At 39.7% G+C, this 288,358-nt stretch overlaps 3 protein-coding genes and 1 pseudogene across 6 annotated transcripts in view; 2 read left to right on the plus strand and 2 right to left on the minus strand.

Moving 5' to 3' along the window:
- Positions 1-21,970: 21,970 nt before the first annotated feature.
- Positions 21,971-72,393, plus strand: EMILIN2 (elastin microfibril interfacer 2). Its single transcript, XM_081078700.1, has 8 exons — positions 21,971-22,297; positions 22,796-22,918; positions 46,849-47,024; positions 51,175-53,103; positions 65,882-66,289; positions 67,454-67,486; positions 68,267-68,395; positions 71,220-72,393. Exons 1-8 carry the CDS (start codon positions 22,164-22,166, stop codon positions 71,555-71,557), a joined length of 3,270 nt encoding a protein of 1,089 aa, XP_080934826.1. The 5' UTR covers positions 21,971-22,163; the 3' UTR covers positions 71,558-72,393.
- Positions 72,394-81,452: 9,059 nt separating this feature from the next.
- On the minus strand, positions 81,453-160,168 carry LPIN2 (lipin 2). Of its 2 annotated transcripts, none has more exons than XM_081078702.1 (20): positions 160,036-160,168; positions 113,097-113,297; positions 107,008-107,103; positions 105,589-105,890; positions 101,882-101,989; positions 101,093-101,216; positions 97,483-97,822; positions 95,956-96,055; positions 92,461-92,648; positions 89,859-89,952; positions 89,369-89,438; positions 88,520-88,609; positions 87,504-87,586; positions 86,455-86,599; positions 85,404-85,552; positions 84,757-84,843; positions 83,639-83,791; positions 83,109-83,223; positions 82,333-82,436; positions 81,453-82,008 (listed from the first exon to the last, which is right to left on the minus strand). In XM_081078702.1, exons 2-20 carry the CDS (start codon positions 113,286-113,288, stop codon positions 81,864-81,866), a joined length of 2,685 nt encoding a protein of 894 aa, XP_080934828.1. In that variant the 5' UTR covers positions 113,289-113,297; positions 160,036-160,168; the 3' UTR covers positions 81,453-81,863. The 2 variants fall into 2 exon arrangements, with proteins under 2 accessions (XP_080934828.1, XP_080934827.1); XM_081078701.1 differs by having other exon boundaries at positions 81,454-82,008; positions 95,956-96,058.
- Positions 126,314-159,700, plus strand: LOC308509859 (small ribosomal subunit protein eS1-like; annotated as a pseudogene). Its single transcript has 3 exons — positions 126,314-127,040; positions 127,488-127,509; positions 159,382-159,700. The product of its transcript is annotated as a small ribosomal subunit protein eS1-like (transcript).
- Positions 160,169-200,182: 40,014 nt separating the features above from the next.
- MYOM1 (myomesin 1) overlaps positions 200,183-288,358 on the minus strand; it is a 139,588-nt gene continuing 51,412 nt past the window's right edge. Inside the window, exons 11-38 of one of the 2 annotated variants that reach the window (XM_081079060.1) lie at positions 285,411-285,552; positions 282,704-282,903; positions 280,881-280,937; positions 275,760-275,884; positions 270,439-270,622; positions 269,643-269,817; positions 267,382-267,503; positions 265,902-266,189; positions 262,121-262,317; positions 256,037-256,163; positions 250,077-250,261; positions 236,488-236,602; positions 229,530-229,686; positions 227,893-227,999; positions 227,723-227,767; positions 222,228-222,364; positions 220,475-220,619; positions 219,668-219,727; positions 219,319-219,386; positions 215,967-216,080; positions 215,188-215,275; positions 213,906-213,944; positions 213,704-213,809; positions 210,382-210,545; positions 208,167-208,203; positions 207,887-207,909; positions 205,532-205,587; positions 200,183-203,008 (exon numbers count right to left, since the gene is read on the minus strand). In XM_081079060.1, the coding sequence (XP_080935186.1) occupies positions 202,715-203,008; positions 205,532-205,587; positions 207,887-207,909; positions 208,167-208,203; positions 210,382-210,545; positions 213,704-213,809; positions 213,906-213,944; positions 215,188-215,275; positions 215,967-216,080; positions 219,319-219,386; positions 219,668-219,727; positions 220,475-220,619; positions 222,228-222,364; positions 227,723-227,767; positions 227,893-227,999; positions 229,530-229,686; positions 236,488-236,602; positions 250,077-250,261; positions 256,037-256,163; positions 262,121-262,317; positions 265,902-266,189; positions 267,382-267,503; positions 269,643-269,817; positions 270,439-270,622; positions 275,760-275,884; positions 280,881-280,937; positions 282,704-282,903; positions 285,411-285,552 (3,557 nt within the window). In that variant the 3' untranslated portion in view covers positions 200,183-202,714. The remainder of the gene's footprint in view (positions 203,009-205,531; positions 205,588-207,886; positions 207,910-208,166; positions 208,204-210,381; positions 210,546-213,703; positions 213,810-213,905; positions 213,945-215,187; positions 215,276-215,966; positions 216,081-219,318; positions 219,387-219,667; positions 219,728-220,474; positions 220,620-222,227; positions 222,365-227,722; positions 227,768-227,892; positions 228,000-229,529; positions 229,687-236,487; positions 236,603-250,076; positions 250,262-256,036; positions 256,164-262,120; positions 262,318-265,901; positions 266,190-267,381; positions 267,504-269,642; positions 269,818-270,438; positions 270,623-275,759; positions 275,885-280,880; positions 280,938-282,703; positions 282,904-285,410; positions 285,553-288,358) is intronic. The other variant, XM_081079059.1, reaches the window with a different exon arrangement.

Genomic DNA, 288,358 nt, shown 5'->3' on the forward strand with positions numbered 1-288,358 from the left:
GAAAGTGATCCAGTTTCATTATTTTTGCGTGTGTTTGTCCAGTTTTCCCAACACCATTTATTGAAGAGACTGTCTTTACCCCATTGTATATTCTTGCTTTTTTGTCATAGATTAATTGACCACATAAGCATGGGTTTATTTCTGGGCTTAAAGAAAGTTTGTTCCTGATCTTAAAAAGTTTTCAGCTTTTAACTTTTGAGTGTGATGTTAGCTGTGGGTTTGTCACATAATAGCCTTTATTATGTAGAGGTATGCTCTTCTATCCTTGCTTTGCTGAGAGTTATCATAAATGGATATTGGATTGTGTTGGATCCTTTTTCTGCATCTATTGATATGATCATGTGATTTTTAGCCTTCATTTTGTTTATGTAGTGTATCACATTGATTTATGGATATTGAACCAACCTTGCATACCAGGAATGAATCTTACTTGAAGATGGTGTACTCGTGTAATCTTTTTAATGTATTGCTGACTGTGGTTTGCTATTATTTCGTTTAGGAGTTTTGCATCTATGCTCATCAGGGATATTGGCCCATAATATTCTCTCTCTCTTTTTCTTTCTTTTGTAGTGTCTAGTGTCTTTGGTTTTGGTATCAGGTATACCCCATTTTCTATAATAGAACAAGTAGACATAAAACTAACAACACGATAGAAGACTTAAAGACTACTATAAGCCAACTTGGTTTAACAGACATATAAAACATTCTACCCAATAACAACAATAGTATACATTCTTCTCAAGCACACGTGGAATGTTCTCCAGGATAGCCCATAGACGAGGCCATAAAATAAACCTCAACAAATTTAAAGGACAGATATAATACAAAGTATGTTCTCTGATCACAATGCAGTCAAATTAGAAATAACAGGGAAACTTTGGGAAACTCACAAATGTGTAGAAATTAAACAATATATTCCTAGATAACCAGTGAGTCATAGAGGAAATGAAAGAGAATTAAGAAAATACTTTTATGTGAGTGAGGACAACATACCAAGAGTTAATGGGATGCATCTAAAGTAGTGCTTACAGAGAAATATAGCTGTAAATGACCATATTAAGAAGAAAGATCTCAAATGAACAACCTTTCACCTTAAGACACTGGGAAACAGGAGAAAACTAAAGGTAAAATAAGTAGAAGGAGGAAAATAAAGATTAGGGTGGAAATGACCAGAATGAAATAGAGACTAGATACACAAGAGACAAAAAGCAATAAAAACAGAAGTTGGTTTTTTGCAAAAAAAAAAAAATCAGCAAAATTGACAACCGTTTAGTTAGACCAAGAAAAAAAGAATACTTTAGAATAGAGAATATACTAGAATTAGAAGTAAAAGAGGTACATTGCTACTAACCTTACATAAATAAAAAAGATTATAAAACAATACAATGAATAGTTATATGTGAACAGATTAGACAGATGAAATGGACAAATTCCTAGAAAGACATGAACTGACTCAAGAAGAAATTTACAACCTGAATAGACCTATAACAAGTGAAGAGATTGAATTAGTAGTAACAAAGAAAAACTACCCAGAAAGAAAAGCCTAGGCCCAGAAGTTACCACTGAATCCTACCAAACTTTTAAGAAATTAATACCAATTCTTCACAAACTCGTCCAAAAAAAATTAGAGGGAATACTTCCCATCTCATTCTATTAGGCCAATAGTACCTAGATAACCAAATCCAAAGACATCATAAGAAAACTACAGACCATTATCTCTTATGAACATGAATGTAAAAATCCTCAGCAAAATACTAGTAAAACAAATTTATCAACATATAAAAAGAATTATACACCCTTACCAAGTAGGATTTATTCCCAGAATGTAAGATTGGCTTAACATCTGAAAATCAACTGAGGTAATTAATGCATTACATCAGTAAATCTTTTTTTTAAAGATTTTATTGGGGAAGGGGAACAGGACTTTATTGGGGAACAGTTTCTACTTCCAGGGCTTTTTCCAAGTTAAGTTGTTGTCCTTTCAATCTTAGTTGTGGAGGGCGCAGCTCAGCTCCAAGTCCAGTTGCTGTTGTTAGTTGCAGGGGTGTAGCCCACCATCCCTTGCGGGAGTCGAGGAATCAAACGGGCAGCCTTGTGGTTGAGAGCCCACTGACCCAGGTGGGAATCGAACTGGCAGCCTTCGGTGTTAGGAGCACGGAGCTCCAACCACCTGAGCCACCAGGCCGGCCCTAGAATTTTTTTTTTAATCACATGATCTTGTGCATAGATGCAAAAACATTTAACAACATCAAACCCCTTTTCAAAACGAAAAACACACTAGTAATAGAAGGGCATTTCTTCAACCAGATAAAGTTCATCTATGAAAAAACCAGAGCTTAATGATGAAACTGGATTCTTTTTCTCTAAGATTAGGAACAAGACAAGGATGTCTGCTCTTGCCACTTTCACTCAGCAGTATACTAAAGGTACTAACCTCTAGGTTCTAGGCAAGAAAAAGAAATAAAAGTCACCCAGATTAGAAAGGAAGGGGTACTATATGTATATGACATAATCTTGTACATAGGCAACCCTAAAAATATTTCACTAAAAACCCATTAGAACTAATAAATCAGTTCAGCAAGTTTGCAGATACAAGATCAATATACAAAATCTGTTATATCTCTATATACTTGCAATGAACAATCCAAAAATGAAATTAAGAAAATCTTATTCACAATAGCATCAAAAAAGAATTAAATACTTAGGAATACATTTAACAAAAGAAGTACAAAATTTGTACTCTAAAAATTGCAAAATTTTGAAAGAAATTAAAGATCTAAATAAATGAAAAAGCATCTTATATCATGTATTGGAAAACCAGACATGATCTTAAGATGGTAGTACTCCTCAAACTAATCTACTCATTCAAAAAAAACTGTCAGAATCCAGTTGGCTTCTTTGCCCAAAGTAACAAGCTGATTCTACAGTTCATGTGGCATTACAAGCAGCACAGAATAGCTGAAACAATATTGTAAAGGAAGAACAAAGGAGGACTCACAATTCCCAGTTGCACAACTTAATAGAAAGCAACAGTAATTAAGGCAATGTGATACTGGCATAAAGATAGACATATAAATGAATGGAAGAAAATTGAGAGTTCAGAAATAAACCTATGCTTCTATGTGGTCAGTTGACTTGCAACAAGGGTGTCAAGACTAACCAAAGGGGAAACAACAGTCTTTTTGATAAATGGTGCTGAGAAAACTGGATAGCCATTTGCAAAAGTATTAAGTTGGACCCTTACCTCACACCATGGACAAAAATAAACTCAAAATGCATCAAAGACCTAAGTATAAAAACAAGATCATAAATTATAAACTAGAAGAAAACCTACAGATAAATCTTAATCTTAGATATGGCAAAGAATTCTTAGGTATGACACCAAAAGCAAGAACAACAAAATGAAATGAGATAAATTGGACAAAAATTAGACACTTTTTTGCTTCAAAGCATCTTCAAAGTGAAATGAAAACCAGTAGAATAGGAGAAAATATATACAAATAATATATCTGATAAGAGACATATCTAGAATATATAAAGAACCCTTAAAACTCAATAAAAATTTTAATCAAAACTATGTTGTTAGCATAAAAACACATTTAGATCAATGGAACAAGAGTCTAGAAATAAACCCACACATATGTGATCAATTAATTTATGACAAAGACACTAAGAATATACAATGGGGAAAAGACTGTCTTTTCAATAAAGGGTGTTGGGAAAACTGGACAGCCACTTGCAAAAGAGTGAAACTGGACCACTATCTTACACCATACACAAAAATTAATTCAAATGGATTAATGACTTGAATGTGAAACCTGAAACCGTAAAACTCCTAGAAGAAAACATAGGCAGTAAACTCCTTAACATCAGTCTTGGGGATGATTTTTGGATCTGGCTCCAAAAGCGAAGGCAACTAAAGCCAAAATAAACAAGCGGGACTACATCAAACTAAAAAGCTGCACAGCAAAGGAGATCATCAACAATATGAAAAGACAGCATACCAAATGGGAGAAAATATTTGCAAATCATATATCTGATAATATCTAAAATATATATAAATAAGTCATACAACTCAGTAGTGGGGGGGGGAGGAAGGAAGGAAGGAAGGAAGGAAGGAAGGAAGGAGGGAGGGAGGGAGGGAGGGAGGGAGGGAGGGAGGGAGGGAGGGAAAGAAGGAAGGAAGGAAGGAAGGAAGGAAGGAAGGAAGGAAGGAAGGAAGGAAGGAAGGAAGGAAGGAAGGAAGGAAGGAAAAGAAAGAAAAAAGGGAAAAAATCTGAATAGACATTTTTCCAAAGAAGAGCTACAGGTGGCCAACAGGTACATGAAAAGATGCTCAACATCACTAATCATCAGGGAAATGAAAATCAAAACCACAGTGAGGTAGTGGTTAAAAAATATATACACCCCCATGTTCATTGCAGCATTATTTATAATACACACATATGCCATAGAATACTATTCAGCCATTTAAAAAAAAAGTGAAATCTTGCCATTTGCAACAGCATAAATGGACCTTGAGAGCATTATGCTAAGTGAAATAAATCAGACAGAAAGAACTACTGTATGATCTCACATGTGGAATCTAAAAACAAACAACAACAAACCAAGCTCATAGAAACAGAGAACAGATTGGTGGTTGCCAGAGGTGGGGAGTGAGAGGTGGATGAAAAGGGTAAAGGGGGTGAAAAAGTACAAACTTCCAGTTATAAAATAAATCAGTCATAATTATATAATGTACAGCATGGTGACTAGTTAATAATACTGTACTGCATATTTAAAAGTTGCTAACAGATTTTAAAACTTATCATTACAAAAAAAAGTTTGTTACTGTGGCGATGGATGTTAAGTAGATTTATTGTGATTATTTCACAATATATACAAATACTAAGTCAAATTGTACAACTAAAACTAATGTAATGTTGTCTATTATACCTTAATTAGAAAAATAAACTTAAAAATATAATAATTCTTAAAAAAAGAAGAAATTTAAAAATCTAGTAGTCCTAAAAAAAGAAAGAAAAGGAATAGAAAATCTACTTTTCTGAGTAATACTATAAATAAATAATAGAAGGGGAAAAAAAAGAGAAAAATCCTAAAACAATAAGAGAGGGAATATGGTAACGTAATGATATTCTGGTCAGGAATTTGGAGGTCATGAACACTATGCCCTGCTCTCAGAGTCAAGCCTTCCCCAGAAGACAGTGTTTTTTTGACTCTGAATAAGAGTAAAAACTGATTTGAGCCTCAATATGAGTAAAGACTGGAGTCAGGTATATAGAGCTTTCCAGACACAGACAAATGGACCATCATTTCCGTAAAATATTTATTTCCGTGTTTCAAAACATCACCCAAAGCTTTTTATCAGGAGATAGAGGGTATAGATCTACATTTTGTCAAGAATGTGCTTTTTAAAGGATTTTTTCTTATTGTGGCCACCCAGCAGCCTACCCGTCTGTCTCCTTGTACCTGCCCCCAAAGAAAGGAGAGTCTGTGAGACGGATCCTTTCAGGGACTTTGCTTCACCTTTGTGTTTGCAACTTATGTCTCCCAGTTTGGTCCCAGAAAGATGGCTGGTCTGCCAATGACGAGTAAGATTCCCCATAGGGTGAGGGGGGACAACTCAAGCCAGGCGCAGTTGAGTGGGGACCAACAGGAGAACCCACGGGTTCATAGAGGTGGGCACAGCCCCCCACCTTCCCCAGACTAAGGAAAGCCTCTGCCTCTGTGGCTGCATTTCTTCCCAAAACCTGCAGGGCAAGAGATTCAATGGTGTGTTCTCCATCTATTCATATGCATATAGGTTTTGTCCCTTGGGGAAGTACAGATGTCCGGAGACTTATGGTTCTGCTGCCTGCAGGTGAGGGTGATTGGCTTCAATCAATTTCCTATTATAATGTGTGGGATTCACAGATCTTGAGATTGACAAGCTTTATCCTCACCTAAGTAATAAAAGCTGATGCGTAGGCTGGATTAGGCATGAGTCCAGTCCTTAAGGCTGCATGACCCCTTGGCCCCGCTTAACTCTATTCATGACTACTGTCTTTTCTTAACCCTGCGCTGCCCTCGTCTCTCACCACAAAACCCACGTCGCGCGGGACGCGACATCTTATTGTGAAATGTATTTTTTATTTATTTTAATATACATAAAAATATTAAGCAAACATCCATTTAATAACTAAATAACTACAAGGTCAAGAACAAGAACACTGCTCTAAAGGCACCCATGTGCCCTTCTGACCTCTCACCCGCCTTCCTCCCTGGAGGTACCACCACCTTGCCTTGTTTCTCTCTTGCTTGTCTTTATAATTTTACCACCTAATATGCATCTATAAACAACATAGTCTTGGCATTTTTGAACTTTACATAAAGTTGAAAATCATATTTTAATGGAATAGAGTCTTCTCTAACTTGCTTCTTGTGCTTAATGTGCTTGTGAAATTCATCCACGTTGATGTGCCTTATCAGTAGTTATCCATAGAATTCTATTCTATTCTATGGATGTGCCACAATTTATCCATTTTACTTGAATGAACATTTGACTTAAAAACAACGCTGCTGGAACATTGCAATAGAAGTCTCCTGGTGCACCTGTGCAAGATCTTCTCTAGGTTATACATCTAGGGGTGTGATTACGGGTTTTAGGGTATGAGACTGTTCAAATATAAAAAGTAATGCAGAACTGTTTCCCAAAGCAGTTGTTTTGAACTGCTCCATTTTGAACTCCATCCAGCCACGTATGAGAATTTCTCTCTGTATTCACACTAACACTTGATGTTGTCAGATTTTTAAATTTTTGTCAACCTGGTAATATGTAGTGGTATCTATTAGTCTTAGATATTATTATAATTAATTAATTATTAGTTTGCGTTCCATGATTACTAATGAGGTTGGGCATATTTTTTATTGGCTATTTGAGTTTCTTCTTTTGTGGAGTACAGATTCCAGTCTTGTGTCCGTTTTTCTATTGGATTGTCTTTTTCTTGTTGATTTGTTATTGTTAATTCATTAAGTTCCTCTATCAGTTCTTCATCAGTCGTATGTTGCAAACATGTGAGAGGGCCTGGAAGCACCAGGGAAAGCTTCAGAGAAGGATGAGGACTGCCACGGTCTGGAGGGCGGAGTTGAAGTTCTCTGGGCATGAAAATTCCACACAGAGGGAACAATCTTTATGCAAATTTACATTTGCTTAAGGTCCTCCAATCAAACATAACTGGAAAAGGTAAAAAGAGGAAAAAACCCTTTCCCTCCTTCAGCCCTCCTCGGGTAAATTGGATTTGTTTTTGCATTTCTTATTTTTGAAGACTAATTTTAATGTGGATGAAATGGATTTGTGTGCTTCTCCAGCCTGGGCTTTAGCTCTGCGCTGTGTTTTGAGGCTCATCTCAGATAAAGTACAACATATCCCTGAGCAGAGACAAACTGGAGGAAACTATCCTCTAAGAAAAATTGTTTTCATTGTCCAGACTTGCTGCCTTTCAAATTTGAAATATCTTCAAGAAGTATTTAAATTCCCAACCTAATGGGATTATTCATAATGAATTTAACCTCCAGAAGACATAATTTATTTGCATCTCCCTGGGAATCGTTAAGGCATAGCAGCTCAAAGTTTAAAATGGATTTTCCTTTTATTGGTTCTCTCTATAGGTGACAGTTCTTTCTGGCTAAGCATTGATTTGGCGATGCTTGGTTCTTAATTCCAGCTTTTTTAAGGCACAGTTATGAAAAACTAATTCGAAAGCAACATACCTTTGAAACCTTATTTGGCCTCTCATTACCTCATCCATGAGGGTGGGAAGCACTCTGGCTGGAGATCACATGCTTTGGCCTAGGGAGAGGGTGACTCTTATTTTGTTCTCTGACTGGGCCTCAGAGTGGGGTGGAGAAGGGCTGAAAATAGTCATTTCTTGGCTGCATTGGTCAGGTGGGAGGGCCTCTCTCATATGGGTCCATTTACAAGGAAAAAGAGAAACAAGCCTCTGGAAGTTGGCCTCACCACTTACAGTGAATGTGATGTGAGCAGAGTTGGTAAAGGCCCAAGGAAAACTTTACAGAGGTTTAGATTTATTCAAGTTGTTTACATACATTAAAAGATTAAGCTGAAATGTACTCTTCTGTTCAAAGTTTGAGTTTTCAACTTCTTTTCAAGTTAGCATCCCCAGATCTCAGTTCTCACCCCAATTTCATGCCTCTTTCCCACCTATCTATTAGATATGTTAATTTGGTCAACTGTCTTGTAAAAGTCAGACACCTACCCACTTTCTTTCACACATTCAACCAATGTTATTAAACAAGTAATATATGCCAGGCACTGTGCCAGGTATAGGGCTAAAGTATGAATAAGATTAATAAGATAGTTTTTCTTCAACAAACCTTTATTCAAAACTAATCGATAGTGTTGGAGGTCAGAATCAATGTGACATTTGGGAAGGATTAATGATCGGAAGAGGGCATGAGGGGCCCTGGCTGTTGGTCATGATTTGCTTCATGATCTGGGTGCTGGTTATGTGTTTACTTTGAAAATTCATTTATAAATCTCTTATAACTTGTGCGCTTTGGGTAAGAATGCTATATTTTGATAAAATTTACATTAGAAAACCATCATCTACAAATATTTACTTTTAAAAAAACTTTATGCCATTTGCGACAACATGAATAGATCTTGAGAGTATAATGCTAAGCGAAATAAGTCAGACAGAAAAAGCAGAGAACCATATGATTTCACTGATATGTGGTATATAAACCAAAAACAATAAAAGAACAAGACAAACAAATGAGAAACAAAAACTCATAGACACAGACAATAGTTTAATGGTTACCAGAGGGTTAGCGGGGAGGGAGGTGGAAAATGGGGTAAAGGGGGTCAAATACATGGTGATGGAAGGAGAACTGACTCTGGGCGGTGAACACACAATGTGAGATATAAATGATGTATTACAGAATTGCACACCTGAAATCTATGTAACTTTACTAACAATTGTCACTCCAATAAACTTTAATTTAAAAAAAGAAATAACCTTTATGAAATTGGAACCCCTAGTACTAAAGAGAAGGATGTTTTGAGGGTTGAAACACATTGGAATTGAGTTCTGGTGTATTTTTTCTAATGTTCTTCCTATTTCTCCCAGGAATCCTGGCACTACTTTGCCCCCAAACAACCATTTGGAAAGCATAACCTCAGAATATTCAGGGAATAAAATATTTGGCTTTATGTTTTTAAAAGTTAGGGAAAAACATGTAAGTGTAGGAAAACTAAGGCACCTTCCTCCTTAACCCTTCAACGTTCTTTGAATATGAAACTTTTGTCTCACCTTGTATTTTTCGTTAGTCAAAAGATATTGGCAACTTTTATCTGCCCATAGCTTATTATTTATGCTGTTATAGTCTTTTTAACCAATAAATGTTCAAAGATGTCAGTGGGTCTTAGATGGTGGGCTGTATTCGAGCAGACCCTTCCTTGCTCTGCACTACTAAATGACTAGGCCAGAACATTTAAACATAATGTAGCACCATGGTGCTGTGTTCTTACTTAGCTCCTGAGGATGAGTTTAAAAGTGATTAAGTCTGAGAAGACTGAGCCAAGGAAAGCTCATGCAAATATCCAGCTTCATCAACAACTAAACAACCAGGTCTCCAGCGCTTAATCAACTTGTTTTTAATAATATAAACTTCAAAAAGTTACCAAAATACATGAGGCAATAACAGAAAGGAGAAGAGCTTGCCCTGAGTAAAGTTACGATTTACAGCAGTTCAGTGCTTTCTCATTTTTTAATTTTATTATTTACATTGACGTATACTAATGTTTTAGCCTTTATAAACACTATGTTTGTGTTAAACAAACATAGTGTGGCCTTTAGTTCATTTTGGGTCTCTTAGAGTGACTATATAATTTATTGTCCAAACCCAGGGCACTTTTGAAGATGAAAGCAGACACTAAAAATAATTAATAGTGTTAACTAATCCACAACAGGAATAACCTAGGACTGGCCCGGGCAAATCAGGACATCTGGTCACTCTACCTAGTTTTAGATAAGGGAAAAACAAAAACAAACAAAAATACTGGAAGTTTCTTTTTTTCCACCAGCCTATACTGACTCATATTCATTCCTCCTCAATCCTGCCTGGCTTCCCTGCCTCACCTACCTCCTGGGTACTTCTAAAACCACATACCTTAGTCTAGATAATCTACTAGCTGGGCCCTGCCTTTGTTTTTTAAAAACATACAGTGTACAGTGTCACATTAATTGCAATTGCTTCCTTTCTTTCAATCACATTCATTTTACATATCATAGCTGATTTAAAGCAAAACAAAACAAAAATAAAATACTCAGTTTAAACCCACACTTTTCCATGGTCTTTCCTACTTAAAATTCACGTTTTCTGATTGCCTCCAGCTCTATATGTTCATTATCACTTAGGTACACTGTCTTAACTATGCTGTACTCTATTTACTGAATGTAACTTTGTATGTGTTCTGAAGTCATTTCATACTTGTGTGTCTTTCTTCCCAGTCAGTTAAAATAATAAAAGACTAAATCTGTTTTCTCTCTGGCTTCCGTGTTGCTTGGTATAGTATTCAATATGAAAAACTTCCTCAATATGCTTACTGACAAAAATAAATCATTGGACGGCCACAAAATTTCAAGAACATCTTCTTATCCCCCCAAACACATTTTCTTATTGTTCCCAGATTTAAGTTGAAATACAGTTGACTTTTGTTATTCTTAGATTCTGTATTTGTGAATTAGCCTACTCACTAAATATATTTGTAGTTCCAATAGCAATACTTGTAGCACTTTCATGGTCATTTGTGGACTTGCTCAGAGCAGTGAAAAACTTGACTTGCCCAATGCGCTCTCTCCCAGTTGAGGTCCTGCAAGGCAAGGCTCTGCCTTCTTGTTTTAGCTCTCATACTATAAACAAGTGTCCTTTTCATGATAAATAGAGTGCTACATTTTCTTTTGCATTTTTGTACTTTTTGTCAGTGATTTCACTGTTTAAAATGGCCCCCAAGCATAGTGCTGAAGTGCTGCCCAGCGTTTCTAAACACAAGAAGGCTGTGATGTGCCTTATGGAGAAACTACATGTTAGTTCAGGCATTAGTTACAGTGGTGTTAGCCCTGAGTTCAATGTTAATGAATCAATAATATATACTAAATAAGATGTCTTTAATAGAAACACGCTTAAACAAGGTTATGTATTCATTGGTTGACAAAAACATTGTAGAAACTTACCCTGTATTTCCCCTAGGAGCAATTCTCTGTATTCACTAATTCAGTGTTCACAGCAACTTTGTAGAACATAGTACAATAAATAATGAAAATTGACTATACTCAAATACTCAAACCATTGTTTAGAACTGCACAACCTGAAATACTAGAAAGAGTTAATTTGCTCGTGAATACTATTCTAATGACTATGGACCAAGATTGTGCTAAAATTGAATAACTTATTTTATAATCATCAAACTCATTCTACCTATATAAGACATTTTGTTGATTCCAAAACAAGCAATTCTCATTCCATAAATAAATAATGAACTACATACAACATAGTTTGATGTGGCTCATAAAAATGAAGACATTATTTCCTAAACTGTTATAGCTCTCTTGGAAAGAAACAAAATTCTAAGAGCCTATTTTTGTTAGTGATTTCTTATGAAGAAAAAGTGTGTTCAAACCATACCATAAGTGTGACAACAATAAATTCTCAAATGTAGTATTTGGACTATATTTAGCTATAGGAAGCATTCTTAGAACTAAGAAACATCTGAAAAAAAATTAAGGGATATGGAATTAGTAACTAATTTCATCTTTTTGAGGAAGAAGAAGTTATTCATGATTGAATTGCCTGATGATCTAAGTTTATTTTTGTGGAGTTATTAATCCTCCCAAAGATTTCATTGAATTGCCCTAAACTAAATTTCTTTGAAATACATCTGGCAATTAAGCTCACAAACTCATCCTAGAAAAAGTGCTACATACCTCATTGCTGAATAACACTATGGTCACCTTGGAAGTACTCCCCTTGGGAAGCTATGCATTGATGTCAGTGCCTAGTCCACCCTGCAAAGCAATTTTGGAACTCTTTTTCTGGAATGGCTATCAGAGTTATCATCATATTACCCTTGATTTCTTGAATGCCTTCAAAATGTCTTCCTTTCAATCTTTCCTTTATCTCTGGGTAAAAAAGAAATCTTTGGGAGCCAGATGAGGTGAGTAGGGAGGGTATTCCAATACAGTTATTTGTTGACTGGCTAAAAACTTCCTCACAGACAGCATAGTGTGAGCTGGTGCATTGTCATGATGCAAGAGGCATGAATTGTTGGCGAAAAGTTCAGGTCGTCTAACTTTTTCACGCAGCCTTTTCAACACCTCTAAACAGTAAATTGATTAACTGTTTGTCCAGTTGGTACAAATTCATAATGAATAATCCCTCTGATATCAAAAAAGGTTAGCAACATCGTTGCAACAAGTTTGCAAACTTAATTGGCAGACCTGGTATATAGGATGAAATCTCCCAAACAATAAGCTGAGCTATTTGTCTTCTCTTGGGGAGCAGGAGAGAGAAAACTGGGCTAGAAGTCAAGAGATCAGCATTCCATTCCTGTCTGTCGCATTTACAAGTAATCATTCTACTTGAATTATGCACAGGCCTTCTTGATAGCCACTTCTTTATATTTCTTATTTGGAAAGAAAACTACAGTAGATGGTCAGCTTCCCACATCTGTTAACACGATAAAATGATGACAAAGCTCTGGAAACTGATTGCAAATTTGTTGCAATGCTGAAGTAGTGAGTAACAATAACATTGTGAATGTTTATTCTCCACTTACAGTGTTTCAGGCACTGTGTTAAGCAATTAGGTAACTCACCTAATCCTCCCAGCAGCCACATGAGGCAGTCCTATTTTTAGAGAAGGAAATGACGGATTGAGAGGCTTATTGATTTGTCTGAGATCATTCTGCTAGGGAAGTGAGGGTACCCAATTTTGAACAGTACACTAACTCTGTTGCATGAATTCTTAAACACTATTTTTTTTTATGCATGAGTTAAGGCATGATTTTAACTTTTCAAAGTTTTGAAGTTCTCAGGTGATAGTTTAAAATATATTAATGCACACACTCCTGATCAATATAGGGAACTTTTAAAATCAATTATGTGCGTAATTTTTTTCTTATTTATTGATTGATTGATTGATTTAATTTTTTTCAATTAGAGTTGAGATTCAATATTATTTTATATAAATTTCAGGTGTACAGCATAATAATTAGACATTTATAAAATTTAAGAAGCGATCCCTCTGACTAGCCTAGTACCCACCTGGCATTACGTATACATAATTATTACCATATCATTGATGGTATTCCCTATGCTTTACATCCCCATGACTATTTTGTAACTGCCAATTTGTACTCTTTAATCCCTTCTCCTTTTTTCACCTACATCCCCAACCCTGTTGCGACCTGCACAACACAAGCCGTGGGAAGGCGAGGGAGGCGGCGAGAGTTAAATTATAATAAACAGACAGAGACTCAAATACAGTTAAATCACAGAGGACCAAGGGACTCGCAGCCTCAAGAGACTAGAGACCCGAATCGGGTCACTGTCGGTATTTATTGATTTTTTTACAATATAAATCACATGACCAGGGGCAGGGTCTGTGAAACTCTTACACCACATGACAAACATTTTTCCAATTCCCATAATTGTCCCATAGCAACCGATGCACACCATCTCTAAGTAACCAAGGTGCAGTGTACACAATCCCTGGGGGAGCAAGTCTCACAAGGTGAAACTATCCCATGAGCCAAGCAGGAAGAGCGAGAACTTATCACTCCAATGGGTCCTTTACACTTGAGGGTGCAGGACAATAGTTGAGGCATGCATCAGCAGCATCTCAGAAAGAATTAGAGGAGGGGTACAACTACCTCCTAACTTTATTATGCTAACTCTTGGGGTTCTAGGGGGGTCCTGTCTGGCTTAAGTCGTCCCTCCCATGAGGAAACTTACTCGTCTTTGACTGCAGACCCTGTTTACAAGGACCAAACATGGAGACTTCGGATAACATAAACTCAACCCCAATGAGGGACAATCCCGCAGGGTCATCTTTCCCTAAGGAAAGACTGGAGGGGACGGACGGCTAGGCTGCTGTGTGACTACACAACCCCCCTCCCATTTGACAACCATCAAAATATTCTCTATATATGTGAGTTTGTTTCTGTTTTGTTTATTTATTTGGTTCTTTAGATTCCACATAGAAGTAAAATCACATTGCCTCTGTCATTCTCTGTCTGACACTTCACTAGCACAATACGCTCCAGGTACATCCATGCTGCCACAGATAGCAAAAACCCATTTCTTTCCACATCCAAACAATATTTCATTACATATATGTACCACCTACTCTTTATCCATTCTTCTATACACAGACACCCAGGCTGCCTCCACATCTTGGCCATTGTAAACAATGTAGTAATAAACATGCATGCACATGTCCCCTCACAGTAGTGTTTTGGGTTTCTTCAGATAAATACCCAGAAGTGGGATTACTGGGTCCTTATTTGTCTCCTCTTATAGCCTTTGTTTTAAAGTCTATTTTGTCTGGTATAAGTATTGCTACCTCGGCTTTTTTTGTTTGTTTATTTTCATTTTCATGAAATATCTTTTTCCATCCCTTTACTTTACATCTATGTGTATCTTTCAACATGAAGAGAGTCTCTTGTAGGCAGCATATGTAAGGATTTTGTTTTCTTATCCATTCAGTCCTCCTATGTATTTTGATTGGAACATTTAATTCATTAACATTCAAAGTAATTGTTGATATGAGTATGTAGCTATTGCCATTTTATTATTCATAATTTTGATCTTTTTATTTTCCATCTTAAAGAAGTTCCTCTAACATTCCTTGTGATACTGGTTTGGTGGTGACGAACTCCTTTAGCTTTTTCTTGTGTAGGGAGCTCTTTATCTGTCCTTCAATTTTAAATGATAGCCTTGCTGGGTAGTAGTTGTAGATCCTTTCTTTTCATCACGTTGACTATTTCCTGCCAATCCTTTCTGGCTTGCAAAGTTTCTGTTGAGAAATCAGCTGACAATCTTATGGGAGCTCCCTTATACGTTGCTAGTTGCTTTTTTCTTGTTGCTTTTAAGATTCTCTGTCTTAACTTTTGTCATTTTAATTATGTGTCTTGGTGTGGGCCTGTTTAGGTTAGTCTTGTTTGGGACTCTTTACACTTTCTGGACTTGTATATCTATTTCCTTTGCCAGGTTAGGAAAGTTTTCAGTCATTATTTCTTCAAATAGCTTCTCAATTCTTTGCTTTCTCTCTTCTCCTTTGGGTACCCTTCTAATGAGAATGTTGTTACTCTTGATGTTGTCTCAAAGGTCTGTTAAATTATCCTTACTTTTATTTGTTTATTTATTTTTTGGATTCTTTTTTATTTTTGCTGTTCCAATTGGATGTTTTCTCCTACCTTTTCTTCCAAATCACTGATTCAGTCCTCTGCTTCATCTATTCTGCTGGTGATTCCTATTAGTGCATTCTTCGTTTCAGTTATTGTATTCTTCATTTCTGACTAGTTCTTTTTTATGGTTTTTATGTCCTTTATTATGCTTGCTATGTCTATTGAAGTTCTCAGTATGTTCCTTGAACATCCTTATATCCATTGTTTTGTACTCTGTATCTGGTAGGTTGTTTGCCTCAATTTCATTTAGTTCTCCTTCCAGAGTTTTATTCTGTTCTTTCATTTGGGACATATTTCTTTGTTTGCTCATTTTGGCTGCCTCCCTGTGTTTGTTTCTATGTATTAGGTAGATCTGCTATGATCTCAGTCTTGGCCAGGTGGCCTTATGTAGTAGGTGCCCTGTGGGGCCCAGTGGCACAGTCTCCCTGTTCATTTGCTCCAGGTGCTCCAGGTGCTCCAGGAGTGTCCCTTGTGTGGATTGTGTGTTCCATCCTGTCATAGCTGAACCTTGATTGTTATTGGCATGTAAGTGGGTGGGATTGACCCTCAGGCTGATTGGCTGTGGGGTTTGGCCATGTCCACAGCTTACGGTCTGTTATGTGGGGGGCTTACCCCATTAAGTGAGATTCGCCCCAGTGGGCTCTGGTGCCTGCTGAGACTGCCCTTTGTGTGTGCCACTTGTGGAGCTTATTGGGTGGTGCTCTGTTGTGCTCTGAAGCCAGCCTCCAAGTATGCTGGTTATGGGGCCTCTTAGGAAGGGCTCTGGTGCAGGCCCAAGTCACCCACTGCCTATGACTGCCCAGGAGCTACCTGGGTGGAGTTACAAAGTGATCTGCAGTTGTTTGCTTCATGTGCTGAAGCTGGAGGCATGTGGGAGAGGCCATGCTGCGAACCAAGGATGTCTACCACCAGTACTTGGGCTGCGGTAACTTTGCAAAAAGCCAGGACTCCCCAAGGCCTGCTGCCACTTGCCAGCTTCCTTAAGGTTCAGCCACTGATAAAGTCTCATGCAGTATATAGGTTGGGTGAGGCAGGGTCTCAGGGAGTCACTAGAGTGGGAACAGTTTTGGTCACCAGGTTAATGTAGATTCTGATTTAGTGCCAGTGCTGAGTCTGGAGCTATTCAGCAAAAGTCCCTGAGCACACCGAGGCCAGTTGCTGCCCACTTGGGGCCCACGGACTCCAATAGTTTTCCAAGAAAGAGTGCAATGTAGGCATAGCTGGCTGCTTGCCTAGAAAGTGTGTCCAGCAATGGTGTTGGGAGAGTTGGGGTGGGGGGGTTCCCAGTGGAGCTCACCAGACCAATTCAGATTCAGATTTGGCCATGTAGGGGCGGGCTCAACACAGGAAAGATAGTCTGCCTACTGGCTGCATGGGAGGAGGACCTCACACAGGGAAAATGGAGACTGTCCTCCAGCCCTCGCCCTAAGGCCATACAACCTAGTCTGTCCCTCGCATGCCTCCGATGCCCACTGAGTCTCTGTCCCTCTCCCAGAGCCCAGGGTGAGTGCCTGTGAATGAAAAAGTCTGGGTAATCCCTTTAAGAGAATATCTGGCTTTCCCACAGCATGCCATCTGACCCAGATGGTTGGAATCCCCACTGATTTTCACAGCCAGATATTGTGGGGGGCTCCTCTTCCCAGCACCAGTACTCTGGTCTGGGAAGCATGTTGTGGGGCTGGGATCGTTCATTCCTCCAGGGAGAACCCCCAAAGCCAAGATATTCCTTCTGATTCTCATTTGCCACACGGAGGTGTAGAGCCAGCCATTTCACATCTCTGCCCTTCCTACCAGTCTTCACATGGCTTCTTTTTTATGTCCTTAGTTATAAACCTTCTGTTCATCTAGACTTTAGTTGGTTCTCCAGGTTGATTTTTCTATAATTTAGTTGTAATTTTAATGCGTTCATGGAAGGAAGCAGGCACAGTGTGCTTCCGTTGTGGATCTCTCAATAAGGGAAATTTGCTCCTGGCATCTCTCAACAAAGATGATTAAAATAATGGCCAGAATCCTTAACATGTCATCAAATCAATCAATTGATAAATAAATCAGTCTTGGATTCAGAAGATATTGAGATTCTGAATCTTTAGCTATGTAGTGTTAAGTAAAAAACGTTCACAGCCAAAACCTTTCTTTCTTTCTTTCTTTTTTTTTTTTTTTTTTTTAAAGAAAGGGCTTATTAGGCCATTGCTAGCAAGGAAAAGACCAGGTCCTGGGGCATGATGTCTGAGCCACCAGCAGCATGGCTACACGGAAGAGACAAACATGTCCACTGCCCTGGTGTTGATGGGCTTTTTTTATAGAATCAATTTGGGGAAGAAAGACGTAAATTGTTTTAAAAGAATTTACATTGGCCATAAATAAAGGGGGTGGGAGACGGTGATGTAGAGCTAGTTCAAGGAGAGGCACAGAGTCCCTACGGAGGAGGTGTTTGCTCCTGTGGATTGGCTGTGGGCAGCAGATTGGAAAGGTCCTGTGTAAGCTAGAAGTAGAGGCTCCAAGGCACAGTGGCTTTCGGCTATTCCCTTTAGATAATCTCAGAAGTGGTAATTTGGAAATTAATTTAAAATTCCAACACACATTCAGGAATGCAAGCAGTCTTTTATTGGTTTTGTCCTGCAGTTGTTAACTGATTAACCTCTCTTGTCTCTTTCTTCCACCCTCTGGCTTGCTGTAATTTAATTTAGGATATCTCAGAATTTTCTCCTTGTCAATAGTAAATGGGATATTTGCAAATAAGTAAGTTAAGAAAAATTGAAGGTTTTTATTCTGTTTCAGTCTATTTGAGCAAAGCCTTTAAGAAGACAGGAAAGTAGCTATTGTTTGTAAATTTTGAAGTCTGGGGATTCATTGAATTCATTCTGAAGTTGCCTTATCCAATGCAATCCTTTGTCAAATGGAGGTAAACAAAATTGTATCAACCTGTTCATGTAAGAAATGTCCAAACCTGTAGAAATTTTTTGTGAGTTTAATTGAGCCAACTGATGACAATTGCCAGGAAGCAAAATCTCAACAGATTGAGAAAATGCTCTGGAGAATGGCAATTTTGTAGTTTATTTTATACATTAGAATCAAAGGAGGAGTCATAAGGAGGATTATATGAAATCCATTGGTGATAGATTACGGGGTAGGAGAAGGCAAAGTGGGGAAATCTCTGGGATAAGATAAAAAGTAAAATGGAGAAACACATACTTTTGTTTTTACATTGATGGGTATAGGATAGTTAATAATTAACACAGCACATAGAGATAGTATGAGGGGAACGAGATAATAATGAGGGGCTCTCTGTCTAGTGTTCTAGTGCGGTGAGTATACATTAAGGGGTCTGGGAAAGGAAAGTACTCTGATATTTCAAAGGTATGCTATCTTAGATGCAAAAAGACAATAGACAGGCTCACTTAAGGTAAAGATGGACCTTTGTCAAGGAAGCTACAGGCCTAGGACATGACTACCCACTATGACTCGCTTTTAGTTAGAAATATTTGTGTTCAGACCACCCAATGTGGTGACTTTCCGTCTCTGAGTTTGTAAGGCCTACCTTGCAGGCCCACCCTGAGCTTGTCAGGTTTAGTATGTGGCCTCTTTTCATCCACAAACTGAACCTTGGCATTCCAAAACAGTGACCAAGCTAGACAGTGCAGCCAGTTAGTTTTTCTCAGAGACATTTCTGTCTCTTTTTCTCTTCCAAACTGCATTTTTTTTTTTTAAGAATGAAGGGCATCTTATCACTAACTTATGAATGTGTAAAACATTTTCTTAGGGTGCATTGCTTTGCAATCAAAATTTATTCAAGATATACAGTCTACAAGAACTTTCTGTTTTCATCGTTAGATAAGCGGCACAGAGAAGCAGTAAAGACACTTAAAAGTACATTTAGAAATCAGGGGGAAATTTTTTGTTGTTTGTTTTAAAAAGCAAAGACGAGGAATGAAAAGGGTGGGACGCCCAGGCTAGTCTTATGACTCTTGACCGCATCCTTGATGCAAGATAATTTCATCTTAATGTCTTGTGCCCAGAGGACTGAGCATGGGGGTGGGGAAAATGTACCAGTCTGCTGCTTCGATAATGATCAGCCATCTTCCTTCCCCAGGCAGCTGAATGGGAGTCTAAGTGTTCTGGGGCCCAGCAGGCTCACTACTTCATGAGAACTGCCCCCACGTGCAGACCCTGATGAGCACCTTTTATCATGACCAACAGTGAGCAAACGGGTTTTATGAAGTAGTTTTACTTTGCAGTTTTGCTTTAGGTAAATTGGTCACAAAATCAAGAGTGCAAGTTACAATAAGGCACTTCTATTTTTAAAAATGGAAGAAATTCCTTCAGATTTGTTATAGGAAATTTACAGTTTTCAAGAGCTTGCTTAAGGTAGTTGGTGGCTTATAAAGAATTCACACTTGCAGCATTCTGCCAATTATGTCCACATTACTGCATATGGCTGGGGCCAGATGACCTGCCCAATTAGTCTGTTTCCTAACATGCTTAAGCTCTCTCTATCCTCAGAAAGCTTCTCTTTGCCTCCTGGAGGACTCTCTGGTTCCTGAGTTTGATGTGCCCCTTCCTCTGGCTAGAGAAGAGAAAGGGAAGAGGGTTTCTTGGGGTCTTCACCTCAAGTCTTCCTGAAAGCCAACACTCTTCTTCCACCTTCCAGAGCAGCCCCACAGTGGGTACATTTGGACTTGTGTCTAGAGAAACACATGTGACAAATATTATCTCACTGAATTGACTATACCGCAGAAACTTTACACCCTTCATTGCACAGGAATGCCTGGAAGCTCTGGAAACTCAGAGCCCATGTCAGTTTTGGCTCACTTGTGAATCCCCAATATTTTTGCACAATGCCTAGCATGGAATGGACGCTCAGAGTCAAATTTATTACCGATAAATGCCATTTAGATGATTAGTTAGTGGTCATCTCAATGAAAAGTTAGTCTTCAAACTCTGGGACAAGAATATAGCTTCCTAGTATGACTCTGATTCAATGGAAAAAAAATAGATTTGACTTGATCAATTCAACTTCACTCTCAAGTTTGAGAATTATCTGAAGAAGAGTTGTGGTTGTTAGCTGTTAGTTGTAAACATACACACTTGTGTGTTTTCTTCAGTTTTTCCTTCTGTCACTCTTCTTCATTTCGATGCTGTTTCTTCTCTATGACACTTCATGAACAAAAATGGTGTTAGGATGGGGAGGACAGTGAAGTCACACAGAAAGATATAGATTGGTTACTCAAGACAACTCTTTATCCCTTTTTGTTATTTTCCCCTCAGGGTGGCTCTTTTGAAGGCAGGGATGACATCAGTCCATTATTTGCATGATCTTCCATTTAGAAAGTTCATGGGCAGACTATGTCCTTACATTGTTTAATTTTCTGCTTGGCTCTTACAAAGTTTCTCTTAGGGAACTTTCTTCCATTTGCAAATCCAAAGACCCAACATCCCCATCAAAGCATATTAGAAATAAAATGGACCAATGGCTTCATTTTGTAGGGAACGCAGCAAAGCTATATTGTCCGCTTAATTCCCAGCCAACAGTGTCCCGTTAGCTCACAGATATTACAGTTAATCTATGCAGTTTGCAAATAACCTCACTCTAGTGTTTGTTAGATGCAGCGAGTTAACTCAAATACATAGCTCTCTCCAACACCCTGAGAATACACTTTGTTTTGGATTTTATGTAACATTCTTCTGTGGAGTTGCTTCATCCCCCAAAGAAATTGGTAGAGATAAGAGTAACGCATGAACAGGCAGAAAATAATTCAAGCAAGTGAAAAGACAAATGGCTAACAGTGTCTGAACTGTTCAGAAGCAAAGGTGACTTGTGGAGTAAATGGTTTTAATATTGATAGAAAAAGGAAGTTCAGAGAAGGACATCAGAGGCAGAGCCTGAGATTGCCTTTCAAAGATTAGTGTTGCATATATTAGAACCTGCTGCTGCGCTTCAGAAGCTGTCGGGAAGGGGTGGGGCTGTCCCTTCTACTGTCCTCTGCTGCCCTGCACGTGGACTTGGAAACTGTTAAACGGATGGATAAGAGTTGGGTAAAGAAAGAGAAGAGGATCCGTGTTCGTTTCCCCCTAAACTCTCCTAAGTCCAAATGTGGGGGAATGGCCACGTCTTGCCAGAGGAGGAAATCCGAGTCGCTTCTGATAAAGGACTGATAAAGATGTCCCTCTCACACTGGGAAGCCGGCACCCAGGCCCAACTTGAGGACTGTGACTTGCCGACTTCGGCCACTTCCCGAGGGGCCGGACCGCGCCTGTTGGAAGGTGGGAGGCGGAGTTGCCCGGCTGCTGGGAAGAGACCAAAGGAATGAGTAATTGGAAATTCTGTAACACAGACCCTTCTCCCTACCCCTTTAGCCCTTTCACCCCCAAGCCCCCTGCAGAGAGGCAAGGGGACTGGAGACAGGGAGACGTGGTGGAGGGAGAGTCACGTTTCGGAGAGGGAAGTGAAATAAAGAGGGCGGCACCCGGGGGGACCTGTGCGTCATTGAGGGACCAAGGAGAAGCACGGGCGCACGGGGTGGAAAAGGAGAAGTGGGAGTGAGAGCCGGAGGGGGCGGCCACCGAGCGCGGTGGGGCGCCCTGCAGCGCCCGAGCCTCCTGCCGTCTCCGGCCGCGCCCCAGCCGCCCGCAGCCCTGCGCGTCCGCCCCTACCCGCCGCGCTCGGGATCCAGCAGGCGGAGCGCCCGTCGCACGCGGAATGTGGCCTCGAACTCGGCCCCGGCCCCACGCGCCCTGGTGCTGGGCGCTGGCGCTGCTGGTCCTGGGCGGCGCGGGGCTGTGCCACGCCGGCCCTCAACCCAAGCTCCCCGCGCAACCCGGAGCCAGGAGCAAGTAAGTGCGCGGCCCCTCTCCCGGTCCCCAGGACGGCGAGGCTGCTTCCTTCCTGGAGCCCCGGGTCCCCGCATGCCCGTCCCGGGACCCCGAAGCTGCCCTGCCAGAGGCGGTGAGCAGTCCCTGAGGTGCCCCGTGGGTTGCCCGGGGCAGCCCCTCCTCCCGGGTGACCTCGCCAGCGCCTCAAGCAGCGTTTCCTCCCGGGCTGTGGGGCGCAGGGAGTGTCCCACAAAGCAGAGCCATCAGAAAACTCCTCCCAGGAATTATTGGAGTTTCTGGGATGCTTCTCACTGTCCCTTGTCGGGAAAAGGTGCACGCTCTCCAAAGGCTCACCCGCTCACCCTTCCGTCCGTTTTGTTGAGCTCCCGCCTCCACAGAGACCACGACCTTCCTGACCCTGGCCCCATCCGCTGCTGTATCAGCTTGTCCCCTCTCCCCCAGGCTCATTGTCCTCTGGATGTATACCATGCCTTTCTCCCTCTCCCTTCTTCACCCCAGGAACTGGTGCGCCTACATCGTGAACAAGAATGTGAGCTGCTCTGTGATGGAAGGAAGTGAGAGTTTTATTCAGGCGCAGTACAACTGTGCCTGGAACCAGATGCCCTGTCCGTCCGCGCTGGTGTAAGTCCTGGAGCCGAGGAGCCTGCGGGGCGCTCCGCGGCCGAGGCGGTGGGGGTGGGGTCTGAGCGTGGGGCTCCAGCCCGTCCCTAAATCTCTTCCAGAGCAGGTGAAGCCTCCGTAGCTGAAAAGTTTAAGCGCTAAGCGAGGTCCCGGGCACGCTGGGGTATTGAAGAAGTAAGTGTATGTTGCCCTGAGTGAGCCTTGAGGATGCGTTCGACTTGCGAGCTTGTGATCACCAGGGTACAGGAGGGGATGAACAAAGCCCCCACCCCCACTTCTCTTTTTCTCTTTCAATTTTATTACTAACCTAAGGCAGCTGGACCTAATTAGATCCATATTGTGTGTTCTGGGGCACAGAGATTCCAAAATGCATACTGCTAAAATTGTTTAATGTAGGATTAACTGAGTGTCCTAAAACAGGCGGTTTTGTCCAGATGCCCCCATAAAACTGACATTTTCCAGTGTTGTAGATCTCTAACGTCCCAGGAATAACTTGCTGAAAAGAGTGTCATCGTTTTTTTCAAGTTAGATCTGGGGATTGGCTAGGAGGTTGTCAGGAGAGAATGGTTCTTAAAAACAAGGGGAAGAACTCATCATCTTTTTGCTTATAAAGATTTCACCATCTTTAAAAAAAAAAAAAAGGAAGCGATGCAATAGAGTACAGATTCCGTTAAATACCTCACACTCATTCAACTGTCACCCGGCCAAGTCTTTGTGTTTTTGTGTAAGTCAGACATCCGAGGATGAGTGGATGTGAATAAATGGCTGTTGGGGAACACATGTGATAGTTGAATTTGTTTTCCCCTACGAATAAGTTGCTTGTCTTAGAGCACAGTTGTCATTACAGCAAAGAATAATAGCCAGTAGGCAGATCTGTCTTTGGCAAAGCAAAGGGACAGACTGAAACTTGTACTCCAGGAAACCTCATTCCGGAAGGCAGTCGATGAGCCTTCAGGCAGGTGAGGTGCAGGTGGTTTCTAAATCACCCTCCATGGGCTATGGTGGGTGTTGCAAACAGGAATGGGAGAATTCCTGTTAGGCCAAGGACTTAGAAGCGATCCCTACTTTTTAATACACAGAGAAACAGGCTGACGTGGACTCGCTGGCTGTCACACTGAGTTGGGTAGATTGTCAGGGGGATGCGGTACTATCACACTGCCTGCATCTCTAGTCAGTAAAATGCAGACCTCATAGTCAATGGCCAGCAGTCAGTGAACGGAGAACCAAGTAAGAGTTGTACACTGTGGTAGAGACATGCCATTTGAATGGATTTCTTTAAAATTAGAATTGTTAGTCAGTAATGTTTCATTTGTTTTCCACAAGAACAGCATTTTGTGCATTGCTATAACCTTAATGCTTACTTGTAACAACTCAGAAATAAATAATTTATCTTTTGGGGAGGTAATGCTTTTCATTTAAATGATTTACAAAAATTTCTGAAATTATTTTAGTGCTTGGAAAATCAAACGATGACTTAATTTTTGTATTTGACCAAAACTCAGTGAAACAAATTCTGTCTCAAGTGGGGAGCAAATCACCTGCAGATCAGCAGGTTAATGAAAGGCAGTTGGAGTGTATTGATGCCACCCAATGGGAAGGGCAACAAAAACTTGCTATTAAATATACAGATGTTTCTGTTGTTTTATTAAACAAAACCAAAATAAGTGACCTCAGTATTTTTCTTCAGTAAACATGTAAACAATTCAAGTGTGTTTTCACATTTTAAGTACTGCTTTGTAAGTGTGAAATTTAAAAAATAAAAACAGACTGTTTTAGCTGATCAAGCTGAAAATCTTGAAATTAATTTAAGCAGCTAATTCAGTCTTGATCTTTTTGTTTGTTTCTTTAGAGACAGGAAAGGAATGGTTTACCTTATTTTTCAACTAAACTTTGCAGTTTAGTGGATGAATGAAGGCAAAGGGGGAAACATTTCGTTTAAAGAAATGTTTCTTTAATGTTAAAGAGGAAGAATGGCTGTTTAGCACGGAATTTCCCAGGTGTTTTTGATGAGTCTAGAAGCCTAACTTCTCCCAATTCACAGGTACTGTCAGGTGAGGTATTTATTTGATCCTTGAAACCTGAGACCTGTGGAAGTGAAGGTTCTTTGGAGCCTCATCCTAATCCTGGAGTGACTGAGGGCTGCTTTCTGGGTGGTGTTAGAGTTATAGGTATACCTTGTTGGATTGCACTTCACAGGTGTTGTGATTTTTACAAATTGAAGGCAAGACCCTTCACCAAGAACCTTCACCAGCAAAATGATTACAACTTGCTCTATAATGCTCGCTTTCTTGTGGTGGTCTGGAAATGAACCCGCGGTATCTCTGAGGTGTGCCTGAACAGGACTGGCGGTTGGCCAAGACGCAGGAGCTAGAAATGAATTTTTGCAGCTGTTGACAGTTGGGCCTCTGGGAGTGGCAGGGTGAGCCAGTAAGGCCTTGGTAGAGTTGGAGCAGAGCTGAGCTGTGGTCTGTTTAGGGCTTGGAGGGAAAGGAGAAAGAGAAGCCAGGCCAGGGGAGACAGCAAAACCAGGATTTGTTTTTTCTTTTTCTTTTGTTGTTGTTATTTTATTTCTTTTTTGTTTTTATTTGTTCATTTTTAAAGCCAGGATTTGGAGGAGGAAACTCCATTTTGGAGACCCCAAGAGGCTGAGGGGTCCAGAAAGGCCAGAGGTGCTAGCTAGCAGGAAGACTTGCTCATGAAAAAAGAGGCAGTTCCAGGTCCATGGGGTACGGGCATTGTAGTTGGTGTGAGATTAGGGAGTGGGTCGTGAGGAAACCCAATTACCCAGGAATCACATGTGTTTCAAAGGCTTTGATAGAAAAAGGGAGTTGATAGTAACCAAGCAGGTGAAGAATTACTTCAAGAGAGAGAACTCTGCATGTTTTAAGAGAGAAGTGAAGAAGAAGCCAAAGGTAGAGACTGAATATGCTGAGACTGAGGTGGGAATCAGCTAGGAAGCAAGGGGCTTGAGGGGAAGTCCACACAAGAGGAGAACGTTTGTGCCTGGCCACATCATTAGGTGCTAAGCTTCCATGGGCATTTCCAGAAAGTTGATGATGCACATTTGAATATGTGAACAGTCTTAGATTCCAGATTATGAATTTGGGTATCAACATCTGAAACTAGGAGCAGAGAGGGCTTTTTTATGATATGTGGGCATTTTGAGCAATCATTATTATGAAACTAAAGTACCTTCTGAGGGTAAGGCACTGTGTTAGGGCTTTTCATCCTATATATTAGTTTAATTCTTGCCACAACCCTTCAAGATGAATACCATTGTCTCCATTTTCCATGAGGAAATGGGCACAAGATGTTCCTTGCTTGTGGTCACATGATGATAGGTGGCTGAGCTGCCTCCACCTACAGGGCTGCTGGCCTTTGTGGGCTGGTTGGTCTCTGTCCCTGTGTTAATGGAGATTGCGTTTGTGTGTTTTAGTGTGTGCCTTCTGCAGGCTGCTCAATACTCAATTATAAAGAACATTTACATTCTTTTATGGAAGGCAATTCCCATATGAAAGTGAGAACTGTTTGTGTGCATGTGTGTGTGTTCACACGCTTAAATCCCTTAACTGTGGGTCATTTGCTACAATGACTATGTACACTACTATGCTGAACAGGGTTTCTTATTTTAATAAAACACTGGCAGATTTTATTTGATTTGCCTGGGTTGTTAGGCTAGTTGTTTAAAGGGTGATGGTAGTAAGACCAGTGTTGTGGAGGAGGATAACTGTATGAGCCAGTAAGCTTGGCCTCTTCGGGACACTCACATATATAGCCTGTTTCCCCGAAAATAAGGCCTAGCCAGACAATCAGCTCTAAAGTGTCTTTTGGAGCAAAAATTAATATAAGATCCAGTCTTATTTTATTGTAATATAAAACCGGGTCTTTATAATAGTATAATATAATATAGTATAGCATAGTATAGTATAATATAATATAATACAATATAAAATATAATACAATATAATAATATAATATATAATACCAGGTCTTATATTAATTTTTGCTCCAAAAGACACCTTAGAGCTGATTGTCCGGCTAGGTCTTATTTTTGGGGAAACGCGGTATTCCTGAGCTCTGCCACCATCATAAGGGGATGGTGTTAAAAACATGCTTCTGGAAAAACAACTCAAAGCCCATTCCCTTAATTAGTGATACCATTCCTGTGTATAAAGAATTCTTAATTTTTATTAACATTTTCACTCATTTTGGAATTTAGGGATCTGTCTGTCAGAATCAGTCTCTCTGGCACTAGATGTGAGGAGGGGTCTGGGTCCCCAAGGCACAGGATTGCTTTAACAGAAACCGACTTGTCTTCCCTCAGCTAATCCAAAAGGCAGCTGAGTAGGACGTGAGGAGGAGCTAAGGGGGATTATCACGTAGACTTCTGTAGGGAGGGGACAGCTGTTCGTAGACTGTAAAGTAGCATAAAGCTGGATAGTAGTGATTTACCGTTTACTCCTAATTCTTAATTCTAAGGATTTTTCCCCCTCTGAGCTAACTGTTTTACTTTATACTCCCATATTAAGAAAGCCCAATCACCTTTAAAATTTCATTGCATTGAAGAGTTTTTGTGATTAATTATAAAACCATTAGCAGTTCAGCCCTGTTAACATCAGACTGCCACCCACCCATGTTGCACTAGGATGGTCCTGGCAGGTGTACGTCTCTGAATCTGCAATCTCTGGAGCAGCACGTAAGCTTGGAGAGAGTCTGTCTTGGTCATGAGCTGGGTTTAGGGACACATTTCGGAAGACATGGGAATGTGAGCAACTTACAATTCTTTCCATGGGTATTGGTTTGGATGACTTTCCTGGAAGGCTTAATGCAGTGTCCAGGGCCTGAGTTAGTTATAATATCTCCCTGGAGTGCATCGATGTAAGTCGATGAGCCCCTTTGCGTTCATTGCCTTCCATCTTTACAGAAGGGCATGTAGTTAGGAAGTAGCAGAGCATGGCTCCAAATCCAGGTCTGTTATCTCCAAGCCTTACGCTCTTCCCTCTCCATACCCCTGCAACCCTTTGCTGTATAAACCCACACCTTGGGATGAGTATCCCGAGGGGTGTGTGTGTGTGTGAGAGAGAGAGCGAGAGACCAGCCCCACTGCGCTGTGATGTTGGCACCTCTGGTGAGTTGGGAAGGGAGGAGGTCAGGGCCTGAGGCTTCATAGGGCCCCGCTACTCAGGTTGGTAGAAATAGCACCATCTTTCTACTCCTTCTTGGACTAGGCATTGTTGTGTGTAATGCATCATTCGTGCTCATGGCAGTAATTCCAGATAATTACATAACCTCCCACTCAGCTCGCAGTGGTCCAGCCAAGTGCTGTTAGTACTGGAGGCGTTTGGGGGCGTCCTGTGTGCAGAGCAGCTGCCTTGCTGGTACCTTGTTAGACCAGAGGATCCCAGATGTCAGGCAGCATTATTTTCTTGTATTCATTTCCCCTCCCAACGCAAGGCTGAGGCTCTGCTGGTCTGGCTGGAGCTTCCTGCCCTCTGATACCACAAACTGACTTGGGCATAGAAGCATGTACCCACCTTCACCCCACCCCCTTCTTGGATGAGTTGCATCTCAGTAGAAACTTACCTATTAGCTCTTTTTAAAAAATCTCATTAGCTGTGGGAGGGATTTGGTTGGATGGGGCCAACTGGAGAAGCCTGTGCTGCTGTGATAACACAGACTAAGAATTTGCAAATTTGCAGCAGGTGTGAGTTCTAAGTGCTGACTTTCCAGAACTCCCGTAATTCTCAGATTCCAAGGGGAGCAGATGGTCATTCAGTTGGAAGAAAAGTTGTCTATTAGGGAGCAATCTCAGCCAGAAAAAGCTTTTTCTTTTCTTTTTTTTTTTTCTTTTAAACAAAGAACAGTTAAGACTGGGGGGAAAATACAGGCTTACATCTTCTGGAGCCAATTCTACATTTTCTGCATCTCCAGAAACAAAATTCCATTCAATTCAAAAACGTGCTCCTTGTGTGTATAGCTTTAGGGCAGGGGTGTCCAAACTTTTTTCAACGTTTTTCACCAAGGGCCATATGCGGCAAAATACACAAACAGCCAGGCTACTCACTCGAGGTGAAGTACGTATTGCCTCACCTGGTTTATTTAAGTAAACTAAATATATTTTTGGAATTTGCTGCGGGCTAATAAAAAATGGATTGCAGGCCGTAGTTGGCCCACGGGCCACAGTTTGGACACCCCTGCTTTAGGGGATTCTTTTTCGCTTCAACTTTTAAACAAACATCTTGCAATCGATTGGCTGTTATGGGCCTTGCTCCTTGGGATGGAAGAAAACCTTAATCATTTGAGCTAGCATGGGAGGACATTTGTGACCATGTGCATGGCGGCCTCCAGACCCTGAGAGCCTCACAGCCTTTTGGGCCTGTATCCCATGTTCTCCCTAGACATCTCAGACCTTCCTTTCAAGCTTCTTTGTTATTTTGGTCTTTTCCTCTCCCTTGGTTCCCAGCAGATAAGATGCTGTGTTTGTAGAACCTTTTGGTGTTTCCAGAACACTTCCATGCTCGTTATTTTATTTTTTTTCTCATGACAAGCTAAGCCAGATTAAGTAGGACAGTGACAGGAGTCTTGGAAAAAGAATTATGCTTACGGGCTACATTTTTACCTTTCTTATCTTTGAGAAAAAAATTAATGGGATTCAAATAGAGATTATGGCTTTAAGAAATACAGTTTGCTTGTTGTTAAACCCGATTTAGTCCCCTTAATTGGTCTTCCTTCGCTGATCTATTCTACCACGATGGCATTTGGTAAATGAATTAAAATTCTGAGATAGGAAAAAAAGGTGAGGTGGATAGGGGCAGGCATTCTCTGAGGTAATCCCGTGAGGCTGGCTAGTGTGGTCAACCTGTTCTGGAAAAGGAGATAGAAAACTTGGTTTCTGGCCTCCTGAATTCCACCACCCCCAAACTGTGTGACTTCAGTGAAGTCCCTCGACCTCTCTGAGGCACAGTTTCCTCATCATTGTGTTACCAGAGAGGCAACATAGCTGACAGAACTTTGAAAAAGCACCCTATTAAATTCATGTAAGTACACTTAGCAGGAATGTCATGTCTAATGAACACTCACTCCTCACTGCTTGTTGGGAGTGTTGTTGCCTCCTCAGGTGGTCTTATCTTTCAGGGCTTTGAATTTGAAGTTCATGCTTTCTGACGTGTTAGAGAAACACTGCCGTACTAAAGAGTGAAATAAAGTCAGTGAACTAAGAAATGACTAAAATTGAATTTTAAGCATGAAGTTAAACTCTTAGAGGCTGCTTTGGAAGCAGAGCCAGCAGTAGAATTTCTTCAGGGAATGTAGGTAAGTGAGTACAGTTGATTTGAAGTAAATGCTCCCGTGCCTGTGGGCAATGATTATTGGTTCTGCAGGTGTTTGAGTGCCGGTGGTAGAACCGCACAGAGGTCAGCTGGGTGTTCCAGGCTGCTATGAGTGGTGCTGATCCACGGACATGAACACACTGCTTTCGTTTTTGATATTAAAGTGTTCTAATGTTTCCTGAGTATGAACAATGTGGTAGGTACTGCATACGACAGTCACAGTGTTCTACACACTGTCCTTTAAAACCTAAGACTGACAAACTGGGCCAGTGTTCACATTACTTCCAGACTGTCACCCAAATGTTTTGATTTATTGTTGGTTATAAGAATGCTTTTACTACTCAGAATTAATTGCTTAATTCTGTCCTTAATGAAGCCATTTTCGGTACTTAAAAGTAACAATGAACCACTTGATAAAGTGATGCGAGTGTGACTTCTTGTGGGGACAAAGCCCCCAAAAACAGTTTCCAGGCTCTCTCTCGGCCTCACATTGAAAGGTGCTGGCTCGGGTAGTAAATGGCCATCAACTGTGATCAGATGGCCAGCAGCTGTGGCTAGTTGGCCGTCAGCTGTAACCCGTAAGCCATTGTCCACTAATATAACTGCTGTGGCTACGCTAGCAGAAAGAAATGGGGGCTAGCAAGAGCAGATTGCAGAGAGGCGGGTGCCGCCGGTGATATATAGCGCTATAGTGCTATATAGAGAATATAGTGCTATGACTCCCCTACTTATGACTGGCCATGGGTGTTCCTTTTTGGCCTTACCGTGTCCTGCGTTCTTGGGAGGAGAGTGGGAGCTGAGACCCTGCACGACAAATGGCGCAGTGAGCAGGGTCCCCTGCACGACACTTCTTATGAAGAATGATTTTCCTGGGAGGATCAAGAGAGGAACACAGTAGTTTTCAACGTGGTGGTAGTTCGCATTGGAGGGAAAATAATGAAATGCTTAAAGTGAAACTCACTAATAAGTTTTCTTTCATTCCTGTTTTAAAGTGGTAATGGCTGCTGAGAAGTGAGGAGGGTTCAAACTAACTAAATTCCTGGTTTGAAAATGCTGTAGAAGGAAACTTTTCTGGGTGTGTCAGGGCCCAGCTGCTCTTTTTATTTTTTTCCACCTAAAAAAATGTTAGAAGATTAGGGAATACGCCTAAAAGTTATTTTTTGCAGCGTCAGACTTTCAGGACAGTGTATTTTATTGTACATTTGGTTAAAAGAAATTTGGTTAAGAGACAAATGGTTTAGGCGACGCCTTCTCAAACTGGTCATTTTGATGAAAGGAAATTTACTCTGAGGCTTCTCAACTTTTTCCTAACTTATCCCATCTTCATATACATTTGTGATTGTACAGTGTCTGCCGAATGTGGGAGATTAATTCGGTAATCTTTTACAGAGATTCACTCACAGTCCATTATCAAACAAGGTACTAGAGATCTCCCTCTTGCTTCATGTTGTTTCCAACATCTGCTCAACAGGGATGCTGTTAAAGGATAACGAGATAAGGGCCAAAACTTTTTCTAAACTGTAGTGGTGAAAATGCCACTTGTTTTTCTGCTAACAGGCTTTTCCACTTATCTCGAAAATGGACTCGAAAGCTGTGTTAGTGATTGCGACAGCACTCAGGGTGGGGATGAGTTTCACAATCCAACCCTTCACTGGGAGATCTTTTCACCATTAAAGTGTTTCTCTGTCTCAGTCAGTTTCAACCCAAAGAGTTCTCACATGCTGGTGAAATTAAGACCTTAGGCAGGGAGGCATAGAGAGTTTTTCTGAGTACTGTGCAGAATCTCGAATCTGGACTGCTGTCCTGACAGTGTTCAGGCCTGGTTTGTGTGTCAGGTGGCCTACCACGTCTTCAGCTGGTTTCAACTGGCGCAGCAGCTTTAGAGGACCACAAAGCCAGATCAGAGCCCTGTCTTGGTCATAATAAATGATGCACTCTTTTCTCATCCCAACATGTTGCATCATCCTCTGGCCATTCTCAAAATAATTGGGAGTCACTCTGTTCTATCCTTGTAAAAAACAACTAGAAAGATATAACACAGATTCCCGATGGCACAAGAGGGGAAAGCAGAAATTTCTTTAATGGCTCGTTTCCCGAAACAGATAGCAAGGCATCCTCTAAACGTGCTTTGTCAGAAGTGTCACTGGGAAAAGAATCCATGAGTAGACTGTCTGATTTTCAAAATGCTAATTTATGCCTTTGATATTTTCTGTTATTTTATACCAAATGCCAATCTGAAGGTGGTTATAAAAAAATTGTTTTGACTTTTTTTTCTTCATCATTGATCTATACCTTTAAAAGTGCAAAAATAAATATAGAACTGAGTTCCCAATAGACACATAATTAATTGGTGTGTGTCTGATGAGTAATCTAATACATTACAAAACAAAAAGACTTTAGTAAAATCCTCATTTTGAAATTCTGAAAAAGATTCAATGATGCTGGTTTTGGTTTCTACTTAACTGAGAGATATTATTGGATAGTCAAGACAAGATTATCTAGCACTCTGCTTTCCCAGTCCTGAAGAGACTTTAAGATACCCTAATGAAGAAATATATATAGTTGTTTAAAAAAAAACACCCAGCTTTAGTGAGATATAATTTATATAAACTGTATGTATTTAAAGTTGTATAGTTTAATATTTTAACATATACATGTATATGTGTGTATATATATATATATATATATATATCCATGAAACCAATACCACAATCAAGATATTGAACATTTCCATTACCCCCCAATTTTCTCACATTCCTTTGTAATCCTTCCCTCCAGTTCCTCCCCACACACCCCTTCTCCAGGCTGATCTGCTTCCCATCATCGCAGATGAGTTTGCAGTTTCTAGAGTTTTGTGTAACAGTCATACAGTATGTACTCTTTTATTTTAGACTTTTTTCATTCAGCATAATGGTTTTGAAGTACATCCATTTTATACTATATATCAAAAGTTGATTACTTTCTGTTATGGACTAGTATTCCTTTGTTATGTGTATATCACCATTTGCATACAGTAGTTTTGTAGCTGAGGACTCAGGGTGAAATACAGAGTGTAGAAAATCATTTATATTGATAGTAAGGTCACTTCTCTGATTTTTCTAAAGACCAATCAAGATGGTGGCTATATAACAGATGTAGAACACTAGATAAAACCATGATTGAGAAAAAAATCCACATTTCACATTGATAGTCCTAGCAAATGTTGGATTAAGGCTACATAATTAGTATAGGCCATTTTGAATTGGCAGAAAGCTCAATAGGTTTAAAAAAGACGTTATTTGAAGGCTGTTGGTTACTCACTTTCATTAAATAAGTTTCTTTGTGCAGGGCTTATGCCTGGCACAGGACTAGGCCCCACAGGGACACAGCAGGGAACCCGACCTCTTACTTGCCCTCTATAAGTTCACGTTCAGTAGGTGAAATTAGACATAAACAGAAATCATTACAAAATAAAAGGTAAAAATGAGAATTGCACAAATAGCTGAGGATATTCAGAGGTGGAAGAAAATGTTTCCAGCTAGGGGGAATGTGAGCACTTATTTGCTCATGGTGACATTTTAGCAGGACTTTGAAGGATGGTTCTAATTAAATACATGCAGATGTGAGAGGAGGCCAGCATATGCCAATAAAGAGCATGAGCAAGGGGCTAGAGTTGGGACATCCATAGGGAAGAGTAAATCAAAGTGCTGGCAGGTCTGGTTTCTTCTGAGGACTGGGAGGGAAGGATCTGTTCTAGGCCTCTGTGGTGTGTAGATGGCTATCTTTTACCAACAGCTTCCATCTACCGTGTTTCCCTAAAAATAAGACCTAGCCGGACCATCAGCTCTAATGCGTCTTTTGGCGCGAAAATTAATGTAAGACCTGGTATATTATATTATATTATATTATATTTATTATATTTATATTATACTCGGTCTTATATTGTATTATATAATACAGGCCTGTATTATATATAAGACTGGGTATTATATTTTATTTTATATTTTATTTTAAGACCCGGTCTTATATTAAAATAACACTGAGTCTTATATTAATTTTTGCTCTAAAAGACGCATTAGAGCTGATGGTCCAGCCAGGTCTTATTTTCGGGGAAACACGGTATGTGTATCTCTGTCCAAATTTCCTTTTTACATAAGGATACCAGTCATACTGGATTAGAGCCCATCCTAATGACCTCATTTCAACTTGATCACCTCTCCAAATAAGGTCACATTCTAAGGCACTGGGGGTGAGGACATCAACGTACATTTATTGGGGAGAAGCAGATACAATTCAACCCATAACAACCAAGATTGGAAGTTTGGGCTTTATTGTTTAGGCAAAAGGGAGTCATGGGAAGTTTTTGATCTGCGACACGATCAGAGGGATGCTTCAAAATGTTGATCTGTCAATGTGTGCAAAACGGGCTTGAGAGGGGAGAGAGTGGGGTGGGCACAAGGGGCGGTAGGAGGGTCACTGTCAGGAGACTGGCTGCAGTGCATGCCAAACCTGAGGTAGGTGTGATGGGAGAAGCTGATCTGGCTGTGGAGAAGAGGAGAAGCAGCAATGCAGTTTGAATGGCCAGGTGACGCCCTCTGCGCTTAACGTACAATAGCACTCACTGCACAGGTTCTGAGGATGTAGGAAAATCTGCCACTGAGCAACCTGTAGAGTTGTCAAGAATATTGATAAAAAGATGCACACATTTCAATGGAAGGCAAATTAGTTCATGGACTGTGGTATGACGGGATTGCTTTTATCCATGGGACAATCAGGACCTCATTGTTCATCACTTTCGGTGATCAGGAACCAATTATAATCTTTCACATGAGCAGTTGAGTTCATTATTATAGAAGGAACCCATATTTTTAATCTTATTGCAAATTTTTGCCATATATATGCCTATACACACAGTTTATAAATTTCATTTATTTAAAGTTTTATAGTTTCACAGTTTTCATAGCTATTGCCTAATTTTATTCTTCCAACATCTGGGAGGCAGAAGAGAGGCAAATATTATAAATCCCAAATTTTAGAGGAAACTGAGGATTAGAGAAGTTTTGGGGTTTTATCTGATATAACTGGTCTTTGGCTGAGTTGAGATTAGAATGGTGACTATTATAATGGATAATAAAATTAGATGTTATTCTCCATACAGTCTCCATATAAGTGTCATTGTTTCATATTGGATACTTTGGATACTGTTGGTTCAAGGAAAGCCATAGTGTGGTGCCTGTATACCACCTGATAGGTAGCCAAAAGATGTTTGCTGAATGAATGGATGAAAGAGAGAGCATGTGGGTTGTTTCTTTTTTTTTTTATTGTTCATTTATTTAAATTTATTGGGGTGACAATGGTTAGTAAAATTACATAGGTTTCAAGTGTACAATTCTGTAATACATCATGTATATATCACATTGTGATACATATATATCACCACCCGGAGTCAGTTCTCCTTCCATCACCATATATTTGACCCTCTTTAGCCTCTTCTACCATTTCTCCTCTCCACTTACCCTCTGGTAACCACTAAACTGTTGTCTGTGCCTATGAGTTTTTGGTTTTTTTATTTGTCTTGTTCCTTTGTTTCTTTCATTTTTATATCCCACATATCAGTGAAGTCATATGGTTCTTGACTTTTTCTCTCTGAATTATTTCACTTAGCATAATAATCTCAAGATTTATCCACATTGTTGCAAATGTCAGTATTTCATCTTTTTTTTACGGCAGAATAATATTCCATTATACCACATATTCTTTGTCCAATCATCTATCGAAGGACAATTTGGTTGTTTCCATGTCTTGGCCACCATTAATAACGCTGCATTTGAACATTGGAGTACATATATCTTTACGGATAAATGTTTTCAGATTTTTGGTGGAGATACCCAGAAGAGGGATAGCTGGGTCATATGGTAATTCTAGTCTTAATTTTTTGAGGAACTTCCATACTGTTTTCTATAGTGGCTGTCTCAAATTACATTCCCACCAACAGTGTATGAAGGTTCCTTTTTCTCTACAACCTCTCCAACACTTGTTTCTTTATTTTTCTATTGAGGCTTTTTGGTTTTTTTTTTAGAACAGTTTAAGTTTCACAGCAAAACTGAGGGGAAGGTACAGAGATTTCCCACATACCCTCTTCTTCCACACTTGCATAGCTTCCCCCGTTATCAACATCCCCACGAGAGTGATGCATTTGTTACAATTGATGAACCTACATTGGCACATCATAATCACCCAAAGTCTGTAGTTTACATTAGGGTTTATTTTTGGGAGGGCCATGTTTTTTAGCTCGTCTTTCCTCCCATTTTAAGAATCCTATGTGCTGAGTTTGTTTTTCAGTTTTCAGTCATGGAAGCCTTACGTTTGAACAACCGTCCATGGCTTGTGTTTTTAAAATGGAGCATATTTATATATATTTATATATATGTATATATGTATATATATATATATATGTATTCTTTGAAAATGATTGTTAATACTAAATAAAAATGCAGTGGCTTGCAGCTGAAATAAAGATTTAAGATATGGTGGATTCCAGTTAAATCAACCAAGGTAATGATATAAATGGTCATTTAGATTCCTGAACTGGCTATCTCAGTTTTTTTGCCAAGATGTAAGTGACATTGACTCTCTGTGATATGAGACAGCTTCATTTTGTGAAGGTTCATGTTATATGACTATAAAGATGGTTTGGTGTTATTGGGAGGATTAAAATGACCAGAGAGAGAAGTGCATTTTGAGAAAGTTAAATACTAAGAATATAGGGAATTATTTTAAAGATTAACTTTGTGGTTTCTTTGAAAATACCATGCTTGCTTATGTATTTTATTTGCAAAAACTGGTTGAAGGCATTTTTAGTGAAGTCTTTGGGTAATGGGCTGGTTTAGGCCCCAGCTTATTAGGAGGATGGGAACCACTACTTACACTACACATTTAATTGCTTTATTTATTTTTAAAATAAAAAATAATGCAATCTATGTAATTTTTCTTTCTTTTTTTTAATTTAATTTAATTTTTAAAAATTTATTGGGGTGACAATTGTTAGTAAAATTACATAGATTTCAGGTGTACAATTCTGTATTACATCATCTATAAATCCCATTTTGTGTTCACCACCCAGAATCAGTTCTTCCATCACCATATATTTGATCCCCCTTACCCTCATCTTCCATCCCCCACCCTGTAATTTTTCTTAAAAAAAAAAAAAAAAGGTAAATATGATTCTAAAGAAATGGAATGCAAGCCAGATATATTTTCAACTTGTTAACAGCTGTTGGCTGGGCCCCTCTTCATATCAAAGTCTATATATTTGTCTCACTCCTCTCTAATTATACAATTTAGTAACGAGTTTGTCCTTTATTCAAGCAGTGGAGCATTCTTCCCTAGAGATTTTGTGCATGTTGACCTTAAACAAATAAACAGCCAGATATTTCTCCAGCAAAATGGGTTTATTCAGGAATAATAAAGAATTGCAATCAGTACATGTGGTATAAAGGCTAAGCACCCCAAGTCCAGAGAAACAAAGGAGAGAAACATTCTTTCATGGATGTTGGAGGGGCTATTGTAAACAAAGCATCTATTGGAGGAAACTGAAAGTTTGAAGTGTAGTGACTTCTAATTGGCTGACTTATGGCAGTCTCCTATTGGCTGAGCTATTACTGGGCTAGGAAGAATCTTTTCTTCCTCCTGCTGAGGTAGTAAAGTAGTGTCACTTCCTGTCAGAAATTCAAGGTAAGTCTCTTCCTGTTGGGGTCAGTAGTGTGCATTGAGTGAAACGTGTGAGTTTTCTCTTCTAGTCTCCCAACTCCATCTTAAATGAGATTTCTGTTTATTAATTTTCACAGGCAACAGCGAGTTTTATAGAGCGTTACAAGAAGCAATGCAGAAATGGCATGATTGGCTGGGGTTGCATATCTGACCTTATTTAGGAAGATCAAGAAACAAGAAAATAAGTGTAGAGCCTAGAGTTGGTTTGGCATTTGGGGATTAACTGACTGAATATACGGTATTTCTGGTCAAGTGGAGCATTTTCAGGAACACAAAGGTTTGGTTTGCTGATGTGGTGCCCCGAGCAGGAGCAGCTCCATCTTGGGCCTAGAAATTGTTTCAGCACCTCTCAATTTTTAGAAACCGTCAGTGCCCCAAAGTTTCCCTCTAGCCTGGGACAATTCCCAAGGCATACTGTCCCATAGTCCCTTTGTACCTGGGTTTTGTGGCGGCTTTATTAGAACCACGTGGGGTTGACCAAGGTAAGGAATACCATACCTTCAAATTCCCTTAGAAAAATCCAGTTCTACAAGCTTACATGAGCAATGAGGACTGTACTGAAGATTGTAACAACGCAGATGGCTTTAAGGATATTGTAGGTATCATGAACCTTAAAAATCCATTGGCCACCCCAAGTCTTCTTGGAGAAAAGTTCCTCCTCACTTTCTCCTCCTTGGCCCACTGCTCCATTACCAAAGCAAATAAGCAAACAACTTTTTTGTTTTTTTTGTCTCGCTAAGTAGTCCCCCCATCCCAATTCCCTAATAGTCTGCACCTAAAGGCCTTGGGTAGGATGGGTTGTGACAGCATCTTCCAAAGAAAAACCATGCTCCTCCTAAGTAGGGTGCAGGTGAATGAAATGTCTCCACCTCACTGTGTTAAGTGTGGATTAAAAAAACATAAAGTCATACCGGGTTAGCGTGGATAATGTGAGAAATGTTGCAATGTTTTGCTTCTTTTCCCCCAAATGTGGTCATAAATTAGAAAAGAAATATAAGTGTTCCTGTTTCCAATCCCAGGGTTTTTAAAAACTGAGAGTGAATTGGCCCAAAAGAAGAAAATATTTGTATACCTGCAGAGACACTCATAATGCCTCAGGATTTTCTAAGCTTCTACGTGACTCGCACCAAGTTCCAGGCGTGGCCTGTGTAAGCGCTTGCCGGCATCCATGGTCTTTACCCAAAGGTCTAAAGTAAATACAGAGGGATGTCATAACCAATTCCCTTTTAGTATCAGAAAGCAGTACTGAGAACATTGGGTGGATAGCCGCAAGTTGAAGAGTGGCAGGAGGATACGGAGTTGAGGAAGAAGAGAGTGACTGAGATCCTTAAGAGGGAGGGATGGCTGTTGCTAACCAGTCAAGAGAAACACAGGAAGAAGGGTTTCGAAATTATTGTGACTTTATAGGAGAATTTGAGGAAATAATTTTTTCCCTTAAAAAAGGGAAATGATCAAAATAGAGTTTATTCGGTAGCTCTGAAAAGAAAGGTTTGGATCCCCAAACCACGGAAAGTCATATTTGTGGTGAGCATCATGCAAAAGGCTGAGGCCAGCAGACGTTCTCATGGCCCGCACTGTGGGAACACTGAGTACGAGTGCATGGGGAATGACAGGGAGGAGAGCCTTCTGTGATTCTGACTCCAGGAATGAGGAAACATGATGTAACTTTGAGAAACGGGATAGTATAGAATTTATTTGGGGAAAACAGCCTGCAGCAGTGATAACCCTTCCCAAAAGAATCCTTTGGGAGAATGTGGTCCTTTATTAATCTTAAGTTATTCAGCCCTCCAGGAAGCCATCGCAGTTAGCTGGGACCCTGGGGGATGCCCCACACTCCTGGCCCTCCTCCCCACTGTCACGGCACAGACTTGGGTTTTGTAACATATCTCCTAAAGTGAGCAAGTTAAAACTAAGAATGTGGACTCATTGGAACTCATGCATAAACTGTATTTTATGATCTGGACAAGCCCTGCACTAGGAAATGATGTCATTTTTAGCAATGCAAGTTTTTCAGAAGGGAGGCCTGATTGCTCTTATAGTAAATCTAAGAGTAACAACTTGATTGCTATGTCCTCGAGTTGGACTGAGTCTTGTAGTGGGGCCACTGTGGTTTTCCTGAATCACCTTTCTTCCAGACTATAGAATTGCTCTGTCCTCAGGGTTGGGGGTGGGGGTGGAGGTGATAAATTGTGAATTGTAGGGAAATTTTTTATTTATTACTCTGTATGGTTAGGGCAAACTACTGAGAGATAAAGAGGATTTTAGGTTTTGATACCTAACTTGCCACTCTAAGTAAGTAAGAAAATTAATTCAAGAGGAAGCAGAAAAATAAGCAGCTTACAATTGTGGTTTCTCCAGCAAATATCTCCTTTGTACTGGGAAACAGACAGCCTCCTATATGTACACTTTCATTTTCAGCACATTGTTTTGGTGCAGGATCTGTTATTTTAAAATGTGCACAAAGCTCTATTGTAATCTGATTGTAATCAGGGCTCATCGATCTGACTTTTAGATTCTTTGAATACATTTTGTGTTTCAGAAGTATATCTGTCCAAGCATACTGGCTTTTAAAACTTAGATGGAGTTTCCTAAAAAGTCAAGAAAAATGTTTCACTTTTTTTTTCATGTCATTAATTTCTCCATGCTGAAATCTAATTACAAGTGTGTAAAGTAGCAGAAAAAGGTTAGGTGAAAGTTCTGATTTTTGTGTTTGATGTGCTTTAACCTAGAAGAAGGACCTTTGGTTCCTTCACTTTATCTCCATGGGGAAACTTTTCAGATTGTGGGAAGTTAGCATTGGGAGGTTCCTTGTGGATCAGAGTCACCTCCTCAGATTGCAGAGATTTGTCTTTGTGCTGCACATGGCTCCAAATGGCCAATTTTTGATTGTCAGTAGGACAGGGTACATTCAGAAGGCAAGTGTCTCTTCTGCTGGTGCAGAGCCACTTTCTTTTTAACGTAGTTATGAAATTTTAATTTCAGACTTTATAGCATCTACTGCCTGACTGTATCTATTTTTGGAAAAGTGTTACTTCAAACAAACAAACTCATGTATTTATTCATTGATATAAAAACAAATTAAAAAAAACCAAACTATTTGTCACATGCAGTTCCTAGAAAATCAGTCCACTGTCTTGTTAGTTCTAAATCAGAACATAGAGAGCAAACTTTGTAAAAGTGAATTACTGTATAAAATGGAAGAAAATTTTGACACCTTCTATAACATGGATGAACCTTGAGGTTAAAGGAGAGATATGCTACCCCATGTTGGTTATTTTGAGCTGAAGTCCATTGAGAAATAGCAGACTCAAGAAGAACTCGCAGCCTTCCTCCTTTCTGCCTCAAGCTGTGTATAAATTTCCCACCTCTCCTGTACCAGGATGAGGAGAGTTACCCTTGTCACTGGAGATAGAGAGCTGGCACTGAGATGAGCGTGTATAAACAGACCTTACTAAAATAACCTTTATTTTCCGTTAGATTTCCCCATATATTTCCTAATCACCTTCCCACAGTTTATCACCCATGAAAGCCCCAAACTCCTTTCCTTTGTCTAGTAACTTCCCCCCCCACACACACACAATTTAGCACCCTTTGTTAACATGGTAAATAAGCCCTGAGTCTACCACTTGTTCTTTGAATGTTTGCTTCTTTTCTTTGAAGCCCCTGTACATGTAAAAATATTAACATCAATGAAATTTGTATGTCTTTCTCTTGTTAATCTATCTTTTGTCAGTTTAATTCACAGGCCCCAGCACAAACCTAAGAGGGTAGAGGAAAAGTGTTTTTCTTTTGTGCAAGAACATTATGCTAAGTGAAATAAGCCAGTCACAAAAAGACAAATACTGTATGATTCTACTTATCTGAGGTATCTAGTGGTAAGAGTCATAGAGACTGAAAGTAGAATGATGGTTGCCAGGGGCTTTTGGGAGGGGGGAATGGGAGTTAATGTTAATGGGTACAGAGTTTTAGTTGGGATGATGAAAAAGTTATAGAGATGGATGCTATTGACAGTTGCACAACAATGTGAATGTACCTAATGCCACTGAATTGTACTCTTAAAAATGGTGAAGGGATACATTTTATGTAATGTGTATTTCACCACAATTAACAAAAATTAGAGTGAACTTCTGCTCTGTGGAAAAGTTGGAGTAGTAGCTGAATGCAAGATAACCAAGTCTGCCCTGGGTGAGCATTCTGAAACTCAGTGACATGACTTCTCGCCTATACGTGCAGTTTCTCCCTGGCCCAGACTGGGGGTTCTCCAGGCCCAGGGTGCTCTCTTACCACAGAGAGGGAAGCACCTCTTCTGTCTGGCTTCCTTTTCCATTCTCTCAGTCCCATTCCAGTCAACACTGTGCAGAACCACACATGCAGAATGAAGCAAGAAGAGTTGGCTCCAGATTTCTGAGGGCAAGCCAGTGACTAAAAGAGGAGTTTACTAGAAAGTCTGTTCTGGGGAGAAATACTAGTCAAGCAAGTGTCCCCAATGGGGCAGCAGGCTTTCAATTTGTGCAGTCGGAGCGGCCCATGTTAGCATTCAGGTAAATACTAAATGCAGGGAAAAGATCCTTGCCTTATGGAACAGCTGTCTAGATGATCCTCTGCCAGTGATTAATTTTCAGAGAAGTGTTCTACTTGCAGTTCTAGGGATGTAGGAAGAGAAAGCTGACTGGTGGGTGTGAGATAGGAATCCAGAGATGAACAGATAGACGTGTGTCCGTTGCTCTTCCCTTGACAGTTTCATGACTCTCTAGGCCAGCCCTGTCTAATGGAATTTTCTGTGATGATGGAGGTGTGGTAGTGGCTGCTGAGTACTTGAAATGTGGCTAATGTGACCGAGAAACTAAGTGTTCGATTTTATTTAATTTTAATTAGTTTAAACGTAAAAAGCCACACGTGGTTAATGGCTATTTTGTTGGACAGCACAGCTCTAGGTCACCTGGTGTTTGATTCGAATTCAATTCATCATGACCTGAGAACCCTGGGGCTTGTTTTGGTTCTGGGAAGACTTGGAGTTCACATCTGCTCAGGGTTAGACCTGAGGATAGCTCTGGGGTTTTTAATATGAACATCGGAGTCCTCAAAACCTTGTCAGAAGTAGACCTAGTATCGATAAATCAATAATCGATTGATTAGTAAATGTTTATTGAGCTCCTACAAGAGGGCAGACACGGTGTTAAATAGTGGAGATGTTGTAGAGAACAAAACCCACAGGCCTCCTTGCCCGAATAGGGCCTGTGGTCTGCAGGGAAGAACTGAACAAGCAAATGCAAGTGTGAGTTGAAGCGTGTTAGGAAGGAGTCTTTGTGGACTGATGTCACATGGAGGCACAGTCGTTTTGTCACCTTCTATTCAACAGGGACACTTCCAGTCCCGTGGTCCCTGAACTCTGATTAACTTTTGCAGTCCCTTCCACCTTCCTAATCATTAGAATTTCCTTGGGCCAATCTGGTGTCTTTAACACAGAGCTGAACTTGTAAAAATGGTGAACCCTTCTTTCACCCCAAAAAAATGTTTTGGAGAGAGGAGAGTTGGGGAGAGTGGGTGTGGCTGAGGCAGGGGTCAGAGGCAGGCCCAGGTGGTGGAGCAGCTCTTTGCCACAGTCCCCAGGAGCCCCCCCCCATGGTGACCAAGGCAGCTGTATACCCTGGATCTGAGGAACAGGATGCTGTTACAGTCCCGACCCGAGACTGGGATGGGGGCCAAGGTGCAGCCTGAGTCAGCCTTCCTGCTCTCCCAGCACAGCCTGGCTACCCCTTTGGCTGTTGGTCTCTCGGTTCGGTGACCCCCAGCTGGGTGCAGTGAGTTAGCTGATTCAGTAAGTATTTATTGAGCATCTCTGTGTACTCACAGCCCAGGGGCCCTGGTAACACTTGGGCTGCTTTGGCTGTTCCCTGCCCGGTTGTTCAGCCCTGGCTGCTTCAGAGGCTCCCAGCTCCTAGCTCTGGGGGCAGATGGGTTCCCTGGGTGTGGGGTTGTGATTCTCAGCTCTGGAGGTGCTTGACAATTACTTGGGTAGTTTTTGAAAGGTACAGTGCTTGGGTACCCTCTACCCCCAAACCAATTAAAATTAGAATTTTGAGGGGCAAAGGCCTAGGCATTTTTATAAGGTTCCCTGGTCAGGATATCATCCTGCTGTACCCTGGCTGATGGGGGAAGGGGACCCAGAAATCCTACTGGGTTCTTCCTCATCTCTGGGGAACCTTCCAGTTGGCTTCTATGGAAGCAGGAACCCCATTTCTGTGGGAAAATCCCAGTAGGACTGTGGGGCTGGAGAACACCTATCTCCTCCCCTCATTGTCTCCAAGTTGAGGCCCGAGTTTCTGAGGCCGCCTCTGGGATCTGTGTCATGCACAGAGAAGTGGGACATGAGCGTTAGAGCGGCCACCTGATCGTTTTCAGCTGTCACTGGGAAGGCGTCTTCCACATGCTGGGCATGTTAGAGACACTGTCAGCCTAAACTCCACTGCCTGAAACTGGAAACCCTACAGCAAGCCAGTTAGGGGAAGGGTGGGAGTGGGGAATGTGTGTGAGGGTGGAGAGGAAGATGGGAACTCCAGGGAGTTTTCCTCAGTTATGAACCGGCTCCAAATTTATAACTGGCTTTAAATAAAAGAATGAAGTGTGTTGGAAAAGCAAGAACTTTCTTACACCTGGCCCAGCAGTGAGGGGCTGGGAGGTCGTCCCTCTTCTCAGGGCATCTGAGCCTCGTGCTTTGCTCTTCTAGTCCTGGCTCAGCCACATCCAAAAGGGTTTAATGTGGCCTGTCATCTACTGGCACATGAACAACAACCCAGAGCAAACACATTTTCACATTCAGTGTTCAATGCTCAGAGGAACCAAGTTTTTCTGAGATTACACATTTTTCCAGCATTATGCTGTACTTGAGCATTCAAAACAATGAAGTGGAAGTTTTCTTTTTTTTTAGTTTCTAGGAATACACAGAGGATTCTTTTGGTAAGTGGATGGTAGGGGCTGAGGGCTTGCGTGTACCCAGACTGAATTAGACATTCAGGAGAATATTTGCTGAATGGGGACCTTCTTATCCAGATGTCCTTCAAGAACATATCTGCGTGGGTGAGGCCGTTTCAAATGTAGGGCAAGTGCTAGAGAGACTCGCTGCTTCTAAGTGTGGGAGGCCATGTGGGATAGAGGGGAGAACACTTGGGTTTAAATCCCAGCCCTGCCCTTCCTGGCTGTTAGAACTTGGACAAGTCACTTAGCCTCCGTGAACCTGTTTTCTCCTTTGTGAAAAGAGGAAAATCTGCATTGTGGGGCCTTATGGGGGGATGTGGTGGGAATGAGAGAGAATGAAATGCCTGGGATGGAGGACTTACCCTCCTCCTTACCCCTCACTCCTTGAGCATCCCTTCTTTTCTGTTTATTGGGCTTTCTCTTCAAGTCTCTTGGAAAAAGCCTCTCACCAGATCTTCTCAAAATCTGCACACCCAGGCCCCACTGCAGACCAATTAAATCAGAACCTCTGACGGTGGGACCCAGGCATTTTTACAGTTCTCTGGTGACTCTGATGCACGGCCAAGGTGAGAACCACTGCCTTAAAAGACAAAGTGAAACAGGGACGGTGAAAGGAGCTGGGACCCTCACACTTGGGGCAGCGCTGTCAGGGCTTTCTTGGAATTCTGAAGAGACACTTGACCTGTCCTGGTGGGAGAATAAATCCTTACATGTCAGGTTTTAGGTGACATGGTTTTGACCCTCTTGGAAGATGCCAAAGGTGCATTACATGTAGTAATCTGTAATTTTCTCAGGAACCTACTTTGAACTCCACCTGCCACCAGGCTGGTGCCTGAGATGGAGTTGTTTGGCTAGTGCAAGGGCCGCGGGCCACATGGCAACTGGTCCACCCCCAACATCATACAGCCACCATAGGGAAATGATACAAAGCCTCTTTCTTTTCTGGGAATTGGCCCCTAAAAGGCAACCAGCTGCTGGTGCTGGTGTTTAAAATGAAGAGAAAGGGATAAAGTTCAAGAGAGTCATGATTCCAAGCCAGGAATTGGGGTAATTAAGGAGCCGGCTTGCATCTAAGCTGAGAGCCCGACCCCAGGGGTGCTGCACTCCTGGGGCCATCCCTCTGAGTGCCCAGGGGCTGCTGGATCCTCCCTGTCTGTTCTAGGCCCAGCCCCAGCTCTGGGTCTGGAGGACTTGACAGCTCATCAAAGGGTCGCTGTGTGATATGAAAGCACTTCAGGGAATGTGCACTTTTAAAGAGGAATTTTGAATGGCGCCAATTCTGCTTCCTTCTTTCTGTCATTAGCTGTGTGAATCAGGGCATCTTTTAAAAAAGATCTGAACACAAATAATATCAGATGCCATTTGCAAAGGCTTGCAGCCTGCTAACTTTGCTAGTATTAGGGAAAGAAGGTGCCCGGATAAATATCTGGATACTGTGGGAGAGAAGGGCGCTCAGGATGCTTGTTTCAAATACAAAACAAAATAACCCTGATGACACACGACAACATCTCCACAAAGCAGCGAATTGTGGAAGTTTGTTAGTGGAACTAAAGCTCAGTTTGTAAGAAATGTCCATGTCCGACGGGAATTGTGGGGCCAAGCTTTTCAAAGTTGTCTTTTCCCAGGACTTTAGTGGGAGGCGAGCTGGTGCAGGTGGATCTAAGCTGATGGAGGAAGGAGGCCAATAGGATTTTGGCTGAACCCCAGGGGATCAGGGCTGGATTGAGGAGACCAGTGATTTTTTTCTAGTTAAGCCTGGAGAGAACAGGCAGGGCCCTGAGTGACCTGGATCCTCTTCATTAGGGTCCAACTGTGGGAGGGCCAGAGGTGCTTCCAACAGCAGCCAGTAAAGAGAGATACCATCTTTTTCTTTGGCAGATATCGTGTGAACTACAGACCCAGATATGTCACCAGGTACAAGATGGTGACACAGTTGGAATGGAGGTGCTGCCCTGGCTTTAGAGGGGCAGACTGCCAAGAAGGTCCCAGAGATCCCATGAAGACTTCACGCGCCACACCCTCTCGGCCTCGAAACAGCTTAAAGAAACCCACAGGTAACTTCTTATCTGTACTTGCTGTGCATGGGCCCCACTAATATTTCCAGTGCTCTTCATACAACAGGACTTAAAATTTACAGTGTTGAGCTTTCCAGGGTCTTCAAAGGACATGAATATATTCCTGCAGTAGACGCGTGTGGCACACAAATTTATTTGCAGAAGCAGTAGCAATTGGAAGACAAATGTTTTGCAAGTAAATGGCCTAGTTAGGGCCAACTTGGAAAAGCCAAGGCCTTAGAAATCAGTGAACACAATGCTGATGGTTTCAGGCTTGTGTAGCCTAAGGCAGAGATGAGAAGATGAAATGGTGCATTGCTTGTTTTTACTTTACTTTCATCTACAAGCTTCCATAAACCTGAATTTAAAGGAGTTAAATTGTTTTCTTTTGTTTTTTTAGTAGGTAAATAGAATCATTCTCATTCTGTTTGGGGTGAGATATATGCAAAGCTAAGCCTCACTTTAGAAGCATCCATTGAGATTGTTCTTACATTTGTTTCTGAATTTCTCTTGTTTGAAGTGAAGTAGGAGAAATGCAATGAATAGCTAAGAAAGCAATGGTCATTTTCACCTATAGCACACCTTTAAGTATGACATTAAGAGAGGGACTTGTCACAGTGGGATTTATAGGTGATGTATTACAGAATTGTACACCTGAAATCTATGTAACTTTACTAACAATCGTCACCCCAATAAACTTTAACTAAAAAAAAAAAAAAAGAGTGACATACAGATAAATTTTTTTTGGTCTTTATTTTCTACATCACTTTATCTTTCCTCTGTTTTAAGTTGAGTCAGCATAAATGTAACTTCGATCTTCTCATGAATGGAATGTTTAAGTCGTTTTGAAATGATTGTATTTTCCCATGAGATGTTTCAGTTTTGAAGCTGGTAGTTTGTCCCAATGCTGTCCGTAAAATAGATTTTCAGATAATGTTTTATTACAAAAGTAATGCATGTCAATTAAAGAATGTTTATAAAACATAGGAAAATATTTAAGTAGACGTAATCTCACCACCAAGTGATAACTACTATTTGGTTATAGTACATTACCCTCTTTCCTGTATCGGCATATACATTTTTTGAAAGAAAAATTAATTCATTCATCCCACAAATATTTATTGAGGTTCTATATCTATAATTGGTACTTGAGAAAAATGAAAAGTAAAGCAGGCACAGTATCTGACCTCATTGAAGGCAAACATTAGACAAGTAATTACAATAAATCATGACAGGTACTACCATGATGGATGGGCACACGTGAAGGGGGTCTCTTGGATTATAATAGTTTATTTTTGTTTTGCTTATTTTCAGTTTTCATTTTAAGTTTAAGTTTCATTTTAAGTTTCATGTAGCTTAATGAGTCGAATAGCTTTATGAGCTCGACTAGGAAACGCAGTGATCCTCCTCCCCACCCCCTTTCCCTTCCCAGGACTAATTATTTTAAATGTTTCAGGCGCCCTTTTGGAATTTACCTCCATATCTATTGACTTCTCATTATGGAAGCTGAGGAGTTGACTCTCTTTCATCTACTCTCCAACACACTTCTCCTTTACCTTCATCTTTTCCAAAGAATTATACCACGTTTTTATTTATTCAGTATTTACTGTTTACGTTGTAGTAACTATGTAGATAATGTTGACAGCTGTAGTGTGCTATGAATATGTTGCGTTTCCTACACAGCCTTTTCATTTCTGTAGAGTTAATAATGATCTTCTGTTTTTCATTGCTTGGTTTTCTATGTTTTTATTCCTATTTCAACCCAAACTCTCCTCTTGTTATCTAAATGTCCTCTCATTATATTCAGACACATCAGTTTCATCTTCCTTAAGAAATCCCTTCTGGAGCTTCTCACCGGCACCATCCTCTTTTCCTGCTTCACAGCTGCCTCCCTGTGATCTTAACTTGCCTCTCTCTTAACTGAGTTTTGTACCTTCTGCTCGCTCTCTCTCAATTCACTACCTTGTTTTGGTAGAGCACGTCTTCTAGGAGTTTCATGAGATGGTTGGATGGGAGATAAACCTTTTTATATTTTATAGTCTGAAAAATATTTTTACTCTAGTTTCAAAATTCTAGGTTGGAAATAATTTTCCTTTAGAATTTTAAAGCATTGCTCAATTTTCTTCTAGCTTCCAAAATAATTGTTAAAAAGTTCAAAACCATTCTGATTCCCATTTTTTTATGTGTGACTTGGTTGTGTGAGGTTTTTTGGTCATTTTAGTGGGAAAGGGAATGAAAGGAAATGCTTATTCTCAATCCACTATCATTATAAAGAACATACTGTTTTTGGAACTTATTTTTTAACTTAATCTGAAACGAACAACTTTCCATTTCATTAAGTATTCTACAAAATCATTTAATGGCTTTAGAGAGTGTAATTATTTGAACACAATCGCCTACTGATGGTCATTTACATGGTTTGTAAGTTTTCATTATTACAGATAATATTTGAATAAGCAATTTTTCCTGTTAGATTTTTTGATTCATCCCTGATTACTTACTAGAATAAATTTCTAGTAGTATAATTGCAGGGTCAAGAGGATTCTGAGTATTTTGATACATATTGCCAAATTATCCTTCCAAAAATTTGTGAGTAGAATTCCCACCATCACCAGTAAAATATGAAAGAAGCAGTTCCTACGTCCTGATCTTCCTCTATTCTCCTGCCCTCTGTTTTTATTTCCTTTGCTCAGAATAGCATTTCATTTGTATGTGAGTCAATAACTTGTTTTCTTCTAGTGCCTTGAAATAGAATACATTTTCAGCATGGAAAATAAGGTGTTCTTTACAGTTCTCTGCTTGGGAGTTTGGCCATCTGAATTCTCATCTTGGTTTTAGTACTAAATTGATTTTAATAAATAATAGCTGTTAGTATGATCGTGCAAAAGTTTAGAGGAGATAGAAACAATGAATATTAACTCATATCTACAACATTCTTAATTTACTTCCAGTGTTTGTCAGTGTACATTAATGCATTTTATTTCATTGTAATTTATTTTGTCTTTGATTTTTTCCACTTTACATAATATGTCTCAGTACAGATACAGTGTTTCCCTGAAAATGAGACCTAACCGGACAATAAGCCCCAGCATGATTTTCCAGGATGAAATACCCTGAACATAAGCCATAATGCATCTTTTGGAGCAAAACTTAATATAAGACCTGGTCTTATTTTGGGGGAAACACGGTAGTCTGCAGGCTTGTCGATGTTAACCTCTTTCTAGTATTCCTTTTATCCTACTGTGCATTTCAAGGGCATGGTTTGCTTCTTATTCTCCTATTGCCTCGGGTTTTGATAATCTTTTTGTTTAATTTATCTTTCTTTATATCTATCAGTTTATCTTCACTTTATGACTCATCATAATCATCTTTATAATATTTCTCTTTCTTTTGGAGTATTTCCATGGGGGGGTGTATTTCTCAAAGTAGGATCATCAAAAATTCAGTGTTTGTGTTCTTTCACCTAGTGAACTTTCCTACATATGGCCGTATGGCTCCCATTGTTAGGAGATACCAATAGAATCAATTTCTATATCTGTCTTTGCTTTTAGTTTCCCCAACTGTAGTATAACAGTGCTAAACAATGTCTGTGAAACTCTTTTAGCATAGGGATATTAATAAAAGAGAACATTTAGCAGTTATGTGGAAGATAACTTGCCACTTGCATATCATACCATCCAACAGCCAATGTGTGGATCTCACTAAAATGGCTTCTTATGGTTTTACAGTGTGTAGTCAACCATTGGGGTGTGGCTGTAGTTCACTAATGTGGGGATGATGTGTTCATATGATAAAGTAGATAAAGAGTATCTCCCTTCAGGATGAAAGAGACCATTGAGTATGTATTATGTGCCATGTACATATTCTATTAACAACCCTAGGCGGGAAGATAGTAGCACTGCTTCACAGATGAGGCAATTATAGTTCACAGAAGTTAGTTTGATCAAGGACAGACAGTAAACCGCAAAGGCAGAATTCAAGTGGAGGTTTGTTTGACTCAAAGCCCGTAGTCTTTTTACTCTACCACAGTAATTACCTGGGTCTGGAAGTGAAGGTTTAAGTGTATTCTATATGTACCCTGTTTAATGTCTGCAGAAACTGCATAAAGGTAGAAAATGTTAAGTCATTGTCAACTCTTTCTTTGTAACAGACAATGAACCAAGCCAAGTCTCAGAGCCCAAGAAGACTTTGTCACCAACTCGGGCAGCAGAACCAAGTCAGACAGTAGATCCAAAGCAGGGGCCCCAAGAACTTCAGAGTAAGAAAATCCAGGTGCTTGAGGAGAAGGTTCTCCATCTCACGAGAACGGTTCTTGATCTCCAGTCTTCTATGGCTGGCGTGAACAAAAACCTCAAACGTACCATTCAAGACGATGCCAGCAAAATGTTGGCATCATGGCTCAGTAACCTGCACCCCCAACCAGTGACTGACAGTACCATTGGTAGAGATAGAGAAACAGACCAGCTTCCTGGTGCCATCAACAATAAGGAATCTGGCATGAAGGACATCAAGTCCGAATTGGCTGAAGTCAAAGATGCTCTGAAGACTAAGAGTGACAAGCTGGAAGAGCTGGATGGGAAAGTGAAGGGTTATGAAGGGCAGCTCAAACAGCTCCAGGAGGCTGCCCAGGGCCCAACAGTGACCATGACAACCAATGAGCTCTATCAAGCTTATGTTGATAGTAAGATTGATGCCCTAAAAGAGGAACTCATAGAAGGAATGGACAGAAAGCTGGCTGATCTGAAGAACTCGTGTGAGTACAAACTGATTAGTCTCCCACAGCATTGTGATGACTATGGGAGCAGCTACCTAGGAGTGATCGAGCTTATAGGAGAAAAAGAAACAAACCTGAGGAAAGAAATAAATGACCTTCGAGCCCAGCTACAGGATCCTTCAGTCCGGTCAAATTGCTGTGATGGGGAAAAGAATGGTGACTTTGGGCAACAGATCAAGATGTTAGACCAGAAAATTGAAAGAGTTGCTGAAGCCACCAGAATACTGAATGGACGATTGGACAATGAGTTTGACCAACTCATAGTTCCAGAGCCAGATGTAGACTTCGATGCAAGATGGAATGAACTAGATGCAAGGATCAACGTGACAGAGAAGAATGCGGAAGAACATTGCTTTTACATTGAAGAAACCCTACGGGGGACCATTAACGGAGAGGTAGATGACTTGAAGCAACTTCTTGATCAGAAAATACAGTCTCTGGAAGAGCGCCTGGGGAGCGTTCTCTTAGAGATGGCGAACAGCACCGATGCAGAACTCTCTCCCCCAGCATCAGCCCTACCAGGGGTTTGGGGGGCTGGGAATGAACAGGTTATGGTGGAATTAAACCAACTGAAGGGCAAAGTTCAAGTTGTCGAGGATATTTGCCTACAGAACTTCCAGGGAGAGCTTCATGGGATAGAAGACATTTTGCCAAATGGAGAAGACCACGCAATGGGTGATAGTTTGAACCTTCTGAAATCTCTAAATGACACGATGGATAGGAAGTTTCAAGAAACTGAACGTAGCATCCAGAAACTTCAACAAGATTTTAGCTTTCTTTATGCTCAACTAAACCACACAGAAGATGATATGAATCGTCTTCAAAATGAGCTGAGCAAGTGGAGAGAAGGTAAAAATGCTGGTGTGGATGGGTTTTCTAAGGGGGGTGAGCAAGAAAGCATGGTGGAGTCCCTCCCATCCCCCCAGGACCCCGTGGGTCACTGCTGCGGCCAGCTGGAGGACAGGTGGCAGAAGCTCCAGAGGCAGATCCTCTCTGAGCTGGATACTTGTAAGGAGAACACCCACGGGGTCCAGAGGGACGTCTCCATGGTTGAGGACAGGGTGTCTCAGATGGAAAAAACTTGCAGCAAACTGGACTCCATCTCAGGAAGTCTTCTGAGGATCAAGGAAGGGCTCAACAAGCATGTCAGCAGCCTGTGGAGTTGCGTCAGGCAGATGAATGGGACACTCCGGTCACATTCCAGAGACATTTCTGGCCTGAAGAATTCTGTCCAGCAGTTTTATAGCCACGTTTTTCAAATTTCTACTGACTTGCAAGATCTGATCAAATTTCAACCACCAGCAGGTAAGTTGACCTTTACAATGTCATTTCTTGTATCTGTTTGCAGCATGTATTGTGCTAGATTTTGGACAGTTTGTGGAATTAACTCCATCGGTGCTACCCAAAGTATGCTTCATAGATTGGTGCCAGCTTGTGAATTGTTTGGTGCTGGATAGTAATCAGATCAATACCAACACTGAGAGTAAGTATTTAGAAAAGTGCATAATAACTTGTCATCATAGCATTCCAGGACGTGTGTGTGTGCTGCGTACAAGAACTGTTGTCTTCTGGTCCAGCGCCCATCTCCTTTGTGTCTCCCAGAGTTGAATGCCAAATTATTGGGTCCATAGGACTTGTTGAGGGTCAGCTGTGTGCCCAGAAGGACCCCACTTCCTGACCTGTCTTCTCCCTGTTTTCTTTTTCCCTCTCCTCCCCTTTGGGCCTTTGTCACCTTTTCCATTTTGCTTAGCTCCAGGTGACAAAGGCCCTTATGCACTGAGCTGAGATTTCATGCCTGGTGTGAGCCTATAGGATTTTATCATCAAGTCCCAGCTGAGACATAAAACCCGATGAGGGGAACGCTAGAGCATGAGAGGCAGATGAGCTCTGGCCTGGCTGAGGAGAGCTAGGACCAGGTCCTCAGGACGCGTGGGGAGGGTCTGAGGTAGTCAGAGATAAGGGGTTTGTAGATAAGGAGTTACCCAGGCCGACCAGGAGCAGGAAGCTGGCCTCTGCCCCAGTGTTGGGCTCACTGTTGCACGCTGTTTATTATCACCCCCTCCCCCCCAGGCCACACAGCTCCTGTAGGTCTGAAACGGTGAGTGAAGGTCATAAGACTGTGTGTTCATAGAATGATTGTCCCTTGTGGTGACAGTGCTGTCTGGACAGTGTTTTATAATAAAAGATCGAACCAGATATTTCCAGTTGGTTTGTAACTCCCAGTTAGTGTGGGACACTGTGTTAACTCTTTCACGCTTGTCTGTTGACGTAGCAGTTGGAGGTGAATGCCTTTAGAGAGAATATGACTTCCAAAAGATTATCCTTTTGGAATGAACTCACTGTTGTGAATGTGAAATGCATGGACTTTCAGGAATTTCATTGATTGCAAAGAGCCAAAAATAACCAAGTAGAGCTTTATCTATCCTTGTACAGCATCTAGCCTGGGAGATCTGTGACCTGAGTATTAGAGCTTCATGGGCAAATCAGGAATTAAGGTCACAGTGAAAGTCATACATCAACTTGTGAAAAGTCAGTGGAACATTTATTGAACACCTACTACGTGCAGGGCTCTGTGACGGATGTAGATGAGTGGCATGATCCTCACTCTCAGGCATTTTCAGTCACAATGGTGAAGATACACACAGGTCTGCCGAGAGAATGAGTGAGACTGTATGTAAAGGTCCAGTGAGTAGTGTAGGGGTTATTCTTTTAGCTCATAGGATCTTATTGAACCCTTATTGTGTGTTAGGTAGTGAGCTATGTGTGTGGAGTATGTGGATGACAATGTATGTGACAAGACAGTCTGCGGGGAAGCAAGCAGATGCAGATGGCACAGGAATGGATTTGTATAGGTGTACTGGGCTTGTGGAGAAGCACCCACAGCCACAGTGGACACTGGGGAGGGCTTCTCAGAGGAGAGAGCCCCTCAGCTGAGCCTTTAAGGTTGGATAGGTTGACAGTTCAGGGACTGGCAAGGTGAGGAGTGAGGTGTAGTGATAAGAGAAACTTCTGGAAGGAGGTGTTACCAGCACTAATAATTGAGGAATGGGTACCATTCAGAAAAACAGGAAGAGGGAGGGTGTATCTGGTGAGGAGTTACTGTGAACGATCAGTTATTTATTGCGGTGCAATAGTCTACCCCAAATCTTGGTGGCTTAAAACAACAAAGATGTATTCTTGTCGACTATTCTGTGGGTCAGAAACTTGGGCAGGGCTTGGCTTGGCTGTTCTTCTGCTCCTTTCGGCATTGGCTTGAGTCACCTACTTGGCTATAATCAGCTGTCGTTGGGCCTGGCTGGGCTAGAAGGTCCAGGAAGACTTCAATCACGTGTCTGTGCCTCAGGATTTCTCCACATGGCCATTCTCTCTCTCTCCATGTGGCTAACTTGGGCTTCCTCACAGCAAGGTGGTATCAGAGTAGTCAGATTTATGACACGCAACTGGCCCTAAGGGAAGGTGGAAGGCTAGGCTCAGGCTGGCTTCGTGTCACTTCTGCCACATTCTGTTGGTCAAAGCAAGTGAGCTCTTAAAGGGTGATGTGGCTTGTATGTGTCAGGAGGGAGGGAATATTAATGATAGTCCTCATATTGTCCACTGTGAGCAAAAGGCCAGGGTGAGGATGCAGTAGCCAGTGACCAGATTGCGGGACAAGGGATGCGGACTCTGATATTTCTACTCAGTCCACTCTCCTATTCACAGATCCCATTCCTTTTTTCAGAAGCATCCCCAACAGGAGCTGAATTATCCAGGAGGCAGCCAGTGGCGGGGGGGGGGGGTGAGGGGCTTCAGCTGATTCTCACATAGATCCAAGTCTCTCTTGTGTTCCTCCCGTTAGTACAGATGTTTGGTTATTCGGGGGACAAAGGGTCCACAACTTCCATCTAGGACTTGGACAGATGTCTAACTTCCAAACAGTAGAGAACCATTGCATTTTCATCACTGTCTCTCCTTCAGCTCAGTGAAGTGAGTGTGATGCCCTTCTCATGGCCCCCGTACACTCCCACCCATTCATTCATTTAACAGATATTTACCGAGTCATGTCCTAGTGCTGAAAGTTCAGCCCACATGGATCTTACACTCTAGCTGGGAAGACAGTGCACAGCCAAGCAAATAAAGATCTGATTTCAGCTAGTGAGAAAAGATACAACAGTACGAGGTGATTGAGATTGGGGGACAGTATATTTTAGGGGAGTGCTCAGCGAGGGATGCTCTGTAGAGATAACATTTGAGCAGAAATATGAATGAATAAAATGAGGGGACAAGGCCTGCAGAGATCTGTGGGACAAGTGTTTCAGCCAGAGGGAACAGCATGTTCAAAGGCCCTGGGGCAGGAATGAGTTTGCCCTGTCTGAAAACTCAGAATGACGGTTTGATCAAGTCTATGATCAAGGAAGGTCAAGTCTGTGATCAAGGAAGGTCAAAGAGGGGGTAGGAACCAGATCATGTAGGATTTTGTAGGCTATGATAAAGAAGTTGGATTTTTAGTACAATGAGAAACTACCGTGTTTCCCCAAAAATAAGACCTAACAGGAAAATAAGCCCTAGCATGATTTTTCTGAATGACATCCCCTGAGCATAAGCCCTAATGCTTCTTTTGGAGCAAACCTTGATATAAGGCCCAGTCTTATTTGGGGGGAAACACGGTATCAGAGGATTTTGAGTCAGGAAGTGATAATTATTTCCCAGGTTTGCAATCCCAGTTACTCCATATGTTTTCTGTACTTTGGGCAAGTTATTTATCTGCCTCACTTTCTGCATCTGTTAATGCTCCTAAGTAGTGGAGTATTAAGTAGTCCTTGGTAATTACTCAATAAATATTACCTATTTTTTAAGCCTCTGTCCCTCCAATGGATGTTCCGTCTGCTTCTGTCTGGACTTTTCTCCCTTGCTCTTCCTACAAACCCCCAGGCCTCCAGCCTCAGAGGAATGAGCGGGACTTTCTGTGCAGAAGACATGGGATGACAGATCTGGGTGTTGGGCTCCCAGCTGCCCTGCAGAATGCTCTCGATAGCCAGAGGGCATTTTCTTCCCTTTTCCTTTTGTTTTCTTCTTTTCTAAATTGAGGGTCAGGTAGGAAGTGTAAATAGCCTGGAAATCTCCCCTCCCTAGTGTTCAGGATTCGTGTCCAAATACTTTTGTTGACCAGAAGTTTGGCACTTAGGGCCAAATTAGGTTCTAAATGACAAGGACTTCTTAAGTCCATTTTTCTTCTGTCCGCTTTGGCTGTAAGGGTTTGGCCCTCTGTGACTAGACGCTCACATTCATTTTCACAGATGGGCAGAGGCACTGGTCCTTCATATTCATCACCAGCCACCCCCTCCCTTCCCTTTAGTTGGTATCTTTCCCCACTGTTGGGGTGGGGACAGCTCTGGTGTCTGCCCCCCCTGTGAGGCGGAAAGGCAGAGTCTGTTTTCTGCTGCACTGCACTTTGGACAGCTCAGCACACCTCAGCCTTCTCCTGTTCTGACATAGGTGCTGAGCCTGGCTGGACTCCAGCATTTCTGCTACTTCTCTTACAGTTGGAAGAGAAGGGGAGTTCCTGGTGTTGCGAAAGCTGAGGATGGTGGGCAGATGAATACTTCTGTGCATCAGGGAAGTTCTTTCCCTATGTCACAGTTCCAAGAAGGGACATGCCTGCCTAGAAGCCACAGTATGGTTTCAACATCCTCTAGTGACAAAGCATTACTTCCTTTTCCAAATTGCCCACTCTTTCTTCTGCTCATGTGTCGTGCAAGGTGTCATGCGGGTTCTCTGGTCCCGCTCCCCACATAAGAACGCAGGACACGCTGAGGCCAAAAAGGAACACCCACGGAGCCATAGATAGGAGAGTCACACCACTATATTCTCACTGGCGGCTGGGTTGGAGACACAGGAAGCAGGAGCCACACTATCTGCAACCTGCCATCCACTTCTCTGCCAACCAACCCCACTTGCTAGCTGCAATCCGCCATGCTAACTGCAATCCACTCTTGTTAGCTCAGCCACCATCTTCTTGCTATCCCCCATTTTCCTGCTAGCGTAGCCACAGCAGTTATATCAGTGGCCAGTGGCTCACTGGTTACAGCTGACGGCCATCCAATCACAGTTGATGGCCATTTATTACCTGAGCCAGCACCTTTCCACGTGAGGCCGAGAGCCTAAAAACTGCACTCCTGGCTCTGTCCCCACATCATGTCTTAGGGTAATTTCTCATAGTACTTGAATTATATTAATGACGTTTCATTTAGGAGTGTTACAGATTTAAGAATTCCTTCTTTATCAAGTTGATTTATCGAGATGTGCAAGATGTGTAAGAATGAAAAAGCATGGATTTTTCAAGTATTTAACCATAAAGGCTGGCCAGGGGAAGAGTAGCCTGATATGAATATAAGGATGGTTTTGGCCCTCAACTTAAAATCAGCTGAGTTTGGGGCCAGTTTAGGTCTAAGACAGCATGATGGATTTGGAGTTTTATAAACATATAAAGGCTGAATAAACTGCATACACTGGGACCATGCTGACTCCAGACAACATGCACTCTTTGACCTTGTGGGCATCTGGTTTTTATAATGCTCTTTAGTTGGCGTAAATAGCAGCTGCTTTTCTCCATCTTAACCTTGAATTTAGAAGTACAGTGTTCTGAGGACTGAACTCTCCCATAGCTGCATGCAAAATCCTCTGGAAGCTTAAAAAAAATAAGAACTGCTGAGCTCACTCATGAGATTCCTGCTCAACAGGGATGAAGTGAGACCCAGGAATTTGTAATCAAATTTGTAATTAAAATAATAAACTCCAAGCTCTGGTCCTGGAAGTGGAAGGAAGGCCACCTCAGAGGCAGCAGGAGACAACTACCCAGGACTAGCTGTGCCCAGAAAGAAGGGGAGAAGAGGGGGGAGGAGGGAGGTGATGAGAGAGAAGAAAATCACCAACTTTGACACTTGCCATCAACAAAAGGGCAACTGTGCTTGTGGGAATCCACTTACGGATTTTGTTCTGTTCGTTATTGATCTGTATCTCCGTACGCTTTGATTACTGCAGCTTTATAGTAAGTATGAAAAATCAGGTAACATAGATCCTTTCTGCATTTCCATGTACATTTTAGAATTAGTGTGGGGACAGAGTCCCAGAGAGCAGTTTCCAGGCTCTCGGCCTCACGTGGAAAGTTGCTGGCTCGGGTAGTAGATGGTCATCAGCTGTGACTAGTTGGACATCAGCTGTTACAGGTTAGCTATTAGCCACTGATATAATTGCCATGGCTAGGCTGGTTGGTTGGTTGGTTGCAGAGAAGCGGATGGCGGATCCCTGTGTCTCCAACCCAGCCGCTAGTGAGAAATAGTGATATGACTCCCCTATCTATGGCTCCGTTGGCGTTCCTTCTTGGCCTCACCATATCCTGTGCTCTTATGCGGTGAGCGGGACCAGAGACCCTGCATGACAATTAGCTTGTGAATTTCTACAAAAAAAAAAAAGAAATTCCCAAGTGATGCTGATGTTCAGATAGGCAGGAGTTCCCCTCTGGGATTCAGATAGTGAATTACTTTCCATTTTAAATGTAATGCCACAGGTTTTAACACATGCAACTAAAGTTGTATCTATATTTCCGTGTGGTACTTTTTAGAAATGCAGACCCGTTTTTGCCTGATTCCATGAGATTTCTGTGTGTTCACGTCTGGACTCACTTTCTTGGCTCGGCTCACTTGGCTCTGCCCCCTTGAAGAAGAGTCAATCTGGGCCCTTTTGTGATGTAACCAACATAGGGCTCCCTTGTACAATCTTGAGGGGTTTTTTTTCCTCTTCATTCCAACCAAAGCCAGAAACAGCATTTAGGTTGCCATTTGCTCAGAGTAGAACCATTCCAGTGAATACACGTTTTCCCTTTCTTTGCTGTCAAAAGAACAGTTCAGATTTTCTGTCAGTTATGTGTTCAGCCTGAGAACATTTCGTGTGCCCCTGTGTCCTCCACTTAGAGGGCACACCTCCTGGCCTGCTCTCACCTCAGCCTTCCTGCGGGGAAGATCAGTAGCTGTTTCCTCAAGAAGCCCATTTCTCGTAGCCCACCCTATGCCTGTTCAGTTCAGGAACTGTAGCCTCACAGTTCCTCTGAGCTCCCTGATGAGCAGGCATTTGTCATACCTGTCACTGGTGGCATGTGAGCCTGTTCCCAGGAACTGAGCTTTTGCCGCAGTGTGGTAATCGACTCTGACAAGATCCTCCGTCCATCCACTTAGCTGCCTTATGTCAGCATTTCGATGGATTTTTTTTTTTTTTTTTTTTTTTTAAGCCAGAAGTCTTGATTGACGTCTTTAACAGACTTCTATAGTTGCAGCATTTGGTCGGTGGACACACTCTCTGGATCTGCCTCCAGGCAGATCAGATTTCACCTCCACTGGCCTTCTAATGAATTGCACTTCACTCTTCCATATTACCCGCACCCATCACTTCATCTATTGGCACCGAATTCTGCCTGGGTGACAGGAGGTATTGCAGGTTTATCCTGTGTGATAGAGGAGGCTGATAACTCAGGAGGTTTCGGCTGCTTTCCCACAGCCAGGTCTCAAACACTGACTCTAATGTCTAAGACCAGTGTCTGTCCCATGCAGCCCCTTCTGTGCCAAGACACCACCAAGTTGCCAGAAACATGCTAAGGAACCTTAATTTTTGCAATTTAGATTCCCATTGCAACCGGCCTGCCTGCAGGATTTCCTAGCAGCTGCAGGAGACAGAACGCAGGCTTCTATCAGCAAAGTGAGATAGAATCAGCTGCAAGATGTGCATTCTTACTTAGCACTTCGGCCTCGTGGATTATTGGGGATTTTCTCAGGATGGTTTTTGTTTTAGTAAAGTTGAAATTGGTTTTTAATAAGAACTTTAAAGGAGAGGGAGTGGCCTTGACTACCGGGTGTTAGGTCCATCTGTGAAGGCCATGGCCCTGCCCAACTTGCTCATGTTGGCTGTAGGGACAGGGTCCCAGAGAGCAGTGTCCAGGCTCTCGGCCTCACGTGGAGAGGTGCTGGCTCAGGCAGTAGATGGTCATCAGCTGTGACTAGCTGGCCATTAGCTATTATTGGTTAGCCATTAGCCACTAATATAACTGCTGTGGCTATGCTAGCAGCAGATGGGGGCTGGCAAGTGCAGATTGCAGTTAGGATGGCGGGTTGCGGATCGTGTGGCTCCTGCTTCCTGTGTCTCCTACTCAGCCGCCAGCGAGACTATAGTAGTATGACTCCCCTATCTATGGCTCCCTGGGTGTTCCTTTTTGGCCTAACCATGTCCTGAGTTCTTATGTGGGGTGTGGGACCAGAGACCCCACATGACACCCCGCATGACAGTGGCACCAGGCCACACGTTGGCATCATGACCGTGCCATGGGTCAAGGTCCCAGAACAAGAGCCAGTACATGTGTGGCTGATCCATTCCTTACCACTCCTCACCAGTAAATGCAGGAGCAGCAAAACTTGGCTCTTATGAAGAATTCAATTCAAATGGTCACTCTCTGAATCACAAACATATGTTCAGTTCAGAAAGATATTGACTGCCAGAGAGTTATCGTTCCAGAATGAGCAAAATCCTGTCCAGTCTTTGTTCAGCTTGCAATAAATGTGCACATCAGACACACCACATGATGCCGTGGAGTGAGTGTGAGCTGGAGAGGCCAAGGCTGGGGTCAGTCCAGGTCCAGTGCAGCTTTCTTGGTACTGTCTTTGCTGGGAAGTGATGGGAGCTTTGGAGCACTGAGCTCTCCACAGCACTTGTGGACAGACTCCCAAGGAGATTAGTGCAGGATATTTGGCCTAAGCATTGCATTTGTTCATTCTTTCCCCTCTGCCTTCCACTGGTATGACAATCCTGGGTGCTGAGGGAGTGGTGACTATAAAAGAGAGAACTATCACTGTCTCTTTTTACCAGCACTGGCCTAATAGGGCCCTAGATTGGCAATTATTGGCAAAATTAGGGTGCCCAATTTAATGGCTGGCAGGAATTTGGGTGTGGCCCGTAGTACCTGCCATACTTCCAGCCTTCTTTTATTCACCAAACACTTAAATGTCTCAATGTCCTGTGCTAGGCCCTGTACTTAGCCCTGGGGATAAATGATCCCTGAAATGTGTCCTCAAGTGCTCTTCACCCAGCACAAGAGGAAAGATAAGAAATTGAAAGGGCCTTTAGAGGCCCAAAGAGCTTTATGGTTCAGAGGCAGGATTGTTCAAGCCCTACTGGGCAGATCCAGGATGGCTTCACTGAGGAGGTGGTATCTGAGCTGGGACTTCAGGGATGCGTGTGTTTCTCTCAGTGAGGTAGTCAGAAAAGGCAGTTGAGGGACTTCAGACAACAAAAGCAAAGGCATAAAGGAATGAAGCTCAGATGAGAACTGGACACCAGTGAGGGTGCCGAAGCCTGCAGGAGGACATGGCCAGGTGATGGGCGCTCAGGGTGTCAGACAGAGCAGATGTGATTCAATTTTATGAGCAGTGGAAAACAATGGAAGATATTTGGCAGAGAAAAGGCGACTAGAATGCTTTCAAAAGAGCACTGTGAAAAAGGTGTGGTAGAAGGAGCCAAAAATATTTCAGAATTAGAATCATCAGAAGGAGAGGGGGGAGTAAAATATGACTCTGAGTGCCTGGATAAGCTGACCAGGAGAAGGCTCATAGATTTCAAAGAAACAGGGTTGGTTTGAAGGGTTTGATGGGAATAGGTAAGAAAAGAAGGACCAGTTTAAGGGGCTGGACTTTGCTATTTTAAGGTACTTTGCTGACTGTAATTCACTGAGGGTTGTAGGACTAAGGAAAAGTATGTTTTACTTTTAAATTTTGAGTGGAGACAACTAAACTTAGTCTAAAAGGAAGGAGCTGATGAGGAGGAAGAAAGGAAAGAGGGTTGAGAAGAGAGGAGTGATGTTGCTTGGAGCAGCTCCAAGAAGAGAAGGGAGGTGGGGGCTGGGTCAGAAGGGTGAGAAGGGTGTGCTCTGGGAGGAAGGATAACTTCTGAGCTGGGGGAAACAGAGTGAAGAAGAGGAAACAGAAGATGGACAAGAAATAGAGTCAAGCATGCTTGGATTGGAAGTGATGGGGTAGAAACAGGCCCTGGTGTCTTCTACAATTACCTCTAATAAAAATAAGTAAAATAGTACTGAGAATCTTATAATGAAAATCAGCATTGCTGCTAACACTTTTCCGTGTTACCCTTCTCACTCTCCAGGGGCAACTGTGTGCAACTCTTTCAGCTGTTATTTTGCCCCTGATATTTGCCTCCATATTTCTAAATTGATTTATTAGCTTTAGACATCTCTCTATATAAATATTGCATGTAGTATGTAGAAAGTATATGTATATATCATTTATCAGCTACAGACAGCCTATACTTTAGACTCTCTCATGTCTCTCCCTGCTTCCCCTCCTCTTACTTCCAATAGAGTTGTACCACAAAAATCAAATCAATATTTATGCTGTTATGAACTTAAACAGCTCAATAATAGCTAAATATGATTATGTTGCTTTTTGTTTTGCTTTTCATAGTAGTGTTGCCTTGTTATTTGCTAGATTTATTGTATATTTTGTATTTTTCTCACCCTGCAATACTCTGTCATATAATTTTCCATAGCATAAAATGTATCAGATACTTGTCAACTCCATTTCTTAAAACAAGTGAATCTCCTTCTTGGAATTCTCTCTCTTCTTGATGCATTCTGGACTGCTTATTCTCTAAACTTGCTATAAGACTTTCATTCTGAAATTTCCTTCACTACCATCATAGAAATTTCTTGAACCTCTTTCTGGTTGGAGACCCTTTTCTTTATTTCATGTTTCTTTCATGGCTCATTCCCTTGTTTCAGTAGAGCACATTTTCCAATAGCTTTCTAAGAAAGGGTACTTGAGAGAGTTTTGTTTGTTTTGAAAACTGCATATCTGAAAATGTTTTTATTCTAATCTGATAATTGACAGATATTTTGGCTGAGTATAGAATTCAAGGTTAACAATGATATTCCCCTAAGATTTCAAGGCGTTGTTCTCTTGTTTTCTAGTTTCTGATACTGTTGTTGAGAAGCCGGATGACCCCCTTCTCATTCGAAGTCACTTAAAAATGTTTTTCCCCTGAACAGTTCTCTTTATCCTCAGTGTTCTGACTATGCCTTACTCAATAGTTGTGCTGGGATCTTTCATCTTCTTTAGTCCTGAGAAATTGTGTGTGTTGTTATTTGGTAATTCTCTCCTTACCTCATCATCCCTTCATTCCAGTTTTTCTGATCTTTTGTTTTTTGGTGAGGGAAAGACTTCCGGGTTGACCCTCTAATTTTCTTATGGTTTCCTTCCTATTAGCCATCATTTTGTCTTCCTGTTCTACCTTCTAAAAGATATCCTTGATTTTATCTACCAAAATTTCATTGAATTTTCTTATTTTGGCAAGCATATTTTTATCAGCAAAGGCTCACCCTTATTCTCTGATTAGGCCTTTTTTATACCCATCTATTCTTGCATCTTAGATGGTGTCTTCTATTTTCTGTGAGGGTATTACATGTTTATTTTCTTGTTATTTTATTGTCTGTTTCTTCAGAATTCTTCTTCATTAATGTTGGTTGGATGGCTCGTTTTGGTCTCTTTCACATTAGAGGCTTTCCTTGTACTTCAAGTGATCTTAACTGTGGTTCACATTTAAAGGTGAGGCGTAGATAGGGTTTCATGCTTGTGGACTTCACAGTGGAGTCAATTTGAAGATTTCTCCTACCTCTGACCTGAGATATAAACAAGCGTCCTAGAAGCTGAGCAAGGGAAGGGGGCTGGGCTCCTAATTCAGTAAACTTTGACTTAGTGTTTTCAGACTGTTGTTTCAACTCCTGTCCCCCACTCTGGCTGGTGTCTCTATGTCTGGAATCCCTCTGCCTATTTCTCTGTCTAACCCAGCCCTTCTTAACCAGGATTCTGAAGAGAAGTCCTGCTGCCGTCCCACTGATTGGCATGAATTAACTTTTCTTCTCTGCATCTAGAATGGTATTAGCTCTGTATTAACCTTGGGAGAATTGAGAAAGTGATAACTCCACTCATTCTCTATAGGGCTTAATTCTCTCATGGAGCACTGGTCAGGAAAGGCTGTTTCAGAAACAACCTCCCTTTGGGGCTAGAGGTGGATGAGCAAGCTGGCTCTGTGGGTGGAGGGGGAGCATGTGTTTGATATGCCATAGTTACCTTAGTAAGTTTTAAAATTGAACTAGACAGTGGGTCAAAATGCAATCATTGACTTTGCCAGAACATAATTTATAGCTTTGGAACCTGAGCATTGCAGGCATCATGGGGACTGAGGAGATGGGGAATGGCTTTTGAGGGTGGTAGCTGCCCATTCCCAATTATTTTTAGATGCTTTGGAGGCCCTCAGGAAGGCTTCCTGGAAGGCTAGTTCCAGGAAGGTATTCACTGGAGGAAAGGGTGGCAGCTTCCCGGCTGTGTCACAGCACCATCCCAGGATGGAAGGCAAACGTTGAGCAGGGGTGGAAATCCCGTTGGTTGGGAATCTTGCCTGTGGTGACAGGCAAGGGCTGTTGCTCCTTCGGGTCCTGGTCTTGCTGCAGAGGTGGCCAGAGTTGCCTGACCCCTGCTTGGGTCACCTTGCTGTCTGTGCCCAGAAGGTCCTTGGCTTGTGAAGCTGTCCACAGTGACCCCCAAGACTAGCTTGTTTAAAAGAATGTCAAGTTGCTGGTGGCAGCAGATTCCTCTCAGTAATTTGTGATAACATCTGGAGCATCATTGTGCAGTAAAGTCAGGAAGTTTTGGGTGCTGGAGCCAAGAATGGTACTGTTTTAAAGAGTGCAACCATCGTATAGGGAGGCTGAAAATCCCACTTCCTGGGGCTTGCAGGCCCCAAAAGCCCTTCTCAAAGGCTTCCGGGCCACCCAAGGGCAGCTTGACCTGACGTCTTTTCCGAAGCTGTGACGCAAGCTGTCCCCAGGCTGTGGTGGCTGCTCTTGTGTTCCTCGGGGCAGTCACAGCTTTGTTGATGCTACTCCAGGGGCAGCCATCTAGGCACACACTTTTAGTTTCTCAGAGGGGCTGTGACTGAGCAGTCGAGCCTGAGGTTTTTAACTCTGTGTATTTCTTTCCATTTTTCAAATGCTCAGCTGAGGAGCCCTCAGAAGCGCCCCCACCGCGAGGGAAGGATCTGCAGACCCCAGAGAAGCCCCCTCAGCCGGCAGAGGCCCCCACAGAGCCATCTTATCCAGAGCTGACCCCTCCATTGCTGCCCAAGCCCAGTGCATCCCCGCCTCCCGAGGACCCTGGACAACAGCTGCACACAGGCCAGCAGCCTGTTCTGCCTAAGAGACCTCTGCAGCCACTGCCCCCACCAGCATGGCCCGGCTGGACAGGGCTGCCATTCTTGCCTGGCTCCACTGGGGTCATAATGGAGACTGGAGAGGCTGGGCCTCCAGGAAGGATGGGCATGTCAGGCAGGGGCCTGCCTCAGGGGGTGGATGGCCAGACGAGGCAGGTGCCCATTCCCAGCGCAGAAGGCTTCGCAGGAGCACCAGGTGAGTCCATGGCCACCGCTGCTGGGCACATCTGAGCTGCAGAGGATGAGAATGAATGGAGGGGCAGCCTGGGCCTCAGGGGCCTGCTGCAGGGGCTTTGTGGGTCCAGGGTCCAGCCTTCAGGGTGTAAGGTCCAAAATTTAGCTCTCCAAAGGTGCTGAGGGCTAATTGAATCCCCAGAGGCTGGGGTACCCCAGCGACAGTGCAGTAAATTATACTTAGAATTGCCCCCTGGGCTGGACTCCCTGGGCCACGGGGCAGCTCGATCTTCCCAGCAGGAAGTGTACCTGGGAAGCCAAGTGTGTACTGGGAGCTTGTTTCTCAGCAGACAGCTGCATGCCAGAGTGGGTAGGCCAGAATGTTCTGGCTCAAATTCCAGCTGTGTCATCACAAGCTTTGAGACCTGGGGCAGCTTCCTAACCTGGGGTTCAGCTCCCTCCCTGCAGAGTGAGGACAGTAATAGGACCCCCGAGTACTGAGGCTGGAGGAGGACAGCCTCGTGGGAGGTGAGGTGATGGTGTTGGGCAAAGGCAGGAGGGAGACAGAAAAGGGAGCCAGCATTTGTGGGATCCCCGCCACGTGCCAGGAACCGAACCAGGAGCTTGATCTCCTATAGCCCTCCTGACAGCACTGTGAAGTTGATATTAGTTCAAATTACCGATGAGGAAACTGAGGCTCGGGGCTATGACTTGCAAACAAATGGTGTTGGACAGTTTGTTTTCTGTTAGTTTCATAGATCATGGATGGTTATATGCTATTGGGTTACTGTCTGCCATCCATGCCTCCATCTATCGTGTGACAAACACTGCATGTGGCCTAGCTGAAGGCGAAGCCTGTGAACAAACACTCCTAGAGGGCAAGCATGGTAGTTGGCATGTGTGAGTCTGATTCAGTCTTTCGAGATCTCCTCCCTGGCTTGAGAAGCCCCAGCATCGCATCTTTCTCTTCACGTTCCCCCAGCCAGCTCACCCTCAGGGCCATCTCTGGCGAGGGATAAGCAAGGAAGCAGGCACACTGGGTACTAGGAAGGCAGCTTGGAGTGGGTGCCCTTGCTTTATGTCTATTTAAAGAAATAGTGTAAGGAGCAGGGAGAAAAAAGAGGGGCTCTGAAAAAATGAGATGCTGTTTAGGATTTTGATACTCTATTCCACTTTTGTTTTTCAGGATACCCCAAGTCACCTCCTGCAGCCTCCCCAGGTACGTCTGCTTGGAGACCAGGGCAGGAGGCTGCTTCTCCTTGGCAGCCTCTGTCCGGCATGTCCTTCCTCCTCCCTACAGTCTGTTGGTGTGGGTGGAGGTTGGGGCCCAGCCCTTCTCCACCCAGCAACCATGAGATAGGGCCTCTGCTGACTGCAGTGGACTGAGCTTCCTCACAAGGTTTGCTCCCCAGAGAGGGTAGAGTCATGCCTGAGACAAAGAATTTTCCCTCATGCTTTGTCCCAGCTCATGGAGTTTCCCGAGGACCACTGGGTGGGCCTCTGCCCGGTGTGGCCCTGACCTGCTTCCTGGGAGTCCAGGTTTTATTGGTTCTTCAATAAGTAAGCAGCTCCCTAGGTTTTTCTCATTACCCACTCCCTGCCCTCCCCCAAGCCCCCACCCAAAAGCCCCCTACCTCTCACACACAGCATCGCATGCTGTCTGCTCTCACTGAGGGATTCTTAGTCTCACACATTCTTGCCTGCCACATTCTTGCCTGCCACATTCTTGCCTTAGCCCGCCACCCCCCCATGTCACACACACAAAATCTCTTATGCACAGTGTCACACACACAGTCTCACACACACTTCCAGCAAGTGCCTGTCCAACTGCCCAGCTGTCCCCTCTGCTGATCTGACAAGGGACATCTGGCCCTCAGGTGAGGACGGTGTGTGTCCCTGGGTGCTTTCCTACTTAAAGGCAAAATAAACTGGTGAGGCTGCCTCTCGGAACAGGTGCTGAATCCGTCCCCCTGTGAACACTTGTGTCCTTCTGTTCCAGGGGTTCCGGTGCCCTCTCTGGTGGCTTTCTCTGCAGGGCTCACCCAGAAGCCTTTCCCCAGCGATGGGGGTGTTGTCCTCTTTAACAAAGTGCTGGTCAATGACGGGGACGTGTATAACCCCAGCACCGGTAAGTTTTGAGGGGGCGCACTCTCTGGGGTCCTGGGGGGGTGGGCATTACTCTAGAGATGCCCTAGTAGCTGAGAGCACTTGAGGGGGTGGTTGGCAATGTTGCTGTTCCTCGTTGTGGGTTTTTGTGAAGAGGTTTCCAGCTCGCAGGCAGCAGGGTGGGTGGGTGTACAGTGACATTTCCCAGTCATGAGGTCAGCATATCAGCCCTTGCCATGGGACTTGTTGTTCATGTGATTGTGGAGGTTGTTAGAAAGGCTCTCCCAGCCACAGCCACGGAGAGGCCCTCTTTCTCGGTATCTGTCCTCAAAGCCTGGGACAGGACAGGCAGGAGACCACTTCACCCTGCCTCCTTCAGGAGGTCATGGTTTATGATGGACAGAGCCAAGAAAGGGACAGCCTTCCCTCCAGAAGGCAGCCCTGTGTGGGGTCTTTTGCTCTGAAACAGAACCACTTTAGCTACCTGGATTCTGCCTGCCCCAGCCCGAGAATAGTAAGGACAGAGGTCACCCTAGGTTCCTGCAGCACAGGTTTCCTCCCTCCCCCCACCCCACCACCCGGGAGCCTGGGCTCCTGTCTCTGGGGACTGGAAGCAGAGCCCTTCCCATCAGGTCAGATGTGGATGGACATGGTCTCCTGTGTAAAAGGGAAGGTGAGCCAGGCCTTTGCCTGGCCCACTGATGTCCCCCTAGGGGGCATGATTCCCTACCTGGCCCACTGGCAACCTTCGAGGAAGAAGAGCTCTAGGTGTGCCTGAGTCGGATCAGGGCAGAGCCCTGAGGCGGTTGCTGAGGGCCCAGGTGGCCTGGGTGTTTTTCCTGAGGAGCTCGGATACTGAGGAGAGGCCAGTGTCTGGGACCATCAAGTGCCAGCAGACTGAGGTGCCTACATGGGTCCTCAAAGGGTTGCACGTATGTGACGGCTGGTGGGTTGCTGGGAGGCTATTGGGAGATGGAACCGAGTTCCTTCTGAGTAGTTTTTAGTCGTCACCCTCCCGTCTTCCCTGTCTGGCCACCGTCTAGTTACCGTGTTTCCCTGAAAGTAAGACCTAGCTGGACATCAGCTCTGATGCGTCTTTTGGAGCAAAAATTAATATAAGACCCAGTCTTGTTTTACTTTAAGACCCGGTATGTAATGTAATGTAATGTAATTTAAATGTAAATGTAAATGTAATGTAATGTAATATCGGGTCTTATATTAATTTTTGCTCTAAAAGACGCATTAGAGTCGTTGGTCCGGCTAGGTCTTATTTTTGGGGAAACATGGTAAATCCTGCCTGTTCTTAGGACAGTGGTTAGGACAAGTGTTAGTGAGCATTCAAGTCTCCAGGAAGCATGGAACTCTGGGTCCTCCAGGCTGACTGGAGGGAAGCGCAGGACCCTGTTTCTAATCCGCTCCTGAGGCTCGGAGGCAGGAAGGCTGGGGCGTGACAGATGCTGCTTTGCTTTCAACTCAAGTAGGGCTTCTTCTGGAGCCAGAAGAAGCCCTCGTTCCATGCTGCCTTGGTGGTGGTGACTGCTAGTCCACTCTGTCAAGCAGGGACGATGACCCACATTTCTCCCTGGGATGGCCAGTGCAGAACCCTTCTTGTCGAGCAGGTCCTCAGTAAATTCTGGGTGACCCTGAGGAGGCCTCACCTCAGGCAGACTCTGAGGCAATGAAGGCCAGGGGCCCAAAGTGCTGGGACCGGGTCTGTCCTCACACCCAGGCACCTCAGGACATGCTCCTGGAGCTTTCGCTTCCTTACTAGTAAAGCTGGGGAAGGGAGCTGGGTGGCCTGGCATTTTTCAGGGCAGTTTGCAGAGCCGGCCCCTGCGAGTCCTTCTCAGCTCCAGGCCCACCCTTCTGTCAGCTCTTGGCCTGTGGTGCATGTTCCATGTGTCGTCCTCCCCGAGCTCAGGGGAAGTGACTGGTCCTGTCAGCATTTGGTGTGGGCTCTGACCCTTTTGGCTGTGAAGCCACCTACACAGTTGCTACTGCTTTGCAAATGCAGCAGTATCTACATGGACAAACCTTATTTCCTCTTGCTCATACCGTCTCCCCACCTCCGACCACCACTCTCCTTGCCCTCCCAGGCCCAGACCTATGGGTCACTGGCTAAGTGAAAATCAACTTATTTCTGGGCATGAGTGGATGCTACCTGTAGACTGGTCCAGTGCAGGGAGACTGGCTCTTCCATGGGAGAGCTGCTTGTGGCCTTTCTCTGTGTTAGTGACAAGCTTTGTGGGTTTTTGGGAGGCCTGCCTTCTCAGGAGGCAGCTTAGGTATTTTGTGGATATTGTGCCCAGCAGCTAAGCTGTGAGGCTACGTTGGCCTTGAGGTGCTTTCGGTGATGGAGAAAACTCTGAGGCAACCAGGGTCTGGGTGGCTCGCTTCCCCATTGCACCTTCAGGGAGGGGGGCTCAGCCCTGCATCTTCACCAAGCACAGGGGGTATAGACGGCATTGCAAAGGGTGGTGGACCCAGTTGCCAGAAATGTTACAAGGAGTGAGCGCTCTTCCAGCAAGGCTGCCAAGTTCTCTCTGTGGACTGTGTACAATGCTAAGGGACAGGTTTTTCCTAGGGCTGCTCTGGGTGTAGGTGAAGTATATTAATTACACCAAATGCTCAGGGGTTTGCAGTAGTTGTTCTGTTCTGGATGTGACACACAGAAGACAGTGAGTCTCGCAGTGAGGCCTGAGTGAGTGACAAAGAGCAGTGCACGCTAAGGGGGTCTGTCCTTGGGTGGGTGTAGGTGGGCTACCTCCCCAGAGTTGACCGATAACCGATTGAAAAGGGCAAAGATGGGGTCACACGAGCACAGGTATCTGTCTTCCCCCTCCCAGGGACCTTCACGGCTCCATACGATGGGCGCTACCTCATCACAGCCACCCTCACTCCTGAGAGGGACGCATACGTGGAAGCTGTCCTGTCGGTCTCCAATGCCAGTGTGGCCCAGCTGCACACAGCCGGCTACAAGAGAGAATTCCTGGAATACCACCAGCCCCAAGGGGCTCTGCACACTTGTGGGGGCCCCGGGGCATTCCACCTTGTTGTGCACTTGAAAGCAGGAGATGACGTCAACATAGTACTGACTGGGGGCAGGTTGGCTCACACGGACTTTGATGAAATGTACTCCACGTTTAGTGGGGTTTTCTTATATCCTTTCCTTTCCCACCTCTAGGGCACAGGGGAAAGTTAAGGGGAAAAAGTTGTAAGAACTGGAAAGCTTTAATATATTCAGTTTATGTATGTTACTGGAGCAATGGTCTAGTTTTCTGCAGCCATCCCCACCACCTCCCCCAACATGAAGGCTTTTCCTGGCTGTGGAGTTCCCCAGCAGGCTGCAAGGAGTGACACCCACGGTTAAGGTGGCCACTGACTTCTGTCACTCTCGACACACCCCTACCTGTGAGCTGGATCTGAGCTGGGCCTCCAGGGTGCCAGACGAGGAGGCTCAACCTGCTGCCCTGTAGGCCCCGGCCATGGGATCACGTCCTGCTGACGGAGAAGGAAGAGCTGCAGGATGCAGATCTGGGAGGACGCAGCGTGGCCAAAACTGACCCCTGTGGCTAGTCCGTGACAGGAGAGCAACCTGTCACCAACTGTCTGTGTTTATTTATACAATGCATGCAGGAGAGAAGTTTAAACACTGAAGTGCTGACGTGGCACGTGCTACCACACAGAGACCTGGGGCTCACAGTCTGGACTGTCCCAGGTTTGGTTCCCCACGGCTCACCCCGGGCCTCTCCCCAGCTGTGAACGGACGCGCGGATGCATGACAGACTCTTTGCACAGCTTACTGGGCTCCTTGAATGACATGTACAATTTAAGTGCAGAGACAGGGAGTGTCAATAAAGATGTAAAACCACTAACCCACTTCAAATTACTTAAATCTGGTGCCTTAAGGATTGAGAGTTGTTGCTAAAAAGCAAACTGCAGAAAGGTGATTGACTTTCTGATGGCTGTAGAAAGTAAGCTTGAATAAATTAATCTTAACTACATAATTTACCCCTCCGCAGCCACGATGTACACTTGGTTCTTTTTTGCTTATAGACAGACCAGATGTGCTTGGAAGTCAAGGCTGCCGTGTGAGCCCCACAGCTGGAGGAGCTCCTCCAGGGGGTGCTGAGAATTCACATCTAATCAGCAGCTGCCCAGACATGAGCCTGGATCGCTGGCTGCCCAGCCCACACAGATGCAACTTTAAGAACTCTTGGGTTCCTAGGCAACAGGAGGCCCAACATAAAGCTGAGCACACACTGAAACCTGAGCTCATCTCAGAAAAGCAGGCACCATCCCGTGGAGAGCACGTTCTGTTCCAGAGAAGCCCAGGCACGTTACTCCCTGACCAGCAGCCACAGAAACTTCTAGGCAGACCCTCAGCACGAGGTGGTCTCTGCGCATCAGCTTGATAAAATTTGTTGGTCAATCAAGTGCCACTGAGGGAGGCAAGACCCCCTAGAGCCCCAGGGAAAGATGTGGACCACAAACAAGTTTCCTTGGTCTGAATCAAGCCACCAGACACTCTTACACTATAAAAATTGCTTTCCATTTCCAAGACTACTTGCAAATGAGATTACAGGGTGACCACCAGACACTGCAGAGAGGAGCCTTCTTCCTCACCTCCCTCAGCTAGGGAGCAGTGACCAAGACCCTGAGAGTGTGCTGTTTTAGTATTTTAAAGTCTGGGCCTCTCTGTCCAGGAGTGCAGGGGGGAGGGTCGGGGAGACTGGCATTCTCCTTCCTCCAGCTGGGGAATTGGCTAGAGGTAGCTGTTGGAGTATTGCTGGCTTCCTAGAAATGACTCATGGGAAAACACCGCAGTGCAATGGAGCATTTTTAGGAAAACCCAGTTGGCACATGCACATGCGTTGGCCCTCTCTCCCGCACTCCCCCTTGTAAAGACTATATACTCAGTGTCAGAGGAGGCAAATGTGCGATAGGCGGAAAGGCAGGGACCAGGAAGGCAGTGACTACTTTTTTTCCCTACTCCATAGATGGATGATTCTTCAAAGCACGAAGCAACACTTGATCCTACTCTCAGTGCATCCTGACAACTCATTTACCGAAAAAGGTGAATTTTAGCTGTGTGTTCAAGCTAGGCAAAGTTTTAAGTCTAATTATAGCAGGTTCTGTGTTCACGTCACGATGACATAGGATGAAAGCTGGATCATGGCCCATATAGGAGACAGCATAAGGCCATCCTTTTGTACAGAGGAAATGGGAGGTCACCTGAACTCAGGGCTGCGGGAGCTCTGCAGCAGCTCCCTCCAGAAGTCTGCGTCCCGAAGCTGCGTACCTGCAAGTGAGGCGTATGAACCACGCCCTAGGACGTAATCAGACACAGGGTTACAACTTCTGAAATACACGAGTTGTTGCTGAGATAAAGGCCGGGGCACTTCTTAGGTAAGCAGAGACAGGGCTGGGACATTTTTTTTTTGTTCCCGGCATGAGACATTAGCAAAGAGCATCATGTAAATGATTGAAAACAAAATGATCCTAGCGATAAAGAATGCAAATCGATGCAAACTGCATTTGAAATCATTTCCACATTAGCACATTAATCTAGTTTTCTTAGTGATCCTATCATCCTCCTAACTGTTTCTCATGATTGATTTCCAGTTTGGTATTTGTGATCAGAGACACAGCCACGTCCACCCTTGTAGATTTGAAACACAGCTTTGCATATATTCACTTTCTAAACATACATACGGGTTTTCTGTGTACTGCCTTGTCAGAGGGAAGGAAAAGGAAGGATGCAAACTCTGAGGGGTGCACAGTGCAACAGAAGGAAGCTGAACTGAGACAGGCGCTGGGAGAGCTCCAGGGTGGAACCCACACTGCTTCTCCCTAAAGCGCTCGAAGCTGTTGGGGCTGAGGCTATTTCCTTTATAATCAACCTCTCTGAGCACTTCCCTTCCTCTTCCCCAAATACACCTCAAATGGCCCCGTGGCCTTCCCGCGACTTCTCACCCGGCCGTCATTACATGGCAAAGAAGCATGAAATGAGAGCTTTCCCACACCTGAAGGCACTCTCTCAAGGAAGACTTCTGGGACTCAACGTGTTCGGCACATACTACATCAGGCAGGGCCTAGCGACCTGGGAGGATAAAAAGACGCTCATTTAGATAATATGTGCGATGTGGTTTTTGATCAAAGATCACGCTGACTTTCCTACGCTGATGAAAACATCAGAATGGCTAAGTAGTGTTCAGCCTGAGGATAGGTTTAATGAAAGGTGGGGTGGTTCTGAGCAGGATTCTCAGGGGGCCCCTGAACTGCTGAGGGGTGGGATGGAAACACGCCTGGAGGATACCAGTGAGAACACACCAGAAATTACATATGTATGAATGAATCACTCCCTGGCAAAACCTACAAAGAGGCTAGTTCCTGAGGGTGTAGCCTCACTTTTGGAGTCAGGTTTTATAAAAATAAGCACCAAAAAAGAAGTCCTTTCTGTAGACAAATTTAAGTGTCAGCAAAGATCAAAATGCTAAATTATGGAAATTATCAATTTTTGGCAAGAGTACACAGAAGATGGTTTAAGTGTCCTCTGAAGGAAAGAGTCAAATGCATTCAGTTTACGTTTGTTTATTATTGTAACATTTTGTTTTGAACATCAAACACTGCATCAAAATATGAGCCATTTATCTTAAGACAATTGTCTTTGCCATAACTAAGTACTGGAGTGATGTTTACAATCAATTTCTGACAACTTTAAAACATTAATGGCACTGCTGTCCAATAATCAAATACTTCATCATCGACTATAATTATTAAATTAAAAGAGCAAAGTTTCCCTCTCCCTTTCTTTAAAACAAACCAAAAAAACTAGTTTTCACCTGGAAAGAGTACTTACTTTAAACAAAAACTCAATTTTTAACTAGTTTCATTAAACCCAGCATGCTCTAGAATAGGGGAAACAAGGCTTCCCAGAGTAAATGTGATACTGAAAAGATGTTCAAATTCCCTGGAACAGTCTGTTTTCATCAACTTGCAAAAAGAGAAAAAGTTTACTCCTGACCTGTTTTTAGGTCTTGCCTGCACCTCCCAGAATGGGCTCAAGCATCTCCAGTCATTTACGGGCTATTGTCCCTCAACTGTTCTCCCTGTGACCGTCAGCAGCTTTTATTTTTGGACATCATAGTAGTAAGGTTCTCTTTTACAGTTGCAAACTATGCAAATGCGTCTAAGCATGGCAGAGAGCTCACACACAGGGCACGCAGGCCCACACGTGTTCTTCCCGACTCCTGAGAAGGTACAGATGCCGACGCCACGGCGCTCCAGCTTACACGTGCACAACAAGGCAGACACTAAAGTCAGGATGAGTTGGAAAGAGGGAGAGGGGCCATGGCCTTTTCACCAGTGAAGCAACCGAGAGAATGACTGAGAAGAGCCCAGTTTGCCCGCCTGAGATACTGTGTGGCCGTCCCCGAAAGCAGCGTGAGGCTAATGCTTCTTCATTCACTCACCCAGCACCGTAAGGGTCTGTGTACAAACACACTCAAGGGCATCTCTCTTTCACAGAAAGAACACATGTCATTTGTACCAAATGGCAATGGATTTTCAGCACAAACAATACTTTCATAACACTATAGTAATAATCATCTACTTTTCAGCAAGAGGGACTCCTTTAAATAAGGGAAAAGACATGTTAATTAGCGTATGTACCCACTGGATCAATCTGCAGTGACGAAATGACAAAGTTTAGTGCTAATGGACACTGGGAACAGGGATCAGCTGCCCTCAATGCAGGACTGGGAGACCCAGGGTCCCAGGAAGGCCCACGTGTCCAGAGAGAAACTGTCTAGTCAAAAACTCTTTAAAGGACAACTAAAAAGGACTACAGAAAGTGTATATTAAGATTTCCATACCGCACATATGCAAAGAGGCCCAGCTAAGCTCGGGTTAAGCACATAAAGCTCATATTCTTCTAAAGCAAATACGGTTGAGGACACACTGACGGCATCTATGAGTAACTGCACAGCCTCTACTAGGAATGTAATCCACTAACTGGGCAGAACTTCATATAAACAAACTAATTTCCCTAACCTAATGTACATAAATAAATTCATTGAACAATTAGGCCTTGACCTATGTGAGGTGAGAAGGTTCACACTGGAGGAAATGTGTTCCCTCTCTGAGAACCTGCGCCTCCAGTCCTGCCACTGAGACCCGCGTTCAAGGCCTTCACCGTGGTCGGCAGCCACTAGCATTAGGAAAAAAGGCTGAGCTAAATCAGGGACTTTCAACTCTCCAATCTGGAAAAAAACCGCCCCTGTTTCTCCATCTTTACATCAGTATTATTTTGGGGGAGCAAACTAAAACAAGGAGAGCCCCCAATACAAGAACAGGGGAAAGCAGAGGTGGGCATGGAAACTATCCTGAGCAGGGTGGTGCCTCCGCTCTGGAACTCAGCTCACTGCTTTCTCACCAACAGATGCCTGTGTGTGGTCATTTTTGATCCTCTGAAAGACTCCGAACAGTTCTCTTGATTTGAGTCCTGAGGTGATTGTCAGCACCCACCCTGATCTCTCCAGGCTCTCCCTGCTCTGGAGGGGCTTATGGGATAGAGCCTTTCTCTGGTGCTATTTGCTCGGACTCTGACATGAGCTGCAGGCAGAAGGACAGAGAAAAAGACCCTTCCCAAAGGTGAAAACGGTGGTTTAAGCCCTCACTGCTGAGCAGAGAGCAGAAGCCTTAGGCACTGAGACTAGCGGCCCCCACCCTCCCCTCCCAGAGCTCGCCCTGCCCCCACCTGCCTTGTGCTAGAAGCGGAACAGTAGCAGTGTCAGATCAAAAGAACACAATATTTGCAGTTCTGAGAACTGCGGCCCGCAGCCACGGACTTGGACTCGCAGCCCAACTAGTTCCAGCAAAGGGGAGAGAGCCCTGGGTGCAGAACAGGCTGTGGTGGTGGTCGCCCCCATTGCTCTGGGCCACCTCTCAGAACCCACCCACCCCTGGCCCCACCTATCTGGGCAGATCCCTGCAGGAGTAAACAGAGCCGCTGAAACACACGGGCCCTGTTTTGGGGCAGGAAGAGCTTTGGAACTTCAGAAGCTCTCCACATCCCCCCACGGAGGTGGTGACCTGTGACCCAGGTGACCTGTTCACAGAGGAGAAGCCCGCCTTCCAGGGAATCCCCCCATTGCGTGAGAAGCCAGAATAGTGCAGAGAAAATATACCACTGCAGTGTGAGAGAGAATAAAAGGCTGCAGTCAGAGAGAAAATAAAACATTCTACCAACACCTATTGGAAGACAAAAGAAAGACCTCTTCCTATCAACCTGTTGCAGAAGCCACTCCTGTAGATGTCTAGGAAAATAATAAATCATTAATTGCCGTGGATAACCAAGGTAACAAGACAGCTCAGAAAGAAAATGAAAAGTTTCCAGAAAATGAATTTAGAGACATGGAAATATGTGACTAAATGACAGAGAATGCAAGATTGCAGTTCTTAAACTCAACGAGATGCAAAAAAACACAGACACGAAGCTTAATAAACTCAGAGACAAAAATCAAAGAACAATACATGAACACTTTACCAAAGAGATTGAAATTTTTAAAAAGAACCAAATAGAATTTCTGGAGATTAAGAACTCAATAAAAGAATTGAAGAATGAAATAGCCAGCTTAGGTAGTAGAGTTGACCAGATGGAGGAGAGTCAGTGACATCAAAGACAGAAATCTGGAAATGACACAGATGGAAGAAGAGAGAGACTTGAGACTTAAAAGAAATGAAAGAACTCTACAAAAACTTTGACTCCATCAGAAACAGCACTATAATAATGGGCATACCAGAAGGAGAAGAAAAGGAGAAGGGAACAGAGTATATTCAAACAAATAGTCGACGAGAACTTCCCAAACTTCTGGAAAGAACTGGATCCTCGAATCCAAGAAACAAATAGAACACCTAATTACCTCAGTCTCACCAGGCCTTCTCTAAGGCACATTGTATTGAAGCTGTCTAGAATAAACGACAAAGAAAGAATCCTCAAGGCAGCCAGGGAAAAGAAAATGGTAACCTACAAAGGAAAGCCCATTAGATGATCATCAGATTTTTCAGCAGAAACTCTACAAGCCAGGAGAGAATGGAATCAAATATTCAAACCATTGAAAGAAATTATGAGCCAAGAATAATATATCCAGCAAAGATATCCTTTAGACATGAAGGAGGAATAAAGACCTTTCCAGACATACAGAAGCTGAAGGAATTTTCTAATACACAACCTGCAGTACAGAAATATTGAAGGAAGCTATTTGACCTGAAACAGAAAACCAAAAGAATACAAAACCATGAGTAAAGCAGGAAATAGCAACCCCTACACCAAATAAGACAGTATACACTGAAACATAACACACAGGGTAAAGGAGGAAAAAAAGCACTTAAAAAAAGAAAAAGACAACTTGCTACAGCAACGCAGAAACCAACTCACAGCATAAATAGTGATAATTTGTGACAACAAAACAAAAGGGGAGAGAGTAAAGGTCTGAACCGGCACAAGGGAATGGAGAAAGTAAGCATACTGAAGAAAATGGAATACTCTAAATATCAAACTTTGTTTTACATAAACTAAATGGTAACCACTCAATCATAGAATACCACCACAATGAAATAATAGACAGCAACAAAAAGGCAAAGAAACAATGGAAACATTTTTTTTTAATGTCACTCATTTGTGAACAAATAAGTGAAATCATATGGTATTTGTTTTTCTCTATCCGACTTATTTCACTTAGAATAATATCATCTAGTTCCACCCATATTGTTGCCAATGGAAAAAGCAACAAAGCTGGCAATTGGAAAAAAGAAAATGGTGTGGATATTATTGAAAGTGCTCCACAACAGCAAACAAATAATGACAATTTGACTTATGGTGATGAAGCACACCAAAATAATAGAACTGTTAAAATGTCAGCATTAAGATTAGGAGGAGGAGAAGATGCAAAATCATCTGGGGATTCTCAGTTTCTCTGCAAGACGTCCAGAGAAATATGTGGATCATTTCTGTGGCACTGCAGATCGAAGAGGAAAATGTATCCTCTTCATACTAGTTGGACCTTCACTCAGGACACTTGTGAAAGATCCAGGGATTGGAAAGTTGATGGTCGACGTCCGTTTGCATCACACTCAACGATGCAAGGAAAAATGTGTCAGCATCCACATAGTTTGGACAGACATCTTTAGCAGATAAAGAAAAGGCTCATATTGGAGAACTACACTTAAGCATGATGTCAGAGGAAGAGCAAGGGAGGATTGATAGAAGTGAAAAAAACCCCTACATGTCGTACTAGAGCAAAACGACACTCAGGGAACATGTTCTCGAGAACACAATGACAGAATACTACAAGATGCAATTCTAACCAGGGACCTTTGCAAACGAAAGGAGAAAGAAATAGATCTTAAGGAAATGAATTCTGAGCCATGAAAAAGATCTGTTGCATGAAATTGCCATACTAAGACTGGAACTAGACACAGTCAAAAATCACAATCAGGAAATGGAAAGTATTTTGAGGACATTGCAACTTTAAAACAATGACTGTCTTCAAAAGACAATAAAACTGAATGAGGAAACAATAACAGTATTTCAATATAATGGACAGCTGAATGTTCTGACAGCTGAGAATAAAATGCTAAAATCTGAAGTGGAGAATGAAAAACAAAAGAAATACTGGAAACAGAAGTTGAATCCTACAGTTCGGGACTACTTACTGCTATCCATGAATCTTGAGCAAAGTCAGAAATCCAATAGAGACCTACAGCTTGCTTGCCAGGGAGCAAGAGACGAATGGTTTGGCAGGGGAATGAAAAACAAAAGAAATACTGGAAACAGAAGTTGAATCCTACAGTTCTGGACTACTTACTGCTATCCATGAATCTTGAGCAAAGTCAGAAATCCAATAGAGACCTACAGCTTGCTTGTCAGGGAGCAAGAGATGAATGGGACAAAATGAATTTCGATACGTCTAACTTAAAGGATAACAGTCAACAACTTTCTCATCAACTTTCTAAAGCTGAAAGTAAATTCAATAGCCTAAAAACTGAGTTCCATCACACAAGAGCTGCTGTCAAAGGACTTTGGTTTTAGAACGTGTTCACAGAGACCTAAGCCAAACCCAGCATCAAAATGAGGAAACGGAACAAGTGTATCAAAGCCTATAAGAAAAAGTGAATACATACATTGGAAAGCTGGAACCCCTAGAGGAGAGGTGTCCTCACCTAGAAAGTGAAAATACGTTGCTTCAACAACGTATTTTGGAAGATGTTCGCAACAATAGTCTCAATAATGAAAAGACAGTAATTAAAAGTAAAGGCCAGCTTCATGACATCATAAAAATACTTCAAGCTCAAACTGAGAAAGAAGGTCGTATACTGGAGGAGAGAAATAAAGAATTAATCAACGAATTGAATCATTTCAAAAAATACTGTATCCGTAGGAAACTTTAAAGAAAAAAGTATCCAGAAAATTTCATATTTCCTGAAAGAAAATTCAATGTTTAGATATTTGATGATGGGGAAATGTTGAATGTAGTTGAATATTAAAAATATATGGACTGCAGATGTATTTGCTGTAACAGCTCAAAAGCATACATTGTATACAGCAAATAAAAATTAGATGTGTTAAATAAGAAAAAAAAAGAGAAAGACGCTTCCCAGGAGCCATTGCAAGTGCACATCTGCATTTCTAAGACCTTCCTGAAAACAGAGCTGTTCTTTGCTGTTTAACCAACTCCCACTGTTAATCCTGTTCTTAGATACATCAAATAGATCCTGCAAAACCATTTCTTCTGGCTAGGTCCAAGACATAACTTAAGGGTCTCCATCACGGAGCAGTCGCAGAGGAGATGGCGATAACCTAAGGGGCGTTCTTCCCCAAGAGCCCACATCTGTGGGGCTGGGATGGGTGGCCTGGGCCCCGCCCAGCAGCTGTGCCGCGTCAGTGCACAGGGTAGGAGCCCACCGAAGAACGTGCGCAGGCGGCTGGAGCCAACATCACTGACTGGGCCTGGAGTGGTTCGGTGGACCCTGATCCCTGAAGAAAGCCCTGGTTTTAGAGGGAAACACTTTCAATTGCCCAGTGGAAATTATAACACTTTACTTTGTGCAACATTTTGGTCCACTCTTACTTAGCTTTTCTTCCTTTTAAATTACGCAATTAAAGGAGCACCCAGCACACAACTCTACAGAGTGTGTGTGAGGAACGACCTGTGACAGGAGCGCAGGCCTCCACCCTCAGGCCCAAGCTCCCCTCACTTCTCCGCTAGAGCACAGATTGCTACCTCATGGAGCACGAGGGTGAAGGAGATGGCAGTTCCAGCTCCAGGAGCTCTCCCAGTCCCTGCTGGTGCCTGGATGTCAACATGGATCTTGTCCCGCACCTGTGGCTGGGAGGGAAGCCCAGTGTCCTCTGCCCAGCAGAAGTGCCGGTCACCTTCCCTTGCTGCAAGGCGAGTGACTGAGGACCTCCCCCAGGAGGTGGCGCCTCAGGCCAGGTCATCCAGGTCCACTTTGGGGATTGGGTCTCGCCAGTAGCAGAAGGAACTGAACTCCGGGCATGGAAAGGCAGAATTCTGTTCCTTATTGAGAAGTGGGAACACGTGCTCCACGAGCTCGCTCAGTCTGTGATACCTGGGAGAAGGGGTTGGCGAAGAAACACAAACTGTTACTGTCAAATTGATCTAAGAGCCTAAGATTGCAGGTTGTAAAGCTAGTTATTCGGATTCCTCAGATGGGAAGGATCCGAAACAGGTCTCCATCCCTTCCCAGGGCACAGACTTCCTCTTCAAAGTCTAGAGAATCAGTATTCCCATAAATAGAGGAGAAAACACCCAGAGAAAAGCCTCCAAAGACTTTCTGTTCTGATACTGAGTGAGGCCTGATTCTTAATATCTGTCTGTCCCCAATGTCACACCAGCTGCAAGGGGCTAGGCTGGGAAATAGGAATACACTTACGATGACTTGTTTCCTTTGGTCCTTTCTTGTATTAATTCACCCTTGGGGTTCACGGTGAATATTCTGCAGTCTGGAACTCCAACTTGTGTGTAAGCATATACATCCTGGAGAAGAAAACATCCAGCAGGGTGATTACAGGGAGAAGAAATTAGGAGCTGCTTCTCCAGTTCCTTGTGAGCCAGTATTGCACAAACAGAAGATTGTCTACAGAAAACATGCAGAACTGGGCACTATGTAGCTTTCCACTGAAGGTGAGCTTTAGACAAACCCAAAGTGAGAGTGGAGCCAAACCCAGAAGGTGCTCGGGGAATCAGGAAACGTGGGTGCCAAGGAGACACCAGGGACCATGGAGCAGAAGGGGTCCCACTACCTGCCAGGGGCCAGGAAGCAGCCCTTTCTACATGTCTGGAATCTGAGGGACCTTCTGAGGGGAGGCAGGTTGGGGAAGCATTAATGAAGGATGAGCACTCATGCCGCGGCTCTGGGGCGGATCCAAGGACAGGGCTTACAAACATGTACATGAGTCGGAACCCTCTGAGAAAACGGAATTGAAACCACAGAAACAGAGAAAGTGCCCTTTGATATACACCAAAATTCTGAGGCAGATCTCCACTTGCAGGACCTCCCCAATTACTGTGGAAATTTGGAACAGATAAAGTAGAAACCTATTCAGCAGAATAGACATTCATTTTGCCTATAAAATTCATTTGAGAATTATGACATGGCTATACTCTAAAAGTACATTCCTCTGAATTTTACCCACATCAGACACTTACATTCGGACGGTTTCCAAAGGCAGCATAGAAGGGCTGCTTAGATGGCGCAAACAGATTCTTGATGTCGTTTAGACACTCAATTTTGAATTTCTCTGGTTTCTTTTCTATCACTTCCCTAGGGGAAAAAAAGAGTCGAATACAGTCACCCAATTCAAAGTGGTAGTTTTCCCTGCTGTTTGGTCCTGGAAACATTTTAGCGCTCATAACCACCCCAAATTTTTAATCCTTGTAACTGGTATCTTTCTCTCTCCATCTCTGCCAGTCAATGTGATGACAAAGAAAATTTGATGGGGTCTGGGGAAAGAGAAAACAACCACTCCTAGAACTTGACTTTCTATGACCCTGTTTGACACAGACGAGGTGAGCCGTTGTTTAGAATGCTATGGGGGAGCCAAAGAACTAAGACAGACACAGAAGCTCTGGAACAGATACCAACAAACCCTTCCAATGAGCGGGACACCCATCCTTGCACACAGTCCATTCAGCCCCACCCCCTATGCACTCAGACGGGCTTTCCACTGGGGAGGTACCTGTGGAAGGCGGAGAACAAGCTGCTGGGGGACAACATCAGAGGGCCTCGGGGCAAGATAGTGCCCTTGTCATTGACCCAGTGCAGGTAGCCACGGGTCATGTCGGCCATGCCGATGGCACGCGCGGAGCAATACAGAAACTTGTAGCCGTTCCTAAAAGAGAACGTGAACTGTTTAGCCCATTATGTTTTGGCTAAAGGTGAAGAAAAGCACTTTTCTTTTAAAAAATCCAAATAAAGATCCTCTCACTTACTGTGAAAATCAAATTCTTGCATTTAACAGAGAAATAGGATTATAAAGATTTCACCTTTCCATGGAAAACACCATGGGAAAAAATGGAGGTATAAGCAGCTAGGGATTATGCTAAATTTGTGAGTATTGATGTATCTTCAGCATCTATTCCATGAAAGCCAGATTACACAACAGACAAAAATCTTGAACTATCTTTAAATTATCTGCTATAAAGGAAAGATACCAAGGATCTTATTTATAAAGACAATTTACAGAGTGCAAACCATTCTGTAAGCCAAGAAGCAAAATTATACCTGGCTAACTGATATAATTTTCATATTCAGGCATTTCAACTAAAGTTTAAGACATTGTAATTTTTCAAATCAATTTAACTCGTACATATTAGGGTCCCACAAACGCCATGGCACTGTTTTCTCTGTTGCACTGGCATAGAAGACCCCATGGATGAAATGTTTCCCCCATGCATGCAAGCATTACCTCCTCAAAGAAATACCCAATTTAAAAATACCCAATTAATAAACCAAAAATGAAAACCGGCTCTTGTTAAATTACAGCTAAAAACCCAATTACAGCTATAACTATAAATACAGGTAGTGCCTAAAATTCATAGTGTTGTGAGAATGAGATGACATAGGTTAAATGTAACATGATGCTAGGCACACAGCTCACATTCCATAAATAGTGGCTGCTACTTTTCTTTGTGTGAGGATATAGGAAAGGAGTGGGCAAGAAGAGCAAGAATAGCTAGATCATGAACACACTAGTTCCACAGACTGATTGATGCATGCTATTTTTTTCTGTAGTTCTTAATCAAAACAAAATTCTAGTCCACTAGAGCGCATTAACAGGTGGGATGGGAGACCTACTCATTGATAGAGTGGTAGAGCTTTGCGATACCCTGATGAGTCCAGTCTTTACCCAGCTGTGGAAGAATCTGTCCCAAAGCATCAGACCTAAGAGGGTAGAAATAGGAAAAGGTTATTAGGAATCAAGCATTTAAATCCAAGTATTTTCCTTTTTCTGCCGAAAAACACTGAGTGCAGGAGGGGGAGGTGGGTGAGTATAGACAATTTATAAAGGTGATTTCATCATGGCCTGTGTGACAGTGAGACAGTCTCTTACAAATATACCCACCGAGGAGCTTCGGAGAGTAGAATCAGACATGAGAGCCAACAGTTCATTTTCAGAAATAATTTGCTACACATTCTTTTTTTCCTCCTCTTAGTCTCACCTGCTTTTTAGTTTTGCTTTTTTTTAAAGCAAAAATTTGGAGAACAAATACCTAAATCTTCCTGTAAGTTATTTTTGACGTTACATTTGTATGGCTCCACCAATTTCCTCTGTCCATAACATGACCCCATGTGGGCTGCACTCAGGACACTGAGTACATGTAGTTATAAAGAACTCCTGACAGTGGCCAAGCGCCGGGTGCCTGCTGAGGGGATCCCACTGGCCCCAGTGCACAATGACCTGCTCCTCTTCTCCCTGCCTCTTACCACGGACTCCTGCTTACTTGGTTATTGTGCCGTCAATATCGGAAATGATGATCTTGTCATTCCAGTTCCACAGGTAAATGGTCCCTGCACAGCGGCAAGTACCTTGATACTGGGTTGTAATACTAAACACGACATCATTTGGGCCATCTTGAAGCTTTAGTTTTGCCTTTTACAAAAAGTAGAAGAATAAAGAAAATCACAGAGGCAGAATTTTTATAAAAACTAGTGGTACATACATTACTTTGATGGAATCACATGCAACTATTAAGTCACATTTTCTAATAATATGTAGTCAACTGAGATTGCTTAAGATATAATGTGAAAAAGGATCCTAATCTTCAAAAAATGTGTGTATGAATAAAGAATGGGAAGAAATGCATTAACATAACTGAAAAAAAAAGAAAATTAGCTGAAAATTTTGGAACAGAGTCTCAATGTTTACAAACCAGGTAGGTGTCTGTCACATTACCACACACCTGGCCCAGGGCTGCACAAATGGCTCACTTCTCAGTGAGCTGGGCTGAGGGAGCCATCACTGGAACAGTGTTTGGGATTCCATGAGACTTTTCTGATCTCCCCCAAACACAAAACCTCTCTGATCCTCCTCCATACCTGAGACTGCTCTGGGACACAGAAAGTCCATTTCACACTAAAAATAGGTAAAAAGTCAGGGAATGGAAAAAAAACAGAAAAGGGGAAATTGTGTCTAAATAAGAAAACATTATTTCTCTATTATTGTGGCTCTCAATAGACAGTAGGTGGCCCAGTGATGGGCTAGCTGTGTAAGATTCAGGGAGAAACAGGTTAAAAATACATATTCCTCAGCTCACTCCCAGAGACTGAGGTGGGAGGTCTGGGGTGGTGGAAAAAGCTGGTCCCAGATGCCCAGGTGATCCTGGCAGTCTCTGGGGGTGGGGGCGTTGTTCTACTCTATAGGAACATTGACATAACCACACATTGTGTTGTGTATGTGAGGCTTGGGATCAGGTGGGCAGAAGAGGAAGCAGATCAACTTAAACAGTTACTAAGATAATCCGACTAGATCCACACAGATAACACACTACTCACGATCTGGTCCGAGGAGAGGCGAAGAGACTTCTTATATGAGGTTGTGCTGCTATGGCTCGGGGGCTCCATGGGGACGGGGTCTGCTTTGATCGATTCTTCAAGCTCCTGTGACCCCTCACCACTGGATGAATCATCCTCGGCCGTCCTATGCAACATCAACCCAGTTACTGAAGTAGGCTGTTTAGATGATGAGAACTTTTCATTTAGGATTGAGAAGGAAGAGATCCTAAATCCATTCTAGGGATAGGTAGGATTGTTCCCTCTGCTGCTCTCCCACATGCAGCTTCCATGCCTGAATATTCATTTCATGAAGTGCTAAGGCCACCCTTCTCCTCCTTCTCATGACTGGCTAGCGATAACTTTCTCGCTATGACTGGGCATTTTCTGCTGTGCTCAGTGAATGCTACTAGGTCTACTTACTTGTTGAAGAAGATGTATGTTTCAAAAGGTACAAATTAAAGAAAATAATTGCTTATATTGATTTAAAAAACTATCAAGAAAGATTTTCTACACCCCTTTTAAAAGAAGGGGTAAAGAATTAGGGAATAGAAGGAGAAAGAATTTGGGGAAAGTACACATAGATTGCAGAAACAAGAATGGGATAGATGATGGCACCTCCTGTCAGGGCCAGTGTGCTATTTCTTCCCAGAAATGAAACAGACCCACCCCAATCTTTGAATTCTCTTTCATATCTCCCTTTTGTGCCTGACAGGAAGCTAGGGCGCAGGAGCACCAGAACCGCCCATCTTAGGGCTCCTCTAGATTCCCCCTTCCCAAAGGTCTACATGTCACAGGCCTCCGATTCCATGACTCCAGGATGGGAGCAAGGCACTTAGGAGGCAGTCATGGGTATATTTACTTCTCTAAGCAGATAATGTCTTTATCACCTGCTAGCTGAGTGGCACCAACAAGCCACTACTCACATTGTGTCCATAGCAGAAAAATGTTTGTAAGAATTAAACAAAACTGTCAAAATCAACTTGAATGCAATGACCAAAGTGGGGTAGCCCAAGTGCTGTGAGCCTGGAGGAAGGACAGGGAGACCCTACCTGCCACTGGCTGACTCCTTTGCGCTGGACAGCAGGTCACTAGTTGATGGCACCTCAGATTTCCCTTCCTTGGCCTCTGGCAGCTAAAAAAAAGCAAGACAGTAATGGCAGAATGCAATACTTGCCCCTAGTGACAAGCAGAAATTCACCAGCAGCCCTCTCTAAGAATGAGTAAAACCGCCTCCTGAAACTACAACTTAAAAATGCTGAAGAAAACAGACTTTCTCAGGGATGGGGGGGAGGGAGATGAGGGTAAAGGGGATCAAATATATGGTGATGGAAGGAGAACTGACTCTGGGTGGTGAACACACAATGGGATTTATAGATGATGTAATACAGAATTGTACACCTGAAATTTATGTAATTTCACTAACAATTGTCACCACAATAAATTAAAAAACAAACAGACCTTCTCTAGTTTAAGCCAAAGGACCAAAACCTGAGATAGAAGTCATATGCTGCTACACCAAATCTGTCACTATAAAGCCAGAGGTAAAAATTTTAAAAGAGCACTATTTCAAGTCACCAAATATAATACAACTGGTCCGCACTCATTCGGTTCACAGCAGGGACACCAGGACTACAGAACAGAAGTGACTGATGCTACCTTCTCCTGTGTAGGAGGGTAACGAGCGCTGGTTATATCTGGAAGGTAATGCAGCCAGACGGAAAGCACAACGGTGTTAGAGGTGAACTCAAAGTCAAACCGCATCACCATCCCTCACCAGTTATGTGCCTCCGGTCAAGGCACTTCCCTTTTTGTGTTCCAGTTTCCACATAAAGGGAACTCAAACATTTATACTGCTGGGCTATAGTAAAGGTGAGAGGTAATGTGCGTAAAGCACCTAACATAGTATCTTGACATAGCAACTATTCAAAAATGGTGACTTTTATTATAAAAGAGCATTATATAGCTCAAGTGGACTTTTTTGTTCTTAGAAAGAGTCCTATTTTTTAAATAAATGGAAGATTCACTTGTTTTCAGCTCATGGAAAGGATACCTCTAGGTTGGTTACCTGTTTGATCATGCTTTCTCTCTTACGCCAAAACCACCAGCGACCAGATTTCTTTGGCATCTTATCTTTGACCCAGGACTCCACTGTAGCCTGGAAACAATGAACGTGAGTGAATCTAACAATCTATCAGTCACAAAGCACCTGATTACTTCCCACCACTAGCCTGAAGGATGGTGCCTTATCATGGAGTATGAGCAACGATCTCCGTATCTCCCAAACTCCTCTAGTTTTTAACACTTATAGAAGATAGACAGTGTCCTCTTCTGTGGCAGTATGGCTTCGTGGCAGATCGGTGCTAGAGACCAAATGGTCTGGCTACATAGGAGCAGCACCCTGATGAGGATGGCAGGGGAACTGCTCTCATTTCTCTACCCTTGGAAAATGTGGCTCCTTGAGTTACGAGGCCCAACTAGACTGAGGCCCAACTAGGCTTCTTGTAGTTCAGAGTCAAAGCAAACCTTCAGGTTACACATACAGCTTTATTAGCCACAATGACAGAATCAGTGATGTCATGATCCTGGTGGCCACATCACCCTCTTCTTGCAGCTTCTTTCCATATTAATGAGATAATTTTTTTTCATTCTTTCTATCTGTAACAATCACTAAAATGTCTCAACTTTTATACACAATCAGAAACTGATAAAAATGACAAAGATGTGGCAGCTGAGCTAATTTCCTAGATTTAGGGCATGAGATCATTTCAGTGGGTACATAGAACTCTTGGATCTTCTATAATATTAAATAAAAATTTACAGAGTAGCCAGTTTAGAAATATGCACATATGGATTTTTCTATGTACTCTATGCTGTAGATACTTTTGAAAAGGCAAGAAATGGTGGATCATCTCACCTTAGGCAAACTCTTCTGGAATACTTGCAAGCTAAGTATCATGGGAGCGGCCAAAGCCCAGTTATAGTAACTGTAAGAAATAAAAATTGTGCAAAACCATTACACAGAGAGAGAAGAGGGTGAGAGAGAAAAGGGTAGGAAGGGAGGGAAGGAGGAAGGAAGAAAAGAGGAGAGATAGAAATAACATAAAATTTCTTACTATTTTCAGTAAAAAGATGATTAGCTAAATTTTTTGTCACATGAATAATCTTTGTTTCAAGCCAAATTTCTCTGAACAGAGAAGCAGTAAAATCTACACAAAACAGAGTAGCATTTTAATGCTTCATTTAAAAATGAAGTTGAGGCTTCGCATTCACTTTAAAGATTTGCCCATTAGGTCCTTTACGTGAAATTACATATTTTATTGCAAGAAAAACTATAATAGCTAAAAAGAGCACTTGGAAAAAAGCCTACACAAGTATTTAAGAATTACAAAAGCACGACTATTTACCGATTGTATATCCGTATTACAAGGTTAGGATTGTCTATAAGTCCAGGGTTCTCTGCAAATTCATGATAAGTAATGATATGCTCCATGAATTTTTCTGTAATGTAAAATAGTAACAATCAATTTGGTTAGAGATTACATAAATTCCCAATATCACAATACTCTCTGCATTAAAGGGTCTATAGCATAAAATAAAATGTCCTTTCAAAAAAATCTGACTTTAATATCCATCAAAAACAAAATGTTAAGACACTTCCCCCAACCCCCAGGACAAGAAAGAACACTTCTTTTCTATCCTTCCCCTCTTCCAGAACTCCTTTCCCAGTTAAAACAAACAAACAAACAAAAAACAGGAGAAAGGGATATGCCAGTGACTTTTAGGAATATAAGATTATAGGTAACCCCCATATAGCACGGTTGTTAGGTTGCTAAAAATGCAGTGTTATGCGAATCCGTGTTATACGAAACAATGAACTAACACAAAAAAGGGGTTAGGTTCCAAAAATTAAAAAAACACATACTATTATATTTTTATAATTAAGAGAAATATCTTTATTAAAGCAATTTTCACCAAAAGTATAACATATTAATATGTATTAAATCATGTTTCTTTCATCATCACTACTAAGCACCATTAACCGAGGGCGTTTTCTTTTTGACAAGATGTCTTCATCCTCTGAACTTAATACTCCACAAACAAAATGGATTTAAAATTCTAATAAATTTTAAAATTCTGCAGTGAAATCTGAGACGACATCCACGCTCAAATGAAAAATTTCAAATGAGATATCTTTTGCTCTTAAAAGCTCTTATTACGTTCCATGTTGTATGGGGATTTCTCTAATTCTCAAACCATGTTAGAGTGAGACTCTGCTCTAGGATGCTGTGTTGTATGAGGGTTTTCCCCAATTCTCGAACTGTGTTAGAGCGAAACTGTGTTAAAGAAGTGCCATGTTATATGGGGGGGGGGTAACCTTGTATAGATGTGGCCAGAGGGACCACATCTCTCTCTCTCTCTCAATAACTAATGAAAACTAAGTTTCATTCTTATCAAAGGGAGAAACTCTTTACTGGCAGGCAACTGCATAACAGGAATGTTCATGAGGGTCTTATAGCTTTAAGTGCATGCTATAGTAGGAAAAGACAAAACATTTTATGACTGATTGGAGAAAAAAACAAATATGTACCAAAATTTGACTTTGGGTTTGTCAAGAAATAAATTCCAGGGGCGGCCGGTTAGCTCAGTTGGTTAGAGCGCAGTGCTCTTAACAACAAGGTTGCCGGTTAGATCCCCACGTGGGCCACTGTGAGCTGTGCCCTCCACAACTAGATTGAAACAACTACTTGACTTGGATTTGATGGGCCCTAGAAAAACACACTTAAAATAAATAAAAGTTAAAAAAAAAATCCAAGTTCTTGCAGAATGAATGAGAATGCATGTATTTTTATACCCTGTTCATAAACCTATATTCTAGAAGAACCAAGCTAACAGAGAAATTTTTCACTGGGATTGTTCCTCCTGGTAATTTGTGTATTATTTATTTTTACTTGCCATTTCTGCCTCCTCCAATAACAAACTCTACTTTAGTTACCTGTATTTTTTTAAAGTGTGAATTTTATAATTTAAATTACAAACTTTCCATTCCCCACCCCCTATATTTTTTTAAATAAAGGCTTATGAGGCTTAGATAATAATTAGAATGTGACCTTCTTAATTTTGTCCCTGGAAGGAACCATTGGCCATAATACACTCTCAATTTCTTGCAAAAAATGAAACAAATAAATTAAGACATGGAGAAGAAAGAGGCATAATGAGCACCCTGTGACCCTAAGAAAGAAAAATATTCAGGAAAACACAGCTATGCACCCAGTCTGCCACATGCTCTGAGGGTGAGAGAAGACAAAATATGATGCTAGTGATGGAAAAAAAACCTTTCCTTAGAGGAAAATAAATTTAAAATGACCAGCCAAACTGGGAAAATATTAAGAGGAGTTTAGTTTACAAAGAAAGGCAAAACCAAAAAGGCCAAAGAACTTGGGACAGATACACACACGGGTGGCTCAACCCACGCCAGGGACGTCTGAACTATGTCTGCTAAGCTCCTTCCTTTCTCTTGAGCAACTTTACTCTCCTGGGCCAACTCACAAGACTGAGGCAGAAAGAAATCCCTTCTACTTTTTGCCCAAAAGACCATTTACTCAGTGAACAATCAGTTTTTGATAACTTCAAGCCCTACTCTTATATCTAAGGCCCACTGCTTTCCAAGAGGGCAGCTGGGCCCTAGTCCCACAGACATTTCAACAACTTACAGATGAGAAACTGATGCAGCCGGAGCTGACCCTGGTTGCTCAGCAAACAGGGCCGCTTGACACCTCTCAACCTCTTAATGTGAAGTGAGAGCCTTCAAGGCATACTCCTTCACCCAGGCCATTTATATAGAATGTCACTCCATATGCGGTACCTTAAACAGGGGGCTAAGAATCTTACATTCAAGGGAGACAACTGTCTCTTCATACCCTGAAATGGCTAAACAAGCAGGTTTGCAATCAAGTGACGACCAGGCTGCTTTCTCAAGTGAAGACAGAGCACGACTGCCCGGCATACCTTTAGAAATGTCTCCATTCTCGCTGAGGCCCCCGCAAAGGGAGAGAGTGACATCGGGCAAGTCCATGGCAGAATCTGAGAGGCACTCGGTGCCACTATCAGCAGCTGCACTTCCCACTGACTGTGGGGACTGGGAGCCAGAGAGTGTGTCAGACTCGGGCCACTGCCTGGAGTTGGGGTCCGATTCACTGTGGGCAGGGAACAGGGAGAAAAGGAGTTGCTTTATTACCACTTCCTGCTTTTCCAGTTTACTACATTGTTCTCTGATGGCTCAAATCAAGTAACATATCCCCTTTAAGAAGCAACAGATTGATCTACAATCAGACATAGCTTTTCTTGGGTAGTGTTAGATTCATATCATAAATGACATTAAAAATAACCTATTAGCACTACTGAGGAATTAACTGTAAGTACAATAAGTATGTCACCAAAAAATTACTGTAAGTTATTCACAATAACACAAACATTTCAACTACAGCTTTTCTGATTTTAATTAAAGGAGCAAAGAATTTTAAGCATTTATTTACATTTCCATGATGAAAATGACAGGGTAATTAGGAAAAATCTGATGTTTGGAAACCTTTTGATCCTAACTTCCTAGAAAAAGCTGTGGTACTATATACATCCTGTAGAAAATTACTGTAGTTCAAGGTTATATTATTTTTAAAAACAAAGCTTTTCTAAATTCATCTGTTACACCACAAAATAGAACAAAGAAATGAAGAGAAAATTCTCAGGAGGCTAGACCCACCATGAAAAGCAATGTACTGTGAAACTACAAATACACTGTTCTTACATTAGCGTGAAGGCCAAAAATAAATATGAGGCTATTCAATACTTTCATTTTTCTAGATGATAAGACACAGAAGCCAGGTTTTAGAAGGTGATCATAAGGGAAACTCTTTGTAACGGAGCATAAATCTGAGAGAAAAAGAACAAAGAAATGGCAGCTCAAGTTTCTTAGTCATGAATGTTTACCGCTCTACACTCTTTGATTGGATAATGTCACATTGAGGTACTGTTTTAGAATTTTCAAATTCTTTTCTTTATTCAGAAAGCCAATATATTTAATGTATACGATCAATGTATGCAATCCAGTGTAGTTATTTGATCCTTAGAAATAAAATCTCAAATTTGAACAACAGGTGGCAGCAGAATACAGATATGTCATAACTAGCACAGTTTCAAAAGCTATTGTTTTGCATTTAAACCATAAAAAGATTCAGGTTTTTGGATATGTTCTCTCTTAATAGCAATACACAGTCATATTACAGTATCGAGATTAACTCAGAATGGTCTCTTCACTGGAAATGGTAAAAAAGTCAAAGCCAGTGTAAAGCAGCAAAGCCTGTCATTGTGCTAGAGTGAGGGGCAAGGCCCACCCCCTGGGTAAAACACAAACCAAAGGCCACTATGTATTCACAAACACCAGCTCCTCTTTATCCTGGGCGAGTCACAGTTACAGTTAGGTGTGGACATATGGCCAGATGTTTGAGTTGGTGATGCAGACATAGGAGGTGTGCTGTGCACCTCCCAAGACTGGCCCCTGAAAACTCCTGTGTGACTCTCTCCTTTTCCTACTGAGGCCCTGAGGAGATGATGGAACATGGTGGAAGGAGCTAGTGCTCCTGAATCCCTGTGTGCAAGGCCTCCTACCAAACACCGGCTCTGGAATATTGCTGACCCTTGAATACGGATTTGAACTGTGGAAATCCATTTTTACGTGGATTCTTTCCAATAAGCATATAGTCAGCCCTCTGTATTCCTGGGTTTTGCGTCGTGGATTCAATCAACTGCAGATTGAAAACAGTATTTTCTGGAGATGCAGAAGGCTGACTATATGCATATTCTGTGCTGTTTTATATAAGGAACTTGAGCACCTGTGACTTCTGGTATCTGCAGAGAGAGGGGGCATCTGGAACCAATCCCCTGTTGAAGGATGACTGTGGTTAAGTTTTTGGGGAGTCCAACATTATATGTGGATTTTCAACTGCACAGGGTGCTGGCGCACCCAACCCCAGCACTGTTCGAGGGTCACCTGTATCATCACACCAGCAAGAAATAAACTTCTATTGTGGTAAGCCACTGAAGTCTTGAGTTTTATCAGTTAGAGCAGTTTAGTGTGACCCTAACTAATGCAACCACTAAATATAGGGAGGATGCCATCTGACTCAACATGTTGCTAAATCCAGAAGGGTGATGTGATTTAAAGTTTAGCTATAACTACAAATACTGGATATTTAGTCAAGATAACAATGAACATGACCATAACAAAACACATGCTTGTAAGCATTATAATAGTCTCACTACCTTTAAGTACTTATAAAATGTCTCAAGAAATAATTCCTTCAGGAGGTAAGAAGCTTACTTGGTGAATGGCAACGATCCCAAACAGGGGAATTATAAAAGAGCAGTCAGGGCCCAGCGCATTCGTCACTTTCTCCAGTTTTTAAAAGGAAAACTAAGAAATCTATCTTAGGAATCCCAATGTTAAATAAATGATTAAGGATTGGGAAATTTGAAAGAAAGTGATAATTCTGAGACAGCTTATATTTTAGTTTCTTATTAAAAGACAAAACGGAGCAGTTTCAGTTTTCACACTTTAAAAACCCAACTATTACTTCAAATAAAGTAAACATTCGAGACAAACTTAGAGAGCTATTAGGAAGGAGTTTTAAGGACCTTTCAAGAATATCTGTAAAAATATTAAATATCTTCCTATTGATCCCATCTTTCTGTTTTAAATAAAAACTTAATGACATATTTTCCAATAATTTATTTAAAAGTGTTTAATTGTATGTGCTTGTGGTTCAGTATATTCAAGCCATACTTTCCATGGGGAAAAGTAAATTGTTTTTTGTAATCATAGAGTATATTATAATGGAATTTCCTTAAAAAAGGAAATGAACTTGGGAAAATAATATCATTCTTGAGGTTTTAGAGTTATTCAGGAGGAAAACTTTGAGGGAGAAGTAGGGAGAAATACAAGAGATGAGCGCCCTAGGGAATGCGGGGTACACAGGCCAGCTGGAATGGTGCCTCACCAGACCCAGGTTTGAGTTCATAAAAAACCTAGGAGCTCAGACTCACCAAGGCAGTGAAGGCACTCTTTGTAAAATATTTTTGAATAAAAATTACCTTTAAAACACAAATGCTAATAAATTTTCCTAAGTGTGCTAAGCTTGCATTAATGACTACAGTAAGTGCTAATCTGAAGTCATGTCCACTGGTTTACCCTTCTGTACGTTTAACTAGTGTACCTCTTCTCATCGCATTAAAACTTTCTTCATAAATAGGAAAATCATTAGTTTCATATCACTACAGTCAAAACAACACATGTACAATTTCTGAATTTTCCAAATCTGAAGCCATCGTCTAACTTAGCTAAAGGACATCATCTCCTTGGCTCCTTTTACTCAAACAAAATATTTTGCTCTAGAAATAGCTAGAATATTTCAGAGCTGTTCAGCCGTCAACATACAAGGAATACACTACCTTTTAGGGAAATAGAGAGCTGCAACTTCAGGTTCTAGAGCATTTAAGTCATCAAGGTAAATGTCATCAGGTCCCAGGTGCTGGCTTCTCTTATGCACACCTGCTTTTATAAGAAAAACACACCAGAGATAAGAGCTTAGTTATTCTTCATTTACAACTGCAAGAAAACAGAGATTTGCAAACAACAAAAGCACCATAATTTGAACTGGTCTTTATTTTTTAAAGTGTCAAAAAACCTTTTTACCTGTGAGGGTTCTCAATCATTCATGCCAATGGAAGTGAAATTGAGTGTTACACACCTAACAGTTGCTCAATAAACATATGCTAATTTACTCAGTCTTTCATTCGCTGTTACATGAACAGCCCCTAAATCATTTATATTTGATAAAGATTTTTATATTTATAGTACCAAACTTGATAAAATCACCAACACCGAGAAAGGAGCCATTATTCTAAAAGCATGAGGGAAAGGCTCTTGGGAATAGGATATTCACATGGTGCCAAAGTATTACCTTATAATTGCAAAAGGACAAAAATTCTATACAATGGATAAATCTGGCAGACAATACTTAAACAAGTTGATCACATTTAGCATCTCTAATAGTGAGGCATTATGAGATGCAATACTGAAGTACCAAATATATCCCATAAAGTAGTCAACTCAAAAATTAAAAAAACATGTAACGCAAATCTAATTAAGCCTCTAGGTCTGCACTGCCCACTATAATAATCACCAACCACATGTGGCTATTGAGAAATTGAACTGTGCTAATCTGATGCAAGGCATGTAAAATGTGTTAAAAAAAAGTGTAAAACACACCAGATTTCCAAGATTTAATATAAAAATATAAAATCTCAATAATTTTTATATAGACTACATGTTAAAATTACAATAGTTTAGATTTACTGGCTTAGATAGAATATTATTAAACTTAATTTCACTTGTTTATTTTTACTTTTTTAATGTGAAAACACAAAATTATATACGTGGCTCACACTTTATTACTATTGGACAGAGCTAACTTTCAGTTGAAGGAGACATGAGGATGTTATCTTGAGAAAAATAATCAAGATACATCCAGAATGTAAGAAAGTATACCAGACAATTGGAGGGCCTCTTCAAAAGATCAATAACATGGTCATACAGGTGGAAACAGGTGTAGCAGTGTGTTTATGAATGAGGGAAGGTGTGTGTACGTGTGGGGCTGTTCTAAATTAAAAGACTAAACATAAAAACCAAATGCAACATGTGAACTTTGATGAGAAGTGTTTTTTTTTTTTTTGAAAAAACAAACAAACCACCAGCTAAAAAGCTATCCTTGGGTACATTTACGAAAATATGAATATGGATGCCTCCACATGACACTGATATTATGGTTATGCTGATATTATGTTCTTACTTTTGGACTATTTCAAGTTGAAATGTCATAAACAAACATAAAGGTAGCCATCACATATTATCTGAAATACTGAAATATTTACTATCTAAATTTAGAGTACCTGATGCCAAATTAAACAAATGATTACCTTTTTTCTTTGATGGCGAGTCAACTTTAGCTGCTGGTTTTGATTCAGAGGGAACCTCCACCACTGGGGGGTTAGGAAGGTGGTCTGCATCTAACGTAGATGAAACCTGAGACTCAAGGGGAGGCTCCAGAGGTTCTGCAGTGGAAGTTGCATCGCTCATCTGCTTACACAGGGCTCTGGGTTTGGGTTTCACTATGGTACAGACCATTTCTCCCATCGAAGCACCCTTCTCAGCTTCACCTATGAGGTTGTCCTCATTGGGAATTACCCGAAAATGGGTATTTTCTGATGGTGTAATTGTAGCTGTCCTAGGATGTTCAGATCTCTCTCTTTTGCTGACCTAAAAAAGTTGAATTGTTTAAAAATTAAAACTTTCAAAGGTGTTTATATAATCTATTTCTTAAGCTGGATGCAGGTAAACGTGTTCATTTTATTTAAAACAATACATTCAGTAAAAACAATGTTTTCTATGTACAAAATATTTCATAATTAAAAAGTGGGAAAAATAATTGCATTTTGTTTAGTATCATGACAGAATATTCATTTTGAGGGAGAAAACTGGAGTGCTACATGAAATTGTAGCCCTGCCTGGACTACCTGCAGGCTCTGTTAAAACAATGTAAAATGTTGAATTATACTGTCGTACACCTGAAATTTATGTTATAAACCAATGTTACCTCAATTAAAAAAGAATTAAAATATTAAAAGTGGGCAGTCACGTTTCAATGCAATTAAACGTATAAGCAAAATGTGTATTTTATTTTTTATTCTTTTTATTAGTTTCAGGTGTACAAAGCAATGTAATATACATTTAAACCCCTCATAAAGTGATAACCCATGCCCCACGCTACTATCCCTCTGCCATCTTATATAGCTGTTACAACCACTGACTATCTTCCCTACATTGTACTTCACGTCCCGTGACTCTATACCTATATATTTATAGTTGACATTCAGTATTATTCTATTTCAACTTCAGCACATTGGTGAGGCATCTACAGTTAATGGAGTGATCTCCCTGATAAATCCCATGTCCATCTGGTACCTTACATGATCTTTACAACATTGTTGATTATATTCCCCACACTGTATTAACTATCAATTTGTATTTCTTAATGCCTTCACCTTTTTTACTCTGCCCCCAACCCCATTCCCATCTATCATCTTGACAGAACTAGTACCTATCTGGCACCATACCTAGTTATTACAATATTATGCTATACCCTACATCCCCATGACTACTGTGTAACAACCAATTTGTACTTCTTAATCCCTTCCCCTTTCACCCATCCCTATGCCCCTTCCCATCTTAAAGAAGTCCTTCTAAGATTCCTTGTAATACTGGTTTGGTGGTGATGAAGTCTAGTTTTTTCTTGTCTGGGAAGCTCCTAATCTGTCCTTCAATTCTAAACGACAGCCTTGCTGGGTAGAGTGATCTTGGTTGTATGTCATTGCTTTTCATCAATTGGAATATTTCCTGCCACTCCATTCTTGGCAAAGTTTCTGTTGTGAAATCAGCTACCAGTCTTATGGGGTCTCCCTTGTAGGTAACAAACTGCTTTAAAAATTCTTTCTTTGCCTTTAACCTTTGGCATTTTAATTATGATGTGTCTTGCTGTGGGCCTCTTTGGGTTTATGTTTTTGGGACTCTCTCTGCTTCCTGGGCTTGTGTGTCTAGTCCCTTTACCAGGTTAGGGAAGTTTTCTGTCATTATTTCTTCAAATAGGTCTTCAATTCCTTGCTATCTCTCTTCTCCTTCTGGTACCTCTATAATGCAAATGTTGGTATGCCTGGTGTTGTGCCAGAGGCCCCCTAACCTCTCAATTTTTTGGATTCTTTTTGCTATTCTGGTTGGGTGTTTCCTGCTACTTCATTTTCTAAATGGCTGGTTGGGTCCTCTGCCTCATCTAATATGTTGACTCCCTGTAATATGTTCTTCATTTCCGTTATTGTATCCTTTATTTCTGATTGGTTGTTTTTCATGGTTTCCATCTCCATTTTTATGCTTCCTGTCTCTAGTGATTCGTGGCAAAATGAATGGCGGAGACTCAGATATGATGGCTGCCTGTATTCGCATGTGGGGAAGGGGGAGGGCTCAGCAAAGAAACAATGGCCTCCACCAGCTCCCCCACCCAGGAGAAAGCCGCCTCTCCTGCCCCTGTCCCAAGCCAAACAATTCAATTTCCCACGATAGTCCCTGCCACCTTTCCAGCTGTTGTCCCAGCTCTGGAGCTCAGAGCGAGTGATTCTGTTGGTGGGTAAGTCCGTGCTCAGTCTCTTTAAGAGGAGCACCTGGGAATGCAGCCTCCCTGTCTCACTCAGTCACAATCTTCACTGGTTTTCACAATCAGGAATTATGGGGACCTCTCCCCCTTGCACTGGAACCCTGGGCTGGGGTGGGGCTGGGATCTCTTGCTCCTCTCGGGGCTGAGGGGGACCCCCACAACCGAAATATCCCTCCTGATATTTAATGGTCACACGCAGGTGTGGGACCAGCCCATTCCAGGTCTCTGTCCTTCCTATCAGTCTGGAGCTTCTTCTTCACGTCCTTACTTGAAAGGCTTCAGTTCAGCTTGATTTTAGATGATTTTCAATAATGGTGTTTTGTACATTACTTGTAATTTTGATGTGGTTGTGAGAGAAGGTAAGCACAGTGTTTACCTACTGTGCCATCCTGGCTGTCCTACAAAATGTATATTTCAAAAAAAACTATAGTGTCTTCCAAGAGACAAATACAAGAGACAAATACACGATACAAATACAAATACAAATACTTCAAAGAGAAAAAAACAAATACCGTCTGATTTCACTTACATGTGAAGTCGAAAAATACAAACAAATGAGCAAACAAAATTAAATAGTAACAAACTCATAGATACAGAGAACAAACTGAGGGTTGCCAGAGGCGATGCTGTTGGGAGATTAGGTGGAAAAGGGGAAGGGAATTAAAAAGTGAAAACTGCCAGTTAAAAAAAAAAAAAAGTCACAGGGATGTAATGTATAGCATAGGGTATAGTGTCATAAATATTGTAATAACTAGGTATAGTGACAGATGGTTAGTAGATTTAATTGTGGTGGTCACTTTGTAAGGAATATAAATATTTAATTACTATGTTGTACACCTGAAACTAATATAATACTGTATGTCAACTATAATTTAAAGTAAATTAAAAAAATAGAAAAAGCATAAAACAAAGTCAGGTTAATTCATACACAGAATAAAAGCAGTCTCTCTCAATAAACAAACAAATAAATAAGAAATGTATCTTTCCAATTCTTTTTTCGTTATGAGTTGGCAAAAATGCTTTCACAATCAATTTCCTGTTTAAATTTCAGTGTGGAAATTTTAGTTTCCTTTAGGTACCTTTTCAATTTTCCTTACTAAAATGTTAATTAACAATCAACATCATTACTAACTAGCAAGAAAAAAAATGCTGGATTCCTTCTGTTGTAAACACATAGTGCAAACACTATGAAAAATGCTAACTGAATTTACTTATGTGACCACATGAGAGCACTCTCATCATTTATGTTCATACAGGCTCACTCAGGAATCACCCCTTTACTCATGGATGAAGGGCACACTCTGGAGGCGAGTAAACGCTAGTACCTTGGTGGACTCTGGGAATCCACCCCACGTCCACTCCATGTGGGACTCGGATCTGAGCAGGCTGTCAGTGGGTTTTACCTCCAGCTCTGAATCGCTCTTAGGACACGCTGCCGGGGAATAAGGGCTGCAAACACAGTACAAAGAAACATGAGGATTTTAAAGTCAGGAACTTTGGTCTTGCTGAGCTTGATGGTTGAAAAGAAATACAAGTTTGAATATATCAACTTTATCCTGAAGATATAAAGATTCTATTAAAGGGAATGTCAATTATTTCTTCTGTTGAGTTTAATAATAATAAAAATGATACCAACTAGTACTTATTGTGGACTTGCTGGCTCCTCCATAAATACTTTAATATGCATTATCCCATTTGATTCTCACAAGAAATGATTTAGAAAGGTAATTTTACAGTAGAGAAAAATGCATGGAAAGATGAATTAACATAACGAATACATAAGAAAAACATAGAACAAAGTTGGCACATTTCTTCACAGTATTATCCAGTTACATTTAATAGCTGACACTAAAAGATTAGAACTTAAGAACTGTAGAGGGGCCAAATGCTATGCTGATTATACAGATGTACAGTCAGTGACCAACCAACACAGTGAGAGTAAGATCAAGTTTAGGGACAAAATAATTGAGAGAAAAGGTCCATATTCATGTTAAAAATACACATTCAGTGCCTCTAATGTATGAGAAATCAGAAGTATCATTATTGCCCAATAATCAAAAAGCTATTTAATATATTTTTCCTGTAAGAAACTCAGAAATTTCAAAAACACTTACTTGTCCAAAGGGGACCAATCGCCATCAGATAAGGGGTAATGATCTCCAGAATGGTAGAACAGAGGCTCCTTATATTCTTCTTCCTTTAAGGAAGCATTTGAAGATCCTCTGTGAAGGGGAAAATAAAACAAAGAAAGGCAGGAACAATGACACTTATGTCAGCTTAAAAATATCCCCCAAATCTACTGACACATCTTCTAAATGATATAAATAAAAGCCAAATGATTAATAACTAACCCTCTTAAAAGGAAAATATGAAGAAGAGGAGATTCACTGATGTCACCCCCCACCATACCTTACTACAATCACTAATTAAATATGGGATAAACAGAGGAGGAAAGGAAAGAAAACACGATTAAAAATTCCTTTTTATATCCCTTAGGGGTAATCAATTCAAAGACTGGAAGAAAACTAAGGCTTTATGTGTATTTCATTCAATCCTTAGAAATATCCTATTTTAGATATTAGGTAATCAAGGATCCAGAGAAGTTTGGTAAGTTGCCCAAAGTAAAAAAGCTAGTGAGTTGCTTGATTCAAAATAAGCTAAGCCGTTGTTTTTTCCACTGCTCTCTCCTGTGTATTACAAAAAAAAAAGAAAAAAAAAAAAGAATATCATCTGAAGACAAGAGTTATGGCTTAAAAATTTTTAAATACCTGAAAAGCTCTTAAAAACCAGAACTTATTTCCTGTTTGTTTGGCCCAAGCATTACCTGAGAACTTTCTTTACTTAGAATCGACATGATGTGGGAATGTGATGATACAAAACTATGATAAAAACTTTTAAAATTCACACACAGACCTTGGAACCGAAGGTGGTTGAACTCATGCTAATAAGGTTTTAATTAATTTATACTTTGGTTTTCTTGAATTTGCAGAGTTAATATAACTAGCCATATAACCTTTAAACATCCTTCAGAAGCACTGTGGGCCCCCGTTTTTCATCTTTAGTTGGAAACTTATCACTTGCCATATTTCACAGTCAATGTGAGATTTATGTGGTGTGTCATGTTGGAAGCTCTGAAAAGTATAAAGAAAAACTCTGAAAAGTGTAAAGCACTATACTATTCAAGTATGCCATGCTATATACTATGCCATTTAATATGATGTTAATACTTTTGACCCTAAATATCTCTCCCCAAATTATTTTAGAATCTAAATGCTGAGCTGGAAGGGGCCTTGCAAACCACATTGTTTAACTCCCTTATATCATAAAGAAACAAAAGCCTGGAGTGTTCAGAGGCTGCTGTTCCACAATCAGAAGCATAACTGGTTTTCAGTCTTCTTTTCAGCTCAGTGCTTATTTCAGTATGTGACCTGAACTCTCACAACTTTTCTTTAAGTCCTAATTTCTGTTGGCTGCATATTTAAGCATGTTTTTAAGGAAATTTCTGGAAAGAGTTCCTCCAGTGGCAGTATCGAAGAGTCACTGGTAACCTAAGAAAAAGCAAACCACCGAGCTCAAGCAAATTATTACAAGGCTCTAGTATACATGTGTTCTGACAAGCAAGATTGTGGCTCAGAAAGAGAAGCTGGCAACTATGTTACTGTCAACCAAATTAGTACACCAACAGATTTGGTTGATGTAGCCTTTCACCCATCTGGAAAAGTAAGGCATGCACTAATATTTCTGCAATGCATTCACTTCCAACACAGTTACAAAATTCCTTTAGAATAATGATTCTTGTGCATTTAGTAGGTGACTTTGCATATGTTTCAGAAATGTTTTAACTTCCCAAGTTAAAAGCTGAAGGCTTAAAGCTGAAGGCTGTTCACTTCTAAACATAGCTCTATTATGTTATGACAAAGGACTTTGTGGAACACTCACCAAGAAAACTTTGAAGGCAAAATTTTACTTCAAGGTCCTTTCTGATGGATCTTGGAAGAATATTAGTTGGCAAAAACATTTCCAGGAATTAAGGCTTTTAGGGAATATTACAGTGCTAATCCAAATAAAATTTAAATGCATGTATGTATTTCAAGTTTTTCTCAAAAGAATCTATTTCCTGCCAAATACACATTTTATTATAAATAAGCCAAAACTTTTAAAGGAACTATTTATGTTGTTCTTCATAGCACCAAAATCAAGCAATAAAAGATCTCAAAGAGTCTCCTAGTATATTCTCCTAGGAAAGGGAAAGATAAATAACCCTTAAGAGACCAAAAAAAAAAAAAAAAAAAAAAAAAAAGCAGGAAGAAAGGATGGTAAGGGTCTTTTAAGAATTTGCATTACTTTTTATTAGCTTACAATTCTTTGGGAATCAGTGATATAAAAGGAAGAGTTCAGAACATTTATAAGCTCTTCCCAGCTAGTAGTTTGATACTAACAAAAAAAATTACCCAAGCTGGTTAATTTATTCAGGATCTAAAAATTTTATAGCTATACTTTACACTGGTCTGTAGAGTCTAAAGTACTTTTTGCTTTCTGCCTTTTGTTCTTTAGTTCTAACAGAGGACTTCTTCATTGTAGCAGAATTGAAATCAAAGTCTATATTCTGTGTGGGAGGAGAAAGAACATCACAAATACGACAGTTGATAAGTAATAAAAGATAGGTAGAAAAAGAGTTCATATATTAAAAATGACTTAACAAATGTAGAATTTTGTTCCAGAATTTAAACGTTTAAAAATTTTAGAAAAATGAGTTAATGATTTTGCCAAAAAGGGATTATTATACTGTTATTCATAAGAGTAGAATTATAATAACAATATATTAATAGTGTAGACTTTTTTCCTGACTTGACTATTTAAAACAAAAGCTTGGTAAATAAAACACATACTAGCTAGATCAAGGTAGAGTTTACATTTGATATGTATTTGGTTCCCATTACTAGAGAAAGAAATTATTTTCCCTCTTTTCCATGATAAAGAAAACTTTATTAATAGCACTAATTTTCCCAGGAAGGAGGGCATGACCTCTCTTTTCAGCAGTTGAGGTGAAGACATACAAGTGGACCAGCATGCATGTCATAATGCCATCCTGTCCCCACACCAATTCAAATAAAGGGTTTAGAAATTCAGGATTACTTGTGAGCAGCAGCTTCTTGTCCGATGGTCACCAATGAAGATAAGGAAATACCTCACTGACACCTACAATCCTTCCAGTACCAGGTCAACCACTGAGTGGAACAGGTAGAAGATTTTCTTCTAAAAATCTAATCTTGAATGAAAAGATATATGTCCTACCCCAAATTGTTACCTTTAAACCCCAGACAGTTCTGACGTGAAAACTGGTATCTACTTTGAGCTCTTCTACTAAGCTGGTAAATAAGTAGTGATCAAGAATTCTCACTTAAAAACAAAAACAAAAACCAAAAACTTCCTTTCCTCTTCAACTTACTAGGATGTTTTCACAATAAACTCAAAGCAACAATTCTACCACTTCTCGGACTAGGTGAGATACCAAGCACAAGACCACTGGGCTGGAAAACGCTCCTGATGTGTATCTGCTCACCCAGGGGCAAGTCATTAGTTCAGATCTTTCTTGAGACAATTTATTTGGCTTTTGGAAAATTACTGGATGAAAGGACAAATTGCTAGTCTGTTTTGAATGATATGTTAGCACTAAAGCAGGATGTCTGATGGCAAATTCTGTAGTTGCAACAACACCAAAAACAAACAGAAATGCCACAGCTTCTACTTTCCCTGTGCTCTGGCCATACACGCATGGATGCCTGGCACCTGCAGAGTCCGCCCACACCTACAGCCCTACCTTGCTGAATGGGCCCCCTTGTCATCGTCAGAACTCAGGTCCACATCCACGGTGTCTTCTGCAGCAGGGAAAGCAGCCTGGTCTTCCTTCTTACTGTCCGGTTTGCATTTTTTTCTCCTTCGTTTTTTCTTTTTCACAGAACTTGGAGTGAACACTGTCTCTGTTTCCAAGATTTGTGAGATGTCGGAACTCTGAGATGGTCTTTCATTTCCACCTGATTTCACCAAAAAGGAGTCAATATCTTTAAAGAACTGATCTTCAGTAGGAATTGGTGAAGTGGCAAGGTAAGCGGGAAGTTTTTCCTTAAAGAGAACATGGAGAAAGCAAAGTTGTCCATGGCAAACTGGACAGTGATCAAAATAATAATATTTTGCATATCTAATTTCCACTATGGTAGAAAGAATACATAGTCCCTAAAAGTAAGAAAGTCACACTGAACTAGGGTACTGCCCACTGTGCTCTAAGTAGGTCTTTACTCTGTTACACACAGCTCAATGTTAGCTCATTCTGATCAACGTAACTGAATACATTTGGAGGAACCATTATGTCAAGTCAGCATGGAACACATGAAAGCTAGTATAATTAAAGCAGAGCCAATTAAATTCTATAAAGAGAAGTTCAAAGCAATAGCAGCATTCCCAGGAGGTGTTAAAAAGCACTCTGTCAAGAACTTACAAAAAACAATAAGAACAGGACAAAGCAGAAGGCAAGGACCAGGAACACCCCATCAGACAAAGGGCAGCAGGACCAGTAAGTGAAATGAGGAATTATGGTAAAATTCAAAGTGGTTAATGCTTGTGTTTGCCAAATTAATTGAGGGTGGAGGAAGGCTTTTCTAACAGAGAGAATACTGTGTAACAAATTAAATTAGTGCTCTCTTGCTGAAAGAAGCCAAACTGTAATAATCATTTATGAAAGATATAGGTCAATTAATGCAAATCCTTTGAGACTATAATAAGCCAATTCATGTGACTATTCAAGGTTAGGGATGTAATGTCCCAAATCAAAACGGTAAACATGTTTTCCAAGTTCAAAGGTCATGTGTATAAACACACACACAGCCTGAAGAGATACACCTTGATTACGTAGGCAAAACTCAATTCAAGGTGTAAACTGTAACAGAAAAAAAGCTCATTAAAGTTAGAGAAAAAAGACGTGCCTTTCCTTACAAAAAGAGCAAATAGAAAAGGACTTTTACATTCTCTCTGTACGCTGCAACCCTGAAATCTGGCGTGGAGAAAAGTTCCCCATTCCTCCAGCCCCTTCTGACAGCTTAATTCCTCAATCTAAAACTAAGCTTATCTAACCAGCAACGATCATCTGTACAACCATCTATGAAAACTGAGTATTTCTGTTTTGTGACATGCACCAGAGGCCTGAATACAATATGTGAAGTGAAGGTAACCGATTAGGACTTACAAATTCCTCTTCAGTCTCTTCCACAAAGAAAGCTTCTCCATTGTCGCCCAATTTCATGTGAAGATCCACTGCATCACCATTGATTTCTATATCAATCTAAGGGGAGAAAGAGTGTGATTTAGTACTAAGAGTCTTTGATTTCACGCAAAACTAAGCCTAAATTCTAGGTTTTCGAGCCAAACTTAGTACTGAGGTTCCTAGAGTGACAGCCCCAGAGAAACATAGCTACCTGCCCCACATCCCAGTCCTAAAAAAACCAAACAGACCTTGGTGGGGTGGGGAGGGGATGGTTACCAGGGAATGAAAGAAAATGTTTTATCATCTATTTTTATAACATATAATGATACCTCTGTTTGTAATGAGACCCTAGTGACCTGATCCTTTGTTTCTAGATACGACTCTCCAATAAAAGGAACCAGGGCTCCTTGGAGAAATAAAATAATTCCAGGACTGAGGCAGGGAAAATAGATTCTTCTGGAACAGGTTATGGTGCCAGAAAGTAAAAAAGTGCTCAAAAAATGATGAGAGCATTTCAAAAGAACTCAACTTGAAGGAGCTACCAATCACCAAATCTGGAACAATTTGAGCAACTAATAATGATAATAATGAAATGTAACCCACAGAGTAAAAGTAATATCTATGAATCCACACTTATCTAAATAAAACTGAATAATTAAGTAAACAAGAGAGGATAGCTCTTCAATACAATAGAATTTCAACTGAATAAATGGAGTAGAGAGGATGGAAACAGAAAATCACCACTTGGCAAATACCACAGTAGTAACTGCTGCAGGCAAAATTCAGCAGTGGTTGCTAAAATTCACGGATGGAAGTACAATGAGAACTAGGATATTTGCAGTCTCAATGTATCTTCCTATAAGTACATTTACAGTAAAAAGCAACCTGAAAGACACCATTAAACAAGTAATCAAAGTTAACATCACTAGGAATGAGACACAGCAATCTGATGAGCCTCCTGAGATGATGCTCTGAGAAGGGTACGCCATCACTGTGTTATTCTTGACAAAATGAGAAAACATCACACAAATTCAAACTGAGGGACAGCCTACGTAACTGTTCCGTCCTCTTCAAAAGTCAAGGTCATAAGGAAAGACTGAGAACTGTTAGAGAATGCAGGACAAAAGCAATGTGGGATCTTGGATATGATCCTGGAAGAGAGAGAGGACAGTAGTGGAAAAACTGGTGAAATCTGAATAACGTCTTTTAGTTAAGAGTATTATACCAGTGTTAACTTCCTGGTGTTGATAACTGCACTATGGTCACGTAAAACGTTAACATTAGGAAAAGAGGCTGGGTGAAGGATTTAAGAAAACTTTTAAACTACATTTGCAACTTGTCTGTAAATTTAAAATTAAGAAGTTAAAATAGGGGTCGGCTGGGTGGCTCAGGCAGTTGGAGCTCCGTGCTCCTAACTCCTAGGGCTGCTGATTCGATTCCCACATGGGCCAGTGGGCTCTCAACCACAAGGTTGCCGGTTCAATTCCTCGACTCCCGTAAGGGATGGTGGGCAGTGCCCCCTGCAACTAGCAAAGGCAACTGGACCTGGAGCTGAGCTGCGCCCTCTACAACTAAGACTGAAAGAACAACAACTTGAAGCTGAACGGCACCTTCCACAACTTCGATTGAAAGGACAATTTGACTTGGAAAAAAATTCTGCAAGTACACACTGTTCCCCAATTAAAGTCCTGTTCCCCTTCCCCAATAAAATCTTTTTAAAAAAGTTAAAAAATATATACGTGTGTGTGTGTGTGTGTGTGTGTGTGTATACACACGTCAATGTCATAAAAAAACAACAACAAAGACTGAGGCACTGTCAAAGGTTAGAGGAGAATAAGACAGACAACCAAATGTTCTGTATCTTGACTGTGGAGTTGGTTTCATGGGTGCATACATGTTAAACATAAAATTTTACCCTTTAAATATGTGTAACTTATTGTGTGTTAATTATAAAGCAATAAAGCTGTAAAAAAAGATAACATTATAAAAGAAAATGGGAAAAAAGGCAACTAAAAATTAAATACAAAACAAGTCTTAAAATCCCATTAACACCTATGTAATTTAAGAAATGTTAATAAAATTAGTTTACATAAGAACTCAGTTTTCTTTTATTTTTTTAAAAGGGCTGCATTAAATAGTTTCCATAGGATAAACATTAACCCTAACTCATCTTCCAGCTAGCCTTAATGTTTTATATTACTGTGAATATTTACTGTGGAAAAAAACCTGGGTATGACATGAAATCTAACTCTTCTAAAACAAAGTACTGCAACAAACTCCTGAGCTAAGGAAAAATATACTTACAGACAAGTTTAAAAATTTTTTTCATGATAAAGTGGTTGAAGCACCTACAGTCATCTAAGATTTCTAAAGCAGCTACAACAGCAGCTTCTTCTACAATCATAGGAAGACTTTTCTAACTTAAAACTCAATGTGAGAACTGAAAAAGTGAAAAAATAGTATTTTTTTCTAGACTAACAAGCAAGGGAGTAGGGAAAAACTAAATTTGCTCCATAATGCCAAATTTCAGGTTTCTCAGAATGACTTAAATAAAACAGTTAACTAAATGTATCCAACTAGAAGTTGGACATATAAAATAATCATTTGTTGATTTATTGTATAAATTCTTTAAATTAAACTATATAAATGAAATTTTAAAGTTATTTTTTACCTTTAATAAAAACATAAGATTTTTTTTAAAGAAACAATTTTATTGAATAAGTACAAATTTCTAAAAAATATATTAACAAATTCAAATTAATATCATCCCTCAAAATTTTCATCTTTGGAGGTTATCCATTTATTCAATATAGCTGGGAAAATGAAATAATACTTCTTTAGGATGGAAATTCAACTATTTTTAAACCATCTTAGAAAAATTAACCCTTTCCTTTATAGCCCTTACTTTTAGGGGTAAATATGACATTTCTGAATATGACTTACTTTAGTTTCTTGATTTGACTTTACATGGAGTTTGGTTCTTTCCAAAAATTAAATCTAACATCAAATTGTGCCAATGTTGAGGATACTTAAAAGAATACGCCATAAGCTCTTTTAGCAACAAAGGAAAAAATATTAAAAATATTTTGTGACATGGCACCAAGTTGGAATAAATGCTTCCCAAGGTGATTATTTTAAAGAAGACACTCATTTTGATGTACCACTTCTGGTAAACTGGTTTCTAAAACACCACTCATTTCCATATGCTCCTGTCTCCTATGCTGTAGCTTAATCTTGTTCAATATATATGACTGAGATGTTGAAATAAAACTGATTTACTTTTGAGAAATACTGGCTGTAGCAGACACTTGTTTTAGCATGCCATTCTTTCGGTAAGAATATCTCTGGTGTCCTGCGAGGATTTAGTTGTCCTCTATTTCAGACCATCTATGTATTTCAGGTGTGGCTTCAGAAAGTGGAGATGGGGCTGCTGTCCAAACCAGGCCAATAAATATATCCACCCCAGCTATAGTGATTGGTCCCCAAGATGTATGTGATCCATGTATGACAGGGAGACTAAACACTGTAGGAAAGAGGAGCTCTCTTTCTACGGGGGTTGCTGAGTTAAAGGGAAGTAAACCTAGTGGCTATCTTATTTTAAAAAGAACATACACAAAGGGAAGCATTAGCTGAGAGGTGGGGGAGCGAGTTCTGATAACATCTTCAGATAATAAAGCCCTGATTAATAAAGCCCTGATTAATTCAAATGCCCCTGGACTTTAGTTACTGCAAAGCAATCAATTTCTTTTTTGCTAAAGCTAGTACGAGGTGGATTTTTGTCATCCACAATGGAAACTGTCGTGTCTAATACACTAGTTTATTTAACTATGATAAGTAATCAAAGGATCAGTTTTGTGTTAAATCAACAAAATTAATATTTAAAAATATCAAGTACAGGTTTACCTTCTGAAAGTAAACTCCTGCTTTGTGAAACACAGTGGGAGTACTGGTGTTCTATCAAACAAGAACATACCAATGGCAATGGGAAAATTATTATACTGCATCTCTTTAATCAGAGGTTTGATTGTGATTTCAAGTTCACTTCATAGGTGTTACCATTTTGAAAATTGGCGTTGTAGTTTAAAATGAAATGGACTGCTCTCAATAATTGAAACTGACCTAAAATATAACAAATACTTAATCCAGATTGCCAGAGTATACCAAGGCAGACATGGTTTCAGTTTTACTGTCACTGGAAAGCTGTGTTTAGGTCAAACAGCCAAATTTCCTCCTAAACATATCTTCTGGGTTTCTGGGATACCAAGGAAAAGTGGGAAAGAAATTTCCTTTTCCTGTGTCTCATGGATAGACTTCTATTAAAATTCAAGGGTTTGACAAGATATTTAATACAATGATTTGCGTAACCTTATACAGAAACTATTACTTTCTTAATTAGATGCATACAACATGCAGAAAGAGGTATCTTATCTGCCCCATCTACAGATACACAAATGCTTATATATTCATCAGTTCTATTTTGAAAGGCCAGAAGATTTATCTAATCTCATAAAAAGCCCAGATCACAGCAAAAATAGATAAATAATGCCTTAAAAGCTGTTTTACAAATAGATGCTTGCACAGCAAATGGGAAGTCTCAGTGCTAAAACAGTTTGCTGTTGATTGTCCCAAAGCAGATACAGTCTGAAAGAACTACCGGAAAGGAAGAAAAATTCCAGAGGAGCTAACTGTGGCTAAACATTGTTTTGCAATGGAAAGTTTCAAAGTCACTAAATAAACTGCAACTGCTTTTGGTTTCCAAAGGTGACTCTGAATAGAGGCCAGACCACACAAATCCTGTCCCTTGAAACAGGGCTTTCCAGGGGAAGATTTTGTTAACACCTAGAAAAATGAGATGTTTCTTTGGGTGGGGAAAATATCTAGTTTGTGAAAGCCATCAATCTTTTCTTTCACTCTCAAAATAATCTAAGTTTAATTAAAATATAGGGAAATTTCTATTTTAAAGAATATGATCAGTTATGTGAAACAGTCAAAATCTGAAAATAGATATTTTCAACTTATGCTAGTGGTCCTCTAACAATTCTGTTCCAGAAAAAGGTGTGGATCTTTCATTGTGCTTTAAAATCCTGAAAATCTCCCTGTATTGTTTACGTAGATACTGTGGGGCAAGAGTAGAAAGGAAAATGCTACTATCTACCTACAAAGTTTCATTGCTAGCTTAATTTTCTGGCTTGATTGACATCAGATGTACTGACAAGCCTTGCAGGTGCTCCATAACCTGAAGGTAAGAGACTGTAGGAAAAAGGAAAGCCAACACAAATACCTTCTTTTTAAATGCATCTTCCCTAAAAATAAATAAAAGCCAACCAGCCTATGACATGGTTGTTTTTCTAGGTGTTAACAAAATCTTTTCCACTAGAGAGTCATGTTTCAGTTAGATTTGGAGACAAGTCCTGCTATCAACACAATTTAGATTACAAATAAGATTTTATAGCTTTGTCAAAACAAACAAATCTGGCATTAATTTTGTTTAAACAAATGTAACATATTCTCGATTACTTCCGTCTATTCCCAGTCTATTCTACTCAGAATGGAATAGAGTTGTTATGAAGGCATTACCCTAAACATTTTAAAGGCAAATGCTGTATAAGGCAAAGGAAGTTTTTTTAAATAAACGTAACATCCCATTTATAACTCTAGTTTCTCTGTTTTGTTCTTCTGAAATGCAATATATAGGATTATCAAAATAATTTTCAGCCTGTTTCTCCCTTGGAAAGACTTCCTTTAGTAGGGCTTTTAGAATTTAGAGGCAACTTCAAAAAGTAATACACGGGGCAGCCAGGTGGCTCAGATGGTTGGAGCGCCGTGCTCCTAACACCGAGGTCGCTGGTTCAATCCCCACATGGGCCAGTGAGCTGTGCCCTCTACAGCTAGAAGGAGGAGTTGGGAAGGCAAAATAAAAAAAAATAAAAAAAAAGAAAGCAATACACAAATGTTGACTTCTCATACCATTGTCTTTAACATCATACAGGTTTAAAACAAATAAAAGGCCCAGAGAGCTCATAGTAACAATTTACTCATTGCCACCATCTCACTTTTCACCCAGTACTTACCACCTTCTCTTTGGATCTCAGGACTCCCAGCTTCCCAAACCGAACGTGAAAAGGCGAACACTGATAGGTGCCATCCTGCTGCCGGACCACAATGACATCGATGCACCCAGACAGGGTGGCTTGGTTAATGCCCTTGTAGAGCTCCTTCACAGTGACAATCACCTGCCCGGCCAGCTGTCCCATATAATTCATGGTTTGAGACTAAAAGACAAGAAAAATATTAGATGCAAAGTTAACACTAAATATGAGGATCTAATGACAATGACAGAGAAAAAACCACAGTGACTAAAACTGCATCGCTCATTTGTACATCAGATCATGTACCACTATTAGTAACTGTGATGATTTTGAACCCATTAGTCTCATGCTACCACTGTTTCTACATGGTTCCATGCATGAAGAATACTGGCTGGACTCCTTTCTATCTGAGGAGCTTTTCCAAGCCAGGGTTTGAGGCATGCAAAAGTTACCTTTCCTTTCTCCTCATTAAGGATCATACCAGTTGCCATTAGAAATTTTCCCCCAAAGATCAAAATCTGCATAGAACTCCCAAAGAACCCAGACCACCACCAATGCCCTCCTGACCAAGACTCTTGGGAACTCGTGACTACTGGACCCACTTAGACCACAGCCGCCAAGCAGAAAGAAAATGACCAGAGACCATCCCCAGGAGAAACCTGGTGAGATATGAGTAAGTGAGAGCTGGGTTTTCTATGGGACTATTATTAATAGAATATTAATATGGTTCAGACAGATGCTACATTAAATAAACTCTAGGGAGCTAGACTGGGTCTAACGTATTTATAACATTATTTTTAGGGAACATCCCCTCAATGTTTCAGCATGTCACTGAAACATATATGCATGTTCCACAAAGTTCAAAGCACAGAAAAGGATTTTAATCTTGTTCGTAAACCACAATTCACTATTCAAATAAAGATCACTAGGCTGTAAAGGATTCTTCTCTCCAGAAAGATTCAAATAAGGAGGTAACTGCACCTGAGCAGGGCTACAGGGCCGACAGGGAACGCTTTGTCTCTGTACCCACACCGGCTGTGGCTGCAGTGAGAACTGGCTCAATCGGACTAAAGGACCGGGTGTCCACCACTTGTTATGCTACGAGGGGCAGCAGGGAAGTCTCCTTGGTCCCCTCATCAACTCTTCCACTAATTAGAAAAAGTAGCCCCCCATTCGCCCTAAGTTTGTCAAATTTCATTTCCAGTCGAGTACCACATTTCCTTCATTACACACTGACACCCTTAGTATTCCTAGTACTATGTCAAAGCACAATTTAGCAAAAGTCATTCTCCTGGAGATGGGAGGGGTACAGACCAAACAAGAGACCCGCCACAGCTCTGGCTAAGAGGCCAACTTGCACTGAACCAGAGAACTGACAGATTCTCCAGGTTATTCATCATACACACAATTGTCTCTCTAAACCCAGCTTTTGGGGTGACTTGAGCTCAAAATTACACACCCAGAAAAGTTCCCAGAGATCACATTCTGTGTTGTCAAATCAAGTCCAAAGCTGACTTGGGAGAGATAATGTTATCTCCTTGGGAAAATTTAGGGGCCTATCAGGACATCTACTTGTACAGAAACTCACCCCACTCTTTACAGGTGAGCGAGCTCCCATTGGCAGTGCCTGGATCCCACTCAAAACATTTTTTCCGCTCTTGGACACAATGAATGTGTAATCAAGGCCCATCAGTTTTACACCATGAAGCACAGCCACAGTAATTTTACCCAGGAAAATTTTCTGAATATTTTAAAGCTAATGTTATCAAGGCCCCAAAACGCATCTACAGAAGAGCTAGCTTTGTGTGATGCAAACTAGCTGCAGAACTTACTACTAAATAACCAGCGAAGGTGGTGTCCGCTATGCGGTAAATTCTAAAAGTTACAAGTTGGTGATGACTTTGGTTTAAGAATAATTGATTTGAACTCAATAGTAAGACCAAATTAAGCATATATCAAGGGCTCAATAATTATTTCTTGAATGAATAAAGGAATGATCAAATGAACCAACAAATGAGACTACAAAAATTAGAAACACGGGTCGGGAGGAAATAGTGTTTCATCAGAATATTCATAATACATCTCATTACATTTTTAAAAATTAATCTTTTTGAGATAACTGTAGATTCACATGCATGTAGTTGTATGAAATATGCAGCGATCCCACGTATTGTTTATCAGTTTCCTTCAATGGTAACATTTTGCAAACTTGTTGAATATCTTTTCATGTGCTGATTCACCGTATGAGGATTTCATTAAATTCTGCTTCATAAAAAAGCACTACAACTCATTTAGAGGAAAAGGGAATAAACACCTGTTTGTTCCTTATTTCTGGGGTCACAGTGTACAATTTTTAAGTTAAGAATGTTTCCAAAAACAGAAGTGAAATAAAGTTTTGTCTTGTGTAGTTCATTTTTTCACTCTCTTTTGCCAGAAGTATTTTTCAGCAACCTAGAACAGTCCATCAGCGTTTTCATATTCTATAAGTAATGTATGTTTACGACATGCTTTTTGCTTTTCCCAGTAAGTAAGTTAATCAAACAGCACCCAAATAGTCAATTCTACGTATTATTGCTTGACTGTTGGTGGCGATTTTAAAATGAGTTTTGTTACAAATTTTAACAATTCATAACTAGTTACATAGGCCTTTTCTTAAAAGAAAATGAGAAATGGTAACTTTTATGCACCTACATCCAGCCATAAACAATCTTATAAACTAAATGTGTAATAAACTTACATCAACTAGAGCACAGAATCCATAATTAAGTGTAAAGAACTACATCTATTCAAGATGATCTTAATTACCATGGCGAAGGGATGTGCTGTTATGCAAAAAGTCTACTGTGTAAATGCCGGTTGCTAAATGCAGAAAAATACAGGCTGTCAAATGACTTTCTGATAGCAGATATAAAACAATCCCGTAATGTTACAAAGTCTGGAAAAACCAAAGTAAAGGGAGGGCTGGTGCCTTAACTTTCTTTACACCCTGGGAATGAGGGATACAACTCTGCCAGGAAGGGCACCTCAACCAGGATGGGGGAAGGGGTTTCTTATGGTTATGTTTGGGGGGAAAGCAGTTAGCCACTGTACCTGTGATCCGTTAAACAGCTTCCTCTTTAAGCACAATCTAGCACCATAAAAATTTATTCCTACACACCCAGTCCAGCACTAGCCATAATTAAGCTCAGTGAGAACAAAGGCCTCTGACACCAGCCTGTCCTGGTCATAACCCAGGAAAGCAGGACTCTGAGCAGGGGCAGAAAAGGTAGATGATTAGGTAATCCAGTCACATGAAGGGAAAACACCCCCCTCCCCCAAAGACACTTGCTTTTGAAATAAAACAAAAAATTTAAAATATAGTGAAATAATATACATTGTAAACGATTCATCATATTTTATAGTGACTGATGAGAAAAAAAGTGGAAGAGCTGGGTAAATGAATTCAAGGATGTAGAGTGAAACAGACCAAGGGAGAAAGATGCAGAAAGATAAAAATTCAGAGAAAAAGCAAAGATAGAACACATAATCAGAATGCAGACTGACATACGCGTAGAGATATGCACACAGAAAGAGCACCATGGCACGGAAGGATGTTCATAGAGCAGCGGCCCTATCTTCACACTGACAAGCACAAAGTAAAACATAAAAATACATTTACTGATTCTTAGAACTCGAAGAATTTATCCAGCCCTGTCTTTCACACTTCTGAAATGTGGTAAACAATCATCACAGTAGCAGCAACTACTTTTTTCTGACAGCTTACTATGTACCAAATTCTTAAGCTTATATATGCACTATCATCTCGAGACAACGCTATAGGTATTATTTCTATTTTTAAAGATAATAGAATTGAGGCTTAGAAAGGTTAAGCATTGTTATGAACTGAATGTACTCCTCCCAAAACGCAAATTCATATGTTGAAACACTAACTGGAGGTGGGGGTCTCTGGGAGGTAATTAGGTTTAGATGAGGTCATGAAGGTGGGGCCCCCACAATGGGATCAATGCCTTTAGAAGGACAGGAAGGTACCAGGCTTCGCTCTCTCTTCCCCCACCACGTGAGGACACAGTGAGAAAGTAGTTGTCTACAAGCCAACTGCCCTCAAAGGAAGTGAATCTGCCAGTATCTTGATCTTGGACTTCCCAGACTCCAAAACGGAGGGAAACAAATGCCTGTTATTTGAACCACGCAGTCTGTGGTATTTTGCCATAGCAGCCTGAGCTGACTAAGACAAGTATTTTAAACATCATATGCTATACTGCTTTTCAGTTTTGGAATACTTCCAGTTGACAGAAAGACACTCCTTTCACCAGGAAGTTCACACCAGTATCAGACAGCCCTAGTTATCATGTCCACTAGGAATCACACTGAATGTGAACCGCTCTGTTCTAAATGACACTACTACACACCAGAGTTTACTCTACAACCACAACTAGGTCTCATCTATTCTGGGCTAAGCATTCTTATTCTTTAAAATATCTGAAATGCCTGTTTATTGTCACTTTCATGAAAACTAGGGAACTGTCTATGTCTTTCTTTAAACGGGAGATCCAAAATTAGACGCAACAGCACAGATAGGCCTGACTGATACACGGTGTACACAATGTACATTCTGTGTTTAGCTCCAGATACAGGCCCGGTGGGCTGGGTTAAATGTTGGGAGCCCCCAAGGAAAGGAGGCACGTACTGATCAATAAACTAAAAATGGAAAGAATCAGTAGATAGTAATCAACTGAAATACTTATTAGAGGCCAAATGGCCTTTTCATGCATAAAATTCAAAAGACCAAATAGTCTTTCATGTATAGAATTCAATGGTGCACACTATCGGATTTTAGATTTTTCTTACCAAATACTTTAAACATAAACTAGTGATAGCTTTCAAGATTCAGTTATTTACCAAAAGTTTAAAGATTTGCTTAGCAACCTTTCCTGAGCACCAGAGAAACAAAAAGTCAATCATCATGATGTGGTAGAGATTTATAAATGGAATGTATCAGTACATAGGTTCAGATCTCCCTCCTACAAAAACTGCCCCAAATTAAAGGTGATATGTTCAATCAAAAGTAACTTTCATTGAGGAAAAGAGTAACTATAAAGATATAGGTAGCTATTAAAATATTACGGTTTCTAAATTGTTGTCAATACAAAATAGTTTCTAAATTGTTATCGATACAAAATGGATACATTTTAAACTGCTTTTTTATACATATCATCAAAATCTACTTCCTAAGTTTTAAGTTTACCTTCATATATCTATTCTGTATCAGTATTACTAGCTAGCAGTATGACTATTGACAAACACAATTGTTAGTCGTCCATCATGTGTAAAGTGCTAAGTCAACCTGAACATTGTCTCACGTAATCTTCCTAACTACCCATGAGTTTGGTATCAGTATTCCCATTTGTTAATATATGAGGAAAAGGAGATTCAGAAGTGTCCAAGGTGTCCACACTAAGTGGTAAAACAAAAATTCAAACTCAAGTCTGATTCTAGAGCCTATGTGCTTACCTGCATCTCTAAGTGACAAAAATACTCTAAGCAATAACGATAAAAGTATTGACAAAGCCTCCGTATTTCTTGCTGAAAATGTGCTGCTTTCAGCAACTGGAATATTATTTTCACTTAATGCTACCTGGCCACATTAATATTATGATTTGAGAGAGTCCAAAATAGTGGTACCCACCCTGCAAGTCTCCACACACTGCTATGAGAGTTAGCGTTGACTAGTATCCGCTAGACCCAAGGTTCAATGTTAGGAAGTAGACTTCCTGGGAGATCACAAATGATTAGGGCTTATGGACAGAGATGAACAGCTTTTATCCAAGAACTTGCCCTCAACATTCCATCTAACCTTCTGCTCACAGACACGAGGAATGTGCTATGAGGGAAGAGAAACTTCTAGATACTTCAGGAAACAAACACCAGAACACTGTTACCTCATACACATTCCAGCTTATACCTATGCTCCTGGAGCAAACTCCTCCAGCCGGCAAAGCTTACCTTATGCTTTTGAGTAGCATTTAATATTTTTCAAGAACTTTCTCAAATATACCTCATTTGATCTTCTAAAGGAGAATTTCGGTTACGCAAGGCAGACATTATTCATCTCTTTTAGACTGAGACAAGAGGTGTTTACTTTCCACCACTATTCACTAGAACCCAGCTCCATTGTGCTTCAGGGTCCCAACGCCCCTCCTACTTCCCACCATGGCTTCAATCAGCAGACTCTCAAGGTCAGCTGGTGTCCCTGAGGACGAGATCTTGAGGGCTGAACTCAAGTTGTACTTAAGTCCCTATAGTTCTCCAAGGATCCCTGAGTCTGCTAGAGGAGGGTACCACTCAGCCTGGCTGAGAACTTTGCTGCCTTGAAAGTGGGTGATAAAGGGCAGCACGCGCGCACGCACGCGCGCACACACACACACACACACACACACACACAGGAGCACCTGCTGCGAGCTTCTCCCTGGTCAGGGAAGGTAGGGGCTGAAAGTATCCCACATTTCCTAAAGCACTCACTGTGTGCCCAGCAGACACTGTGGGGATCACAGTGACCTAAAGGAGGTTACAGCTTAGCGAGACACATGGAATGGAGGATGATACAGAACAGGTGCGGTCTTTGAAGGAGCAGCAAGCAGCGCTGCGGATGGCTGATGCTAAGTAAGCCTGACAAAGAACCCAGCCTTTCTGGAGAAGAGCTCTTGGCCACTTAAGTTAAGTTAAATGCCTTACTTTGTACTTCTCAGTTTCTTCTTTTTCCACATCACAGCAGAATGCTAACTTGTTTAACTTTTCTTATTTTATTTTAGCTGCGTTTAATATTTGCTTTATAAAATAAGAAACAGGAAACAGCAGCACAAGTAACAGCCCTTGTCCTCAATGAGGGAGCTGGGCCCCAACCCCAGGAGCTCCACAAAGTAGATGGCTCATCAAGTCCCATCTGATCGCCTTGACTCTTACGTCCTTGAGGAAATGCTGACAGCTGCACACCTAAAATGTACTGCCCCAAACGTCTGCTCAAGAACATGGCACGTCTCTTTTTGCCACACAGTATAGAACAGGGCTCTCCTTCATTTCTAGGACCATTTAGTCCTCATCTGCAGAATGTGTAACCCAAAACGCAGTGTCTTTGGGCAAACTTCCTGAATACATGAAGTTCTCCAGACAGCCTTTTTGTCACCGTGGAGAAGGAAATCTGTAAAAGCCTTATCCAGGAAAGGCCCTTCAGTGTAATACCTCTGCAGATTTAATTTAGAAACAATCACATTAGACTGTGTAATTCCTTCAAGGCACACAACAGAGAATTTGTAACCCACCTATCAAAATGTCTATTATACTGGCCTGTGTCTGACAGGATTCATTTTCATATAATCAAACAAAACTAAGAACCTGCCTCATGCCAGGTACCACAGTAAGTAAGTACTTATAATATAAATAAATATATTATAAAACTTATAATATAAAGTATTTATAATATAAATATCTTATAAAACGTATAAAGTACTTATAAACATATTATAAAACTTATAAAGTAAGTACTTATAAATAAATAAAATCCTGCTTCCTTCTCTCAGAGGTCCTTGGATATAACAAGAAAGAGACACAAATACTGTCTTAACTTACATAACACCTGTGGTAGTATTATTTTGGTGACTTTTAGGAAGACCAGAGAGAAAGGAAGAAAAAAGGCTGCATGAGAGTCAAGGAAGGCTACTGGAACAGAAAATACTTGTTCTAGCGACATAAATGTATGTGAGGGATCTATTAGGCCAAGAAAAGGAGGTTCCAGTGGGCCGTCACAGGCAGAGAGAGGAGCACATGGAAAAAGCACGCTGAGTTTGGGGCAAAGCTGCGTTATGATGCAGGGCCTTGGAGCCATGTCTCAAGTGTATCCCATGCGCAACGGGCCAGCAATTGGTTTTGGTCAGGAAAGTGACATGACTTGGAAGTAGGGAGGACGAGCTGGAGAAGAGGAGGCTGAAAGCAGAGACCACTTCAGAAGCTACTATAACAATTTCAAGCAAGAGATGACACAGCTGTAAAGGCAGAAGAGGTACAGATGGGACTGAGAATCAGTAAGACCTGATGGCCAACCCGTCTGACCAAGGCGGACGCTGATGGAAAGGAAGCAGTTGGTTGGATTCATGCCACAATTTCTAGACAGAGCTAGAAATACATCTGGCACATACCGTGTTTCCCCGAAAATAAGACCGGGTCTTACATTAAGTTTGGCTCCACAAGACGCATTAGGGCTTACGATCAGGGGATGTCATCCTGAAAAATCATGCTAGGGCTTATTTTCTGGTTCTTATTTTTCGGAGAAACACGGTAGTTGAAATTCAGTAAATATTGCTGAATGAATGAACAAAGCAACTTAGATATGGAAATTAAAAGGGCAGATGTGGTGGGGAACTTCCTGTCAAGGTTGAATTTCAAGAATATTAATTATTCCATTAGTTCAAAATTGTGTATACATGAAAATCATCCTGGACAGTTTTTAAAATGCAAATTTCCTTGGATCTTTTTAAAAGTTTAATAACTGATTATGGAGATGAGCCAAGTTTGGGAAGCATAGCTCCATGTAAAAGTGAGAGACTCTAATAAAATTCCATGCCTATTCTTGCTACTTCCAAAATCAGTCTGTCCTAAAACGGACTACAAGGAAGTATAAAGCTTTGGGTGCTCTCCTATACCTTTCTTCATAGAAGATATACAAGAATTCTGGAAATCCTTCTGAGCTGGTATCTGGCCTCAGAAGAGTCCTTCCTGAGACTGAGACTTAGCCAGGATGAGGTACTCTTTGGAGGCTTTGGGGTTCTGGTTGATTCCCTGTAGATTATGAGCTATCTTTTTAAAGAAGAGCCACTCCATCACCTCTACTGTTTGAAGGCACAGTCAGGGACTGCTCTATGTCTAACCAACCTCTCTTTTTCCGTGTTAAGTGAAGAAAACTGGCAAGGACCACACTGTAGGACAGTATTTCTCAGAGTAGTCCTTGGACCATCAAGTTTTGGTGGTTAAGAATGTAGAGCCTCAATCCAGACATAAAAAACTAGAAGTGGAGTCTTAATGATCTGTTATCCATGATTCTGAAGGACATTTAGGTCTGAGTACTATCCCCAGTCTCTAATGCCACACTTTATCCTCCTAATCCTGATGAAGCTTGAGAAAACCAAGTTGTTACGGGCTGAAGTATGTATCCCAGCCTCTACGGCATATCTATTATCTCCACATTTAACCCAAACTCAACAGACCTTGAATTTTATACATGTTAATGAACAAAGAGCAGACCTGATTATTTTATAAGACAAATTCTAGGGTTGGCAGTGTGTCTGTCAAAAACTCGTTCATAAAAATTCTGGTTTGGAAAGATAGCTTTCCTAGGGCTAGGGGTCTCTTCCCTAATTACAACCTATTCAACATCGACCTATGGGATACTTAACTAAAATTTTCTGACCCAATATTCCTGCTTTGGAATTTGAATAGATACATGCTGCAATGGCTAGCTCAGAGGCTATTATTAATAGGGCTCCCTGGACCACAGTGATTTCCTCTCTGAGACCCCCAAACACAGGGGTAAATAAACCCCAGTAGCCGCGTCAGTAATATGGGACACAGGCCGTGGCATCAGCTGGCTACTGAGGCGGGGAGATATCTGATCCATCCTAGTCCAAATAGAGATTCTTGAAGTATGTAAAAGTAACCAGAAACCAGCAGGGCTGAGCCACCTGAGTGGTGACCCAGAAGACCCACTAGTTCAAGGCACCCAGATGCTAAGCAGTCCCAGCCCATGCCTCTCATCATCTCTCTGAATGATGAACGGCTGTAAGTTTCTTCGATTGCTCGGCATGTTCAGAGTCCATTTCAGATGTCTGCCAACAAAGAATATTTAAATAAGGACACACTGATACTGATTCTGACTTGAGAGCCCTCTATGACCTCCTACTGCCCTAAGAAACACCCTGGGAAAATCAGCAAGAAAATACCCCAAATGTAACCCAGTGAAAGCCTTCTTCTACTGAACTCACCTTTTTGTTTATTTGTTTTTGATTTTTTTTAATGAGAGGATATGAGGTTGGCCTTGTTTAAGCTTATCTGTCAAGGCTGGTAAATTGGTAAATTCAGATTTCAAATCTGTCACAACATATTTTCTTTCAGGAAGTTTGGAAGCACAGATTTCTGCTCACTGGGCTTTCACTTCTCTATGATTTTACCACACTCACTATCTACAAAATAGTTGAACAATTAATTATCTTGGGCTAAATAAGGTTCAAATAATACATTTTGCTACAGCAAAATAATACATTTACTACAGCAACATACGTTCTTTTCCAGGTGTCGGCCCCAAGTTTTACTCAACTATTTGCTTCAGTTTTTCAGCAGGTATAACTAAAGAAAGACTGTAAGTGTCACCTATTTTATCTTCAAACACTACCAATTCCCCATCCTTCACCCCAGTCACCGGCCCAATAATTTTCAGGACAATTCTTCAAAATCCAACACTAGCTTTCTTTTCAATCCATCAACTATTATTGACTGTTAATCTAATATTTTATAAGAAGAACAAGGCTGTTTTAGGCTTCCTAGATGAGGAGGAGATGGGAATAAAGTATGTCCAAAACAGATTGTGAACACAAGACAGCACAATGGAAAAGAAGATCAGAAAGAGATGGGGTGAGGAAGCGTGGGCTCAATGGTGAAAAGAAAGCAGAGGTGGTAAAAAGGGGTTTGTGGCTGTCTGCACCTACGACCCTGCCCCTTCCCTACCACAGAACGTAAGCACTCACCACACTGCAATAATTTGTTTATCCCACCTCCAAACTCTGAGTTCTGACAAAGAAAGGAGAAGTGTTGTATGCTTCACTGTTTCCCCATAGCCTGCCTGGCACAGTGCTCTGCAATAGGAGGTTCTTAATGAGTATTTTTGGATAAATGAATGTATGAATTAACAAATGGATGAATGTAAGATCTGGTGAACAGAATCAGCAAAAAGGAGGAATATATACAATGTTTTGTATTGCAACCTGAATAAGAGAGACATTCAAGAGGTAAATGAAGATATATTTATGTACACAGACACACACACACACACAGCACCACACATTTAAAAAAATGCCAACAACAGTGGAGACCAACCCAGTGTTCCAAAAGCAATGCTCAGATAGATATTCAGAAACCAATGCTTTTCTCCGGATGCTGGTGAAGACCTCATACAAAAAACTTGCATAAATCTAGTCTGTGTGAGTGACAATTAAAATGACATCCACCTCAGATGGGTAAATCTAAAAATATCCCTGTGAGAACAAGTGACATCTGTGCAGATTGCTCAGAAGAACACTGAGCAGCCCACTGCGACTTGTGGCAGAAGAGAGACTGCTGGTCCGTCAGGGGAAGTCAGTGCGAGGAAGTCGGCTAGATAATGATCACACCATAACCAAAGAGAATTACAGAAAACAGAGAGTGCAAGAGAACAAATTTATGTTATCATTTCCTACTAGTCAGTCTACTTACATGAAAATGCCCAATGTTATAATTCTACAGGACACAGCCTTCAGGATAAATGGCAGGCAGCAATAGTTTCAATTTCCTAATGCTCAGCAAATGTATTGGAACATTCACTTTTTTCAGCAGTAGAACTGGTGCAGAACAAGGAACACTAAAATGTTCAATTTGACACATATCTTTAGATTTCACTGCACATAATGTGTTCCTTGAGTAAATCCTGAAGTGGCAAGCAGCACGCTACGAAAAGTGGGCCCGAACTACTTCTCAACCCCCACATTAGTCCCATAACCAAACTTATGTCAAACTATCAGAGTCTATAGAGTTTAATGGTTCTCATCACTGCATTTCTCTTCACTGTTTTTCCCTTCATTTCCCAAATTTCAGAATAACACCTTTTAACAGAGCTTTCTGATACCTTTTCCTGTCACAGCTATAATATGCCCAGTTCTAATGTACTTGAAGTGACACACCATAAATGTTACAGGGAATATTTAACCTGACTAGAGACTGGAAATAAACACAAAAGTAAAATCATTAAAAAATGTAATGAGTTTAAGATTCTGTTTATAATTAATCATGAAAGATACTAAGCAATTACCTAGTCAACCTTTATGTAATGGTTACATCTATCATCATATAAAACTTCTAGCTAAAAATTCACACCAACTCAGCTATGAAATAAAGTAAGATTTCAAACTACACCTTGAACTATTCAAAACACTGTTTTTGTAAAAAAAAAAAATGAAGGCATACTTTACACACAATAAAACTAATCCTTTAGTAGTATACAGTTTTAACCATACAATCATGTACATTCATCATAATCAAGATACCCCCCAAAACACCCCTATGACCTTTTGTGGTCAATCCAAATTTTCCCCCATCCCTGGCCAACTACTGATCTGTTTTCTGTCCCTTAATCTTGCCTTTTCCAGAATGTCATATAAATAGAGCCATACAGTTTCTAACTTTCTAAATATGGCTACTTTCACTTAGAATAATGTATTTGAGATTAATCCATATTGTTGCAGGTATCAGTAGTTTGTTTGTTCCTTGCTTGTTAAGTAGTATCCCATAGTATGGATGTACCAAAGTCTGTTTATCCATCTGCCACTTGAAAAACACCTACTTTGTTTCCAGATTATAAATGGGGCAATCACAAATGTTAAAACTACTAAAAACATCTGTGTACAGGCTTTTGTGTGAATAAAATTTCATTTCGTTTGGATAAATACTTAGGAGTGGGATTGCTTAGATGTATTTTTGCAAGGTTGACCTTGCAGCTATTGTTTTTGAAATATCTTCGGTACACTCAGAGGAGTTTGCTATTAAAATAAATCCCTCCTTAAATTATTTTACAAAGTGGTGATAATTTAACTGTTTCACAAATTTGGATTTTCATATGTGGGAGTTGCATTCACTTACACTGGTGAAAATTCACTCTTCAATTACATCTTTAACATTTTAAACTATGTATATCGTTGACAAAACACATATAATCTAAGCTACAATTCAGATGTTTTACTCAGTATTCCTCTTGGTGTTAGCCATGGGGAAGTGACGGAGAGAAAAAGAGGAGAAGGCACTAACACTTATTCCTTCCAAATGCCATTTTACACACCGCATCTCCTTTAACCCCACAATCAGCTGAGATAAATGTTATATGCATTCCTTTTGGCTCTTGGAGCAGCACCATGGCAGTTGGAAAGAACAAGCACCTTATTAAAGGTGGTAAAAAGGGAGCCAAGAAGAAAGTGGTTGAGTCTTTTTCTAAGACTGGTGTGATGTGAATGCACTAACTATGTTCAACATAAGAAATACTGCGAAAATACTAATCACAAGAATTCAAGGAAACAAAATCACATCTGATGGTCTCTAGGGTCGTGTTTTTGAAGTAAGCCTAGCTGATTTGCAGAATGATGAATCTGCATTTAGAAAATTTAAGCTAATTACTGAGGATGTTCAGGGCAAAAACTGCCTGACTAATTTCCTAATTTTACGGGCATGGATCTTACCCGTGACAAAATGTGCTCCATGGTCAAAAATGGCAGCCCATGTTGATGTCAAGACTATCGGTGCTTCTTTGCTTCATTTATTCTGTTGTTTTTACTAAAAAATGCAATTATCAGATTAAGGAGATCTCTTGTGCTCAGCATCAACAGGTCTGCCAAATCCAGACGATGATGGTGGAAATCATGACTTGAGAGATGCAGACAAATGACTTGAAAGAAGTAGCCAATAAGTTGATTCCAGATAGCAATGGAAAAGACATACAAAAGGCTTACCAATCTATTTGTCCACTCTATGATGCTTTTGTTAGAAAAGTCAAAGTGCTGAAGAAGTCCAAGTTTGAATTGGCAAAACTCATGGAGCTTCATGGTGAAGGTAGCAGTTCTAGAAAAGCTACTGGAGATGAGACAGGTGCTAAAGTTGACTGAGTTGATGGATATGAGCCCCCGTCCAAGAATTTGTTTAAAATTCGGACTTTTCATCATAACAAAACCTGTTAGCAATTTTTTTATAAAAGTTATATGCATTGTACTAGCAAGAAAACTATGAGGCTAAAGAAGATAAGCAACGTACCTGAAGTGAAACTATTACATAGTGACAGGTGTAGACAAAAGCTCAGGTATGTCTCCTATGTTCAGTCTCTTTTTACTGTATCTTGGGACCACAAGCTCCCCTAAACAGGAATTGTAAATTTGTGTCGTTTTCAGGGCTATGTATATGTAGAAATTTCATAAGTACATTTAGAAGGCCATGATGATTCTTCCACATGCAATCATACATGAAAAATGTTAGGGTCTTTATTATGAGAAGCCTTAAAGATGTGATTACTGATGATCATAATTATGTTTTACCGAACAGGTTCTCATCCTAAGCTTTCCAGGTAAGAGAATTAGGTGGCTAACCTATATTGGTGGTGATCATTGGTAACCATAAGCAACTTAAGATAAAACAGGAAATCTGACCAACTGGCTCACTTTCACATATAAAAGGCACACAATCGTAGCAGGTTTCTATGGAAACCATCTGTAGTATTTTCAGTGATGACTATCACATTAGTCCACACATTGGTAGTCTATAATTTCCTTTGAAACATTCTGACTTTATCTGAAGTTCTATTGACTCACTGACCTAGAAGTCAGGAACTGACATTATGCTTCTTCCACAGTCGAAATTATAGCCATGAAACTAGAAAAAAATGAACATATTCCTGTAGTTTGGAGGTCTAGGGAAAGATATGTTAAAACTTCACTCATCTTCCTCTCATTCTGTTAGTTAATATCACAGATAAATTAGGTTGAAATTTTAAATTTGTACCAATTGTGTTAATTCCCAGTTGAAAAGTCCTTCAACCTGCACATTACCTGGTTAAGTTCAGGTGGGAACAAACCAAATGAATTACCCCGCGGGGATTTGAAGATCACTGCACTTTAATTTAGATGCTGCTAACTCAACAAGCACATGCAGGCCCAACGTTCACAAACCAAGCACCCTCAACAACCCAAGACTGAAGGATTTATTATCAAGAGGTGTGATACACAAAGTACCTGCTTTAGAAAGAAAGCTACCCTTAGGAAAAGAATGCAGATGACCTTATCAAAAAGAAGATTATTCAAATATTAGAATAAATTTGGATTTAGTGAAATTCTGTGACTTCTGTCACTTGTTTGAATGGGTTTTGTGTATATATACATGGCCTCCCTGTGCATTCAAACCACTGAACATTCCCTAACGTGTGCTCAATTTCTCTTCACAAAGTTTTGTAAGAACGCTGGCAATGAAACTGGACCAGTTTCCACTTCACTGCAAGAAATACAGGCATTTTTCTCCTAGGAGGGTGCACTCCCTCACAGTTACAAAGGCTAAGAGTGATATAAAAATTCTTTCCAGTGTAAGATAAAGAAATGATGATTAACTCAAGTATGGAAAATGATGATAATTCACTAAGAAAGAAACAGTTCATCGATGAGTACTTAACAAAGACACAAGAGCCTTTGCCTTTGGGTCCACAGTGTACCTAACATATATATCCAAAAGCCATAGTTCCCCAAGTCCGAGTAAGCATAAGAACCTGGGAAGCACCCCAAAATGCAATTTCCTATAGGTAAGGCTTAAATGAACCCTGTGGTATTGAACCGGAATTGGACATATGCACAAATACAGATGTGCTTATGCCTGGGCTAGAACATGTATTTAATATCTGGGCTGTCTTTGCTAAGAAGATCTAGAATCAAGGATACTCTAGAAACAACAAGCACACCTAAGAAGCCAGATGTTGGTTTCTAAATACCACTCTCCAACGAAAAGACCCAGGGCTCCTTGGAGAAGTGGTTGATCCCAGGGCTGGGGGCAGGAAAATACATGATGCTGGAGCATCTAATAGTGCCATAAAGTAGGTAAGCGTTCAAAATCAAAAGAATAGGAGCATGTTAAGGGAACATGACAGAGCTCCCAATGGCTAATGCTAGAACAATGTGAGCAACAAAATAAGGATAACCATACAGACTAAAATATTCACGAGTCCACACTGGTATAAATTAATAAATAAGTAGGGAGAAAGGACAGCTTTCTTTTATAAGATGAATGCCAATTAATAAGTAAAGAATAAGGGAAATAGAAAACCACTGTTAGAACACCACAGTAATAACTGTGGCAGGCAGTTATGTTAAAAATGTTAAAAAATAGATGAAAGTTTGAGGAGAAATAGGAAGTCTGCATATTCTAAAAGTATCTTTCCCAAGATATATATTTATTACAAAAGTAAAAATAACTTTAGAGAAATCCACAGACACCACCTGCATCAAGTGATTTAGGGAAACCTCACCAGTAATACGATCCATCAACATCAGGGACCCCGATATGATTCACTGAAAAGAGCACATCACATGACCTCCATCTAACTAGGAGACAACATTAGACAAACTCAAATTGGGGGAAATGCAACAAAATAAATGACAAGTATGCATCAAAAGTGTTATTAAGGTCATGAAAGACAAGGAAAGACTGAGGAAATGTCACTGATTGGAAGACTACACTGCCATGACAACTAAATGTGAGGTGGAATTCTGCAATGGATCCTGAAACAGAAAAGGACTTCAGCGGAAAATATGTAAATAAAGTCTGTAGTTTAGTTATAAAAACAAAACAATTCCTGGACTCCACGATACCCCTCAGTTCGTATTCAATCTGTCTGGGAAATCTGCAACTACATTTAAAGCTCAGCGGGGGTTCCAGTGATCATAGAGTTGGGAATCAACGTCCTTGGGAATCACCATCCTTGGCTGCCACCAGGATCACTGAGGAACTCTGAGGAATCCCAATGCCCCAGATTACAAGTACTTTTAACACCCCCCCCCAAAAAAAAACAAAAAACAAAAAACCCATTTTGCCCCAAAATGGCAGCTTATCCAGCCATGTCTAATAACCACAAGAAGTGGATCAATTCCCAGTCCCCTCTTAAAAACTTCAGTGCACAGGGAGTGAAGAGAATTGGAGGGTGTACTTCGTGCTCCTATCCTGCTTCATTTCCCCTGAAGGAATTACTTTTCCAATATAATTTCAATCTTATGACTGCATATCAGTCTATAATAGTTATGACTTCATGCTTTATTAGAATATAAAAGATGACAAATGACTTTTATAATCTCAGCTATTGCCCCTTGACCTAACTAAAGATAGCCTCTCTAGTTGCATTCAAGTGTTCAGATAAGTCTCAGAAAATGCAATAACATTCTAGAGATTAGACAGCAATCCCTTTATGTTTTCCTGGGATTTAGGCAAATTTCTGATGAAGGCCTTTTCTACACAGATGTGGGCTACGGGTAACATGGTACACCATGGGCACAAAAAGTTCTAAACATGATTTCATCACAGAGTTAAAACAATACTCTAATAACATAAGATCAACATATTGTTATTTCTACCCTTTAAAAATATCTTGTTCAAATGCCTTAAGAAAGAGAACTTAGACAATGGTTCTAGGTTATGCAATAGACTTCATAGAAAAGACAAAAAAGATATTTTTCTAGAATAAGCAGCAAAACAGTAAAAAAAATTATTTTCTCTACTTTCAATTAAATAAGAATATACAACACATGCAAAAATGATTTATTCTAGGATTGATGTCTATAGTTTTTTCTTCAGTAGAAACTGGTTAATTTTGAATACTTAATACCTAAGATATAAATGTAAAACACAAATTATATTAAAAGGTAAGTATTTTTCCAAAGGAGTTAAGATTTTTATTCAGATCCTTTCAGATACCGTATTTCCCTGAAAATAAGACCTAGCCGGACCATCAGCGCTAATGCATCTTTTGGAGCAAAAATTAATATAAGACCCAGTATTATTTATATTATATTATATTATATTATATTATATTATATTATATTATATTATATATTATACCCGGTCTTATAGCAAAATAAGACCGGGTCTTATATTAATTTTTGCTCCAAAAGACGCATTAGAGCTGATGGTGCGGCTGGGTCTTATTTTCAGGGAAACACAGTAATCAGTTTTGTAAACACTGTACACACTGGATTGGAGGAAAAGTGTTTGGTTTTGGATCAGTTCAACCCAGTGCTGTTTTAGGATTTGGGGCAGCAGGGAGTAATGACAAATATGCTCAGGTGGGAGGGGCAACTTTTCTACCCTCCCACTAAGGGTTTACTGAGGGTTTCCTCAGTATTAAGCACACTGCGCCAAGCCACACACCACCTTACAGAGTGACTTGGTATCTTCTACCACTGTTTATGTTACTAAAGTTTGCTGTAAATAATATAAATATACAGAATTCTCTCTGAAAAAAAGTGGGTTTTAGGACTCAACCACATAGGTTCCCCGTCCTTTGATAGAGAGCAGAGGTGGACAAGGATGGAGACGCTCTGCCTACAAGGCTTCATAGAGTCCCCTTACAGCTGGTGAGGATATGAAGACCCAACCAAGGTCAAGTTTTACTTCTGTCTCACGAACAGGTCTCACAACTGTGCACGGGGTTCTCACTGTTAATAAGAATGGTGAGATGCCCCCTAGAGTTCCTTCCAGCTCTAAATCACAGAAAGACTCCATTCTAGAAGAATTTCTTAGGATTACAAGTTTGGTGAAGTACTCATATGGTACATTCTGCCTTAATTTAAAAACTGAATCAAGGTAATTTAAAATAAGTGGGGGTAAATAACGCCAACTGATTTTGGAACTTCAGGGTATGTGAGTATGAAATAATTTGGCTTTTTCCTTACTAAATAAAGGAATTATCTTCACTTGTTTAGAAATATGACAACATGACTTTAAAAAAATATTCCCAATTTCTAACAAAGCACAGACGTCTTTTGTTTTTTTCAATTATGAGAGATATACATTTACATTCCAAACACATAAAATCATCTTCTTTTAGAGACTTTCACCTTCCAACAAGAGGTGTGCCCAGACAGCGTATGATTAGTAAGGAGCGCCCGGATCACTGAGGGCCTGAACCCTGATGATCAGTCCCCTCCCCCTCGCCACGCACACACCTAGGTTATAAAGTCTAATAACTCCTATATCATCAGTACAGCTTATTAAGCAGATATCAAATCCAATGTCCTAAACACTAGCCATTCAGAAAATCCAAGTTTCTCTTTACCATAAAAGGGAACTGATAATAAAATGCAGCCTAATCAAACACTCATTGTCCCCCCACTAGGAAACACCAGCACCAGGAAGCATAAGAACTTCTTCCTGTGATGGGTGGTTTGTGTTAGTGCTACTCACTAAATGAATTTTTTAAATAGTCATAAAGAGTCAGCTATGTTCACTATTCTCCCTTCTGACCTTTACAACAAAAGTGCATGAATCCACACATACATCCACTATATACTATTAAAACTGAAATTTCAAAAGTAAATTGCCTCCTAGCAGCACCCGACTTGCATTCAGATTCAATGTCAACTTCAAACAACGTCCAGTTCCATCAGTTCCTGAGAACCCTGAAAAAGGACACTTTTACCAACAGACCCCAAAGCAAAAAGCATATGAATGTGATATTTTTTAAAGGTGACAAAAATTTGTATAACTTTAAAACTAAAATCAACCTGATTATGTGCCAAAGATTTTACAAATTGTCAAATTTTTGTCTTATTTTACACTTGTTTTCATAAAACATACACACTGAATTTTCTAAAAAATACCTTTACTTCGCTGTATTTACTTCAGGTCATTATTTTTTTAAAAAGAAAAAGGCTCCATAAATGGAGTTAAATTATATTTTCCTTAATTCACCTGATTTTGTTTCCTTAATACAACTAGAACTTACACTAAGTTTATGTGACTTGTTTTGTATCTTTTAAGAGAAAAAAACCCTCAATTAAAAAAAACTCAGATAATGTGCATTTCCTCCATGTATTTCAAGCTTACAAAATTTTTTTGTTTGCAATTATATGTGAAAAAAGACTGCAGAACAATAAAAACCATAAAGCTTTTAAATATTTTTATTCCTTAACTACTGCACTTAGATGCAAAGAGAATTGTAGAACCAGATATATTTAGTTTGAAATCCAGTTTTTAAAAAAATCCTCAATTTAAAGCATCAACTTCATATGTTTTTCTAGGCAGAGTTATTATTTGTTAACTAATAAACAGAAACAAGGTAGAAAGATGGTGCAGCATGAATGAGGAAGAGCAGGTAGCCAAAGATTTCTGTTGAACTTAACATTTAGAAGTTAACAAAATCCCTTACGATGCTACATTTTCCAAAGAAAAGGCATTAGTCATTTTCTTTTGGTGGGTGTCCCTCCACCCCTGCCCCCTTCTCTCAGTACTATCCAGACTGAGCAAGCAAGCAAGCCAACAGGACATTGGTGGATGTAACTCACCAGGATACCAGCAGGGGCCTTTCCATGGTAAATATCTTCAGTTTTACTTAATGAGCCTTCAGGAACCTCCTCCTCATCTTCACTATCATCTTCTAAGTAAAACATCTTAAAATTGAACTACCTGATCAAGCATGTCTTTTTTCAAAGATGAAGGTACACTTCTAAATTATCAAAAAGGAAAGCTGCTCTGCTGACAAACTGCAGACAGTAATATGGTTAAAACGGAAAGGAAATGGTTCTTAAAAAAAAAAAAAAAAAGCAGCAATACACACACAACTTTACCAATAAGATTTGCTCAAAACGCCTCAACTCCTCTCTGAAGGAGATAAGCAGGGGTATGGGGCAGGCTGTGCCATGTGTTTACACTGATAGGTACCAAGTCCTGCCCAATCACATGACGGTCACTGCAGCTTCCATAACACAGGACAGGGATTGAGTTAATAATTTTCTAAAGCAATCACATCCTCATTTTTAGAAATAAAAACAACTATACATGTGAAGAAATAATCTTATATAAACTAGTCATGTAATGGAAAATAGTTTGCATATATTTTAAGCATCAATGAGCTTCCCAAAGACAGCCAGGTTATATATGCTTCATAAGAACTGAATTACCAAAATTTTTTTACTTTGTCATATTGGCATGACCTAATATATTTTCACAATTCTGGGAGACAGCCTGCTCAGCATTGTAAATAATGAACAAATAGTAGTAATAATAATTTGTTAATATATGTCAACATAATATTAACGTTATTATATTAGTAATGTCATAGAAATACAATAATGAACAATTTATTTAACTTCAATAGTATGACAATGCAACATTGTAAAATTCAAACATTCTTGGTTGTCATGCAGGGTGTCATGCAGGATCTCTAGTCCTGCTCCCCACATAAGAGCGCAGGATATGGTGAGGCCAAAAAGGAACACCCACAGAGCCATAGGTAGGGAAGTCATACCACTCTATTCTCACTGGTGGGCGGGCGAGACACACACAGTAGGAGCCACATGATCCACCGACCGCCATTCACCTTTCTCTGCCTGCCAACCAACCAACCAATCAATGCAGTCCCAGCAGTTACATCAGTAGCCAACTGGCTAACCGGTTACAGCTGACGGCCAACCAATCACAGTCGATGGTCATTCACTACTGAGCCAGCACCTTCCTATGCAAGGCCAAGAGCCTGGAAACTTGCCCTCCGAACTCCGTCCCCACATTGGTGTTTCCTTTCCAGTTCTCAGCAAGTCGACATACAGTAACTTCAAGTGAATTGTTTAAAAAACCTAAAACACACTTAACACATGTGTTTTAGTTAACATGCGTTTTAGTTAAAACATGGATAAAATAATTAATTCTTAAATTAAAATATACTATGTTATTCATCAGTATTTAGGGCTGTACTGTTCGTTACAAATAGCCATTAGGCACATGTGACTATATTTGCGATTTGGCTAGTACCAATTGAGATGTGCTGCAAGTATAAAGTACACACTTAAAATGAAAACAGAATGTGAAAAGTCTCATAATTTTTTTCTAATTTTTTATATACTATATAGGTTACATGTTGAAATGACAATATATTGGACATACCGTGTTAAATAAGATATTTTCTTAAAATTAATGTTACCTGCATTTTTCTTTTTACTTTTTAATAGTACTAGAAAATTTTAAATTATGTATGTGGCTCCCATTACATTTCCATTGTACATCCCTACTTTAGTGCCCTGAGACAATCTTGAGAGCAAGAGGGATAAAACAGAACATTCACCCAAAGTTCTACTAATGAAGAACTAAAGACAACAGGATTTTTCATCATTCCATAAAAGTATTTAGTTAATTCATCAACAATACTATTATATATTTAATGATATTCACATTATTAAACCTTTTTTCCTACCTCTAAACATTTTAAATACTAAATTTCCAAATGTTTGACCAAATAAATGGGGGTTGGATAATGTTTACTGCAGCAATATGCCACCAAGACATACATAATAAAAATGTTAAATGGCAGAGTTAAAAACAAATTTCACCACAATCTGAAACAGGAAAATGTATCTTGCAGTCAGTGTTCCACTGCTTGCTGCCCTGCTTACCAGGCATTAATGTGAGCCTGCAGTACATGAAGTGCCCACAGGACTTGTAATCTAATTCAATATACATCATGTACACAAATTCCTCTTTTCAAAAGAAGTGATTTTGGGGGGTCTAAATGTATAAAAACCTAAACCTCTTCCTCCATGTCCTACTGCAGTTCCAGATCACTGGCATCAAATAAGGAAACAACTGATACCGGCATGCTGCCAGTAGGGAAAAATGGAAGGGGAAATGAGAAGCGAGGGAGAAGAGGAAGCAAGTAAGAGAGAACAAGAAAGAAAATTAAGGAAAAACTAAGTAAGAAGATGAGGAAGGGAGAGAGGGAAGGAAAAGCGAGGAAATAAAACTTGGAAGAGATGAGAAAATATGCAGGTGGGATGACAGGAGAAGGGGAATACTGTACGTACCCTAGGGGGTAGATGGAGAGATGAAGATACAGGAAAGGAGAAAAATGGAGAAAAAAACCTCATCCATTTTAAATGTGAGGAAACTGAGGCCCAGAAAGAGATCAGGCAATTAGCCCCAGGTCATCCACTTAGTTGACACCAGATTTCTGGTTCAATGCTTTTTTTCATGATGCCAGGTTGAGACCACAAGGGAAAGTGCTAGGGGGAAAGGGGATGAAGATTGACAGGCAAGGACAAAAGACCTAACAAGAGAGGCGAGATCCAGGAGGTCAGAGATTGGTGGGTGGGTATGAATCTCTGTTCCGGCAACCTTTGCCTCAAATGCCTCTTACACAACAGCAGGGCCCAGGCCAGCCACTCCAGTTTCCTGTTAGCATTGGTATTGTTTCACTGTTCTGATCGATGACTCACAGAATGTCCTGACGGTAAGGGAGCATGGACCAAACAGAGGATGAGCTCATCTTCCACACACCTACTTAGCCAAGAGGCACACACCGCCAGCTTCCTCCTGTGGACCCGCCGACCCCAGGCTAGCACCCAAATTCTGCTTCCAGCCCAGCCCCTTCAGTGGTGGCTTTTCAGACTTGGCCAGGAAGAGTTAAAATCAAGTCAACAATTCTTAACCATCCATATGATTTTCAAAGAAAAATGCTACTGTACTGCCAACCTTTTTCTCTATAGGCTAAGCTAAGAATAAATGGTTAACTAGCAAGAGAAACCACTTTTTTCTTTGGCATAGCAACTCCATCATCTTAAAAAAAACACAAGGTGGGTAGAAGCTGGATGCCTTTTTTCCAAGACTTAAGCTAGACTTTCCCCAAAAAAGTCTAGCTTAGGGAAACAAAGCTAAAATGCTAGCAGGAGAGTCAGAATTTTATTCAGACTCCATAGCTGATAATAATGCTAATAAAATAGTATATACCTTTTTTGTTTCATTCTACTACTAATCCTGTAAGTATATGAAAATTGGCATAAAACACTTAAGATACAACGATTTATTCAAAAGTTCTTCACCTAAAATTTTATTTGAAGTTAGGCTTAGTTGAAATACCTTTATGTCACAAATTATATTCTGATTTTAACACAAAACATGAAAATAAGCTACTCTCCCCAGTGGTCATGCTGTGCAATAGTAACCTATTTCTACTGAATTACCAACGAAGAGATGAGAAAACTAAAACATTTTGACTTGTAAAAAAAATCATGATGAAAATATTTTTTAAAGCCTTAGTTACAAAGAATTAATAATCTCCACCATAATTACTCTATAGTGAAGGAATTAACTCAAGTGCCTTTCTGCATTTTCGAGGCCACTCATCCATGACAGATCCACACACAAAAGGATCAAAGCCCACCTGAAACCGAGTTCCTTGAGCCAAATGGACCTCTTATTATCTACACTAATGCATATAAAGTTTTTCTTCCCATACGTGGAACTACTTCAAGTTCACTGTCTACCTATGGAAACAATCTAAAAGTGACTGATATGCTTTCTTCAAAACCAAGAGAATATTCCACTTGATATCACTCAGGTTTCTCAAACATTTGTAGTTTAACTGCTTACTGGATAATGGCTAGTTTATTCAAGTTCCAGTGTTTCATTATATCCTCACACAATCCCAAAAACTATAAAAAGAATAGCTAGTGACTATTTTGTTTGAGCTGTGAATGAATGAATCAGATGCAAACAGGTCTTTCTAAGGCACAGAGGAGGAAAACAAGGGTCTCCTGGGGTCAGAAGGCCCTGTTTAAAATGACTCTTCCAATGATAATCTTGAAGACTTATATTTTAACTTTAAAGTTCAACACATTTTGTATCCTGCTGATACTTAATATAAGTATTTCTTAATATTAAAAAAGTGACTAGTCAAAGTTTAAGGGTTAATGTACAACATTTACTGTATGGCCTAGAATATCCTTAGTGTACATATCCCAGTTTAAGAAGTTTAGGAAGACATAATCTCTGAGGTCTAACGCTTCTGACACTAATGTTTTAGGTCAAACATTCACCCAATATTTTGAGACCAGAGAGAGAATACTGAGAGCTGTGTGGCTGTAACAATCAAGTCTTTCTGTCTGATCATTAAGAGAATAGAGCTAAACAGCCCAATCAAGGATCAGAAGAGTCATGGCTTGACTTGTCACAAATTCTAGACAACACTTCCAATAAAATACCATATTTCCCCGAAAATACGACCTAGCAGGACAATCAGCTCTAATGCATCTTTTGGAGCAAAAACTAGTTAAGACCTGGTGTTATATTATATTATATTATATTAATTATATTTATTATATTATACCCGGTCTTATAGTAACATAAGACCGGCCCGGTCTTACAGTAACATAAGACCGGGTCTTATATTAATTTTTGCTCCAAAAGACGCGTTAGAGCTGATTGTCCAGTTAGGTCTTATTCTTGGGAAAACACGGTAAAGCCAAAACAAGTGAGAAACCCTCTGCTCTGCTCAGAACCCCCTCACAGGGTGTATGTGTATGTCCATATCCTTTTAATAACAATGTTTAAATGTTTCCCTTTTTCTTCTCTCATTTCACCCTCTGAATAGCAGTTTGCAATGGCTCTGTCCCCACATTGACACTCAGGGGTGACACCCTAAGTACATAAGCAATTTATACACTAGGGCTTTGTCAGCACATTTTGTTCACACCCAAGAAATCCTGTTCAAATGCAAGTCATATTATTATCAAACTTGAAATTAGTAAATACTTTTTAAAGTGTGGTACTTTAATCTTTTGGAAACATATTTTTTGCTATAAACTCACAACTAAGGAGCGCACCAGTGTATCACAACACTGAAAGAGGCCAAGTGAAGGTACTTCAGGAAACGTAGTGTTAGTTTTCTTCACTCCAGGTCAGAAGTGAGATGGCTTAAAATAGCCAAAGAAAACTACAACAAATAAATGAAGTGAGCAAGAGTTCATGACATTATCAACACAATCTTAAAAAAATTTCACTTAAGTGAAAATTACCACAATTATGTGATCAGCATCACGCAGAGATTGAGTCATTCATATATCTCACATTCCTTGACTCTTAAGAGGAATTTCCCCCTTCTACAGCTGGTTCTGCGTAACATTCTAACTAAATATTTTCTGGACCACTTGAAAAACTGCTGATTGCTGTTTTAGTTATTTTGTTGCTGTGACTTTACCTCTTTCAAACAATTACTTACAATTTTGTATTTTAAAAATATTGGTAATTAGCTGATACTCTCCTTCCCACCCTCTCCATCTATGTGAAAGAACCGTGAACACAATTTTTTATTAAGTACTTAGAAACCAGGAATTCAGTAATAATCTCTTGGAATATAGAGTTTGTTGGGGAGAATGTAAAAATTCAATCATATATAAAATTCACACAAAAAATAAATACACTAGGCTCTCAAAGCATACAAAGGACATAAACAACTGACATCCCATATACATAACAATCAACAGAACATGCTCATGTCTACAGCTGCTACACGGAAAAGCCAGGATATAAACCAAGGTCTGTCTGACTCCAGAGCCTTTGCTTTTACCACACTGTTGTTTGATCTACAATTCGCTATCATATTAGTAGGCTTAAAGAAAATACCACTCAAGCAGGTGGGATTATCATTTTAATATAGAATTATCGTGAGCGCTGCTAAGAGTCATCCAGACAGGACAGATGGGTGAGAGAATAAATTATTGATCTTAAATGGATCAGTGGAACCTGGCAACTCTGCAATGTTTCTGTGGTCAGCTTGGTCTCCCAACTGTTTTTTCAAACCTGTCTCTCAACCTGACTGCATCCGCATCAGGATATGAAGCATTTCATACTCTTCTATGCAGGTTCATTTGCGTTCTTCAGGAAATGAACAGCAAAATAGCCAAAATATGTTGCTATGAGAATAAATTAAAAAGTTTACTTTTTCAATATTTAGAAAATTTTAATGCTACATCTATGTCTGTGACCAGATTTTAACTGGTAAAATTTAAATTAAAACAAAAATAATCAGAATTCTTAGATTACTGTCTTTCAAAAGTTAGTCTGCCTACTTCCATCTAAAGTTCCCTACAACATAAAAGGAAAAGCGAAAAATAGTAGCATCATTACCCATTTATACATGACAATAGTTATATTACACACATACAGATGAATGCAATTCCAAGATGGCAGGAATAGCCACATTCTTCATTGAGGGTAAAGCAGTAAATCAGCTTTGCTACTAGAGGTTAAATGTTGGTAATGTCTGAAATTTAACCTTGCAATCTCAGGACACAATACAGGATCCAAGAAAGCAAAAAAGCATATGAAAGCAGCAACATTAAAAGAAAGATTCCCCTCATCCAAGGACACAGCACTAATGAAATACAGAATGAGTGTGACATTTTATTATTAATACAATTTATTTTTCTTCCAGAGTCAACATACTTTATAAGGCTCTCTGAGGAAAGGATGTTTAGTTTGTGTAAAAATCATCAGCTTTTACAAAAAATTAATTTTACACTCAAGTTTATAATATGTATTTTAATTACAAAACTAGATATGAAAAGAAGCAAACAAAGGTAATTTAAGCTAAATGTTCATGAGAAATTGCATGGTAAACCAGTATTTATATTGAAGCTATACAAGAAAACAATACTGGCAGCTTAGTATTAGTTATCTAGTATTTAACTCTGAGTCACAATCTAGAGCTAGTCCTTTGTATATATTATCTCTGATTTACACAACTTCTGTGAAAGACGGATTTGCTTTATCCCTGTATTTTACAGATGAAGAAATAGAGGCTCATAGATTTATGTGATACATCCAAGGTTATCAGCTAATTTTTTAAAGTGTCAAAGCCAGGTCCAAATGTTAATCTACGTAGTTTCAAACCTTAGTACCTTCCATAGTACCTTCTTCCATAGTACCTTCTAGGGCGTATCACTTAAGTTGGAACTCAGATTTAATGTGCTAGATATTTTTACAGTCTCAAATACAATAAATTTGAAAGAATAAAATATCTAGGAATAAATTTAACCAAAGAGGTGAAAACCTGCATATTTTAAATTACAGAACATTGCTGGGAAAAACTGAAAATGACCTAAGTAAATACAAAATTTCTTGTATTTATAGAAACAAAGACTTAACATTGTTAAGATGTCAATACAACCAAAACAATCTACAGATTCAACGCAATCCCTGTGAAAATCCCAACACTTTTTTCTTTTGCAGAAACAGAAAGCCAATTTTCATATTGATATGGAATTGAGAGTAGCCAAAACAATCTTGAAAAAGCATAAAGTTTCTGATTTCAAAACTTATTACAAAGCTACAGTAATCAAAACAGTGTAGTACTAGCATTAAAATAGACATACAGATCAATGGAATAAAATTGAGTCCAGAAATAAACCCAAACATCTATGGCCAATTTTTGATAAGGGTGCCAAGTCCACTCAATGGGGAAAGAATAGTCTCTTTAACATATGGTGCTGAGACAAATGGATTTCCACATACAAAAGAATGAAGTTGGATCCTGCCTCACATCATATAGAAAAATTAACTGAAAATGGACCAAAGACCTAATTATAGAGCTAAACCCACAAATGCTTAGAAAAAAACATAGGAGTAAATATTCATGATTTGATTTGGCAAATAATTTTTAGATATGATGACAAAAGCATGCATGACAAAAAGTAGATAAATTGGATTCCATCAAAATTTAAAACTTTTTTTTGCATGAAAGGATGCACAGTGAAAAAACAACCTACAGAATGGGAGAAAATATCTCCAAATCATACGTGCATATCTAATAAAAATTTAATATCCAGGTAATAAAAAGAACTCCTGCAACTCAACAAAAAGACAAACCACCCAATTATACCATGGGCAAAAGGCTTTTCAATAAGTATCTCTCCAGATAAGATATACAAATGGCCAATAAGCACATGTAAAGATGTTCAACATCATTCATCTTTAGAAAAATGCAAATCAAAACCACAGTAAGATACCATTTACACTAACTAGGATGGGTATAAAAAAAAGGAAACAGAAACCAAAATAAGTGTTGTTGAGGATGTAGAAAAATTGAAACTTTTGTGCAACTGAAACCTGATGGGAATATAAAATGGTGCAGCACTGTGGAACATAATTTGGCAGTTCCTCAAAAAGCTAAACATAGAATTACTATATGATCCAGCAATACCACTCCTAAATATATATCCAAAATAACTGAAAACAAAGACTCAAACAGATACTTGTAAACAAATGTTCATGGCAGTATTATTCACAGCTGCTAAAAGGTAGAATCCAACAAAGCTCCTGAATATACCATCTTTACAGAAAGTATGCACACGAGCAGTTATGTGTGTATATCCACACAGCCATGCATCTAATTTTGTGGTTTTCGGATCTTGTGGAATGACTCTATGGCTGGTATGTGGACCCTAAGAGCCCCCGATTCTAATCCAAACTGTTGTTTGAAAGATGAGAACATGCAGGTACAGAAAAATTAAACACTTCCCAACTAAAGTAGAGAAAACATGCTCAATCTAGTCTTACATCAGATAGTAGTAACACCTTTAAAATGAAACAGTACATAATATCTATAAACGCATGCCGATCATTCAGGAAGGATGTTGCTATGGAAATATTCATTTAACAAACATTTTCCAGTGCCTACTGCATGCCAAGTGCCAATACTGCCTTTAACCCTGGGCAAGAGGGGCCTTGGGGCTGGGGGGCGGACCTGCACTTTGGAAGGCCCTGCAATATCATAACCCAAAATAAAAAGACATTTATTTTTCTTCTTTTCAGACCTCTAGGAATGTTTTCTGAAAACAATTTAGCTGAGGGAACAGGAGGGAAGCACAAGCCCGAGTGCCCTCCTAGACCGGCACCTCGCACTCCCCCAGCAGATCTGTGCTGGTGCTCAGGCGTTCACAGGAAGGGACAGCGCTGGGAAAGGGCCACTGCTGGGAATGTTGGCCAGGCCACGGCGTGATTCGAATCATAGTTTTAATAGTTTAGCCCAAGGATTCCCAGCCTCGGCATAGTGACATTAGTCAGATCATTCTTTCTGGGGTGTGGGGGGGCACAGCATCCCTGGCCTCCCACTAGACGCCAGGGGCACTCTCCCTAGTTGGGACAACCAAAACAGTCTCCACTCGTTTCTGAGTATCCCCTGGGGGCAGAACTTCCTCCAGTTGAGAACCACTAGTTTAAACAGATGGTATATGGCTCTGTATTTATATGCCTGTTCCGGCAGGACCCTCACAAATATTAGGGGTGGGCCAGTCAGGCACATAGTTTGGTTTTTAATTTACACGATTGAGTTTTAAATTATAGCTCTACCACTTACTAAGTTTCCCCAGCACTTAACCTTTCTGGGTTCAGTTTGACCTGAGCTTCATATGACCACTCCATAGGGCCTGGGTCACAATACCTACCAGGGAGGAGGGCTGCTTCCAGGACTCAGTGAGGTAGCACTTGGAAAGTACTAGTAGCTTGATAAACAACAGTTCTCTTCCTTCTTTTCATTAAAAAACAATGTATTGAACACCTGCAAGGCCTATGCCACATAGGTGCCTAGCAGATGACTGTTAAGCTAGGAACCCTGCCATCAAGGAGCTCACTATTTAATGAGGGATACAGGAAACTAAACAAGTGACTAACAATCTAATTCCCATTTCAATCAACAGGTCTTTTTATCCCTGTTTTACTTCCCAAACCATTTCCCCATTCCCTGTAGCCCATTTAACTGAGGTCCAACCTTCAGCCTATTTGTACAAACAGTACGGGTCTAATTCACATTCCAAATAGCCAACATAAGAATAGCACGGGTCAGAAGAAACCTAGGGATGTACAGAATGGCCTTAAGGTAAAAACTACTGGATCCAACTACCCCAAGACACCCTACTGGGTCCAAATCAGACCAGCCTCCCCAAGAGGCAGGTAAGACATCTTCCCCAGTGTATTCCTTTCTTCCAAGTTTTGGTGTAAAACTGTTAAGTCACATCAACACTCTACCACTGTTTAACATGGATGCTGTCTTTTAATGACCTGTGAAAGACACAATAAATCAATCCGATCGATATGCCACTGTTCAGCATGTTATTAGTAATCTTTTTTTTCCTCTGAACTATCTTTAAATTAAATGTAGGTGCTACCCAGGATAAAAATCACTGTCATCACTATTGTCACAACTCTTAAACAGTACAAAAGTGGGGCCGGCCGGGTGGCTCAGGTGGTTAGAGTTCCGTGCTCCTAACACCAAAGGTTGCCGGTTTGATTCCTACATGGGCCAGTTCGACTCCCACAAGGGATGGTGGGCGCTGCAACTAAAATTGAACACGGCACCTTGAGCTGAGCTGCCACTGAGCTCCCGATGGCTCAGTTGGTTGGAGCGCATCCTCTCAACCACAAGGTTGTAGGTTCGACTCCCGCAAGGGATGGTGGGCTGTGCCCCCTGCAACTAGCAATGGCAACTGGCCTGGAGCTGAGCTGCGCTCTCCACAACTAAGACTGAAAGGACAACAACTTGAAGCTGAACGGCACCCTCCACAACTAAGATTGAAAGGACAACTTGACTTGGAAAAAAGTCCTGGAAGTACACACTGTTCCTCAATAAAGTCCTGTTACCCCTCCCCAATAAAAATGAAAGACTTCTGGCTATTTCCAAAAACCCAACCTACTTTGAATATCCACTACTGAATATAAAACGATATATTTTGAGACTCTGAAAACAATTTTAAAAGAAAGTGGTATTCCAAAATGTTTCTGAGAACGACTGTACCATAGAAATGCACATATAGCCACTAAAGTGGGCAATGTACATTTATTTGGTTGCGTAAGTCTTTTGTCACATTCCTTCAGTCACATTTTTTTAATGATAAAGATTTATTCAAGGGTCTTAGAGTTTGAAAACAGCTAGGCAAAAACCCAGAAGTATTCCAAAGAAGAAAGAAAAGTTAAGAGTTCTTTACTAAAAGTACACTCTTGAGACTTATCAGTCCTGCATTCTTAGCCCTAGGGTTGGTTCAGGAGTCAGGATGATGAATGCAAGGTGGTCCAGAAGATGGGCACCAGGAGGTCTGGTTATGTCTGGTGATCTGGATAATGGATGTCAGGGGGTCTGGATACGTGAGGTCATCAAAGAGTTATCTGGAGGTTGGTATATATCCAGATGTATATCTAGGCATTGGCACAGGACTGGAAAGTTCAAAAAAGTTTCCAGGCTAATCAGAACAAGAATCAAGTCTTTCCTCATGCCTCAAGCTTCATAAAGTTAATAATTTTAGCAGTTTCGTTAAAGTGACTCTATTGTATATAATTCCTATATTCACTTTTTCCTCAATATCATGGCTGTAGCACAAGTAACACCATTTGACACTGTGCTTTTTCTCTTTAACACCATGCATAAATCTTGTAATAAAAAAATTCCACAGCTAAAGTGAAAAGGAAACAAATCTCTGTCATTCTTATATGTTCCACTTTTACCCCTCTTTCTCCTTATAATCTTTCCTCCTGGAAATTGCTTTGGTGAAATGCAGTTTTAAGAATTTTTCAGCAAAATATTTTTAAATGAATTTATTGGGGTAACATTGGTTAATTATGCATAATTTTCAGGTGTACAAGATTATAATTCGATACCCATGTTTCCTTATATTTGACCCTCTTTACCTACTTCGCCCTTTCCCACCCTTTTCCCCTCTGATAACCACCACTCTGTTGTATCTATGAGTTTGTTACTTTGTTCATTACCTTTGCTTTATAGTCCACATATGAGTGAAATCATATGCCTTTTGTCCTTTTCCATCTGACTTATTTTCCCCCAAAATAAGACTTAGTCGGACCATCAGCTCTAATGCATCTTTTGGAGCAAAAATTATTATCGGTATTATTTTACTATAAGACTGGGAATAGTATAGAACAGAACAGAACAGAGTAGAACACCAGGTCTTATATTAATTTTTGCTCCAAAAGACGCATTAGAGCTGATGGTCCGGCTGGGTCTTATTTTCGGGGAAGCAGGGTACTATTAATACTATCAAGATCTACCCATGTTGTCACAAATGGCAATATTTCAATTTTTATGGCTGAGTAGCATTCCATTGCAGTTACATTTTTCAACAGGAGTACCAACGGATTCCTTATCATCCATTTGTAATGAAGCACAAAACTGAAGAACTTGGGGTAATTAGATTTTTATGGGTAAACTTTAGATTTATTAATAACATGTTGTACCTGCTATTTAAATAGAGTATTTTTCATCATGAATTATGTTCATGAATTATCAATATCCATCACTCCATCTCAATAAGCATGGTGAGCCTGCAGGAAGAATTGACTATTTGCTCACATCCTAGGACAGTATGTATTTATGTATGTTATATATGTACGTATGTATGTATCAAATATCATATGAGGTGTGATCAAACAATATGAATGTTTAAATAAAAAAAATGTATTACAGTAAAAGACACATTGCCATTAATCCCCCTCAAAATATGCCCCCTCACTTCGAACACACTTACCCCATCATTCTTGCCCCTTTCTGAAGCAGTTCTGGAAGTCCCCTTTCGTGAGTGTCTTTAGTTGTGCTGTCGTGGCTGCCTCAATGTCCTGAATCATTTTGACTTTGTTGAAGAGCCAGAAGTCACACGGTGCCAAATCTAGTGAATAAGGTGGATGAGGACACACCTCATCAAATGTTTTTATTTGACAGAAATTGCTGTACCAGAAGCGATATGTGACATGGAGAGCTGTCATGATGGAGGATTTATGGCACGCTTTAAAATACACCTTCTCTCAACCATAGCTCACACCTGACTGACTGCACCGAACAAGTTGAAACTTGCCACACACTGTTAGCAAGGTTCCACATGCCGCTTCCCGTATTGAAGAGCCCTGCCTTTCCGTTGGACGGCACTCGGTAGCAGCATTCACCATTTTTTTTTTTTTATCACAACGGGAAGGCTCCATGTTCACACATCGACTATGGTATGGCAATCTCCGTCAAATAAAAATATTATCATTACAGTGTGTCCTCATCCACCTTATTCACTGGATCTGGCACCATGAGACTTCTGGCTCTTCCCCAAAGTCAAAATGACTATGAAAGGTAAATGTCTTGAATCGATTTAGGACATCGAGGCGGCCACAACAGCACAACTAAAGACACTCATGAAAAGGACTTCTAGAACTGCTTCAGAAAGTGGCAAAAATGATGGGATACGTGTGTTCAAAGCGAGGGGGATTATTCTGAAGGGGATTAATGGCAATTTTTTCAATGTAAACATTCACCACAGTTTCTGATCACACCTCATCCATATATATATCCCAAAACAACAAAACCACATCCAGTTCCAGATTCCTCACCGTCACACACAGAAAGAATCATTTGATTTTATAGAGACCCTGCCACAGATACCAAGTTCTCTAAATCTGTTAAGAATGTCAAAGCTGACTGTAAGCTTTTGCATAAGAGATGCCAGATTCAACACTTCATGAATATGTACACTTCATTTTTGGAGGTTTGTATTTTTCTATACCTAACTGAAAATTCAAAGGAATATCAGTGAGGTCAAAGCTACAGCAATCACTTTTGGGACATCATTAGAATGCCAAGCCACTGTGCTTGTAACCCTTCAGTGTGCCCGGATGAAATCAAGACAGTGCCATGATTCTAGTTAAATGCTGACGTAAGCAATCTGATCAAGCTCACGTACTGCATCAATCATCTTATAACGACTCCTGTACGTGAAGAGGAGGATCTTTCCTGATTACTACAAGCACACTAATTTAAAAGAAATAAGACAACAACAAAAAACAAGTACCAAACTCTCATTTTATTTAATTGAGCTCATAAAAGTGACCAGGAGAATTCCTCAGTTCCTGTAACACAGTTTTTTCAAACAGCTCCAATCTCTCTTGCATTTAACTATCAGGAATGCAGCCCTCCAGTTTTCTAGAGGGAAATCTTTTAGATCAGGAAGCACAAATTCACTACTTCTCCACCCGCCTGTTTGGAACTGCCCGGGTCCATCTTTCTCAGTTAAACAGAACATGGCAACCAGGGCTCTAATCCAATTCCCTGCCAAGAACAGGGATGTGAACTCCTGTACAGCCATGTAGAGATCCTGCTCGCAACGCCAGGCATCCCGGGCAGGTGTCTGCAGAGGGCCCTGGGGAAATGGGCAGAGGCTGTGGAGATGCCAACGCCAATTACAATACAGCATGAATTTCATGTCCTGCTTTATTTTGCAGAGTGCCTACTGGGATCCCAGTAGAATTTTCAGAAAGATTAGGAGGGGGATCTCCTTTTCCTGGTTCTGGGAGGACATTGGTTGGATACAATGAGAGGCTGTGGAGACAGCGTCCAACTACACGGCTGCTGTCAGCACCTGCCATCACTCCAGCTGGAGGTATGTCCTAGTTGTATGCAGCTTTGCAAAACAAACGCCAGGTAAGTCTGTGTCTGTGTGTAATCCCAAGCCTACCTGCACACACAGCAACTTCAACAAGAGAGAAGGGACTTCCAAGAACAGCGGTCAGGGAGGCAACATTTTGGAATGCTGGAAAAGAAAGCCTGTTTCACTCATTGATCTGTTGAAAAGCAGCACCCACCTTGATGTGCCACACACCACGCTATTCTGAGCTGCGGTCAAGCAGTGAACTTACCTGACGAGGTACTTGCTCTCACAGCACTTAGATTTTAATGGAAGAAGAGACACAACAAATAAAAAATAAAATTCTAGACTGGGATAACTATTATGAAGGAAATTAAAGCGAGTGGTGCTGTCAGAAAGTAAGGAAGGAAAGGCAGGAGGGGGCTACTTTAGGTAAAGGGCGTAGGGAGCCAAAAACAAGAAAATGACAGAATTTTAAAAAACAAAGTCCAGGAAGGTTCACATCTGGAAAAGAAACAGGGTATAAGTAACATGGGAGACACAGCATTAGAACCTGGCGATCATGCATGCTGTGATTTACTTTCTCACGAGGCACTGCTGCTGTTCTTTCTTTAGTCATTTTGCCAACCTTCAAATTACTTTAGAAACAAAGAGTGGAAAACGAGGTGACTCAGATACTGAGTTAAACATTTAGGAAACCAACGGAAATTTTCACAGTCACACAAGTCTGGACTAAAATCTTCAGTTGTAATCTAAAAATTACTTCCCGAGAGTTGCTTTCTGATCTTCAGTGAAGACAGATGTGACTAAAAGCATCTTTAAAAATACTACTATAACTAGGCATTCTATTAAACACAGAGGAAGTCACACACTTCATCTGCATTCCCTCTTGAAACTCCTTGTTATGAACTGAAAACTGTCTCAAAAAAATAAGCTGAAGTTTTAACCCTCAACCCCTCAAAATCTAACCTTATTTGGAAACAGGACCCTTTTTTTTTTTTGGTGTTATCCACAGAGTTTGTTACTCTTCCATCTTTAAAACTTCACATTCCACACTGTTTGTGCATAGGTAAATATTTTCTTCTATGTTTTCTATAAAACTTAATATTACATATAAATCACAAGTTTCGCTACATGAGTTCTAGGTGCAGAATTTATCTTCAATTCTGAAACTGGAAACAGGATCTTTACAGAGGTAATCAAGTTAAAATGAGGTCGTTAGGGTGGGTCCTAATCCAATTCGACTGACTTCCTCATAAAAAGGGGAAATGTGGACAGAGACACACAAAACACAGGGAGAAACCATGTGAACATGAAGGTAGAGATCAGGGTGCTGCAGGTACAAGCCAAGACATGCTAAAGATAGCCAGCTCACGGTCAGAAGCTCCAGAACGTCCCTTACAGCCCTCAGAAAGAAGCAACTCTTCTGGCACATTGACCTCAGAACTGTGACAATAAATCTCTATTGTTTAAGCCACTCTCGGTCAGTGATACTTTGTTACGGCAACTCTAGCAAACTAATACACTCACTGAACAGAACAGCAAAAAATATGTAAAAGGGATAACCCACAAGTACAAACAGAATAGAGAAAATGACAGGAAATGAAAAGTTAAATTAAGTTTTTGAAAGATGAAAATAAAAAATAAAAAATAAAAGACCAGAATATATGAAAGTGCTCAAAACAAAAGCCCCCATTAGTGGCGTTATGGCAAAACAAAAATGACAACTACAGGAAAATTTCCCAGCATCAAAGATATGATTTTCCAAATTAAAAGTTCCCATCAAATGTCCAGCACAAAGGACAGAGAAGTACCTGTACTATTGTGGGCCCCACCAACAGTCAAGAGATAAAGATGCCGAAAGACAATGTGAAAGGTTCCTTGGTTTCTTGAAGGGCAAAGGATTCAGAAATGTCCCCGCGGGCAGGGCGACACAGAGCAGGATGTACAGCAGACTTCCAGTCAGAGCTATTGCATCGCAGTGATGGCCGCCTCCCAAACTCTTCATGAGGACACACAGCTGCAGATGATCTGCTTGTGGGGTGAAGCCTCACTAGGCCTGAGAAGCACTGACTACATTCTCTGTGTTTTTATGCCCTTCTGACCTACAGAGACTGGTGACATACGTGCCTGCGAGCCAGGTGCAAGCACAAAACAAAGCCAGGACTATGGGTTCACCATGAAGCCAGGTGAAGAGGGTACAGCCCCGGTGCTCCACTCACTTCCTGACCATGAATGCTCCAGGGACAGAAACTGCAAATCACAAACAAAGGTACTTTATCAAGAGATGAGAAAATAAGGAGAGACTTTAAAAAGAAATATAGTAAAGTGCAAAAAATAAAATAAAAATAAAAATTTGGGAGAAGGGGAAAAGACAGAAAGAGAAGGAAGTAGAAGGAGAGAGAAACAGAAATTTAACAGCTTGGAACTTTTTAAAAAGGAAAACTTCCATTCTAGCATTCTATTAACCAGCTTAACTATCAAGTATGAGACTAGAATAAATTTCCACACAGGTAAGGTCTCACAGAAGTGACCTTCTGTGAACCCTTTCTCAAAAAAGCTACAGGAGGATGTGCTTATCAAAATGAGGAAGCATGCCAAGAGGAATATCTGGGAACGGGACCCAATTCAGGAGAAGTTAATGGGATTCAGGGAAGATGTTGATTGCACTGTGGAGTTTTGTAGTTCTGTCAGAAACTGGGGGCCTGAATTTGTGATTGGTACTGAGAAGCAGAAGTCAACAAAACATTTAAGTCCAGAAAAAACAAAAATTTGAACTGGTAAAGAAATTAAATTATTGCACATGCTTTTTTGAACAATATTTAGTCATTACAGCATAAACAATGAACATTGAGAAAATAAAAAATTATGATAAAATTATATTGGGATAGATAGAAGAAAATGTGTGTAAGGAGGGTTATATAAGAGATGAATTCTCATCTTGCATAGTAGGAAATCCACAGACAATGTCTAAAATCGCAAAACCAAGCTATCGTACGATAAGCATACAAACATGGAAATTTTTACCCACAAGAAACACGTAAGACTTGAAAGAAGCTGCTTCTAATAAGCAGTAATCAGCAGTGAGTAAGAGACTGTTTCCCATTATATACCTCAAAGTACTATTTGAATTTTTAAACTACACATTAAAATCAAAACTTAAAACTTTAAAGCTAAATTGAACTATTATGTGATGCAGCCTTATGACAAAGAATCATATTGACAGGAAGGAAACTAGGAAAAATAAAAAATAAAACATCAGGCAAGTATTAATATAAGCATTGTGGATTTCGTTTTGTTTTTAATTAGGAAAAGCTCTTTACCAACTCTCAGGATCAGCATCTGTGGTCCATTTGAGCTTTAGGTATGTCTCATTAACAAGACAAAATGAACCAGGAAATTTAAATACAGCTAAATTCCTATCAAGTTATCTGGTTCATTCACTTGGGGTGAGAAAATGTCCTAACACAAAAGCCTTTTTCCATTCTATGGCAAGGACACCAGCAAAAGATTTAGCCAGCAGTTAAAAGGATGACATTCAAAAGATTAAAAAAAAAAAAAATCAGCCACCAATACAGGTATATTAGTGTTTTTCAACTAGCAGAGAATAAAATTTCATGTAGTTTTCTAATCGAGGGAAATTTTCATAAAAAACAATTATTAGAGTTCATAGAAACATGTTGATTACTTAGCAACTTCACTAACTAGTAACAGAATTTCTTTCTTCCAGTGAAGTATTCACCTAACTGCACTATGCACACCAAGTACAGAAGACAGCTCTGCTTTCTAGATACAAAGATAAGAGATAAGGCTCCACCTACAGGCCTGGACAACAAAATTTTGATGGCAAATTCACAAGGCTTAAATGTATAAACATATGTAGTACGTAAGACTTATATACAATATTACTAACTTATAAAAGTATATTTTCTATTTTGACACTTAAAAGTTCTGCGTCAAGATAGAAATTTTAAGCAAGTACGTGAAGCAATCTCATTATCTGCGACAAACATCTTTCAACTAAACATATTCTCATGCTAAAAATACAAGCACAGAAGCTCTCTCCAAGATATTTCCTGTGACTAACTTTCAATCACTCATGCTATTACTCCCTTCTCAATCCCTCCCTACCACAGTTTCATAGAAGTAGACTTTATATAGAAGTAGACTTATTTGATTCCCCTACAAGACTGTAAGCTACCTCAGAGCAAAAGGGATATTGTGTTCACCGTTTTGTCCTTTGCCCTTGTGCCTCTCCACACTGTCGTCGGGTCTTTTAAGAGTTTCCAGCCTGTTGCCCTGCCTCGGTCTCTAGGCAACGGTGGCTGTGGTTTGGTACATAACCTCATCTAATACTCAGAATTGGTCCATCACTAAGTATTGCTCTCTCCATACTACAGTCGATACAACTGAGTAAACCATATACCAAAAGCGTACTCATGAGTTTGGGAATGACTGAAGGTCTATGAATGTATTTACATTTAATGAGAGGTTCTTCTGTATTGAAGAACACCAAATCACTCACTTATTCAATGTATTCAATGAAAGTAAAACACCATTAAAACTCCAATCTTATCCACACATGTAAGTTACCAAGTGAGTCAAACAATATAGTGTAAAAAGAACCAGTTCAAAAAATAAATCTGCTCAAAAACTCAAACTCAGATACTCAACAATATTAGGGGTTTCAGCTGGCTACCCACAATGTGATAGGACAAGGGTTCCTGATTGGAGTAACTGTCCAACTCTGAAATGCTCCTACACACAGTCCAGTCCTATGTAACCCAGGGATCACAGAGTACAGTTCTCAGTCAGGAATAGTCAAAATTACCAGGGAAAATCCTTGAAGAAGGTATGCTGGATAACAATACACCATGCCTCAAAAGTCCAACTGAGTCCATTTCTCCTTCCCAACACTAAACAGAATCGCCTTCCTCTCAGGCTGAGCCCAACCGCGGTATGTAGCTAGAGTTGGGGGTGATGTTTTAAACACTTGGGACCAACTGAGCAGTGATGTGTTTGCATTGTGGAAGGCAGGCAGAGGAAACTCAGATTCACTCTTTCCACAGCAGGCACCAAGTAGGTGTGGCGGGGCCGGATCACCTCCACTGTTTTCTTGGCTCGCAGTTCTCTCCCTGGCACAGGTGCATTTGCATACATAAATGATTCATAGAAATCCAAGGCCCATTCGCAGCAGGTGCTATTCTATTCGCAGTTTATAGATGCTGACATTAAAAATAAGTTCTCCAGTTCTACCTAATAGAGTCAAAACAAAACCCTAAAATTGATTTAAGCATGTCAAATAGATGCACAAGAATTCTTATAGTTCCTGGGCAGCGTGGTGGCACAGGATCGGGGCACTGGAGTTAGGTCAATGTCACCACACAATTGTGTGCCTTTGGCAAATCTCTTTCAGATTCAGTGTCTTCACCTAAAAAATGAGGCTATTATCTCTACCTTGCAGTGTTGTTTTAACTCTTGAGGTAATTTACAATAAAGCACAACGTCTCACCCAAAGAAGGTGTTCAACCATGTAACTGTAATAATAATGACAATCATCTGCAAACATAAAACAACTCCTAGAAACATGCAGTGTTTGTACAAAGTAGGTATCAGCACCATTTTACAGACTGAGTCTCTGTGGATAAATAGATGTTATGTCTATAAAGTCAAATTGGTACCTATTATTCATCCAAAAAAAAAAAAGAAAAACATTAAGAGATTTTAAAGAAATATAATGTGTGGACAGAGGCTTTGGGCTGTTTTACAAAGTAAAAAATAATTACACTTAGCATCCTAAGAAAAACAAAAAGTATATTCCCTATGGTTCTGCAGTAAGATCAAATATCCTTGTTTTATGTTGGTTCAGAAGAGAGGCACACATCAGTTTATCAGGATCACAAATATACAGACTCAACTGTCGGGGGAAGTACCATACCACAATTTAAGGAGCACCAATTCAGAGTTTTTAATTCACATTAACTACCTGATGGTTTCACTATCTCATAGTTGATAATAATACAAATTGCATCATCAAATTATCAGATGTCTTTATACTAGATTATGCCCAAATACCTTTTAAGGACTACTCATTCTGAAAGCTTCTCTTTTAGAATGAGTTTAAACACCACCTCTCAAGTACAGCTGGACACATCTATTAGGTTGGAGCAAACATAATTGCAGTTTTTGCAATTATTTTTAACCTTTTAAACCGCAATTACTTTTGCACCAACCTAGTTATCTTGCTAGGAGCAATGATTCATAATACATATACACTGACTAGATTAGAACCATCCTGGCCATTGTACAACTCCATTGTTTATTCAGAGGTATAAAAAAGGTCTTTTAGGTAATTATCCTTCCTATTATTTCAGAAATAGGTAAATACAGAATTCAATCCATTACTAAAAAAGTTATTTGGTACCACCATGTTTACCTTTTTCCTTGCAGTAAAATACCTAGTTCCAACTTTAGAGTTTCTGAACAATGCTTTCCCTATCCTCAGCTTCTCCTTTTCATCTAATAATTACGTATAGCCACCAAAGGCAAAAAACCAAATTTTTTTTTTTTAATTAATTTTATTGGGGTGACAATTGTTAGTAAATTTACATAGATTTCAGGTGTACAATTCTGTATTACATCGTCTATAAATCCCATTGTGTGTTCACCACCCAGAGTCAGTTCTCCTTCCATCACCATATATTTGATCCCCCTTACCCTCATCACCCTCCCCCCACCCCCTTACCCTCTGGTAACCACTAAACTATTGTCTGTGTCTATGAGTTTTTGTTTCTCATTTGTTTGTCTTGTTCTTTTTGGTTTATATACCACATATCAGTGAAATCATAGGGTTCTCTGCTTTTTCTGTCTGACTTATTTCACTTAGCATTATTCTCTCGAGATCCATCCATGTTGTCACAAATGCTCCTATATCATCTTTCCTTAACGCCGAATAGTATTCCATTGTGTATATGTACCACAACTTCTTTATCCATTCATCTATCGAAGGACATTTTGGTTGCTTCCATGTAAAAAACCAAATTTAAACCTAGATCCTGGTAGCAACCCCCCTTTTCTTTGAAATACCAGTCTTTAATAATAAAGTTTCTTCATCTTTTCAAATCTGTGTCTCTTACTTACACCTACTGTAATGTTACTTAAAATTTCAACTAAATTAACAAGTGATCAAAAAAATGAAAAATCAAAACAATAGGAGAGAGTACACCAGACCTTCAAAGTTTCCAATGTACTGCAAATAACAGGTCTCACAGCTGTGCCAGCTCATTCTATTTAAGCTCTTTCTGCACATCAACCTATGAAGATTCGTCCCTTCCTCTTCCCTCTTCATAGTTACTTTTAAAATCAGCAGGGCCTCTGTCTCAACAATACTCCAAAGGTACCCATGTTTAAACATTCCTTCTTCCCCTCCTCAAATCCTATTTTTCCTATTAGAATCTGACAAACCTTTAAGGCTAGCCTCTTAGGGGTGGGTACTAGTTCCATTCAACACTCTCCGTCTCTCCTCTACTCTTCTCCTTAGTTCAACATTTACAGAAAACAAAGGAGGCAAACTGGCATTGGTGCAGGCCACAGGGAGTGTCTGAAAATTAAGGAGAAATAGTTGTTTACTCTAATACTGATTACCAGCTAGAGGAAAGCTGCAGGATACTTGAGAGCAAACATAAAGCAATGCAGAGAGCACAAAATAACATATTAATACATGTAAACAGGTGTGCCTCCAATAGCTGAAGTTAAGTAAAGTGAGTACAAAGAAAATGATTCGACGTTTGAGGCAGGTGGAGATGGTAGGGAGAAAACTGGGTTGAGGACACTGAGACGAGAAAGTTAGATTTGCTAAAACAGGTAAGAATGAATCATTGTAAATTCTTAAACAGGAAAGATAAAAAAAAAGATGCTAAGAATTGAAAACTTTAAATAAATCACTTTAAATTTTCTTTACAAACACATCATAAAGTTCTAAATTCAAAGATTACAAAAATAGGCACCACATTCTAAATAGATTTTTAAAATATCACTTTCTGGGATCTCCCCCTCCCACTTTTCTCTATTACATTTATGTAGTTTCTCAAATTACATAGTTGATTGAAATAATCTAAAAATTTTAAAAGATCCCCTTTTTAACAATCACATACCACCTTGTCTTTTCAGTCAGATCCTCTTCATACTGAGGTGAAATGAAGATAGGAAAAGGAGGTGATGCTTATGCTTTTCAAGTTAAATAATTTCTGGCTTTCTTTCTCATTTCTTACCAACAATTTTAATACCAATCTAAACTGACAAATAGGACCACTGAAATTTAGCACTGAAAGGCTTTAAAGGAAAAAGAATCTACATAGTAGTCATTGAATCAAATGAGAAAAAAACGCATACTTTATCATCATGCTAATACTAAAAGTCACATTAGGGGCTTTATCTTGCATTGCAGCACAATTTATCTCTTAACTGCTTCTTTGTTTGTTCTCCTTCCCTCTTGATAGACTAAAAACTTAAAGCAAAATCATCCAGTTGCAGGATTTCAGAGGAGCAGACCACCTGGGCCACACTTCCTGTTACTGGTCAGAACACCTGGGCGAGGTGAGGACAGCAGAGCTGCAGTGGCCCCACTGCACACAGGTTGCCACTGACTCTGAAAATACCAAACTGCTTTACCTGGACCCCAGGAGTGAGCTACTTTCCCTCACACATTTGTCTTGAAGAGTACAGGACCGTACACATGTAAAGTGTTTAGTGTTGGTAGTAATATAGTGTGTTACTATAACAAAGAATCAAGCAGACAGCAGGGGAGGTGGATTCCAAAGTGCTGCTAATTGCTAGCAAAGCCACCAAGATAACTTCTTATTCAAATACCTTCTTACCAAGATATAGCCATAAAGCTTACTGTTCCGACCTGTAATAAACATCTTCAACATTTTAATATGACATAATTTATATAGGATTCTCTCAACTGGAGGCTCCGCCTACCAACTTGTGAGTTGTTTCATCATGAAGAAGGCAAATGATAGGTCAGAAGACTCTGGAGCTCAGCCAGAAGTAAAACGACATACTTATGTGTGAAGGCGATAAAACAGATAAAAACAAGCTTTCAAAATAAAGGTCCCAAACCACTACCTAGTGACTGGGCAAGTCAATATGCGCGCACATGTACAGACACAGTGACAGTAAGTGGGGTCGGAGGAAAAAGGAAAGGATTTAAATCAAAGGTGAGCAGACTTAAGTCAGACAAATAAAAACTTCCTGACAACTTGCCAAGCATCTAACAGAGGTAGCTGAATCTACTTCCCAATAAGACAAAGCTTCAGGCTGTTACTGTGCTTCTGTATGTGAGGAAATAGGCAGACAAAGAAGCATAACCAGAGGCAATAGCTGTTGACACAGAGAACCAAGCTATATTTAAACTAAATATTAATATTTAAACTAGTGCTCAAGTCAGCAGCACATATACTAACGTATTTAAACTAAACATTGCAAAATGTTCACTGTGAAGATCATCAGCTTAATTTAACTTTTCAGCACCACTAATGCTTGGCACTGCCAGGATTATTCACCCAAAGTTCACAATTCAGGAAACTTGAGTGAACTCATTCAGGAAGTGCCCTGGCTCTCAGGTCCCTGGTAAGGACACACCGTCTGCTGCTTCCTCCCTTTATTCAACAGACATCAACCAAGGCTCTTCTAAAAGCTGGCTCTGTGTTTGATACCAGACAGCAACCAGTCTGGCCTTCAAGGGCTCCTGGTCTAGTGCCGGAGACAATCCAGTCAGAAATTACAATACAGGGTGATGAGTACCTTTACTGCTACAACAACATAGCCATCAAGGACACAAAGCCCCAGGTGACTCTACTATCTGCTTAACGGTGACTTTACTACAGTGCTTAATGGTGTTCACAGGCTCCTATTTCCGGTTCCTCTTAAACATAAAGCTTCTCTATTGGTTCTCAATTATGCCATAAAATACTAAAACAGAACCCATGTCTCATTTGTAGCATTCTATGGCCACTCTACCAACATTTGGACATGGAGATACTTCAGTCTGATATACCACAACCAACTGCACATTGGATTGGAGAGAAGAAGCCATCCACACTGCCCAACGTTCTTCCACATGTTGCCCGGGCCGTGCTTTTCATACTCTGGCTGCGTATGACCTCAGCAAAATGAGGATGCTGCACCAGGGGACCAGCCCAAGGAGGGCGAAGTCACAGGAATCCCTCCCCTGCACCTTACTGTGGGCCCTGCGGCACCTCACCTCAGCATCACCTGCCACACTTTTCATTCTTGAGCCATTGAGAACCACCAAATTCAGCCTACCGTGTTTCCCTGAAAATAAGACCTAGCCGGACAATCAGCTCTAATGCGTCTTTTGGAGTAAAGATTAATATAAGACCCAGTATTATTACATTTATATTTAGTATATATTATTGTACCTGGCCTTATAGTAAAATAAGACCGGGTGTTATGTTAATTTTTGCTCCAAAAGACGCATTAGAGCTGATTGTCCGACTAGGTCTTATTTTCGGGGAAACACGGTATCAACTTAGAAACCATTATATGCCACTAAATTTGTAAATATTTCAAAACATATTTCAAAGCTGACTTTGTATTGTCAAAGCGTTATGAACTAATGAGGCCAAGTTTTAATAAATGGTAACACTGACCATCTCTACTGGGCAAAGCTTCAACAGGGCCTGGCTTGACACCAAGGCAAGACACTTTCTCGATTAAAAAAACCAGGTTTGGAAAAATAATCCTCAAATATGCATTTAAAATTAGCCTAGCGGCTTGTTAAATAAGCCTTCAGGGCATTTCCAGATACTCAAGAGTTCCAGCACTTTCTTAAAAGAAGGGTGATTTTTCTGGCCCTGTTTTTCATTAAGCATCCCTCCGAAATGTAACCTCAAATTTTCAGTGACAATAGTCTTAATGTGTTCAGGCGAGTGGAGAAAACGATGACCCGTGCGGGTTAAAAGTTGAGAAAGAAGCCCTTCGCGTGTTTGTAGCCAAGTTCGACACAAACGAAGATCGGCCAAGGGGCGGGGGTTTGAGACGAGAAAAACTACTCCTACTTCGGATCCGGTCTACAACCTGGAGGCAGGCAGGCGGGACGCACAGCCCCCGAGTAACACCAGCCACTTCCCCGCCCCGGCCTCACCGCGGATCACGTGCCGAGGGTGCCCCATCCCCCAGGACCGGAGGCGGGATGGAGACGCGGCCTCCGGCTGCGCTTTCCTCCCGGTGACCGGCTTGGCCAAGCCTCACTTCGGCCTCAGCTCGAGCTTCCACGCCAGAAACCCGGGCGGGTGGGGGGGTCTGAAGTGACCATCACCTCGGGCAGCAGTTGGGGCACCCGCATTTTTCAAAGAGTCATCACGTCCCCCTCCAGTTCAACCGACAACTCCCGGCTCGCCCCCCGCCCGACCCCGCGAGCCCGTCCCAGCCCAGCGCTGCGTCTACGTGACCGCGAGGCGACCGCGCGGGCACCTGGGGGCGCGGGCAGGGGCCACTCCGCCCGCGCTGCCCAAGAGGGTCGGGGCCTCCGGGAGGGCAGCTCTGAGCCTTGTTGGAGACCCCCGCTACCTCTGAGCGCAGAGACACGACGCCCGTGGCGGAGCGCGGCGCAACATAGCGAGGACCCCGGCCCGGCGCCCGCTTACCTGCGGCGGCTCGAGTCACGGCCCGCGCCGGCGCCAGCGGGCAGCGAGGACCAGCCAGGAAAGACGCGCTTGTGGGCAGCTTAGGGGGCGGGGCCGGCCGGGAGCGCGCGGAGCTCCGGCGCCCGCCGCCGCCGCCGCTTCGGGAGCCGCCTGGGCCGCAGCCGAGCCAGGCGGCCCTCATGAATGAGACGCGGCAGCGGCAGCGGCCGGGCGGCGAGCGGGAGACGCGCGGCCCCGCCCCGTCACGTGACGCCGCGCTGCACCGCCCCCTCCTGGCCTCGCTCGGGGGCCCAGGGCTTCGGAGCTCGCGGATGCCGCCGCTGCCCGCCTCCTGCGCTGACTGGTGGGGGCCCTGACCTCTCTCGTGCTGAGGTAAATCCGAGCATTACTTTTCTAAAAATAAAGTTTCTTCCGGTCTCCATGGCAACTCTGCAGCGTGTCAAATGGAACTTAGAGTCCAGTTGCTAAAAAGGAAATATTATTAAAGTGTACAAAAGGCAGACGGCATGAATGGTTTATAACCCCCTTTGATCACCAGTAGCGCGTCTGATGGGTGATTTTCACATCCCTACTCCCCCACCCCAAATCTTACATCCCCTTTTAAATGTATACTTTTTAAAGAAATGGATTGCTAGCGCTGTGTATTATTGTGGCACACTGGTTTCTATCTTTTTGCAGCCTGTTTTATTATGAGCGGAAGTGCGTGTATTACTTCCAAATGCCATTTAATTTCTCAGTAGGCATCCTGTGGATGATAATTCATACAGCTTTGAGGATATTGAGAAACAGGCATTTCTATAAAGCTCCTGTGCGAGGAGCCCAGCCACCGCACAGTTTCTTCCCACAGGTGGAGACTGGGCTGTAGGGACCAGGGAACAGGCCCTTGTCACAGGGCTCCCCTGGGCTGGTTCTGCCAAAGGAACTTCCTCTTCCAAGTTCCTTTGCCCTTTAGCTAGCACTCAGCCAAGCTTTGCCCCATCCTTAACCAAGTACCGAAAGAGACATAGGTGGTTTCACTGGCCCAAGCACACGAGGAATTTTCCTCTTCTTCGCCTTTTACCTGGCTTCACAAGCGACATCAAAATTTAGAAAGACAAGGACTGGAATTTTCCATCCATATTTCAAAGCACTGTACTCCACTATGGAGAAGTGGAATTAGAGCAAGAACAAGAGCTGGATCCTCAGTGTCTGCATCAATACTAACATGGAAACAGTAAGGCCGTTCTCACAGGATTGTTTTGAGGATGGCACAAGATTACCTACGAAGGGCTTACTTTAAAAGCTTCGTGTCTGGAACCTGGAACATGCCGTTACTGTTCATTTTCTTTCCTTTCTTCCATTTTTCCCACTTAAACTTCTTGTTTCAGGCTATTTTCACTACCTTCTGCCTTGGGAGGGAAATGTTCTGCCAAACTTCCTTTCTTCCTTTGATCATTCAGGAAGTCCTAGGCATCCCTCCCTTTCTCCAACCTTAGATTTGATACCTCACTCTGGATGAGTGCTTCACATTTCTAAGATTTCCCCATTCTCCGGTGTCTACCTAATTTATGCCACCACTTAAACAAAGTAGAGACTCATTAAATATTTATTGCATGATATCCCTTCACATCCTGTCCCTGACACCTAAGAAGCGTGTGGGGAGCACCGAATTTTCACCTACTCCATTGGAATGTCAGAGGAAGGAAGCTCTTTCTTCACCTGTCCTCTGACCTCACCACCCTCCAGCTCCAAGGGAAGAACCTAACTGTGCTAAGTTTCCCCTCTTCCTCAACTCTGGGTTCATCCCTTAGTTTTATCAGGCTCAGGCGTCTTCTACCACTGAAGAAATGTAGACGAGGAGCAGAGGAGACACAGCAGACTTTATTCCCCCTTAGGCTATCAATTAATCTCACAGTTTTGCTTCCCAGCCTGGAAAGAGGAGTCTAAGATTTTTCACTTCACAGTCTTGCTTCTGCTCCTCCTCCTCCCCTGAAACTGCTCAGGCTAAAGTCACCAACAACCTTCTGATTGCCAAACACAGTGGATCCCCTTCAGGCCCTCTTTCGCACAATCTCTGTAGGGTAAGACACTATTGACCACAATTTCCTTCTTTAAATTCCTCCTCTCATCAACCAGAACTCTTCTGAGAGCCACGTATAAGAGACATCTCTACCAGCAAGGCCCACAGTGATGCAAATTCAGGCTCATCATGTTTGCTTCTTCAAGCTTGGTCCTACTGAATCCCCTCTCTTGGCTAATTACACCATCATCCATTTCGTCATCCTCGCCAGAAACCTTGGAGGGAGTCTCATGTCCCTCTCCTCCCATTCCATGTCCATCAAGTCCTGTCCTTTTCATTCTCTTAATCTCTCTGCGGAACTACCATGTTGGCCACCTTCAGGGTCCTCCACAGTTGCACAACGTGTGGCCTCACTCCTCTAACAGTCAGGCCCTCTCTCACCATGTCTCATGATTCACGGCAGGCATATTCGAGCTGGTCTCCCTGCCCTTCATTCCTCCACAGTTCTAAGTACCCTCCATCCTGAATTGCAGATATGACCATGGCATAACTTATTGGCAATCCATTGCCTAGAGGAAAAAGTCCAAGTTTCCTTTGCAGCATGGCATCCAGAGAGCTATTTTTCTCTCAAATTTTCTCTTCTGCTCCTTCTACCAGGTATGCTTTATCTATTCTTTTTGCAATGGGATGAGTTTTAAAATAAAATATTAACTTCTATTTGTCTCCATGCATTGACCCCTTAAAAGAGTATACCCAGGCATTCTGCTTGTCTCAAGGAACTTCTGGAAAGCAGAAGTTGCCTGCAAGATATTTCCTTCCTGTCTTTAACTCCCAACACTCTGAACTCATTGAGCAACCAATATAACTCAGGAGGGAGAGGACCAGTGAGAAAGGGTCTCTTTGAGGGAATCTGGGAGGGGGAATGATATTCCCTACAGTAAGAATAAAATCTCCCCAGCCTGAAGTTGGAAGGGAGATGGTCCTATGTCCTCCCTTTGGCAGCTCCCAGGGAAGGTGAATAAACCTTAGAGAAATAATTTTGTTTCCAGTTTATGCATCTTTTCTGTGAGAACAAAAACTTGTTAGCATTTTCTGAGCCATCTAGTAATTCTAACTACAAACCAATGAGGTGGCTGCTATCATTTACACCATTTTATCGACGAAGGAACTGAGGCACGGAGAAGTTGAATGACTTGTCTCAGGTCTCACAGTTAGTAAGCAGTGATCCTTGGCTTTGTCTCCAGGCCTGCTTGACTCCCAAACCTATATTTTTACACCACCTTTCATTAGTTGCCTCTACTCCCCTCTGCCTCTGCCTCTACCCCAGTCAATGTCTCTTTTTCTCTTGCTACTAGTCCACCTCGTACAGATCACAATAACACCTATTCCACATATAGTAGGTGGTCAAAAAATATTTGACAAAAATTAAATGAGGATTTCAATTTCTAGTGATATGCTCAGCTAGGGTGTCTGGACTAACTTTTTCACTGAAAACAACAAAAATACCAGGTAAAATATTAAAAATATATTCCGGAAGGGATCTATAAACTGTCAAGAAGTTAAAATAATAGAACTATGACAGAGTAAAGGCCAGAACCCAGAGAAATAAGCAGAGCCCAAAGTCAGCTTTTGTCTGGAAGGTATTTGCTGAATCTAGTGAATTTGAATACTGGTTTGTGCAACCTCAGGAATCTTGGGGGCAGAAGTAAAAGCCTAGTGTCAGCTTTAAGTGGGGAGTTTAATAAAAGTGGAACCCCAAAAGCAAAATCATAGAATAAGAAAAACAAATCAATTATTTTTGAGCCTATACAGAAATTTCACTAAAGTTGATCATAAATTGAGCCATAAGGCAAGTCTCAGCAAATTTTGAAAATTTTGTATATATTTTCTTAACACAATACAATTAAATCAAGAATCAATTTTGAAAAAAATATAACTAGAAAAACCAATTTGTTTGGAAATTCATGTTCAAAAACAAATTCAAAAAACAAATCATTATGGAATGTGACAACATTTCAATACTATGTATCAAATATTTGATACTATGCAGAAGTTTGAGAGATAAAACTGAGCAAGTAGTTAAAAGATTTGAAATGTAAGGTTTGAAATAAAAGGTTTGAAATGTAAATAGCAAACAAGTTAGAAAAAGAACAGCATAATAAAGTCCAATAAAATAGAAGAAAGGAAATAATAAAGATAAAATGAGAAAATAATAAAATTGAAAATGAACATATAATAGAAAGGACCAACTAAGCCAAACACTGGATTTGTGAAAGACTAATAAAATGTAAAACCTCTGGTGAAAAGTGATCAAGGAAAAAAGAGAAGGTACAACAACAACATGAGGAATAAAGAAAAAGCTATAATCACACATGATGAAGAAATGACAAAGATAAGGGAATTTTGTGAATGTTTTTTAAGCCAATTAATTTGAAAATTTAGATGAAGGGGAAAATTCCAAGAAGTTTAAGTTAATAAAACTGAAATAGAAAACCAGAATAGACTCATTACCATTCAAGAACTTGAGTCTATTGTTAAATATTTTCTGCAAAGAAAAATCCAGGCTGAAACGATTTTCCCAGCGATTTCTACCAAACACTCAAGGAATAAATAATCCTAATCTCACACAAGCTTTTTCAGAGTATAGGAAAAAGAGATTATTCCTCAAATCATTTTATGAAGATAGCATAACCTTATAACAAAATCTGACTAGTAGAGTGTGAGAAACAAAAATTTCTGGCCAATGTCACTTATAATTATAGACACAAATCCTAAGCAAAATGTCAGCAATTTAAATCCAGCAAGATGATATACCATAGCCAATTTTACCTAAGAATGCAAGGTTAGTTTTAGATAAGAAAAAAATATTAATGTAATTCACCACATTTAAAGATTAAAGGAGAAAAATCATATGACAATCTCAGTAGATTTTTTAAAAACAGCCTTTGATAAAATTCAGTATCCACCCAGAAGAAATTCATAATAAGTTAGGAAAAAATTTTTTTTGATAAAAGGTATTTATAAAAATCTACAGCAAAACAAAATAAGTAACCATTCCTTTTAAAATGGGGAACAAGATAAGTGTGCTGCCATCTCCACTTCTATTCAGTATTGCACTAGAGGTCCTAAATAGTGGAGTAAGGCAAGAAGAAGAAATAAAATATATAGATTTCAAATGAAGAAATCACAATGACAATAGAATTTGTAGAAAATTCAAAAGAATATGTACATAATCTATTGAGATGAATATGAGAGTTTAGTGATGTTGCTGGGTATAAAAGTTAATATATAAAAATCATTAGCATTTATATATACCAGCAATAAACAGAAATGACACTTTTGGAAAGATGCCATACAATGTTTACTCTAATTACCTCATACTCCTTAACCTATCATATTTCTATACAACTGCCCATTCTTCATCACAGCTAGCATTGAAATACACAGGTCTAACTGTTTATTTGGGTGTCTATTTCCTGAAAAAGGCGCCTGCATTCTGTAAAACTTAAATGAAATAAATGTATATGGTTTTCTTCTGTTAATCTTTGTTGTTTAATTTTCAGACCCAGACAGAGACCCTAAGACTTTTTTCCTCCCCTACAGTATCAAAAAACAAGGTACTTGGGAATGAATCTAACAAAATATGTATAAGACTTTTATATAGAAAATTATAAAACTTCATTGAAAGGCTATGAAAACCTAATTAGAGAAATAGGATATCTATGGGTAGGAAAGACCCAATCTCATAAAAATATGAATTCTCCACAAATTGATCTATATAGGTATAATATATTTCCATTCAAAATCCCAACAGAGGTGTCTTCTTCAAGAGATTCTTGAAGAAGAACACAGCGGGAGGAATTACCCTCCTATGTAGCAAACCTATGGAAATCAGTAGGGGTGGGACTGGTACAGGGATAGACAAATAAACCAATCAAACAAAACAGAAAGCCCAGAAACAGATCCATCTTGTATAGATACGTGTTGTATGGTAGAGATGGCAATTCAGATCCTTGGGAAAAAGATGAACTTTTCAATAAACGGTGAGGAGGCAGTTGATTATACATATGGAAAAAATGAATTTGGACCCTACTCTATACCATGTCTCAAAATCAGCTTTCATTGGGTTAAAGACCTATATAAGAAAAACAAATTTGCATCATCATCATTTCAAGGATACACTTTCTTTTTCACATTTTACCATTTCTGAATTGTGATGTTTCTTACAATCAATGGCAACTTACATTTAATGATATGTGACATATAACTTTTAGGAAACAATATAAGAGAATATGTTAACAAATTCTGGATAGGGAAGTACTTCCTTAAAAAGACACAAAAAGCACTAACTATAAAGGAAAAGATTGATAAATTTAACTACTTTAAAGTTAGAACTTCTTTAAAAGAGACAATAAAGAGAGTAAAACAAAACGAAACAAGAATAAGCATCACCCCAGGAGGATATATTTGCAATATATATAATCAATCAAATATTAGACTCCAGAATATATAAGGAACTCACATGAATCAATAAAATTCTTGCAGTCAATAAAAAAATGAGCAAAAGAAACAAAGAAATTTCAGGAACCAGCACAAATAAACTTTTCATAAACTTATGAAAAGGCATTTAATTTCATTAGTAATCAGGGAATTGTAAATTAAAACTGCAAAAAGATACCATTACATACCCATCAAAATGGCTAAAATTTAGAAAGCTGTTCAATTCGAAGGTTTGACAAGGTCGTGGAGTGACCAACTAGAACTCACTCTGCTGGTTGGAATTCAAATGTGTAACAACTTTAGAAAATAGGCTGCTATTACCTAGAAAGTTGAAATGCACATACATGAAGACCGAGAAATTCCAATATTAGGAATATACCCTCAAATAATTATTGCACAAGTGTACTCAAAGACACACAAGAATCATTATGACAGCATTGCTCATAATTGCAAAAAGCGAGAAACAATCCAAATGTTCACTGAAGGTGGAATAGGTGATTAAATTGTTATAATCATATAATGAAATAGTACACAATTACATTAATATGGAAGAATCCCAAAAATAAAATATTGAACAAAGAAGCAACAAAAGATTAAACTACAATTCTACTTATTCTATTCCATAAATGGCAACTCTAAATGATGTGTTGTTTAAGGATAAAAGCATAGGTGATAAAAATAAAAAATATGAAGAAAAACAGAGAAGTGAGTAATAGAAATTTCAGGGTAGAATTGACTTTGATAGAGAGGGAGAGGGGAGCAATCTGAGAGGGGCCTACAGAAGGTCTTGGGTAGGGTAATGTACAGTAATGTGCTATTTCCTGGCTTGGGTGATGGGCACATAGGTGTTTGTGTGTATCTTTATTTCACAATAAAATTAAAATAAATGAACAAATGAAAAATGAATTAATAACTGAATACATCTGTGTATTTTTAAAAATGTTGTGTGCCTACAAACTTTGTAAGTTTATCTTCATCTCTTGTAAGACAAACTTGCATATCTTTTAACTTCCTTAAAAAGCTTCAAGGAACAGTTTCTTTTCAACAGCGTGTTACACAGCTTGTTTTGTAATAAATCCTTCTAAATGATGAGGAAGAAAAAGTAATGTAAGATGGACCAGAATTATAAAAGAAAATAATAGAAGCAGGAACACTCTTCTAACTAATAAGTCACTCATAACATACCTATCTCCAAATTATTCCATTTAGGTTTGTTTGTATTCTTTTAAATCAGTGATTATAATTCTTAGTTTTCGGAACAAAGACTTTCTCAGTCATTCCATAGACTTTCTTATTTTCACTGGTCATGTGCTGCCAGGGTCATACAACCAGGGATCTAAGAAGCCAGCATGTTTCAAATGCTGCTGGAGCAGAAATCTCAGCAGTGAATGTGGTTGTCCTGTCTCTGCGGGAATCTCTCTAGTCCTGAGCAGTTCTTGGGGGGAGGGGGACAACTCATTCCATAATAAGGCAGTTAGGACAGTTGCCCTACTCAGCAGGCACACCTATCCATAGGGAAGACCTTCCTGAGGTCACTTGATTTCATCTAGAAAACAAACTCTCTCTGAAAATCTACTCATCGGAGTACCCACCACCTTCCATAGTTTTCACTTGGGTAGTTTAGAGAAAATGTGTTCTGTAAATTTTGTGTAAGAAGGATTTGATTATCAGTACCTTGAGACTTTTCTGCTTCTTTGTAGTGATAAGCTTTTGTCAGTATGTATTTTACAATATAACCAAACAAAAATTGATAATGAATATAATATATATAATGAATAATTTGGAAGATATGGGAGGAGAGAGTTTTAACTTGCCTAAGAAGCGCCCTGTCCCCAGCACGTCGGAAAGCCCACCGCAATTCACTGTTACAGCAATGATACTGAGACCATCCTGGAAAACTTTCCATATGTGAATATAACTTCCGTGTGCTTCCAGATTGCTTGTTTCAGCAGCTACTTTTTTATTTCTTTCCAAATAGCTACTAATTTGAATGGAATGTCTGGACTACCACTAACTGTTCTTAAAGAATGCATTTGCAAAGTATGTCTGCTCTCCTTACACCCTTTCAAAAGACTTTAAAAAACATCCTTTGTTCGTCCTCAGTTTGGGGGCATTAGTTCTACATAATGATCCTTGATGATGTATGCATTCCCCTTCTCTCATCTCTCCTATTTTCTCCTTCACAAAAGCTCTTCACAAAATTAATTTTTCTTGGCAACACAAAATGTTTTTATCTCTATCTCCTTCATATGTCTCTAAATGGCTTACTAATGGTAGACAAATTTCTTCCAAGTGTTTGGCTTTTTAGATTATTTTCTTGTTAAAACTTGAGTTTCAGTGTTGTTGTTGTCATTGTTGTTTTTCACTAGGGTAGTCTTTATCATTAAGTAACAATCCCCAGAATTTGTTAAATAAATGCTTAGCAAGCTTAGAGTGCTATGTAGTTATTAATTAGCTAATCTATGAAGCATCTGCTTGAGCTAGTTAGTTACTAAGTACCCTCCACAAACTTTATGAGGAAACAGACTACTTTTGAACTCAGGGATGGGCCAGTTTGTATTAACTTCTGGGTGGAGAAGAATACAGCACTTGGCTCAAAGAGTACAGGAAGAAAGAGAAGGTACAGCTGGAAAGGGGAGTCTCAAATGGACAACTTCTATTCCCAACCATCCTTCACCCTCAGCCAACACATCCCATTCCTCTTCTATCCTCCCCTCCAAAACACACCACATGCTGCTGAGACTTTTTTTAGCCAGAAGAGAAAAGATAAAGAAAAGGCCCAAAGGGTTACTGTGGAGGAGGAAGGTTACCCTCAAGGTTCTTCTGACTGGACTAGTAATCAAATATACATGAAACAAGAGAAAATAACAAATTTAATGCGTACATATGTATGGGAAGCCTGTACACAAGAGAGACAGAGATCCCACTTGAATGATAGGTTCAGAGACAGAAAGGGAACATGGGTATGTATAATAAGACATCCTGAGCTAGGGACGAGGTAAGGTGCCTTGGGGGTTTCAAAGGGTCATTGCAAGTTGATGAGAAGAGCAGATGCTTAGTAAATATAAATTTGTCCTGCTCTATAAATAGGTCAAAAGAGGTTATTTCTGATAATTGCTTATTATGGGTAAGGCCCCTAATTCAAGTTCTAGATAGTTAAGGGAGGGGCAGAAGTTTCTCCTGAGCCTGCAGCTAAAATTGCCTTTAGCTCTAAACAATCTGCATACCACAGAGGCACATTTTGGGGGGGACCCATTCTGAACCCCTACGGTAGCAAGGAGGAAAACGATAAGAAAGAACCCCAGGCTTCTGCACAGAATCAGAAATCGGCTTTAATAACTGTCCAACGGATGAGAAACATAACAGTTTGGGGGTGGGGGTAAGAGTCACTGTGGAGAAAATCTTTCCCAGAGCTGATGTTACTACCATTACATAACCACCTTTCTTTCCAGATTTCATGTCTTCTCAAACTTTCTGGAATTTTCTTATGATCCTGTGCCAGAAAACATAGCTCCATGTGTCTACAAACTGAAAGCAGATGCAACCTGGGATGGGGGTCCTTTGAAAAAATCCGACAAGATACTAAAGGAAATTCAGACTGAGAATGTGGAATTTACAATGGAAACAAACACCTAATCGGTCCTCCTGTTCTCAGGTTTGAGTCTAAATTTAGACTGCAGTATAGAAGCGCATGAACATGAGACAGGTTAGTCAGCATGTTGTTAGGTAGACAGGGAGGTCCCTGGTGGAATAAACATATCCTGAAATTCCAGGTTCTGAAGTAGCCCTGAAGTTAATAAGTTATCTCCTAAATTCCTGTTGGGTGGACAAACGGAATAGACCTGATAGATAGGAATGGGTTATTTCGTTAATCCCTTCAGGATGGACAAACATGACAAACCTGATAGATAAATTCTATTAGAAGGTGCCAGCCCACTTCCCCAAGCAGACAAGGTATAAAAGTAATCCCACATCATTTGGGGATTCACAGGAAAAATTACCCTACATCAAACAGGCCTGAAAAGCTTTTCCTGCCAGGTTGACATCTCTTTACCTCTTCTATTTTAGCCTCGGGAAGAAGTTTTACATTGTGTGGGGACAGAGTCCCGGAGAGCAGTTTCCAGGCTCTTGGCCTCATGTGGAAAGGTGCTGGCTTGGTTATTAGGTGGCCATCCGCAGTGGCTGGGTGACCATCATCTGTTACCAGTTAGCCATTAGCTACTAATATAACTGCCGTGGCTACGATAGGGGTTGTTGGTTGGCAGAGAAGTGAACGGCGGATTGCGGATCATGGGGACCCTACTTCCTGTGTCTTGCCCGGCTGCCAGCGAGACTGGGGTGTAGGAAGATCCCCTGCTGGGGTACTGGCGGATGTTTGTTTTTGTGTCTCGACCAGCTGCCATTGAGAATATAGTGGTATGACTCCCCTATCTATGGCTCCATTGGTGTTTCTTTTTGGCCTCACCATATCCTGAGTTCTAGTGTGGGGAGCAGGACCAGAGATCCTGCATGACACATTGTTATTGTTTTAGATACAGAAGGCTCCTGAAAATTCTCAATAGATATCAGTGCTCTGAGCCTTTGAATGCCTGTGATAGTTTTAAGAGAAAATCCAGCAACATGGAAATATTTACAACATCAATATCACCTCTGTAGACCCTCTTCGGTTAGAACAATGAAACCCTGAAGGGATGGTTTCGTGAATGTCATGAGGGATACCTTGCTCGGTACGCCATTGTCACGCAGGGCGGCCTGCGGGGTCTCTGCTCCTGCTCCCCACATAAGAACGCAGGATGTGGCTAGGCCAAAAAGGAACACCCACAGAGCCATAGGTAGGGGAGTCATACCACTATAGTCTCACTGGAGGCTGGATTCACACAACGTGCGACCTGCTGTCTGCTTTTCTGCCAACTGACTCCCCTCTCCAGCGTAGCCGCTGCAGTTATATCAGTGGCCAATTGGCTAACCAGCCACAGCTGATGGTCCACTAGCCACAGCCGACAGCCATCTACTACCCGAACCAGCACCTTTCTACGTCAGGCCGAAAGCCTGGAAACTGTTCTCTGGGTCTCTGTCCCCACACTCCACCCATACAGGGTCTTGCCTCACAATCTACACGACAAGCATCTTCCGCGAGGGGCCCTGTGTGAGGAGCCTGGAGGTGAATGCAACATCCTGGACACAGCCAGGCTCTCTGGGCACAGCCAGGGTTTCTCAGGGCACCACAAGTCCTTCTGGGCACAGTCAGACTTCCTGGACTCAGCCAGGGCTCTCAGAGCACTGCCACTCTCTCTGGGCACAGCCAGACTTCCTGGGCACAGCTAGTCTTTCTCACATATTCTCCATGGCAGCTGGTCGAGACACAAAAGCAAACATCCGCCAGTTCTACTACATGGTGGTACGTTCCCAAGCAAACAGTCAAGCTGTCCATTAAATTAGGGATGGAAGGCAATTCCCCATAGTCCATAGTCATTCGCCAGGGCTGTCCTGGCGGTGAGGGATGACCTTGACCTTACCTGCATCTCCCACGGCGGACTCAGCAAGCCTTTCCTCCTGGGACAAATCCCACATCCAGGCTGCCTCAGCAAGAACTTACCAGCCCACAGGGCCGCAACGACCTTCGCTTTCTCTGGCCTATGCTGGTTGGGGAACTGTCCACGTCTTCTCACCCCTCTATAGGGATCAGCTCTCCGGCAACTGCTCCTCCTGGTCTTCCTGAGACTGAGTGTTCATACGCACAAACTGCTCCACCGCCCTTCGGAGACCTTTGGCTGGCATCGTACCCTGCTTATGAAACTGAGCTTTTATACGTATAAACTGCTCCAGTACATTCCGGAGAGTTTTGGCCGACACCACACCCTGCTCGCTGCGCCATGTGTCATGAGGGAGACCCTGCTTGCTGCGCCATTTGTCATGTGGGGTATCAGGCGGGGTCTCTAGTCCCGCTCCCCACACAAGAATGCAGGATGTGGTGAGGCCAAAAAGGAACACCCACGGAGCCATAGGTAGGGGAGTCATACCAATATAGTCTCACTGGAGGCTGGATTCACACTACGTGTGACCTGCTGTCCACTTTTCTGCCAACCGACCAACGCCCCTCTCCAGCCCCTCTCCGCGGCAGTTACATCAGTGGCCAATTGGCTAACCAGCCACAGCTGATGGTCAACTAGCCACAGCCAATGGCCATCTACTACCCGAGCCAGCACTGTTTTACGTGAGGCTGAGAGCCTGGAAAATGCACTCTGGGGCTCTGTCCCCACAGTGACATACACCACTCCCTCTCACCCCCACCATGTCTTTCATCCATCCTTTGATCCTATCTGTTAACTAGACAAACCCCTGTCCTCTTATCTACGTCTTCCTGATACGAACCAAATAAAAGGGCTTCTTGCTACAGAAACTCTGAGTTTTCTTTCTTTGGTGTTTTAACTCCATTAGTTTCTTCATCATAAATAATAGATTGTTTTTAACCTAAATCATAGAAATCTCCTACCCCTGCTTTAGATAATTACCCTGATGGAGAAACTGACATAAATTGTCCCCTGCCATGTGGAACTGACCTAAAATGGTGGCCTGAGCAGAGAGAGAAGTCCCCAGCCTAAGCCCCGCCCGCTTCCTCATAACTCCCTCCAAGCCACACCCCGAGCCAATCACCAGACATCACCTACCTCTTCCCCAACTCAAGGAACGACCCAACCCACAAAATCCTGCTCAAAACCTTGCTAGGGGCTCAGTCTTTGGGAAGTATCCTGCTGAGCCCGCCTGTGCAATAAAGCTGACTCTCCTAACTCTCTGAGTGCCGCTTGGGTTTCTTCCGGTCCTGGTATCCGTAACAACCCTAAAAGTTGTGATTCATACTTGTTGATTGTAATCATTGAAGCCTAATAATGTTCTCTCCTACCCGTTCCAGGCCTAACTCCTGGACAAATAATTAGCAACACCTGAATGACGGGTTGAATGGCCACAGGCTCTATAGAACTAACGGATTTGTTAACTAAAATCTATTTTTCCTCATTCAGGGGCCTGGAGGGTGCAGAGGATGCCCCAGCAAGGTTGCCAGTCACAACCAAAGAAGCCAACACGGTCTTCCAGGAGGACCTTGAGACCCCTTCCTCTCATCTGAGATCAGATAGGGCGAGTGTTCTGTGAGTACCCGAACAGGTAGGGACAGCGCTAGGCCCCTGTCCAGCAGGAAGCAGATACAGAAGAAAAGACCTCTGGTCCCTCAACTTCCCATCGAGATTTTATGGGGATCATGTCTCTCAAGGGGCAAACAAGGCAGGCAGTTAGAAACAGGCATCGGGTCTCTGCATTCCTGCATAATCCACAGAATGGGACCACCCAAAAGACCTCCTCTCTCCACCCAAAACTTCCCTTTACATTGTAATTATCTACCCCTATGAGGTACAAATGGGTACAAAATACCCAACTAGATTAAACAGGCCACTCACACCTGCGCGGTAAAGGCTACAACGACCTTCATTTCACCTGGGCCTCATAATACCATCATTATAACATCATACATATGCCCAGAAGTTCATTAATATCATAACAGACTGAATTCTGGGAAGGAACATGCACAGTCTAAAAAGATGAGGTAATAGCCTCTTGTCAATCACAGGTGTCAATCAAGTGGGCCCACGCCTGGAAAGGAACAGCCCATTCTAGAGAAAAAAGGATAAAAACTCCAAGTCCTCACCAGTCTGAGCCCATTAAGCCTCTTGAGCCTTGCCTTTGCTCGGGACCCGCTCCAAACCCTTTGAAGTGTACTTTTTCTTTTAATAATGAGCCCTTGAGCCATTCTCTGTTGCTTGGGTCTGCTCCTCTTTCTTTGGAGTGTACTATCTCTTCCAATAAACTACTCCTTCACTACTTTATTTCTGTGTCTCATTCAATTCTTGGCTTAAGACGCTAAGAACCTGGACACCACGCCAAGAACAGCCCACTCTCTGGTAACACTCCCAACTTTGCTCAAGTTGCTCCCTCTATCTGTAATGTTCTGCTGCTCCCTCAATTCTACTTATTCTTTCAGGTTCTGTGCAAGTGCTGCTTCTCCAAGAGTCTTCCCGAAACTCATCAACTGGATGTAATTTTTTTCTTTGATTTTTATTGACTAGTAAAGCAATTTATTTGTATAATATCTCATACAAGGCCCTTATTGTGATTATTTTTATGTAAATTCTATCTCCCTTTCCAGATTATTTGACATTTGGCTGCCTGATACATGGCTGGTTTGTTATTGCTGCTTCAATAATATCTAACACTATGTAGAACACATTGCAGAAGGACGCTGAATAAATATTTGATGCACAAATGGATGAATGTAGCACTGAGTAAGAGAAAAGGTGGATCTACTCAGTGGGTATATTGCACCATACAGCAATCATCCTATGGGAAAACATTTGCATGACAGCGAGTGGTAAATACCAGTGTTTTTGCCTCCACCAACCTCCAACTTTGTTTCCCTCCTCTTCCTTCTGAAAACTAGCCAGACTCATCTCATCACTGCTGCAAAATGTTATGCTCATTCCTCGGTCTGCAGCTTCCAGCATGACATTCTTCCTACCTGAAATGCACTACCTCTCTGCTTCTAATTTTCTAAGTCTTGCCATCCCTTCCAGGTTCAGTTTAACGTCCACTTCCTCTAGGAAGCATTCATTGGTAGCCCTTGGGAGCAGCGTGCTATGAAGAAAGGGCATAAGATTAAGATTCACTCTCCCGGGATTCTAGTTTGGGCTCACCTACTAGCTGGACAATTTGATTTGTGGGGGTTCAGAAAAATCCACCCCAAGACATGCCTCTATTGTATATGGGTTGTTTTGTGCTGAAGGCAACTTTAGCTGTGGATTCAAGAGAAACTTCTGCCTCTCCCTTAACTACCTAGAAGAACTTGAATTGGAGGCCTCACGCATAATAAAGAAGTATCAGAGATAACCTCTTTTGACCTACCTATAGGGCAGGACAAACTACTAATTACTAAACATGTGCTCCCCCTGCAATGACCCTTTGAAGCCCCCAAGGCACTCATCCCTACCTCAGAAGGTCTTGAATACCTATTTTCCCTTTCTGTCTTTGAACCTCTTGTGCATGTGGGGTCTCTGACTGTCTTATGCATGCCGAGTTCCCATACACATGTATTAAATTTGGTTATTTTGTCTTGTTAATCTGTCTCATGTCTATTAGATTATTAGACCAACTGAAAGAACCTTGAGGGTAGAGGAAAGTTCTTCCTTCCCCACAGCTTCATCTCTCCTGACCACTCACTCCTCATCTATAAAATGAGTGCTTAGATTACATGGTCTCTAAAGCTCTTTCTGGATTCATAAATTCTATCATACTAACCTCTCCAATCTTGGAATTTTAGCACACACATGAATGCAATCTCTAGTAAGCTGAACTGTGATTTATCTTTTTATATCCAAGTCTAGTTCATTCAACTCATTTGTAACTCCCTCAAGGACCAGAAGTACATCCTTTAATTATTTGCAGACTTGTCATTTAGGATAGAACTTTTGGTAATAAATATTTTTGGTAATAATGACAATAATGGATAGTTACCAATGCCTGTACACTTTTCCCAGATGCTGCTGGTCTTGGAGCTAGAATTGGCAATGGGTCACAGTTATCACACAAAGCAGAAACATAGAGAGATCCTGGGTCCTTGATAGCATCATTGGGCAGCTCTCCTAGCCCTGAACTGGATACTTTAGAACTTTCTGTTATATGAGAAAAATACCCCCACTCTCCATCTATTTAAGCCACTGTCTTTGAGATTTTCTATTACTTGTAGCTGAGCACGTCTCTAACAGGTATACCAGTGCACCACTTTGTTATATGAGTAAGTGAGATAATGTAAATCCCTTAGAGTCTTCCATAGTAAGACCTCAACAGATGGTTGCTGTTATTATTTTAAGGCATACCTCTATTTCACCTCCTTTCCCCCAGCCCCTCACCCTACGGCATCTGAGCTTTATAAGGGAAGAAATACAGGTGTCAATCGTCTTTTTTTCTTTCCCATTAACCTCTGACTTTCTGAAGGTATACTACTGCCTTAGTCTGCTCAGGCTGTTATAACAAAGTACCATAGACTAGGTAGCCTATAAAACACAGAAATTTATTTCTCACAGTTCTGGAGGCTGGAAGTCTGACATCATGTCAGGTTCTGGTGAGGTCCCTCTTCTGCGCTGAAGATGCCAACTTACCATATCCTCACATGGGGGAAAGAGAGAGCATCAGGTCTCTTTCATAAGGGCATTAATCCCATTCATAAGGGCCACACCTCATGACCTAATCACCTGCCAAAGGCCCCACCTCCTACTACTATCACCTTGGGGGTTAGGGCTTTAATATGAATTTTGGGGAGAACAGAACATTCAGTCCACAGAACTATGATATTTCAAAGATGCTATCATAAGCTACATATTTTTAGAAAGCAAGAGGACTAGGACATCGAACCTAGACGTTGGCTTTCATCTATCTACAATTTTCTCCCCTTGGGTATCAGACAAAGCCAGTTCCAACTAAAAACCCTCCTTGGGGCCTTAAATTGCTCTTGCACTTACAGAATCTTGCCATAAGTCACCGTGAATACCCCTCCCCACTCTTCACATGCTGGTCATTCTGTCTTCCAGCCTCAGCTCAAATGGCCCCTCCCCAGAAACTTAACTGATGATCTTTCCTAATCTTGCTTATCTTCTATAATTGCCTGTGTTTCCTTGTCATTTCTCTCCCCTGCTGGGCTGTACACTTCATTAGAGCAGGACCTTGTCTATTTTGTTACCACTGTGCCCCTAGCAGGTAGTAGCATACCTGGTACTTAGTGGTGTTTATTATGGACTGAATGGAATGTCTCTCTGCCATGTGAGGACACAGCAAGAAGGCAGCTGTCTGAAAACCAGGAAGAGGGTTCTCACCAGAACCTGACCATGCTGGCACCCTGATCTTGAACTCCCAGCCTACAGAACTGTGAGAAATACATGTCTGTTGTTTAAGCCACCCAGTCTATGGTATTCTATAACAGCAGCCTAAAAGAACTAAGACAATGCTCAATAAATATGTGTTCATTCAATAAACACACTTTTGAACGCTCAATACTGTTTTAGTTCTAGGTTAAAATGTATGCTGATAAAATAGGATAAAATAATACCTTATTGCTTACATGTCAGAAGGATCCTTTGTTTTATAAAAAGATTCAAGACAGATTTTAAAAAGAATTAAATTTCACTTTCAAAAATTCCTTTCATTTTCAAATTTTCAGGAGCATGGCAACAATATGACATGAACTGAAGTATATCTATATCTCTCCCACACATGCAATATTTAATTTAAAAAGATTATTAAAAACTTTAATGTCTTCCAAATTTAGTGCACTTCTAATGAAATGTTTTCCTGTTTTATTTCATTGCTAAAGCTATAAAATGGCAGGCAGATCAATGAAGAGCAATGATAATTCTTTTAAACTTAGTTTCATATGTCACCTTGGCTTTAGAGAGCCACACAAATGTGGGGGATTTGGTTTGTTGTACTTAGTGGCTATATCATTTACCTGTTGCAAAAATCTCAGAGGTTGATGAAAGCGAGAAGGAAAGCATAAAGCAGAGAGGCACAATGGGTAGATGTCTGTGTTCCAAATGTGCTATATGTGTGCAAACATGTTAAAAGATAGAGTTGGCTTATTCAACCCTTGATCATGTATTTTAGGAGGGCCTGGTCAAAACATTTGGAGGAGATTAAAATACAGTTGTCCCCCCATATCCATAGTTTTCCTTTCTGTGGTTCCAGAAAATATTAAATGGAAAATTCCAGAATAAACAATTCATAAGTTTTAAATTGCATACTATTCTGATATAATTTCCCATCATGACAAGAAGTGTGAGTACAGTACAAGATATTTTGAGAGAGAGAGAGACCACATTCACATAACTTTTATTACAGTATATTGTTGTAATTGTTCTATTTTATTATTAGTTATCTCTTACCGTGCCTCAATTATGAATTAAACTTTATCATAGGTATGTATGTATAAGAAAAAAACATAGAATATGTAGGGTTCAGTACTATTTGCGATTTCAGCCGTCCACTGAGGGTCTTGGAATGTATCCCCTGCTGATAAAGAACTACTGTAATAATTACAGGAGTCATGGGAAAATTTTAATCCACATTTTTCAAAACGGTAAGCAATACATCTATTTAAAAACAACAACATAGGAGCTGAATTTATAGAAGCCCCTTAAAAGAGTTAAGAACAAAGACTATGGAATAATACAGTAGAAATTATATGATCTAATTAAAGCTAAAAAATGGTGGTAACTATTAAATAGGTTCTTAATTAAAGGGAAGACTGAGGAAAAAAGATTTTCAGAAACTGTAATTATGGAATTTGGACACATAATAATAGAAAATTTACTATACTTTCAAAATTATGTGAATAAAATAAATTATTGTTTATAATAATATATAATACAGAAATTTCTAGGAGTTTAACTAAATGAATTTAAAATACTTATAATGGGATAAGTATCTGTGAGTTAAACATATTTCATCTTTTGGTATATAATAGAAATACAATTTTATATGGATAACCCCAGTTAATTTTCATTCATTGATTAATCCTTACATCATGAGATCAGTGGGTTCATTTGCATTTGATATATAACGATGGAGAAACTAGTAACTAACTGAGCAAGTTGTGTGACTTGCCCAGAGACAGTGGAGCTAGTTGAGAAGACAGCATAAACACTCGATTCATTGTGGAGCCTTTCCTGATTGTGAAACTTTTCTTCTTCCTGTTTGCATTTTCAGTTTGACTGACATATATTGTATACCTGGAAGGGTTCTAAACATGGCAGAGAGAAATAAGACAGGGTATCTTTCCGGCTTTCCCCATCAAGATTGATGCAGTGGGGTCTTCCCTGAACATAAGAAAGGGGTTTGGATGCTGGGCAGCCACTGAATGACACATGCCTACTGCAGGACCAAAACTTGAAATAGAAGTTATAAAATGAAGGCAAACATTTTGCTTCTTAAAAATTGCTCTTTGTTAGAAGTTGGTGCTAAATGTCAGTTCTAGCTACTGACTAAGCTAAATAGGAGCTCTACTTCAACTGTATTTGGACTTTTTGCAAATCACTTGCAAAAGAAATTGATTTTTCAACACAGTAATAAAGAGTATTTAAATACATATTAAAACACATTTTTATCTAAAAGATTTCTTGTCAGTGTTCAAATGGGCATTACCTCTAATTTCTGTGGCTTCTCTGAGTTAGGCTGTAATTTATTAGAACACAAGAACATTGTGTTAATAAGGGCTTTACATGTATATTAACTCCAACTTCACAACAACTCTGCAAGGTAGGCATTATTATTACCTCCATGTTGCAGAGGAAAAACTGATGTCCCAAACCTCCAGTAACTTGCTTAAGGTCACACAGCTAGCAGGCTGGCTCCAGAGCCTATATCATCAGCCACTACAAATATATTAGCTCAATTAGCACATGTGAGAAAGTAAATATCAGACACGTTCAACTTTATGTAATGCCTTTGCAAAATTTAGTTTTGCCTATATATTGTTTTCTGCTCTGCTCCATTAAAATGTCATAAACTAGGAAAACAATGTCTCAATTATTAGGACTACAGAAATAGGAAACTTTTAATACCTGTACGAATCAGTGTAAACAGAAGAAATCATGAAAAAGGCATGAGAGAGAGAGAAATAAATCTTTTAAAAATTCTTAAGACCCAAGAAGGGCACTGCTAAGTCAGCCAATGTCCTTCATGTTTAAACCATAAAGGCAATTTTTAATTTCTTGGGAGATGATAGTCTTGTCTGTTTTTAACATCTTACAATACTCTAAAGAAACAAACTAACATAACGAAAATGAAAGAACACAGCAAGTCTGAATTTAAAATAAGACAAAAAGCATAGGGATTTTCAAAGGTAAACATTAAATAGATCACTACTGAACATCTATTCTTTCATTATGTAAATCAAAAACTCTTGAGAATCTAATTAAGTTAAATTATGCTCGTCACACCATAGAGCAACCATTCAGATGCATCTTATTTTATATCCCTCTTGTTCCTAATTTCACTTGACAGCCTTTGTCCAAAGTTTCCTTCCATGAAATATATTTCTGCACGTTTCCATCTAGTGTGCTTTTGTTACTTGTCCTTGTAGATCTCTTTCTCACTCTTAATCTTGTGCTTAATTTCCCTTCAGAACTTTGCTACTCAATTCTCGCTTCATTGAATTTCAGTCATTCGTGTTATGCAGTGTTATTGTTGTTTTTCTGAAGGTTCTAGTCTGGGTCACATGGAGAGATGCTTTCTCTTGACAACTGGCCAAGTGAGGTGACCTCTGTCAGGAGATTATTTGAGAGAGGTCCTCACCATTGTTTGTCGGCAATCAGTTGGCTCTGCAGTGGCAGCATGGTTGGAATCCTGAAAGACTCTACTCTCCTAAAACATGGCCCCTACCATAGACCCAAGATTTAGTATTGGGGGACTTTGTTAAAATAAAATATATTTTTCAAAAGGGATTGGTGTTTTCCACTAAGAGTCCCATCACCCAGCTTGAAGGACACTGAGGGAATGGAGCTCAGGACAGGGACATCATGAAGGACTGGTTCTTGATGATCTGAGGTTTGAGATCTGAGGTTTGAGACAAGCCTGACATCTGAGGTTGAGGTTTGATCTGAGGTTTGAGACAAGCCTGACATGAGCATTGAAGCCCAAGGGGCTGGAAGTTTGAACCAGCCTCGGGTGAGTGGGCTCCAGGCAGAATGTGTAAAAGGAAGGTGTGGAATACAAAATGGAAGAATAATGAAGATAATTTCCTAGCTTGATTAACTGTTCCAGGCTAACTCTGATTAGTTATGGTATACCAGGAAGTGTTACTATTGGAGACATGGATAATGACATTCTCCCTCTGCCTTCCCATCAAACCCCAGAAAAACCATAAAACTCGCTTCATAGAAGAAAGAAGTTTTCTTGTGTAAAGCGAATGGAGAAATTTGTTAGGCATCCCTAACAAATTAGTCAAATACTTGAAGTGAAAATAGGATCCTATATATTTATTTGCCTAAAACATAAATCTAGTTGTCACAACAAATCACAATGAAGAAGGAAATGGGACTTGCAAGCATGTTTTGTAGACAGCTGCCATCTAGGAAAGCCTTCTCAAGAACAGGACTCCTGCGCTGATTCTTATCATCTCTTTCATGCCCACACACTTCTCTTCTTCCTTTCAGAGGCAAAGCCTTCACTCACCTCAAATAACACAGAAATAGTCCTAGACTCTTCAGGGTGGGTCATGGAAAGTTGGGTTTTTTCATGGCAGCATAATAGAGGAAATAGATAGGTGTTTGAGGCAGCTGAAATTTCTACCCATTCTAGTCAAGGATGTTGTTCTCTTCATATTCTAACAGCAAGTCATAAATTCATCTCACATAGGTGAAGAACAGTACCTCAGCGCAGCCAGAGAGAGAAAGTAACAAGTACGAGGTGTTGAGAGACCTGGGTTCCACTCTTCCTGCACTTACTTATTACGTGACCTTGAGCAAAGCGCTTCACCTCCCTGAGTGTTAGTTTGCCCATCTGTAAAATGGGGACAGTAACCTGAGCCTGAACTGCCTTATTGACAGTTTGTATTACTTTATTTATACCAAAGTGCCATCCCAACTAGGAAGCAGTCAAAAACATATTTTAAACAAAAATAAAATAGTTTCAGTAAAATTTTTAGGTAACCTAAGTAAGAAAATTCCACAAAAATAAATTCTTGATTCCTTATACCTCAAATAATTTCTGTTCTACAGAGGGGAACAGAGGCCTTTCCCACTTCCATAATATGTTTTTATTTGCCCTTTGAAAAGTTAACCTCGTGAAAACAAGGCAGGGAGTAACAGAGGGAAATGGGAAGAGAAGCCCCTTGTTACTATGTGCTAGTGCTTCTCTGAACACTTCTTAAATGAGTTAACTCATTGAATTCTCATAAAATCACACACAAAAGACTTATTTTGGGGCCAAATGCCTTTGATCAGTCAAACTTTTAGCACAAGACAAAGAACTTTATGATTGCGAGTAGCAAGACTCATTTGAATAGATTCAGCTTGATAAAGTGAATAAAACCCTACCTCCATTGCAATATTTAATAACATAGGGTAGATTCTGATAAGACACTCTGTTCGAGTCAGGAGTGGAGGGTCCAGATTTTTGGTCCAGCCCAGTGACTGACTCTATAAAGTACTTTCTGTGCTAACTTTCCTTAATTGAAATAGCATTACAATTCCTACCTTGGAAAGAAAAAAAGTTGTGATACTATTTAGCTTTCAGAGATAAAGATTTACTGAAAAGTTTCGAAATCTATTTATAACAGCAGCCAGGGCTTCTGTTCTGGCTTCCCTTGCATGGCTGTCATAGTACTAGTAGCTTCACCTAGACTGTCTCATGCCCTTAAATTTCCTCTTAAAAGGGCTTCCATTGTGGAAAAGTAGTCCGTGAATTTCAGAATAATAGATCCAAAAGGTTTGAGAATTATCAACAGGTCTGGTCTAGTTCCTGCTTGCTGAAATGGGTAAACTGCAGATGGGCCACCCACAGATGGCCCCGGGTTGGGTGGAACAGGAAGTATTTACTGAAGACTGTCTGAGCAGAGAGCAAATCCTGGTGGAAGGTAGCCAAGACCTAGCCAGACGATGCTGAACATCCTGGAAGGAGTCCAAGAGGGCAGAGGCTCCATCTGTGAGGAGGCAGGTGGGAAAGGCCACGAAGAGTCGAGGCTGGGCTGCACTGGGGCCGGTATGCACTTAGGGGTGCTTATTTCAAGGGCAGCCAAACATGGAAGGAATGGAGGCTAAACGAGATTGTACAGAGGCTGCCCAGACAGCTGTAAAATGAGCAAGACAGATTACGTGATGAGACCAAGCGATGGACAGCAACAGGAAGCAGAAACAGCAATTCCTCTGTTCAGTATGCACCCAAAAGATAAACAATCAAACAACAACAAAATACCGATCATGGTTTGGTTTGCATTCAATTCTGTAAACATGCTTGGAATGTCTACTTTGTGCAAGACACAGTGTTAGATGCAAAGAGGAGGCATTAAATAACTCTAATAAAGTCATAAGAAAAGGACAGGACAATTAAGATGGTGCAGTAGGTAAACACTATGTTTACCTTGTGTTTACCTTCTCTCACAACCACATCAAAATTACAAGTAATGTACAAAACAACCATTATTGAGAATTGCCTAAAATCAAGCTGAACTGTGGCCTTTCGACTAAGGACGTGCAGAAGAAGCCACCTCCAGACTGGTAGGAGGGGCAGAGATGTGGAATGGGCTGGTCCCAACCCGTGTGTGACCATTAAAGATCAGGAGGGCTATTGCAGCTGTGGGGGTCACCCTATCCCCTAAAGGAATGAGAGATCCCAGCCCCACCCCAACCCATGGTTTCAGTGCCAAGGAGGGAAGTCTCCATAATTTTTGATTGTGAAGACCAGTGGAGATTGTGACTGAGTGAGACAGTGCAGCTGCACTCACAGGCGCTCCTCTTAAAGGGACTGCACGCGGACTTACCCACCAGTGGAATCACTCGCTCTGAGCTCCAGCGCTGGGGCAGCAGCTGGGAAGGCAGCATGGACAAATGGCAGGGAATTGAGTTGTCTGGCTTGGGATGGGGGCTGGATAGGCAGCTTTCTCCTGGACAGAGGAGCTGGCAGAAGCCACTGTTTCTTCGTTGAACCCTCCCCCCCCTTCTCAGTGAGCAAAGATAGGCAGCCACCATTTCTGAGTCTCCATGGTTTGTTCGCCCCACCCTGGCGATTTGAGACCTGGCCCTGCCCAACTTTCGGGCACATCAAGGCTGCTTTCAGTGTCCGCTTGCCTTGGCTCAAACTGCACTTTCCTAGGGTCTCCCAAAGGTTCACAGAACCCAGACAAGCAGCATCTGGCTTGAGCATGGCCTGTACCTCTGGCTGAGTAGCCCTAAGTTGGCACTAGTGGCAGCTGTCCTTGGTTCTTGGTCCATATCTTGACTTCTCAAAGGTGCTTCAAGCACAGCACAGTTGGCAGACATCTGCGGAATTCATTCTGGCTCCTGCCAGGTGGCTCTGGGTGGGGCATGGGCTCTAGCTGAAGTAGACCTACAGTGGATCCCCTCCAAGGTGGTCCTAGGGCTGGCAGCCCCCAGTGGCCAGCTTCAAAATGAGCTGGAGCATCATCAGGCTGTCTTCAAGCACAACACATCCAAGGGGCAGATTGGGCAGAAACCAGAGTCCTGCTGAGGCAGATCCTGCTCTGTAGGATCAGCCCCTGCACAGCAACCCTTCCACTGTAGTCAAGGCCAGTCCTCACAATCAGTGAGCCCAAGGGTCAGTCCCTCACACTGATGTGCAATTATCAACCAAGGCTCAACTACAAGAGGAGGGCACACACAACCCACACAAGGAACACACCTAGAGTGCCTGGCTCAGGTGGCCAGAAAGACTGTGCCACTGAACCCCACAGCACACTTACTACATAAGGCCACTCTGCTAAGACCGGAAGACATAGCGGCCCTACCTAATACATAGAAACAAACACAGGGAGGCAGCCAAAATGGAGAGAAAAAGAAACATGTCTCAAAGGAAAAAACAGAACAAAGCTCCAGAAAAAGAACTAAGCAAAACAGAGATAAGCAACCTATCAGACACAGAGTTCCAAATACTGGTTATAAGAATGCTCATTTCTCATAAAAATGGAGATAGAAACCATGAAAAAGAACCAGTCAGAAATAAAAGATACAAGAATGGAAACGAAGACTATATTACAGAAAATCAACAGTAGATTAGATGAATCAGAGGATCCAACCAGTAAGGTAGAAGATAAGGTAGCAGAAAACACCCAACCAGAACAGCAAAAAGAAAAAAGAATCCAAAAAATTGAGGAGAATTTAAGGGGCCCCTGAGACAATATCAAGAGTACTAATATTTGCATTATAGGGGTACCAGGAAAAGAGAGAGTGCAAGAAATTGAAAACCTATTTGAAGAAATAATGACAGAAAACTTCCCTAACCTGGTGAAGGAAATGGACATACAAGACCAGGAAGCACAGAGAGTCCCAAACAAGATAAACCCAAAGAGGCCCACACCAAGACACATCATAATTAAAATGCCAAAGATTAAAGACAAAGAGAGAATCCTAAAAGCAGCAAGAGAAAAGCAGTTGGTTACCTACAAGGGAGCCCCCATAAGACTGTCAGCTGATTTTTCAACAGAAACTTTGCAGTCAAGAAGGGAGTGGCAGGAAATATTCCAAGTGATGAAAAGCAGCAAAATACAACCAAGATTGCTCTACCCAGCAAGGCTGAAATTTAGAATTGAAAGACAGATAAGGAGCTTCCCAGTCAAGAAAAAGCTGAAGGAGTTCATCACCACCAAACCAGTATTACAAGGAATCTTAGAGGGACATCTTTAAGGTGGGAGGGGGGTTAAGGACTGGTGAAAGAGGAAGGGATTAAGAAGAACAAATTGGGTGTTAAACTGTAGTCATGGGATGTAGGTTATATCATAAGGAATATAGTCAACAATATTGTAATAACTAGGTATGGTGCCAGATAGGCACTAGATTTATCAGGGTGATAGATGAGAATGGGGTGGGGTCCAGGTGAAAAAGGTGAAGGCATTAAGAAATATAAATTGATAGTTAATACAGTATGGGGAATATAATCAACAATGTTGTAAAGATCATGTAAGGTGCCAGATGGGTACTGGACTTATTAAGGGCATCACATCATAGACAGTACATGCCCGACCAATGTGCTATATACTTGAAGAGCTGAAGTAGAATAATGTTGAATGTGAACTATAACTGAATGTATAGGTATATAGAGTCACGGGATGTGGAGTACAACAAAGGAAAGATAGTCGACAGTATTGTAACAGCTATATAAAATGTCAGAGGAGTAATAGCTTTGGGGGGTAGGTTATCACTTTATGAGGGGTTTAAATGTCTAATTATTACATTGCTTTGTACACCTGAAACTAATAAAAAAATTCATAAAAAAGGACAGAAGGACAAAATACTAGTGAGGGTGGGGTGGGGAAACCAAGAGGAAGTCTCTGCATAGGGTTCTCTCAACTATCAGGCTGCCTTGGCCTGAAGTCACTTGTTCTGTATTATCCAGAACATTTATGGAGAAGCTACTATGTACCAAAAGTTGGGAGATATAATGAGGCATTCGACACAGTTTCTGCCCTCAAGGAACTTTCCTCCCATACCCGACTTTATTGGTTCATGAGCCAAGCTTATGGAAAAAGGTTATGAGCCAAGGTCATGAAGTTTTTGAGCAAAGGAATAACAAAAAGTACATTCTAGAGTACTGGTCTGGTTGTGTTCACCTGGATGGGAAGATGCTTTTCTTTCTTGTCAATAGGACCTGGGGCATTGTGAGGGCCTACTCTGTGTTTGTTGAGAGACTGAATGTCTTATATATAATAAATGTAGTTGTCTTTTCTCCTTTGTTCCACTGGGGATATAGTAAGTGGCACGGTCCTCTCCCTTCTACTTTCCATTTTTAAAATCTTCTTGCTTTTCTATCTCATTACCTATCTTTCTCTCCTCCTTTCCTTTCTTGGTCAGTTTGAAGTCTAAAGTAGAAGCACAGGAAGTGGGACAGAAGGCAGCTGAGCACAGGGCACACTGCTGATTCCTGTGTCCAGCGAGATGGACGGCAGTCACTGCAATTGTCAGCTGTCATTTCCTCCCCACAAGGTTCCCAAGAAGATGCCAGAACTAGTTTGTTTTGTTTTTTAGATTTTATTGGGGAAGGGGAACAGGACTTTTATTGGGGAACAGTGTGTACTTCCAGAACTTTTTCCAAGTCAAATTGTTGTCCTTTCTATCATGGTTGTGGAGGGCGCAGCTCAGCTCCAGGTCCAGTTGCCAAAGTTAGTTGCAGGGAGCGCTGCCCACCATCTCTTGCAGGAATTGAAGTGGCAACCTTGTGGTTGAGAGGGCGTGCTCCAACCAACTGAGCCATCTGGGAGCTCAGCGGCAGCTCAGATTGCCGTGTTCAATCTTAGTTGCAGGGCGGGCAGCCCACCATCCCTTGTGGGAATCAAGGAATCCAACCAGCAACCTTGTGGTTGAGAGCCCACTGGCCCATGTGGGAATCGAACCGGCAGCCTTCGGAGTTAGGAGCACGGAGCTCCAACTGCCTGAGCCACCGGGCCAGCCCCCTAGAACTATTTTTGCCAAGCTTTGCAATACAGCATGTCTTCAAGCTCAAACTACTGCATTAACTACATTTTCCAAAGTAGAGTAATTTAGTTAGTGGCAAAACCATATGTTATCAGAAAAAGTATGCTGTACCTTCTTGTCTATTCATGGGCATCATTATTTTCTGACAAGAATCATTTCTTTTTATAATCAAATAACTCTGTTTGAGTCAACTGCTTCTTTATGACGGATGCTGTCAGAATAACTATTGTGAATTAAAAGCTTATTTGTTAAAGTTAATGAAGTCTTATGGTAGAAATTTGAGGCTGATTGATATATATATTTGCACAGCTAAGAAATAAACTCAAATTGGATATTTTCTTTGATGATTAAATATACTCACGTTTAATTTTGCTTTCATACAAAACCATAGTAAAGCACAAAGACAGAAAAAAAGAAATAATCACCCATAATCCCAATCTATAAATATGTTGTTAGCAGTTTGATATATGCTCCCTTTATCTTTTTTCCTCTGTATTTATTTATATGATTTTAAATTTAAAAAAGGAAATGTACTTTCTTTTCCAATTGGACAATATATCAATTAACATCGTTCTATAGCATTCCCACAGTAGATTACTATAGTTTTCCTAACTACTCTTTTATATTTTAACATTAAAATTTTTTCATGTTTTGATATTGTGATGAACATTCTTATTCAAACATCTTAGTATATCACTTCTATTTCCTTATGCTAAATTGTTTAATGCAGGATTTCTGTGTCTAAGTGTAAACATTTTTAATATGTTTGATCCATACTTCTGCTTTTTATTCCCTTTTACAAAACTTTTAGTTATGCTCTAATATTAGGCAAACTAGCCAGGCCCAGGTAAATTGTGAAGGCCAAACGTTTTGTTTCAGATGTTCTATATGTCTCCTCTTTCCCACATGAAAATCTGTTTCCCAGAAATACAGTTATCCCTTGGTATCCTTAGGGGATTGGTTCCAGGACCCACCACAGATACAAAAATATTTTGGTGCTAAAGTGCCTTTACAAAATGGTGTAGTATTTGCATATAACCTGTGCACATCTTCTCATTATTATCGCCCAGCCTTATACACCATGGTCTGACTCTATAATCACTTCCTTGCAGACTGCCCTTAACTCTGTTTCTCCATTCTCTCTTCATTTACTCACCTGGCAAAGCCCTGGTGCTCCATCATAACTATACTTGTGCAACTGAGTATTGTAGAAAATTACATAACTGTGTTGACGAGTTTCAAATGCATGACACAGATTTCAAATGGGCCCTTGACACTTCCTGCAAGCGATACTACATTTTCTGTACTCTCTACAATGTTTAATCATACCTTTTTCTCTCTTCAATAACTAACCCAATCCTCCATCTTCCTCCTGCATCTTCACTTTCAACTGATGACCGTCTCATAATTTGTGAAGAAGATGGAAACAAGTAGATAGGAACTTACTCATCCTCTCACCATTAACTACCAAGTTTGTGCTCATATTCTCTGCCTTCTGTTCTATTAAGGTGAGGGAAAGGGTACCTCTCCAAACAAAGCCAAACCTCTACCTGGATGTCCTCCCTTCTTATCTACTCAAGGGCTTCAGTCTGCATTTTACTTTCTCCTTCTCCACTCAGTCAGGCTTATCAGCATCTTTTAATCTCTTATCTATCATCCTCGAGAACTCACCCCTTTACTCCAAGTCCCCTTCAGTTACCATCTCATTTCTTTACTCCTCATTCAGAACAACTTGAAATAATTATCTGTATTTTTTAAATCACAGATTTTTAATCTAATTTAAAAAAGTAAATAAATGTAAATTTTTAAAAACTTTGGAAAAACCATATAATAGAAAAAAAGTTGTACCTTTTAGTCTATTCCATTTTCTTTCAAACTGACTCATAGGCTTCTGTCACTAAAGCTAAACTCAGTGCCAACTTCCTCCTCATCTGCTACAGTTCATCACTCTATTTAGGGTGGACAAACATTCTTCTTTTTTGCCTCTCTGACATTCCCTGGTCCTCCTCTTTCCTCCCAAGTCTCCTTTCCAGTTGCATTTGCTGGTTCCTTTTTGTGTTTTAGGACTCTAAATGCTAGTGTGCTCTAGTAGTGCTCTTTTCCTTACTTCCTTCTTTCCAGAGGTGTTTCTCTCTTGTAAGCCCATGGCGGTTGGTAGTGTCTGTAGTCCAGTGACCAGATATCTGTCTCTGCCATGATCTCTTTCCTTACCCACCGACTTTGTCTGACTTCTTACCTGTCATGTCCATTGGTGGGTCTACTAGCTGTTTCAAAATTAACATGCCCAATAGGGGATGCTTGATTTTCTGTTTCTTCCTATTTTCACTATCTCAAGTAATGCTACCACTACTCTTCCATTGAACAGGTCAAAAGTCTTAAAGTTATCCTTGATTCTTCTCTCTTTTTCTCATTAACTATACACAATGCATCAACAAAACTTTATTCTCGAATTATATCTTAAATCTGTTGACTTCTCTCCATCTCTACTGCTAACATTTTGGTGAAAGTTGTTATCATCAATTCTCTCCTGAATTAGTGGAAGAAAAACTTAACTCATCCCTTTTTTCATTTTTGTCCCTCCTCAATCCATACTCCACTAAGCACTCAGAGTGACCTTTTAAAAAAATTAATCAACTCATGTTATTTCTGTGCTTAAAATGCTCCCCTGAGTTCCCATTGGATTTAGAAAAAATCCCAAACTCTTTACCTCACTCTGTATGGCCCCGTGTGATCTGACCCTGCTTCACTTTTTGACATTGCACCATACTTCTCCTTAATCACTATGTCCCAGGCACACTGACCTACTTTCTGTTATTCAAACAGAATGATAACAGAAAAATGCGGACGTGTCCCAGGACCTTTGCAATTGCTGAGACCTCTGCCTGGATCTTCTTTTCTAAACCAGTTCAAACCCATTATTCGTTGTCTTGTTGTATATCTTCATAGCTCTTAACTCTAAAATTTTCAATAGAGTACCCTACTTACTAGATGTGCAATAAATATTTTTTGGATAAATGAATGACACAGCTTAATGAAAGTTGTTCATTGATTGATTCATTCTTTCATTATCTTCAACAAAGAATATTCTTGGACATCTATTCAAAACTGAAACAGGAGTAAAGTTGAAAGAAATATGAATAGAATCACAAATAACATATTGGCATCACTTCAGAGTCAGCCCTTTTAAATGCTGTATTTGAGATTGTTCCTGAGACTGTAATAAAATGGTAATCTAGCTATTTTTTCCTTAGTCTGTTTACCTCCCACTGTTGACAAGGCCGAGCGCTGATTCCCGTGCCAAAGTGTGCTTGCCCACTGAAGCCAAAATTTATGAAGAATGAGCAAGAATGAATCACATACTGTCCACACACCTGCTCTCTATACCTACTGCAGCTTTCTCAATAGTGCAGTCTTATTCACACATATAGCTCTCTTATGTTCCCTTTGTCTTTGGTATTCTGCATTTTATTCTGAGGGGAGTCATACTGGATTAGAGCACACCCTTATGACCTCCTTTTAACTTAATTACCTCTCTAAAAGCCTTATTTCCAAATAGAGTCACATTCTGAGGTACTGAGGCTTAGGGCTTCAACGAATAAATTTTGGGGAATACAGTTCAGTCCATAAGAAAAAGAGAACAAATTCTGATGGACAACTTCTTTCTCCAGGAGCATTTATTTCAGCTCACTCTTGTGCAGTCTTATCTGCTTGTAGGATGCCTTCATGGTGCTGAGTGATTTCCTTCTTTCTTTCTTTCTTTCTTTCTTTCTTTAAGTGTTTATACAATTTTATTTTTCATATTTAGAATTTCTGATTCATGTGGAGTTTATTCTTGTGTGGGGTGTGAGATATGGATCCAATATAATCTTTTTCAAAATGGTTATCCAGTTGTTTTCACACCATATACTTAACCGAGTGATTTTTGGATGCCACATTTACCACATTATTTTTTTAAATTAAATTTATTGGGGTGACATTGATTAGTAAAATTATATAGCTTTCACGTGTACATTTCTATAATGCGTCATCTATATATTGCCGAGTGATTTCTAACAGAAATAACCTCTCTCCTCAGTCTCAAAATGGCTAAAACCCACCTGTCCATTAAAGCTTAGATAAAATTCTTCTACTTCTACAAGCTTTTCTGAATTTCACTTTCTTCTTTATCCTTCTTTATCCTTCCCTCACTATAGAGCAAGTATTGCATCCCTCCTCTGAACTCAGATAATAGCATATTGTCTATATTTTCCTTATGAACTTGCTGCTTGTGTTATGGTTCTTTATATTGCAGTCATTGCATCAGAAAGACGTTAAGTACCTTAAGGGAGAATCTCCATCTGATTCATCTTTGTATCCTCACAGTCTTTGCTCAATAAATATTTGTCAAAGGAATAAATGTGTGACAACAAAAACAGCCAAACTCACCTATATTTCACCTATATTTTACACCTGAAGTAAAATGTTGAGAAGTTTCAAAAATCTCTGATCAATAATTGACTCATTTAAGGCATTACATGCTTAGCAAAACTTTTGCCAGTTACTCAAGGTGAGCACTTTGAAAATTTCAGTGAAGCAGGCATGAAATGAATGTACCTTTATACAGGCAGATGGATACCTTTTGCAAGAGAGAATGTCATGCCGTAACCATGTGGAATTTTCAAGGACTCATGCAAGAAGTTCAGAGCAGAAATGAATTGAATTAGAATTTTTTCCTAGTGAGTTGCCTAATTTCTACGTAGAATACTTTCAAGGCTGAAGAAGTAAACACTTGCTGATTTTTTCCCCATATCATTTTAAAGGGAGTTCGTAGGGCTTGACTCTTGATTTGAATGATGTCTTTGTAACAAACTTCCCGTGTTGACAAAGAACACACAACATTTCTGTAACTCTAGCTACTACAGAAATGAGGAGCAATTCCAAATGTTTTATTATTTTGAGGTCTTTATGCAATTTTTTGATAGTTCAATTTCTCTAATCTTTATCATGTGTGTATCCCTATAATATACAACTATAATACAATGTAAATGACTATAACACAATAATCTACAGCTATATCTCTATATAATGTAAAATATATGATATATCTCTATGTAGTACATAAATAATACAATAATAATAACATACAACTACATCTCTATTATATACCACTATAATTAACATTTCAAGTAACGTGTGTTTGGGTTTTTTTAACTTCTAGTCTCCTGACTTATTTTGCTTTAAATTATTTATCAATAAAGATCTGAACACTTACTGAATATCTTCAGCCTTGTGGTGATAAACTTTTCCTTTTGTTTTAGTTTTGTTTTATTAAAGTTGGGTGGAAATGGGAAACATTGGCTTTTCATTTCTGCCTTGCAGGAGATCAATCTGCTTCCACTTCATAAAAGTTGTTCAAATGTCATTAATTCAGATTCTAGCAGAACTAGGGACATCAAAGGTCTCTATTTTATGAGATAGAGTGATTTTAGCATGAACATATTTTAAAATACAAATAAAAATTTTTACTACTCTAGCTAAAATGGTTTATCATTATATTTTTACTTATAGCTTTCATATTTATTTTTCAATTACAGTTGACATTTAGTATTATTTTATATTAGTTTCAGGTATACAACATAGTAGTTAGACATTTATATAATTTATGAAGTGATTCCCCTAATTAGTCTAGTGCCTACCTGGCACTATACATAGTTATTACAATATTATTGACTATATTCCATATGCTGTACTTTATATCCCCATGACTATTTTGTAACTGCCAATTTGTACTTCTTAATCCCTTCACCTTTTTCACCCATTCCCTCAAACCCCCTCCCATCTGGCAATTATCAGTTTGTTCTCCACATCTATGGGCCTGTTACTGTTTTGTTTGTTCATTCATTTTGTCCTTTAGATTCCACATATAAGTGAGATCATGTAATTTTTGTCTTTCTCAGTCTGACTTATTTCACTTAGCATAATACCCTTTAGGTCCATGTTGTTGCAAATTGTAAGATTTCATTCTTTTTTATGGTCAAGTAATATTCAGCTTTTATAGTTCTTTGGTGCCTTATATTTTAAGGCAATGACCTTCTTTAGCACAACATTAGGAGTATGGAGCAATTTTTTGGAAATGTTAACAACCATAAGGTGGCCTAGAAACGAAATTGCTGATTAAAAGCTTGGAAAAATAGCCGCTATGGAAGGCAGTGTGGAAGTTCCTCAAAAAATTACAAGCAGAATTACCATATGACCCAGCAATCCCTCTCCTGGGTATTTACCAAAAAAATCTGAAAACATTTATACATAAAGACAAGTGTGCTCCAATGTTTTTTTGCAGCTTTATTTACGGTGGCCAAGACATGGAAATAACCAAAATGTTCTTCGATAGATGAATGGATAAAGAAGTTGTGGTATATATACACAATGGAATACTATTGGGCGGTAAGAAAAGATAAAATTAGGACCATTTGTGACAACATGGATGGATCTTGAGATTATAATGCTAAGTGAAATAAGTCAGACAGAATAAGCAGAGAACCATATGATTTCACTGATATGTGGTATATAAACCAAAAACAACAAAAGAAAAAGACAAACAAATGAGAAACAAAAACTCATATACACAGACAATAGTTTAGTGGTTATCAGAGGGTAAGTGGGGAGAAGGGTGGTAGATGAGGGTAAAGGGGATCCAATATATGGTGATGGAAGGAGAACTGACTCTGGGTGGTGAACACACAATGTGATTTATAGATGATGTAATACAGAATTGTAAACCTGAAGAAAAAAAAGGCTTGGAAAAATATAAAATTGAGAAAAAGTCCAATAAAGAGTCTTTACAGAAAATAGTCTAATTCTTTAAACAAGCAATTTATGCATAAAAGCCAATAAATATTCTCTTCCTTCTCCCTTTCATTCTCCCCCCTCCCGCTCAGCCACTGACACACTGAGTAGCTCTCGTCTTGCCTCACTCTCTGTCCAGTGAGACGGAAAAAAACAGTTCTCTCCCCAGTTCAATTCCATGACTTCTGGGAGTGCCTGTCCAGAGGTCAAAGCTGTCTGTGGTTTTCCTCCTACCTCAGACATAAACCTGGCTAGAAGGCAGAGTTTTAGAGGCTGAGGGCACTCTGCCATTTTCGGTCAGCCTCTCATGCTGAGTACCTGTGAGGAACCGAGCCTGACCCAAACCATTGCTAAGTCAATTTTTCTTGGGTGAACAAATGAGTAGAAAAAGTGATGGCTTGTATTGTTATTAGTACAAGATATAGGTAATTGCTTTCTATTTCAGTTTTGAGAAGAAAAAAAAGAAGTTTTTTCTTTTTCATCATTTCCTTATCTTTACTTCAACACTGCTAAAACTTTTTCTTAAGAGGGGGATTTCAGATTTCTTGATTCTGCCCAGCAACGACTTTCCCTCTACATGTTTCTTTTCAGTGAAGCAAAAAGCTCTCTTGGCAACCTGGTTTCTGGTTTTGGATGTGTGAGGAAGAGACACTTCTCAGGTGACATTCTGGTGAATGAGGACTGGATGTGGGGGGAGCTCATGAATGGGAGCTGCCTGTATTGACATAAGTCTGAGAGCAAAGAAGGGTCTGAGGCCTGGTTAGATCTTTCCATCTGGAAATATTAAGCTGTTAAGAACAGAAAGGAATAGAGGCGTTCGAATGTTACTATATGCGCTGCAGCTGGCACGGAGACCTACTTGAAGAGGCTTTCTATGGGCAGCTACTGGACATAGGCAGGAGGGAGGTGTGTTTATATAACTAAGATCAGCCCTGGGCAATCAAAATAGAATCTATGTAATAAAACACTCTGATTCTGGGACACGTCTCCTCATGTCTGAAAGGCAACTTTTCACTTTGACCAATCCCAGAAGTGTGGCTTCAGTGGTGGCAACCCTCTCCCACTTAGAACCAGCTTGAGGCAAGTGGAGTAGGTGGCTTTCATGTGATACCATGGCACTAGCAATTCTTCAGGCTGAAGTCTCATTCCTAAGGATTATGCTCTTCGTCCTTATTTAAACAGAGAGGAGAGGGAAGGAAGACCGAGAAACTCAAGACTAAAGAATGGAACACTCCTTTCATAATTTATTCAAGGCAGGGCATATTTTGTTGCCAAAGTGTTTAAAATGAAACTTAGTTGCATGTTGTTCTCTTTCCTTTTCAGAATTTAACTGTAGACATTTGCCGTTAAATGGGGATAACAGGGCACTTGTACTGTCTCTGGGTACCCACAGCATGTGTATGAGCTTTGTGACAAGTATTGTATTTGTGTCCCTTCTTGACTCTAGACTACAATAAAGTATGTTTATATATATATATATATATACACACACATATATATGAAAAGTCACTTAGATCTTAATAATTTTGAGCTGGGTAATTTTGGAAACTTTCACGTAAATTTTAGAGATTGAGATTTTAATCTATACATATCAGTTGATTCTTCAGAAGTGTTTTAAATTATCTAAGACTTTCTTAAACGACTTCATCTCTAAAACACTGAGGTAAAGGGCAAAATGCAAATATCTGAAGACATGACATGATGGCCATTGTGTTTCCAGCTTGTGATGTTCCATAAAATCTGTGTATTTTATCTAAATGTCTTGCTGTAGATAAGCAAAGCAGGACAGAATAGAACACAGTGAACACTTAAAGGCACCAGTGGTACTATTAATCCATAAATCAATTTTTCAGTTGATAGCAGTAGATACTCAGAAGTAACTAGAACGTACAGTTTTTGCTAATAACAATATAATGTTAGTTTATATCACAAATGCTGCATAGTGCCTGGAAGTGTTCCCAAAACTGCCAAAGTAGTAAAGATAATTCCTAATTCTATGCAAGAGAAAACTGGATTTTAATTTATTGTAAAAGATTTGCTGCCCTAATGTAGATTTATTAATGCATCACAAAGATGAGAAGGTTTTGTTTTTTAATACACAGTATAAGAATTCAAAGTTCTCAGTACTTTAAGTCACACTTTCTCTTTTATTTTTTTCTAAGAATCAACCCTAATAATCACTTAAACATCATCCTTTGTTGCTTTCTGGTCATTCATCTCATATTGCCTCCCTCTCTTGCAGTTAGGGACCTTGGAGCTGATATCTTTTGAAAGCAATAAATTCTTACCCTGAGTTTTTAGTTAACTCACAATTTTGCTATGCTTCTACACCCCCTGCCCCCAACACACACCTCTCCTTCTGTCTCTGGGCTGCTCCCCTTTCAAAAGACACAACCGTTCACCCAGCTGCTCAAACTGCAGATAGGTAGGTGAGTCCTCCCGAGCAACTCCCTTTCCTTCAATCCCTCCCCAAGTCCTGCCCATTTCCCTCCTAAATGTCTCTCTGGTAGGTGCATCCTTATCTCCTCGGCCCCCACTGTCACAGGGACACTGCAAGAGCCTCCTGAGTGGTTCAGCTCTGGGTTGGATTGGACTTCCTGAGACTAGAGGGATGGAGGGATGGCATATGCTGTCAGTGGTGGGTCCTGCATGTATTCTCGTGCAGCAGCTCTGATGGGATTAGCACTGAAGCCGGAGAACCCTAGTTCTCTGTGTGGAGAGACTGCAAGTTCTGGGTCTGAGGCTGGGCCTGAGTGCTTCTGGCAGAAGTGTCTCAGGAGCAAGAAGACATTCTTGTCTTAAAATGACAAGAATGTACTACATATTTGCCCACGTATTAACCAGTTCTGCTACTTTTCATTCTTTGTTGATCTAAATTTCCATCTCATGCCATTTGCCTTCTGACTGAAGAACTTCTTTTAACATTTTCTGCGGTGCAGATCTGCTGGTAGTAGGTTGCTCTGCTTTTAGTTTGCCAGACAAAGTCTTGATTTTTGTCTAAACTTTAGAATACTATTACCAGTAGGTAGAGAAGGTAGGCTGAGAATTTTTTGTTTGGTTTTCAATTTGGCACTTTAAAGACCTTGCTCCATGGTCCTCTGACTTCTACAGTTTCTCATGAGAAGTCTTGTGTCATTTTCACTTCTGTTCTACATAATCTGTCTTTTCCCCCGCCCCGGCTGCTTTTAAGACTTTCTCTTTATGAATATTTTTCAGCAAATTCTTTATGATCTGCTTTGGTATTCTTCCCTGTTGCTACTTAATAAAATATAGTCAATCTTTCCTTCTTTTCCTTCTTGAAAATATAGCATATAGTTATAATAGATATTTTAAGGTCCATGTCTGCTAATTATATCATCTGTTATTTCTGGATTTATTTTTGTTAGTGTACTTTCTTTTTCCCCCTAAATGTGTATTATTTTATTAGATTATAGAGATCTGCTCACTTAAACAGGTTAATGATCATAAAACTGTGGTAATAATATTTCAAGTTACATACTTATAAGCCACCAATAAATTACTGATATACACATAGGTCATTGTATTTCAAGAGATACTTAAGTATCTTTTTTGAAAGTATAATATATTTATACTTTTGCTGTTGGAATTACATAGTATTAAAATGACTAAAAATTATTTTGAATTTTTATTATCTGCTCAAAGAATATTAAATTAATAACTAATTATTCTTGATACTTCCATAATGTTTGTGTACTTTTTCCAGTTTTATTGATATATAATTGACATAGAACATTGTATTAGTCTTAGGTGTACAACATGATGATTTGATATATGTATATATTGTGGAATGATTACCTCAATAAGTTTAGGTAACATCCATCACTTAACGTAGTTATCGTTCTTGTGATGAGAACTTTTGAGATCTACTCTCTTAGCAACTTTCAAATATATAATACAGTATCGCTAACTATAGTCACCATGCTGTACATTACATCCCCAAGACTTATTTAATTTACTTTTATCTTGGTGATTTGTGGTATTTTCTTGTATCTTTGTATATCTGTTGACTGGATGTTTTTGATTGGATGCCAGCTATTGTGAATTTCACACTGTTGGAAAATGTATTCATTTAAAGTGTGCTGTACTTTGTTCTGACACACCATTAGGTAATTGCAGATATTTGATCCTTTTAAGGCTTGCTTTTAAGCTTTGTTTGGGCGTTAGGGCAACTTTTAGTCTAGGGTGAATTTAGTCCCACTACTAAGGTGAGACACTTCTGAGCACTCTACCCGATGTTCCATGTATTACTAAGTCTTTTCATTTCAGCTTGTGGGAAGGAAAACTATTCCCAGCCTGTGTGAGCGCCAAGGACTGCTTGGCCTACTACTTCTTGGTGGCTCTTTCCCCACCACCCACAGAGCAGAGCTCAGCTAGAGACCCAGTGCTCTCTCTCTGTGCAACACACTTCTCTTTAATTCACTTTACCACAAATTCTAGCCACCTCAGTCTCCTTGAACTTTAATCTCTATCCCCTCAATTCAGTGAGACGATCAGGTTCTGTTTGGGTTCCCCCTGGCTGAACTGCAGCCTGAACAGTCTGTCCAGGCAATAAGTTGGAGCAATCACAGACTCTCACTACTATTTCCCTTCTTTCAGGGATCACAGACCTGCATGTATGCCAGCTAGTACCCCCAGTGCTTCCCCGTATTTTTTGCCTGGTTTTCTAGTTGTTTACGGTGGGAGGACAATTTCCTTAACAGTACCCTCTGTGGGCAGACACAGAAGTCCCTTGTCGTTTTACACTTGCTTCCCTGGGGCCCCAGATATTAGCTATTTTGGGGGAACTCTTGGCTTGGGATTCCTACACCTTGGGGTGCTGTAAATCTGGACCCCCAAAACCTGCAGGATTGGCTTCAGGAATCCATTAACTTTGTTTTTCTACCCAGAACCACCTCCAGGCAGATGGCAAGCTTCCATATAGCTCCTCCATATTAGTTTGAGTTTGTGATATTTTCACTATTCCCGGTTTTTTATTTTTCTGTTGTTTTTTTTTTGAGTGGGCTACCCTTTGTGCACCCCAGGTCTGTGCAGAGATCTTGGTGTGCGGCTCCCCATCTTGAACAACCTGAGTCTGTGTCTCTCGTTCTGGCACGGGTTTTCAAACTCCAGTCCCACGCCCTAGAAGCTATAAACAGGCAATGTCGTTATTTTTGCATTATGGCATCTGTGCATATTTGATTTTTGTGTGCTTAAAATAGTTTAGAAAATTTATCCTAGTAATAGTTCAGCTTTATGATTCTACCTTAAAATGCTTAGTGATTGTGATTTCATGTTGAAGTCTTACTAAGTTTATATACAGGAGAACACTTAAGAGTTCTTAAGTTCTTATGTAAGGAGAACACTTAAGAGAACTCAAAATTTCCCATATTTATATACTAATTTTATAGGTAACTAAGGTTATTTAAGTTCTTGGAAAGCTTTTGTTTGTTAAGTCAGACAATGGTAGTACTTAACATGGAAAACAAATATATTACCTCATAAGTACAGTTTAACAAGTTAAAGGGAATTCGTTGTACTAATAAAATACCCTTAAAATAGATTTTATTCAATAGTTAGATTTTTTTTTGAATATAATTTTTTTTATTAAATTTATTGGGGTGACAATTGTTAGTAAATTTACATAGATTTCAGGTGTACAATTCTGTATTACATCGTCTATAAATCCCATTGTGTGTTCACCTCCCAGAGTCAGTTCTCCCTCCATCACCATATATTTGATCCCCTTTACCCTCATCACCCACCCCCCACCCCCTTACCCTCTGGTAACCACTAAATTATTGTCTGTGTCTATGAGTTTTTCTTTCTCATTTGTTTGTCTTGTTCTTTTTGGTTTATATACCACATGTCAGTGAAATCATAGGGTTCTCTGCTTTATCTGTCTGACTTATTTCACTTAGCATTATACTCTCAAGATCCATCCATGTTGTCACAAATGCTCCTATATCATCTTTCCTTAACGCGGAATAGTATTCCATGGTGTATATATCCCACAACTTCTTTATCCATTCATCTATTGATGGACAGTTTGGTTGTTTCCATGTCTTGGCCACCGTAAACAAAGCTGCAATGAACATTGGAGTACACGGGTCTCTATAGAGGAATGCTTTCAGATTTTTTGGGTAGATACCCAGAATAGTTAGATTTTTCAATAGAAAAATGAGTTTTTTTTCAAGCTAAAGTTCAAGAACTTAGGAAGATCTAGATTTTTAAATTTATTACTTTAGTATATTGAATATTTATTTTATAAAACTAAACTCCGAATAGTCTTTTCTGTGCTCCAATACGATCCTCTTTGTACCAATACCTCACATTTAGCAGGTCACAGATTCATGAATTCTTGTAAGTTAAAAGGACCTTCAGCATCATTGAATTGATAGATCTATGGTTTCAGTTCTTTTTCCCTTGTAGAAACAGCAGCTTTTTACCTAAGCCATCAAATCATGATGTAGTTGACTTAATTTTGTCATTATAATGGCTGAAATAATTCTTATAACCATTGTATTGAGAAGTCTCAGTTTATAGAGCTATGAATACAAAAGCCATTTTCCTCCCTCACTGCCACTGAGTTCCATCAAGTCTCCGCTGGATGGCAGGGATCTGAATGATAGCATACTTTGATTTTCTAAGCTCTCACATTAGAACACATGGTTTAAAAGTTGTATTTTCATTGGATTCAAAATCCTTCTTGTTTTGTCCCCAGTCTGGGCTCCAGTGGCATGGAATTGGGAGTGGGGTAGTGTGTTCTACTTGCACACATCTCCCTCCCTCTCTTCTCCCGACCCTGAGGACCCTGCTGCTGGTCTCATGAAAGTGCATTTGGGGTTCTGTGGAGAGTTTTAGGGACCGCTCATCTGCACAATTCCTTGGAACACAGATCTGTCCCTGCTTCCCTCCTTTCTCCTCTCTTTGGCTACCCTGCTGGTGTTCATTTTCTTTCTAGGTCCATTTGTCCAGAGGGAGCCCTTTTGCTGAGGAAAGGAGAACTTCAGACTGCTCAAAGTCAGCTGCCCTCCACAGGGCCCCTTGACCTTCTGGGAACTCATCGACTTGCCATGCCTGTCAGGGAGAGCTCAGTGTGTGCTCCTGCCCAGTGTTCAACGTCACGGCAGCAGTATGGGGCACTTGGCTGGACAAGGGAGTCAGTAACAGTCAGATCAGACTCAATTTCCAGTCCTGAACTTTGCAAAGGAAAGGATGTGTAGGTGTCCCTGCAGACTGTATAAGGGACTCTGTTGCCCCACCCCTCACCCTTGGTAGGAGGAAGGAGCGAAGAAACCCCCTTTCACCATTATTATTTCCCTCCAGTGGTGTGTGAGTGATTGTGTGTCTGTGGAGAAGGAGGTGTGGGGGTAGGGTTGGGGATAAAACTAAATTTCCTAAAGCAGAATGCTGCCTGCTGGCAAGACATACAAGGAGAAGAAGGCCCCAAAGCTGGCAGTTCTCTGAATTTAGAATGAGCGTTCTTTTTCTGTTAGCTGTTGGCCCTTAGTCCCCAATTCTGGCACTAGACACCCTGAGAGAGATGCAGCAGAAGTGACCCAACTGAGCAGCCAAAGAGTAAGAATGAGAGAAACACTGATGGGGAAGAGGAAAGGTGTGAGGACTGTTTATTAATACTGAGGAGGTTCCAAATCACAAGACCGCCAACAGAAATGTACATCACTGTCACAACAACACATGAAACATACTGGTTGGCTTAACAACTAGTATCCATCTTGATAGGATGCTGAAGTATAATTGCAATCCATGAGAAGTTACTGAAGAAAGGATAGCCAAGTCCAAACTGCTCCACAACACACTTGTCTGGTCTCCGACCATCATCATTCAACATCCCTCTCACTTTATTCTGGTCTTTTCCTTAAAACTGTTTCCTAATATTTGTACTACCAATGGTACTGTCTTAACACATGACTTGTAAAGAAAAACTCTCAAAATGTTAGTTGGTGCTTTTTTTTTTATATATGAATAAAAGATCTGATAATTTCCCCCCTAAGCCAGCACACAAGTAGAGAGTAGAAAGCATGAAGACTTCCTTGCACTTAGCCCACACCCCCTGCACAGCACAGCAATCCTCACACGCCCTCCTGCAGGTCTCAGGTCACTTGGACTGCTTATTGCCTTTCTGAGGCATCGCAGAGGCAATCCTGGCCTCCTCCTCTGGGATGAACACACTGATGGTGAAGTCGCTGGTCTCTGAGCCATACTTATTCTTCACAACCAGCCCGTATTTGCCAGAGTCGGAGGTGGTCACCCCGCTGATGGTGAAGTAGGCGGTCTTGCCGGCTTCGAGCCTGAGGTTGCAGTGGTCATCCGAATCTAGGGACTTCTCATTCTTCAACCATGAGATCTCCGGAGTTGGGTCGCCCCACACAGTGCAAGTGAGATTCAGCGCCTGTAAAACAGGTTTTATGAGAGGGAGGAGAGGTATCAGATATAACGATCCAACTTCAAGACACCTCTGGGAGTGTAGGATGATCTGATGAAGGATAAACATAAACCTCTCATATCAGGGTTTGAACTTATTATGTGTGTGTGAGTTATAGTTTGAAATCAAACCTGAGTAGGTTTCTTTAGGGTTTCTGGGTTTGGGAATGCTTATTATCATAACCACACAGAGTTTAATTCCACTTCCCATCTCCATTTTTGCTTTCATAAACACAGATGCCTTTTGCTCTAATGTGGCATTTTGGACTCTGTCTCAGTAGAGAAATCTCCTCACTGCCATAATCACCACCTGCTCATTTTTGCATTTCAATTCCATCACAGGGCCCAGCAGCAGAATCCTAACATCTGTTTCAAATAATGGGAGTCATTTTCAAATTCCATCTTCCTCATTCTATTTCTCCCTGAAAACTTACCTAATCTGTTGCAGGTGCAAAGGTGCCCTACCAAAATGTATTCCTAACATTTTATTATATTTCCATCTGTGCTGAAACCCTCTTATTTTAAAAGATCAATGTTTAGGCCTATAGTCTTATTTTACCTTACGTTTTTGTTGGAAATGTTTTAGGTAATTGTAGATTCATATACAGTTGTAAAAAATAATAGAGAGATCGTGTGTATCCTTACCCAGTTTCCCCCAATAGTAACATTTTACAAAACTACAACATAATATCACAACCATCATATTGGCATTGGTACAATCCATTGATCTTATTTAGATTTCCCCAGTTTTATTTGTACTCACTTGTATTTGTGTGTGTTTACTTCTATTCAATTCTGTAACCTGTCTAGTTTCATGTATCCACTACCTCAGTCAAGACACAGAACAGTCCCGTCACCACAAGAATCTCTGGTGTTGCCCTTTATAGAAATTATAAATTTTAATTTTTCTATGATAAGTTTTAATTTCTCTTTGATACATGCCCAGGAGTCCAATTGCTGGGTCATACGGTAAATGCATGTTTCATTTTTTAAGAAATTACCAAACTGTTTTCTTGAGTGGCTGTACAATTTTGATTTTTATTTCCACCAACAATGTATGACTGATTCAGTTTCTCTGCATCTTCACCAGCATTTGTTTTTGTCCCTGTTTCATCCTAGCAATTCTGATAGGTGTGTTATGATATTTCATTGTTTTTAGTTTGCATTTCCGTGATGGCCAACGATATTGAATTTACTTCACCTTTTAATTTCCACTATTGCATTTTTTTTCTTCCTAAAATCCAGTAATTATAAGGAAAAGAACTAGGGCCCACAATATACAGGGAAAAAGATATCCTTCTAAATAAATATCTGTATGGATCACTTGTTACCTCTTCTGTAAAAGTATCCTTTAAAATTGGGATTAAGAAATCTGTTTTCTTTCCATGATTAATTAGCATTTCTTACTGAATTGTTCTACAAATACATCTCAGGGGAAAAAAAGAGTCAAACTATTGCCATTAAACCTATCCAAGCAGACAGACGAGGTATATGATTTTGAAAACTGATTACTTGGGGGTTAAAACTTTTGCCAAAACCAAACAAAACTAAATACCTTAGCTGTAATGGAAAAACTATCATCCATACTTTCAATTTGAGTTATAGATCACAAAGTGCTTTCACATACATTCTGCCTCTTAATTCTCACTTCGACCCAGTGAGTTGAATATTTTGAACCTCATTAGATGATGAAAATGGAAAATAGAGTTTAAAAACAAAAGCAACTCTGTGACGGTTGAGCTTAAAGTCATTGTGGTCATATATTTCACCCATGAAGAAATGAAGAAATGCATCTAGATGAAACCTACCATTCATTAAAGCCTTTAGATATGCCTTGTTTTATCACCCCAGTTCCAATTACCTATTGTATGTCTCCATTGCCACTTTGCAATGGGAAAAGGTTTTATTCCACTACAAATACCTCTACCCCTATAACTGGTGTATTAAACTTGTTTTAATGAAACATAGGGATGAAGAGAATGAATTCAGGTTAGAAATTATGTTCATTGCTTTTCAGAGAAATTATTATGGAGTCAAGAAATACCATGTTAAAACTAAATGTAAAGAAGTCAGTTTTCAACTAAAATAGACCCTACAGAAATTCAAGGAGTAGCACGTTTCCCTTCAAAGGTGAGGTAGGTGAGCCAGTTTCCACTAGGTGTTAGAGGTCGTTTCTTCTTCAATTATATTTGTCGTATAGTTTCGTTTGAACATTTTCCTCTTCTCATGATTTTAGAGGGTAACTCTGGTTAGTGGTCTACATGTGCCCACATCAGACAAACTTGCATCCTGATGCGTGGCCCAAAATATTAAGATGACTGTGAACATGACTTCATTTTCAACCCTGTATTTGGCTCTTTTGAAGTCAAGCATAAGCAGCCATGCACCGATGAAGAGGGTGGGATGGCTCTTAAAGGAAGGAACAAAGTCTGAGGCAGTGGAAGCCATTCTTAGTGTGGAAGAAGCAGGGACAGGAGAGCTCTGTGCTTACCTTGCCCTCCTGGATAGTGACCACGTCAGGGAGACCGCCCAACACCCGGGCGCGATCTGCAAGCAGAGGTGCTTCTGGTTAATCACTGAAATGATGCGTGTCAGCAATCACACTCACAAAACCATCCCCGGGAACTAATTTTCCAGTTTAATCTCCCTCTCCTTCCAGTGATTTTATACCTGTTTTCTATATGAAAAATAAGAAAATGATCCGGTGATGTTGAATGTTAACCTTTTACACATATATTTCGTGTGCACAGGTGTCTCTATCTGTACCTAAAATATCAGCTTGAGATCACTTTGTTGGATCAAGCTCTATAATTTTCACAGCTATTTTCAGCCCTGGCCCTTCTGTAGAGCAGTGGGGCTCAGCGTGAGGAGGCAGAGCAGATCTCTATGGAAGGTCTCCAAGCTCAGCATGGCCTCTTTTACGGGCTTCCCTATGACTCATAAAGGTTGCATAATTGGAGGCTGTAGGCCAGGGAAATCAAGAGGCTCATGTAGACATGGGCTTTCTTTGAGGCTTTCCCTACAGAGCTTCTCTTCCTTGTCTCCTGGTAGTTCTTGGTAGCGCTATTCAGGGCTGCTGTCTATGGCCATGAGTACAAAGGCCCACATGTGAAGGGACGAAGTGCAGGAAGGGTGCTGAAATCCAGGGCTGACTCCCCAGACAAGCCATGTGCTCAGCCTCATAGAAAGAAACCTGTCTGTAATTCACTCAAAGTCACTCTCTCTGGCACTAACACAATGACTGTCTCACTTTTAGGCTTCATTTATGTGTCACTCTTGATCCTTATTTTCACAATTCTTTTCTCCCCTAAGTCAGGATAAAGCTTTGACTGAGTCTTGACTGCATTCTCCTTTCCATTGCACCTTACACCACCTGTAAGCCCAACCCATCATCTGGCTCCCTGTGCCCCTTGCTGTGTGATATTAGGAGAATCATGTCACTGTGTGGAACTCAGTCTCCTGACCTGTATGTAGAATGAGGGAGGGTTGCATTAGCCCTGTAGACATGACGTCTAAACTCTGCTCTACAGCATCTAAGGGATTCCTCTGAGGGGCCTGCGAGGAGGTCAAGATGGGCACTGAGTCAGTGAGCCAGGTCTCCATTCCAACACCAATAACGGTAACTCCGTTTTCACCTGTTTTACATATTGGGTCTGTGTGGAAGATTTTTGTCTGAAGTAAGTAAAGTTTAAAAACATGGAGCTAGAAGAGCTCTAACATCTCTTCCAGCTCTAAGCTGCTGTGATCCAGAGATCTGAGGAAAATGTTTATGAACTGGAGGGAAGGTAGGGCTCCTTGCCCAAAAGAGAGTTCAGGATTGGGAAGTGGCTGTCAACTGCTGCGGCCTGGGCTTTGCTTCTGTGTACAGGTACAGGAGGAACATACTGGGTGCCAACAAGAAACGCTCCCTGTGGCTTGGCCTCTCCTTAGCATGCCCCTCATGCTGGCATCTGCCCCATTCACTGCTAGCCTCTGCCTCATAAACCCAGGGCCTGAGTACGGAGAGGGAGAGAGCAGAAAGGAGGAAAGAAAGCAGTGAACAGCAAAGATGAGAAGTTCTATGCTGGATGACCTAGAGTTATGAAAAGGCAGATAGATGACTTCACTTCTCACTCCTGCTCCTGGTTCCCTTCCACTCCAGCTCAGGATGGAGTCTACCGTTTTAACCCTCAACAGTTTTCAAAGTCTGCCTCCCACACATTGAAAGAACCTGAATTATTATGACGGGTTAGTTTGTGACTTCTGGGATTCTGTAAGACTGTCTGAATGCTTCTTAAAATATCTACGTGTGAAGCAAATGGTTGATAGATTTTAGTAGTGAGCTCACTTTTGGGTACGTAGACATGACAGTTTGGTGTTTGTTCGCGCAGACTGTGTCCAGTGAAATGAAAAAAAGGAGGGCCTTACATCTTTTCTCCTACAGAGGTCTCAGGAAAATGCAGAGTACTTGTTGGGGGACCAGTTTCAGATTTTAAATTTACAAATATTCTTATTTCTTCTTTTCTTTAATATAATATAAATGTTTCTGATATGTTAGGCCTTTTGCAAGTGACTTACAATCTATTGTGTGATTTGCAGCCTAGAGATTTCTCTAGAAGGCTGGCTGGGTGACAACTCAAGTCAAGAGTTGTGTGACATTCTTATAGTGTAACCTGAGACCTTCTTTTCATAGACAGTCTTACTCAAGAGAATAAATGAAAACATATGTAGAACACCTAAGATTCAAACAGAAAAAGAAAAAGAAAAAAGACCCACTTTCACTCTCCGCCATCTGTAGTCATAATAGAAAAATAAAAGTTGTATTTTGAAACTATGCCAGGAATAAACGGGAAGGGGGTTTACTTACTTTTCTCGGCAATGGCAGCTTGTCTGTGGTTGAGATAAACGAACAAACATACAAACAAAGAAGAATTTGGTTTTAGTGTTACTTCAAAGTAGCTAACCTTGACTGCATTTCATTACCTAAGAGACATTTTGCTGCTCAACAAAGCAGTGGGAAGAGCTGCTTTTATTGCGCTTGTCAAAATGAAAGACCCTCTCTGTCACTCAGATGGGGAAACAGCATACAAAATGTTCCAGAGACATTAGTGCATGCAGATGGCATTGGCTAGAAAAAAGGGACTTACTTTAATCTCTGAAATTCGGCAAAGGCTTCGTCATATGCTTTAAGGGGGAAAAAAAAAGAGAAGTTAGAATTTTCTCATCTGGAACTGATGACACACAGGGACCAATTATACAAAATTCACAATGTGAGGTCAATGTGATTAGCGCAGATACAACTAAGCTGATTTTCAATAAGACTACATCTATGCGTTCACTCTACAACTTGATGGACTTAACGAGCAAATACTTTTTAGGTAGAAAATGTGAACTAGTGGATTTTAGAAGCTTTCAATTCCACGAGAGACCTTCAAACCCTCAAACGGAAAGGCAAAGATTAGCTCCACCAAACATAAAATGGGAAAAGAGGTCTGTTTCGAATAAAAGTTGGTCGTCTAATAAACATCCTGAGCATCAAAAAGGCTTTTCTTTTATTAAATCATCCCACATGCCATGGCCTCCGAGCTAGACAGTTGAATGTTTCTATGTGATGGGGCTGGCCCATCTGTTTGTGTTAAAGATTTAGCACAGGGAGTTACTGCATTCACAGCGTGTGCCGTGCTTGCCTGAAGCAATGCCTCTATGCCAGGCAGGGGATGAGATAAAAGACCGTGAGACAAGGAATTGGGAGCTCTACAGTTCTAAAATATTTTTTTCTGAGTCTGTAGAGTAAGCCACAAAAGGCAGCTTCATTTTGAAATCTCTCTCACCTCGTCTTTAAACTTCTCTGTGGTCTGGGAATCATAATATTTCACATCTAGAAAATATTTATATAATACTAGTCCCCCCGCCCCCTTCCTTTTACAGATGGAAAAAATAAACATAAAAGTCAGGCTTAAAATCTCTGGAGAAAGACTAGTTAGGGTAAACCAAGCTAAGAGCTTGGTACTCTTCCTTTTCCCATGTCACTGAGAAAGAGGCACAGGATTGCCGATGTGTGTTTGGTGGCAGTGTCAATGCGAGTAAAATAATCCACAACTTTGGGTTAAGGGGGATTTGAGAACAGGGTAGTTAAATAAGCTCTGATGGGCCAGAGAGTAAAAGTAAATTTTAAAAAGTTTTAAATTTATCTACCCATATCTTGTTTGCCTTTTTCTATCGTGTTTCAAAGTATCAGATGGACTGTGGAAGAAATCCGTTATCACTGTAGTATGTGACTCAGGCACAGGCACAGTGTCGCCTGGAATGTCTGAGTCCTGGAGGCAGCTGCTTCCATTCCCTGAAGAGACACTTCACCAAGCATTTTCCATCTTCATGGGCAGGAGAGTAGGGTGGGTGTGAGGATAAGGAACTTAGCACAAAACAACTCAATGCAGGGTCAAAAGCCTGCTCTCTAAATTATGAACCTACTTTCTCAGGATTAAAACACTGAGCGTTATGGCATATTTAGATAGCATTTTAATATATGAAAAAGTGGAAGAGAAAGTCAGTCCCCAGTCTCCTTTAGTAACTTCAGATAGGCTTTCACTTTTCCAGGAAATAATAAATAAGATGAAGAGTATAGTACCAGGAGAGGGAGAAACAGCAACGTGTTTTTAAATTTTTATGAACGATTGTGTATGTTTTAACTTTTTAAATTTTAACTAATAGTTGTGCATCACTTGTCATCTATGTTAGGTGGAAGCCTTTTGTCCACATCTCTCATGACTTTCTCCTCCTCTTCCCCAGTCTCTCCAGAACCCCCCATTCTCTCAGCAGATGACCAAGAAAACTGAAGCCATAGGATCCAACTTTTCTAACTACCTTCTGTTCTCCTCAATATTTATCTTTGCTTATTCACACTTACTCCCTCTGGTTTCTGAAAAAAAGGTATTCCTGCTCCTTTCCAAAGTCAACACTGTCACCCCTGCCCTGGATCACCAACCTTGCATTCCTCAGAACTCTGATATATCAATTGTTCCCCCTCACTCACATCTTCAATCCTTCCGACTCAGCTGATTGCTTAGGAATGAACATGTTCAAATTTCAGTCATCATAAAACTATTCTTTTTCACTGTTTGTTCTTGCTCAAGTGATTGTAAATCAATCTGTCCTTCTTTGTCAGCATCTTGAAAGAGTAGTGTTTACTTTTCACTGATTCCCCACCCACTGAATTCTTGCTTCTACCACTGTGGCTGAATTTAAACTGCGTTATTAAAATCTCCAGTCACCTTTCAATAGGCAAACCTCTTATCACACTTCATTCTTTTTAAAAAGCCCACCCCTCCAAAGTAAGTTCAAATCTGCAGAACATGCATTTACCTTCTCCTGAAAGATCCACTGTCTTCTGGTGTCCTGTTTTGCCATCAAAGAGCTCCATTACATATTTTCCTTTATCATTTGGAGTGGGCTCATTGATTTGCAGCCAGATCTGCTCCCCGGTGACCCCACTCTTAACTCTGTCTGTGTACTTAATGGCAGTCTCACTGTTCAAATCAAAGGAAACGTCATTGTTTGCTTTCCTCTAGAGCTGACCTTTACTTTGTCTCTTATTGAAGGTCTTAACATAAAGTTTTGCAGGCTTTCATATAATATGGGATCCACATATGTTCTACTGCTTCAGAGAAATGATGAATGCTGAATCACCAAACTTGGATTCCAAGGCCCAGGGTGGGGGATGGGGGTTGGGGGTCTGACAGTCTCACATTTAACTCCCAGTAGTAGTCTGGGGCCCAGGCAGATTGCAACACCAATACTTCTCAGTGATATTAATTATCTTTGTGCTTGGGCTTATTTGTGGGACTAAGGGAATCTTTGAAGCGAAATGGCCAAGGTACCTATTATATTACTGCATATTTCATGCAGATGGTCTATGGATAAGCTAGTCAAAAACAGAATTAAGGAGGTTCATCTGTGGCTGACATCCATTGACATATGTGGTTACAAAGCTATTTAAAACTTTCGTAAACATGGTAGTAAGGCCAAGAGTAATGAAAAGCTGAGTTGCTGCCAAAATGAATGAGGCACATTCTCTGCCCCTGAATATGAGTTTCTTGGTATTGTATAGTAGTTCATGAGCAGAGCCATCCATTCTGTTCTTTGCATTACAAGAGAATACAAGCAAATAGAACAGTTTGATTTGTGATCTGATGGTTTAGTAATGCCACTTTTTAGATGAAATAAGAGAAAGATAGAGGTGGATATATTCTCAATGATGTTAAAAGTCACTTTACGAAGAGTTTGCTAACATGTAAGGAAATAAGGAAAATGGGCGCTGGACAAAATTACTTTATTTTATTAACAATTATTCTTAAAGAAAAGATGGAGATATTACCCCAAAATGTTCATACTATGATGAGAAAAACTATGGATAACATCATATTTTAATCTCTAACTTGTAGTATGATATAAATATATTTTCTAAAACAAGCATGTATAACGTTTGTAGCTATAATAAGCAAAATGAACTTTAAAAAAACAGAAAAACAAAGATCTCTGCCAAGGAAAGTTTCTGTTTTCAAATAAATATTCAGCATTTTTCTTACACAGTACATTCTTTAAAAGATACTAAAATTAAAATGTCATAAAATGTAAGCTAAAGGAACCCATCTGTACCCATAGACTTCAGCCTGAGCAATATATATGTCTTAGAGAGCTAGAAAGACAGACAGTGCTCTGCTTTACTATGATAAATGTTGAGTTCTTGAATCTCTGGCTCACATGCATAATAGTACCTTAAATTTGTAAAGCACTTCATGGTTTACAAAGTACAACTAATTTCATTCTTTCATTGGGTTCATTAGTATCATGGGATAGAGTAGGTATTATTGTGTGAAACTCAGAAAAATTAAATGACTTGCTTAAGATCCAAAGGAATATAGGAGCAAAGTCAAAACTAAAACCTATTTCAAGTTTTTTTCCATTGTGCCACATACCGACATAAAGACAGTGAAGACAATCCTTGTCTCCTGAATTGTTCATGTGCATGTGGATACACAAAACACTCATTTAGATGACTAGACCGAATAATGGAAAAAGTTTGTGTCTTGCTAGTCTATGTTTGCAAGTTTGTTCAAAACTCAATGCTATAAATTTTTTTTCTACAAGTAATCCTTTTAGAGATGGCGTAAAGCCTTTTGATTGATGATTTAATTAGTTTATCTTCTCAGTCTTCAGACTGATATATTAGAATGTTTTAGGTGTCACACAGGAATTTCCTGAAATTTTATCTATTTTTACTGAGAATTATTTTCCTAAAATATATTCTGAAAGGAATGAAACCCCAAGAATTCTACATTGGAATTTCACTTCTCGTTTTTTTTTTTAGAACTCAGGAAATTAATAATAATAAAATAATAAAACACTGTTCTACGTCACAAGAAAGTCATTTTAAGGAAAACACAAATGTTTGTTTTGTGGTGGGACCCAGTTCTGATTAAATGTTAATCTAGATGTCTGATGCTACTTGAACACAGGGGTAGTGCCATAGCTGGGAGACTCTGGAGCCAGGCGGCCTGGGCTCAGCCCTCTCCCCACCACTTAGCTGTGTGACCTCAGGTAGTCACCTCCCCTAGTCTAAACCTCCTCTTCACTGAAGTGAGAAGTACCCACCTCAAAGAGTTGTGCATGTTAAATAAATGTATACATCTCAATGTCTTGGAGCAGTGCCAGGCGTATTGTAAACATCCACTGAAGGGAAGATACAAACAAACTCATTGTCTGCCTACTCCTGGAGATGCCACAGTGGCCAACTGCTCAGCGGGGCTTGCTCACAAGGATTTTAAGGAGTGTCTGCTGCATCCTAAATGTGGACTGAAAGTGGTTGTGCCCCATTAGATTTCTGTGCCAGGCTGTTGTTTTCTTTCAGCTCAGGAAATTTCAAGGAAGCACAGAGGTTAAGGATAACATCAAAAGTATAAATGGAGAACTCGTTTGACTTAGAAACCTGTTTTGCCTCTTGGAATCCCAGAGGTGAACTTGAATGGAATCCCTCCAGAACTCCATGAGGGAAGCCTGGGATTAGAACAGATCTTCAGGCTCAATCCTGTTCAAATACATTTTCCCAAAATCATCTTGAGATCTCCCAGCCTTCCAAGGGTGGACAAGGAACACGATATGGCCAACTGTGCTAACTGCTACACACAACAACAATAACTAACTCAGACACGCTTCTGTATTAGGTTTCTCTGGTGAGTGGTCACTAATTCATATCATGGGAAATTTGGTGCCTCCTGGTACATGCTGCTTTAATTTTGTTCCAGAGCACGGCACGGGTTAGCTGTGTGTAGAAAGAGAGGATCGGAAGCTGATTTTGGATGCCTCACAAGGCAGAGAGAGACTAAGCACGACCATCTTGAGGTAGAGGTCACATTACAGAGATGTCTACAAATTATGGTCCTGCCCTGATCAGAGACAGATGCTGTGAGCCGTCACTGACCTCATCATGCACGTGTTAAGGGAACGTGCTAACCTCACACTAAGGGGATGTCCTGGGTGCTTCTGTCCTGTGCTCATCAGTGTCAGACCTGAAAAGTCAGAAGACTCCTTGCCTGAGAGTCGGGAGGGTTGCTGTTGTTTTTCCCACCTTTTTTCACTCCACTGGAGAAAGAATTTCTACACAGCAATTACGTTCCCATTTACTTACTTGTGGGACCAGTTAACTTTTAGATCATCCAGGTAGTAGGTAACAAAAGAGTAGAGCCGGATGCCCTCAGCTGTGCTCTGGATCTTCAAGTCTGTAGCAGACAAAGCTGGAAGAAGAAGACAGCATATTTCATACCCCTGTAAGCCCATCCACCCATCCAGAATAATGAAGCACTGTGGTTGGTGAGAACATTTTAACTTACCTATTTTTCTACATACTTCAGTCATCAGTTCTTTAAAGGCTGTGGATAGATTCATAGACAAAGCTTCAGGATAACAATGCTCAGTGTAAGGTCAAATCTCAAGCTGTTAGTGAGACATCAAAAACATCTGTCTAACAAATAAACACTCATAGACACAGACAACAGCATGGTGGTTACCTGAGGGAAAGAGCGGGAGGTAGAAAAGGGCAAATTAGGGGGCCAAATGTATGAAAGGAAATTTGGTAATGGAAGGAGATTTGACTTTGGGTGGTGATCACACAATGCAAAATACAGATGATACATTATAGAATTGTACACGTGAAACCTATATAATTTTACTAATCAATGTCACCCAATAAATTTAAAATAAATAAATAAATATCTGTCTGGTGAAAGATATTGGTCACAAGGTGCTCTTGGAGAGAATAACTCAATTTTAATCAAGTTTTAAAAGATCCCTGCTTTTGTTTTGATACTTTTCCCTCTAACTCTTTATAACTGTCACCATATTTACATTCTAGAGGAAGAGCCACAATGAGATTCCCAGGAAGGTTCTTGGCTTTAAGAATCTCTTCTTTTTAAGTCCCAGGAAGTCTTAGTTCACATTAGAGGAAGTATCGGTGTCATCAATTCATAATGAATTAACCATCTATCAGCCTGACATTTCTCAGCCTAATAATGCTTTTTGCCAATAAACACATTTAGGCCTGCCTCTACCGAGAGTGAGAAAGGTAAAATCAAACTTCTGCTGTTTGTTAGCAATCCTGTTAACGGTCTTGTTCAGGAACAAAATGGGAAGTTTAGGGGTCACATATAGGTCTTCGTTATCATGATACATTTATTCTTGGTAGTCTCTGAATAATGAAAATGGCTCTCTTGCTCTGCTAATAACTGAGAGGCTTAGAGTTTCACATATAAATCTTTCTGGCCACCTTTTAAGAGTAGATTCTTAAAACCCACTTTTCACGGTAGTTTTTGATCGTGCAACATTTTTTTTACAGGGTGGAAACCAAAATGATTTATATTGAAAACAGACCCCTAGTGGACTATAGACTACAAATTCTCTGAGGATCAAAAGTACACTTCTGATTTCTAGGAAGGCTAAAAGTGAAGGGTTTTTTTTTCAAATATAACAGGAGTTCACTGCTGGAATTTCAATGAAAACAAAAATCTGTGGATAAAAAAATCAGCATGACTTCAATCATCAGCTCAGCCTCCCTCATAATTCTGATAACCTATACATAGAACACATAAAACAGATCCCAGTAATAGGTGGACTGACCTTCATCCACAAGCTTCAATCTGCTCTTATCTTTTCCTCTGTCATCTTTCAGGACAACTTCATAAGTCCCAGCATCTTTCTTGGAAAACTAAGGAAAAGATAGATGTATCACAGTGCAGCTTATTGTAGCCTCAGAATTTGGTGTTTGCATTTTTAAGGCCCTGTGATTTATTGCCATCAAAACACACACTGAACAAGCATCTAGCCATGTCAGCAACGAACAGTTCACAGATGAACCTATCCATCATAAATTGACCAGTTAGCAGTCCTGATTTTCCACCCTCTAATGCTATAATTGATTTGAAGCCTAAAGTCCTTATCCTTCATGCTGCGTTCAGATTAAAAACTAATGATCACATATATTTGAAAGGTACTCTTTTAGACAAAAAGTAGATAAAAATCTATCCTTAAATGAATATTATGTCTGATTGTAATTTTAGGGAAAAAGTTATCATGAGGCCTAAGAGCAAACGAAGAAGGATCCACTTAACTGCCCTGCCACTCACCCATCTATGAAAAAGTAGCTCAGAGGGGCAAGTATTGTAATATCTGGACAATATTGGTTGGACATGTGACAAATATATGTATATCATGTGAGAGAGACTTTTGTGTACCTACAGCTTGCTTTTTAGGTGAAGTCAGGGTAGGGATCCTTGGAGCAGTTAGAAGCAAGGTACTAAAATGCCCGGGGCAAAGGAATATAGAATCTAGTCTCTGTTTTTTTGGAAAAAGTGGGGTACAGAACTAAAATATCACATTTCACATTAATAGCCACCTACCTCTGTTATAAGCAGGGTACATATACCATCCTTAAAATCATGCTTTTCATCCACTGATATCTCCCTCTCGTCTTTGTACCACATGATAAGAGTCTCCTTCTTAATATTTGCCACCTAGAACAAAAACCGTAATTACACTTCTTGAAAAAGGGAATGCTATTCTTATGAAACTAAATAATTCTTAATGTAGCATTGAATAGAAGAAAATGCACTAAACTTAGAATCAGAAGCTACTAAAGGAATCAACTGAAAGCTATTTTAATTGATAAACAGTTTAGAATAAAATGCATAAATATGCATTTATTCATAATATGCAAAATGAATAAATGAATAAAACTAAATCAATAGCATCTCTATTTCGAGCAGTAAAAATTGACCTTAAAATCATCTAGTGGACAAGAAAAAAAAGAAAGAATAGGTAATACATACTAACACACAAACTTAAATTAAAATAAAAATCTGAAAACCATTGGAAGACAAATCCCATCAGATTAAAAGAGTCTGTCACATAAAACCAATGACTTTATTAAAGGAACAGACAAGTCCCAACATATATCTAAATATTTTTAAAAAGGTAAATGAAGCTTTGCAAATAAATGTGGAGGGGAAGTTTGTTTTAAAATTTCTTTTAATTAAAAAAATGTTTTCGGTTTTGAGATATAATTGACATATAACCATAAGTTTAAGGTATACAGCATAATGATTTGATATGTATTTATGTAGTGAAATGATTACCATAGTAAGTTTAGTTAACATCATTAAGTAGAGTTTAATTAATTGCTTAGCAATTTTGAGGATATTCATTTAAATCCTCTATTCACACATCATATCATATCATGAATTTCAAATGAGATAAAGACTTCATACTAACTGTTAAAGGGATCTTGAGCTTTATCTACAATGTTTTAATTTTATACAAAGAAGTGTATATTCATGGATTTCTTGTGCAATTAAAATTATGTGAAAAAATAAAGACTTCATACAAATCAAGAAAATGATCCCTAAGACTCCACTGAATAACTGGACAAATGTACACATAATTCCCAAAGAGGAAATACAATTACAAGCAAACAGAAAATGTTTAATCTCATTACAAACAATGTTATGCAAGTTTTAAAATGTTAAAAAAATTTCAGTTGATAAATTAAAATAAGAACCAACACTGGTAACTGTACAACGAAACGAGTACACACAAACATTCTTTATCATCCTATAAACTGGTTCCTGAATCATAGAAAGTAAGTGCGTTATTAGGTGACATTGCTTATGATAGAAATGACCCCTGACTGGAAAGTTGCATCTGGACTGGGAGGGCCTACAAATGGACGCCATGGCTCTGGCTTCTCTGAGTATACTGACTCTTGTAATTTGAGCATGTCCCTTGTGGAGACCTGGGGTGCTCTGCCTAGGGAGTTGTCATAAGAGACAGTGGCTCCTTGGGGCATGAGGTATTTTTAAAGCCATGGTGTTTTCTGCACCTGACCAAAGTGGATCTTGTCTCCTTGCACCTGAGTTGTAATCTCAGGTTGGTGAAGGGAATAGCTCCTGATGTGGACTCTTGCAGGAGAGGAATGCCCAGTATCACCCTGCAGGCAAGCTGGGGTTCTTGTCCTATATTCCTTTGAGTATTCTAGTTCCAAGTGGGGCTCGTGATAGTCTCATGAGACTAAACGTTTAACTGCACATACTGAATTAAATATAATGAATATTTAAATTGCCAAATGTACATAAATTGTTATAATAGTGAAACAAAGAGCTATGGGAGGACAGAGGAAAGTTCATTCTACCTGGATTGAGAAGGGGAAGGCCTTAGGAGATGATTGAGCTGGGCCTTGAGAAAAGTTTTTGTCAGAGAAGCTGTGATAAGAAGGCCAATCCAGGTCGTGGAACAGCATAAATATAGAATTATGAATATTCAGAACCTATTCCTAGGTTGTTCAGAATCTGGGTATGAGGCTAATTCTGAGGAAAGCCATCAGACAGGACACCAAACCTCGCCTCCCACATGTCTAGTGCAACAGGTAGCACAGAAAGAAGGAGGATGGACATGTAGGTCTCTGGGAAAGGGATGGTTTATGGGGTGTACAGTGTAGAGAATAAAGTGAGGAGGGGACAATGTGGCAGCGGGCAGCTAGGAGGAGAGCGAGGCAGTGAGAGTTTTAGCTGCTGCCTGAAAAAGTCATTTTTCAAGCTCTGCCATTTGCTAAGAGGCTGAAACCCAGAATTTATCTTTCTTCCCCATTTCTGGTAGACTGCTGTTTCTTTGAATTTCATCAGACCTAGAAGAGACTGGGGCACTTGGGTTCTGGCTTTTATAAGGACGACTACATGCCAAATGCCAAATCAATGCTTCTACCTTGGAGTACCTGTCCACTATCACGACTTTCACATTCCAATCTAATCCAACAGTTCCTTATCCAAAACGTTTTGACGACTCACTCAGCTGAACAATACCATATGCTAAGGTACAAAATAATTCAGCATGTGATAGGACAAACATTTTTCTAACTCTTTCCAAAGGCCTAATAAAACAATTGCTTGTGAACTGCAAACTCTTTATCAATCCTCTCCCACATGGCAGCACAGTGGTGGCCAATACACAAAGGTATTGTTGTTCTGGTCACACAATTTAGATAGGAAATTGCTAAACTTTCATGGCAAAACAGTGTAGCTGGAATGATTCTGGAATAGATCTATCACTTAGAATGTAGATTTGGCCTAAAACAAAGACAGTGTGAGATTCTTCTGAAATTAATAATTTAATAAGAGTGGGGGGGGAGAACAGGTAGAGCACAGAGGACTTTTAGGGCAGTGAAAATACTCTGTATGACATGTAATGATGGATACATGTCATTATACACTTGTCCAAATCCATAGAGGGTACAACGCCAAGAGTGAACCCTAATGGAAACTAAGGACTTTGGGTGATTATGATGTGTCAATGTAGGTTCATTAGTTGTAACAAAGGTACCACTCTGATAGGACATATTTTTGATGGGGGAGGCTATGTATGCATGGAGGAAGGGGGTATGGAGGAAATCTCTGTAGCTTCTCTTCCATTTTTTTGTAAGCCTAAAACTGCTCTAAGAAAAGGCTTATTAAACAGAAAGAATAACAGTCTGTCCTTATTAACTAGGATAATTAATAGGAATGCTCATGTTGCCTTCCCATATTTTTATATTGCTTTACTTTAAATGTTTCTTACTAACCAATGATTACAGTAACATTCAACAGTAAGGAAGTTATCATTTGGTTCAAATGGAGGAGATGAGAAGCTGATCTTTCTCTTCTCACATTCTATTTTATATTTATATCCCTTGTATCAAATACTAAAAAGTTATTTACTTCTTACCTTGCATTTCAATAGTACATTACATTCACCAGTCACTTCCCAGCTCAAATACTCAGCAAAATGTGGACCTATAAAATATTAATGACACCAGCAATCACTTTCTTAGTCATGAACACAAAATCAAAGCTCATTCTTAAATTCTAATGTGATTTATATTTGAAGTGAAAATTTTAAAATTCAAGATTGAGTTTGAAATATTTTAAATGGATACATACTTAATAATAAATATTTTCATTTTTTAAAAATTTGTAGGGTCATTAACATAGCAATAATATTCATTTTAATTTGTTATGTAAATATTTAGTTCAAGAAACTGAGGCTTTTCTCTTTACTTGCTGGCTATTTTTACCTTGTTTCCTGATCCATTCTTGCCTCTGGAATTCAGCTTCTTTCTGGAGCTTTTTATAAACTAAAAATTGAAAAACAAGTAAGTATGTAGTGATATAAATGTACATGCCAGTCACTGTGCTAAGTGACTTATATTCATTATAATGTGATTTATATTCATTATAACACTCATACATCATGACCACTGTGTTCATTTTTAGTCTTCATAGATGAGGAAATAGGCTTAGAAAGGTTAAGTAATTTATTTAAGGTCATGAAGCTACGCAAAAGGGAAATAGTATTGGATACTGTGAATGTAGAGATCCATTGCTTTGTTAAACGCCACATTTTAAATCTTAGTGGTTTCCACAGTGGCTTATGGCAGCTGATATACAATCTAGTTGTAATGTATGATTGATTAGGCATACACTACTTTTGCATATTTTTCTTCTTAATTTAATTAATTTAAAGTAAGTACACATCATAAAATAGTATCACAGTTTGTTTCTGAGATACATATACAGTCTTGGTTATATTGCAATCTCCTTCATTGGAGAATTTCAGTTGTAAATATTTGTTTATATAAGAGATAACTTATATGCAGTCTTACATGTAGGCCAGCGGTAAATTTGGTGTCCTTTTAAATTAACTTCCATTTCTATGAAATGAAATATTGTGGAAAGTATTAATTGATAATTATATTTCAAACATGGGACTCCAATCAAGAAACAATTCATACTGCCTTCCACATGACCATTTTTGTGCCATGGGGTATTTGCATTGAAGGGTGCAGCAAAGTCTTCCAGTTCATGTTCCACAGAATTCTTACCATCTCCAATGAGAACAAGAGTAGAATGGCCAGTTGCTCTTCCATCTTGAAGCTGAAAAGTGTATGTTCCCTCATCCTCATCCTGGAGCTTTTCCATGAACATTTCAATTATACCAGTGTTTCGGTCAATATGCATCTTATATTTCTTCAATGTAAAGAGGCAAAAAGAGAAATCAGTGAGGTAGATATGATGACAATAAGCCTAATAAAATAAACGCAAACTCCAAAGAATCATAACTTTAATTAAATTTCTTGTTAATAAGTTTTCCTATAAAATGTCACAGAATGAAGGCTCAGGTCTGGGATCAACTCTGTGGTGCAATTCAGGCCCCAGAACTTCCCCTGTGGGAAGCCAGTCTCCAACTAAGAGCAAAGTTTTGCTTACATTTCCCATACCCTATCAGGTTTCCCTCACTCCCTACTCCTGAGAGTACTCGCCCATACATCAGTGGAAGGAGAAACTCTATTTCAGACTCTCCTAGAAAACCTGACTTAAGGCAGTAACTTGCACCCAATGAATTAGTATGATTTGAACCAACTGGGATGAAAATGAACAGTTCTTCAAATTCAGAGTGTGTGTGTGTGAGCATGCACACAGCAACATGCAAGCACGTGAGAACATGAAGGAAGAGGGTCGATGCACACATATGCATGAATATCCCCTCAATGGCTGTGGCAGCAGAGAGTGATGCCAGCAATATTTTTCCTTCCTCTCTGTTGGCCTGGTGATAATTACAGCTGATGAGAACATTTTGTAAATAGGGAGGAGATTGACCACAGTGGACTCATGTGTGACTTGTTCTGGATCTACACCATAGGAGCTGAAAAGAAATATACTGCATACTCCTCACCCACTCTCCCCCTCACTAATGAATACTCAAATGTTTTAAAACCACAGCTCGATGGAAGGTGGTTAATACTGGCCGCAAACCACACCTCTTCCCTGTCTTTTAAATCTCCCATTTACACCTGTGATAGTACAGGTGAGAGCCAGGGCCCTTAAACCCGAGTTCTTCAGTTCCACAAAGCACCGGCCTGATCCTGGTTCTAGTGAAGTCTGTCTGGGGAGGTCAAATAAGGCACAGATGTTGTAGCTCTATCTATAGAATTTATGTTTACATTAAAAGCAAAAAAGTAGATATAGATATGCACAATCACCTATGCAAATAAGATATGAACAGACATACACAGAAATGTAGAAGAAACCCAAAACGTATATACCAATATGTTCATTGGAAAGTTGTAAGAATTTGTGATTTGTCCTTTCTGGGTCTTTAAAGGTTTTTTTTGTTTGTTTGTTTTTGTTTTTTTAACAATAAGGATGTATTGCATTTTCAACCAGAAAAGCAATAAAGATATTTTTAGTGCATTTTTTTTCTGAGCCATTGGAACAATAGAGTACACTTTCTCCATATGAATAACTAGTAAATCCCTGCTGGGGTTTCTGATGTGAATGTATGAGTTCTTAAGGGAGCAGCTGTATTTTCATAGGTGACCATACTTCTTGATTTGCCTGGAATAGTCTTGGTTGTCCTGAAAAAATTACTACTAGTACCCTCTTTCATTCTCAAAAGTGTCCCAGTTTGGATAGCATGATACAATCAATGTTTTCCTCTACATTTTTTACATGTGAAATTTGAACTCCTCCACACCACATCCAGTGGTTTTCATAATGACTTACCTGCATTCTAATAGGCTTCCCCAGCATATTCTATAATGATATGTTTAGAAATCTAAAATGTGTAAAACCTACCGGCCCTTCAAAAATTTCCTTGTCGTTAAATATGTAGTTGACTTTAGTATTGCCAGACAGCTTCTCAGCCTGCATCCAAAACCGGACCTGGCCTTTCTCCAAAATTTCAACTGCCAACTCTGACTTAACTGGGACAGCTATAAAAAATAAAAATAAAATAGTAATTGGTACTTAAGTTTTGCGGAAGTCAAAAGTTATACGTGGATTTTTGATTGCGTGGGAGTCAGCACCCTTAACCCCCGCAGTTTGGGGGCCAGCTGTATATTGGTAACCAGTTGTCTTGATTCAGACTTTTCTGACAAGTGAAAAAACAGTCAATGGAAATAACGATGTAGCATTTTGCTTCTTGCAAAGCCTAGAGGCAGTGAGAGTATTGTAGGGAAAGCATGATACTGAGGGATTGACTGTCACTTTGAGCAAATCATTCACCTTCTCAAAGTCATAGATGTCTCTCAACTGTAAAAATGAGGAAGACGAACTTACCATCCAGGGTCCTTTAGCTAACCTCTGTGACTCTCTATTGTGGCTTTGGTTAGGTTTACTTAGGGACAATAGCAAAGTACAATGAAAAGACATGCAGCCTCGTCCAACACTGGCTACTACTAGCAAACTGTGTAATATTAGGCAGATCACATATCTGGCCTTATTTAACTAATTTATAAATGAACTGAATTGAACTGAATGTCCTAATTGGCCAAAATATTTTCCAACTCCAACATTCTATGATCTTAGTTACTTCAAAATATTTGGAAAAAAGCTATATTTGGTTTTTTTCAACTATTTAACTCACTTTGGAGGTTTTTAAAAATGAATTTTGAAAAAGAATTATTTTTGACTATATATACAAGACGAACTGGCTTGTCATTTAAACCCTATCCATCCCAGTGGTACGCCAGTTCCTTTAAGTTCTTACACCAAGCAAAATTTTTCAGAGGCAAACAAGTGAGTCACTATCGAGAAGCTATATTAAAATAAAGCATGGCTTGCCTCTGAAAGTGAAGGAACTCTATGCTATCTCTGATTTATAGCTGTATCGCTTAAGCCATGTAAGTTGAAATTTTAAAAGTTGGCTGACATCTCTCAAAACCATTTTCTAAATTTCTTCTCCCCCCCACACCTAAATTTCTTGTAGCTTGTAAATGTTGTTCACAAAGTCTCCTCCAACAATGGCCCTGTATCAAAGGTGGCTCCAGAGTATACTCTGTGGGAAAACGTGATTGTTTCTCAAAGTTTCGTAGTCCTTTAGGGGAAATGATGACTCTTTGCTTTCCCTAAACAGTTCTGAAACCTATCTCAAAATTTTAGCATATGCTATATTTTAAATTATAAACTTCCTAACTTGTACCAAACTTGTGCCAAATGTACACTAATTGTCCTTTGTATTTATCCTAAAACTACTCTTTTCAAGTTTTAAGGGATGCCGTTCATTGGCACTGTTCCACATCCACTGTAAAACTCAGTTATAGAGTTGTTCCAATGCGAAGCTAACAGGGGGCTCAGACATCATCTACTGAGCGGTGTCACGTGGTGGACAGAAGATGGGCTCTACTGTCACACCATGCTCTTGGACAGTAATGTCCTCTGAAACGTGCTCCTCACTTGCTAACATGGAGATTATCTGCCTCACCAGGCCACCAGCAGGAATGAATGTAGTACCAGAATACATTAAGACACTGAATAATGACCAGTGTTCAAGAAAGGTTCGTTTTCTTCCTCCCTTAATTTTACTGATGACAAAACTGAGCTCCAAGAAAGGTTAGAAACACATCTGGTGGCAGAGCTGAGACCAGGGGTCTCCCCTCTATTCTGTGTTCCTCCTGGTCCAGGCTGTCCAGTGTGAAGGACACCAGCGGTTTTCCAGTGTGAGCATGTCTAAGTGAAACAGATCATGGACAGACCCCAGGGTGGTGACGGCAGAGGCTAAGCTTTTTCTCTACAGGATGATCCTGCTTGCTACAAGTAAGCCTTGAGGGGAGTGGAAAGTAGAATCTCTCCTAGAAAGGTCTGGAGACGTCATTCTGGGGAATCTAATACATGAGTGACACAATTATCCAATAGGTCCAGAATGGCGGTGGACGGGGAGAGACACACCCTCCTGGAAGCTTCCAGCTCCCTTAATGTTCACTGTCCTCTCTGAGTAATAGGAACATCATCTGGAGAACATTGGCCACCAGGAATCACCAGAGGGTATGGTGGCAAACAGCAGGGGCACACAAAGACATAGCCCATGTCTTGGTCGGTGTCAGCCCACCTGGACTTAACCCCAGGTACCAGCTGTGTACACTTGGTCTAGTTACTTAACCTCTCTAGGCCTCATGTTCTTCATCTCTAAAACCAAATCACCATAGTACCAACCCTTTCAAGGTCATAGTGGAGTTTAAATGATACATCCCATTTAAACACCTTATATATAGCCTGGCATATAATAAGTGCTCTATAAATTTGGCTATTAATATCTTGGTGCTTCTTTCCTCCTTGAGCTGCTTCAACAACACCCTTTAATTACCAATTGTAAAATATAATATATTGACACCTAAGAGGACATACCAAATAGATATAATTTATGTATATATATTGTGTGTATCTGCACACATAGAATATATATATATATATATATATATATATACATATATATATATATGGGATAATAAACAATGTCTAATAATGAAGAGATATTATACAATATATTGACAATACCAAAGTATATCTCACACCATCCCCCCAAAAAAGTACTTGATCTTGAGACAATATAAATATATTCAAATAAGCTACCTCTCTACACTGCAATTTACTATCAATACTGGCAAGACAGACTAGGTTTCTATTTTTAGCTTTACATAGTTAATTTCTTCCTTCTTCTCAGCCCTAAATTTCCTTAGGCTCTTTTTGCTTGCAGTTCGTTTGCTCTAGTAAAATATCTGTTATTTGTAGGTTTTAGGCATATGTTTAGTGGTTTTCAAAATATTTTTGAAAACAGCTTAAAACAGGAGAATTTACTGTGCCAAGGGATAAAGGAACATCATACTGTGTATCACATTGTGTGAAAAATGAGACCATTTAAAAACTTACAAAAATCTCAAGAAAATGACTTAACGTGAACATATACTAAGAGGAAGTGGGCATGGATTGAGAAATTAGACATAATGCTCGGACCCTATCATCAGATCTCTGAAAATGTTCATGTAGTGACTAATCTACCGTGTTTCCCCCAAAATAAGACCTAGCCGAACCATCAGCTCTAATGCATCTTTTGGAGCAAAAATTAATATAAGACCCGGTCTTATTTTACTATAATATAAGACCCAATCCTTTATAAGACTGGGCCTTCTTTTAATTTTTGTTCCCCAAGACACATTACAGCTGATGGTCCAGCTAGGTCTTATTTTGGGGGAAGTGTGGTAATAGAGGTGGGGGGAATAAAAGTGCTGGAGCTGTAATATTTAAAATGCTGCTTTGATGGGCTAATGCAAAGTCCCTTGGGTTAGAGTTGATATTTGCAAGTCAGAGTTTTTAACACATTCTCGGGTTCTCTCTCTGTACCTACCCAAATGCCACACCAGGTCTCTAATAAAAGGGTGTGTCTGAGTTTGCTACTACCCTCGCTCTTAGAACCAATAATTAAGACTGCTTATGCTTCTTCAAAATAAAATATCTCAGTGTAAATAACTGACATCAGGCAATCACTATCTCTGAGTCCGTATGATCACTGAACTTCAGGGAGGCTAGGGCACCTCCAGTTCAATAGTAACACCCCATTTTCTCTAGCCTCCACCCTTTAAGCTAAATGTAAATGTGATTTGGACTAGCTATTGCCTAGACACTTTGTCAATGTTTATTGTCTGACTAACTAGATTGGTGGGTGCTGTTTCTCTCCATTTCTACCAATGTATGAGAGAGACAGTCAGAATATTAATGGGGTCTGCCTGTCTACTGGGGCTCTGGCTGTGTTTAACACAGTGACCCTCTCTTCCATGCCCTACTTCACAGCCCTGGGAACATGAAGGGAGGACATCCTGTGCAGTTTTGAGATAGTTCTTCTGCAAGTCCTTCTATGATCACTGCTCTGTTTCAATTCACATTTATATTTTTTTCTGAAGAGTTCAAGGATCAAACAACACCATATTGATTATCTCTCATAGCATCTCTATATGATAGGTGCTATAAACTATTACAACAGCCATTTCCAGGGGAAAAAAACCGTGGCATGGGGAAATTGAAATGATCTGCCCAGATTCACAGAGTGGTTCCAAAGTACAGAACAAAGAGAGTCCAGGCCAAACCCCTGCCTTCCATACAATTAAAAAATATGTATAACTGTTAAGACACCATTCATGGTATTACTTTTCCAGTTTTATGGTGAATAAGTGTAGAAATGAGAAATAGTTGTCCCCTAGAATTCAGAAAGCCTGCATCCTACATGCACACCCATAGGCACCCCTCTGTCTGCTTTGCTGAACAAAGTTGGTTTTGAGAACATTACATTTGAGACCAATAGTCACCAACAATCTCACAATCAAACAAGCATCCCCTGGGAATGGAAGAGACATCAGGCAATTGGTTCTAGAGCAGCGTTTGTTTTAAATCACAGCCTATACTGAGAAAAGAATTTCAGGAAAGCTATAAGCCCTCTCCCTAGGAAAAAATGCACGTATACAAATATACAAAGTTTTGCTTATAGTCTGAGATCAGGGTATAGTTTCCTGGATTTCTGAAACTCCTGTATTAGTGAAGGAATTGTATCTTAGGGATTAGTGAGTGAAAACACATTCCTGATTTAAAAGAATGATTATATGCTATCTGTTTCTGTTTGTTTTCTCAAATTCTAGGGTATAACTTTCTGGATAATTCACTACTTTGGCCAATAGGTGCTGATGGCAAGAGGTCTTATCAGGCCAGTGGAACTTTCCGAGTGTCACTTCAGACTTCTTTCTCTTCTTTTAGGTGTCAACTGTGAAATTTAATCATTTATGTGGAAAGTGCTTTATTGAAGCGTTTGTAGATAGTTCAGAGAAATTCTTTTTCTGACCAAGGCATCATTGCCTTATTTTCCAGGAGTTTAAAATTATAGGTAATGTCTTTATTTAGAGGTATGATTCTTTTATTAAGTGCAAACATTAAATTGCTTAGGAAGTGATTAGTCTGTCTAAAAGACATAGGAATTAATATATCCAGAAGATATATATGTATATGTGACTCCAAAATATGTAGGCAAAAAGTGAAGAACTTAATTACTCAGCTATTACAGCTTCGTAAGCTGCCATTTCTCTATGAAACAGAGCATGAAATATAGTTTCTATGTTAGTTGTTATTATTTGTATCTCTCGAGAACAATGGCAAAGATAGAAGTAGCCCTACTAAAAAGTGCATTTGTAGCTCCCAGTGTATGTTCCATTATATATTTTTTCTTAATCCTGTCAGAGTTGTCATCTGCCCTATTCCAGAACTTTCCAACCAGTAGGATTGTTAAACTGTGTGAAAGTATTGTGGTCACTTACTTGGGAACTTGTGTTCTTGGCTGAGAGCAAGCAAACGTTTCAACTCTGTAGGGAGAAAAAGAGAACAATTAAACCTTAAATTACTGAAAACGTAAGTCACTAGATCCTAGAGAATCACTGAGAAATCAAAGCAGCATTAGACTTGTGAATTTAATTTATTTCAAACTTACCTTCCTCATCTATGAAGTAGCTTGATGCTATTCCATCAGTGTCAGTTACATCGCAGGAGTAAATGCCCAAGTCTTCCATCCCAAGGTCTTTGAAGGTCATTTTTGTCCTTCAGAACAGAATATTTATATGAGAATTGAGGCTGTGTAGGGTCTATGGACCTCTGTTCTGCATTGTCCCTAAGCATTTGACATGCTACTCCTTTCATTTGGAGCACTTGTTCCTAGGCCTCTTGCTGACCGAAAGCCTACTCATTCTGGCTGATTCTGGGAAGTCTTTCCTGACCTCCTCCTAGGTGTGATGAGGATGGGAGTGGGGAGCTGGTATAAGTCTCCCATCCCCAAGCTATGTTGCATGTCAATACATATCTCAAATAAAGAAATTTTTAGCTGATCAACCTTTGCTGGTGAGCCTAAAATTTTTTTCCCCACAGGGCAGAACTTGTTGTTGGTAACTCCAATGCCTCCTTTGGGTCATCCCTGCTTTTCCCTTTTTTAAGGTTATCAAACTGCTTTGGTACTGCCTAGTTCATTTTCTATATAATAAGGCACCGCGTGCCTTTAGGGACAAGATCTGTTTTGTTTATTGTCATGTCCTCCAGGATCCAGTGCCTTCTCTGGCACATTATATGTGCTTAATAAATATCTGTGGAATGAATAAATTATCTGGTCAATGATCTAGTTCACTGGGATTTCCAACTTTGGTGAGTTATATTGCTAGTCAGTGTCTAAGATCAGCCAAACGTTTAAGTGTTAGTCAAATGCACAAACTGGAAGAAAAATTTATAGTTTGTCTCGTCTTTGACCTATTTATGTTTTACTTCAAGGACTTCACAGCATAGTGACAACAAGATGTGCTTTGATTATATTTAGTATTTCCTTACCTTCCTTACAAGGAAATATTCAGTATTTCCTTGTAATTTTAACAAAATTACTATTTCTTTCTTTTGTTCTTGAAATATATTGGGCTTCTTTGTAATAGAAATAATAGGAATATTTTGCTTTACCAAATACAATCCAATATGGTTGGTACTATAAAGATATAAAGATTGATAAGTAAGGCAAAGTAAAAAAGAAAACTCAGAATGTTGAGGCTACAAGTAAGTAATAGATCATAAAATTAATCCCCTTCACTATTTTCCATTCTAGAGAAAAAGAAATCCAAGGTCTATGGAAGTTACACACTGCCCCAGGTCACATAGCCAGTTCCTGGCAGGGCTAGGACTAGACATCATCTACCCTGTGCTTCCCATGTAGAGATTGTGTCACTAATAAGTGGTGGTGGAAAAAAAGCAGAACAGATTATACCTGACCCACTTAATTTACCATGTCTTGAATCAGCAAGCAGCAAGTTCTTCCTTGCTCCCTCCCCATAAACATCCTCATCATTACTTTAAGATTTCAAAATCTTGCACAATCATGAGACTCATTTTTTAAGCTTACTTTTATGCCAAAGCTCTTCTAACATTATGAATGAGATGGCCCTTTGAATGGAATAATGTAAAAAGTACTTCATAGGGATTATTATTTTTTAAGGTTTATACTGGTATAAACCAAGTATTTCAAATGGAAAGCCAAGAGCTTACATCATCCTCTTGTTATGAAAAGGAAACCCATGATTAGATTGAAACAGTCCATACTTGTTGCCTTTGCTTTCAACTTCCAAACGTGGAGAGTCTTCAGTGGATACATAATCTTTGGACCAGATGAACTCAGAATTTGGAGTCATCTGATCACATTCAAAGTTCAAGGAAATGACTCCATCATCATCCACACTTACAACAAGCTCTTTGGTTCCTAGAAGAAAAAAAGAAGAGGCACTGATATTTTCTGGTAAAATCAACCAAGGAAGAATTCCTTACCTCGGGATCCTTTACTTTAGCCTTAAAGCAGGGCCTGGAGCTTGTGAAAGGGAAAAGCCCAACTGTTCACTGTGACTGACAATCCTGCGCTACAACTCAACTTTTATGCTGTACCATGGAATTAAATAAATGTGTTATGTTTCTTAGGTAGAGCCAACATCATGGAAAGTATTGTTTGGACAGGGCAGAATAAGAATTGGTTGACGTGACTGATAGCTCAGTTATGGGAGTAGGTTGATCATAAATAAGGGGGGAAAAGCAGCTTTGGGAAAAAGGAAAGTTGAATGGACCTTATCAGAACCTAATTCATGACTTTGCTTCAAGAACACACACCCAAATCCAACTAGTCATCAGTAAAGAATAAATAAGAGGTAAAGAAACCAAAGGGAAATTGAAGGGGAGAAAGTAGAGGTGATAAGAATGTTCAAATTCTGTAAATCATTTAAGAATGGAGAAATATATGAATCAGACAACCATAAATCAATCTAAAGATGCTCCTCTAGATTAGAACAGCAACCTAGAAATGACTGTTGTTGAACTGTATGGAAATGAATTTCAAGAGATCCAGGAGTTTCAAGAAGATTGGCATTTAGATTTTAAAACAAAACAATTCCATTAATGCTTTAAGTTCTTTTATTTTTGCGAGTTATAATACATTGCATCTACATCTAGCAGAGCAATTGAAAGAGAGTTTGTGCAGCACGCAAAATATTTACATCTACACCAAAATCCAGTCTGAAAGGTAAAAAGCTCTTTTCAAATTGACATGCATTGAATTACTAGTTTAAACTTGACTTGCTTCCATATGTTAGGAAAAATACATTTCATCTCAAAAGGCGCAGCTTTATTTTTTAAAAAGCACAAAAATATTCCCAATAGATACATACCAAAGGATTAAAGATTTTCTGTCTAGATTGTATCGTAAGAAGCCAGCATCCTGGCCAACTGTTCAATAAAACTTGTCAGGGGGAAAAATTGCAAAACTTCACTCAGGGGAAGATCAAAAGAACACAAGTGCCCAAACAGTGAACAGAAACACACTCACTGGAGAATTCCATAGACCATCACCTGGAATCTATCTATACTTAGCTTGAGATGATTCTAGCAAAACTAGTCGGTTGTTTTCTCTCAGTAGTTAAATCCAAAAAGAGAGCAAAGTAAGAAGCTACTATCAGCAGGCACACGGAAAATAAGAAAAATAACTGCAGGAGAGAAGGCAGCAAACTAAAAAGCAGGCCCTAAAACATTATTTTTGTAGAGGGACAAATGGTTCCTCGCCCTAAGAGACATCACCGTATTGTAACACTGTACAATAAATAAGGTTGATATTTATGGCTCTGAGTCAAACAGAAAAAGATAAATAAGGTTAGTACGCTGCATCCAAGAAGATTGAAAAGTATGTACCGAAGTGTATAGTCTATTTTATAAGAATTTTCATCAAAGGGTCTCAAAATGACATTTTAAAGTATCGATGCTTTAGCAGTCAATTCTCAGGTAAATGGAACAACTGGGTATTTAACACAGTAATTTGTGTAGGTTTCTAAATGGCCAACTTTGGACCCAAACCCATGCAACCTGGAGAGCAGGAAAGCCCTGCTTAATTGCTGTCTCCATTGCTTTAGTTACTGAAAGAATATAGAACTGTCTCAATGAATTATTCTGGAAAATTAATTTTTTCAGAGATCTTTTGTGAAAATACAAAGTGAAACAAAAGATGTTATTTTTAAGTCCCAGGCAACATATGTATGTGTTTCCACCTTAACTTCTGAGTCTTACATCATGACCTTACAGCTAGGTTCTAATGTAAGAAATCATTTACACTTTTAGAAAAGAATATGTAGTGTTTTTTTTAAAAGCCTTAGATTAAAATTTGTAATTTGAAATTAAGCAATTGCCTAGAGAGACAAAATAAATAGGAATTAGATGTAATGTCAACTAGTATCTAAGAGAGTTTTCCACATCTGTGAAGCTTTTCTTGATTAATCATTTATAATTGGCACATTGTAGACAACATCAGTAATGGGTAGGAAAAAAGGCATGAACATTTTTCCAATTTACACACACATAATTGTGGCTATGATGTGTGCTATTGGTTCATTTACCTAAATAAAATGAAAAAAGAATTAAAACCATATTCGACATTTCAGTTTTAAAAATCAAATACTTATTAAGATGAGTATTTAGTTAGATTTCATTTTTCAAAAAGTTGCACTGGTTGTTATTTTATGGATATTTTCAGCTAGCTAAAAGGACATCCCCCTTTTCCAAGAGGCTGAGGTGGAAAAGTGGACCAAAATTTGTTAAGACTTAGATTTTCTCAAAAAATGACCTTTGAATCTGCTCAAGAACGTGAAGAATTCAGTTAAGAATACAGGAGATTTGGCTATAGAAAATGAAAGAGATTATTTTGGTCTGAAAAGGATTTAAGAAGAGTTGTCTATAGTCAGCTAGCTGCCTCAATCCTAAACAAACCCTTAATATGGACACAAAGAGATATTGTGTAGAATGGCATTTTAATGGTCCCTCCATGCTTGCCGTAATCCCCAGTATGTGAACAGGTAAGGTATGGCCCAAGGTTAAAATAAACTATTTGGAAATTTATTCCATCCCACTTTCCTCCCTCCAAAAAAAGATTTTTAAAACAGATCAAATGTAAAAGCTGAAATGAGATCACAGTAAACTGTTCACCTTCCCATGCATTTCATAATATGATATGAAAATTCTTTCTCATATAATTTAGCTTTTTACGTAAGCATTAATGGATCAGTTTTGCAAGGTTTAATTATATGTCCTTCTCCATGGTGCACGCATGCATATGTGCATGTGTGGTGTTTAAAAAAATGGAGAGTGACACAGGATAGAAGCAGATAGAAGCAAATTAATGTAATCAGCCACAGGTAATACGAAGTTCCACTATGTTTTAGGTGAGAACCACTGGCTGACCCACCACTTTTGCTTTCCCCATCGTAACCTCTATTGATGCTTCTCTCCCAGCTTGCCCTTCATAACCAGGGCATTCATTTACGAGATATCTGAGGTTATCTGCGCAGGCTGTGGCTGCAAAACAGAGTCACACTCACTGGCCAAATCATGGTAGTCATTCATTAGTGTTTTCATTTACTAAATGACTACTATAGACCAGGACTAGGCTCTCGTCATACAGGAAGAAAAGGCACAGTTCCTATTTTGAAGGAGCCCACAATCTAAAGCAGTTCACAAGCCTGGTTTCACACTAGAATTACCCAAGAAGCTAAACAAACAAACAAACAAAAATGAACCTATGCCCAGGATCAGTCCTGGAGATTCTGATTTAATTGGCCTGAAATGGAGTCTGAAATGTAGTCAACATTTTTCAGAAAGTTCTTGGCATAATTCTAATGTACAGCCAAGGTTTAGACGTACTGTCCTCAGGGGTGAAAGAGATCAGTTAGTAAGAAAATACAAGTGCACTTGTCTAAATCACTGGAGCTAATCTTTAACAGTTAGCCTGGTTTTCTGCTTCAGAATCCTTCAGGACTCCATCACTAGGCCACTGAGCACACTTTTACACTCTCTGCTCTACTAGGTTCTATGACCAACCAGTGTTTAGAAACTGGGATTGGTTAGTCAGTTGTCACCTCAATCCCAGCTCATTATTTCTTCTGGTGCTGGGGTCTTCTAAACTGCCTTGCTCCTAGTGACCAAGTCCTAACTTCCAGTAACCTAGTTCCTGCTTGGGACTCTGCCTTGTATCTGGGTTCTGCCCATCACCCGAAGTCTCCGGCCTACTGCTGTTTTTCTGATAAGACTACCTGCAGCCTGTGCCGCGAGTTATTTGTTGCCCTCCAGATCACCTGCCACACCTTGGCAGGTGCCTCTTGTCTCCCATCTGATCTGGCTTACCTTGCTTCCACCTACACTCCAGGCCTGATGCAATCAACACAGATACTGTTTGATAAATATCAAATATCAAGAATAGAAGTGTACCAACAAATCTACACTAAGTAGTTTTTAGCTTATTCTTCCTATAGTCTTTTATAGCTAATAGATTTCTTGGTAAAGCATGACACACTTAGTCTGTTTTCTGGATCCTCATTACCAACACAACTAGACCTCGTGGCAATGGCTGAGCTATATCTGCTGGCATGTTTGTTGACATCAAAGGGAGACCAGTGATCTTACCAACCCTGGTGGATTAGGTTAACTTTGAACTGGAATTCAAATTACACTTGAGGTATCTTGTTAGATATATTTGAGGTTTGCTGTCACATGGTAAGCTTCATTTTCTATCTGAAATTTGAATAATGCATTCCAAAAGGAGTCGTTCTTCTGAAGTAGCATTCCAAGTTTCATATCCCAAATCTTAAAATTGATAACCTCCACCCCATCCATTCTAACATAAAATAAATATCTGAATAAAAGTAATATGTATTTAAAAAATTAATAAATACAAACAACCTTAGGCTACATATAAGTTTTCACAGGGACTTATAAAACCTTAATAGTCTATAGCCTATTCAGCTATGGGAAATATTTTATGAACATCTAGCCAACTCTCATTACACCATGCTGTGAACTCTGGCTTTTCCACTACATCATAATCCCAGTATATAATGATAAATGTCACATCACTCTACTCCTGGTGCTCACACAGCATCTGGCATGTAGTAGATGCTCAAGAAACATGTTGCAAGAATGAATGGGCCTATTGCATAGGAACAAGTCCAAGGGTCTCCTAGGTTTGGTGCCCCTCATGGCAAAGCGTTTTGACTTTGTGTATCCCAGGATTCTTTCCTGGGCTGTGAGCCAATGGTTTCTGAGTAGGTTAATCTAGTGTTGTTTAGTATATCAACGTCTGCAGCTGTTGTTTAGTATATCAACATCTGCAGCTGTTGTTTGTAGTTATATTTTGGAAATGGAATGGCCACAAAAAATGACTTTTGGTGCCTTATTCCAAATTAATGAAACAAAACTCTCGTCCAGGAGCTCAGCAGCAGACTCTTTTTGGGTGGTAAAATTTCCATAGTGATGGCTTTGTTAATGTCATGCCTGGCCACCTGCCATTCTGCAGCTATGGATGAGAAAACAATAAATCAATTTACAGTTTCTTCAGTCAAATGTATTTGGATCCAATGCTTAAAATGTGCTTTTACCTTACCATGGTTAGATTAAGAGTTTACTTTTATAGTAATTTAAATGTTGTTCTTACAAGGGTAGATTTTGCCATTGGGTCCTTTTGGCACCTTATATTTCCTTACAGTTGGTACATAAAGGGTCCGATCTCTATAGGAATATGTGTGCTGGTGTCTTCATGTGTTACCTTTTACTGGCATATATGTTCCTATCATTTTTCTGTTTTCTCATGAAATTTTGCAAAGGGGACTTATATGAAGAGTGGCACTCTCTCCAGACACACCCACTCCACTTTGGTATAAGAGGGTCACTTCTGTCCCACCCAGCTCTAGAGGGTAATTATAAGAATAGTTGACAGTAGGTTATGAAGTAATAGGATGAAAGGGACAAATATTTCCTCAGAGGGTACATTTGATGTATTTTCCACATAACACGAAGTGAGAATAGAGTTTTCTATGTTTATATTTCTTTTCTCATCATAAAGAAATATTACATTATGTATTGGCTCTTCATTTCAATTTGAAAATAGGGATGGATTAAAGTGAAAGTGCTTGGACTGGAATGAATATAAACTTAAAATAACTGTTTAATATGATTTTATCCTCTCTCATTTCCAGTGCTTTCTTTTATGCAACTCTAATACATTGAAATATATAACTTGGAAAAGTGATAGAGGTTAAAAAACAAAATAAATTATTGTTATCTAATAACCTGAAACTATTTGTACAGTGAACAGTGTAAACTTTGTTCCCATAACAAAGGGAAAGATTGTCTTTGCTAGTCCAGTTACGAAATCTCTTGAAACTGGGAAGTGAGGGCTGCCTCAGCTCTGTAGATCATTTTGTTAGGACTGCTATTAGTTTAACACAGGGGTCAAGAAACTGTGCCTCTTTTTGTATGGCCTGCAAGCTAAGAACAGTTTTGAAATTTTTAAACAGCTGCAAAAATCAAAAGATTAATATTTCAGGAAATGTGAAATTATTCAAAATTCAAATTTCATAATGCATATAATACATTATATTATATAATGCATATAACATGCACAGGAAAGTTTTATCGAAACATAGCCATACTTATTAGTTTATTTATTGTCTACGGCAGCTTTTGTGTCATGACAGAGTTGAATATTGTGTTAGAAACCATACGGCTATAAAGTAAAACATAGTTACTATCTGGCCCTTCACAGAAAAAGTTTGCTGACCCCTGGTTTAATTTAATTAAAAATCCTACTTGTTTAAGGATCGTGTTTGCTAACTGCACTGTTCTGGCTTTCCCAATGATTGGGGAAATATTCTTGTGGGACTTTATGGGCACAGTATAATAACATCCCAGGAATGTTTACTTGAAAACAGTCAGTCCAGGGTGCAAAATTTGATCCAGAGCTTCCCTGTTTTTAGGTGTGAACCAGAACAGTCCTGGACCATTTCAAACCTGGCTCGCCCCTGTGCTGAGTCTCCTGTGGTGTGGTGAATGATTGTCATGGACTAAGGTCATACTTCTCAATTATTCAAATAGCATATACTGATGATTTTGAAAACGAGGAAAAGCACAGAAAGTTAGGTTGAATGTTACTTTGGTATCTTACACAGATGAGATTAATTTTAATGAAAAAGGAAAAGCCCACCTGGAGGAGTTTCTGCCACAACAGGCCCAGCGAGGTCAGATGGCTTGCCAACACCTGCCTGGTTTATGGCTCGGACACGGAACACGTAGCTGACACCCTCCTTGAGGTCTTGCACCTGGAAGAAACAAGTATAAAAGTAATGGGCATTTTGTGTCATTTAAACAAAAGTGATCTTCCTCTGTCATAATGAATTACAGTTGACCCTTGAACAACATGGGTATGAACTGCATGGGTCCACTTATATTCAGATTTTTTTAAATAAGTACTGTAAATGTATTTTCTCTTTCTTATGATTTTGTTTTTTCCTTTTAAAAATACATATATATTTAAAATTTTCAATTGACCCAATATATAGTTTTCAGTTGACATAATATATTAGTTTCAGTATACAACATAGTGATTAGACATTTTTTATATAACTCATGAAGTGATTACCCTGATAAATCTAGCACTCATCTGGCACCACACATAGTTATCACCATATTGACTATATTCCCTATGCTGTACTTTACATCCCCATGACTAATTTGTAGCTACCAATTTGTACTTAATCCTTTCTCCTTTTTCACCCATTCTCTCAAACCCCTACCCATTTGGCATCCATCAAATTGTTCTCTGTATCTATGCGTTTGTTTCTGTTTTGTTTGTTCATTTATTTTGTTTTTTAGAGTCCACATATAAGTGAAATCATGTGTCCTTTGTATTTCTCTCTCTGACTTATTTTACTTAGCATAACACCCTCTAGGTCCATCCATGATGTTGCAGATGGCAAGATTTCTTTCTTCCTTTTTTTTTTTGTCGCTGAGTAATATTCCATTGTATGTATGAACTACTTCTTTATCCATTCATCTATTGATGGACACTTAGGTTGCTTCTGTAAATTGGCTATTCTAAATAATGCTGCAATGAACATATAGATGCACACATCCCCTCAAAGTACCATTTTGGGTTTCTTCGGATAAATACACAGAAGTGGAATTGCTGGGTCCTTCTTTCTCTCTTACAGCCTTTGTTTTAAAGTCTGTTTTGTCTGGTATAAGTATTGCTAACCCAGCTTTCTTGTTTGCTTGTTTCCATTTTCACGAAATATATTTTTCCATCCCTTTATTTTCAGTCTGTGTGTGTCGTTTGATCTGAAGTGAGTCTCTTATAGGCAGCATATGTAAGGATCTTATTGTCTTACCCATTCAGCCACCCTATGTCTTCTGACTGGAGCATTTAATTCATTTATATTTATAATAATTATTGATAGATCTGTAATTATTGCCATTTTATTGTTCATATTTTTTATCTTTTTTTCTTCTTCTTAAAGAAGTCCCTTTAACATTTCTTGTAATACTGATTTGGTGGTGATGAACTCCTTTAGCTTTTTCATGTCTGGGAAGCTCTTATCTGTCGTTTGATTCTAAATGATAGCTTTGCTGGGTAGAGTAATCTTGGTTATAGGTCCTTGCTTTTCATCACTTTGAATATTTTGTGCCAGTCCCTTCTGGCTTGCAAAGTTTCTGTTGTTGAGAAATCAGCTGATAGTCTTATGTGAGCTCCCTTGGAGGGTAACTAACTGCTTTCCTCTTGCTGCTTTTAAGATTCTCTCTTTGTTTTTAACATTTGGCATTTTAATTATGATGTATCTTGGTGTGGGCCTCTTTGGATTCATCTTGTTTGGGACTCTCTGCTTCCTAAGCTTGTATGTCTATTTCCTTCACTAGGTTAGGAAAGTTTTCTGTCATTAGTTTTTCAAATAGGTTTTCCATTCCTTGCTCTCTCTCTTCCCCTTCTGGTACTACAATGATGTGAATGTTGGTATGCTTCATGTTGTCCCAGAGAGTCCTTAAACTATCCTCCTTTTTTTTTTTTTGGATTCTTTTTGCTGTTCTGATTGGGTGTTTTCTGCTATCTTATATTCCAAATTAATGATTTGATCATCTGCTTCATCTAATCTCCTGTTGATTCCCTCTAACGTATTCTTCATTTCTGACTGTTTTTAAAATGTTTTCTATATACATTTTTATGGTTCTTAACTCTTTGTCGAAGTTCTCACTGAGATCGTCGAGCATCCTTATAACCAGTATTTTGAACTCTGCATCTGGTAGACTGCTTGTATTCATTTTTTTATTTTTCTGAAGTTTTGTTCTGTTCTTTCATTTGGGACATGTTTCTTTGTCACCTCATTTGGCTACCTCCCTGTTTTTGTTTCTATGTGTTATTAGGTAGAGCTGCTGTGTGTCCTTGTCTTAGTAGACAAGGCCTTATATAGTAGGGGTCCTGTGGGGGCCATTGGCATAATCTCTTTGGTCACCTGAACATGGTGTTCCAGGTGTGTCCCTTGCGTGGGTTGTTGTGCCCTCCTGCTGATATTGAGCCTTGGTTGCTGTTTGTACACAATGGGAGGGATTGACCTTCAGGCTGATTGGCAGTGACTACAGTTGAGGAGATGTTGTGGAAGGGGTGACCCTATATAGTAGTATTTGCTTTGGCAGGGATCTTGTGCCTGCTGAGTCAGTCCTTTGAGTGTGTTGTACACATAGGCATCTGGGTCGTGCTCTGGTGTGGTCTGAAAATGTTTATCAGGTGTATTGGTTCTGGGGCCTCCTGGGAAGGGCCCTAGTGCAGGGCAACATCAGCTGCTGCCTGTGCCCTGCCCAGGGTCACTTGGTATGAGCTACAAAGGGATCCACAGATGGTTGGTGCCTGTGTTGGGCTTAGGGGTGCTTGAAAGAGGCTAAGCTGTCAACTGAGGCCAACTGCCACTAGTGCCCGGCTTGGGGCTGATTAGCAAAGAGTAAAGGTGTGCAGAGGCCAAATGCTACTTGTCTGGGGTTTGTGAACCTGTGAGAGATTTTAGGAAAGTGCACAGCATGAGCCAAGACATGTCATTTCTGTGGAAAACCCACTAGAAGAGGCTTGGGTGGGCCCCCAAGTTGGGTGGGCCAGGTCTCAGGGAATCACCAAGGTGAGCAGGCTGGGAGAGGGGAGGGCTCAACAAAGGGCCACTGGCTTCTGCCACCACTTCTTTCTGGAAGAAAGCTGCCCCTCCAGCCTTTGCTCTGAAGCTAGACAATTCAGTTCCTCTGCATATATCCCTGGCACCCTTCAAGCTGCTGCCCCAGCACTAAAGCTCAAAGTGAGTGAGGCTGTCAGCTAGCAAGTCTGTGTGCAGGCCCATTAAGCAGAACAGCTGGGATTTCAGCTGCCCTTATCTCAATCAGCCACAATCGGCACTGTTTTTCACAGCCAGAGTTATGGGGACTTCTCTTCCTGGCACTGGAACCCTAGACTGGGGAGCCTAATGTGGGGCTGGGACCCTTTACTCCTCGGGGGAACCTCTACAGCTGAGATATCCCTCCCGATTTTTAACTGCCACACATTGGTATGGGACCAGCCCGTTCTGCATCTCTGCCCTTCCTACCAGTCTTGATATGGTTCCGTCTATATATCCTTAGTTGTAAAACTTCTGTTCTGCTAGACTTCAGGCAATTCTCAATGGTGGTTGTTCTGTAGTTTAGTTGTAATTTTGATGTGGTTGTGGGAGGAGGTGAGCACAGCATTTACCTACTCCTTTCTTATGATTTTCTTAATAACATTTTGTTTTCTCTAGCTTGCTTTATCACAAAATATAGTACATAATACATATAACATACAAAATAAACATCAGTTAATCAACTGTTTATGTTATTTGTAAGGCTTCTGGTCAACAGTAGGCTTTAATATTAATAGTTAACTTTTGTGGAATCAAAAGTTACATAAGGATTTTCGAATGAGCCATTGAGGGTCCCCTAACCATGTTGTTCAAGGATCAACTGTAGTTTTATATATATAGCACAAAGGATGCAGGACTTGAGTTTCATACCTGATTCTGTCAAAGACTAAACATGTGGCTTTCACTTTAAACTTTCTTCCCTCTGGACCATCTATTAGTTACAATATGTTTCTAAGATCCTCTGCAAATCTGATGTTCTCTCTTTTTTAGATTTAATGGCCATCAGCGCCAGAACCAAGAGACTGATAATAGGTATGCTTTAAAGGAGTTAACCACCTCATTTTTTGGTCAAAAAGACATAATACAAAGTGGTCACAAGAGCATATATGTTGCCTTTTCTTTCCTGATCTTTTTGAACCATTCCATGAATAATTTCAGATAAAATTGCTGGCAAGAGAAGGGCATTAAAAACATGGGTCATGGACATTTTCCATTTGTTTAAAAGCATGCTAACACACTAAAACTAAAATAAACAAAAATTGTCCCTGTATATTTAATATAGCTATTTCTCACTAACTAGACAAGCAATTGACATGACTGTGAATTTTAGTAATTTGTGAATAATCAAAATGTATTAAAATTCTAAATCTCCACATTTTCAATAATCAAGGGGATGTTTTCTGAGAACCTATTACATGTGTGCCTCTGGACTAGAGTTATAAGAGTAGAAAGACTGTAAAAAAACATTTATAATATGTTTTTAGATGACAGTTCCACTTTATAATTTTTTGTGACACTCTTTGCGTTCAGCAGAGTCTCATTACTATTATTAAGACTATTAATATTTACCAAAAATTATATTTTACTTTTTAAAACATATGACATTTAAAAGATGTCATATAAATGTCATTTAAAACATTGTGTTTTAAGGGGGAATTTATTATACACAGAGGGTGCAATTTTTTCCCATAATGTTGTGATGGAGATCAATATCCAAAAAGCGATTTAAATCAAATAAAGCTAGAATATATTTATTTGACTAAGTGAAATGTTTGTGACCATGCATTTAAATGCACCATGTATTAAATTGTTCAGTTTTTAATCTAATTAGTTAAATGTATTGTGTTTATGGTAATAGAATGTCATTTATGTAGTGATATCTTTCGCTGGAGCTAATGGATTTTTGAAATGAATTTTAATCTGTAAATGAATTGAGCTTAGGCACAGGCTAAATGCACAGAACTTGATGCATTTAAATTCTATGTTTAGTAATAATGCCAGGCAACTGTGGATTTACAGAAAGGAACAGAAACATTTCCTTGTTGTGACAGAAATAGACCAGTTGCTAGGTGCCTGCAATATCTGCTCCTGCCACTTAATATGTGGCCATGAGTCAGATTTCTGCATCATGACACAGGAAGTGAATCCACATCCAAGTGTTTAGTAACTGGGGTGATAGAAACATCCTTCCCCTGTCACCACAGGGCCAATGAGCACTGGACTTAAAAGCACTACAGATGCCTAAGCTAGGCATATGAAATTTCCTTTTCTTGGATTTTTTTCCCCCTTTCCTATAACTTCCGAAGGAACTGCGTTCCCTTGCCTACTCCATTCATATACCCCACCCTTCCAATATTTACTCCCTTCTCACCAGGCTGTAACTACCAATAAAAAAAGGAAAACAGGGAGCTCTGTTAGGTTAAATCCTTTTGGTTGAAATTAATGCATCTTTAACTCTCTTTGAGGACCCCTAGACATGGTGCTGAAGTGAACGTTGGTGCTTCCAGCAGAAACCATATGTTCATGCTGCAATTGTTTAAGTTCTCCCATTTGTGAATCTATATCTCCCATCCTCACTTAAGTTTACCAGGCTCAACTTTTTAACAAGTACATTTTTTCTCCATTTCAGGCTTGAAAATTTTTCTAAATATAAAATATCTGGAAGAGTGAATCTATATCAAAATGGGTATAGGGATTATAGGACATCTTTACTTTTCTTCCCTATGCTTTTAGTATTTGAATTTTTCATTATGAGCATGTGTCAGTTTTGTAATCAGAAAAATCAATAATTCTGGCCCACAGGGCTGTGGGGGCAGCATATAACACGGCTGAACCCAATGCTCACGGCATACACCTCGGAGAAAAGACTGAGGGAAGAAGGCTGAAAACGGTGGTTTAAGCTCTCACTGCTGAGCAGAGAATGGAAGCCTTAGGCACTGAGACTAGTTGCCCCCTCCCTACCCTCCCAGAGCTCGCCCCGCCCCCATCTGCCCAGTACTAGAAGCAGAATAGTAGCAGTGTCAGACCAAAAGAACAGAATATTTGCTGTTCTGAGAACTGTGAACTGCAGACACAGATTCACAGCCCAACTAGTTGCAGGAAAGGGGAGGGAGTTATGGAAGCAGGACCAGCTGTGATGGTTGTCGCTGCCATTGCTCTGGGCCACCTCTCACAACTCATCCCGCCCCTAGCCCCACCTATCTGGGTGGATCCCTGCAAGAGTAAACAGAACTGCTGAAACATACGGGCTCTGAATCTGGTGCAGGAAGAGCTTTGGAACTTCAAAAGCTCTCCCCATACCCACACAGACACTGCACCCTGTGACCCAGGTGAACTATTAACAGAGGAGAAGTCCGTCTCCCAGGGAATGCCCTCATTGCATGAGAAGCTGGAATAGTGCAAGAAAACATAGCACTACCATGTGAGAGAGAAAAAAAAGGCTGCAGTCGGAGAGAAAATAAAACATTCTACCAACAAGTACTGGAAAACAAAAGAAAGACCTCTTCCTATAAACCTGTTGCAGAAGCCACTCTTGTAGATGTCTAGGAAGAGAAATAATAAATCAATAATTGCCATGAATAACCAAGGCAACAAGACAGCTCATAAAGTAAAGTCTCCAGAAAATGAACTTAAAGGTGTGGAAATATGTGACTTAAATGACAGAGAATTCAAGATTGCCGTTCTGAAAAAACTCAATGAGATGCAAGAAAACACAGAAAGGCAATTTAATGAACTCAGAAACACAATCAAAGAACAACATGAGCATTTTACGACAGAGATTCAAATTTTAAAAAAGAACCAAATAGAATTTCTGGAGATTAAGAACTCAATAGAAGAAATTAAGAATGAAATAACCAGCTTAGGTAGTAAAGTTGACCAGCAGGAGGAAAGAATCAGAGACATCGAAGATAGAAACCTGGAAATTACACAGATGGAAGAAGAAAGAGACTTGAGACTTAAAAGAAATGAAAGAACTCTACAAGAACTTTCTGACTCCACCAGAAAGAGCAATATAAGAATAATGAGCATACCAGAAGGAGAAGAAAGAGAGAAGGGAACAGAGAATATATTCAAACAAATTGTCGATGAGAAATTCCCAAACTTGTGGACAGAACTGGATCCTCGAATCCAAGAAGCAAGTAGAACACCTAATTACCTCAATCCCAACAGGCCTTCTCCAAGGCACATTGTATTGAAGCTGTCTAAAATCAATGACAAAGAAAGAATCCTCAAGGCAGCCAGGGAAAAGAAGATGGAAAAAAGAAGACGGCTTTACAAAGGAAAGCCCATTAGATTATCATCAGATTTTTCAGCAGAAACTCTACAAGCCAGGAGGGAGTGGAAACAAATATTCAAACTATTGAAAGAGACAAATTATGATACAACAATAATATATCCAGCAAAGATAGCCTTTAGATATGAAGGAGGAATAAAGACCTTTCCAGACAAACAAAAGCCGAGGGAATTTTCTAATACACAACCTGCACTACAAGAAATACTAAAGGAAATTTTACGACCACCATCAACAGGGACAGTTTGTGGCAACCAAAACATAAAAAGGGGGAGAGTAGAGGCCTGAACCGGAATATGGAAATGGAGAAAGTAAGTGTGCTGAAGAAAATGGAATACTCTAAATATCAAACTTTCTTTGACATAAACTTAAGGGTAACCACTCAAAAAAATATCCAGAACTGTAATATATACTGTTATAAAAGAAGAAACAGAGGGAAACATCATAAATACCACCACACAGAAATAACAGACAACAACAAAAAGGCAAAGAAACAATGAAGACACAGCCTCACCAGAAAACTAAAGATAGAATGACAGGAAATCCTCAAATATCAATAATCACCCTAAATGTAAATGGACTGAACTCACCAATAAAAAGGCACAGAGTAGCAGATTATATCAAAAAACTAAACCCAACCATATGCTGTCTCCAGGAGACACATCTCAGCTACAAGGACAAGCATAGATTCAAAGTGAAAGGGTGGAAATTGACACTCCAAGCAAATGGTACCCAGAGAAAATCAAGTGTAGCCATAATGATGTCAGGTGAAACAGACTTCAGGGTGAAAAAGATAACAAGAGACAAAGATGGACATTTCATAATGGTAAAGGGGACTATACAACAAGAAGACATAACTGTCATCAATATTTATGCCCTCAATCAGGGAGCACCAAAATATACCAAGAAACTACTAACAGAAATAAAGGGAGAAATTGACCAAAACACAATTATACGAGGGGCCTTAAACACATCATTGACAGCTATGGATAGATCATCCAAACAGAAAGTAAATAATGAAATAGCAGCCCTAAGTGACACATTAGATGAAATGGACATAATTGACATATATAGAGCACTTAATCCTAAAACATCAGACTATACATTCTTTTCGAGTGTACATGGAACATTCTCAAGGATAGACCATATATTGGGACATAACCAGCCTCAGCAAATTTAAGATTGAAATCATACCAAGCATATTCTCTGATCACAAGGCCTTGAAACTGAATATCAACTGTGAAAAGAAAGCAGGAAAAAACACAAATAAATGGAGATTAAATGACATACTTTTAAAGAACGATTGGGTCAAAGAAGAAATTAGAGGAGAGATCAAAAGATACGTAGAAACAAATGACAATGAAAATATATCCTACCAAAATTTGGGGGATGCAGGGAAAGCAGTTTTAAGAGGAAAATTTATATCATTACAGGCCTATCACAAGAAACAAGAAAAATCCCAAATAAATAACCTCATGTTACACCTTAAAGAACTAGAAAAAGAAGAACAAGTGAAACCCAAGGTCAGCAGAAGAAGGGAAATACAAAAATCAGAGCAGAACTAAATGAAATAGAGAACAAAAACACAATAGAAAAAATTAATGTGGCAAAGAGCTGGTTCTTTGAAAAGATTAACAAAATTGACAAACCCTTGGCTAGACTCACTAAGATAAAAAGAAAAAAGACACTAATAAACAAAATCAGAAATGAAAAAGGGAAAATTATCACGGACACCACAGAAATACAAAGGGTCGTACAAGAATAGTATGAAGGACTATATGCCACCAAATTCAATAACCTAGAAGAAATGGACAAGTTCTTAGAAACATATAACCTTCCAAGGCTGAACCATGAAGAACTGGAAAATCTAAACAGACCGATCACCAGTAACGAAATTGTATCAGTCATCAAAAACCTTCTGAAAAGCAAAAGTCCGGGACCAGATGACTTCACTAGTGAATTCTACCAAACCTTCAAAGAGGACCTAATACCAATCCTGTTCAAACTCTTCCAAAAAATTGAAGAAAAGACAGTACTCCCTAACTCACTTTATGAGGCCAACATTACCCTGATACCAAAACCTGGTAAGGACAACACAAAAAAGAAAACTACAGACCGATATCTCTGATGAATACAGATGCAAAAATCCTAAACAAAATTCTAGCAAATCGAATACAACAATGCATTAAAAAGATTATTCATCACGACCAAGTGGGGTTCATCCCCAGGGCACAAGGATGGTTCAACATCCGCAAATCCATCAATGTGATACATCACATAAACAAAATAAAGGACAAAAATCATACGATTTTGTCAATTGATTCAGATAAAGCATTTGACAAGATACAACATCCATTTATGGTTAAAACACTTAATAAAATAGGTATAGAAGGAAAATACCTTAACATAATAAAGGCCATATATGACAAGCCCTCAGCTAATCTCATAAATAATGGTGAAAAACTGAAGCCCTTTGCTCTATGTTCAGGAACACGACAGGGTTGTCCCCCATCACCTCTGCTTTTCAACAAAGTGTTGGAAGTTTTTGCCAGAGCAATCAGGCAAGAGAAAGAAATAAAAGGCATCCAAATTGGGAATGAAGAAGTTAAATTATCACTCTTTGCAGATGACATGATGCTATATATAGAAAACCCTAAAGACTCCACTAAATAGCTATTAGAAACAATCAACGAATACAGTAAAGTTGCTGGCTACAAAAAAAAAAAAAAAAAAAAAAGTCCATTGCATTCCTATATACTAACAATGAAATCTCAGAAAAAGAAATACGAAAAACAATTCCCTTTGCAATTGCAGCAAAAAGAATAAAATACCTAGGAATAAACTTTACCAAGAATGTGAAGGACCTATATGCTGAAAACTATAAGACATTTTTGAAAGAAATTGAAGAAGACACAAAGAAATGGAAAGACATTCCATGCTCATGGATTGGAAGAATCAACATAGTTAAAATGGCCGTATTACCTAATGCAATATACAGATTTAATGCAATCCCCATAAAAATCCCAATGGCATTTTTTAAAGAAATAGAACAAAACATCATCAGATTTGTTTGGAACCACAAAAGACCCTGAATAGCCAAAACAATCTTAAGAAAAAAGAACAATACTGGAGGTATCGCACTCCCTGACTTTAGCTTGTACTACAGGGCTACAATAATCAAAACAGCATGGTATTGGCAGAAAAACAGACACGTAGACCAATGGAATAGAATTGAGAACCCAGCAATAAAACCACATAACTATGGACAGATAATTTTTGACAAAGAAGCTAAAAACATACAATGGAGGAAAGACAGCCTCTTCAATAAATGGTGCTGGGAGAATTGGATAGCCACGTGCAAAAGAATGAAACTGGACTGCTATCTGTCACCATGTACCAAAATCAATTCAAACTGGATCAAAGACTTAAGTATAAGACCTGACACAATAAAGTGCATAGAAGAAAACATAGGTACTAAACTTATGGACCTTGGCTTCAAAGAGCATTTTATGAATTTGACTCCAAAGGCAATGGAAGTAAAAGCTAAAATAAACAAATGGGACTATATGAAACTGAAAAGCTTCTTTCTGCACAGCAAAAGAAACCATCAACAAAATAAAGAGCCAACCGACTGAATGGGAGATTTTTGCAAACAGTGCCTCTGATAAGGGGCTAATATCCAAAATATACAAGGAACTCATGAAGCTCAACAACAAAAAAACAAACAACCCAATTGAAAAATGGGCAGAGGACCTGAAGAGACATTTCTCCAAAGAGGTCTTACAAATGGCAAATAGACATATGAAAAAATGCTCAACATCACTAATCATCAGAAAAATGCAAATAAAAACCACAATAAGATATCACCTCACCCCAGTCAGAATGGCTATCATCAACAAGACAAATAGTAACAAGTGTTGGAGAGGCTGTGGAGAAAAAGGAACCCTCATACACTGTTGGTGGGAATGCAGAATGGTGCAGCCGTTATGGAAGTCAGTGTGGAGGTTCCTCAAAAAATTACGAATACAATGGGATTTATAGATGATATAATACAGAATTGTACACCTGAAATCTATGTAAATTTACTTACAATTGTCACCCCAATAAATCTAATTAATTAAAAAAAAATTACGAATAGAATTACCATATGACCCAGCAATCCCTCTCCTAGGTATCTACCAAAAAAATTTGAAAATATTTATCCATAAAGACACGTGTGCTCCAATGTTCATTGCTTTGTTTACGGTGGCCAAGACATGGAAACAACCAAAATGTCCTTCGATAGATGAATAAATAAAGAAGTTGTGGTATATATACACAATGGAATACTATTTGGCGGTAAGAAAAGATGATATAGGAACATTTGTGACAACATGGATGGATCTTGAGAGTATAACGCTAAGGGAAATAAGTCAGACAGGAAAAGCAGAGAACCATATGATTTCACTGACATGTGGTATATAAACCAAAAACAACAAAAGAACAAGACAAACAAATGAGAAACAAAAACTCATAGACACAGACTGTAGTTTAGTGGTTACCAGAGGGTAAGCGGGTGTGGGGGGTGGAAGATGAGGTTAAGGGGGATCAAATATATGTTGATGGAAGTAGAACTGACTCTGGGTGGTGAACACACAATGGGATTTATAGATGATGTAATACAGAATTGTACACCTGAAAGCTATGTAATTTTACTAATAATTGTCACCCCATATAAATTTTAAAAAAAAGAAAAATCAATAATTCTATTTTCACTTTAAAAACTGGCCAAATTCTAATATCATTTCCTTACAGAATGTTCATCTTCAGTTTGTGAGGCACACACAACCTCAGTGTCTCTCCCCCAAATTTGCCTTTCTTCTTTTTCTTTTTCTAAAACCAGTCTTTAATGTATTTTAACTCTATTTTATTTTTTTCCTGCCCATTTTTTCTGGGCTCTTGGTTCCTTTTTCTTGGCTTCTTATTCTTGTATGGTTTCATCCCAGTCAGGTCCAATCTTAGGCTCTTGGGATTCTATGCTGTGGTCGACGGGGGATTTAGAAATCATCCTGGACATAAACACCATCACCATCCAGGATGTGTCTGACCTTTATTTTACACTGACCTTTCGGGGTTTTTTTGCACTTGGAGGCCTCCTGACTCATTTGGATAATCAAACAGCAACCTAGGTTCCAGAACTTCTTAGGTCTTTTCTTGTCCCCATGAAATGTGACCTTCCTTATCTCTTCAGGGTTTTGTAAGAGGTAAAGAGATCATTGGCATAATGCTAATTTGAGTTAATGGCATGTTGAGTGTAATGGCTTAAGGGTCATTTCTCCTGGAAGACATATTTACATTTTTTATGGGGACTATAAATGCCTTAACTCTAGAGAGTGGCTGACAGATGGTATGGACTTTAGCCCTTCGTGGTAAGTTGATGGGATAGTTCTTTTAGACTAGTTATACTCTGAACACCTTCCAATGCCCACCCTCTATGCAGCGGTCTATTTTGCCAACAGCATTCAGGGTACAGCTTTCTGTATGACTGTGGTGAAGCCACACTTCATTCTAAATAATAACAACTAGAATCATACTCCCCCACCCCAGTTTCTGAAGCCCAACTGTGAATTCAGGGTCTGCTGACTAGAAGGGAAAACACTCTTTTGAAATTTCCATTTGGAACAAGCGAGAGATTCAGTGATTTTAGCAGAACAGTGTTTGGTAGAGTTAGGAATTGGTCCAGTTAGAACACTCTAGGGGAATCTGGAAGGCAAAGACATGGATAAGGGTGAGAATAAGGTCAAGAGTTAAGTGAATCCATTTCCACTAGCCTCTGAGAGCTCATGTGAATACAAGCATGAGGGCAGAGGTGAAATGAGACGGGGCATCATTGAAAAGAATCAGCAATTAAAGGCTTATTGGTGTGAACTCTATAAAAATAGCACCCTCAAATCAAAGACTATCCTCGAAAAAATTATAGGTAGGAACGAGAAAGTCACCTTTGGGAGATGGTAAGTAAAAGTGACTTAAGACTGTGAGTAACAAATATGTGAAGTAGGTAAGAAGAGGCAAGGAGGAAAAGAAGAGGGAGGAGGGAGCGTGTGGATGTTTTCAAAAGCAAGGCTAAGGGATTCAGGTTAAATATAACCAAATTGTTTTAAGCATCAGAAACTTCTGCTAACCCCAGCCACTGCCAAATGGAATCTTACCAGGAGCCCAATGTATGACACAGACCGAAGCAGAGATGTTGTTTTACCTTGCTAACTTTAAAGTTAATATCATTAGAAGAACCTATGTTTTTTTTTTTAAAGGTTTCTCAAACTATGAGCATTCTCTTACCTTCAGGTATTTGTTTTTAATAGCCACCTCATTGAGTCCACGCCATTGGTCATCTTTGGCTTTGGCCTCCTTCATATCCACAAAGTAACCAGTGACCGGAGTTCGTCCAGAATGGATGGGAGGCTTCCACTGCAGAACCAGGGAGGTTTTCCTGACTTCACTATACTTGAGATTGTGTGGTGGTCCTGAGAAAGAGACCAATGCATAAAAATCATAATATAGACGAGAAAACGCCAATGTGTGTAAATCTAGAACCACATCTAAGGTCTTAGAGCTGAATCTGATGTTGGTGTTCTGTTTTTCAAAATCTACCATTTCCATGGAAATAGGTATTCTGTGGTTATTTCACAGCAAGTATCCTAAACGGCTCTATACCAGCCTATCAAGACCCTTTATGGGCAACGGGAGGTTAAGTCCGGTTCAAGATGCCCCTCAGATGATGAATGAAACTTGCCTGCAGGCTGTCCTCAGGCACGTGTCCCTTACCTTTTATCAGAACTGTCCCATTTGGTTGCAGATTCAGTTTCATATTATTTTTGGATAATAATCTGAAAATTCTCTCAAATCTCAAATTAGCATGAAGGAAGGAAACTATTCGATGGCAAGATAATAATATTTCTTATAAAGGAAAAAGGGATACATTACAAAATAGGTCCCCACTGGAGGGAAATTGTTCCTGGAAAGCATATATCTATCCCATAGAGGAACTACAGTTATGGTTTACAAAGACCTTTCACCAAATAAATACAATCAATCCCGTGAGCCCTGAATCTGCGCTAAATACTGTTAGGTATGTTACATTCATTTATCTCATTCATTCTTAAGACAATTAACAGGAAGCTAAGAGAAGTTACATAACTTGATCAACCTGTTCAAAAAGAAAGCCAGAATGTTCTCCCTACTTGTGTGTTCTTTGCACTCTTGGGAGAGTCCAAACTACTAAGTGATTTATCTTTGTATGACCAACAGCTGATATGACAATCAATCAAAATCACCTGTACTGACTCACAGTGGCCTGAAAGCCAACTACAAGCACAGATTCTATCATGTTACACTTTGGCATTTTGCAATTGATAGCTCAATATTTACTGGGTCCTTTACCTTGGCATAAGAGTCACAAAATGCATCATCCTTTTCTTCTTACAATATCTTGTGTGGAAATAGGTTTAAATAATAACACCAATACCTTACATTGGTGTGGCATGTTCTGTTTCACAAAGGGATTTTGTGACCATTTTCTTTTTAATTTGTTAAATTTATTGGGCTGACATTGATTAGTAAAATTATATAGGTTTCAAATGTACATTTCTATAATACATCATCTATAAATTGCATTGTGTGTTCACCACCCAGAGTCAGTTCTCCTTCCATCACCATATATTTGATCCCCCTTTAACCTCTTCTACCACATCTTTTCCTTCTGGCAATGACTAAACTGTTGTCTGTGTCTATGAGTTTTTGTTTCTTTGTTTGTCTTCTTCATCTGTTGCTTTCAGTTTTATATCCCACATACGAGTTAAATCATATGGTTCTTGACTTTTTCTATCTGACTTATTTAGCTTAGCATAATAATCTCAAGATCCATCCATGTTGTTGCAAATGGCACTATTTCATCTTTTCTTATAGCCAAGTAATATTCCATTGTGTATATGTATCACATCTCCTTTATCCAATCGACTAGGGAAGAACACCTTGGTTGTTCCCATGTTTTGGTGACTGTGAATAATGCTGCACTGAAAATAGGGGTACATATATCTTTACAACGGTTTTCAGATTTTTGGGGTAGATACCCAAAAGAAGAAGGATTGCTATGTCATATGATAATTCTATTCTTAATTTTTTGAGGCCCTTCCATACCGTTTTTCATAGTGGCTGTACCAAGTTACATTCTCACCAGCAGTGTATGAGGGTTCCTTTTTCTCCACAGCCTCACTTCAACACTTGTTATCATGTATCTTGTTGATAATAGTCATTCTAACAGGTGTGAGGTGGTATCTCATTGTGATTTTGATTTGCATTTCCCTAATAGCTAGTGAAGTTGAGCATTTTTTTCCATATATCTATTGGCCATTTGTATGTCTTCTTGGTAGAAGTGTCTGTTCAGGTCTTCTGCCCATTTTTTTTATTGGATTGTTTGTTTTTTTGTTGTTGAGTTATACAAGTTCTTTATATATTTTGGACACTAGCCCCTTATTAGAGGTGTTATTTGCAAATATCTTTGCCCATTTTATTGGTTGCCTCTTTATTAGGTTGATGATTACTTTTGCTGTGCAGAAGCTTTTCAGTTGGATATAGTCCAATTCACTTATTTTAGCTTTTACTTCCATAGCTTTTGAGGTCATATTCATAAAATCCTTTCTGAACTGAAGGTCCATAAGTTTAGTACCTATGCTTTCTTCTACACAATTTATTGTTTCAGGTCTCATGTTTAGGTCTTAGATCCATTTCGAGTTAATTTTGGTATATGGTGACAGATAGCAGCCTAGTGTCATTCTTTCGCAAGTGGCTTCCCAATTTTCCCAGCACCATTTATTGAGGAGGGTTCTTTTCTCCATTGTATGTTTTTGGCTCATTTGTCAAAAATTATCTGTCCATATATGAGGTCTGACAATTAAATTCGCTAACTCTTTTGATATCAGAGGGATTATTCATTACGAATTTGTCCCAACTGGACAAACAGTTAACCAACTTTACTATTTCAAAGTGCTGAAAAGGCTGCATTAAAACAGTTAGATGACCTGAACTTTCCTCCATGGCTCTTGCATCACAACAATGCATCAGCTCACATGGCACTGTCTGTGAGGGAGTTTTTAGCCAGTAAACAAATAACTGTGTTGGAACTCCCTCCCTACTCACTGATCTGGTCCCCAATAACTTCTTTCTTTACCCAAAGATAAAGGAAATATTGAAAGGAAGACATTTTGATGACATTCAGGATATCAAGGGTAATATGAAGACAGCTCTGAGGTCTGTCTCCAGAAAAAGAGTTCCAAAATTGCTTTGAAGGGTGGACTAGGCAGTGGCTTTGGTGCATAGCTTCCCAATGGGAGCACTTCAAAGGTGACCATAGTGACATTCAGCAGCAAGGTATGTAGCACTTTTTCTAGGATTGGTTTGAGAACTTAATAGTCCGTCTTCGTATGTGTATGGATTTAATTCCGGGTTTTCAATTCTGTTCCATTGGTCTGTGTGTCTGTTTTGCTGCCATTAGCATGCTGTTTTGATTATTGTCACCTTGTAATATTGATTGAAGTCAGGCAGTGTGATACCTCTAGGCTTGTTCTTTTTCTGAGGATTGCTTTGGCTATTCAGGGTCTTTTATAATTCTATACAAATCTGATGAGTTTTTGTTCTATTTCTTTAAAAAAATGCCATTGGGATTTTGATGGGGGTTGCACTGAACCTGTATATTGCTTTGGGTGATATGGCCATTTTAACTATGTTGATTCTTCCAATCCATGAGCACTGGACTTTTACTTTTGGGAAGGTTTTGGATGATTGTTCGATATCCTTATTGTTCATCAGTCTAGTTAGATTTTCCAGTTCTTTATGATTCAGTCTAGGAAGGCCATATATTTCTAAGAACTTGTCCATTTCTTCTAGGTTACTGAATTTGGTGACATATAGTCCTCCATAGTATTCTCGTATGATCCTCTGTATTTCTGTAGTGTCTGTGGTAACTTTTTCTCTTTCATTTCTGATTTTATTTGTGTCTTTTCCCTTTTTTCCTTAGTGAGTCTAGCCAAGGGTTTGTCAATCTTATTAATCTTTTTAAAGAACCAGCTCTTTGTTGCATTAATTTTTTTCTATTGTCTTTTTGTTTTCTATTTCAGTTACTCCTGCTCTAATTTTTATTATTTCCTTCCTTCGGCTAACTTTGGGTTTCATTTGTTCTTCTTTTTCTAATTCTTTAAGATGCAATGTTAAGTTGTTTATTAGGTTGTTTCTTGAGATAGGCCTGTAATGATATGAATTTCCCTCTTAATACTGCTTTCACTATATCCCAATAACTTTAACACAATGTATTTTCATTCTCATTTGTTTCTATGTGTCTTTTGATCTCTCCTTTTATTTCCTCTTTGACCCAGGCATTCTTTAATAGCATGTTGTTTAATCTCCACGTATTTATGGTTTTCCCCGCTTTCTTTTTGCAGTTGATCTGCAATTTCCAAACATTGTGGTTGGAAAATATGCTTGGTATGATTTCAGTCTTCTTAATTTGCTGAGGCCAGTTTTGTGTCCCAACATATGGTCTATCTTTGAGAATGCTCTATGTGCACTAGAATAGAATGTATAGTCTGGTGTTCTAGGATGAAATGTTCTGTAAATATGACTATTTTCTTGTGTCATCCTCAGAACCCTGTGAGGCATCCAGAGAGGTAGCACTGCCTTACCAAGAAGAAACTCTGTTCTGCTGCTTCCTAGAACTTCTTGTCTAGGACCTAGTTTTCAATCCTAACAACCACTTACTACATGTATGACCTTCTTGGTATCATTTAACCTGAGTCTCAATTTCTTCACCTGTAAAACAAAAGGATGACAAAACATTCTTCTTCTTCTTTTTTTTCCCCTGAACATTCTTAATGCTCTCATCTCTAAGAGCTTTCTTGAGTTTTGGCTTGCCCAATACTACTCAGTAAGTCAAGGGTGACTCTGAGAAACGAGGGGTCATGGGGTGGAGGACTGTCCCATTCATTTCTCCTCTGAGTGAACAACACTCACCCTGCATCCTTTTTTGCAAACTATAACTTTCTATCAAAATATTTGCACAGACCTACTCAGAATTTCTTAGTCTCTAGTCACTCACATTTTAACTTGATTCAGGAATTGCAAGAAATTAAAAACAGATTTACCTTTGTATAGGTGACAGAAGGAAATTAAGATACATCAATTAGTTTCAAGGAGGTACAAAGAAAGGCAGTGTGTATGCCTCTTGTATTTACTGAAGTTGAATAAGCACTTGAACTTCCCTAGAATTTCTCTTGTAATCTTTTTATACATGCTTTATAGAGAAGTGATGTAGATGGACACTCGCTATGTAAAGGTAAAATGATGGTTCTTCAAGGGCACTAAGGTTTCAAATTGAGGAAGAAGGTGGCACTCGGGGCAGGGCTGAAGCCACCCAGTGTTTATGTCCAGTGTGGCGTGGTGTTCTGATATGGTTGATCTGGTGCCATACTAGTTGTTTCTAAACCTAGGTGGGAGAATTTAGTCATTCTGTGGTACTAAAGTTTTTGGGTTTCTGAAGTTAGTACCATTGGAAGCAAAAGAAAACTATCTACCAAACACATTAATGTTGCTACTTTGAGTCTTAATGGCTTAGTAAATTTGTTTGTATTCAATTTTTAAATCTGTTCAGTGTTGTAGGTGTATAAGAGTTAAAAGTGTAGGTAAATATAAATATTTCTTCCATTTCCCCATTTTCTTCCCTGCCCCACCAACAACCCCCTATGACAACTTCCAAAGGAGAACATTTCCAGTCAGCTCCAGGATCTTTGTTGTGATGCAGTTAGGGAAAAGTATATATATAGAGAAAGGACTAAAGAAATAAGTGGAGAATGCATGGGAACTAAGGAGTGCAGGAGGACTTTTTGAGAAATTTTTCTGAGGTATATGAATTGATGCTCTTTAATGGCCTTTATGAAGCACAAGCAAAAATTGGAATTCCTTTTAAATGGATCATATGTTATTCAAATTGTAAGCTTCTGTCAATTCTACTGCATGCAGAGGTCGAACTATGGGGCTCTAGGATTTACTTGGAACAGAAGCATAAGAAATGTATACCCGGTTTTGTATTGGTACCTATTACTTAGCAATATTATAAACAGACTTTACATAAACATGAGGGGCCAAGAGAATTCAGTTCCCTTAGAAGTTGTCTAAGCATTTAAATTAAGTTTTAATTTGTTCTATTGGCAAAAACTCTGAGCCTCAGTGCTGAGACGGTTTTCACAGTTTACCTGGAACAGCAATTGTCCACTCTTCACATTTAAAGCATTCGCTTACTGCTGAGGGCACTCCCAATCCAGCGATGTTCATGGCTGCCACTTGGAATTGATACACTGTATTTTCCTTTAGGTTGCTAATCTGCAATATGGACAACATCGCAGAGAGTGAACATTTCAGGTTTGTTTGTTCTAATTGTTCAACATTTTATTTATTTACCTCTCATGTTGGACACAATCTAGGATGATCCTCAATGAGTTACATACCCTTTTGTAATCTTCTCTCCTTGAGTGTGGGTGAAACATGTGACCTGCTTCTAGCCAATAGAATATGGCAAGGGCATTGGAATATCAGTCCTATGGTTGTTACAACATATGGCAAAGGAGGAGGGATATTTTAGATATAATTAAGGTCCCTAATCAGTTAATTTTGAGTTAATCAAAAGGGAAATGGATTATCCTGGATGGGCCTGACTGTGATATTGTGATTTAGAATGAGAAATATGTATTTGGTCTTCTCTCCATTCCTAGCACAGAATTTCTAAAAACCATGGAATTTACTAAGTGATGAGGATGATAAAGTTGTCTTTCATTACGTTAATGAAGCAAATTTGGGGATGCCCCTACATAATCTAAGTATGGGGGCTAGTTGCCCATGGAAACAGTCATATAATTAGAGGGTTGGAACTTTCAGCCTCACCACTAATACCTCCAGGGAAAGAACGGCTGGAAATTGAGTTCAATCATCAATGGTCAATAATTTAACCAACCATGCCTATGTAAAAAAGTCTCCATAAAAAAAAAAAATACAGGGTTTGGAGTGTTGCGTCCAGCACAACACAGGCAGTGAGTGAACAAGAAAGGGTAAGAAAGTAAGAAACAGAAATCAAGAAAGTTATGAAATGGGCCTAGGTTCTCACAGCCTCAAAGGACTGAGAGCCCCTTATCAGGGCGCCTTGTGGCTTTTATTGATGCACACACAAGAAAGCAACATTGTTTTCTCCAACGTCTGTGATTTTCACACATTATGCTAAGAAACTGATTTAAACTAATGACCCTTGCCTGCAAACAGGTGAACCCTCAGTTTCAGGATGTACCTCCCCAAGAGACAAAACCTTTATGCTGAAACTTACTGAAATGGATAGATGGAGAACTGATGTTATTGCACCATCGAATCTCTTCCCAAGCAGGGTGTGGGAAGGAATGCAGCCACAAAAGCAGAAGCTCTCCTTAACCGGGGAAGGTGGGGGCCTGCGCCCACCTCTATGAACCCCGTGGGTTCTCCTGCTGGTCCCCACTCGACTGTGCCTGGCTTAAGTTGTTCCCCCCGCCCTCCGTGGGGAATCTTACTCGTCATTGGCTGACCAGCCATCCTCCAGGGTCAAACAGGGAGACATAAGGTGCAAGCACAAAGGTGAAGCAAAGTCCCTGAAAGGATTAGTCTCACAGACTCTCCTTTCTTTAGGGGTAGGTACGAGAGGACAGACGGGTAGGTTGCTGTGTGACGACATCGGAGAACTTCCAGTTTGGTGAACATATAGAGGTGCTGGAAGAGTGACACTCTGGAGAGGGCGTGGAAGCTCTGCACCATTCCTACATACCTTGCCCTAGGCATTTCACCTAGCTGTTCCTGACCTCTACCCTTTTATAATAAACTGGTAATCTAGTAAGTAAAATGTTTCTCTGAGTTTCGTGAGTCACTCTAAAAAATTAATGGAACCCAAAGAGGGGTTGTGGGAACCTCTGATAGCCAGTTGGTCAGGTCAGAAGCTCAGGTGACAACCTGGACTTGGCACTGGCATTCTTGTGGGACTGAGCCCTTAACCTGTGGGATCTCATTCTATCTCTGGATAGACAGTGTCAGAACTGAGTTAAATTGTAGGACACCCAGCTGGTGTCAAAGAAGTGTGACAGTAGAATAAGTAAAGGAGAAACACAGAGAAGAAAGAGTGAGTTTTTCCAAAGGACTAACTTAATCTGATAGGAACTCTTAAAATGGGGTTTGGGCCCTTCCTGAAGAGAAACACTATCCTAATGGCCTTGAAGAAGCAAATGCCATTTTGCAAACTGTCTAGCCACTTGCGCTTGGACAAGGGCAGTCTCACACTTACAGCTGCAAGCAACTCAATTCTGCCAACAACCTGAATGAGTTTGGAAGAGGAACGGAAGCTCCAGATGAGAATGCAGCCCAGCTGACACCTAGATTTCAGCCTGTGAAATCCTGAGAGGACTCAGCTAAACAAAACTCCTAACTCATGGAGACTGTGATATAACAAACTTTGGTTATTTTAAGCCACAAGGTTTATGGTAATTTGTTATACAGCAATAGAAAATTAATGCATGTACACATGAAAATTAAATAAATTCTAGGCTAGGAATCAAAATAGTACAATTTTTGTAATGTTTCTGCTCTTTACTGAGTGACCTAATGTTTTCTATATCCCTCAGTAGGAACTGGGTTGTTGTGAGGGTAAATATATGTAATAAAATAATGAATGTGAAAAGATTTGCAAAATAGAAATGATGGAATATATTAGTGTGAAAAATATCTAGAGACTATAAACAATACTTTGAACATTACAATGCTTAATAAAGGGAGGTATTAATGGAAACAGCTGAGTTAACAAAATTTACCTATTGTATGATTTAAGTTAAGACAAATATATATCCAGTCTATATCTGATTTGATCATGAAGTAATAAGTTCATCCATAAGAGGGCTTGTCTTGCTAGTTATTTACGGTATAAGTAGAATGTAATAGCTATGTGTTATAGTAACAGAATGTTATAAACACTCTTTTTGATTAAACATACACACACACACACACTCCATTTAAGAAGAAAAATTCTTTTTCATTATGGGGAAAATATGATGTAGAGAACTTGGATCTAAAAGTACTTTATTTAGATACCAGGGTTGCTTTGGGGTCATTAGTGTGACCCACCATTCCATTTTTCCCGGGAGCACAGGATTTCCTAGGACATAGGACATTTTGTACTAAAATGGGGAGAGTCCCAGATAAACTGAAAAGTTGGTACAATGATATGTAATAATCAACATATATATATAAATTAGTTATATTTCTCTATTCTAGCAACAACAAAAAGATATAAAAATATACTATTTAAAATAATAGTGAAATACGTAGTAACTACAAATAAATAACAAATAATGAGCAAGGCTTCTGTAGAGGATTATAAACCTTTATTCAGTCTTTAAAGAAGACCAAAATAAAAGGCGAGAAATATTGTGTTCATGAATTAGAAGATACAGTATTTTAAAGATGTCAAGTATTCCTCAATTTGTTTATACATTCAAAGCAATCTCAATCAGAATTCTAATATGTTTTGTCATTTTTGTTTATTGTTGCATTTTCTTTTGCTTGTCTTGTCTTGTGGTAAAATTTGGTAACCTAATTCTACAATTTATGTCAAACTGCAAAGGGCTATTAGCCCTGGAAGAGGAAAATTAAGCTGGTAGAACTTGATCTACCAGTTATATCAAGTGTACAATAAAGCTATAATAATTAAATGACTGTGATACTGGCCCAGTGGCAGAACAAACAGACCAGTAGAACAGAATAGAGAGCAGAACAGAGTAGAACAAAATACTCGTAGAGAAACAGACACATACATATAAGGAAACTTGTTATATGATACAGATAACCTAGTGAATAGTGGAAAATGACAAATTTTTCAATAGATAATGCTGGCACAACTGGGTATCCACAGGAGGGAAAATGAATTTTGACCCTTACCTCACATGATATACAACATTTTAGGTGAATTAATGACTTAAGTGGCAAAGTATAAAGCTTTTAGAATATAATCTAGTACAACATCTCCATGACCCTGGAATAGAAAAGGCATTTCTTTTTTCTTATCTTTTTTACTTTATTTTTTTAAATAATATTATTGTCAAGCTGTAAGGACATATGAGATCATCTTACAAAGGAGAAAGATGACACCGTGAGGTTAAGCGATTGGCCCCAGGTCACATAGCTGGGACCAACCATGGCTTTCAGAAACTAGAAGGCATTTCTTTAAGGAATAAAAAGGGTGCAGAAATCACTAATGGCAAAGCAAATGTTGGTGAATCTGACTACAATAAATGTGACATTAAAATTAATGTAGGCAGGGGTGGCCCGGTGGTTCATGTGCTATTGGAGTGCCGTGCTCCTAACGCCGAAGGCCGCCAGTTCGATTCCCACATGGGCCAGTGAGCTGCGCCCCTCTACAGCTAAGACTGTGAACAATGGCTCTCCCTGGAGCTGGGCTGCTGTGAACAGCCGGAGGTCAGTGTGAATGAACTGCTCTCTGCTGCTGCCATGGGCTGCTGTGTGCTGATGTGTGCTACCGTGAGTGGCCGGCAGCCGACGAGAGCTACTATGAGCTCCTGGGAGCAGCCGACCGGCGACCCACTGCCTCTGCCGGGTGGAGCGCAAGGCTCATAATACCAGCATTGGCAGGGAGCTGCGCCCTACAACTAGACTGAGAAACAGTGGCTTAAAAAATGGGGAGGAGGGGCAAAAAAAATTAATGTAGGTCACCATAAGGAGAAGAATAGACTAGCCATTGAGTGGGAGAATATATACGCAACTTACATAGCTGCCAAGAATTTATACTCAAAATTTATAAAGAACTTCACAGGTCAATAAGGAAAACCATCCGAAAAAGCATCAAAAACCTCGAACAGGCATGTTATAAAAGAAGATTTCAAAATGGACTATATACAGAGGAAAAGATGTTCAGACTCATTTGACGCCCAGATTGTCAAAACTGAAAATGTGTGACTATACCAAGTGTTGGAAGGATGTGAAACAATGGGAATTCTCATCTATTTAGACAAAAAGCAGAGATTTATCTAGTAAAGTTGAAAAGAAAGAAGACTCTCTGGCCCAGTAATTCTACTCTTAGGTAATAACCTAGAGAGAAGTTAGTGCACATATGTGCCAGCACACATGTACAGGCACACCTCGGAGATACTGTGAGTTCAGTTCCAGACCACCGCAATAAAGCAAGTATCACAATAAAATGAGTCATAATCTTTCAGCTGGTGGAGGGTCTTGCCTTCAATTTGTAAAAAACGCAACATCTGTGAAGTGCAATAAAGCGGAGTGAAATAAACCAGGAATGCCTGTACAAAAAATGTTCATAGCTACATTATTTGATATAGCTAAAAGTGCAAAAATACCCAAAGATAAATTAAAAATTGGAAAAATATGAGATGATAAGATAATGAAATACCATATAGTAATGAAGCCATAGCTACATGCACCAACATGGAAAAATCTTAAAAATAAATTTTGTTTGATGTATTCTCATCATGTGTGTACTATTTCATAAATTTTAAATGTTAAGTTAAAAAAATGTGGCATTCAGTTGTGGAAAGCACCATTCCTCAGGCCTCACCCTGCTCTCACCCTCATGGCATGGAGTTCTGAGTGTGGAGGTTGTAGTGACTTGGGTCTAACTGATGAAGCTCTAAAGAGGGAAGTCATCAGCTGTGGAAACTGTGAAACCCTCAGGTGCTCTAAAGTGAGCCGAGAAGTGAAGGCACACGTGCAGAAGGGAAACTTGTGGGTGGATCCGTGCAAAGTTTCCCCCCTTTATGGTCGTCAGAGGCACTATCACAGGGGACACTTCACAGATAGCAAACTGAGTCTGGCCATGAGTCCCATGTCCCTTTTTTCTTTGTGATTTGGACATTGAAAGTTAAAAATCTAGACTCATTTGGATTCTGGAACTCTGGAAGCTAGGGGCATATTTGTTACAGATATTCTGTAAGTTAATTTTTGTAAGAAACATAAGTTTTTACAGTGAGTATACATTTCATCACAAACATTCTAAGGAATTATGTTTATGTGTATGAATCAGAAAATATACATCCTGACTGGTCAGCCAAACTACGTATATATTTATCTTTGTATATTTTTTACAGAAGTCACGTCATTTGCAGGCAATAGACACTGTAGAAATGACATGAATCATTTACAAGGTGTTGGGCATATGCATGTGTGTGGATGTGTGTGCATGTGTGTACATATGAGCACGTCATCATACATATGACACTCCACACTACAGAAGGTCACATGCTTACCTTATAAGCCTCTTCACTGACAGCTTTGATGTTGGCTTCTCTCCATTTTCCTGGTACCCCATCAATTACCTCACGATAGTTCACATAATAGCCAGTAATTTCAGCACCTCCACTCTTATCTGGTTGTTTCCATCCAAGAACCATTGAGTCACGACAACTTTCAAGACAAGTGATATCATAGGGTGGAGATGGTGCCGCTGTTGCAATATGAATAGCTCGTGAGTAGACAGAAATGCCTCTACGATTCTATGTACATTAAACTTGTTTCACTGGTGCCAGGCATGAGGGCACGAAGTCTAGCGGTATAAAACTAAAACATATCACTCACCAGTAACTTGGCATCTGACTTGGTGCATGAGAAAAAAATTGACACACAGCAAAAAGGACACTGCAATTATTATTGCAAAGATAAAAAGAATCTGCCCTCCAGTCCCGAGGAGGAATAAGTTTTGCAATACTAACAGCCAAATGGTGCAATATCCTGCAAAATTATTTTGTTTCCCATAAGAAGAAATATTTTCCCCAACTTACATATTTTGGTTTTTTACATTATTTTGTTTCTATTTGCTCCTTGAGGAAAATGGAATATGTATATCAATTTCTGCCTCAATTTACTTATTGAGAATTTCCATATATTTCCAAACAGCATTTCACCATTCAGGCACACATACACTTGTGAGACCTTGTAACTCTACAGGTTCTGTCTACACACGGGAAAAATCTTATTCTGAAGCTCAGCTAAATGCCACCTTAAAAAAAATTGTTTTTAAACAGGCATAATCTGCTGTGTGATTTTCTTAGTATAATACTTTTTGTTGCATTATTTTTAACCTGATGTTGTAATATTATTCATATTGCACAAAATACTATATAGTTGTTGCCATGTTTATTAGTGCTAACCAGAAAAAATATTCAGAGGATGTTTTAAAAGTCTTCCTTTATTTACGTAGCTTTGCTGATCAACTTTTCACTCAGCTATTGAAATTATAGTTTTCAATAAAAAAAGTTTAGGGTGGTGGAAAGAAAATCTATCTAGATATGCAATAACATTAAAAAGGATTTTCTGAATATACAAGGTGTGATCAAACAATATGGTGTTTATATTTTTAAAAGTATTACAGTAAAAGACACCTTGCCATTAAACCCCCTCAAAATACTCTCCCCTCACTTCAAACACACTTATCTCATTGTTCTTGCCACTTTCTGAAGCAGTTCTGGAAGTCGTCTTTCGTCCGTGGATTTAGTTGCTCTGTCATGGCTGCCTCAATGTTCTGAATTGATTCAAAATGTTTATCTTTCATGGTCATTTCCGACTTTGAGGAAGAGCCAGAAGTTGCGTGGTGCCAGATCCAGTGACACCGTAATGTTTTTATTTGACAGAAATTGCTGTATATCAGAAGCGATGTGTGACATGGAGTGTTGTCACGATGGAGGATGATTTACAGCTCACTTTGAAACACACCTTTTCTGTATTTCACATGAAATACAGAATGGGAAATATAATCAACAATGCTGTAAATATTATGTAAGGTGCCAGATGGGCACTGGACTTATCAAGGGGATCACTTCACAGACTGTGTAGATGCCTGCCCAATGTGCTGTACACCTGAAGCTGAAGTAGAATAATATTGTATGTCAACTATAAGAATATATATATGATATATGACATATATACATATATATGACATATATATATCATGACATATAAACATGATATAGAGACCCACCCACCAGACCATCAGCTCTAATGCGTCTTTTGGAGCAAAAATTAATATAAGATCCAGTATTATATTATATTACATTATATTATACATGGTCATACATTATATTATATAAGACCCAGTCTTATATAAGACCCAGTCATATATTACATTATATAAGACCTGATCTTACATTATAGTAAAATGAGACCCGGTCTTATATTAATTTTTGCTCCAAAAGTCGCATTAGAGCTGGTAGTCTGGCTAGGTCTTATTTTCGGGGAAACACCATATATACATATATATGTATATATAGTCACAGGAGGTGGAGTATAGCATAAGGAAGATAGTCAATGGTATTGTAACAGCTATATAAGATGTCAGAGGGGTAGTAGCTTGGGGGAGGAGGGTTATCACTTTGTGAGGAATGTAAATGTTAACTATTATGTTGTTTTGTACACCTGAAACTAATTAAAAAAAACAAAAAAATAAAAAATAAATAAAGTGCTTAATACAGGGGGGAAAAACACACAAACAAACAAAAATACCACACCTTCTCTCAACCATAGCTCACACCTGACTGACTGCACCAAGCAAGTTGAAACTTCACACACTTGCTACTAAGGTTCGACATGCCGCTTCCCATTTTGAAGATCCCTGCCTTTCTTTCCATTGGATGGCACTCAGAAGTAGCATTCACCGTATTTTGTGATCACAACGAAAAAGTTCCATGTCACACATTGCTTCTGGTATATGGCAATTTCTGTCAAATAAAAACATTATGGTGTGTCCTCATCCACCTTATTCACTGGCTCTGGCACTGTGCGACTTCTGGCTCTTCCCCAAAGTCAAATTGATTCAGGACATGGAGGTAGCCATGACAGCACAACTAGAGACACTCATGAAAGAGGACTTCCAGAACTGTTTCAGAAAGTGGCAAGAACGATGGCATAAGTGTGTTCAAAGTGAGGGGAGACTACTTTGAGGGGGATTAATGTCAATGTGTCTTTTAGTGTAATATATTTTTTAAATTCAAACATTCACTGTATGTTTTGATCATACCTCATATATTTGGATTATCAAAGATAAAAGCGCAATCTCATTCTTATTTTTAAAAATTCTCAGAACAATAAAGATATCTAAAATAAAATATGTGTTTCTCTCTCCCTGGCCCACCAATCTGCTTCATTCTTTACATTTAAAAAAAGTTCTCTCGTTCTCTCTCTCTCTCCCTATTTCAGAGCAATGAACATAAATATCCCACCTTATACTGAGGTGAAGGGACAAGTCAAGGAGGCAAAAAAATAGAGGCAGTGACAGAAGTTGGGAGTGGAGTAGAAATAGGGGATAGTAAGAGGCCATGTTATAATTTATCAGTATATACGTATCATTTCATTTTTATTTGATAAGAAATACATTTTATTCTAGAATATATAAGCCACAAGTACCAAATATCCTCATCAGAAAATTCTTAGCTTACTGACAAGTAATCTTAAATAAATCAGTTCTGGGAATGCAGACCATATGTCATAGAACATAGCTATACGTGATTATAATACCCTGCATGGCAACTCAAAGGATAATGTTACTTATATTTATTTGAATTAAATGTGAAGGATAATTTGAAAACCTGAAGATGAACAACAGAAGTTAACAACTATGATCCTAGTAAAATGTCACTCCTTTGTGAAATATTTTTCTTATAACTTGTACTGAACATGAATATTTCCAAGGACCTCATATAGGCTGTAATGATCAGATCCTTGCTTCTCTCATCTCTAATTCCGTTAGCAAAATGAGGCCAAACGTGTGTCTGCCTGAAAATCAAAAAGGACTCTAACCAAATGACTTTAAATACGCAATTGTCACGAAGCACAATAAATTTATGTATAACCAAACCCATATAAAATTACTTTTATAACTCATTAGACAAATGTATTGCAAATAAAGAGCTGAAAATGCATAAAGTTAAGAATAAACATCGATGAAACTGAACACAGATGGAAGAATGTGATCTCGACAATGAGAGATGAAGACACTGATGGAGACAGATGGAACAGTTTTATTCTTTCAACTCTCACCTATATCCTTCTTCTTTTTCAGAGGATCAGACTTACTTTTCCCCTTAAGAGCTGCTTTTTCTGGTGATGGGGTAAGCTCTTCCTGAACTGTTTCACTTACTTTACTCACTTCAGTTTGGCCCAGGTTGTGAGAGCTACTGGGTAGTGAAGATTTGTTAAGTTTGCTACCAAGTAAAGCATCTTTCTTAAGAGTTGGCTGGGAGGGTTCATGCATGCCTCCCCTGGAGTCTGTTAGTCCACCAGCTGCATCAATCAGTTCAGGCCACACATCTGGAGACACTCCTCCCCCTACAATTACCAGATAACAACAGAAACACTTTAAGCCCTGACACAGTGTAAATTGCTCTTAATAGAACAAAGAAAAAAACATTAGGACCACAAACAGAAGGAAAACAATCTTGAGTTCAAGGAAATCATTTGGATTTGCAAGAAATATGGAGAGCATACGTTTCACATAATTTACATCAAGGGAACATGTCAACTTCTCCATATTCTGCAAAAAAGAAGTAATGAGAACAAAAAGCCACAGACAGAACAGGAACTCTTTTGAGTTACAGAACCCAAGTACATATAAGAGAAAGCAAATCTCAGACATTTCTTAAAATATTTAAGCCCTATTATTCAACAGAAAGGAGGAAGACCATAAAATACACAAAAGACATAACATTAAAGATCCTGGTTTTATAACAGAATTACGTACGTTACTGAAATATTAATGGTCTGTAGCTCCCAACCTCAAAGCAACATGTTCACTATTGTCCATATTATAAGAACATTAAAAAGTAATATGGGACACTAACTGAAGACACTTGATATTAAATAATCTTTCTCTTTAAATGTGTGTTACTGTATGACAGATTTCATTTTTATTGTTCAAAACTTCCTTGATCCCTTCCCCACATTATCTAAGATTGGGAGGTACATCATGTACACACATATACTTTATTACTGGTTTTATTTTGTTGGTTACTTTGCAAGCACAGATGAAAACATATGATTAAGCAACTACATGTGTCTTTGCAGGAATTTTAGAGGAATTTACAAAAAGCATGTTAATGTGCTGTTAGTGAAAACAAGCCAGGCTCTATTGCAGATGACATGGCTTTTAGGTACAAAATGATCTGTGTTATGAGTGATATACCACTTCATGGATTTGGATGATCCTTCACATTCCCATGATGAGCACAAAGTTAGAATGGAGTTTCACACAATGGGAACTATCTGAGGAAACTCGGACTTGTGAAGATGGAAAGGCTACAGATGTACAGAATCTGGACAAGTGATGAAGATCTGTAAAATGACAGCTATGGAAGGTTAGACGTCACTTGGAGTCAGAGAAAATGATCATCTGAAGATGGCATCATCAAGTAATATTAGAAGCTCGAAACAATTTCTGAAGAGAATGGTATCTTCTTAGAAAAATTCTATAACTTAGAAAAATTCATTTTCCCCCCTACAAAGTTATGCATAAGGAACTTACCAATAGCAGCTTTTACTTCGATCGCTTCTGAATCCTCTGAATAGTCACTAAGCCCAGCTGCATTAACTGCTCGGACCCGGAAAATGTAACTCTGACCATTCGCCAACCCATGGCAAGTAAATCTAAAAGGAAAGAAAGTTTTTAAAAACATTCCAGGAGGAAAATTAGAGACGATGAATGTTAGCTTAACTGAATGATCTGGCTTTATGAAAACGATTCATTTTTTAAAAGGAAGAAAAAGATACAGAGAGATCCAGGTAACAAATGTGCTTTAGACAAGAAGGCAGCTAAGGCAATTTCCTACACTCACTCTGTCAAACAGTGAGGAGTCCTGGTTTTCCCCTGAATAAGTAACTTAAAGTTTCTGAGCCTCAGAAAAATGAGGATGGTAATGCATCCATAAAAATTTTTGTGTAAAGATTGCTCATAAAGTATTTAAAGTAGCTATTACAGGGCCTGCATATAGGAGGCATTAAATAAATGATAGGTGGCTTTAATAACATTATTAATGCCTATTTCAGGTATATACTTATGATATTGGTTGCTCTTTGTCACAGAGGCCTAGTCACTCCCTGCATGCATGAGAAGGTACAATTACTTGAGAAATTACACTTGAATCTGAAAGTAAGGCGAAAAATCGACTCCAGAATTACCATTTCAATATAAGAATTCAATAATGAGGTGTGAATTCATAAGCAGTTTCACACAAAGCAAACTCACTGTTTAATAGCTATTATGGTTATAAAAAGCTATTTCACTGTTAACATTTTAATCCATTCTAAGGCCTAGCCAGAGGAAATAGCAGGTCTGTTAATGACTCTATTACTATTAGTATGTTGAAATATTTAATAAAGGCAGCCATAATTTAGGCTAATCCTAAATTTAGGCCAATCCTAAATTTAGGCCAATCCTTAGGTCAGCTCGGTTCAGTGAATATTTATTGAGCACTTCCGTCTTCTAGACACTGAGTTAGGCATTGTGGATACAATAATGAATAAAATATGGTACCGACCCTTGAGAAGCTCCCATCTGTTTGTAGAAAGGCAGACTTTGCCTACCCTCCAGGAATGTTACTAAATAGTCTCAGGAAAATGCTGGGAACTCAGAATAAAAGTGAAATGAACGAACAGGCTTAGTGAATCTCCTCTAAAACATATTGCCTTCTCCCATTAACTGGTTTGTCTGTATCCTCATGTTCTGCAAAAGAACCAATTCATTCTATTGTGGCCCTTAGAAGTGGCCACGCCAGAAGCTTCCAAACAAACGTACTTGACAATTTTTTTTCTGTTGTAAAATACATCTTATTTCTCAGTCTTAGTAGGGTGGTTGGGGAAAGTTTGGAGTTTAGAGATGAATTTTTAAACAGTCCTATTAGGAAGAAAATGCTTTACATCTAAGTCAGTTCTGCTTACCTTGGCAACATGTTTTTAAAACCCAATCAGATTTAGAAGAAAGAAAGGAAGGAAAGTAGGAAGGAAGGAAGGAGGGAGGGAGGAAGGGAGGGAGGGAGGAAGGGAAGGAGGGAGGAAGGAAAGAAGGAAATTTTCTTTCAGATTGGTCCTAAATCACAGGAGGCTCAGAGTTTGGGTACAGGCCAGAATTCATCATCAACTTGAAAAGCTGGTTGATATGTTTGAAAGCAAGAAAAAACAACCCTCCTCATATTAGAAACAAAGAGGTGGCAAAGTATTCTCAGTGTCCTTGATTTGGTGTTATTTATGTTTCCTTAACTCTGAGTTTAACCATGTGGATGTTCAGAATTTGCAAAAACATTGACTTTTTTTCTGTTCATTTAAAATGCCTGAGTAATTTATGTTAGCTAGAGCCTATTAGATCCTTGGAATCTAGTACCACATTGGATATGGAAGACCAGAACAGGGGTAAAAATGACAAATAGCATAAAGGAAAAGAACCAGAAAAAGAGCTATAAAATGAACTCTTGTCATAGATGGCATTATGTGTTTCTAAGTGTTCAATATCACAAGTAAACCTTTTTGCAAATGTATTGCAATAGACACGTTCAATTTTAAATTCATTTGGATATTTAAAGTATAATGCTTCAAAAAATCCCCTTCCATTGAATGTTGGTGCTGCTGTAAGGGTTCGTGATTATGTTTCCTCTTCACGGCCCCTGTGGCTCTAGAGTCAGACCCTCCCCCCCAACCCCCACACCCCCACTTTCCCCACCCCACCTCCCCTAAACCCCCACCCTCCCAACACACACACACACACACACACACACACACACACAGTGTGATTACCGTGAGCCCTTCACAGGGTTGTTGTTGCAGGGCTCCCACTTGCCGGAGCCAACAATGCTGGATTCTATGTAGTACCCAACCAGCTCTTTAGCATCTTTGGGTTCCTCCCATGTAACTATGACTGATGTGTCTGTATTTCTGCTTGGGATGATTTTCCCCGGGGCCTTGGGGATATCTGAGAAAAGAGAAAAATTATGATGAAACTCAGGGTGGTTTTTAAAAATTCATTCTTAGCTCATATACACAAACACACACATGTAAGTCATGGCAAACATATGGTGCTTTATTTTATAATATATTTGTTAAATCATGTCAAACATACGGTTGTTTTATTTTACATTTGTTAAAGCAGAAAATAAAAAATTGAACATGTTCATTTGGGAGAATGATAAACTAAGTATCCAGGAACCCACCAACCACTCCAGAAAAAAATACAGTACTGTTGAGACTCCAGGAGAACTTTTCTCTCATGACTTCATAGTTCATAATAATGATTTTTAAAAATATTTCAATCAAGTACAATCATCAATTAAATTTGTAACATGAAAGAAGGATGTCACCACTTTTTCTTCTGAATGTATACAGAGGGTGCCAAAAAAATGTATACACATTTTAAGAAAGGAAAAAGCTGTATCAAAATTGTGATACTCGATATATATATACCGATAACAAAAATTAGTACAAGTCACGTGTTTACATTTTTCTCGCACCCCCCGTATATTCTGAGATTCTTGCTTTGGGATTTTCTCTTGAAGTAAAATAAATTTACAGTTGTTCAACCAAACTCTACACTTACCAAGTTTGTCCCCAACCACGGTCGCTTCTGTTGCCTCTGAGGGCTCTCCAACTCCTGCTGAATTAGAACAGCGGACGCGGAAACGGTAGGATTTCCCCTCAGCCAAGTCGAACAGAGCAAAGCGGGGAGACTTCACGGGGAGTTCTGTATTCACCCGCTGCCAGTTTTCTGTTCCTGCTTCACACTGCAGCCAGAACAGTGAAAACCATTGAAAACACGGCAAGAATAAATGGGAAGTCTGAGCTGGGCATCTCAAAGTGGTATATAGGTGTCAGCAAACTATTATTTGTCATTCGAGTTGAACTGGAGAAGAGATGTGGAGGAAATGGGGGATGAAGCATCTGAAATCCACAGTATTATCTAAATTAAATACGGCTTTGTATTGCTTGATAAATATGCTGCTTTAATACTTCATTTCCATTATTAACTAAATAAGATTATTGATCCACTTACAAAGGTTCTTAATTTATTTAGAAAATAGTTTGGGGGGCGGCCGGTTGGCTCAGTTGGTTAGAGCGCGAGCTCTCAACAACAAGGTTGCCAGTTCAATTCCCACATGGGATGGTGGGTTGCGCCCCCTGCAACTAAAGATTGAAAAGGGCAACTGGACTTAGAGCTGAGCTGTGCCCTCCACAACTAGACTGAAGGACAACGACTTGGAGCTGATGGGCCCTGGAGAAACACACTGTTCCCCAATATTCCTCAATAAAAATTGAACAAAAAAAGAAAGAAAAAAGAATAATTTGGGGTCAGATACTTTTCTAATTCTTAGGGTAGGTAATTAAATATATTATGCTATGTTAGATACTTAAATTTTCATTATTTTGTTATAAACTGTATTATTTTAATTCACTGTTATTTGATGACTCATAACGTCATTTGTCTGTGCTCAAATATCACCTCCTCAGAAAAGCCTTCTTCATCACCCACCTCCCATCATCAATCTGAAAGAGTTATTTGCTCCTTTCCCATCACTCTCTATCTATTACCCTGCTTTTCCTTCAAAACACTTATTATTGTCTCCTCCACTGGAAAGTAAATTTCAAAGAAATAAATTCAGGTTGCTGTCTTGTTCACTGCCATACTCCAGAGGCTAGAATTGTACCTGGCACATCATAGATACCGTGTTTCCCCGAAAATAAGACCAGGTCTTATATTAAGGTTTGCTCCAAAAGACGCAGTAGGGCTTATTTTCAGGGGATGCATCCTGAAAAATCATGCTAGGGTTTATTTTCTGGTTAGGTCTTATTTTGGGGGAAACACGGTAGATAATCAACATTTTTTTTCTGAATGAATAATTTTTTCTGAATTCTGAATGAATGAATAAAGTTAGTGAGAGATAAAGAATATGTTATTTTATCTTGTCCCCTTTATTAGAATAAATAATGGAAAAAACTAATTTAAAGAGATTCTGTTCTTGGAATTAAAATGATTTAGAATGACTTTGAAATTCTTGAATGAAGGTTGCAGTGTACATTTGAGCTTTGGTAGATAATACAGTGAGAAAATTATCAGCAGCCTTCAGTAATCCTTTCCCCTCCTAACTTCAACACTGTCTAAGGTCAGTAGAAGTAACTTTACTACAGAACTTTTTAGCAGTTTTAAAAGACTTTGCCAGGGGCCGGCCCGTTGGCTCAGGCGGTTAGAGCTCCATGCTCCTAACTCTGAAGACTGCCGGTTCGATTCCCACATGGGCCAGCGGGCTCTCAATCACAAGATTGCTGGTTCAACTCCTTGAGTCCAGCAAGGGCTGGTGGGCTCTGCCCCCTGCAACTAAGATTGAACAGGGCACCTTGAGCTGAGCTGCCGCTGAGCTCCCGGGTGGCTCAGTTGGTTGGAATGTGTCCTCTCAACCACAAGGTTGCCGGTTTGGTCGGCTGTGCCCCCTGCAACTAGAAAAATGGCAACTGGACCTGGAGCTGGGCTGCGCCCTCTACAACTAAGACTGAAAGGACAACAACTTGACGCTGAACGGTACCCTCCACAACTAAGATTGAAAGGACAACTTGACTTGGAAAAAAGGCCTGGAAGTACCCACTGTTCCCCAATAAAGTCCTGTTCCCCTTCCCCAACAAAATCCTAAAAAAAAAAAAAAGACTTTTCCAGAAATTCAAGTCTTGTGATACACTGACCAGCTGTCAAGGATGATACATTTTGGGGACCATAAATTTACTGGTACATCACTCGGCATAATCTCCACTGACTTGAAACAAAAGGCCATATGATGTGGTGAAAAGAATCCAGATGCATCGATTCTAGTTCTAGCTTCATTAATAACAAGTTATGTGACCTAGGAAAAGTCACATAAATGCTTTGGTCTCAGTTTTATCATCTGTAAAATAAGCAAATTTGACAAGGTAACCTCTACAATCCTTGCAGTACCTTTCATGATAACCTTTCATGATAATGTGTCATTTGTGTGTGGGAGGGTAGAGAGGATAAATTCCCCCTACACAGTCAATCTGCTGTCCACTGAGAGATAAAATTCTCCCAGACTTTTAATCCTTTAATTGATAACTTTTATTTATTTGACATATTCTTCCCTGGGGAACACATGAGCAATTATCAGTCATTTAAACTTTCATAATAAAAATAATAGCCGCCCTTCACTGTGCTAAGAACTTTATTCACCATAGTAAATCTTCAGTCCTCTCAACTATGCTCTGAAATAGGTGTTGTGGAGGCAGTATTGTGTGATTATCAAAGTTTTCCAGAGGAGAACACTTACCCTTGGGAAGGTTGAAAAGTAGCAATGTGTCATAGTTGGATATATATTGACCTGAGCCAGACTGCTGGGTTCAAATCCTAGCTATGCCTCTTACTAACTGTGTGACCTTGAGCAAATTATATGCCCCATGGGTGCCTCAATTTTCTCATCCTCAAAATAAGCATCATGAAAACAGAAGTATTTCCCTCAGAGGGTTACCATAAGAATTAAGTGGGTTGACACATGTGGAGTGCATGGAACAGTGCCTGGTCCTTGGTAACATTAGCTATTTTCATTCCTGCTGGTAGAAACAGAGCTATCAAGTGATGCAATGCTTGTCTCTGACATGACCGGATTTTTGACAGGGGGATGAGAGGAACAACACACCTGAGGAAAAGGTTTGGGGCTGCAAAGAGCACAGTAGGATAGTGAGGCTGGGAGCACTGGAGACAGATTCATCCAATTCCCTTGATAATAAACTCTTCAATTTCAACCATTTCGGGGCTCGTGGACATGACATAACTGCCTATAGCCATGGCAGGTAAGTGCTTTATGGGCATGCAAATCCCAGATAAAATGTTCCATGAAGAAAGTGCAAGCATGGGGATAACCACAGAGGCAGCAGTGCTGTGGGCATGAACAGAATTCTGGGGGTGGTACTCAATACAGGACAAGAACATGTGAACGTTTCCTTTTGGAAAAGCAATGTATTAGAAACAATTCACCAGAAATAATTTAAGACTCGGTTCAACAGAATGGTTTGGCACTATGTGACTGTACCCCAGGTCTCTGGATATGTTCTGTTCCCCTAACACCTCAATATCTTTGATGTTTTGAATGTGTTGGCAGTCCAAGCCTCTCTCCTCACGCTGGACAGTAAGTACTCACTTAATGTCATCTATAGGTTCTTGGAAACTGCCACTTTTAATGAAAGAATGTACAACAAAACCATTTTTATCATAGTCTAATTGATATAAACAAGAGTTATGTTACTATGGCATATTTCTGGTCACAAAAACATCACCAAATTTCTAAATAAAGACTCAAAACATATCTAATATTAAACACTGAAATAAATGTCAGCTATATATACATTTAAAAAAGATTAACAAAAACAAATAGGATATGATTTTCCAACCTGCTTATTCCGGTTCAGGGTCATGGGTGGCCTGACCCTGTCCTGGCTGCTCAGGGAGCAAGGCGAGAACTCACCTTGGACAGGACACCGTTCCATCACAGGCACACACACACATACCTACACTCACTCAAGACTGGGGCAGTTGAGACATGCCAATTCATGTCACATGAATCTTTGGGATGTAGAAAGAAACTGGAGTACTTGGAGAAAACCCACACAGACCTGGGGAGAACTTGCAAACTCCACACAGACAGTGGCCCCCGACCAGGAATCAATTTTTTCCCCCTCATCAATGTTATAAAGAAACAGTGTTGAACGAACCTTATTCCAGGACCTGCTGTACTCAAAAATGTCCCTTTCTGTTCCATACTAATAAGTGTGCTGGTGTACTTCAAATTTTAATCATAGACTCATATTTAGAGCTAGGAAAGTTACAGACTTTCATGGAGAAATTAGAGTTTATGTGACCAGAGAAAATGTTCAACAGAAGCCAAAGTTGATTCATCTGAAGAAAATGCCTCAGTACTAGATTGTTACTGTGTCATTATTACAGGAAAGATGGTAATTACTGTCACAGAACTTATTCAGAACTCTCTTCCTGTGGAGCATTTCAAAAACGATACAGTGAGAGTGTGCATTAAACACACCAGGAAGTGAATATTTATCATTCTATTCTTGCCCCCTATTGAAAAAAAGTAAAGAAAAAAATTTTGAGAATAATATTCAAGTTATATTTTATTAGAGGCTAATATCTAGAAAATATAAAAATTAATAAAAATATAAAATCTTAATATTATTTTGGTAAAATCAGACTCTCTTGGAACATGATCCATTTATTGTGACCAATTTTCTAGGGATGAGAAGTGAGGCATGCTCCTTAAAGTCATAAGCTAAATGTCTTTATCAAAGAAAAGTAAGATATTTGATGGAAAGAACTAGCTACTATCATGTTTTTTTTTAATCCCTGACCCCATTCTACGACCTGCCCTTAAGAGTAGTATGTAGTAGCCAAGAATGTGACAACATATGAGAACTGAATAGCCACTAGAAAGTATTTTAACTTCCACTCCTCTCACCCATCTACTCTTGTTGATGTTCATTCCCTACTGCAGAAGTTCAAGTGGTAGAGAGTTGAAAAGCCATCCACTAGATCAAGAGAGACAGAAAAAGTATCCAGAAAATATTGTAATTCAGGCAATCTATAGTTTCAGGAATATCTCTCTTTGTATAGGGATCATCATTTGGGGTCTATGGACATCTTAGAAGTCAATGGATGAGACTCAGATGTCCGTAAAAAAAAAGAAGTGCCCTGAACTTGCAGCAACGTTCTGTGTGATACACATTTTGCTGTAGAGATTGTTCACAGTTTATAAGGTTTTAAAGAGTTCAGGACACAATAAAAATTTCATCTGTACTCTAAAAAATTTTTTTTTCGGAAAGTGGCATGAGGTAATAAAGTTGATCCCAGAGTCTTACCTTTTCCACAAAGTACAGAATGCCCTCATGGCCACGCTGGCCAGGGGGCTTCCAGCTTAGCACCACATAGCTCCGGGTAGCCTCAGTGACAGAGAGGTCTGTGGGAGGTCCAGGAATAATACCCTCTGAAAAACAACAAGGAAAAGTGAAGAGCACATACTCTGGGAAACCCAGATACTCAGAGAGTCACAGGTGCTTCTCTCTTACTGGAGGAAGAGTTCTTTACTGCTCCACAGTATAAAGAAGTACCTTGTTTCTAAAATTCTTCCTAAACAATCATTCATTCATTCATTCAAAGCCACAATTTCACTCTCTTTGCTTGACAATTTTAATTTTCTCATTAGTCCTGAAAAACAGTAGCAATGACACAAGTTATCTTTTCTATCTTTACACAAAGGAGTAGAATTATAGTTTTCAAATGCTACTTATTTATTTTTAATTTTTTTACTTTTCAGCTACAGTTGACATACGCTATATTAGTTTCAGGTGTGTACAACATAGTGATTAGACATTTATATAACTTACAGAGTGGCCAACCTGATAAGTCTAGTGCCCATCTGACACTACACATAGTTATTACAATAGTATTGACTATATTCCCTGTGCTGTACTTTACATCCCCATGACTATTTTGTAACTGCCAATTTGTACTTCTTAATCCCTTCACCTTTTCACCCAGCCTTTCAACCCTCCTCCCACCTGACAATCATCAGTTTATTCCCTGTATCTGAGTTTGTTTCTTCATTTGTTTTTGTTTTTTTAGATTCCACATATAAGTGAAATCATATGGTATTTGTCTTTCTCTGTCTGATTTATTTCACTTAGCATAATACCCTCCAGGCCATCCATGTTGTCACAAATGGTAACATTTCATTCTTTTTTATTGCCAAGTAATATTCCATTATTTATACGTACCACCTCTTCTTTATTCATTCATCTATCAATGGACATTTAGGTTACTTCCATATCTTGGTAATTGTAAATAATGTTGCAATGAGCATAGGGGTGCATACATCTTTAGAATTAGTGTTTTGGATTTCTTTGGATAAATATCCAGTGGTGAAATTACTGGGTCACATACTAGTTCTATTTCTAATTTTTTGAGGAAACTCCATACTGATTTCCATAGTGGCTGCACCAATTCACAATCCCACCAACAGCACACAAGGGTCCTTTTTCTCCACATCCTCACTAACACTTGTTTGTTGATTTATTGATGATAAATCATTCTGACAGGTGTGAGGTGATATCTCATTGTGGTTTTAATTTTCATTTCACTCATATTAATGATGTTTAGCAACTTTTCGTATGTTTATTGGCCACCTCTATGTCCTCTTTGGAGAAATGTCTATTCAGGTCTTCTGCCCATTTTTTAACCGGATTGCTTTGTGTGTGTGTGTGTGTGTGTGTGTGTTAAGTTGTATGAGTTCCTTATATATTTTGGATAATAACCCATCAGACATATCACTGGAGAATATCTTCTCCCTTTTAGTAGGTTGTCTTTTTGTTTTGTTGATGGTTTCCTTTGCTGTGCAAAAACTTTTTAGTTTGATGTAGTCCCCATTTGTTTATTTTTTTCTTTTGTTTCCCTTGCCTGAGGAGACATATTAAAAAAAAAAATGTTACTAAGAGTGATGTCAGAGTTTATTGTCTAGGTTTTCTAGGAGTTTTACGGTTTTTGGTCTTACATTTAAGTCTTTAATCCATTTTGCATTTATTCTTGTGTATGGTGTAAGAAAGGGTCTAGTTTCTTTTCTTTTCTTTTTTTTTCTTTTTTCTTTGCATGTATCTGTCCAATTTTCCCAACACCATTTACTGAAGAGACTGTCTTTACCTCATTTTATATTCTTGCTTCCTTTGTCATGGATTAATTGACCATATAGACATGGGTTTATTTCTGAACTCTCTATTCTCTTCCATTAATCTATGTGTCTGTTTTTATGCCAGTACCATGCTGTTTTGATTACTATAGCCTTGTAGTATAGTTTGATAACAGATAGCATGATACCTCCAGCTTTGTTAGTCTGTCTCAAGATTGCTTTGGCTATTCATGGAAAATATAAAAATGATACAAATTAACTTCTAGAGATGAAAACTATAACGTCTACAATGAAAAAATAAACCCATTGGCTGGAATTCACAGCAGGTTAAACACTGAAGACGAAAAGGAGAGTAAAATTAATGACACAGCAGTAGAAAATATCTGAGATGAAATATAAGAAGAAAAAAACTGAAGGGAAAAATGAACACAGCATCCATGAACTGTGGTTTCAAGCAACATGAAATTGGAGTTCCTGATGTAAAGTAGAGAGAAGGGAGTACAGAAAAAAATATTTAAAAAATGGTGAAAAAATTTCCCAGTCTGATGAAAACTATAGATTCACAGGTCCAAGGAAATTGCAAACCCCAAGTACAAGATATAAAGGAAATGACACAAATGAACATCATAATCAAATTTCTAAAACCAGTCACAAAAAATATTTTAAAATAATATAGAGAAAAAAGATATATTACACACAGAGGAACAAAATTAAGAATAAAGGCAGTCATTCTTATAGTACAGGTCTTCCCTACAATGAGCAACCTCTTTAAAGGACTGAATGAAAAACTGTCAACCTAGAATTCTATACCCAGGGAAGATATATTTAAAAAGTGAAGATGAAATAGAGACACAAATATACAAAAAAATAAAATGCTTCCTAACCATCAGGCCTGCACTATAAGAAATATTAAAGGAAATGCTTCAAGTAGAAAGAAAACACATTAGATGGAAATCTATATCTACACAAAGAAATGAAGAGTAATAGAAATGGTGTAAATGTGAGGGAATATTGAAAACTTATTTCTTTTTAAATCTTTCTGAAAGATAAATGACTGTTTGCACCAAAATAATAACATTGCATTGTGCAGTTTAAAACATAGACACAAATAAAATGTATGACAATAACAGCACCATGGCTCAGAGGGGAAACAGAATAATAGTGTTGTAAGTTCTTACACTTCACGTGAAGTAGTATATTATGTGAAGATTGGTTGTGAAAAGATGTATATTATGAATTTTCAACTACTATAAAACAAAACAAAGAATTATAGCTAATAAGATAGCACAGATAAAATGGAATAAAAAATACTCAATCTGAAAGAAAGTAGAAAAAGAGGAAAAAGGAAACAAACAGACGGGATAGAAAACAAATAGCAAGATGATAGATTTCAAATCCAATGGTATCAGTAATCTCATGAAATGTAAATGGTTCAAACACCCCAATTAAAAGCAAAGGTTTACCAGATTGCATAAAAAAAGCAAGATCCAACCGTAAGCTGCCTACGAGAAACATGATTTAAATATGAAGACACAGGTTAAAAGTAAAAGAATACAAATCATATGCCATGCTAACATTAATCAAAAGAAATCTACAATGGTTATATTAGTATCAGACAAAGTAGATTTCCAAGCAAAAAAAAAAATAAACATTACCATGGACAAAGGAAGTCACTTTATAAAAATAAAGTGTTCAATTCACAAGAGGCTATCATAATAAAAATGTTTATGCATATAATAACAGAGCATCAGAATACATGAAGCAAAACCTAGTAGAACTACAAAAAGAAACTGATAAATACACTATTTAGTTGAAGATTTCATTACTATTTTATCAATAATTGATAAAACAAGTAAATAGAAAATCATTAAGGACATAAAGACTCAATTGAAATACCAGCAGTTTTTTTTTGTAAAAATTGATAAGTTGGTTTTAAATTTTTCATGAAAATGCAAAGACTTAGACTTATCAAAACAAATTTGGGGGGAGGGAAAGATTAGAGAATTTATACTACCTGATTTCAAAACTATGAAGCTTAAAGAAAGAAAAAAATGACACTTATAAAGGCTGCATTAATCAAGACAGTGTGGTACTGGTGTAGAGAAAATAAAATTGACCAATACAGATTGCAGAAATAGATCCACAAATATGCAATTAATTGATTTTGACAACGGTGCCAAAGCAATTAATTCAATGGGAAAGGATAATATTTTCAATAAATATTGCTGAAATAATTGGATAGTCATATGTAAAATAAAAAATAATTTAGACCCTTACCTCACACAATATAGAAAAATTTAATTTGAAATGTATCATAGATTGAAATGTAAAAGCTAATGCATAAACATTTCTAGAAAAAAAGAGGAAAAATATCTGAGTGAACTTGGGTTTGACAAATATGATGTAAAAAATGGCAAATAAGTACATTAAAAGATGCTCAACACTGTTAGGGAAGTGCAAAGTAAAACCACTATGCATGCACTATGAAATACCACTATAATACAAAACACCAGTATGCACCACTAGAATAGCTAAAATTAAAAAGACTGGCCATGCCAACTACTGGTGACAGTGTGGAGCAATGGGAACTCTCATAGACTACTACTGATGGGAATGTAAAATGGTACAACCATTTTGGAAAACATCTGGAAGTTTGTTTTTTTTTAATTAAACATAAACCTACCATATGACCTATCCATTTAACATGTAGGTATTTTTCCAAGAGAAATGAAAGCATATGTCCACACAAACACTTAACAAGGATTTTTATAGAAACTTTCAAATGTGAATGGATAAATTGAAATGAACCGATACATGCATCAACATGGATAGATCTCAAAATAATTATGCAGAGTGAAGGAAACCGGACAAAAATGAATATGATTCTATTTATCTAAAATAGTGGACAATACAAACTATCACGACAGAAAGTAGATCAGTGATGGCCAGGAGATGGGGAAAGGGATGGGAAGGAGGTATTACAAAGGGACATGAAGAAATTTTAGTGGTGATGGATATGTTCGTTATTTTGATCATGGTGGTGGTTACACAGGTGAACATACTTATAAAATTGATCAAATTGTACATTTTACGGACAGGTAAATTACTGTGCGTCAATTATACCTCAATAGAGCTTTTTTTAAAAAGTGATTCTCTGACAGTAAGTTAATTTTTGATCTCCAAATAGTTCAGAATGTTCTTTCCAAAATACCTTTAAAATATATACTGTACCATTTACAACAAAAGCTAATCTGCACAGTAAAACCTTGGCAACAGTATCTGGGGCAAACATAGATTTTACCTGTAGGTTCCTCTTCAGTGACAATGATCTGTCCAGTCCAGGGTGCTGAAGGGTGACCTGAACAGAAATAAATATAAAAATCATGAACATTCACAAACGCAGTTTCAACTGCACTGATAAACTGGCCAGATTAGTCACAAATGGGTTTGTTACTAGTTTACTTACGTATTTTGCTAATGAATCTTACTGACCATGTATGTAGTATTGTGGCCTCAAAGAATTCACAATCTGCTAGTGCCTAGAACCTGCCTGAACTGAGTCGACCTTTCTAGAATTGTACTTACACAAGTGAGGTAAATAACCTGTGTTCATATTTACTGTTCAATATGGATCTCCTGAAATATGCAAGCTCTCGTGTTCCTTCTTAAAAGATAACATGTATTTGGGAGAAACCTTTCAGGAACAATTGTAAGAACAGTAGTTTATTTATCTGTCATAATGAAGATGAAAGAGGAGAGGAGCACTGACCCTGCAGTAAAACTCAACAAAGCAATTTTTTTCCCATTACATTCGACGACTGTTATTTACAAAGGAAATCAGTTTAGATCCCGAGTAAGGAAAATGGATGAGATGAGACGGGCAGTATAAAGTTAAACAGAAAATTCATTTCTGTGACACCACAGACATCACAAAGAGAATGATTCAACTCCTGCTTTATAATCAAGGGACTTTGTGCAAAAACAGAAAGGTGATAAACAAGATACCTTATTTTCAATTTAAACAAATCTTATTTTCATTGGAATTTATAAAAGAGAAGTGAAAGTATGAGATGGAATTAGGGGAGAGGGAAGTCAAATGGTAAGTGAAAAGTGGAGAACAATCAAGTAGACTGATTAGAAAAAGTCTCCAGAGAAAAGGTATCATTATTTTACTTAGAGTTTTATGATGCCACTACATGTACTTCAGATAAAGGTAACACTGCAAATATGGCATAGACCAGTAGTCCTCAACTAGCGTGATTTTGTCCCCCAGGAACATTTGGTAATGTCTGGAGACAATTTTGATTGTCACAAGGGGGCAAGGGGTGTTATTGGCATCTAGTGAGTTGAGACCAGGATATTGCTAAACATTCTACCATGCACAGGATAGCCTCCCACAACAAAGAATTATCTGGCCTAAAACATCAGCAGGGTCAAGGTTGAGAAACCCAGTATAGAGTGAAATGTTAATTTCTGGCAATTTCCTTTACAATGTCATTTTATGGTGCCTACTATTGAGGATGCCACATGGGTTCCCATGAACCAAGTGCACAGCATAATTCATGTACCGTGGTTTTGACATTGACACTTGGAGGCTAAATATATGAAAAGATTATTTTTGACTGTTTAATACAGAAACTCAAGAATAGGTCAGATACAACATTGTAAATGTGTTTTTCCTTTGATATAAAGAAACTAACTGTATTGAGATATTAATGCTGTAAAGGAAAACTTCAAGCTTAAGAAATTTATCTTACAGTTTTAAGAATTGAACCAGAAAGAAAAGTATATTTGGAGTGTGCTAATAAAATGAATAAAAATGCTCTCCAGGGCCTTGGTTTTCATATTTCATTTCAAACACAATGCTTGGAACTCAGTTTAACAAGGCAAAGCTGTTTGAATCAAATAAACATAAAATAAAGTAAAGCCCTTAGTGAGTAAATGAATCAAAAAAACAAATACTTTTTGGTTTTTCACATTTTCTCCCTAGGATTTTCTGATCAATAAGGATTTCTTAGTCTCTTCACCCTCTAGTGGAAGGGGGAGAAATAACCTTACAATGAGATCTATTGCAGTTATATAAAAAAGCTTCAAGCCGATCCTGAAAAATGAAAAAATGCTTACTTTTAAGTCTAGCTTTTTCAGCTGGATCCAGGGCAGCCACAAGCTCAGAAACACGCGACGGTAGACCTATTCCAGTTTTATTCACAGCTCGAACTCGGAATATATAAGAACGACCTTCTATCAATCCAGTGACTGGAAAACGAGCAAACTTCACAGGTGTGTCATTGCATTGAGACCAGCTATCTGTGCCCACCTCACATCTAAGGGAAAGAATATTAAAAGAATATTAAAAAGAATATTAAAAGAAGTATGGCTAAATTAATAGCTCCAAAGCTGCAAACCCACCCCATTGCTTCAGATCTTTCTATAAAACATCCAGATCAAGTGTAGTCCTGTAGTTATTTAATTGCAGGTACTCAGTTCCACTTAATGGTAATATGTTTTCTTTAACAAAAAGAAGGAAGCTTCATACCCTTCCTGAACACATATGTGTGATTTGACCTCACTAAAAGCAAGCAGGTGAGAGGCCTGGGGGGCTAAGCAGGGGAGTTTTGGGGGAAAAGAAGCAAGCAGGTATGTACAATCTTTAAAATGGCTAGACTGAGGGGGGAGGACCCTCAAACATTTCCGTGGCTGATGTCTTGAATTCCACCATTACTGACTTCCTTAGGCATTTTCTTTTAAAAATGGAACTATTGTTGAGAAAGTTAACACCTTAAAATATACTTATTTGTGTTGTAATTTGGAAAGAATTCACTACATGCTGTGTGGGTAGGAGGGCGACAGGGCACTGTGATATTTTTGTTCCTTACTAGATGAGATCGATGAGCTACAGGGGAATTCCCAGGCCTGGAGGGGGACTTTAAGTGCCTGGAACCTCATATTTCTAACTGGGTGCTTTTACAGCATTCCATGCCTGGGAGACAAAGATAACAGTTCATACACTGAGCTTAGCCTGACCAACAGGGCTTTAGGAGCTCAACCTGTGATTGAAGTATACAGCACTAGGATTAAGTAACTCATCATTTTTATGAGCAGAGCACAACAGTTTTAGTTTATATCACTTCCCCAACACAGCTCTGTGTTCAAAATGTATAATTCCCAAATGATTCTCATGGGGGAGGGCGTTGCCTATGGTAGTGCAAAGGTGGTTGGGGTCTTCACTTCCTCACCATCACCCTTCCATTCAAGAGGTAAATATTTTCCTCAACCTTATGTAAAGTGCTATGAAATATGGCTTCAATCCTTGCCTTTCCATCCACTTTCCCCTAATTCTTCCTTTGTAGAAATTATGGAGCTGTTATGAATGGGGCGTGGGAGGGAGCTGAGAGGGCTAGGACAGTTCCTCATACTGCTCATGTCTCTCGCCATGCAGATACTGTTGTGGTGACCCAGTGATCCTAGAACGTGCTGCCTAATCCTTACGTGGGCAGAAAAAAAGGTGGAGAGCAGCTCCTCTGGAGATGTGTGCAGCATCGTAGAGCAGAAAGAACACAAACTTACAGCCAGGCTGCTCTTAGAATTCTAGTTCTGTTAGAATTACACTGTGTGACTTAGTATTTCCTCATTAGCATGTGGCCTTGGGTCAGCTACTCATTTCCTACTTGTAATAATAGCACCTACCTTTCAAAGGATGGGTATGGTTAGTAGTTAATATATGTGTAGAGTTTAGAACAGTGCCATGCACATGACAAATGCTTAATAAATATTAGTCATAATATGGTTATTTTTATTATGACTAAGACAAGAGAAAAACAAAATGTACTACTGATTGTCCTTGGTCCTTCACTGATCAAAGTTTACAAATCTCTTTAGATATTTGCCAAAGACAATAAGGCTGAAAAGATGATGAAAAAGAATCTATCTAAAACTTCACAGTTCATCATTACTAAAAGATGAACTAATATAAAAGCACTTAGTTTACAATTAAACAGCATATAACTTATGATGTGGGTGGTATTCAATAGACATATATTTACTTATTGCTATAAATATTAGGTTTACTACACCTTAATACAACCCTATTGTACCACAGCAGCACTGGTCATGTGTCCCTAGTGGTTTCTACAATTAGATTTTATTGCTCAAAAATGAAAAGAGAATTGAAGCAACTACTTGAATAGAAACTAAGTCAAACAACAGTGTATTTAGGTTGATAATATAAAATTATTGTCTATGTGGTCTAAGCTCACTGGATAATTAATATGTAAGACCCAATTACCATAAATATCAGAGTCTCTAAGTTTGGAAAATATAAACAGTAAGAACTTAGAACATAATTTAATACTATTGATAGTTATTTCTTGGTCTAACTTGAAACCACTTCCTGCTATGTAAATTAGATTTTGTTAAAGTATTTCTTAAAGTATTATTTGTCACTTAATATTCTTAAATTACTGACATACTAGGAATACGGATATTAAATATATTGAATACCAGCTTTTTCATTTCCAAAGTGATCTCTCTTAGGTCTACAAATTCATAGTATTCTTGCCGAATTAGTGACTTGTGCTGGTAGTCAAATTCAAAGATTATCGTTGGAATTTCGGTATATCTATCTGCCTATCTGTCTGTCTGTCTATCTATCTATCTATCTATCTATCTATCTATCTATCTATCTATCTATCTATCGGCACAGAGACAAAAACACAGGGAAGGAGAGAGGAGAGACTAGAAAAGAAAATATTTCACCTAGAAATGGTGGGAGAAATCAGGCATGTGCCACTATGGCCAAATAGCTCTAACTAAAATTAGACTAAGTACTAACTTATCAATAAAATATCCCAGAATAGGACTCCCTCCATCCACAGCTGGCTGTTTCCAAGAAATGATGATATAATCTTTGTTGGCATCCAAGCACACCACGTCTAAGGGGGAGGCTGGGGCTCCTTCAATCTCTGCATCAGCATCTGTGAAGACACGGAAGGATCCCATTAACTTTCTCAGCTGTGCTCTGTCCGTCCAGCAGACTGGGGGCTTGGTGCACACATTTCTTACCACATCACTACAATGGCTACATCTTTGGCCCCAGTGGTGGAAGCCGCAGTCTTGTAATTTGGTTACCAACACAACAGTGTGTGCTTTTCACCATCAATATGAAAAACATGATGTTAGAAAGGGCTCTGAAAAGGACCCGTGACCTATGCCTCATGGCCCTTGCCTGCTCAAAATGTTCTGAAAGAAAATAAATACGTAGATGTCAGGGTTAGCTATCAGAAAAGCCTAATGTAAATTGTGCCAGAAAGTCTGTTCTTAAGATAATCATTGTGTAATGTTACTCAGAAACTATGAGTGGCTCCAAAGGGGAACAAACAGCTCTTTCTGTCACCTTCTGGATGCATCCACAAGAAAATAAGAACCATGAAACTTTGCCCATCCCTATACTTGGCACTACAATTTTGGAAGAAAAAGGAAAACATTCATTTTAGTCAAATGTTTGTGTCCAAACTGAAGATAGTTGCAAAAGGAACTCTGATGCAATACCCATATCTGAGCTTAGTTTATCTGAGTTTAGTAAAAGTCCAGGATTATACAAGAAACAGAGGACTGTTTACGAAATGGGATCCTCTGACAGTGAGGTGCCCTCAGCTGTGTGTCCTCAGGCATATAGCTAAATTGGTCAGTGGGGAGGTTTTTAGGAAGAAAGGAAGGAGAATGAAAATAATCAGTTAGTAATCTTCTAAGTAAGAACAATTAAGACAGGAAGTAGAATCCCTGACAGAGGGAGTCCACATTTGTCAATTCCTCCAGACATCTGGTCAACTCTTTCATAACTGGAGTTAGTAGGAAAGCAGGCTGATGCTTGTAGGAGCCACTTACCCAAGGGAAAACAATCTTCTTGTCTAAATAAAAACTTTCTTTTTCTATCAGCTAGACTTGTGTAACTCTTATGAGTTACTAAAACATTTGATAACATGGCAGAAATGCTTATCTACTTCTGAATTTAATAGGTTCACATTACTTGAGCTCTGTGAAGAGCTCAAGTCACTTTGGTTTTGAACATCCTGTTTCTTGCCCCATGAACCTACAGGAAAGTGTCTCTAGGTAAATGTCTCCAACATTAAGTGCTATAGGAGAACGTAATTAGTTGGTGCCTAAAACCTAATGCAGAATGCCTGCATGCCACACAACAGGGAGTGAGCATTTTGGTGGGGAGAAATTTCTTTTCTTCCAGACTTTGAGAGCACTGGATGGGGGTGAGGGCCAACTGATGGTGAAGGTAGAGCAGAGCTGGAATGGACATAGAGATGTTGAAGTTAACAGGCCTCAGGGACTGCTGGAAAGCCACTAAGCTTTGGGAGGGACAGCTGGCAACCTCTTGCCATGTCCTTTTGCTAACGGCCCATAATGCAACAACCAGCAGCTCCTGTGTTGATAGAGTGGCGTTCAGTTCACTGAACATCCATTGTATGTAACAGCCTGGCAGACACTAGGCATTTTATAAAACTGCTTATAATATGCCTTTTGTGGGGTGGGCTTGACAATCTTTCAAAAAAACAGGTTCTGATTAACAGCTGCTTAAAGCCAAATCCAAATACTGTGTTATGTTACTTCACATTTGTGCTCTTGGCTCCCAGCAGCTGCTATGGACTGTCTGGCCCACAGCATCCATTCAGTCAACTTCAATTCTTTTCTTAGGCTCTGTCCTTCCTTCTTCCAACCCTCCAAAATAGCCAAACTTTTTGTAGGTTTGATTAATTAGGTCAACGATTAGCCTGATACTCTTTATATTTTGACCTCTGACACAGGCTATTAACAACTTTTTTCAAAATGTAAGTAATTCTATTGTTTATCTCTGTTATAAAAGTAGTGCATGCTCATAAATTATATAATCAAAAATATACATGAAAATCTCCTTTAATTCCATAACTCAAGAGATTACTACTAACACTTGCCTATATTTTTTTTAGATTGTTTTCTATGTTTATAACTCAAAAGTGGTTATTTTTAAAATAAAAGTGGAATGGGACTATTTAATTTCATGTAAACTGGTTTTTCTTGCTATATTTTCATATCAATAAATATAGGTATCAATAAATATAGGTATATATATATCAATAAATATATATCATTTGTTTTCATTGCTGTGTGGTATTCCATTGTTTATGTGGAGCATTTATTACACTTTATTTTATAGCTCCCATTGGTGGATATGTAGATTTCTTCCAGTTTTTCCCAATACAAACATTTTTTTCAACTTTGTCCACTCAAGTTCCTAGAACTAGAATTGTTGGAAATGTGTACTGTCCATATGTAGTGGCAAAACACCCAGAAAAAAGTTGAACAGATTTACAGTCACCACAATGTATAGGAGTGCTGGTTCCTCCATTTCTTTATCCCAGTGAATTTTTAAAATCTTTTAAATCTTTTCAATATGTGAAATGAAAATATATTATTTCAATTCATATTACTTTGATTACTAGTGAAAACTTTTTCATATATTTATTTGCCATTTGTAATTTCTTTCATGACATTTCTAACCCATCCTTTATCACTTTATCATCTCTTTCCTTCTCCTTCTCTCTTTGAGTGGGGACAGGGGATGGTGAGAAAAGAATATATAAAAATCTAGAAGAATTGTAATAAAATGATAACATTGGATATCTCTGGATGGCAGACTTATGGACGGCTTTTCTTTTTCTTTTTTTCTTATTTATATTCTCTATTTTTTCACAAAGAACACATATTATCTATGTAGTAAAATCCTGGCCAAAT

This window comes from Rhinolophus hipposideros, assembly GCF_964194185.1.
Source record: "Rhinolophus hipposideros genome assembly, chromosome: 17".
Lineage (NCBI taxonomy): Eukaryota > Metazoa > Chordata > Mammalia > Chiroptera > Rhinolophidae > Rhinolophus > Rhinolophus hipposideros.

Coding starts and splice junctions, on each gene's coding strand:
- EMILIN2 (XM_081078700.1), top strand. CDS start 22,164: ATGTGGCCTCGAACTCGGCCCCGGCCCCACGCGCCCTGGTGCTGGGCG. Junction 66,290..67,453: donor AGGCTTCGCAGGAGCACCAG/GTGAGTCCATGG, acceptor TTTGTTTTTCAG/GATACCCCAAGTCACCTCCT. Junction 67,487..68,266: donor ACCTCCTGCAGCCTCCCCAG/GTACGTCTGCTT, acceptor CTTCTGTTCCAG/GGGTTCCGGTGCCCTCTCTG.
- LPIN2 (XM_081078701.1), bottom strand. CDS start 113,288: ATGAATTATATGGGACAGCTGGCCGGGCAGGTGATTGTCACTGTGAAG. Junction 107,104..113,096: donor TGAGATCCAAAGAGAAGGTG/GTAAGTACTGGG, acceptor TTCTCCCCTTAG/ATTGATATAGAAATCAATGG. Junction 105,891..107,007: donor AAGAGACTGAAGAGGAATTT/GTAAGTCCTAAT, acceptor GTTCTCTTTAAG/GAAAAACTTCCCGCTTACCT.